The sequence below is a fragment of the Crinia signifera genome, chromosome 12 (assembly GCF_055691185.1).
Source record: "Crinia signifera chromosome 12, ASM5569118v1, whole genome shotgun sequence".
Taxonomy (NCBI): domain Eukaryota; kingdom Metazoa; phylum Chordata; class Amphibia; order Anura; family Myobatrachidae; genus Crinia; species Crinia signifera.
In genome coordinates, this window is record NC_139228.1 from 8,040,477 (window position 1) to 8,266,735 (window position 226,259).

Sequence of the window (226,259 nt, forward strand, 5' to 3'; positions counted from 1 at the left end):
TGTGCACCGGGACCCCCCTCCCTGCCTGAACCCTTACACAGCTGTAAGGGCTCCGGTTCCTCCTCCCTGCACTCAGAAGTGGTGCAGGCAGGAGGAAATCACTGATCCGGGCAGCACAGCAGGAGGCTGCCTGGACATGTGAGGGGGGTGCGGCGCAGATTGGCGGGGGGCGCACGGGGTGGCGGGGGACGCGAAGGGAAGCCCATAGGCTTCCATGTGGTTACGCCAAATAGGAACTGGCGTAACCCCCCCGCAGCGAAGCCCCAGCAATGGGGCTTTGCTGCATATGAAAATGCGGTAAAAACCCCAAAACCAGGGTTTTTACGGCATTTTTAGCTTGCTGAATCTCGCCCCAGGAGAGACAGAATGCTCTGTTTCTGGACTTTCCTCTTAATTAATGACCGCCATCAGGATGTTTTAAACAGGTTAATGGACAAGAAAGGTGATTCACCACAGGTGATGGTAATCGTAAATTAAGAGGAAAGCCCAGAAACAGAGCAATGTGTCCCTCCTGGAGAGGGTCATGTTGGGAGGCATGTGACCGGAAGAGGCAGAGGATGACACCAATGAAGAGGTGACAGGGGTGGTAGTGGGTGACGTAGCGAAAGATGGGGAGAGGCAGTGTGGGACGTAGCGGAGGATGGGGAGAGGCAGTGTGGGACGTAGCGGAGGATGGGGAGAGGCAGTGGGTGATGTAGCGGAGGATGGGGAGAGGCAGTGGGTGAAGTAGAGGAGGATGGGGAGAGGCGGTGGGTGATGTAGCGAAGGATGGGGAGAGGCGGTGGGTGACGTAGCGGAGGATGGGGGAGGCAGTGGGTGACGTAGCGGAGGATGGGGGGAGGCAGTGGGTGACGTAGTAGAGGATGGGGAGAGGCAGTGGGTGACATAGCAGAGGATGGGGAGAGGCAGTGTGGGACGTAGCGGAGGATGGGGAGAGGCAGTGTGGGACGTAGCGTAGGATGGGGAGAGGCAGTGGGTGACATAGCGGAGGATGGGGAGAGGCAGTGGGTGAAGTAGAGGAGGATGGGGAGCGGTGGTGGGTGATGTAGCGAAGGATGGGGAGAGGCGGTGGGTGACGTAGCGGAGGATGGGGGAGGCAGTGGGTGACGTAGCGGAGGATGGGGGGAGGCAGTGGGTGACGTAGCAGAGGATGGGGAGAGGCAGTGGGTGACGTAGCGGCGGATGTGGAGAGGCAGTGGGTGACCGGAAGAGGCAGAGGATGACACCAAGGAAGAGGTGACATGGGTGGTAGTGGGTGACGTAGTGGAGGATGGGGAGAGGCAGTGTGGGACATAGCAGAGGATGGGGAGAGGCAGTGGGTGACGTAGCAGAGGATGGGGAGAGGCAGTGGGTGACGTAGCGGAGGATGGGGAGAGGCAGTGGGTGGTGTAGAGGAGGATGGGGAGAGGCAGTGGGTGACGTAGAGGAGGATGGGGAGAGGCAGTGGGTGATGTAGCGGAGGATGCGGAGAGGCAGTTGGTGACGTAGCGGAGGATGGGGAGAGGCAGTGGGTGACGTAGAGGAGGATGGGGAGAGGCAGTGGGTGACGTAGCGGAAGATGGGGAGAGGCAGTGGGTGATGTAGCGGAGGATGGGGAGAGGCAATGGGTGACATAGAGGAGGATGGGGAGAGGCAGTGGGTGACATAGAGGAGGATGGGGAGAGGCAGTGGGTGACATAGAGGAGGATGGGGAGAGGCAGTGGGTGACATAGAGGATGGGGAGAGGCAGTGGGTGACGTAGAGGAGGATGGGGAGAGGCAGTGGGTGACGTAGAGGAGGATGGGGAGAGACAGTGGGTGACGTAGAGGAGGATGGGGAGAGGCAGTGGGTGACGTAGAGGAGGATGGGAGAGGCAGTGGGTGACGTAGAAGAGGATGGGGAGAGGCAGTGGGTGATGTAGAGGAGGATGGGGAGAGGCAGTGGGTGATGTAGAGGAGGATGGGGAGAGGCAGTGGGTGATGTAGAGGAGGATGGGGAGAGGCAGTGGGTGACATAGAGGAGGATGGGGAGAGGCAGTGGGTGGCAGGATGAGGCAATGGGTGACGGGAAGAGAAAGAGATGGTGATGGGGAGATAGTGACGCATGTGAGAGGCAGTGGGTGAAGGGGAGAGATATGGGAGACAGAGAGGCAGTGGGTGACATACAGTCCCATTCTCCATCAGCAGTAGGACCCTTCACTGCTGATGCGCCACTATGCAGGAGGGTAGCAGGGGGCAGGACATACCTCCCAACACCACGCAGTGGTGCCCATGTGCAGGGCGGTGAAACATAGCCCTGACATCTGGGTGTAATATCCCAGGGATTGTGCCAAGTGGGTAGGAGCTCTGCTTAGAAAATGTAGACTAGCAATGTATTTTGTTTGTGTCATTATTTAAGCTCCATGGACGTAGTATGTCTGCCTCCTTCCTTCCTTCCTTTCTCTCTCCTCTTGTTCACAGTTCCGTGTGCTTGCTGGCAGTGTTCCGCCTATAAAATTCAAGTTAGTAATGTAATAGTTAAAGAGGGGAGGTGCTAAGTTATATGACACACGCGTCACTTGTCAGCAGCAGCACAGAGGCCACGCCCGGTGTTATACCAGCTGTGTGCTGTCTGCAGCCATTTCCTGGCCTCGGCTCGGATGCATCCAGCAATAAGGGTTTAATAGTTTATGAAGTAGTGCTGCTGCTATAGCCGAATACAAGGAAAAATTTAATAAATCTTGCTGATTAAAATGCCCGGTGTATACATCCTTATGTGGCTCATTGTCTTTTGTTTCTCCTGCTGTGGAACTACAAGTGCCAATATACCTTTTGCGTCCTGTCAGTAATTTGTGAGTGTGTCATCTGACTATTGCTGGACTAAAGCTGTGTACACACGGGGGCGATAGGGGCTGAAATCGCTGGAAATATGGTCGCTGGCGACCATATTGCCAGTGATTGGGAGTGTGCCCCGGCGATAAATCGCCAGGTGCGCGCTCCCGTTTTCAGCCCCATTCTAACCGATGGTCGCAGGAGCTTGCTCCTGCGACCAGCTAATTACCTCTGCGGCTCCCCCGGCAGAGGTTCCTTTTCATCAGCGACCATCTCTGGTCGCTGATGAAAAGGAGACACTGAGCAATATATCCCCCCCCCCCCGTGTGTACAGGGCTTTTTTCTCATGGTCATAACATCAGTAGTTTCCGCAAATGAGTTGGGACACAGGTGCTGGGAACAACACCACTTTCAGAGGTATAAAACCATGATGTAGCAGAACAGCAGGGCCCTCCTTCCTATGGGCCTGAGTCCTGATGCTGCGTCGGCCCGGGAATGTTTGCACTACACACAAGTTCTGTGTTGGTATCCGGGCATCAGTATACTGGACACTTCCCCCTGGCAGACACTGTAATTGCAGCTACTGTAAGTTATTAGTTTCACATTCCCTCCCGTATCATCACTTTGACCACCTCAGACCGTTCCATTGTCACAGGATGCCACTAAATGTTCTAGATGGTCTTGTCTGTAGTGCAGGGGAAGTGGCAGGTTCAGTTCCACAGTCAGACCTACAGTAAGAACGTCTCAGCATGTACACAGCATAACATGGAGAGTCTCCTCATCTGTGGCCTGGTTCTTTATCTTCAGAACGGTGAGTAACGCCATGCACCTCTGTACTCGTACATCTGGGCATTCTATATGTATCCCGATAGCAGGGCCAGTGTAAGGCTACTCAGCATCCTAGGCAAAACTTCAACCTACTGCGCCCCCCCTCCCCCTGTGGCCACTAATAACCTCGTTCTAACCCTAGTTTAAGGCATACTTGCCAAACATTCTGGAATGGCAGGGAGTCTCCCAAAAAACAGGTGGTCGTCCCAGCCCCTCGGGAAGGTGGGCAAGTCCCCTGCTTTCCTTGGAGACCTTCCTTTGCCACCCACAACCGAGTACAAGGAGGAGGGGGCAGCAAAGTTGGGAAGTATGCCCCAAGGGAAAGTATAAAGGTGAGGTCTGAGAATATTCACCTGCCCTCCCGGAATGGCTGTGAGGCTTCCGAAAATTGGGTCCCCCTCCTGGAAAGGTGGGCAATTCTCCCGCATTTCCCTTCAGCCCCCTTCCCTGCTGTACCAAACAATGGGGGAATTTGCAGGTCTGCAGATTAGGGGCAGGGTGAAAATGACGCAAATCGAGGCATTTTCCAGCATTTTAGCCCCTCCCCCAATCCGAGTTTGACTGCCAAAGGGGCGGGGCTTGGTGAAATCATCCTCGTCCCGCCCCCCTGACAGGCACAATCTGGTCTCCTCCCGGAGAGGAGAATAGAAAAGTAGGTAAGTATGTCTTAGAAGTTCCACAGCAGCCACCTGCATTATGTACAACAGGGATCCTCATAGACAGCCTTGATTTTTTGATAAGCAGACTCGATTGGTGCCCCCCAGATCCCGGCGCCCTAGGCACTTTTTTCCGGCGATTCCGGCAGTGCTGCTGCCTTCATCATGGGACTCCGGAGGGGTAAGTATTGAAAATGGGTGCAGTGTGGGTCCCCTGGGACTCGGGCTCGTGTGCACCCCGAACATTGCACGCATTATAATTTCTCCACTATGCATGAGATATTTCTATGGTTATATATGGGGCCGCATGAGATATGCCTATGGTTATATATGGGGCCGCATGAGATATTTCTATGGTTATATATGGGGCCGCATGAGATATTTCTATGGTTATATATGGGACCGCATGAGATATTTCTATGGTTATATATGGGGCCGCATGAGATATGTCTATGGTTATATATGGGGCCGCATGAGATATATCTATGGTTATATATGGGGCCGCATGAGATATATCTATGGTTATATATGGGACCGCATGAGATATTTCTATGGTTATATATGGGGCAGCATGAGATATATCTATGGTTATATATGGGGCCGCATGAGATATTTTAAGGAGCACCTGGGGCCTAATTCAGAGCTGTATGCATTCTGCACGCAATGGCGATGTTCACATAGCTGAGCATCTATTCCAGCTGCGTGGTGGCGAATAAGGACGCGGCAATTGGCAAATCGCGTCTGACACCTTGTACATTTGCCCACATGGAAGGGGAGGAGTTTGTAGCAGCATTTGCATAAATTCACAGACGGGTAACCGCCAATAGACGCTACTGCCGGCACTTCTGCGTAGGGATGGCCATCGTTGCCTTTGCCATCTATGGTTGCCATCGATGGCAAAAGTGCAACTGGCCATTGATAGTGTATAACTAATCAATGGATGACCATCGATGTTTTTGTATATCGATGGTCATCCATTTTCTGTGATGGAGTGGCCTATGGGCCAATCAAAATGCGGGGGCGGGGCTTCATGGGTGTCGGGGGCGGAGCTATGCTCCGTGTCCCGGCAATTTAGGGAAAAAGCAAAAATGAAACTATTCGTTTAGGCTTTACATCGATGGTGGTAATCCATCTGGTTCTCCCCCATCGGTGGCAAAACTATTTGACATCGACCATAAACCATCGATGATTTCTAATCATCGATGGTCGATGGCCATCCCTACTTCTGCGTGTGACTCAGAATCAGGCCCTTCTTGTAAGCATTTCCTACTCTTCTTTGCCTGCTAAGTACATGTTGCATATATAACACATCAATTAGCTTCATGCAGGTTATTCGCTTACAGTAAAGGTGGCCATACACACACACAGATTTATCTTCAGATCTGTCTGGTTGGAACAAAAACCTGGTTATGGATGAGAGCAAATGACAGTTGACCATTTGCTTGGAAATGCTGGAAAACTGACAAACTGTCACTCATCCATAACCATGTTTTTGTTCCAACCAGCCAGATCTGAAGATAAATCTTTCTACTGTATGGGCACCTTAAGCTGGTTGTCCGATACCAACTGTCATCTATCTGGTTCTGATCCTGCGACAGGTGTGTCCGGTGCATCCTGTGGAGAGAGCAGAGACGTATCCGGCACAGAGGGAGGAGATGTGACGCTACCTGTGGGTCAGACTGGGATCAGAGACGTCTCCTGGGTGACTGATATGAGACATTTAGCTACGACAAAGCCGGGTGATTATATTGTGGTTCGGCAGAAACTGTATAAAGGACGACTGAGCGTCACATCCGATGGATCCCTAATTATAACCAATCTGTCCAGAGAAGACCAGGGGAACTATAGAGCTAATATCTGGAGACAGCCATCAGGACAATGCACACAGATATATAATCTCACAGTACATGGTAAGTCATTGTCACTCACCGATCTCTGTGCTCTGGTTATGTAATATATATTTAATTGTCATAGTACCACATACACTAAACGGATGTTAAAAAACAAACAAAACAGGAACCGCAAAACAGAAAAACAACCTGTGAAACGAAGCGGACCGTATTATGTGTGTGATGTGTGATGTGCCCCCACATAGATTACGTCTATACCCATAGCCATGCTTTCAGCATTAAGATGGAACTTGGATTTGACTTAATGTAACCTTCAGTCATACAACCACCCCAGTAAACTGATCTTACAGCCTATGCTACAAGTTAGCAGTACAATATCCCATGTGACCAGCGAGCAGTCATGTGACTGTGTATACAAAACAAGTAAAGATCATTTTCAGTAATTTTGTTTTTTATATTCACATCAATACCAAAATACTAATTCAGCTGCTACGCCCCACAAATCAATTCAAGGGGGTTTATTTACTAATCTGGGAGTTCTATTGAAGGTGGGATGTTGTGATGGGTGACCAATTAGATTGTACTTATTATTTATTTAGCACCTTCTTGAAAATAATAGATAGAATCTGATTGGTTGCCTATAGCAACATGCCATCTTCAGTAGAACACATCAGCAGCCTATACACAATGTGGAAGTCTTAAATTGTGGCAGAAGGAAGGACAGGAACAATGGGGAATCAGAGGTCTGACAATACCAGATGCAATCAGCCACAATAAAAATGCAACCGCTGCCACAATAGAATCAGCTCCCCCACCCCCATATGTGCCGAAGGGGTTAATGACTCATAAAAAAGACATGAGTAATAATGTATCCATTGCTAACTTGTACGCTGTTTTTACCCCTATAAGCAAGATACAGATCCAGAAGGGAGATTCCTGACATCAGCCATCCCTTGCGAAGCTAGCAGAAAGGAGAGAGAGGCTGAGACAGCCCAAGCTGCTGCTGCCATTCTGGTCGAGGAGATGGCTGATGCCAGGAACACGATTGGAGACACAGGTAAGTACACACAACACAGCACAGAGATAGTTGCTCCTGGGATGTTGTCCAATGGTGCAGGGGGGATACAGATCCACCCTCTGCACACAGTGGAACCTCCTTGTGGACGGGGAGACGGGGATGAGGTAATGCCTGTAAAGGATAGTGACATGTACAATACATGGACACGATTGGAACGTCATTCAATCATCAAAAATTTCCCTGATCCCAGCAAAGATCTGGCAAAGTGTCAGAAATTTGTAAGGGAGCGAGGAAATTCAGATGAGCCCACCAATAAGGATTGGCGATACATGTTGAGAGCTTGCCTCCCTTCACACATAGATGTCCAGAAGTTCATTCGAGACAGTGGTGTGGAGGGCGATAAGATTTTAACTGAACAGGGCAACCAGGAAAATATACGCCTAATAAATATACAATTGGGTGTATATTTCCCAGCGACAGTTGAAAATACCCTAGGGTTCACCATCACACAGAAAGATGGTGAGTCCACCAGCGGATATTTCAACCGTGCTTTACAGGCGTTGCCAAAACACTCTGGTATCCCCAGCCCCAGGGACAACATACATCTTAAGGGAGGGATTGTCTCTGTGCTGATACAAGGTCTTAGGGAAAATCTGAGAACCAACATAGAACCCAACTGCAGACAAATGTCAATACACACTTTAAAGAAATCTGCTGTTGATCTGGACAAACGATTTAGGACAGAAAGACAAAACCAAACCATATGTTTCAAATGTGGAAACAAAGGACACATAGCCAGACATTGCAGGGTAAGTAACCATAGGAAACATAACACATATGTAAGTAACTGGGAGACACAATGGGAGAAGACAGGTAGGTCTCAACACATAGCCATAGCCCCACCTAGTAGCCAACGCCGCCCTAAGCATGACACATATATGCAAACAGGGAGTAGGACACACATACACCCCACATCCAGGCAACATAAGACAATATCTGAGGGAGGAGCCTCAGATATGGGTAAGTGGAATAGTTTAAATATAAAGTTCTTTTTGTATCAAACCCGTTAACAACATTCCCTCCTGGTTTAGGTTGTGCCAAGCAATTAGTAGCAGCAATTGGGGTAACAGGAAAAATACAGCATTACCCACTGACGAAACCAGCAGATGTTACAAGCGGGCCTCGGCATACCAAACACTCTTTTCTGTTGGCTGCAGCGGCCCCGACTAACCTCCTGGGTAGAGATTTACTATGTAAAATGGGATGTGTCATCTATTGCACCCCTGATGGGGTATTTCTGGACACTCCTAGAAATCTTACACAAGAAGTGCAAGATATGCTGGACAGTCCTCAGAGGCTAATGTTGTATTCCACTGTTATAGAGTCAAATCCATCTAAGGTAGCTAAAAACTATAGCACAAATACCGAGTTCCCTTTGAACTAAAGATGGGAAGGACACAGGATCAATGGCAACCATAGCTTCAATAGAAACCCCGTTAAAAACAGAAAGTATAGCGCCCCAAAGTACAGCTTCACCATTCGAAATCTGAGGTTGAGCTGGAAAAATACCCCTAGACACAGCCCATAGTCACAACCACACTGGGAAACAGAAAGAAAGGGAGGGCTTACAAATCAGAACAGGAGTTGAAAAGGGTAAGAACCAAATAGTTGAGAGCCAATTCCCCCATAGTGCTAAATCCTGGTGTCATCAAAATAAAAGAAAAATTTTCGGTTGAAAATAAATGTACACATTACTGTCATTAATATTTTCTACCCTTTTTGAGTTTTTCTCTCTCTTTTTCCAATTTTTTTTTTCTCCTTTCCCTACTTTTCTGTTCCAGAAACCTCAGAAAGCCACCAAGCCCCTCCCCCGGGTCTTGCAAGATCGCACACTGTCCTTACGGCCCACAAATGGGTAAATACCAATACAATGGGTTAATGATCTATTGTTATGTCCTTTCCTCATCCACAGCACCAGCAGTTGGCGATAGACAACTTCTGGTGTATCCTCCTGAGGCAGGACATAATGTATCTCAGGACGGATTGCGGTTGCGCCTGAACAAGGGGGGGAGGGGGAGGGAAATCTGGGACACATTAGTAACCATAAACCCACAAATCATAGAAAAATAGTTCGAAAGATCTGTCGCACTCCCAGCAGAGAAAATACCCATTGTGAATATGCGATACCCCATAAAGCGAGTAGTCACAATATATTTTTCAGTAAATCTTGAACAAAGTCCCAGTAACTTTAAGCATTGCTCCTAATGTTACCCAGGGCAACCACAGCCACCATCTTGTGAAAAGCAGTCCAAGTAATGCACAAAGCATTCCCCTTCTACAAAGAATGAAAAGGGTTGTAAAACGCATTTACATATAAATAGGTACAATCGCAAAACCCATGTCTTCACAGACAAATGTGGATAGTAAAGAAGAAGAAACAGGCCTGATTACAGCCTTTTTCCATGGGTAAAACTGACACAAGGGACCATGTGATTTAGAATATTAGACCTGCTGAGGGGGCGACAGATATAGTGACGTAAGAAATTTAGCGATGCCAGCCTGACCAATGTCGTACTGCAGTGTACAATTAAACCCTATTACTTAAGCACTTCATACTTGTCTACACAGTGTAGTTGCCATAGCACTACTGGTATACAAAACTGAGAATGTGGTGTTGGGGTGTGTTTTAACTGTTTATGCTCCTCATATAGTCTGGACACTCCTAAAATTCTGCCTAAACATGTGAAAAATATTCATCAGCCAAGTTCACTAAATGGGAACTTGCATTGATGTTACCAGTAAAATGGGTAATATTGTAAACCCAGCAACACTCTTACCAGGTGTGCCCGCCAAGGCACAAAGGGTGGATTGGTGCTGAGGTTGCTGGAATGGTGGAATTTAGTGGGAGCCGAGACGAATATGACTGCATGACATGTTCGAATCAGACCTTTTGCAGCATGCCCCCAAAGGGTGGTAACAACCCATTGGAAGAGGTAATTCATTTTTTTTCTCTCCCTCGTTCTTTCCACAACACCGAGAGGGAAAAATTGTACACTGGCTATACCGTAATAGATGGAAAAGGCATAGTAGAGGCTGAACCCATTGGACGTCTCACTCAGCAACAGCAGTCTCATTAGTAGTACTGCGAGCTGAGAGAGAAAAACAGCAAATATTCATGCCGACTCCAAGTATGTTTGTTGGGGTAATACAGAAGATCTTAGGCCCTATGGCGCCTCAGATGTTTTGTTTCAGTAGCTGGCACTCCAGTGGCGCAAGCGTTGTAAGTTTAAAAGATTTCTGACAGTCACACAGCTGCCGGACAGAGTGGCTGTTATCAAGTGTAAAGCCCACATCTTCGATGAGGATTCAGTGTCACTTGATAATGAACATGCTGGCAAGGCAGCTGGGTGAGCCATGCGCTCTGCGGATAATGTTTGTGTTCCCCCTGTAAATGTCAGTATATTCACATAGAAATACAAGATTTGTGTCCCCTGCAGGAGAAGCAGTCTGGAAGCCGAAGGGATGTGGACAGGAATAGAAAGATGGACAAGGAAAACCAGTGACTCTGAGAACATGCCAAACTGTCAGGACAGAGATAGCCCATGGCCTGACTTGTCTTGACAGGGAAGGTATGTGGAAAAATTAGTCCAAAATTACTAGTGTGCCCACAGACAGGTAAGACGACAGGATCATGCCTTACTTGTCTGGGGGAAAGAAACTGCAACGGCTGTTCCCACAGAGCCATCTCCACATCCCTCCTCCAGCAGGATCCTCTGCAGGTAATACAAAATTGGCTTTGTACAGTCCACTCTAGAAGCATTTAAGTTTTTTTTTTTTTTTTAATATATATATATATATATATGTTGACGTTTGTGTGTATAGATATGGCAGCCCAGAAGCACCCTTGAGTATGCAAATATATATATGAAAGGTTTAAGTCATGTGTGAACCTTCAGGGACTGATGGTACACCCCATAATCTCTTTTTGTAGTAGTAGAATCACTCTCAGAACTCCACCTCATTTGTCCCCATCGAAACATTGCTTGGCGGGCAGCCACAGGTTATGGTAATCCCACAAGGAGATCCTAGACCACAAATGCAAGTGATGTATCCACACCTGGAAAACTGCAGCAAAAGGACTTTGTTGACACCTGTTGTGAACTGTCATAACCATGAACCAGGAGATGTTGTTGTTTCCCCTGCTTTGCCATATACAGGTTGCTTGATAGACCTTTGGAAAGAACCACCCCAAATCTTGTTGACCAGCACTACCTCAATAACAAAGTCGCAGAGAGAGAGATTCGGGTACGTTCGTCCTACTGCCAAAGGAACAGAAAGCCAGAAGGTCCTGACACTCGAGGGCGAAAGAAAGAAATCGCTAAGAGGCACCATTTCGGGAGGACTGGAGAGCAGCTAAGGTCAAGCAACCTGTACAAGCTACAAAAGGGACTGTGACACACCCCACTGGTAACAGGTTGGAAGGATCACTAACAAAAATCTTTTCCTTTCTCAGTTTTCTCTATTGTTGTGGGTCCTATTCTTGTCTCCCCCCCACTATCCGTTCTTATCTTCAAAATCAAGGATACCGCCGCCGCACTGCTGCCAGGCATTGGACGGACGATACAGAGTTCTGAGAGTGAGTTACCCGTCCCAGTTTAGGTCAAGGTAGAATCTATAAACTTGACACATTACCCAGGACCGGATGTTTGATAGTGATAATACCATCATACTTAAAAGCATACCAAAAAGAGAAACAACAAAGAGTTCAAGGGTCTGTTGTCACAAACAATACCTACCAAAGGATGCCATATCTGAAAAACGTGTATATGTCGTAACCTCCCTTGTTTTTATTTTTATCCCAAAATTGTACATTATCCTTCGTGACCCTGAGTAGATTGTTCGATAAATGCGGCCCATCGTTTATCCGTGATCCTGGATCGGCCAAGAGCAGATGGTTTACTCCCCTTATATGTTTATTTCATGGATCCCAATTTCTTTGTTAGGATTATGAATTTCTGTATTGTCGTGTAAAATGTTTTGTATTGTAACAGTTTTATATTTACTGTTAAAGGGTGGACTGTGGAAGTCTAGTTGCACACACGCCATTTTAGGATAGTATGGCCGCCATTTTGGTTCGCAGAGTTGCGCAAATAAAGTTTCCATAACCGAGTATGTGTGACAAAGTGGACCAGAAGAATAGCCATACTATCACACATAAATTCATAATAACACACACTAAATGAAATATAGTTAAAGGTTTAGAACGCCACACATAGCTTAGTTAGCCCTGCACACATCTGTCTGTATCATGTTTAGTATCGTTCCGTTCCGTTCATTGTGCGAAGTATTCCGGTCATTGCGAATATTTCGCATTATACACGGCTCGATAGTTATGGACATAATCCATATTCCAGGGACAGTTTCTGTTGAAAGAATGTAACAAAGGAATCTAGATGAAACCAGTTCTTATCACTGCTGACGCCGAAACCACCAAACAAAGGACTCTTAAAGTTCACTCCCCTGGACCTAGCCAAACCAGGTGTATCATCTTACCCCCCAATCACAGCTGACCTGACATACGACCTCTGACCAATGAGAACGGCCTTTGACCTCCCCTTTCTGACCCTATAAGATAGGCGACCCAGAGCAGCCAAAGTCTCTTCGGCACATCTACCTTTCCCTGACTGTCTACCGGACTATAGTTCAGCCCTGAACGATAGTGAGCTCTGACCGGACTGCGCTTCGCATATTTGATGAGACGGGTAACGGTTGCATTCACGGTATTTATTCTTATTGTATTGTTGGCTGGTTGTGTCTTGTATCTGTATTCTTTCCCCTTAGCAGAGCCTGTTTAGTATTCATTGTTAGCATATTGTATCACTTGTTAAACCTGTATTTTCTATTCCTGTAACCCCCCTTTTGTCCATTAGGGACTTAAATACAACCTTTTTATGGAGTTCTTATCTCCTTACTTCTATACTGTGGTTTATGTCTGTTATTCGCATTTAGCGATAAAGGTATATTACGGACACTGTCTATAAAGGTATATTCGCAGATTAGAGACAAATTACTGCGAAGGAATCTCTTATTAAGGTATTGGTTCTTGGTGTACAATATACAATCAAAGGTAAGCTACGCTGCGCTACGTTTTGTTCGCATGTAGTTAGGTATAAAGGGTACGCAGGTTGCGGACTTATTACGTAACCTGCGCTTTTCACTTATTGTCTCTCTGGTCATATTTAATCGCCATTAACAATAACAACAGGGAACACTGACTGCTCGAGCAGATCTATGGTTATGTAGACTGGCCGCGGCAATAGCTCTGTAGGCGCCATGTTCCCCTGCGTACATGATCGCAGACCTCCTACAAACGGCCACTTCCTGTCAATCACTCTGCAAAGAACTCACACTTCGCACGTGTGCAGTGAAATCACAGCGCAGTCTTAGCTGCGATAACATGGGCCTAGCACAGAACTCAGGGCCCTTTGTGTGTAATGCATGTGGCATATGAGTCTTTAAAAAATTTCCATACATGCGCAAACAATTACTGAGCTGCATCAGCATTGTGCCCAGATTCCATGGGACTCAGAATCAGGCCTGCAGTCTGTTGTCCGTGTCCGCCAACATTCTTACATTACTGTAGGTATTGCTGTATAATATAATTGTATAATATAGATATTGTATAATATAAATCTGTGTAATTGTAGATGGGCAGCTCAGGAACACCTCCACTGTACACAAAAAGACCAGCAGTAACCATGACTACAGTGCCACGTTCTCAGGTGAGGAATCCACGACTGGTATATTACGCGGTTATCACCTCTGCTGGGTTATAATCAAACATCTTTTCATGGCGTTATATAAATATTGATGTGCTCCTGGTCCCCTGTCTGCACACCACCCCCTGCCTGCATACCACCCCCTGCCTGCATACCACCCCCTGCCTGCACATCACCCCCTGCCTGCATACCACCCCCTGCCTGCATACCACCCCTGCATACCACCCCCTGCCTGCATACCACCCCCTGCCTGCATACCACCCCCTGCCTGCATACCACCCCCTGCCTGCACACCACCCCCTGCCTGCATACCACCCCCTGCCTGCATACCACCCCTGCATACCACCCCCTGCCTGCATACCACCCCCTGCCTGCATACCACCCCCTGCCTGCATAGCATACCACCCCCTGCCTGCATACCACCCCCTGCCTGCATACCACCCCCTGCCTGCACACCACCCCCTGCCTGCACACCACCCCCTGCCTGCACACCTCCCACAGCCTAACATACAGACAGACCATGATTTGATCACTTATACAGTGCTGTTTCCTCTTACAGAAATGGCTGTAACCCTAATGGCGGCAGTGGTCTCTGTCGCTGGGCTGCTGCTAGTTTTCATATTTGTCCTGTTGCTCAAGTACCGTAAAAAGTCATCTCCGCCACCTGTCACCTCTCCCTCACAGGATGTCCCCACAGCAGGTAAGTAGCCATTTCCTGTCCTATCTGTACGCTTGTCGCATCCAGTCTGGAGTAGCGGGACGGTTGCTCTGTGTCTTTCAGCTGCATCTAGAGGCCCATACACACTGGGCGACTGAGCTGAAAGTCGCTCAAAACAGCAGGGTTGAGCGGCTTTCAGCTCAAAGACGCCCAGTGTGTATGGCCCGGTAATGAGCGGTGAGTGCTGCTGCGTGCTCCCGCAACATCGCAGGGAAAGCCATATATCTGCTGGTAATACAAGCAGATGAGTGGCTTTCAGGACGGCTTTGCATAGCGCTCCGCTGTGCAATGCCACCCCCCCCCCCTCTCCGTCGGCGCCAGGCTGGGGGAAAGCCGCTCAGTGTGTATGCACTGAGTGGCTTTCCCCGCAGCGATGACAGCGGTCATCACTGTCCATACACACTGGGCATAATCGCCTTCTGCCACAACTGTGCTTACACAGCACATGCCGGACCAACTAAAGGCAGCCTGAGCGGACTGTGCACTGCCTGTAACAGCTGGTCTCTCTCAGATCTCCTGCACAGCCTCCTCCAGCAGCATCCCAGCTCACACACACAGCCGTTGGGATGACTCAGTGGGGACCATTTATCATTCGCCCCATCACTGCGGCTAAATGCCCGAAAGTTTTGCCGCAAATAGTAAGTATCACCCGAATGTATGTAGGAGGGACCTCAGCAGAAATCTCTGGTCCCTGCTGCGATCTCTCCTGCACTGCCGCTGGCCGCATCCCCCATAGAAATATGACAGGCAGGAGCTGATTGGTGGTTTATCACTCTCCATTTTATCACTTTTCAAGCTTAGTACATCTCGCCCTCAACATACCCTCCAACATGACCCATTCCATTAGGTACAAAATGCTCTGTTCCTGGACTTCCCTGCCCGTGGCAGTTACAGAGGTGGGACTGCACCACTGTCCAATATTCAAAAAGGGGAGCCACACCTACTGCCACCCCAAACATCACTGTCCTGGACTCACTGGCAGTTGATGTGACCCCCCCTCTTTAAATTTTGGACTGTGCTGGAGTCCCACCTCTGTAATTGCCACTGGCAGGAACAGAGCATTTTGTCACTTAAGATAGAACGGACCCTGCATTTATTTAGGATTTTTAGTTTTTGTACAGAAGCGACATTCCGTTACAAATATATATATATAATCTGATGACGGGATGTACTCGCTTACGTGGAGATATATGTATAATCTGATGACGGGATGTACTCTCTTACATAGAGATATATAGATATATGTATGGTCTGATGACGGGATGTACTCTCTTACATAGAGATATAGGTATGATCTGATGACAGGATGTACTCTCTTACATAGAGATATAGGTATGATCTGATGACGGGATGTACTCTGTTACATAGAGATATAGGTATGATCTGATGACGGGATGTACTCTCTTACATAGAGCTATATGTATGGTCTGATGACGGGATGTACTCTCTTACATAGAGATATAGGTATGATCTGATGACAGGATGTACTCTCTTACATAGAGATATAGGTATGATCTGATGCCAGGATGTACTCTGTTACATAGAGATATATGTATGATCTGATGACGGGATGTACTCTGTTACATAGAGCTATATGTATGATCTGATGACGGGATGTACTCTGTTACATAGAGATATAGGTATGATCTGATGACAGGATGTACTCTCTTACATAGAGATATAGGTATGATCTGATGACGGGATGTACTCTGTTACATAGAGATATAGGTATGATCTGATGACGGGATGTACTCTCTTACATAGAGCTATATGTATGGTCTGATGACGGGATGTACTCTGTTACATAGAGATATAGGTATGATCTGATGACGGGATGTACTCTCTTACATAGAGATATAGGTATGATCTGATGACAGGATGTACTCTCTTACACAGAGATATATGTATGATCTGATGACGGGATGTACTCTCTTACACAGAGATATAGGTATGATCTGATGACAGGATGTACTCTCTTACACAGAGATATATGTATGATCTGATGACAGGATGTCCTCTCTTACACAGAGATATAGGTATGATCTGATGACAGGATGTACTCTCTTACACAGAGATATAGGTATGATCTGATGACGTAATGTACTCTCTTACATAGAGATATAGGTATGATCTGATGACGGAATGTACTCTCTTACGTGGAGATATAGGTATGATCTGATGACGGGATGTACTCTGTTACATAGAGATATATGTATGATCTGATGACGGGATGTACTCTCTTACATAGAGGTATATGTATGATCTGATGATGGGATGTACTCTGTTACATAGAGATATAGGTATGATCTGATGATAGGATCTCTTACATAGAGATATATGTATGATCTGATGACAGGATGTACTCTCTTACATAGAGATATATGTATGATCTGATGACGGGATGTACTCTGTAACATGGAGATATAGGTATGATCTGATGACGGGATGTACTCTGTTACATAGAGATATAGGTATGATCTGATGACGGGATGTACTCTCTTACATAGAGCTATATGTATGGTCTGATGACGGGATGTACTCTGTTACATAGAGATATAGGTATGATCTGATGACAGGATGTACTCTCTTACAGAGATATATGTATGTATGATCTGATGACGGAATGTACTCTCTTACACAGAGATATAGGTATGATCTGATGAAAGGATGTACTCTCTTACACAGAGATATATGTATGATCTGATGACAGGATGTCCTCTCTTACACAGAGATATAGGTATGATCTGATGACAGGATGTACTCTCTTACACAGAGATATAGGTATGATCTGATGACGTAATGTACTCTCTTACATAGAGATATAGGTATGATCTGATGACGGGATGTACTCTCTTACGTGGAGATATAGGTATGATCTGATGACGGGATGTACTCTCTTACACAGAGATATATGTATGATCTGATGACGGGATGTACTCTGTTACATAGAGATATATGTATGATCTGATGACGGGATGTACTCTCTTACACAGAGATATATGTATGATCTGATGATGGGATGTACTCTGTTACATAGAGATATTTGTATGATCTGGTGACGGGATGTACTCTCTTACATAGAGGTATATGTATGATCTGATGACGGGATGTACTCTGTTACATAGAGGTATATGTATGATCTGATGACGGGATGTACTCTCTTACATAGAGATATATGTATGATCTGATGACGGGATGTACTCTCTTACATAGAGATATAGGTATGATCTGATGACGGGATGTACTCTCTTACATAGAGATATAGGTATGATCTGATGACGGGATGTACTCTCTTACACAGAGATATATGTATGATCTGATGACGGGATGTACTCCCTTACACAGAGATATATGTATGGTCTGATGACGGGATGTACTCTCTTACATAGAGCTATATGTATGGTCTGATGACGGGATGTACTCTCTTACATAGAGATATAGGTATGATCTGATGACGGGATGTACTCTCTTACATAGAGATATAGGTATGATCTGATGACGGGATGTACTCTCTTACATAGAGATATATGTATGGTCTGATGACGGGATGTACTCTGTTACACAGAGATATATGTATGGTCTGATGACGGGATGTACTCTCTTACATAGAGATATAGGTATGATCTGATGACGGGATGTACTCTCTTACATAGAGATATATGTATGATCTGATGACGGGATGTACTCTCTTACATAGAGCTATATGTATGATCTGATGACGGGATGTACTCTCTTACATAGAGATATAGGTATGATCTGATGACGGGATGTACTCTCTTACATAGAGATATATGTATGATCTGATGACGGGATGTACTCTGTTACACAGAGATATATGTATGGTCTGATGACGGGATGTACTCTCTTACATAGAGCTATATGTATGGTCTGATGACGGGATGTACTCTCTTACATAGAGATATAGGTATGATCTGATGATAGGATGTACTCTATTACATAGAGATATATGTATGATCTGATGACGGGATGTACTCTCTTACATAGAGATATATGTATGATCTGATGACGGGATGTACTCTGTTACATAGAGATATATGTATGATCTGATGACCGGATGTACTCTGTTACATAGAGGTATATGTATGATCTGATGACGGGATGTACTCTGTTACATAGAGGTATAGGTATGATCTGATGACGGGATGTACTCTGTTACATAGAGATATATGTATGGTCTGATGACGGGATGTACTCTCTTACACAGAGATATATGTATGATCTGATGACGGGATGTACTCTCTTACACAGAGATATATGTATGATCTGATGACGGGATGTACTCTGTTACATAGAGATATATGTATGATCTGATGACGGGATGTCCTCTGTTACATAGAGATATATGTATGATCTGATGACGGGATGTACTCTGTTACACAGAGATATATGTATGATCTGATGACGGGATGTACTCTGTTACACAGAGATATATGTATGATCTGATGACGGGATGTACTCTGTTACACAGAGATATATGTATGATCTGATGACGGGATGTACTCTGTTACATAGAGGTATATGTATGATCTGATGACGGGATGTACTCTGTTACATAGAGGTATATGTATGATCTGATGACGGGATGTACTCTCTTACATAGAGCTATATGTATGGTCTGATGACGGGATGTACTCTCTTACATAGAGATATAGGTATGATCTGATGACAGGATGTACTCTCTTACATAGAGATATAGGTATGATCTGATGCCAGGATGTACTCTGTTACATAGAGATATATGTATGATCTGATGACGGGATGTACTCTGTTACATAGAGGTATATGTATGATCTGATGACGGGATGTACTCTGTTACATAGAGATATAGGTATGATCTGATGATAGGATCTCTTACATAGAGATATACAGTAGGTATGATCTGACATGATACTCTGTCCTCTCTTATTCCAGCGGATAGCAGGGGAGAGGCGATGTGGAAGGACAATGTGATGTATTCAGATATCAGACAGAAAGGTCAGTCCTGGCCCCACAATATCTGATGGCTCCCTGGCTCTCGTAGTATAAGATATGAATTGATGCTCTACATATAATAAATATGATATTGTATTAGCACATACACTATGGTCCTCATTCTGGTTGGCTTGCGTTAGTTTGCTGCTTTGCGAGCATTGTAACGCCGGGTGTGCGAATGCCCACATGCCGCTACACGCTGAATATCCCCGCAGCGCTGCGAACGCTGAATATCCCCGCAGCGCTGCGAATGCTGAATATCCCCCCAGGGCTGCGAATGGATGTAGGCTTGCTGGCCATCAAATGATTTCTGTAGTGCTCAGAGAAGAGTGCGCACAGCTGAATTCCGATGACATCAGCCACCCGCCCCGGAAGGCAGGTGGCTGCCCCTGTTCGCAAGGGGACGCCCAACAGTTTCCTGGGTGCACCAGTGTTTTCATGGGTACGCCCAGTAAATGCCTCGGAGACTATGCAAGTCTACAAAGGCACCTGCATTGATGCCCTGCACATGCGCATTAGCGGTTATCGGCATGGGCAGAGCTTCAGCAGGGAACTCCCCGTGCAAACTAACTTTTTCAGTTTCTCGATCAGCAGCCGTGCAGTAGGCTGGGGTCTAACGTACAGAAGACGATATGGATGCAGCGCACTATGAAGGGAAGAAACAGTTCACAGATAAAGTACTTAGGACATAATTCAGCATAGATGGCTTATCTGTTGCTGTTGCAGGCGTAGATAGCTACCCGTCAGACAGAAAGAGAAACACCCCCCTCACCATGTGAATTTACTAATGAATTGCGAATGGATCGGTAAACGCCTTCCACTCACAGATCCGTATGCAATTCCCAGAACATCGAAGCGCCTGTGCAAATCTGAGACTTCCACTAATCTGCGACTGAGACGCCATAGACCCTCCCCATAAACACCTGGTCACACCCAGAAAACGCCAGATTTCTGCGCAGAAAGGCTTCCTGTCTTTAGAATTGTGACTACCTCAATCAGACTGAGACTACATGGTGATGAGAAATGTTGGCACTCTTTGTGGCTGCACATACGCAGTTGTTCGATAAAGCGATAAAAATGTGAAATTGCTGTTTCGCGATCCATACTGAGTTAGGCCTATGCACACTAGCTAAATGATCCCAGGACATGTGGATGTGTTGCTGAAATTGCCGCCTACTCAGAGACGGCAACCTTCATAAGCGGATGGGTGTGGAATGCTGCCCTGACAGTCAGGAATCCAACGGTCAGTGTACCGACATCGGAATCCTTACCGCATACTCCAACAGGGAGGTGAGCGCAATGAACCCACAGGTTATATTCCCCCTCAATGGGGGTTGTGGGGAGACTAGCCCCTGACAGTTGGGATCCTTACCTTAAACAGTCGGGATTATGATATTGATGTAGTGGCCGTCAGAATCCCGACTGTCCTTAGGTCATCCAGCCCCATTTAAAGATAACATCCAAACTGATCAAGCTGCAGGTGGACGGTAAATCATGTTGGCTTTGGCATGAGATGACAAGACAGTATGCCATATACTTATACCAGCGAGCAGATCAGATTGTCAGCTTTCCGGTGCTTGAATAATTCTGCACAAGGGGCTGCACAGAGTTTGTGTTCTACAAAATAACTTTATTATATTACAATTGAATAAGCAAACACAGACCAAAGCCGCCCAGACGCGGACCTGCCGGCACACCGGGCCACCAGCGGCTCCATCACCCCAGCTCGCCCACCCACCTGGCTACACCACACATCTGTAAGTAAATATGTGGGGCGGCCGAGGCATATTTTTAATAGTAGGGAAGCCAATTCCAGGATCCCGGGATTGGGCATTTTTCAATCCCGAACTCCGGGATTGAAAAAATGCCCCGGGATTGGCTTCCCTAGAAGTGATAGACAACGATGGATGTAGGATGGGGAGACTAGAGGAATATGGGTGTAGGAGGGGGAGACTAGAGGACTATGGGGAGGAAACCCTGCCAATAGCTAAATACCAAAAAGGCGTGCTGGGTGCAGTAATAAAAAGGATAGATCAGTAGTGGTGCCGGGTCCATGATCTGTTAGGGCCCTTCCTTCTCCTCACTCGTCCTGTCAGTGAAAGACAGACAGCAACAGCATTTCCCTCCTCCTCACTCTATTCACTCCCTCATGTACAGTAAGTGAAGACACTGCACGCAATCTACAGCGCCTCCCCCACTCCCAACTGTCCTGCTCCCCCCACCCCCCCCCCCACCCCCCTTCTCAACTGCCCTCCTCCCCTCTCATCTCCTCCCTCCTCCTTCGCTCGTAGCAGAAGCCCAGCAGGCATTTCTATGCTCTGCTGAGCATGGTGCACAGCGCCTAGGCAGCCATCAGCGGCGCCACTGGTCATTGCAGCAGCCAGGTAGGTAACAGTATGAGCAAGAACAGCACAGATTATAGCAGAGACAGTACAGTTATCACATGGTAGACACGGGGGTTACATAAGGCACAGTCTTCCTAGGCAGCCATTTGCGGCGCCATCTTCCTGTAGGGAAGGCCAGCGTGGGGTGGAGAGTCAATGATGCCAGCGGGGTGCCGCTTTGAGACCCGCTGGTGGTGGTTGTGGGGGGTGAGGTGATCCTACCGGCCCCTGGGTCGTGCCGGTGTGATGCAGGTCCTGCCAGGATCCACAGGCTGTTCCACCTCTGCTGCCACATTGCCTCCAGGACAGGCAATGACATCCCCGGGATCCCCAGGCAGAGCCGCTGCCCCCATCCCATTAGCGCTGCCACCGGGACATTCAGTGTGACCCACAGATGCGCCATCACTTTCGGGCCAGGCTGGACTCCATGGCCGCCGGGACTTCCTCTCACTGCTGCCGTCTCTCTGGCCGCTGCTACTCCACCGCTGCTGGGCGCAAGGCACACTCTCCGTGCTGCCAGCGGGACCTCCAGGCTGACCCGCAGCAGCCCATTCCTGCATGTGGGGGTAAAGGGGATGCTTTTATCCACAGTCCACTTGTTGTTGTTTTTTTCCCGGGTGCTCACCCCATAGGTGAGCACCCGGGCAAGTACAAGCCGGTGCCCCTGTCAGCTAAGTAGTGGCGGGTTCCACAAACCTATAAATAGCACCTGGGATGAATTCCATGTGGCATAATAGGAATTTTACATCATTCCGTGAGGCATAATGTAACTATCATTCCATGTGGCATAGTGTCAATTTTGCATCATTTTCGTGTGGCATAATATGAATTTTGCCTCATTCCATGCAGTGTAATGTGAATTTTTTCATCATTCCGTGCGGTATAATGTGAATTTTTTTCCTTATTCTGTATAAAAGTTCAAAGGTTTAGTTCAAAGATGGCGCTGATACTACACCAGTGCAGCCCACCTCACACACAAGACCTTCACCACAGGCCTAAAATCAATTGGGTTACATTACAAAGGGATTTGTGTATATGGGCGCTTAGGTGATACAAATGAATAGAGATAAAATACATACAAATTAATGTAGAATCCGCCTGTTTGATTCAGGGTCTAATTTAAAGACCTTTCACCTGATGAGACAAAAACCAGAACAAAAACCTAGTGCAATTCTGTTGGGCAAATATAACAATTTATTCGTCTCACAGGACACTTACAAACAAACATATATAAAAGGCATGTAACCACCGACTGTGGTAGTAAAATCCTTCAATACCGAGGTGTTACCATCCGCAACAGGTCCCAGGTTGGAATTAGGGATAGTGAGGGAGAGGGTGCCGGCTCCACTTTCCTCCACAGATGCTGTGCTTTGGGTTTTTTCCTCAGTACAAGGCTCCAATGTCACCAGCTGGATGGTAACACCTCGGTATTCCTTGTGGTATTTTGTCATTTCGTGTAGCATAGTGTGAATTTTGCATCATTCCAATGTGCAAAATACCCAAAGGGGAATGTGAAGGCTGCGCTGATTAATGAAAAATATACAATATCCAATACACCATGGAGGGGAGCACATGTGTAGCAAAAGGATGGAGACTGTTTCAAAAAAGTTTATCAAATACAATTTATTTTACATAAAAAATATATAATGAATAAAATACTTGTTAATTAAGGTGGCCACCTATAAGATCAGATATATATATATATATATATATATATATATATTTATATATTATTAGCACATAATATACTGCTAATTAACATGTACACATTTTTAAGAACAAATAACAGAAATAACTCTGAATTCACGGGTCGTATATAGCTTTAAATTTGGGTATATAAACTGCAGACTTGCATATATGATATGGACAGTTTGCTGCTTTAGATAATTAAGATGTTGCCGGGCCACAATAAACAGTTTGTTTGTGCAATGACAGTTGTAACTTTATAATAAAGTCTTTTAGACAATAAGGGGGGTACTGAATGTCAGGGGAACGGCTGTCGAGCAAGCTCGACAGCCGTGCCCCTACCCCGTTCTCGTTTTTCTCGCCTGGAGCTCGGCAGTCGGGATTCAATGTCCCGGCCGCCGAGCGGCGAGAAGGGGGCGTGGCCACGAGTTGAGGACGGAAATAGACAAGCTCCGGCCGGGTGCTCGCCTATTTCCGGCTTTTCTTGGCAGAACGAGCCCGACAGGTTGTGATGTCGGGCTCGTTCTGCGCAAAACCCCTGTTCAATGCTGTCCAGGAAGACAGCATTGAATAGGGCCCCGCAGCCATCTCCACCGTCGGGAGATGGCTGCAGGAGCACGCCTAACATTGAATACCCCCCTAAGTATGTCAGATCACGGTATGCACATACATCACCTGTGCTGCCGTGCGGTGGAGTCCTGTGCAATGTGTAAATGTGGAGTGTCCCGCCTGGAGGAGACTGATGGTGGAGCCTCGATGTTGTTGCCGGTATGCATGTCTCTCACTCACGCTGCCGGTGATGCTGGGTCCTGTAAACCGGTACCGTATCTCTCACCCACAGGTGCTTGTACCTGCTCCTGTTGCCGTTCTCCACAAGTCACAATGGGCGGTGGATTGGGGGCTGGCAGATGGAATAATTCGCACAAGGTGATGAAGGCAGATGTGGCAGTCGGCAGCTGGTATCCAATATTTTCCTGGCATGCAAGTGGTAAGCTGGTTGGCTGGGTAGCTGGTACCCCCTAACGCGTTTCGCCCTCCAAAAAGACTTTTTCAAAGAATAATTTTCATTTGAGCTCAATGCTTTTTTATACCACGCTTAGATTGATTCCATTGTTTCAGAGTAAAAATACACAGGTGTGTCTTGCAGGAGCCTTGAGCGTGTCAGATCATCTTAATTATCTCAGGTGTGAGTCTGCTTTTAACCTCTTATTTGCAAAAAGGCTGCTGCTTTATTTAGCTCATACCATACATAATTCTATTTCTAAATATGAAAGCATATATACACATCAAATCAAGAGAATATATATATATCAGTATACTAAAAAATTCTAAATATGTAGAAATACATAACACATACATATATAAAATACAAAAAACACACATTCTTGGAAACAGTCTCCACTCGGATTCAAACTCTAATGGTGTGTACACACGGTCAGATGTGCCTTAAGATGCGATCCCCGATACGATCAGATCGGATCGCAAGGCACATCCGATTTGCATACAAGTCTGACTATATAGTGCAGATCTGCACTATATATTCAAGGCAGACAAGACTTTCTGCCTTGCGATACGTGAACGCGCATCGGAATCGGATCGGGATCGCAAGGGATAAACCCTTGCGATCTGCATCCGATTCCGATCCGATGTTGACTATATCGTCAACATCGGAAGGCAAAAAGTACCGTGTGTACACACTATTAGATATCATCTACAAGTCCGTGTCACTACCTATTGAGCTATCTGGGTTCATATGTTCTATTCTATTTTTACTTTTACTTATACACAGGATCCCTGATTCAATAAATATATCTCACATCCAACATCCATTAATTATATCAACTATTAGGTTGGACATGTATATGAGAAAATATATATATATAAAAATAAATGGTCAGTACTGTACACATATAAAATGAAACTTCATACTGTAGTTATTTATTAATGGTTTTTTATACCTATATATTTGTGATATTCTAGATACGCATATTTTATATATAAAGCTTTATACTATCCCAGATGGTTATAATCAATCTTTTATATTTCTTGTTATTATTGTTTATCCTTTGCATTTTAATTTTTATTTCTATTATTCAACACTCCTCATTGTCATATTATTTCATCTACATATACACATATCAATCACTTAAATACTTCTGGCTCCCTGGTGCGCTGCTCAGCCTGCACAAGTCCAAACTGTCTCATCTCACAGTGCCAGTCTGCGAGTTTTGAGACGCTGGATATGGGAGTCACAGTGCTCCCCCTGTTACAGACTGGGCACGCGCATCATGGAGACTATACAACCAGAACCCTCTATATACATATGTAGATCAATAAATCTTTTTCTCACAAAGGAGGATTAAGGGACCAAAAAGAAAAGAAAGCATGGGAGGGAGGGCGGGACGATAGACTAACAGGACGTGCTATAATTCTACATATGCTATCGATCAAAACGGCCTCTATAAGGACATTATATAAATGATTCTAAATCTATATTTGCATTAAGCCCTAGGGGTGTTAGGGTTTGCAATTGGAATATCCAATAGGTCTCTTTTGCGGCCAGTTCTTTGAATCTATCCCCACCTCTGGCTGTCTTCTTTACATGTGCATGTAACTCTCCCCGAGCAACAAGCAACAAACTTTCCATGGGCAATGAGCATGTAACTTCTCCTGGTCAACGAGAATGCATATCCCCCTATCTAACGTGAAAATAATACCCCTGGGCAACGAGCATGTTATGTCTCCTGGACAATGAGCAAGTTACTACCTCCCCTCCCCCCCCCATGGCAAGGAGCATGAAAACTCTGGCAAGGAGCATGACACCCCTGGCATCAATCAAGAAACCCCTGGCATCAATCAGGGAAAACCCTGGCGGCAATAAGCATGTAACTCATGGCAGCGAGCATGTAGGTAACATGTAGCAGCTATGTTTCATAATATGTAAAGGGTATTACGGTTTGTGGTATAATATGTAATAGGCATTATGGTGTATTATATAATTTAATAATTTTTATTGTTTTTTGCAAATTAAACATATAACACATAAACCCCCAAAGACATACAGAATGTAGTAGGCAAAGCCGGCCTGCGGCAAGATGCTGGCATATTGGTACGACAGAATGCACAGAGAAAATATTGACAATATGAATTGCAACATAGATATAAGGATAGTAGCATTTCTGGCCTACATATATATGATACCCCAAGTGCCCGCAGGCGCCACACGAGCACATGGAAATATACACGTCAACATAAATATCAGGAATAGCTAAAAAGAGTCCTGTCTCAACCGGCTGCCGTCAAATCTACTAGGAGAAAAAAAATAAAATAAACAAGTATACCCAAAAGGACCAAATCAACCCCCCAATAACCCCCCACCCTGTATGTCCCGCCCCCATCCTGGGAATACCTGGAGCCCTAAACCTAATTTACCCTTTCTAAAACCCACTAAACTACATTTCTAACTACAAGAACTCCTTCCCCCCTCCCTCCCTCCCCCCCTCCCCAAGAAATGTGAACCTATCAGGGTATTAAACAACGGAGATATACTGAGGGCTATAAACTTGCGACCCTAAATAAATTGAAGTAAATATCTATTGGCAGACAGCAAGAGAAAAAAAAAAAATGTTACATATATATATAGGAAGCATCAGGAGATATCACAAAATTATAGTGTGGCACATGGTATACACTATATCAGTCTGGGCAACACTCGAAGCCAGGATCTTTACATCAGCAGGTGTGAATGTAGGATAAGTTCCATAATAGGAGTGCGAGCAAGTCCAGACCGATGGCAAGAACATTACAGAAGAACGATACAGTCCTGGGTGGGCAACAACACATATAGAACAATAAAGCAGAGTGTTATGTTTAATTCTGATTATTGAAGCAGGGTCTTGCTGATATTTAACACAGGTGACAAGAGAAGTGAAGGCCCTGCAGCTTGCAGTGACACATCACGTAGATAGCGAATTCCATCCAGCTTGCAACATTACAATAAAAGCCGCTGGCATCTCAGCAAAACATGATGAGATGTAAAGCAGGAGACAAGGATATAATAACATTTTGGACAAGCACTATGAAGAGTGAAAGTAGTGAGGCATATGTAAGATGGAATAACAATTTGGTGGAAATACAGTGCTAATCTGGCCATCTCACAGTCTCGTAATATAGCAGGATGGGATTACTGTAGATAAAGTTAGTCCCGCTTAGACAGCTGTGATGGTATCTGGAGCGCTTATGGTACCGTGCATAGGAGACAGCCATAGACTTCAGATTCTTAGCAAGGAGCTGGAGGCAAGTTGTATCTTCGTCGGAGCAAGCAGGGACAACATTCCAATCAGTCACAGGCACGTGTAGGTCAATAGGGAAGTACGAGTCCATTGCAGCAAACATACCCGTATCAGGGTAAAGCGGAGGGCTTGTAGACCCGCATGTCTCCCTCATAGGCAGAGTTTCACATATTCTGTAGTGAAGTAAAGAGGATAGAACCCCCCTCCGATCAGTACACAGGGTTTTATGTTCCAGTATTGTGGCAGAGGAGGCCAGAGGTTCCATGCTTTTAGGGATATCTCCCGTATCGAACACAGCCCGATTCCCAAGGGGTGTCAGGGAGGATGAAACATCTCCTCTCAGATCATCCAGTTGCCGGCATAATCTAGTAGAGGCTGCATTTATCTCTTGCAGGATCTGTTGTAGAAGGGAGTCCATGTTTAATAGGAGCGAGCGGCGACTAGCCGGGAGAGACCGTAAACTATTAGTCTGCGCTCCCAATGCCATGAGATGCTACCATAGTCTTGCTGGTATTAGGATGGGGGCAGGGAGATAGCAGTGAAAGGATAAGGGGTGATAAAAGGGGGGAAGGTAAGAGAGAAGCAGGTAGTAGGCGCCTCCCCATGGGAGTAGACTTATACTTAAGGACAGGACAGGTAGGGGGAGGATCAGAGAGAGCAAGAGGGCACACCGTAAGGATTGTGGAGACTCACCAGCAGCTTTAAAGTTAAAAAGAAGCAATGGACTGTCCTAAGAGATCCAGAGAAGTGCGAGCGAGATTTAAGGGACCGGAGCAGCAGCAGAAGAAAGCAAGGAGGGCTCCAGCAGCAGGAGATCTGAGATCGGCGCCAGGAGGAACGGGCCGGCCGTGAGGAAGAAAGAGGCAGAAGACAGGACTCTAGCAGCGGGCAGCAGCGCCGAAGAGAAGCAGCAGCAGCCGGGACATACACACAGAGTCGGGTTGGAGCATCCCCAGGGCCGCACTCGCAGCCAGAGCGCAGCCCGTCCCCTCCTTACCCGACTCCCAGCAGCAGCGGGCACCAGCAAGAACATCCAGAAAGCACCAGAGGAATGATCCAGAAATATTATAAGTATCTTTATTTATTGGCATTTGTATCCCTTCTTATTCTTTTACTTAATTCCATATTCGGCACCCTGCTACCATCTGATGTCACAAACTCCCAATGTCTCTCTTATGAATTCAATCTTTAATGCAGATAGAATTTTACCACATGTTTTATATTATGCTGGGTAACTTTCCCCTAAGGAATAACAGCACCTAATAGAGTTTCACACCTATTACCTAACAGTACAGTTGGGATTCAGTGCTGAAGTTTTTTCAATGCAGACTTCTAGCAGTTTAAGGCCAAAAAATGAGTACTTGGGGATTTATTATTATACTCGCTGCAGCCTTTAGCAAAACAGCAAAGAATTAGGCCCAATGTTCAGGCAAGTTGCAAAGAATGTCCAAACCCCCCCCCCCCCCCCTAATTAAATTACTGAGGGCTTGTTTACATGGCATAGCATGTAGAGATCATGATAGAGGTATCCTTTCAATACAATCCATTCATCTACTCCTCCCACTAAGCAGAGCATACAATGGAGTCAGCAGGCTGCCTAGCAATGATAAACAAATGTATAATTTGCGCAATAAGACATTAATATGGTTATTATTATTATAGTTTTATTTATAAGGCGCCACAAGTGTTTCGCAGCGCCGTACAAACATGAAATGTATGATTACAGATGAGCGCCGAGTTGTGTCATTTCATATGTACTAGGGGAATGACATAGTTTTCAGAACATAATATAATATTGCTTAAGAGTGTTATTAGGATACGGCAAAGCATATGCTTAGATAGGCAGAATCCAAATATGGGAACGCATTGTTTTGATTTTAATGTTAAAAAATAATGCTGTTTAATGTTAAATATAATGCAAAATAAGGCAGGAAAATTAATTATGCAGTGCAATTTTCAGCGTGCAAGGCATCATAGGGGTATAATAGACAGTATTATAAATATGTTGCTGAATGGGGGAATGATATATGGTAGCAGGTTAGATTAAGCTGCAGTCAGTAATCTAATATGGTGTCACATACAAATGAGTAAGTTCATTGTTACGTGCATGTATGTACAATAATAATAATAGTACAGGATATCAATAAGTGAATTCATTACATTTGTGCATGATAAGCATTTTACTTCATATTAGACTGTTATATCTTTGGCAGATCCAAACTTACTGTTGCTTCCTGAAAAGCGCTGGGTTAATCTGCTGCTTTATAAAAAATCCTTTGCTGTTAGAATTCTGTTAAGTCAATTCATGCAATTGTATAAGAAGTAATGTATATAATTAGGGCACAGGGGTGGAACCATAGTTCTCACAGCAACTAAGTTTGTAAGTTAATTTTTTTTTTTTTTTTTAGTTTTTTGTTTAAAGGGGTACATGCTTGGCCTTAGCAGGGAAGACCTATGCGCAGTGCACCTGCCAGCAATGTGGTGGCTACATCTTATAACCTTTATGCTAATACAAGGGATAACAGCCCCTTCTTTTGAAGCTTAGTACAAGTTCTCTTTCACGGTCATTTAGAACAAAGGTAATGCACTATTTACTGAACAAGCTTAGTCCAACAATGTCCAATGCCAACGGGGCTTAATGGGACATTTCAAATTTCCATAGGGGTAGCTATTCAGTCACTTGTATACGGATAGAGGCAAGGTCTGAAATGTAAAAAGGAGAATGCAGGGAAGGTGGCATTATAGGATTATTGCTCAGGTTTGGGAGACTGCATGGTGCAACGTATTTACACACAGTACAAACTAACATGTTTTATGTCACCTCGCAGTGCAACACTTCCTCTTCCACCTGCAGATGCCTAAGGATCGGAGGGGGCGGGCAGGCTGATGACCTGGACGGACGCTGATGGTTCTTGTGGTTTTGGGGTACCTCGAGGGAGAATGGGGCGCATCGCAGTGGCCGCAGAGCTGGGACGAAGCAGGACTGACCAGGAACATGCTGCTGCTAGAGCTGTTCCCGATCTTAGTAGCGGTGGAGTTGTGGGGTAACAGGTTAGCCAACAAGGAAATAACCTTCTGGTATGACAGCCTGGGGGTGGTCCAGGCGGTCTATAAGCAAAGTGCCTCCTCCCCACCAGCGATCAATCTGATCAGGCATTTGGTATTGGTTTGCCTGCGGCACTACATTAACTTTTGCGCCAAGCACATCCCAGGGGTAGATAACATAACTGATGCCCTCTCAAGGGGAAAATGGGAAGCCTTTAGGGAGGCAGCACCGCAAACACAGCTGCAAAGGTTAACCTGTCCTTCTAATTTATGCAAGGTTGTCAATATGGCGTGAACAAGCTGGTGAAAGACTCATTAGTGCCTGCGGCAGGGAGAAGCTACAGCTCATGGCAGCAGCAAAGGGCGTAGCAAAGATGTCTTTAAAGCAGCGATGCTCAGGGAGGCATTCGCAACACCCTTCAGGAACAGGGGTCTCCAGCGGTCTGTTTTCTTTGCAGGAGGAAAATGAGGACTCCCGGAACGGGGTCCAAGGGTGAGATACGGTGGGGAAGCATTTCAGTTCAGGAGCAGAGAAGAGCGTGCAGATGGTTACATATAGGTTCTAGATTAATAGGGCGAGGGAAGGTCACGGTGAGGTGGCGGGCTATGGTTCTAGGAACCTAGCGTTGGCGGAAGTACTGCGGGCCAGCCAAAGTTTGGCGCCAGGAAACGGAGGCACCCCAGAAGAGGGGGTGCAAGATCCAAGGCCTGGCGTCGGAGGGGGCAATTGGGGACCCCGGGCGGTTACATGTTTCAGGTGCGAGAAGGGGTCCCCACCCCCGGGCGGCTTGATTCAGTTACGTTGGAGGGCTGGTGGACCGCAGTGCTATCTTTGCCACCTAAGAGAGTAGGATTATATTGGTAATCTGATTAATAAATGTGACCTTTAATTCGCCATAAATAAATGACTCAGTTTGGTTATTCCAGGTGAAGGGGAAAGGGGAGGGGGAGGGGGCGCTTTATAGGTGGGGGTGCTTGGTCTGTTTAAGGTTAAAGGAATGGCGGGAGCATCAGACGCTCAGAGGTTTAATAGGAGCGAGCGGCGACTAGCCGGGAGAGACCGTAAACTATTAGTCTGCGCTCCCAATGCCATGAGATGCTACCATTGTCTTGCTGGTATTAGGATGGGGGCAGGGAGATAGCAGTGAAAGGATAAGGGGTGATAAAAGGGGGGAAGGTAAGAGAGAAGCAGGTAGTAGGCGCCTCCCCATGGGAGTAGACTTATACTTAAGGACAGGACAGGTAGGGGGAGGATCAGAGAGAGCAAGAGGGCACACCGTAAGGATTGTCCCACCCACCCACCCTTGGACGAAGAAGGAGCAACATCCAAACAGCATCTAGGTTACAGCAGAGATTGTCTTAACAGAGGCGGAAATACTGCGGTCCAGCCAAAGTTTGGTGCCAAGAAACGGAGGCACCCCAGAAGAGGGGGTGCAAGATCCAAGGCCTGGCGTCAAAGTGGGGGTTGCAATTGGGGGACTCCGGGCGGTTCTAGTTACAGGAGAGATTGTCTTAACAGAGGCGGAAGTACTGCGGGCCAGCCAAAGTTTGGCGCCAGGAAACGGAGGCACCCCAGAAGAGGGGGTGCAAGATCCAAGGCCTGGCGTCGGAGGGGGCAATTGGGGACCCCGGGCGGTTACATGTTTCAGGTGCGAGAAGGGGTCCCCACCCCCGGGCGGCTTGATTCAGTTACGTTGGAGGGCTGGTGGACCGCAGTGCTATCTTTGCCACCTAAGAGAGTAGGATTATATTGGTAATCTGATTAATAAATGTGACCTTTAATTCGCCATAAATAAATGACTCAGTTTGGTTATTCCAGGTGAAGGGGAAAGGGGAGGGGGAGGGGGCGCTTTATAGGTGGGGGTGCTTGGTCTGTTTAAGGTTAAAGGAATGGCGGGAGCATCAGACGCTCAGAGGTTTAACAAGGCTGGTACTTGTTTAGGATGCGTCACAGGAGACAGAAGTAGATAGGAGTTGATAGTATAGTCACTGGAAGCTAAGCTGTGTTTGAGGAGCCGCAACCAGGTTTGTGCAGAGCAAAGATGGCGTCAGCGCGCCAAGCAGGTTGTCGCCGTCACCACTCACGCCAACATGAATCCTTTTAGTATAATATAAGTGCTGCAGGGCAATGGAGGAATGTGAGGTCACTCCCGCAGTATTTGGCAGTGGCAGACTCCGTGCCAAACTACACACAGCCCCTCCGCCCAACGGCTACACGAGCCAGGCAAGATGGCGCCGGTTCTCTCCGTGCGGATCGCGGCAGCAGGTCACCTCGGAAACCGCTAGCCGCTTATCCCGCCAAGCTTCTCCGGAGAGGGCACCAGCCCCAGCCCCCCAGTCCGCTTCACCCCCGGGAGTAGGGCGTCGTATTGTGCAGGATATTTGGCCGCGAGTGACGGAGCAGCAGCAGGCCGTAGCAAATGGAGGCACCGGAGCAGTGGGTGTGTATTATATAATAAATAATAGACACTACGGTGTGTGTTGTATCAGATGGAATAGGCAGTTCAGTATCGCAAGTAGAAATAGACTGCGCAGCACAATTTATTTCTACTACTGTATATCGCAGGAGAGCTATGCTGCACAGCATGACCGTCGCTCCACCCCCCCACCCCTTCCACGACAGCTGATGCTTTAGCACATACATGCCTACCCTCCAGCATTTAGCGGGAGGCTCCCGCTATTTGCATTACCCTCCCGCTGCCCCGCAAACATACCGGCACCTCCCGGTTTTTGGGTCTCTCAATAAAATCCGGACTGCGCATGTGCGCATCCGGAAACGTAGGGGGCGGGGCTTGTGCGGCAACATCACTGCCGGCCACTGCGGGGATATGGGTGGCCGAGCTGCTGCTGCAAGGAAGTCGGGAGGAGCACTGCAGGAGTGTCAGCATAAGCAGCAGCCAGGGCTTCCGGAGTTGGCTCCGCCCACCACACTCCGTGCCAGCCTCAGCCCTACTCATGGTTGCTCTGCCTGCTTCTCCTGTCACCGGCTGGCGGCTGCCCAATGCTTCCCCCTCACCACACTGCCTGCTCCCACACAGGGTCCCTGCACTCCCCTACAAGGATCAACACAGCTAGGTGAGTGCTGTGTGTACTGGGGAGTGTGGGCTGAAATATATATGGGAGAGAAACTGTGTGCACTGTGTGTGTGTGTGTGTGTGGGGGGGGGGTTTATAATGTAATATAGGGGAGGCTGTTTATAATGTATTATGGGGTGAATGTATATAATGTACTATAGTATCAGGGAGTTGTATATAATGTCATATGGGGGAGTAACTGCAATGTGTGTGTGGGGGGCTGTGTATAATGTAATATGGCTGTGTGTAATATGGGGGGTGGTGTATAATGTAATATGGGGGCTGTACATAATGTAATATGGGGGGTGGTGTATAATGTAATATGGGGGGTGGTGTATAATGTAATATGGGGGACTGTGTATAGTGTAATATGGGGGGCTGTGTATAATGTAATATGGGGGGTGGTGTATAATGTAATATGGGGGCTGTGTATAATGTAATATGGGGGGTGGTGTATAATGTAATATGGGGGCTGTGTATAATGTAATATGGGGGGTGGTGTATAATGTAATATGGGGGACTGTGTATAGTGTAATATGGGGGCTGTGTATAATGTAATATGGGGGGCTGTGTATAATGTAATATGGGGGGTGGTGTATAATGTAATATGGGGGACTGTGTATAGTGTAATATAGGGGGTGGTGTATAATGTAATATGGGGGGTGGTGTATAATGTAATATGGGGGCTGTGTATAATGTAATATGGGGGCTGTGTATAATGTAATATGGGGGCTGTGTATAATGTAATATGGGGGGCTGTGTATAATGTAATATGGGGGCTGTGTATAGTGTAATATGGGGGGCTGTGTATAATGTAATATGGGGGGCTGTGTATAGTGTAATATGGGGGGTGGTGTATAATGTAATATGGGGGACTGTGTATAGTGTAATATGGGGGGTGGTGTATAATGTAATATGGGGGGTGGTGTATAATGTAATATGGGGGCTGTGTATAATGTAATATGGGGGCTGTGTATAGTGTAATATGGGGGGCTGTGTATAATGTAATATGGGGGCTGTGTATAGTGTAATATGGTGGGCTGTGTATAATGTAATATGGGGGGCTGTGTATAGTGTAATATGGGGGGTGGTGTATAATGTAATATGGGGGACTGTGTATAGTGTAATATGGGGGGTGGTGTATAATGTAATATGGGGGGTGGTGTATAATGTAATATGGGGGCTGTGTATAATGTAATATGGGGGCTGTGTATAGTGTAATATGGGGGGCTGTGTATAATGTAATATGGGGGCTGTGTATAGTGTAATATGGTGGGCTGTGTATAATGTAATATGGGGGGCTGTGTATAGTGTAATATGGGGGGTGGTGTATAATGTAATATGGGGGACTGTGTATAGTGTAATATGGGGGGTGGTGTATAATGTAATATGGGGGGTGGTGTATAATGTAATATGGGGGCTGTGTATAATGTAATATGGGGGCTGTGTATAGTGTAATATGGGGGGCTGTGTATAATGTAATATGGGGGCTGTGTATAGTGTAATATGGTGGGCTGTGTATAATGTAATATGGGGGGCTGTGTATAGTGTAATATGGGGGGTGGTGTATAATGTAATATGGGGGACTGTGTATAGTGTAATATGGGGGGTGGTGTATAATGTAATATGGGGGGTGGTGTATAATGTAATATGGGGGCTGTGTATAATGTAATATGTCTCTGTGTGTAATATGGGGTGGCAGTTTATAATGCACTTTGGGCCTGATTCAGGTCCAGTATCACTCTCGCCGAGGTGTTCACACTCTCAGGGGAGGGAAGGGGGCGGGCAGGGGGCTGGAACAGAGGAACGCCCAGTGTTTTATGCAAGCTATGTATGGATGCAGTACAATACTTACACTATTTTTTTCTTTTTGCTGCTTTTAGTACTATAGCATACCTCCGAACTGTCCTGATTATAGAGGCCATGCCCACATGACCTGTAGCTCCGCTCTTTCCCGTGGGGGGGGGGGGGGTTGGGGGGGGGGCTGCGCCGGGAAAGTTGGGAGGTATGCTATAAGAATCTCCCTGAAACTGTTTTCCAAAAGTAGGCAAGTATGCTTTAGCATGGTCTGTGAACTATGTCTCTAGGTATAGTGATGTAGGAATCCCGCCTACTGTTAAGCTGGCTCTGCCAATTTTTGATTTCGTGCCACCATGAGGCCGCTTCCAGAAATTTTCCTGGGCCACTTTTAGTCCCCAATCCGCCCCTGGTCATGGACCAAAATTCTAAAGAAGAGATTCCCATCACTGTGGTAAGTCTTATCCTATAAGAGATGGGAAAAAATATATAAAAATATGATATAAGTACAGAATATAATATAATAACAGTTACCAGAGCATTAGTGCACACAGCGAATGTTCTTGTAGACAGGTAGAAGTAATACAGAGGAACTGCAGCTTATTTAGCAACATTATATTTTAAATGTAAGGTACTTGTGTATTATCACGGCGCCCAGATTTCCTACGTACGGCACCGTAGGGAAATCGCATCGCATCGCATGGGCCATGCGATGCGATTTTTTTATTTTTTCATTTATTCACTGCTAATGCCCCCAGGCCATCTGATTCCATAGCATCGCATGGTTCCATACCATGCCAGACAATTGTATGCCATGCAATTAGGTTTGAATGACCCCCCCACTATCTACGCCACCCTGAAGTGTGGCGAGCGGCGGCGGAACGCGTCCGCCTGACCTTTTCATTCCGCCACGATCCACGTTGGCGTGGAGTTGATTTTATATAGTGTGTTGAGCGCAGCGAGCCACCGAGCCCGCAGCGTGGCGAGCGCACGTGGAATACATGCTTCGGGCTCGGTGGCTCGCTGCGCTCGCCACACTAGATAAAATCAACTCCACGCCGACGTGGATCGTGGCGGAATGAAAAGCTCAGGCGGACGCGTTCTGCCACGCTTCGGCGTGGATAGTGGGGGGGTCATTCAAACCTAATAGCATGTGACCATTTAAAAGATAGGATGCGATAAAAAAATCACATCCTATCTTTTTCATGTATTCACTGACTTTGGCCATTATAAAGATAGGATGCGATAAAAAATCATTAATGGCGCCGTGATAATACACAAGTACCAAATGTAATGCCATTTAATAAGCTGCAAAGGGTATTCAACATGTGGCCCTCCAAGTGCTGTGGAACTACACATCCCAGCATGCCCTGTCACATGTTTGCTATTAGGGAATGCTATAGCAGATCATGCTGAGATGGTTATTACTCCAGCAGCTGGAGGCAGAGCCGTAACTAGGTGCCATGTTCTGGATTGAGGACTGGCACCCCCTCTCCCCCCACCAACAGTGACAGTGCAAACTGAAGGGGCGTGCCCAAAAAGAGTATGTGGTCCTGTAGGAAAGGGGTCTGGTCACACAATAGTAACCCCCAATTCAAATTACTCTGCACAGTGGTACACCCTTTATGCACAGCACACCACGCAGTACTACACCCCCTACAGCATGCCACTCAGAAGTACACCCCTTACCTATGGCATGCCACAGAGCAGTACACCCCTTACACATAGCACACCACACAGTAGAACATCCCTTATGCATGGCAGGCAGTAGTACTCCCCTCGCACATGGTGCACCATGCAGCAGTACACCCCTTACACATAGCACACCACACAGTAGAACATCCCTTATGCATGGCATGCAGTAGTACTCCCCTTGCGCATGGTGCACCATGCAGCAGTACACCCCTTACGCACAGAGCACCACACAGTAGAACACCACTTACACATGGCGCACCACACTGCAGTACACCAATAAGGCACTGTGTGCCATGCAGCACTACATCCCTAACCCACAGCATGCTGTGCAGCAGTACACCCTTTATGCACAGAACACCACACAGCAGTATACCCCTTAGGGGGATGCGGTCATTTGGTCTACAGCATGGTGGTCGACAGTCATTAGGTCAACACCATTAGGCCGACATGGGAAAAGGTCGACATGGTTCTAGGTCAAAAGGTCATTAGTTACACAGGTCATAAGTTCGACAGTGTCTAGGTCGACAGTCAAAAGGTTGACATGGGTTTTTCCACTGTTTTTTGAGCCGACATGTGCCGACAGGCGGTATTTCATGCCCTACCATCCACTAGGGCGTGGTGGGAGAATAAAATAGTGTGGCGAGCGCAGCGAGGCACCGTGCCTGACGCATGGCGAGCCCAGCAAGCGATGCGAGGGGATGCGGTGCATTTGAAACTGTGTCCATGTCAACTCTGTTGACATTCAGGTAACAGTGAAAAACCCCACGTCGACCTTTTGACTGTCGACATAGACATTGTCGAACTAATGACCTGTCGAACTAACGACCTGTCGAACTATCGACCTAGAACCATGTCGACCTAAGGACTGTAGACCAAATGATCCCAAATCCCCTTAGGCACAGTGCACCACGTGGCAATACAGTCCTTACTCACAGCATGACACGCAGCAGTAGACCCCTTACACACAGCAAGCCATGATTCAGGTTCACTTGCAATGCACATTTGGTTTGCTAATGGACAAAACCATATGCACTGCAGGTGGGGCAGATGTGACATGTGCAGAGAGAATTAGATTTGGGTGAGTTATTTTGTTTCTGTGCAGGGTAAATATTGACTGCTTTATTCTTACACTGCAATATAGATATCATTTTGAAGAACAAACCGCACCCAAATGTAACTCTCTCTGAACATGTTACATCTGCCCCACCTGCCGTGCACATGGGGGGGGGGGGGTGATTCAGTTTGGTTTGCAAAAGCAAACTCCTTTTTATGGACAAAACCATGTGCACTGCAGGTGGGGCAGATGTAACAGAGAATGACATTTGGGTGTTTTATTGTTTCTGTGCAGGGTAAATACTGGTTGCTTTATTCTTATACTGCAATTTAGATTTCAGTTTGAACACACCCCACCCAAATCTAACTCTCTCTGCACCTGTTCCATCTGCCCCCCTGCAGTGCACTTTTTTTTTTTTTTACATTAAAGAAGGAGTTTGCTTTGCAAACCAAACTGAATCACCCCCATGGTTTTGTCTATTAGCAAACAAAATGTGCTTTGCGAGTGAACCTGAATAAGGCCCCATTTTTCTATGCAAGGGGAGCAAATACATGTATTTTGTTTCTGTGCAGGGTAAAAACTAGCTGCTTTTGAATGTAGCCCACACGTTAGACAGCTTTATATATTTTTACTGCAATTTAGATTTCAGTTTGGACGCACCCCACCCAAATCTAACTCACTCTGCACATGTTACATCTACTGGTGTACTATATATAAAACATTAATGAGAAACTTGACAGGACCTCTACATCAATTCATTGCTATTAATTGGAGTCTTTCATATTAATATAAGAGATTAATAAGATTGGTTCACACACACACACACACACACACACACACAAATTAAGTAGGAACGGAACGAGCCTCGCAGTAAGACACCTGTAGACATTTCATTGAGTTTGATTTATGAGTTGGATAATGTAGATGTGCTATTATTTAATCAGTATTATTACCAGGTACTTTTATAGTGCAGCAAATTTCGTTGTGCTTTAAAATTGGAAACAACAATGATGAAACAAACGGAGTAGTGCCATCAACTCCCTACTAGTTAACTCTCCAATAGGCCGATATAACAGTTTGATCTTGAATGATATGATAATGCTCTATAACCTTCTAGATTATGATGTGATAATGATATACGGTTAAGATTGACTATTATAAATTATGGTATGATTAGTTAAAAGCCTGTTAAAATGGCGGCTTAGTCCCTGTCTGCTCCTACTTACAATCTCTGTCTTCACAGCTCCCTCTCTCCATATGCAGCAAGTTTGAAACAGATCATTTTGCTTTCAGTTTCTGTTAAGGAGTAATTTGGTCCATCAAGTGGCCTCTAGTGGTCACTGGTGGTACTTCACCTCAGAGTTGAGTATATAGGGCCGCATTTATCAAACAATATTTGCGGCTAAATCCACGAAAACTCCCATTTCCGGGGATTAACCACAAATATTAAGTATCCCCCTAATGTACCAAATTGGTATCTCCGAGCCCTGCTGCGATCCCCCCCCTGCAGCGCCGCCGGCCGCCTCCCCCATAGGTTTTTATGGAAAATGCGAAGCTGCCCGATGTATCAACATTGGGCAGCCCAGCATCACACCCCGGGGCTATCGCCATACTGAGATGGTGGTAGCCCACTGTAGCCTATGGGCTATGGATCACACTGCTTCCAGGCCATGTATTGTCAAGAACTATTATTGTATTTTATTTAGTGCCAGACATAGTAAAACACAAAAACAAATAACTTTGTTTCTGGGACAAAGCATGTTGCTAAGCAAGAGTGCAAATATATTATATTGTTTCCGTGTAGGATAAATACTGGCTGCTTTTGCATGAAGCGCACAAATGTTATACAGCTTTATTTTTACACTGCAATTTAGATTTCAGTTGGAAGCCCCCCCAAAATTGAAACTCTCTTCACATGTTACATCTCCCCCCTGCAGTCCAGCATGGTTTTGCCCATTTGTGCGATTTGTTTCTTTGTGAAGAAAGCTGAATCATGCCTTGATCGTAACATGAATCTAAATATATATCTATGTTTAGTTGGGTACTTATGTAGTATCTGGGCTGCCGATTTTTTGATTGTATGCCTTAAGTTAAGGCATACAATCAGATGCGATATCGCATCGCATCGCATACGATGCGATGCGATGCGATGACCCGATTTTTCCATAGGATTCAATGTTAAAATGGACTGAGTCCATTTTAACATGGAATTCAATGGGAAAAAGGGGTCCTTTTCATACCCCTACTATCCAAGTGGGCATGGAGTTGGATATAAACCTGTGGCGAGCGTAGCGAGCCACCGAGCCCGAAGCGTGGCGAGCGAAGCGAGCCCCGCGAGGGGACGGTATTCTGTGTCCCCTCGCGGGGCTCGCTACGCTCGCCACGCTTCGGGCTCGGTGGCTCGCTACGCTCGCCACAGGTTTATATCCAACTCCATGCCCACTTGGATAGTAGGGGTATGAAAAGGACCCCTTTTTCCCATTGAATTCCATGTTAAAATGGACTCAGTCCATTTTAACATTGAATCCTATGGAAAAATCGGGTCATCGCATCGCATCGCATCGCATCGCATGCGATTTGGTCGGGTGCGATGCGATGCGATGGACCCGATTTCAAAATCGGCAGCCCAGTTACTACATAAGTACCTTTAGTTGTTATTATCTAATAGGTCATAAATGGCTATTTGTCAAAGTCCGTATCATGACGATACTGAATCGGGAAGCGATGCTTGGACACCAGTGGTGCCGGCAATTGCCATTATGATGGTGGACAAAGTGGACCTATGTATGTAAGTATGTACAATATATATATCCCCTAATTAGGAAAGGTAAAATAAATATTACAGACCTGCATTCCACTTCTTCTCAGAGTCCGCTGAACAGATTATGTCGGGGTTTTCATCTTCTTTGCCTTTTTTCTAGAACAGGGCAGATTACTAATGATATTAGCTTCAAGCATTTATATAAAGATTACCATATGTTGGTATTAAAGTTAACAATATATTATCTATAATCCACAGACCTCACACCTGTGACTACTCTCTGCTTCCACTATTTGTGTTGGGTGTTACCTAGTAGACCTACAAGAGAACCGGTTATTGCATATGGTGCGATTTCCAAATTACAGGCAAGTAGTTTTCATTGGATACAACGCTGCCTCACAGCATTGGCACCGCTAGTACGGGATCCGGGTGATGATTCTACAATGTATTGGTCGGCATGGCAGGGGGTCAACACGTGAAAAGGTCGACATCAGGTATTTCTCAGTCTAATTTTTGGGGTGACTTTCATGCATAACCATTCATGTGGACTGCGAATGGCCCGAAGCAAGGTGAGCGTATTGAGCTAGGGTACGTGCTAATACATTATGGGTCACAAGCTCAGGTGTCGATATGGATGGTAAAGCAGGGAAAAAACTGAAAAACTCATGTTGACCTTTTTCATGTGCATGTCGACCTGGTGCTAATGTTGACACTGTCTATCCTATGTTCTACTCCCAAGGTAACATTTGTGTGCAAGGTCAAGGACTGTGAAGTACATCGGTGCCGGATGACCTCCCAACAGTCAGAATTCCGACAGTCAGTATACCGACATCGGAATCCCGACTGTTAGAAGCGCGACAGTTGGAATCACAACTGACAGGGGCTATTCTCCCTCGTCCAAGACCCCCATAGAGGGAGAATAGAATAGGTGGCGGGGCGAGTACAGTGACCCCGCAAGGTGCTTCTTTGCGCTCACCCCGCTGTCAGAGTATCGGCAGTCGGGATTCAAACGTCGCTCTAATGACAGTTGGAATCCCAATAGTCAGACCCCAATTCCACACCCCCAGTACATTTCCTAAATGCGGTCTGGCTTCTATACAGTTACTAACATACATTGAGCGGTATGCATTAGGCACGAACCTCGCCGTCCTCTGACAGCCAGGATTCCCTCGGAACGATGAATAGGGTGAGTGGCTGGCACGGGGGTTAAAAGGCGAGGGTGGCTTGTTTTCGCCCATCCTCACCAGTTAAACCTCCCTTGCCAGCTGCATTGAATACTTTTAGCTCGTGCTCACAATCACCTGCACAGATAAAAATTTGGAAAAAACCCCAAAGAAAAAAACAAGATCAAATAATACTTACATACATATTGTGGAGGCGACATTTGAAGAACCGCACTAATCCTGTCACTGTCGCTATCAATACTGACACGGTCACTACCAATACTGACACGGTCACAACAGGAACGAACCAGCCTTCATGACCACCTGAGATAAGTATATGCACATACATGAAATAAGAGGAGTGGTACAATTATAGAGGAATCGGTACTTATGTAGTATCTGGGCTGCCGATTTCTAAATCGGGTCGGATCGGGAGATCGCATCGCATCGCATGCGACCATGCGATTCGATGCGATGCGATGCGATGCGATGACCCGATTTTTCCATAGGAATCAATGTTAAAATGGACTGAGTCCATTTTAACATGGAATTCAATGGGAAAAATGGGTCCTTTTCATACCCCTACTATCCAAGTGGGCATGGAGTTGGATATAAACCTGTGGCGAGCGTAGCGAGCCACCGAGCCCGAAGCGTGGCGAGCGAAGCGAGCCCCGCGAGGGGACGAATACCGTCCCCTCGCGGGGCTCGCTTCGCTCGCCACGCTTCGGGCTCGGTGGCTCGCTACGCTCGCCACAGGTTTATATCCAACTCCATGCCCACTTGGATAGTAGGGGTATGAAAAGGACCCATTTTTCCATAGGAATCATTTTAACATTGATTCCTATGGAAAAATCGGGTCATCGCATCCGATATCGGATGCGATATCGGATGCGATGCGATGCGATATCGCATCGCATCGCATCTGATTGTATGCCTTAACTTAAGGCATACAATCAAAAAATCGGCAGCCCAGATACTACATAAGTACCGAGGAATCTCTGCACGGTGATGAGAACCAGATTATCAACCACTCCGCTCCAACGGTCATATAACTGAGTTGTAGCAAACAGCAGAGAATCCTTCCAAACATTATTACATCACAAATGCACAGCTTATTATGAAATATTCCCGTATCAGAATAGTGAGGCATTATCTGCCAGTCAGGTCCATATCTATGGTGGTGGGGAGGGTGGCACGGCACCCAGGGCAGCAGTGCTAGGGGCACTGTTGGCGACAGCAAAAAGGGGCCTAGATGCGTACCAGCGATACTGGCAGATGAGATGGATAAATATGGCAGCAGCAGGGGGGATAGGCTGCTATTACAGCTTGCGGGCATGGTGCTTAGTACTGTAGGAGATGCTGGGAGTTGTAGTCCAGCTCTGTGATTTGCACACTGTAAAAAAAAAGCTTCTCTGTGTGACATTCCCAGGCCACCAAGCCTAAGAGGACCTGTCCTAGGAATGAGGCTGGGAGCAATGGCAGGTGAGGAGGAGCCCGGGACACAGAGGCTGAGAGGGCCCGTCCTAGGAAGGAGGCTAGGAGCAATGGCAGGTGAGAAGGAGCCCGGGACACAGAGGCTGAGAGGGCCTGTTCTAGGAATGAGGCTGGGAGCAATGGCAGGTGAGGAGGAGCCCGGGACACAGAGGCTGAGAGGGCCTGTCCTAGGAAGGAGGCTGGGAGCAATGACAGGTGAGGAGGAGCCGGGGACATGGAGGCTGAGACGGCTTGTCCTAGGAAGGAGGCTGAGAGCAATGACAGGTGAGGAGGAGCTGGGACACTGAGGCTGAGAGGGCCCATCCTAGGAAGCAGGCTGGGAGCAATGACAGTTGAGAAGGAGCCCGTTGGGTGAGAGGGCATCTTCTCCAAATTCTGTGGGTTATTCTGGTTCACCCGCAAAGGCAAATTCAGTCTCAGATGGACAAAACCATATTCGGAGAAGATCCGGCTTTGCGTTTGCTTTACACTCAGACCATAGTGTTTGAACGTGTGAGTTTCTCAATTAATTTATTTTAACTTAATGAACTGGAATTTTAGTTACTTTGTCTTAAAATCTTTCTAAATGTATATATATATATATATATATATATATATATATATATATATATGTGAAAAGAAAAAGGAGCACACAATAGAGCCACAAGTTTAAGATTTTACTGAAAAAATCTGTATAAATGCTCATACAACACAGTATAAATAGCCAGCATGAGAAGCATAATCACCGACAATTAAATGCACGCTGTAGGCACGGGATCTGGGGACTCCAGGTATTCCGTCCAAGATGTATAGCGGCAATGGCGTTCTCTGAATGAAGAGATGCGTGTGGCACGGGATCTGGAGATTCCAGCAACTTCCGACCAGAATGAAAACGGTGACAGCGTACACGACACACCAAGCTGAAGGCACGGGACCTGGGGACTCCAGTCTCTCCGACCAAGATGGATCAGCGACGGCGGCGGCAGCGTTTTCAGCACGGCAGCGACGGACAGGTAAAAATCAGCACAGGAGCTCTGATACGTCAGGAGGGGCGTGTCCTCCTGACGTATCAGAGCTCCTGTGCTGATTTTTACCTGTCCGTCGCTGCCGTGCTGAAAACGCTGCCGCCGCCATCGCTGATCCATCTTGGTCGGAGAGACTGGAGTCCCCAGGTCCCGTGCCTTCAGCTTGGTGTGTCGTGTACGCTGTCACCGTTTTCATTCTGGTCGGAAGTTGCTGGAATCTCCAGATCCCGTGCCACACGCATCTCTTCATTCAGAGAACGCCATTGCCGCTATACATCTTGGACGGAATACCTGGAGTCCCCAGATCCCGTGCCTACAGCGTGCATTTAATTGTCGGTGATTATGCTTCTCATGCTGGCTATTTATACTGTGTTGTATGAGCATTTATACAGATTTTTTCAGTAAAATCTTAAACTTGTGGCTCTATTGTGCGCTCCTTCTTTTTCTTTTCACATTCCCACTGTTTCTGAGACCTGACTAGCCCCATTTGAAGTGAGCTGCACTACGCTATTAATGGTCGGACAGACTTTCAGCTGATTATTATTTCAGTGTGATTTTGCGCAGATTCTGCATTTCTTATATATATACACTGATAGAAGTACGGAATGTTTCCCACCTACAGAACATCTCCCCAGTATTACCTGTCTTGCAGGATTCCTTCAGGATACAGTGGCTGCAGTCTGCATTGGGTGTAACACAGGTGCAGGTCTCTGGGTTATACAGATCACTTATAGTAGAAGTGCTGCTCACGCTGCAGGTGAGAGTCAAATCTGCTCCATCTGTTCTACAGGTCACACTGCAGGGATCCAGAGCGGAGGCTTCACTGGGAAGCGCATAATTATCTGTTCTCTTAGCTGCACAGAAAAACATAAAATAAAGATAGTGTGAACTCATCATGTATTAGTCCTATATTCCTTAGTGTTGCGCTGGAACGCTCTGCAGTCTCACCCACTGGGCCTCATTCAGAGTTAGGCAGAAACACAACTGGCTCCATCTTGTGGTGCACAAGCAAAACCTTCCACACAGACTGGGAGGGGGGAGTACAATACCGGGCACACAGACGAGGAGGAGGAGCACAATACCGGGCACACAGACGAGGAGGAGGAGCACAATACCGGGCACACAGACGAGGAGGAGGAGCACAATACCGGGCACACAGACGAGGAGGAGGAGCACAATACTGGGCACACAGACGAGGAGGAGGAGCACAATACTGGGCACACAGAAGAGGAGGAGGAGCACAATACCGGGCACACAGACGAGGAGGAGGAGCACAATACTGGGCACACAGACGAGGAGCATAATACTGGGCACACAGACAAGGAGGGCCGAGCACAATACCGGGCACACAGACGAGGAGGAGCACAATACTGGGCACACAGAAGAGGAGCACAATACCGGGCACACAGACGAGGAGGAGGAGCACAATACTGGGCACACAGAAGAGGAGCACAATACCGGGCACACAGACGAGGAGGAGGAGCACAATACGGGGCACACAGACGAGGAGGAGGAGCACAATACCGGGCACACAGACGAGGAGGAGGAGCACAATACCGGGCACACAGACGAGGAGGAGGAGCACAATACCGGGCACACAGACGAGGAGGAGGAGCACAATACGGGGCACACAGACGAGGAGGAGGAGCACAATACCGGGCACACAGACGAGGAGGAGGAGCACAATACCGGGCACACAGACGAGGAGGAGGAGCACAATACCGGGCACACAGACGAGGAGGAGGAGCACAATACCGGGCACACAGACGAGGAGGAGGAGCACAATACTGGGCACACAGAAGAGGAGCATAATACCGGGCACACAGACGAGGAGGAGGAGCACAATACCGGGCACACAGACGAGGAGGAGGAGCACAATACTGGGCACACAGACGAGGAGCATAATACTGGGCACACAGACAAGGAGGGCCGAGCACAATACCGGGCACACAGACGAGGAGGAGCACAATACTGGGCACACAGATGAGGAGGAGTACAATACTGGACACACAGACGAGGAGGAGCACAATACTCGGCACACAGACGAAGAGGAGCAGCACAATCCCAGGCACACAGACGAGGAGGAGGAGCACAATACCAGGCACACAGATGAGGATGAGAAGCACAATACAGGGTACACAGACGAGGAGGAGGAGCACAATACTGAGCACACAGACGAGGAGGAGGAGCACAATACCGGGCAAACAGACGAGGAGGGGAGCACAATACCAGGCACACAGTCGAGGTGGAGGAGCACAATACCAGGCACACAGACGAGGAGGTGGTGCACAATACCAGGCACACAGATGAGGAGGAGGAGCACAATGCCAGGCACACAGACGAGGAGGAGGAGCACAATACCAGGCACACAGACGAGGAGGAGGAGCATAATACTTGGCACACAGACGAGGAGGAGGAGCATAATACTTGGCACACAGACGAGGAGGAGGAGCATAATAATACTTGGCACACAGACGAGGAGGAGGAGCATAATAATACTTGGCACACAGAGGAGGAGGAGCACAATACAGGGCACACAGACGAGGAGGAGGAGCACAATACAAAATGCCGGCTTCCTGTCCGTCATATTGTGAGGGGCTTGTGAATAGAGTAATAGCTGATTTCTATCGCTGCTTGGGCCTGTGCAATCAACTTATGATCTGTACACTTGTGCAATCGTTTCATCATTGATAGACTGAATCAGGCCCATAATGCAGTGCGAGTATGACAGCCAGAAGGATTCCGGCTGAAGGTGGAGGTATTTTAAAATGGTGCCAGACGGGGTCCCGTCAGTCATTTACCCTACGTCGGGATCCCGACTGTTAAAACACAGACAGACGGGTTCCAGACAGCCACCAGCTATTCTCCCTTGTGGGGGTCCATCCCCATAGAGGGAGAATAAAATAGGTGGTGAGTGTAGCGAGCCACCGTGCCCGCAGCAAGGCCAGCGCAACAAACCCGCAAGGGGCTTTGTTGTGCTCGCCATGCTGTCTGAGTCCGGCCAGTCGGGATCCCGATATCCGGCTAATGACTGTCGGAACCCTATACCACACCCATTTTAAAAGAGGCAATCACTTACAAGGCATGGTTTTGCCTTATGAATGATTGCCCTTTTAAAAATAACCTGAGTTTGGCCGTCACCCCGCACAGCCACCAGATTCTCATCACAGTACATACATCCCATATGTATGGTGGCCAACATACTAGTCCTTCATATTAGTGTGGGAAGACGTAACTCACCAGAAATGATGACATTGTAATTGTGCTCCTCTGTCTGCTGATTGGATAGGTACACATTGGCTGTGTAGGGTCCTTGGTCCCCTGCTGTTGCATTAGTTATGGTAAGTGACAAGTCGTCAGAACTGTACAGTCTTCCTTCATAACGATCATTTAGAATCTGAACTTTTCCATTTGGCGTTGTTGTAGCAAAGTGATTCCCACCAGCTCTGATCCACATGATGTCCACGATTCCATTTATTCCAACGCTGTTCACACGCAGCATCACATTTCCACCCACTGTAGCATGTACGTCCGTTCTCGCTTCATAGCAGGTCATAGGTAACACATCTATCAATGTTCAATCATTCCATTACTGACATAAAAGTCACAACCTGTACCCCAAGTCTTATATTACATTCAGTGCACCCAGGGCCGACCTGACCTGAGTATGCTGCTGTGTAGTGCACCAGCCAGCAGAGGGCACCAGCCTGCTGGGAACACATGCTGCTCCTTGCTGTCAGCTGCACTCAGCTCGGAGGAGTCGGGACTAAGGATTGACATTGGATACTCAAGAGTAGATTTATTAAGCTCAATGAAGTGATAAAGTGTCTGGTTTTTATCACCGGACAATCAGCTACTAACTGTCATTTTTTTTTAAACCAACCCTGTAACTTCACAGTTAGGAGCTGATTGGCCGGTGATAAAAACCAGACACTATCACTTCACCGAGCTTAATAAATCTGCCCCTCAGAAACCCACCCTGTATGCAGTACTGGCCAGGGTTTTCTTACTACACTATCATGCAAATTACTTATAGTCATTGTGACCAGAGGGGTCCTCATTGCCTGCACCATTAGGGCATTTCCTCCAACAGACTCCACCCGCTGTGCAGTGAGCCACCACCAGGCTCCTGCCATGTGGCACCACATTACTGCTGTGTATGTGTCAACACACCACAGGTACCGGCTGGATCATTGACCAGGCCATAATTGCCGACTTTGGCATACTCCTTTCCGGGAGAAGCCCGGAGAGGAGTGAAAGGGGGCGGGTAGAGGCTTCGTTTTGGGGGCGGGCACAGGTGATGTCATCAAGCCCCGCCCCCATGACGGGCTGAAGCCTCAATTTGCGGGTCCGTGGGTGGGGGGAGGGGCTAAAAATGCAGCGAAATGCCGCGAATTGCGTCATTTAGCTCCGCCCCCTCCCCGCGGACCCGTGAAAGTCATAGTTTTTAGACCGCGGGGAGAGAGGGAGCCGAGGCTGTAGGGAAATGCGGGAGACTTGCCCCCCTTCCCGGCCATTCCGGGAGGGTAGGCAAGTATGGACCAGGCCCAGCACGGTAGCTTACAGAGGGTGCAGCTTGGAGATGCAGTGCTTAAACCAGGACAGGAGGAGAAAAGGACTACTTGTGTCGTATTCCTGTTGGTCGCAAGATGAAGAACACATCGTCCAGAAGGGAAGAGGTTTATTTGCTCAAAAAGTCTTACAAGATATTTAGAGCAGTTTCCACACTTCAATATGTCATAGAAGATGCAAGGGGTCCTTTTATGTAATTCCAACACACAAATCCGCAGGGGGTAGTTCTCTACCCAATCAACTTGGCTTGGGCACATTCATGTTTAACATTGTCCCCTTTGGACTATGGGGTGTGGTCACTCCTCTGGGCCTAAACCCACCTGTAAAGGCCCCCATACACTATGCGATTTTAGGCCGATTCCATGCGATTTCGGCATGTGTTTGACATGTGATCCGATGCGCGGTCCCGTGCGCATTGGACTGGATCAGGAGGTCGGACGTTCAGCAGGTACGATCACGTCCTACCTCCTGCAGTGGGCTGGGGGGGGGGGGGAGGAATGAGTGCCCAGTGGGGGATGCCGGTGACAGTGGGCCGGGCATCAGCATTGTAATAGAAGCAATATAATAGTGGGTTACAGTGGCTATTAGACTGGGCAGTCAGCCACACAGGTACGAGGCTAGCAAGTGACTGCGAGCTCCCTGTCCCATTCACACCCACCAGTGCAGGCAGGGGGTATGGGGCGGCGGCGGATAGACATGCCTATGGGAACGACTAGGGTTTCACATCATTCGTTGGTCGTTATGCAAAACATCCATTCGCAGTCGTGCGGGCAAATTCGCCGTGTGAAGGGGGTGGGCAGCAATGCGAATGGCAGGAGGACTTAAAAACAAATGCAGTGCTGCGAACTTCGCGGCGCTGCGTGTCAACCAGAATAATGACCACTATCTCAGCCTACTTCTTGTGTCTAATTCTGCCCTCTGCAGATGCAAACTGTTAACCCCTGCAGCACCAGTGTCCTCCTGAGTGATTTAGCACTCCAAACTGTTCTGATTTGCGCAGGACTGTCCCACGTTCCACCCGGGCCCGGCAGTGTCCTGCAGTGGAGGAAGGGGGGGCAGTTGGGAGTCGGGGACAGACGTGCCAGGCAGAAAGCCCTGGATTTGCATGCTATAATGTTGGGAGGTATAGACAAGTGTTTCTAGGGGTGTTCATGGGGGATCACTTATACCCCTTTCACATTGCAGCTTTAACACGGTATATTGCCGTTTTAAAACGGGTACAGCTGCAGTGTGAAAGCTCCATTGTCAATTTACCGGTTACAGAATACCGGTATTTTGAAACGTGTTAAAAGCAGGATCCTACACGTTTCTGGGCCGTTTTCCCTGAATAGCTCAGAAACGGTATTTGCTACAAATGATAACCACACAAGGGTGATAGGTTATCTCCCTGCATGATCCCCGCCCACAAGCAGGAAATAAACATTTTAAATGACATTGTATGGCTTTCTATGGGTGAAACGGGTTGAATCTATACTTGCCTACTTTTGAAAACAAGTTTCAGGGAGATTTGAGCTGCTAAAAGAACGCAATGTGTCGCTGAGAGGGTGTGTCATGCTCTGCCCAGAGGGTGTGTCTAACTTCACCTATGGGCGCACCTATGGCCACTATGGGGATTTCCTGCAGTGGCAGAAGAAAACTCTGGAACACTTTGGGCCTGATTCAGTTACGGATGTTGCTTCCTGTAAGACTGCACTAAACATGTGAAAGAAAACTTCTGCCTCTCTTGCTGCCTATACATATATAAGTATGCATTACACACATCTACCCCACAACCCTCCCCTCATATTGCAGTCAGTACACACCACTATATTACATTACACACATTCCCCCATATTACACCCAGTACATACATGCTATTACATTACACCAGGGCTTGGCAAATGTTTAAAAATGTAGGAACCAGGAAGAAAGTTTGGGAACCAAACAAACAAAAAACAGGAACAGTGCGCGCCAAAGGCCCGCACAAAATTACACATGCCACACACCCATTACATATTATACCACTTGCTTGATGCTAGGGGTAACATGCTCTTTGCCAGGGGTTGCATGCTCTTTGCCAGGGGTTGCATGCTATTTGCCAGGGGTAACATGCTCTTTGCCAGGGGTAACATGCTCTTTGCCAGGGGTAACATGCTCTTTGCCATGAGGGATTACCCCTCCTCCTCTTCCCTCTCTCTCCCTCCCACCCTTACAATGCGCGGTAATGACAAAAGCCGAGCAGAGTAGGGGACAATCCACCTGGCTCCGGCTGTATCAGATCAGGTCCGCGGCGTGGCTATTTCAAAACTCAAGGCGGCTATAGAGCCAATTGGAGCTTGTGGTCCGACAGCCAGTCAGGAGCCACCACTGTTGCTCCTGCCTGGCTCCTGAAGCGTGAGCTCTGATTGGTCATACCTCCCAACTGTCCCTCTAAACGCGGGAACGTCCCGATTTTTGGGTACGTTCCCGCGTCCCTCCCGCGGCCGGCAGTGTCCCGCTGCGGGGGGGGGGGCAGTGTCTATTTGCGGCCGAAAATGAGGGCGCGACCTAATTTGCATAAGCCACGCCGTCATTTGCATACGCCACGCCCCCTATTCTTATCTTCACAAAGTTGGGAGGTATGGATTGGTCACAAGCCATCTCCACACTGCGGACTTGATCTGACACAGCCGGAGCCAGGTGGATTGTCCCCCACTCTGCCCAGCGTGATCTGATGCCTGGCAAAACTGGTCACCAGCAGGGTCTGGTCGCCATGGCGACCTGGCCCCAGGGTTTGTCGAGCCCTGCACAGCTCCCCCATACACACACTGCCAGTACACACATAATATTAAATTATACACAGCACCCCATATTACAACCAGTACACACACACACACACACACACACACACACACACTGCTAACACACCCCATTATATAAAATTATACACAGCACCCCATATTACAGCCAGTATACAATACACACACACACACATTACTGCCTCACAGCGCTGAGGTCATGGGTTCTAATCCCACCATGAGTTATATATATATATATATATATATACGGGGTAGTACGGATGGTGTAATGGTTACATTACTGCCTCACAGCACTGAGGTCATGGGTTCTAATCCCACCATGTGTTATATATACGGGGCAGTACGGATGGTGTAATGGTTATATTACTGCCTCACAGTGCTGAGGTCATGGGTTCTATTCCCACCATGTGTTATATATACAGGGCAGTACGGACGGTGTAATGGTTAGCATTACTGCCTCACAGCACTGAGGTCATGGGTTCTATCCCCACCATGCGTTATATATACGGGGCAGTACGGATGGTGTAATGGTTACATTACTGCCTCACAGCGCTGAGGTCATGGGTTCTAATCCCACCATGTGTTATATATACGGGGCAGTACGGATGGTGTAATGGTTATATTACTGCCTCACAGTGCTGAGGTCATGGGTTCTATTCCCACCATGTGTTATACAGGTTGAGTATCCCTTATCCAAAATGCTCGGGACCAGGAGAATTTTGGATAACGGATTATTCCGTATTTCGGAATATTTTAATATTTCAATGATGTATTTTGAAGTATCTTGCATTTATGCTGTATAAACACATAATATACACACAAATATATTTTATTACCACATAAAATACACACAAATATATTTTAATTGTTCAAAAAACAAGGTTTCAAAACGTGAAACAAAATGTGTGTACTATCTCAGCACTGAATTTGAATGCCAAGCAATCATTGTCTTGCACATATATAGTGCCAGATACATATCATGTCCCCAGTGATGCTGTTACAAATGTCCCCAGTGAGTTTTTAGCAAAAAAAAAAAAAAATTTCACTTTCTGGAATGTCCGTATTTCGGAATAATTCGGATAACGGATATTCGGATACGGGATACTCGACCTGTATATACAGGGCAGTACGGACGGTGTAATGGTTAGCATTACTGCCTCACAGCACTGAGGTCATGGGTTCTATCCCCACCATGCGTTATATATACGGGGCAGTACGGATGGTGTAATGGTTACATTACTGCCTCACAGCGCTGAGGTCATGGGTTCTAATCCCACCATGTGTTATATATGGGGCAGTACGGATGGTGTAATGGTTATATTACTGCCTCACAGTGCTGAGGTCATGGGTTCTATTCCCACCATGTGTTATATATACAGGGCAGTACGGATGGTGTAATGGTTAGCATTACTGCCTCACAGCACTGAGGCCATGGGTTCTATCCCCACCATGTGTTATATATACGGGGCAGTACGGATGGTGTAATGGTTACATTACTGCCTCACAGCGCTGAGGTCATGGGTTCTATTCCCACCATGTGTTATATATACGGGGCAGTACGGATGGTGTAATGGCTACATTACTGCCTCACAGCGCTGAGGTCATGGGTTCTAATTCCACCATGTGTTATATATACGGGGCAGTACGGATGGTGTAATGGTTACATTACTGCCTCACAGCGCTGAGGTCATGTGTTCTATTCCCACCATGTGTTATATATGCGGGGCAGTACGGACGGTGTAATGGTTACATTACTGCCTCACAGCGCTGAGGTCATGGGTTCTATCCCCACCATGTGTTATATATACCGGGCAGTACGGACGGTGTAATGGTTATAATACTGCCTCACAGCACCGAGGTCATGGGTTCTATCCCCACCATGTGTTATATATACGGGGCAGTACGGATGGTGTAATGGTTACATTACTGCCTCACAGCACTGAGGCCATGTGTTCTATTCCCACCATGTGTTATATATACCGGGCAGTACGGACGGTGTAATGGTTATAATACTGCCTCACAGCACCGAGGTCATGGGTTCTATCCCCACCATGTGTTATATATACGGGGCAGTACGGATGGTGTAATGGTTAGCATTACTGCCTCACAGCGCTGAGGTCATGGGTTCTATCCCCACCATGTGTTATATATACGGGGCAGTACGGATGGTGTAATGGTTACATTACTGCCTCACAGCGCTGAGGTCATGGGTTCCATTCCCACCATGGCCCTAACCATACCTCCCAACTGTCCCGTTTTTTGGGGACGTTCCCACGTCCCGCTTGTGTGCTATATAAATAACTGGTAATAATATTCTCTGTACAGCACTGCGGAATATGTGTGCGCTATATAAATAACTGGTAATAATAATTTCTGTACAGCGCTGCGGAATATGTGTGCGCTATATAAATAACTGGTAATAATAATCTCTGTACAGCACTGCGGAATATGTGTGCGCTATATAAATAACTGGTAATAATATTCTCTGTACAGCCCTGCGGAATATGTGTGCGCTATATAATACCTGGTAATAATAGTCTCTGTACAGCGCTGCGGAATGTGTGTGCGCTATACAAATAACTGGTAATAATATTCTCTGTACAGCGCTGCGGAATATGTGTGCGCTATATAATACCTGGTAATAATAGTCTCTGTACAGCGCTGTGGAATATGTGTGCGCTATATAATAACTGGTAATAATATTCTCTGTACAGCGCTGCGGAATATGTGTGCGCTATATAATACCTGGTAATAATAGTCTCTGTACAGCGCTGTGGAATATGTGTGCGCTATATAATAACTGGTAATAATATTCTCTGTACAGAGCTGCGTAATATGTGTGCGCTATATAATACCTGGTAATAATATTCTCTGTACAGCGCTGCGGAATATGTGTGCGCTATATAAATAACTGGTAATAATATTCTCTGTACAGCGCTGCGGAATATGTGTGCTATATAAATAACTGGTAATAATAATCTCTGTACAGCGCTGCGGAATATGTGTGCGCTATATAAATAACTGGTAATAATAATTTCTGTACAGCGCTGCGGAATATGTGTGCGCTATATAAATAACTGGTAATAATAATCTCTGTACAGCACTGCGGAATATGTGTGCGCTATATAAATAACTGGTAATAATATTCTCTGTACAGCGCTGCGGAATATGTGTGCGCTATATAATACCTGGTAATAATAGTCTCTGTACAGCGCTGCGGAATATGTGTGCGCTATATAAATAACTGGTAATAATATTCTCTGTACAGCGCTGCGGAATATGTGTGCGCTATATAATACATGGTAATAATAGTCTCTGTACAGCGCTGTGGAATATGTGTGCGCTATATAATAACTGGTAATAATATTCTCTGTACAGAGCTGCGTAATATGTGTGCGCTATATAATACCTGGTAATAATATTCTCTGTACAGCGCTGCGGAATATGTGTGCGCTATATAAATAACTGGTAATAATATTCTCTGTACAGCACTGCGGAATATGTGTGCGCTATATAAATAACTGGTAATAATAATCTCTGTACAGCACTGCGGAATATGTGTGCTATAAATAACTGGTAATAATAATCTCTGTACAGCGCTGTGGAATATGTGTGCGCTATATAAATAACTGGTAATAATAATTTCTGTACAGCGCTGCGGAATATGTGTGCGCTATATAAATAACTGGTAATAATAATCTCTGTACAGCGCTGCGGAATATGTGTGCGCTATATAATAACTGGTAATAATACTCTCTGTACAGCACTGCGGAATATGTGTGCGCTATATAAATAACTGGTAATAATATTCTCTGTACAGCGCTGCAGAATATGTGTGCGCTATATAATACCTGGTAATAATAGTCTCTGTACAGCGCTGCGGAATATGTGTGCGCTATATAAATAACTGGTAATAATATTCTCTGTACAGCGCTGCGGAATATGTGTGCGCTATATAATACCTGGTAATAATAGTCTCTGTACAGCGCTGTGGAATATGTGTGCGCTATATAATAACTGGTAATAATATTCTCTGTACAGAGCTGCGTAATATGTGTGCGCTATATAATACCTGGTAATAATATTCTCTGTACAGCGCTGCGGAATATGTGTGCGCTATATAATATAACTGGTAATAATATTCTCTGTACAGCGCTGCGGAATATGTGTGCGCTATATAATAACTGGTAATAATAGTCTCTGTACAGCGCTGCGGAATATGTGTGCGCTATATAATAACTGGTAATAATAGTCTCTGTACAGCGCTGCGGAATATGTGTGCGCTATATAATAACTGGTAATAATATTCTCTGTACAGCGCTGCGGAATATGTGTGTGCTATATAATAACTGGTGATAATATTCTCTGTACAGCGCTGCGGAATATGTGTGCGCTATATAATAACTGGTAATAATAGTCTCTGTACAGCGCTGTGGAATATGTGTGGGCTATATAATAACTGGTAATAATATTCTCTGTACAGCACTGTGGAATATGTGTGCGCTATATAATAACTGGTAATAATAATCACTGTACAGCGCTGCGGAATATGTGTGCGCTATATAATAACTGGTAATAATAGTCTCTGTACAGCGCTGCGGAATATGTGTGCGCTATATAATAACAGGTAATAATAGTCTCTGTACAGCGCTGCGGAATATGTGTGCGCTATATAATAACTGGCAATATTCTCTGTACAGCGCTGCGGAATATGTGTGCGCTATATAATAACTGGTAATAATATTCTCTGTACAGCGCTGCGGAATATGTGTGCGCTATATAAATAACTGGTAATAAATAAAAAAAAACAAGTGGGTGAAAAGAAAATCATAAAAAATGCTCTTTTACCTTTTTTCCATGTCAACCTTTTGAGTGTTAACAAGTAGTGGTTGACCTTTTGACTCTCAACCTTTTTACTGTTGACATATCAACCCTATCATGGGCCTAAAGGCCCCCATACACTATGAGATTTATCTGACCTGTAAAATTGCATCTGATTTCCCTTGAATTTCCCTGGCAGCTTCCCAGGAGGCCTACATACAATTTGACACTTGACGTGCCATTTTTTACATCAAATTTGTGTCAGATAAATCACATATGATTTGTCACATGTGATTAATCACGTGATTTATCTGACGCAAATTGGATGTGCCATGAGATTCATCTGATGGGGTGGCCCTAGGGAGTGGCCTGAGCAGTGCTATACCTTGCAGGTATTACTGTTCTGAGGAAACGAGAATGGCGGTATATTTATTTGTAGTTCGGGGGGGTGTCGTCACTCGTACAAAAAGAGCATAGAGCAACGTCCTGCACCGTCTGTACGCTGCGTCTTATATGAAACAAAGGTGTGCAACTGAAGACTGCACCTCCAGTATTAGAACAGAACAGACAGCATAACCACTAGCAGCAGTCACTGACACATATACTGTACACTACAATACGTTCTATGGTGATCATTCAGCATCTCAGAAACTATTCACCTTTCCCATAGCCCCGTCCCCTAGTACTAGATAACAGACACCACTGTCTGACACTTCTCACAAGCCAAAGTTTATTTACTTTTACACGAGCAGGGGAAAGGAGGAGGGGGGTCCGGGCTCTGCTCTGCTGCCTGTGGTGTCGTTCATTCATTCAGCAGGGGAGACGGGGGTCTGGGCTCTGCTCTGCTGCCCGTGCTATCATTCGTCCAGCAGCAGGGGAGAGGTCCAGGCTCTAAAGCCCGTGCAGAGTGCAGACAATCAGGAGAGGGGAGGGGCGGCTCGACACCCCGTTCTTATATTCAGCAGCAGGGGAGAGAGTCCGGGCTCTGTCATTCCAGCTTAAAGCAGGGAAGAGTGTGTCACTGCCGCCCTCTGCCCTCTTCCCTCCACTCGCGCCTGCCCCTTCCTGTGACGCCGGCTGCTGCTACTGTCACTGACACTGTTGGAGGATGGCCGCGCACCGAAGGAGGTACCTAGAGTTCTACATATAGATATATCGCATCTGAAACATCGTGTGTGCTAAAAAGCACCCACGATGGCTCAGATTCCGATATATCTTATGTTCTGCAGGTACGACCACCTGATCCAATCTGATGAGCACGGGAACGCGCATCAGATTGGATCAGATGTCACAAACATGCGATTTTGGGCCGATTTCACCCGATTTATCGGCCCAAAGTGCCGAAATCGGGTGAAATCGGCCGAAAATCGCATAATGTATGGGGGCCTTTATTCACCATGTGCACTGTGCAACCTGAGAGAGTTATATTAGGGTAGGGTGTGCTGAAACGGAAATCTAAATTGCAGTGTAAAAATAATGCAGCCAGTATTTACCCTGCACAGAAACAAAATAACTCACCCAAATCTAACTCTGCATCTGCCCCACCTACAGCGCACATGGTTTTGGCCATTTTCCAAACAAATTTGTACTGCGATCAGATCGGAATAAGGCCCTATGTCAGTGGTTCACAAACTGTGTGCCTAGGCACCCTGGGGTGCCTCAGGACACTTACAGGGGCACCTTGGGTTGGTGGACCAAGATCAATTCATATGATTTATGGCCAATATACCAGGCAAAACCAGTGCTTGTGGCTGCCAATCATAATATATGTGGACAAACAGAAGCAAATCCTGTCCCTCACCAGATAACTGTGACATATAAATGCAATGTACTTAATTAAAATAAAAATAATAATCTGAATTTCTCGAATAGAAGCATTTGGCCTAGGGGTGCCTTGAAAACATTTTGATGATCTAGGGTGCCGTGATTCAAAAAAGTTTGGGAACCACTGCCCTATGGTTAGCACAGTACACAATATAACTTTGCACTCACAGCTCTGCAGAATTATCAGCCATTTGTACAGGTTGTTCATGCTTGCACACGGCCTGGAAATCAAACAGAACAGTCATAATGAATAATACAGGCACCAAACCAGTCCGACAACAATTCCATGAACAGTGTCCTATCGCAGGTGCTTTTCACGTTCTCACGCGCCTCGAATTTCAATCGAAGATCTGACGGGCTGCCATGAATGTTTGTCGCAATCCTTAGCTCCTGCTAGGATCACATACGGTACATTGTATGCAATGTATTGTATGTGATCCTTTCCCCTGGGAGCCGCCGGGTGAGTGGGGGTGGATCAGTTGGTCACCAGCAAGTTGTTAGACAGTCATTAGGTCGACATGCAGGAAGGTTGACTTAAGTCTAGGTCGACATATGTTAGGTTGACAGGGTCTTTAGGTCAACAGGGTCATTAGGTCAACATGGGTAAGATCAACAGGGTCATTAGGTCGACTTGGGTAAGGTCGACAGTGAAAAAGTCGACATGTTTTTTTTTTTTTTACCCTTATGTCCTAGTGGATGGGGGCCTTAAAATAAGGGGTCTGTTTCAGAGTTGACCTTTTCCTCCAGTGTCACCAGAGGTTTTCTCCAGACTAAGGGGCCCATTTATCATTTAATATTTGTATAATATATTACTAAGCCTCGCCCCCTTGCGGCAAAATGCTGCAATTCACGGATGTATCAGGAGGTGGCGGTCTAGAATCACATGATTCTATAATGGAATCTTATTAGCTCCACCCCCTCCCCAGTGAGCCAGGTCGTCACATCACCTGTATACACAGCATAATGCACGATACATCCTTACATACAGGGCCGTTTCTAGAGGCGGACAAGCCGTGCAGCAGCCCGGGGTGCCGGGGCACCCGGCTGCTCCCCCCAGCGCCGCCGCCACCTCCCTTCCTACCCCTCTCTCCGTCTGAGGCGCCACAGCTGAGCTGATTCATTTCCCAGGCGAGGGGAGCGCATCGCGCATCTCTTCTTCCCCTCTCTCACTTGGCTGTCAGCTAATCAGAACTCGCGGCCCGGCAGCCAATCAGGAGCTAGCCCGTGAGCTATGAATGGCTGACGGCTCAGGTACACACAGTGAAGGAGAGGCGCACGATGCGCTCCGCTCCCCTCCCCAGGAAAGAAGCAGCAACGAGACCCAGACAGTGAGTTCAGCTTCTTCTGGCACTTTGGGGGCATATGTGGCACTGTGGGGGCATATGTGTATGGCACTGTGGGGGCATATGTGTATGGCACTGTGGGGGCATATGTGTATGGCACTGTGGGAGCATATCTGTGGCACTGTAGGGGCATATGTGAGGCACTGTGGGGGCATATATGTATGGCACTGTGGGGGCATATCTGGCACTGTGGGGGCATATTAGTAAACAGCATCATGTCACGACCGCTGGACACAAGCGGCGCTTACCAGTTCGGGTCCAGTGTCGGGGTCTTAGATCCCTTCATGTTGGTACCGGCTGGAGGAGTCCTGCGGGTGTTTCCCAGCGGCCGTGCCTGTCATCACCTGCCTAGCATTGTGGGTCTCCATTCCCGGGCGCCATGCTGGCTTGGCACTGTGTCTTACAGTGTGCCACCATCTTCCCATGGCCGCCCAATGGCTTTCTCTCTCTCAGTTGTGCTCGTCCAATCAGGGGCTAGCCCGGGGGATTTAATCCTTCACCTGAGAATCAGCAGACGCCAGTGTTTCGCTATCTCTTCCCAGGAGGTTACCTGCGACCTGTGCTTCCCAGTGTGCTGCTGAACCAGCTCCTGCTTCTGAGCTCCCTGCTTCCAAGTCTCCCTGTGAGTACCTGCACCAGTGTCGCCGCATCTGCGTGCTTCCAAGACTGTGCTCAATCTCCCAGTGTGTATCGGCACCAGCATCTCAGCACCGGTGTGCTTCTGAGCTCCCTGCTTCCAAGCCTTCCCTGTGAGTACCTGCACCAGAGTCTCCGCACCTGTGTGCTTCCAAGGCTGTGCTCAATCATCTCCCTGCGAGTACCTGTACCAGAGTCTCCACGCCTGGGTGCTTCCAAGACTGTGCTCTATCCGTCTTCCATTTGAGTACCTGCACCAGAGGCCATTTCCGTGTGTCTCCAGCTCTGCTGATCTCCCAGTGTGTACCTGCACCGGCGCTGCCGCATCCGTGTGTCTCCAGCTCTGCTGCTCCGCTGATCTCCCAGTGTGTACCTGCACCGGCGCTGCCGCATCCGTGAGTATCCAGCTCTGCTGCTCCGCTGATCCTCCCAGTGTGTACCTGCACTGGCGCTGCTGCATCCGTGTGTCTCCAGCTCTGCTGATCTCCCAGTGTGTGCCTGCACCGGCGCTGCCGCATCCGTGAGTCTCCAGCTATATTGTTCCATTGGGTCCCAGTGTATCCTGACACCTGTGCTTCCACCTCCGTGTATCCTCCGAACTGATTGCTCCAGTGATCTCCCCGTGTGTACTCCTGCTCCATGAACTTGTTGCTCCAGTGATCTCCCAGTGTGTACTCCTGTTCCATGAACTTGTTGCTCCAGTGTGTACTTCTGTTCCTTGGACTTATCCCATGCTTCAAGTATTAATACCTGAGACTATTATTCAATAAATGGTATTATTCATCCTAGCCTATGCGTAAGACTTATATTAAGCCTGCTACCTTCCAACCCTCAGTGTGCCCCATAGCTCCTGGTCTGCAAACGGACTCACAAAATCCACGAGTCCTGACACATCAGTTGTGCGGCAGCGGTGCGTGGGGAAGAATGTGTAATAGGCATTACGGTGTGGGGAGTATTGCGTAATTGTCATCAGTGTGGGGTCTAATGGGCATCACGGTGTGCGGCGTGATGTGTAATTGTCATCACAGTATGCGACATAATGTGTAACTGTCATCATGAATAAATAGTGTATAATGATTCAAGTAGGCTGTCATTGTTTGGCCTTAATCTGTGAGGCGTACTAGGTAACTGTCTGGGCCTTTATATTTTTATGTCACTGTGTGGCCTTCAGCCCACCAACTAAAGTGCGGGAGGACAATGACAATACCTGCGGTAACCAATGTCTGGACATGCTGGTTGCAAAGGTGAGATGTAAGGTAATTGTTTTCCTGCTAGACCACGTCCCTTATATTAAGCCACACCTTTTTTTAAATAAACCACACCCCCTATGGGGGGAGGGCGCATTTTTATTTCTTTGCCCTGGGAGCTAAATTGTCTAGAAACGGTCCTGCTTACTTACATATATTGTCCATCGGCTATGCTGCACAGCCGTCATGATATTTCTGTGAACAACGGCGTTCACAGACATATGGAAATGGGTTGGGGGACTTAATTATGTCGAGATCAGACCCCACCTGTGTGCTGACCGATGATGGGTAAAATCGATGGGCTAAAAAAACGCTCAGTGCATAAAGTGTTTTTCACCCTTTAGCAATTTATTTTTATTTTTTTTCCCCGGGGTGGAGGACTTTCCATAGCAGAACGCTATGGAAAGCCCTCCACCCCATTGCTCACCTGCTGGTAATACCAGGAGATAAGCGTCCGGGCCAGCGATGATGTGGGAGTGTGCAGCAGCTCTCATCTCTGCCCTGTACACACTGCGTGGCTCTGAAACTGGAAGCAGCTCAAACAGCAAAACTCAGCTGCTTTCAGTACAAAGTCACCCAGTGTTTCTGGGCCTTATATGTAGGTAAGCCTGGCTGGATATGTGTGTGCTATATAAAAGAAATGGTAATATATAGTCTGGGCTGTTAAACTGCTAAATGTACGGAAACCAGAATTTAAGTCCCACCCATTCCTGGTCTGCCCGGTAGGGAATTTCCCAGCATTGCCAGGGGAAGGTATTTATTAATGCTGCACCCGAGTTAGTACATGTGATATACAACACCTACTGTACTCAGCCTCTATCTGCCTAACAGAGGAAAACAGACAAATTCTCACCCTTAGACAGGAATTGTCAGACTCTTGTTCCTCACTGTAACTGCAGCGTATCATCTATAGTGAAAACAGCAACCGAAAATTACACAACAAGGAAGGAGGGAGGAGAGAGGAGGGAAGGGGAGGAGAAATGTACTACTAAAGATTTTGGGGGTTATTCTGGATGATTCTCAAGGCTGCGAATTTGCAGCTTTGCAAATCCACAAAACCCCTCCGGGAATGAACGTCCACCCTCCCCCTTTCACAGCCCGGGTTCGCCCGCACAGGCTGCGAATGGATGGACTCCAGGGTTGCCGACTCTCCCGGAATTTCCGTGAGACTCCTGGAATCCTGGGACATCTCACGGACTCCCGGAAGAGGGTCCCTTTCTCCCGCAGCTGCTGCTTCGCGTCCCCTATATGTATACTGCGCATGCGCGATGACGCCATTGACACGTCACACGATGAACCTGCTCCATACACATCGCGGCGATAGTACCTGCATCTAGCTAGGAGACCTCCCCGATCTCCGCACAGTACAGTGTGGAAGTGAAGCCGGCCCTAGCAGCAACAGGTGCGGCTTCCACTTCCCTCCTCCAGGCAGTGTACAGCTAGTACACGGAGCACACACAGGGGTTTATTCTAGTTCATTCTTTCTGACAAAATCCTTCTTAAATGGACAAAACCATGTGCACTACAGGGGGGCAGATGTAATATGTGCAGATAGAATTAGATTTGGGTGAGTTATTTTGTTTCTGTGCAGGGAAAATACTGACTGCTTTATTTTACACTGCAATATAGATCTCACTTTGAAGAAAAACCCCACCCAAATCTAATTCTCTCTGCACAAGTTATATCTGCCCCACCTGCAGTGCACATGGTTTTGTCCATCTAAGAAGGATTTTGTCAGAAAGAATGAACTAGAATAACCCCCACGGAGACTGCAGCACTGAGATACTCTAGGCTTCTGTGTGAGTTCCCAGCAGCAGATATCCCCAAAATCACTTAACGTAAACAGTGCCCAAGCAGCAGCACAGTTGCTGCAATAATATCATCCTCTCCCTTATTGAGTCTGAACTCCTCCAGAGAGTTACATGTTTTGAGCTTCATGCAGTGGTCGAAGTGGAAATTTTGAAGTGGGGGTATGGAAATTTTGAAGTGGGGGTATGGAAAAGTAAAGAGTGAATATAGTGCGCGCCTTCGGACACCCCCCTGTCCATCAACGTCCCCTGCCAGACTGCCCCGTTGTACAGGGGTATTACAAAAGCACAATATGCGCTGCTGAGTGATCAGAGAGCATTTTTTTTTTATCTTCAGATTAAAGTGGCGGTATGCCATACCCCCGTATACCGCCCCACTTCGACCACTGGCTTCATGCATATAGGGCACATTCCAAAACCATATAACCCTTTCAGGACTACAGTGCAGGTGATCCACAAATATATTTTCTGATTGGTTGCGGACCATATTAATAGTTTATTGTAAGTCCCTAGGAAGCTTTCCAGGTGCAATTACCATCCTAAAGTGTCGATAAACGCAACATGTTTTACTGATACGGCAGTCCAGTAACTTTATTTTATCACAACAAACTATGGAGATGTTTAACCCAGCTTCAGGAAACGTTTTACGTTAGTTTAAACTGGATCATGTATTTTATGCACTTCTTACAGAATAGACTTTAGGGAGGTTCGTTCAAGCTACTTTTGGAACGTCCTTCCGTTAACTTGTCATAACTTGAGGATAAGGTATTGCCTTCAAACTATCTGCGCTCGCCAACCATATTTGAGGAATGTAATCCTCCCTCTGGCTAATAATGTCTCTATCTCCTCTCAAGTTATCACGCTGCCCTCTTTCCCTTCACTGTCTTTTCGGTGATGTTGCTGTAAAACTATACTGTACCATTGTATAGCACATTAGTTTAGCATTGAGCACTTAAGAGTTAACCTCCTCAGTGGTGAGGGTTACTTAAATAACTGAGCAGTTCCTTTTGTAGTGGTATAGGGGAAGGTAGAGATAGATTTCCCACTACAATCTTGCTGAAATCAGGCGTTAATCAGTCCCTGTAAATATGGCTCTGCCTTTATTTATTCCTATATAATTGCTGAGAGGCAGCAGTTGATATGGGGGGCAATCTCCAAGGCTGGTGTAGTAACTGTTCATGCAACCTATCGTCTCTCCTTCACTAAGGACAGAATGTTGGTGGAGCTGTCCCAAATGTAGTCTTTCTGTGTGACTGCTGCTGCTGGAAGGGGAATGCCTGCCTTCTCCTCAGCGACTCCTTTTTTTTTTTTAAGAGATAGGCTGTAATGTAAGGGGCCGTCCTAAGTGTTGCCACATGCTGAACTAGGTATAGGCCACGGTGACTATTGCGGGGGTAGGACAGTGGGTGTGCTTACTCACACGGAGGCTGGAGCTTCATTCACCGCGCCCCTTCCTTCTTCTGCTCTGCTGCAGGGCCTGGTCAATCACCGCCCCTGTTGCCGCCTCATCGACGCTTCTCAGGATGATGACGCGGCCCGCCTCCTTGTGACGCTGCCGCCCACCTCCGGAACTCGCCGCCGGGATGATCTCTGCCAAACTTTTTCTCTCTCCTCAGCCGTTAACGGCTGTACCCTTTTATAACTTTCCCCTCGCGCTCACCTGTTCTCCCGCTTCTACCACGAGCTCTGCAACTTTATTTAACTGTACATCCATATAAGTGGTTAACCCCTCTGTACGGGGTATTTTACAGGACCCTGCGGTTAGTCTCTCTTTGGGTGGTTTAAACCATTCTTCCCCGGGAGGGGGGTCGCAGTGATATCGATTAAAGAACCACTCTTTGCTTCCTCCTATGGGGGTTTTCTTTTGCCTTCCGTGAAGGCATGAGACATATTGCTTTACACTAAAGTCCATGTTGTCCTCTGTGAGGGATTTCAGTTTGTTTTTTTTCCTATGGAAGACACAATTGCCTTCTGTGAAGGCACTGTGTAATGGGTATGGGTAAAATCCGGAATCGGATAAGACACCGGAATGCCGGACTGGACATCAAACTCTGCATTCCGGAGCATGTAGTATCCGGTCCGGGGGTGTCCTGTCCGGGGGTGCTCCATCTGATGAGGCTGCTCTCGCACCTGTCACCTGGGAGAGGAGAGGGGGGAGAATACAGCCTCACCGCATGGTCCGGGGGTGTAATAAAAACTGGAACGTTCCAGACCACACAGGGAGGCTGTAATCTCCCCTTCCCCATGTCCCTGGTGTGAGCAATCACAGGCATCCCCCCGGACAAGACACCCCCCGCATGGGACACCCCTCGGACCAGACACTATAAGCTCCGGAATGCAGATAAGCTGTCCTGCCATCACTATAGCTCCACTGTGAGATTAACGGGCAGGCACGCTGACTACGAGCGCAGCCTTACCCTGTGACAGTTTATTCAGTTTGCATCAATAGCGGCATTTGGGCTTTTACGGATGACTGTTTTAAAAGCACATGCATAACAGCATCGCATAATTAACAAGCCCAAGAGCTATACAATATTTGCAATAATACTGATCCGTCTGTATACATACTTGCCACCTGACAGGTTATTCAGTTTGCAGAAATAGCGGCATTTAGGCTTTGACGGATGTCTGTTTTAAATGCATATGCATAACAGCATCGCATAATTAACAAACCTTAAAGCTATAAAATATTTGCAATAATACTGAACTGTCTGTATACATAATTGCCATCTGGCATTGTCTTACTGTCAAGACACGGGTTGACACGCTGAGCATTAGCGCTGTTTTACCCGCTGACAGTCTTTGGGTTACTAATCAACATAGAGGCTTATGATAAACGATTGTTGAGATGCTGGAGCATTGCAGCATCATATTATCAAACTAGCCCAATAGTAACTAAATACCTACACCATTGCCTAACTCCCTTTATGTACACACTGTCCCGTCACTGCTTCTGTCCCACTGTGGAATCACAGGCAGGCACGCTGGATGTCAGCGTTGTCTCAGTCGCTGACAGTTTGGTTTACAGAAACTATTTACAATTGAAGCTGTAATTAATGCTTATCTATATATGACATCATAGCAATGTTACATTGCTATTTCAGCCCTGCAGCAATAAAGTATTTGTACTATCAATAAATAATATTACACGCCGTTGTGCTGTTTTATACTGATAGATTGGAATAAAACCTGGTAATTGGAGGCAATTAATAGCCTCTAACCAGATTAAATCAATATCAGCAGAAACCAAGCCCATGTCAACAAGGCATATCTACATCAAAGTGTCTACACATATTGGTAAACAGCACTACAAGCAGAACAATAATATTTTTTGGTTCGCAAATTAGCGGTATTAAAGCCTGGATGAATGACTGCTTGGATGCGATAGCAAAAGCAGCATTATACAATCCAAAAGCCTGAAAGCTATATAATTATTTGCACTCTGACCAAACTGTCTATTAACACACTGACTTGTCACTGCTGTTGTCTTGCTGTGAAACCACAGGCAGGCACACTGAACATCAGCGCTGATTTATTTGCTGATAGCTTGGTTTGCAACAAACTAATGACATTGGAGGCTGTTATGAATATTTGTCTTTCTGTGACATCATAAACAACGTCACATCGGTACTTCAACTCTGCAGTAAATCTGTACCAGCAATAAAGAATTATAAGTATCTACATTACATACTGTTGCGCTACCTTACACTGATAGATTGTAACTAGACCTGATAATTGGAGGTAATCAAAGCCCCTAACCAGATCAGTTCGATATCAGCAGAAATCAATTAAATGTCAGCAAGACATATCAACACTAAAGTGTCTACACACTGATATATCAGCAAACAGGCAGATACACACGCCGTCTTGCTATCTTCACTGTCTTATTGTAAAACAGCTTTGGTTCGCTAATTAGCGGTATTTAGGCTTTGACGAGTGACTGCATTGGATGCAATAGCATAAGCAGTCTTACACAAGCAACAAGCCCGAAAATTATTTACACTATTTACCAAACTGTTTCTGTAGACACACTGTCTTGTCATTACTATTGTCCCGCGGTGAAATCACAGGCAGGCACGCTGAACATCAGCGCTGACTTTCTTGCTGACAGCTTGATTTATGAAAATCAATAATATGTGAGACTGTAAGTAATGTCTATCTATTTGTAGCAGCATAGCAGCACTACAACATTAACAAGGTTTACAGCTACATAGTTTCTTGATTATCACCAAATTATCTATAAGAACACACTGTCTTGCCAATATACGCTAACAGATTAAAATAGAACCAGATCATTGGAGCTAATTAAAGCCCCGTACTGAGTCATCTCAATATTTAGCACAAGACAACGTATCATTGAACAAGTTATATCTACACAAAAGTGTCGACACATTATAATCTGCTATAAGCGTGACTAAAAGACAGGTGTAGATATAGGGAGAAATCTGGTAACACATGTCAAGTATTTGATTCAGTGCTAGGAGTGAAGACAGCTACTAGTGTATACGAGGTTCTTTCCCACACTTTGTAGCAGAGACTGTTTTCAATAGACGCTAACACTGAATCATTATTAAAGAGACTTATTAAAAGCACACAAGCGAGTCCCCACATGTGCTGTTTTTAACACGCACTATCTTGCACTTTGTCTGTCAATTTTTGTGTTTTGGTTTTATATATTTCGCAGTTTTTAAATAAATAAATTAAAGGTTAATTTTTATTGACTCTAATTAATTCTCTCTGGTGCACCACAAACAAGACACACGTTCTCTTTCTCCATATTCTCACCTCCGGAACTCGCCGCCGGGCCGGGATGATCTCTGCCAAACTTTTTCTCTCTCCTCAGCCGTTAACGGCTGTACCCTTTTATAACTTTCCCTCGCGCTCACCTGTTCTCCCGCTTCTACCACGAGCTCTGCAACTTTATTTAACTGTACATCCATATAAGTGGTTAACCCCTCTGTACGGGGTATTTTACAGGACCCTGCGGTTAGTCTCTCTTTGGGTGGTTTAAACCATTCTTCCCCGGGAGGGGGGTCGCAGTGATATCGATTAAAGAACCACTCTTTGCTTCCTCCTATGGGGGTTTTCTTTTGCCTTCCGTGAAGGCATGAGACATATTGCTTTACACTAAAGTCCATGTTGTCCTCTGTGAGGGATTTCAGTTTGTTTTTTTTCCTATGGAAGACACAATTGCCTTCTGTGAAGGCACTGTGTAATGGGTATGGGTAAAATCCGGAATCGGATAAGACACCGGAATGCCGGACTGGACATCAAACTCTGCTTTCCGGAGCATGTAGTATCCGGTCCGGGGGTGTCCTGTCCGGGGGTGCTCCATCTGATGAGGCTGCTCTCGCACCTGTCACCTGGGAGAGGAGAGGGGGGAGAATACAGCCTCACCGCATGGTCCGGGGGTGTAATAAAAACTGGAACGGTCCAGACCACACGGGGAGGCTGTAATCTCCCCTTCCCCATGTCCCTGGTGTGAGCAATCACAGGCATCCCCCCGGACAAGACACCCCCCGCATGGGACACCCCTCGGACCAGACACTATAAGCTCCGGAATGCAGAGTTTGATGTCTGGTCCGGCGTTCCGATGTCTTATCCGGGTCCGGTTTTTACTTAGTCCCCTGTGTAATATATATGCATATCCAAATGTCCACCACATTTTCAATGTTCCCCCCATGGGGTACCATATATTTATGAACAAAAACAGTATCTTATATTAAGAACCTGTAGTATGGCATCATATGCCTGTTAAACCTGCATGGGCATTACACATGCGCTATCTGTCACCCAGTGTACTGTATGCCCTCTCTGTCACCCAGTGTATGCCCTCTCTGTCACCCAGTGTATGCCCTCTCTGTCACCCAGTGTATGCCCTCTCTGTCACCCACTGTATGCCCTCTCTGTCACCCAGTGTATGCCCTCTCTGTCACCCAGTGTATGCCCTCTCTGTCACCCAGTGTATGCCCCTCTGTCCCCCAGTGTATGCCCCTCTGTCCCCCAGTGTATGCCCTCTCTGTCACCCAGTGTATGCCCTCTCTGTCACCCAGTGTATGCCCTCTCTGTCACCCAGTGTATGCCCTCTCTGTCACCCAGTGTATGCCCCTCTGTCCCCCAGTGTATGCCCCTCTGTCCCCCAGTGTATGCCCCTCTGTCCCCCAGTGTATGCCCCCTCTGTCACCCAGTGTATGCCCCCTCTGTCCCCCAGTGTATGCCCTCTCTGTCACCCAGTGTATGCCCTCTCTGTCACCCAGTGTATGCCCTCTGTCACCCAGTGTATGCCCTCTCTGTCACCCAGTGTATGCCCTCTCTGTCACCCAGTGTATGCCCTCTCTGTCACCCAGTGTATGCCCTCTCTGTCACCCAGTGTATGCCCTCTCTGTCACCCAGTGTATGCCCTCTCTGTCACCCAGTGTATGCCCTCTCTGTCACCCAGTGTATGCCCTCTGTCACCCAGTGTATGCCCTCTCTGTCACCCAGTGTATGCCCTCTCTGTCACCCAGTGTATGCCCTCTCTGTCACCCAGTGTATGCCCTCTCTGTCACCCAGTGTATGCCCTCTCTGTCACCCAGTGTATGCCCTCTCTGTCACCCAGTGTATGCCCTCTCTGTCACCCAGTGTATGCCCTCTCTGTCACCCAGTGTATGCCCTCTCTGTTACCCAGTGTATGCCCTCTCTGTCACCCAGTGTATGCCCTCTCTGTCCCCCAGTGTATGCCCTCTCTGTCACCCAGTGTATGCCCCTCTCTGTCACCCAGTGTATGCCCTCTCTGTCACCCAGTGTATGCCCTCTGTCACCCAGTGTATGCCCTCTCTGTCACCCAGTGTATGCCCTCTCTGTCACCCAGTGTATGCCCTCTCTGTCACCCAGTGTATGCCCTCTCTGTCACCCAGTGTATGCCCTCTCTGTCACCCAGTGTATGCCCTCTCTGTCACCCAGTGTATGCCCTCTCTGTCACCCAGTGTATGCCCTCTCTGTCACCCAGTGTATGCCCTCTCTGTCACCCAGTGTATGCCCTCTCTGTCACCCAGTGTATGCCCTCTCTGTCACCCAGTGTATGCCCTCTCTGTCACCCAGTGTATGCCCCCTCTGTCCCCCAGTGTATGCCCTCTCTGTCACCCAGTGTATGCCCTCTCTGTCACCCAGTGTATGCCCTCTCTGTCACCCAGTGTATGCCCTCTCTGTCACCCAGTGTATGCCCTGTCACCCAGTGTATGCCCTCTCTGTCCCCCAGTGTATGCCCTCTCTGTCACCCAGTGTATGCCCTCTCTGTCACCCAGTGTATGCCCTCTCTGTCACCCAGTGTATGCCCTCTCTGTCACCCAGTGTATGCCCTCTCTGTCACCCAGTGTATGCCCTCTCTGTCACCCAGTGTATGCCCTCTCTGTCACCCAGTGTATGCCCTCTCTGTCACCCAGTGTATGCCCTCTCTGTCACCCAGTGTATGCCCTCTCTGTCACCCAGTGTATGCCCTCTCTGTCACCCAGTGTATGCCCTCTCTGTCACCCAGTGTATGCCCTCTCTGTCACCCAGTGTATGCCCCCTCTGTCCCCCAGTGTATGCCCTCTCTGTCACCCAGTGTATGCCCTCTCTGTCACCCAGTGTATGCCCTCTCTGTCACCCAGTGTATGCCCTCTCTGTCACCCAGTGTATGCCCTGTCACCCAGTGTATGCCCTCTCTGTCACCCAGTGTATGCCCCTCTCTGTCACCCAGTGTATGCCCTCTCTGTCCCCCAGTGTATGCCCTCTCTGTCACCCAGTGTATGCCCTCTCTGTCACCCAGTGTATGCCCTCTCTGTCACCCAGTGTATGCCCTCTCTGTCACCCAGTGTATGCCCTCTCTGTCACCCAGTGTATGCCCTCTCTGTCACCCAGTGTATGCCCTCTCTGTCACCCAGTGTATGCCCTCTCTGTCACCCAGTGTATGCCCTCTCTGTCACCCAGTGTATGCCCTCTCTGTCACCCAGTGTATGCCCTCTCTGTCACCCAGTGTATGCCCTCTCTGTCACCCAGTGTATGCCCTCTCTGTCACCCAGTGTATGCCCTCTCTGTTACCCAGTGTATGCCCTCTCTGTCACCCAGTGTATGCCCTCTCTGTCCCCCAGTGTATGCCCTCTCTGTCACCCAGTGTATGCCCCTCTCTGTCACCCAGTGTATGCCCTCTCTGTCACCCAGTGTATGCCCTCTGTCACCCAGTGTATGCCCTCTCTGTCACCCAGTGTATGCCCTCTCTGTCACCCAGTGTATGCCCTCTCTGTCACCCAGTGTATGCCCTCTCTGTCACCCAGTGTATGCCCTCTCTGTCACCCAGTGTATGCCCTCTCTGTCACCCAGTGTATGCCCTCTCTGTCACCCAGTGTATGCCCTCTCTGTCACCCAGTGTATGCCCTCTCTGTCACCCAGTGTATGCCCTCTCTGTCACCCAGTGTATGCCCTCTCTGTCACCCAGTGTATGCCCTCTCTGTCACCCAGTGTATGCCCCCTCTGTCCCCCAGTGTATGCCCTCTCTGTCACCCAGTGTATGCCCTCTCTGTCACCCAGTGTATGCCCTCTCTGTCACCCAGTGTATGCCCTCTCTGTCACCCAGTGTATGCCCTGTCACCCAGTGTATGCCCTCTCTGTCCCCCAGTGTATGCCCTCTCTGTCACCCAGTGTATGCCCTCTCTGTCACCCAGTGTATGCCCTCTCTGTCACCCAGTGTATGCCCTCTCTGTCACCCAGTGTATGCCCTCTCTGTCACCCAGTGTATGCCCTCTCTGTCACCCAGTGTATGCCCTCTCTGTCACCCAGTGTATGCCCTCTCTGTTACCCAGTTTATGCCCTCTCTGTCACCCCTTTTTGGCAGGGGGGAACAAAATGTATAGTTACACCACTGCCTGGTGGCATTTAGTAGAAAAGGGAGCATGTTTTGTCTAGTTTCACTATGACACCTCCATCCGGTCACTGGCTTCTCTTGGTTGTGTTGCAGCAGAGTGTAAGGTGGTGCGATCACACCTAACCCCCCACAGCTGATAATATAACAGGATAAGGGCATTCTGCAGACATCTCATCCTCAGCACGGTATAACATGTATCTCCTCCTGGGTGGCGTCGTGTATCTGTATCTTCAGAACAGTGAGTAACGTCTCTGTGATCTATATGTGCAGTGTTATAGGGGCCCGTTTATCATGTATAGCACTGATAATGCGATCTGGGAGGAATATTACCACCTAGGATCGCATTGTAAAATGCGATCATATCATCTAGATGTATCAAGGGTGCAGGGACAGGAGGTCTGCGCATGTGCGGTTATTTGCTGACTTCTGGCGTCTATTCCCGGAGCCAGGTGGGCTGGGGGCATGCTAGAAGCTTACAGAGCCTCTGGGCCATGCCCCCACAGCCTCAAAATGGGGGCGCGGCCTCACGGGATGAGGCAAGTTATAAACTTTTTGGCAGGCCACGCCCCGTAATTCAGTAATAACCCATATGTCCCTCTTCCCGGTGACTGAAAGTTGGGAGGTATGTAACACAAGGGCGTAACTACCATAGGTGCAAGGGGTGCAACTGCTATGGGGCCCAGAGCTGAAGGGGGCCCATCTTTGCTGTCTAAGTAATATGATTTACATACATTTGTCACAATCAGTTGCTAAATAGGGGGCCCTTACAAACTTTTGCTATGGGGCCTACGGATGTCTAGTTACGCCACTGACCATTGTAACATAATAAGTTTCACCCAAATGTATCTACAGGCGTGCGCAAATTGAGTGTTAGGGGTGCACAGGCACCCCCAAATGCTGTGCCCACCCTTATGAACACCTCCCTGCCACTAGCAATACCAGCAATACCTTTTACCAATGACTTTTTTTATACCTGTATTCCATTAAAAGAAGCGCCCATCAATCAATTGTGTTTTGCATTGTTAATTGTACTAGTCCATTGTTATATAATTATATTGTTCAACCTGCATCATCCATATATGTTTTTGACTTTATTTGCATGTACTGTTACACAGAGTAATAAGGAGATTAAAACTGAAATAGGCCGGAGATTATGGTGTGGCTGAGAGATGTTTTATATCAGGGGTGGCCAAAACGTTGATCGCAATCTACCGGTAGATCACAGAGTTCTCGCCGGTAGATAGCAACCAACTCCTGACTCTGAGGCCTCTCAAACAAGGAGAAGCTAAGCTCTCCCAGTAATGCACTGCAGTGTGCAGCTGACGTAATGACGTCACCCGCGCATCCACACACTGCATGTGAAGAGCCTGCCGGAGCTGCCAGCATCCGCCCCCTGTGACCACCACTCCGGCAACAAGTCCCTATCCGCGGGCGATCTCAGGGGAAATGCACATCCACCCCCGAATGTGGTGGGAAACCCGGCAATTACCACTCCCCTCCTCTAATTACCGGTAACCACCATCGTGTCGCTCCACGGCGTACTGTGCCCTGAGGATCGGTGCTGGTCATGTAGGACCCCGGAGCAGCCCTTCCTCCGCTCTCCCTGCAATGTCTTAGAGTTAGGGAAACTAAAGTTGAAACTACAGACAGGCACAGCGCAGCCACATCCCCGGGAGCAGAACTGAATTGATTTTCCTGAGCAGCAGTAACCCTTTGAGAACCCCTCAGGTGAGAGACCGGAATCTGCTATCTTGGTTGAGCAGACGTCTCAACCAAGACAGCCTGTGGATGCTGCTTTCTTGATGAATTTACCAAGCTCCAGTGTGCCCCAGCTGCCCGCCCAGATTGGGCAGCCAGAATGCCGCAGGACCAAAATTTTACTTATTTTCTGTTCCTCATTATATCTTGTTTGAATATTTAATAATGTCCTTATATAATTACCTGGTAATATGCTTTTATAGCCTGTCTTTTGTAAGTGCCATATTGATTGTTATTTACGCTGCTCAGTTCTACATTTCCGTGTATTTGGCTATAATACCATTTTCTATTATGGGGGAAATGTAATAGGATGAGAGAATCAGAAAGTGAGAGATTTGGTAAGAAGTCTCCAGTTTTTTTTTTTAAAGCGGAAATCATTTACACTGCAAGATCAGACTGGTTTGCCGCTTTAAAAAAATGGGAGATTTCTTACCTGGCTTGCTGCTCACTGTCACCACTCGCCCTGTCAGTATTCAGCTGCCCCCCTCCCCAATACGCCAATTCCCCCTCGCTCCGTTTTTGAGCAAGGGGGAATCGGCGTATGCGGCTGCTACCTGCGGCTAAATACAGCGGGTTTGCTGCATTAGCCGCGGGTCTCGCTGTTTGGGGGAATCCTCGCCGTCCTGTGACAGCGAGGTTTCCCCCGGAACATTGAATAGGGCGAGCGGCCGATGAGGGGGTTAAACAGCGAGGATGACTGGTTTTTTGAGATTCTCGCTGTTTAACCCCCTTCGCCGGCTGCGGCGAGTGGCATTGAATATGGCACATGGTCTCTGTAAATCACCTGGATGGTTATTTTGCTATCATTTTTTTGGTATTGCTTTATTATGTTCTGATGGTGTATTTCATATAATGCCTCTATAAAAAATATTTATTTTGGGGAAAAAGAGTTTGGTGGTGTGAAAAGAAGATGGGCGCATACTTGCCAGCAGGGCTGCCATCAGAAGTTGTGGGCCCGGGACTGACAAAATAGGCAGGGCCCTTCTTCCCTTTCTCCAAAACCTAGCTTGCCTGATGAGACCTCCAATGGCCTCATTATTTAACCTCTACATTGCCTCAAGGAAATGTGAACAAATTATACCTTATACTCCAGTCCTGGGCTGCTTTCTGTCTGGGCCATTCTTCCTATGAGCTTCAGGATATTCCTTGGACCAATTATTGAATCTTCTGTGAACTAACCTCAGCGTCCTTCTTCTCTATTCCTCTATTTCTCTGATACTGAAGCTGGCCACTAGTGCGATTTGGCCACTTTCAGCTGATACTGACGAATCGGGATGAGAAATCCGATGAAAAGTGGCAAATCGTTTTTGTTCTGTCTCCCATTACGATCCAATGCGCTGTCCCATAAGCATCGGAGTTAGAGATCGGAGGTGCTGCGCATAAGATCTGACGGATCGGACAGCCTCCGGCAGCTGTGGATAGGCTCGCATATGATATATCGTATGTGATCCAGCTGCCAGGAAACTTCTGGGCAGTTCAAGAGGGAATCGGCTGCAACTTCTCAGTAATGTATGGGTGCCTTAACCTCAGCTTCAAAGTCCAGTATTTGTATCTGCAACATTACTTAGTCTACCTGCCAGCCCCAAAGACGATTATTTGGACTGATACTTTCTTTTTTTGTCATTGTCCTGTTTTTTCTTCATAAGAAAAAACTTTATTTAACCAACTTGATTTCATCCCAAAATTATTGTGTCTGCAGTGATTTCTGAGTCCATTCACACCCCCAACTCAATATGAGGCATTATTAGGACTGTAAAGGGTTTATGATATTATGTGGCCAGATGACCCTGCTTTACTCTTTCCTATGCAGTAGGATTTACCTCATTTTGCTTTGATGGTATTTAAATCACCTTTACCCTTTTAATTTTTCAAAATAGGTGTGAAAATTGCCAAGCAAACATCTTTATTTATCATAATGACCTGTAATGTCACCATATATAGGAAATAAAATCTTTTATTACACAACATTTTTTATTTGAATTTATATAACAAATGTGAGCGACGCCGGACTTTATAGCCGATATTTTGCGCATCTCACAGAGATGTTGTCACTCAAAAGGTCTTTTAGCTTTATGTAGTTTATTACTCATGGGAAACACATTGTGACAAAAAGTGATATAATTAATGTAATCTTTCTTCTGTTAATTCTTGTGCTTTCATTCAGTATTAGATGTGTCGGGTGCATCCTGTGGAGAGAGCAGAGACGTGTGCGGCACAGAGGGAGGAAATGTGACACTACCTGTGGGTCGGACTGGGATCAGAGACATCACCTGGGTGGCTGGTATGAGTCCTATTGCAAGAACACAGACGGGTGGTCCTGTTGTAGTGCGAAATAATCTCTACATAGGGCGACTGAGCGTCACATCCAATGGATCCCTAATTATAACCAATCTGTCCAGAGAGGACCAGGGGAACTACACAGCTAATATCCAGAGACAGCCATCAGGACAATGCACACAGATATATAATCTCACAGTACATGGTAAGTCATTGTCACTCACCGGTCTATAATGCCGAATGTATCGTTAAGCTGAGAAAAAGCAGTTGCTCCGATCCAATAGTTCCCACCCAGAAGGTAAATGACCATTGCAGAAATGGCTTTTTCACAAAGCGTGATACATTCGCAGAACTATTTGCAAAAACCTGAACATTGAAGAGTACTTCCTATTCTGCCCAGTCAGCAGATGGCCACCCGAAAACCGCCTGACAAAACACCCACAAAATGCCAGGTTTCCATCTCTAAACACTGGCTTTCTATCTGTTACGGACCTACCGGTCCCTTCTCCAGATATGTCATTCTGAGTAGCACCGGCAGTGACTTGGGGGTCCCTCTAGACACACAGGGTCATACATATACGGTCACTGCCACCAGCACAAGCCCAGTTTAAGCTTTCCGCATGCAAGGTACGCTTGTGCGCGCACCTGAACACACAATACAATATATTAAAAAACGTCAGCAAATAGGCGTAAATAACACAGATTTCAGAACTAGAAATTATTTATTTCCAAGAATAGTTCAGAGCTTTAGTTACAAAAATGGTTACAAAGATGGTTAAATATATTTTAAGAATACACACAGAGTAATACAATCTCAGACAAAATAAAAGGAATAAAAGTACAGAAGCCTAACTTACACACAAGTATAGTAGTGTGTTGTGGGGGAATTTCACAGGTAAAGTAGCTTGGTGCATCCCCAGCACTAATAGCTGGTTCCCGCAAGGAAATGAACCCAGGTAGTGTAGTTATACCTGATGGCAGCTCCCCTCATCCCTCCCACCTTCCAGAGTTTTAACCCGCTCAATGCTGAACACTAATGAATTTCCCCTAACTCCCAAGCAATTGATTCTGTACATGAGAGGGGGAGTAGTCCTGAGAAATTCCATTCTCCTTCTAAGTATCTGTAACTAAAGGATTTACTATGTTTACTCAAAAACTCCCCAGGCCTGGTTTATGAAGGAGAGATCTTATCTCATCCTGGGCGAGATGTACCTCGATGTGCCTTGAAAAGTGATCAAATATAGAGTGATAAACCATTAACCAATCAGCTCTTGCCTGTCATTTTTTAAACACAGTCTGTGACATGGCAGTTAGCAGCTGATTGGTTGGTCGTTTATCACTCACATCTGGCGCCCTGGTTCCAGAAAGTTTGTCAAGTATGCGTTAAGGCAGGGGTTCCCAATCTTTTTTTAATCATGGCACCCTAGAGTATAAGAATTTTTTTCGCGGCACCCCTAGGCCAAATTTATTTTAATTAGATTAGATTTATATGCTATTGTTAGGGTCAGTTATGTGGAAAAGGGCAGGAATTGCTTCTGTTTGTACACATTTTATAATTGGCAGCCACCAGCACTGGTTTTGCTTATAAATAATTAACCATTAATAATTTTAGTTGGTCCTGGACCACCAACCCAGGGCACCCCTGCATGTGTCCCGAGGCACCCCAGGGAGCCACGGCGCACAGTTTGGGAACCACTGCCTTAAGGGGTTGGAAAGTGGGTATTGGTGGCAATATGGGGGAGAGTGGGGGTATGTTGAAGTTTTGCCTAGGGTGCTGTGAAGCCTTACACCGGCCCTGTCTGATTCTGATCCATTTACATCTGGGGACTGGTTCTGATCCTGCATTAGGTGTGTCGGGTGCATCCTGCGGAGAGGAGGGAGGACATGTGACGCTGCCTGTGGTTCAAACTGGGATCAGAGATGTCTGCTGGGGGACTGGTAAGAGATTTTTTGCTATGACAAAGCCGGGCTGTGAATTGTCACATCTGATGGATCCATCATTATAATGAATATGTCCAGAGAAGATCAAGGGATCTATACACAAATGATTATAGGTGGAGAGCTATCGGGGCAATGTATAGAAATGTACAATCTCAGAGTATATGGTAAATTATGTTCGGGTGCCGGACGGGATCCCGACAGTCATTTACCCAACGTCGGGATCCCGACTGTTAATACACAGACAGGCGGGTTCCTGACGGCCAGCGGCTATTCTCCCTCGTGGGGGTCCAGCGAGTGCAGCAAGCCCACAAGGGGCTTTGTTGCACTCGCCATGCTGTCTGAGTCCAGCCAGTCGGGATCATGACTGTCGGACCCCTGTACCCCACCCTTTATGTTCTACCAACATAACCCAAATATGTTTCATTTTAGGTGGACAGAATAGTAGCAGCCACAGCCCCAGTTCAAGGTTTAAAGGTGAGGAGAGCATATAATAACCCCTCCCATTTATGCTAATCCCATAGTAATATTACTACAGTGATATTTGCATTAGAGCACATTTGGTTTTGTTAGTGTAACAGGGAATGTGACAGATGTGTGCACTGGTTTGTACTTTGTTTCGTCTTTGCTTCTTGTATTGATTTCCCTTAACATGTATGGCCTAAATTGGGACACATGCGCGGTGGTACTCACACCATACTTCCCAGTATTTCACAGGGTTCAGTGGGGACCCCTGCGAGCCAAAAGGGGGAGTGCCTGTGCAGAAGGGGGTGTGGTCTGTGGGATGCTGCATCCACGGGCCACACCCCTATTTCCCATCACTAGGGAGCTGCTGCGCATAAAAACGCTGGACGTTCCCATGGTCCGGTGCAGTCAACGCCCCTGCCCCCCCTATACGAACGGCCCGGTGAGTGTAAAGCTCATCAAAGCCTTTCGTTGCCAGGGCCTGCACATATGCAAATACGCGCTGGCGCAGACCCCCAAACATCGGAAATGTGGCCGAATTCTAAATCTGACAGCAGCAGTTGGCCCACCCTTAAACCAGGCACATAATCCATTATGGGGGCCTATGTACTAAGTCGTCGACAGAGAGAAAGTAGAGAGAGATAAAGCACTAGCCAATCCACTCTTAGCTGCCATGTTACAGGCATTGTATAAATTTAGGTTGGAATTACCCCTTATAGAGACATGGTTAGAGGAACCTATCACTTATACAGCGCTGTTTCCTCCCACAGAAATGGCTGTAACCATAATGGCGGTGGTGGTCTCTGCCGCTGCGCTGCTGCTGGTTTTCATTGTTGTCCTGTTTAAGTACTATAAAACGTCATCTCCGCCACCTGTCACCTCTCCCTCACAGCATGTCCCCACAGCAGGTAAGTGACGATATCCTGTCCTATCTGTATGACTGTCATCTAGAAACCAGTTTACTCCAATGGTTCCTAACTTCTTTGAATCACGGCCCCTGGAGTATCAGAATTTTTTCATGGCACCGCTAGGTCAAGGTCAAGAGGGTTCTAGGTCGACATGGGTGAAGGTCGACAGGTGTCTAGGTCTACATGGGACAAGGTCATCATGGGTTTAGGTCGACAAATGCATTTGGTTAGGTCGACATGGGTTTTTTCACTGTTTTTTTTTACCCAAATGTCGGCACAGTCGACATGGACACAGTTGAAATTCCACCGCAGCCCCTCGCATCGCTCGTTTCGGTCACGGTGCTTCGCTGCGCTCGGCACACTATTTTATTCTCCCACCATGCCCTAGTGGATGGTACGGCATGAAATACCGCCTGTCGGCACATGTCGGCTCAAAAAACTGTGAAAAAACCCATGTTGACCTAATGCATTTGTCGACCTAAAACCATGTCAACCATGTCCTATGTCGACCTAGAACCCAGTCTACCCAACGGTGTAGATCGAATGACTGTTGACCTAAGTGTGCTCAATAATACGACGGTATCCCCTCTGTATTTGCCTATTAAGGCCCCATACATTTGCCTATTAAGGACCCAATTCTCCTCCGAGCCGCCCGGCAGCTCCCCGGGAGGCTCATATACAATTTTGGACTTGATGTGCCATTTTTTACATGTGATAAATTGCATGCGATTTATCACATGTAAAAAAAAAAAAAAACGGGGAACTGCAGGGCGGTGAGGAGCAGTGGGGGGGCAGGCAGTGGCGGCTCTCAAATGAGTGGCCGGCGGGGGGTGCCGGTGAGGAAGCAGTGCGGCTGCGGCAATAATAAGAACAGTAGTGCAGGCGGCGGTGATCATCAGTGTCCAGCGATGCAGCGGGCAGGCAGCGGCTGTTATTACAACTTTAAAATAATGTGGCAAATTACTCTCCGGCTTTTGATTGGCTGAGATAGAGCACTCGCAGAGAGAGGCTGCTGATTGGCTGAGAGTGCTCTATCTCAGCCAATCATTAGCCGGGCAGTCATTTGACATGTTATTTTAATGTTATAATTGCTGCTGCTGCCCGCCCGCTGCACACAGTGACAGCACGCTGATGATCACCGCCACAGCTGCACTGCTTCCTCACGGGCACCCCCGCTGCACCCCTGTCACTCATTTAAGTCGGACGTGATCATACATGCTGCACGTCTGACCTCCTGATCCGGTTTGATGCGCACGGGACCGCGCATCGGATTGGATCAAATGTCAAACCCATGCGATTTTGGTCTGATTTCACGCGATTTATCGGCCAAAGTGCAAAATCGCGTGGAATTGGTCCAAAATTGCCTTTACAGGGACCATAAATAATTTGACTTGGTCCTGGACTACCAATCCAAGGCACCCCTGCATGTGTCCCCAGACACCCCAGGGTGCACAGTTTGGGAAGCACTTGTTTAGTCTGTTTTTCGAAGGGGTCTGCATATCTGCTCATTCATAATGAGTCACACTCAAGGTCAGCCCCGCCTCTCTAGGGGCAAGTCCCCCGGGCAATGAGGCCCACTCTGCTCTCTACACTGGGGCCATTACTCTGACATTGCTCAGAATGGTCTGCCAAGGGGCCAGGGGGTAAGTCATTGCTGGTCAGGGCAGCAATGGGCCACTCAGTCTTCAGTATATAGTATATATAATGTCCCTTGTACTGTATATAGTATATATAATGTCCCTTGTACTGTATATAGTATATATCATTTCCCTTGTATAGTATATATAATTTGCCTTGTACTGTATATAGTAAATATGGTACTTGTGTAGTATCTGGGCGCCCGATGCGATTGATTGTATGCCTTAACTTAAGGCATACAATCAGATGCAATAGACGCGATTTTCCATAGGATTCAATGTTAAATGGTCCTGTTCATACCCCCACTATCCAAGTGGGCATAGAGTTGATTTTATATAGCGTGGCGAGTGCAGCGAGGGAACGTTGATTACTTAAAATGTATTCCGCATCCGCTCGCCACGCGTCGCCACGCTTGTGGCTCGACGCGTTTTTTTCCTACCCGATCAAAAAATCGGGCGCCCAGATATTATACAAGTACCGTATATATCATTTCCCTTGTACTGTATATAGTATATATCATTTCCCTTGTACTGTATATAGTATATATCATTTCCCTTGTACTGTATATAGTATATATCATTTCCCTTGTACTGTATATAGTATATATCCTTTCCCTTGTACTGTATATAGTATATATCATTTCCCTTGTACTGTATATAGTATATATAATTTCCCTTGTACTGTATATAGTATATATCATTTCCCTTGTACTGTATATAGTATATATCATTTCCCTTGTACTGTATATAGTATATATCCTTTCCCTTGTACTGTATATAGTATATATCATTTCCCTTGTACTGTATATAGTATATATCATTTCCCTTGTACTGTATATAGTATATATCATTTCCCTTGTACTGTATATAGTATATATATTTTCCCTTGTACTGTATATAGTATATATCATTTCCCTTGTACTGTATATAGTATATATCATTTCCCTTGTACTGTATATAGTATATATCCTTTCCCTTGTACTGTATATAGTATATATCATTTCCCTTGTACTGTATATAGTATATATCATTTCCCTTGTACTGTATATAGTATATATCATTTCCCTTGTACTGTATATAGTATATATCATTTCCCTTGTACTGTATATAGTATATATCATTTCCCTTGTACTGTATATAGTATATATCATTTCCCTTGTACTTTATATAGTATATATATTTTCCCTTGTACTGTATATAGTATATATAATTTCCCTTGTACTGTATATAGTATATATCATTTCCCTTGTACTGTATATAGTATATATAATTTCCCTTGTACTGTATATAGTATATATAATGTCCCTTGTACTGTATATAGTATATATAAATGTCCCTTGTACTGTATATAGTATATATAAATGTCCCTTGTACTGTATATAGTATATATTATGTCCCTTGTACTGTATATAGTATATATAATGTCCCTTGTACTGTATATAGTATATATAATTTCCCTTGTACTGTATATAGTATATATATATAATTTCCCTTGTACTGTATATAGTATATATAATTTCCCTTGTACTGTATATAGTATATATAATTTCCCTTGTACTGTATATAGTATATATACTTTCCCTTGTACTGTATATAGTATATATACTTTCCCTTGTACTGTATATAGTATATATACTTTCCCTTGTACTGTATATAGTATATATACTTTCCCTTGTACTGTATATAGTATATATACTTTCCCTTGTACTGTATATAGTATATATATATTTTCCCTTGTACTGTATATAGTATATATATACTTTCCCTTGTACTGTATATAGTATATATATATTTTCCCTTGTACTGTATATAGTATATATCCTTTCCCTTGTACTGTATATAGTATATATCCTTTCCCTTGTACTGTATATAGTATATATATATATATTTTCCCTTGTACTGTATATAGTATATATCCTTTCCCTTGTACTGTATATAGTATATATCCTTTCCCTTGTACTGTATATAGTATATATCCTTTCCATTGTACTGTATATAGTATATATCCTTTCCCTTGTACTGTATATAGTATATATCCTTTCCCTTGTACTGTATATAGTATATATCCTTTCCCTTGTACTGTATATAGTATATATCATTTCCCTTGTACTGTATATAGTATATATCATTTCCCTTGTACTGTATATAGTATATATCATTTCCCTTGTACTGTATATAGTATATATCATTTCCCTTGTACTGTATATAGTATATATCTTTTCCCTTGTACTGTATATATCATTTCCCTTGTACTGTATATATCATTTCCCTTGTACTGTATATATAATTTCCCTTGTACTGTATATAGTATATATCTTTTCCCTTGTACTGTATATAGTATATATATTTTCCCTTGTACTGTATATAGTATATATTTTCCCTTGTACTGTATATAGTATATATATATTTTCCCTTGTACTGTATATAGTATATATATATATTTTCCCTTGTACTGTATATAGTATATATATATTTTCCCTTGTACTGTATATAGTATATATCTTTTCCCTTGTACTGTATATAGTATATATCTTTTCCCTTGTACTGTATATAGTATATATCATTTCCCTTGTACTGTATATAGTATATATCATTTCCCTTGTACTGTATATAGTATATATCATTTCCCTTGTACTGTATATAGTATATATCATTTCCCTTGTACTGTATATAGTATATATCATTTCCCTTGTACTGTATATAGTATATATCATTTCCCTTGTACTGTATATAGTATATATCATTTCCCTTGTACTGTATATAGTATATATATTTTCCCTTGTACTGTATATAGTATATATAATTTCCCTTGTACTGTATATAGTATATATCATTTCCCTTGTACTGTATATATTATATATCATTTCCCTTGTACTGTATATAGTATATATAATGTCCCTTGTACTGTATATAGTATATATAAATGTCCCTTGTACTGTATATAGTATATATAAATGTCCCTTGTACTGTATATAGTATATATTATGTCCCTTGTACTGTATATAGTATATATAATGTCCCTTGTACTGTATATAGTATATATAATTTCCCTTGTACTGTATATAGTATATATAATTTCCCTTGTACTGTATATAGTATATATAATTTCCCTTGTACTGTATATAGTATATATAATTTCCCTTGTACTGTATATAGTATATATACTTTCCCTTGTACTGTATATAGTATATATACTTTCCCTTGTACTGTATATAGTATATATACTTTCCCTTGTACTGTATATAGTATATATATATTTTCCCTTGTACTGTATATAGTATATATATACTTTCCCTTGTACTGTATATAGTATATATATATTTTCCCTTGTACTGTATATAGTATATATCCTTTCCCTTGTACTGTATATAGTATATATCCTTTCCCTTGTACTGTATATAGTATATATATATTTTCCCTTGTACTGTATATAGTATATATCCTTTCCCTTGTACTGTATATAGTATATATCCTTTCCCTTGTACTGTATATAGTATATATCCTTTCCCTTGTACTGTATATAGTATATATCCTTTCCCTTGTACTGTATATAGTATATATCCTTTCCCTTGTACTGTATATAGTATATATCCTTTCCCTTGTACTGTATATAGTATATATCCTTTCCCTTGTACTGTATATAGTATATATCATTTCCCTTGTACTGTATATAGTATATATCATTTCCCTTGTACTGTATATAGTATATATCTTTTCCCTTGTACTGTATATATAATTTCCCTTGTACTGTATATATCATTTCCCTTGTACTGTATATATCATTTCCCTTGTACTGTATATATCATTTCCCTTGTACTGTATATAGTATATATAATTTCCCTTGTACTGTATATAGTATATATCTTTTCCCTTGTACTGTATATAGTATATATATTTTCCCTTGTACTGTATATATTTTCCCTTGTACTGTATATAGTATATATATATTTTCCCTTGTACTGTATATAGTATATATATATTTTCCCTTGTACTGTATATAGTATATATATATTTTCCCTTGTACTGTATATAGTATATATCTTTTCCCTTGTACTGTATATAGTATATATCTTTTCCCTTGTACTGTATATAGTATATATCATTTCCCTTGTACTGTATATAGTATATATCATTTCCCTTGTACTGTATATAGTATATATCATTTCCCTTGTACTGTATATAGTATATATCATTTCCCTTGTACTGTATATAGTATATATCATTTCCCTTGTACTGTATATAGTATGTATCATTTCCCTTGTACTGTATATAGTATGTATCATTTCCCTTGTACTGTATATAGTATGTATCATTTCCCTTGTACTGTATATAGTATATATCATTTCCCTTGTTCTGTATATAGTATGTATCATTTCCCTTGTACTGTATATAGTATGTATCATTTCCCTTGTACTGTATATAGTATGTATCATGTCCCTTGTACTGTATATAGTATGTATCATGTCCCTTGTACTGTATATAGTATGTATATTTTCCCTTGTACTGTATATAGTATGTATATTTTACCTTGTACTGTATATAGTATATATATATTTTCCCTTGTACTGTTTATAGTATATATATATTTTCCCTTGTACTGTATATAGTATATATATATTTTCCCTTGTACTGTATATAGTATATATATATTTTCCCTTGTACTGTATATAGTATATATATATTTTCCCTTGTACTGTATATAGTATATATATATATATATATTTTCCCTTGTACTGTATATAGTATATATATATTTTCCCTTGTACTGTGTATATAGTATATATATATTTTCCCTTGTACTGTATATAGTATATATATATTTTCCCTTGTACTGTATATAGTATATATATATTTTCCCTTGTACTGTATATAGTATATATCATTTCCCTTGTACTGTATATAGTATATATCATTTCCCTTGTACTGTATATAGTATATATCTTTTCCCTTGTACTGTATATAGTATATATCTTTTCCCTTGTACTGTATATAGTATATATCTTTTCCCTTGTACTGTATATAGTATATATCTTTTCCCTTGTACTGTATATAGTATATATCTTTTCCCTTGTACTGTATATAGTATATATCATTTCCCTTGTACTGTATATAGTATATATCATGTCCCTTGTACTGTATATAGTATATATATAATTTTCTCTTGTGTCAGTGGATAGCAGGGAAGAAGCGGTGTGGAAGGACAATGTGGTGTATTCCTACATGGATATCAGACAGAAAGGTCAGTCCTGTTATTTGTGTGTTCTTGTAGCAGCCCTTACTGATTACCCAGGAGAGACCTATCTACAGCACGTGTGTGATACTTGTAGCAGTAGCAGCCCTTACTGACTACCCAGGAGAGACCTATATACAGCACCGTGTGTGATACTTGTAGCAGTAGCAGCCCTCAAGGTGCGTACACACGGGGGGAGATATATTGCTAGCAATATATTGCTTGCAATATATTGCTGAGCAATATATTGCTCAGTGTCTCTTTTTCAACAAGCGACCAGAGATGGTCGCTGTTGAAAACGAACCTCTGCTGGGGGTGCCGCAGAGGTAATTAGCTGGTCGCAGGAGCAAGCTCCTGCGACCAGCGATTACAATGGGGCAGAAAACGGGAGCGCGCACCCGGAGATTTAACGCCGGGGCACACTCCCAATCACTGGCAATATGGTCGCCTGCGACCATATTCCCAGCGATTATAGCACCTATCTCCCCCGTGTGTACACAGCATTACTGACTACCCAGGAGAGACCTATATACAGCACATGTGTGTTACTTGTAGCAGCTCTTACTGATTACCCAGGAGAGACCTATATGCAGCACCGTGTGTGTTACTTGTAGCAGCCCTTACTGATTACCCAGGAGAGACCTATATACAGCACCGTGTGTGTTACTATTAGCATTAGCAGCCCTTACTGACTACCCAGGAGAGACCTATATACAGCACCGTGTGTGATACTTGTAGCAGTAGCAGCCCTTACTGATTACCCCAGAGAGACCTATCTACAGCACGTGTGCTACTTGTAGCAGTAGCAGCCCTTACTGATTACCCAGGAGAGACCTATATACAGCACCATGTGTGATACTTGTAGCAGTAGCAGCCCTTACTGATTACCCAGGAGAGACCTATATACAGCACCGTGTGTGTTACTATTAGCAGTAGCAGCCCTTACTGATTACCCAGGAGAGACCTATATACAGCACAGTGTGTGATACTTGTAGCAGTAGCAGCCCTTACTGATTACCCAGGAGAGACCTATATACAGCACCGTGTGTGATACTTGTAGCAGTAGCAGCCATTACTGATTACCCAGGAGAGACCTATATACAGCACCGTGTGTGTTACTATTAGCAGTAGCAGCCCTTACTGATTACCCAGGAGAGACCTATATACAGCACCGTGTGTGATACTTGTAGCAGTAGCAGCCCTTACTGATTACCCAGGAGAGACCTATATACAGCACCGTGTGTGATACTTGTAGCAGTAGCAGCCCTTACTGATTACCCAGGAGAGACCTGTATACAGCACCGTGTGTGTTACTATTAGCAGTAGCAGCCCTTACTGATTACCCAGGAGAGACCTGTATACAGCACCGTGTGTTTTACTTGTAGCAGTAGCAGCCATTACTGATTACCCAGGAGAGACCTGTATACAGCACCGTGTGTGTTACTTGTAGCAGTAGCAGCCCTTACTGACTACCCAGGAGAGACCTGTATACAGCACCGTGCGTGTTACTTGTAGCAGTAGCAGCCCTTACTGATTACCCAGGAGAGACCTGTATACAGCACCGTGTGTGTTACTTGTAGCAGTAGCAGCCCTTACTGATTACCCAGGAGAGACCTGTATACAGCACCGTGTGTGATACTTGTAGCAGTAGCAGCCCTTACTGATTACCCAGGAGAGACCTATCTACAGCACATGTGTGTTACTTGTAGCAGCCCTTACTGATTACCCAGGAGAGACCTATCTACAGCATGTGTGATACTTGTAGCAGTAGCAGCTCTTACTGATTTCCCAGGAGAGACCTATATACAGCATCGTGTGTGATACTTGTAGCAGCCCTTACTGATTACCCCAGAGAGACCTATCTACAGCACGTGTGCTACTTGTAGCAGTAGCAGCCCTTACTGATTACCCAGGAGAGACCTATATACAGCACCATGTGTGTTACTATTAGCAGTAGCAGCCATTACTGATTACCCAGGAGAGACCTATATACAGCACCGTGTGTGATACTTGTAGCAGTAGCAGCCGTTACTGATTACCCAGGAGAGACCTATATACAGCACCGTGTGTGATACTTGTAGCAGTAGCAGCCCTTACTGATTACCCAGGAGAGACCTGTATACAGCACCGTGTGTGATACTTGTAGCAGTAGCAGCCCTTACTGATTACCCAGGAGAGACCTGTATACAGCACCGTGTGTGATACTTGTAGCAGTAGCAGCCCTTACTGATTACCCAGGAGAGACCTATATACAGCACCGTGCGTGTTACTATTAGCAGTAGCAGCCCTTACTGATTACCCAGGAGAGACCTGTATACAGCACCGTGTGTGATACTTGTAGCAGTAGCAGCCCTTACTGATTACCCAGGAGAGACCTGTATACAGCACCCTGTGTGATACTTGTAGCAGTAGCAGTCCTTACTGATTACCCAGGAGAGACCTATATACAGCACCGTGTGTGTTACTATTAGCAGTAGCAGCCCTTACTGATTACCCAGGAGAGACCTATATACAGCACCGTGTGTGATACTTGTAGCAGTAGCAGCCCTTACTGATTACCCAGGAGAGACCTATATACAGCACCGTGTGTGTTACTATTAGCAGTAGCAGCCCTTACTGATTACCCAGGAGAGACCTATATACAGCACCGTGTGTGATACTTGTAGCAGTAGCAGCCGTTACTGATTACCCAGGAGAGACCTATATACAGCACCATGTGTGTTACTATTAGCAGTAGCAGCCCTTACTGATTACCCAGGAGAGACCTATATACAGCACCGTGTGTGTTACTATTAGCAGTAGCAGCCCTTACTGATTACCCAGGAGAGACCTATATACAGCACCGTGTGTAATACTTGTAGCAGTAGCAGCCGTTACTGATTACCCAGGAGAGACCTATATACAGCACCGTGTGTGATACTTGTAGCAGTAGCAGCCGTTACTGATTACCCAGGAGAGACCTATATACAGCACCGTGTGTGTTACTATTAGCAGTAGCAGCCCTTACTGATTACCCAGGAGAGACCTATATACAGCACCGTGTGTGTTACTTGTAGCAGCTCTTACTGATTACCCAGGAGAGACCTATATACAGCACCGTGTGTGTTACTATTAGCAGTAGCAGCCTTTACTGATTACCCAGGAGAGACCTATATACAGCACCATGTGTGTTACTTGTAGCAGTAGCAGCCGTTACTGATTACCCAGGAGAGACCTATATACAGCACCGTGTGTGTTACTATTAGCAGTAGCAGCCCTTACTGACTACCCAGGAGAGACCTATATACAGCACCGTGTGTGTTACTATTAGCAGTAGCAGCCCTTACTGATTACCCAGGAGAGACCTATATACAGCACCGTGTGTGATACTTGTAGCAGTAGCAGCCCTTACTGATTACCCAGGAGAGACCTATATACAGCACCGTGTGTGTTACTATTAGCAGTAGCAGCCCTTACTGATTACCCAGGAGAGACCTATATACAGCACCGTGTGTGTTACTTGTAGCAGCTCTTACTGATTACCCAGGAGAGACCTATATACAGCACCGTGTGTGTTACTATTAGCAGTAGCAGCCTTTACTGATTACCCAGGAGAGACCTATATACAGCACCGTGTGTGTTACTATTAGCAGTAGCAGCCCTTACTGACTACCCAGGAGAGACCTATATACAGCACCATGTGTGTTACTATTAGCAGTAGCAGCCCTTACTGACTACCCAGGAGAGACCTATATACAGCACCGTGTGTGCAGATCTGCTCTTCTCTGAATAATCTACAGCTTACGGGCGAGATGATACCGCATTGAAGGGTATCGCCACCTTTGGGTGGCGATACCCTATAGAAGCCTATGGGCTTCTTTTCGCCGCCCGCCGACGCAAACCCGCCGCCTCGCCGACCCCCCCCTCTGGCTTACCTTCCTGAAGGGTCCTCCTGGACCCCGGAAGGTAAGCCCTGCCTCCCCCTAGTGAAGCAGCCGGACATCATTCCGGCTGCAGGGGGGAGGAGGAGGCGCCGGGGACAGCATGGCGGCAGGGAGGTGACGGAGACCTCCCCCCACACACCAGTGTACAGGTATCGCGGGGGGCCTCCATCACCGCACCGCTATGCCAGCCGCATATGTTAGTACATATGCGGCGGGGGGCGGCGATGTATTTTAATACATCCCGCCCTACATCATTACAGTAGAATGGAGGTTTGAGCAACAAGTGTCCTGCGCTCCTTTGGTTGCCTTTTAATTATCACTTAAGGCAGGGGTGGCCAAACCTGTCCTCAAGATCTACCAATGGTGCATGTTTTCCAGGCAACCTGTGGATCTATAGTAGGAATGAATGCAGCAGGTTTGAAAATGTGACAGTTAGTAATGACAACAGCTGTGCACCAGCTAGGTAACCTGGAAAACGTGGACCGTTGGTAGATCTCGAGGACCGGTTTGGCCAGCCCTGACTTAAGGTCTCCCTCAGACCTTGAGCATAAGTAGAAGGGTTGGTGTGATAATATTACCAGGCGCCAGAGATAGAGTTAAAAATATATACACATTTATTTTGCAAATAACATGATAAAAAAAAAAAATTCTAAAAGGATGGGATAAGTTCTTACCCCTAAAGGTATTTGGAGCCAGCAAGGGATGGTAAGTGGCAGGGATGCAGTCCGGAAGTGCACCCTGCAGTGGCCCCAAATACCTTAGCACTTGGTAGGTTCACCCAAAAGAAGTCCAATCAGTCACACGCGTTTCGAGCATCAGGTGCTCTTCTTGCCCTGGAAGAAGAGCACCTGATGCTTGAAACGCGTCGGCGGCAGTGACTGATTGGACTTCTTTTGGGTGAACCTACCAAGTGCTAAGGTATTTGGGGCCACTGTAGGTTGTAACTATGTGCAGTCTTGCAGCTACAGTCATTCACACCAGACACCATTATCCCGCAGAACCACAGAGAGAAGTAACTGGGATTATGGGTAGAGATCAGCAAGTATTTTCTGTTTGCCCAACCAGCAGCTTACCGACATGGATACAGGCAGAGATGAAGAGCTAGCAATCTACATATATATAGCCAGCGTATTACATCTCTGGTTGTTGCCCTTAATATATTAAGTACTGTATAAACATGTGCTGGTATATACTGTATGTATCGTCAAGTGATGATTAACAGATTTTTTATTTTTCTGTCTCTTCATCACCTAACCTGGAAGGTTGTGGTTTGGACATTGAGGAGACCATATGAATACAGACGTTTCTGAATGGAAAAGAACAAGTCACAGAGGATGTACACATTATGTAGTGTGAAACAAGTGTGTTAAGGGCTTTCTCTAATTTAAATGCTAAGCATGACAGCACGCTGGAACAGTGGCGTAACTATAAATTTTGCTCCCCCCTGCCAAAAAGTTTGTGGTGCCCCCCACCCCACCCTCCCAGGCTCCTCTCCAGCATGTTTCCCCAGCGTGTGACGTAATGATGTCACACGCATAACAGAGAAGCTGAAGCAGGAGAGAGGAAGAGAGACCAGCAGACACTGCTGCTTCCCTTGGCTCTGATGCATCCCAGGCCGTCCTAGCACGACCATCCGCCCGCCCATCCTGTACACAGTAGCCAATAGCCGGCTCTGTGTACAGTCAGTTGAATCAGTGGAGGGATTTGTTGTCTCTGCCATGGCCGCACCCGCGCTGCGGCTGACTCGCCTCCAGTGCTCAGTCAGTGGACAGCGGCAGGCAGCAGCATGTCAGTGTGTTGAGCGGGTGCCGGCGCCCACATGGCGCTGCTTGCCCCCCCCAAGCGGCTGTCTTACAGTAGTTACGCCTCTGGCTGTATACTGTTCTATATAGTGTTTTATTCCACAGTGTCCTCTGCAGGTATGTTGATGCTGCTTGTTAGTATAGTGCAGGGGTTCTCAAAGTTTTTGAATCACGGCACCCTGAAGCATCAGAAATGTTTTTTTGTGGCACCCTTAGGCTAAAGTTTTCTTATTGAGAAAGTCAGGAAAAAATATTAAGTTAAATAAATTGAGTTTATATTTCATCCTTAGGATCAGTTATGTGTTAATGGACAGAATTTACTTCTGTTTGTCCATAATTTGACTATTATAATGTACCTAAAAAACTTGAACTGGTCCTGCACCACCAAACCAGGGCACCCCTGCAAGTCCCCCAAGGCACCCCAGGGAGCCACGGCACACAGTTTGGGAACCACTGGTATAGTGTATTGTTTAGCACTGTGTCCTCTGCAGGTATGTTGATGCTGCTTGTTAGTACAGTATAGTGTATTGTGTAGCACTGTGTCCTCTGCAGGTATGTTGATGCTGCTTGTTAGTATAGTGTATTTTGTAGCACCGTGTTCTCTGCGCGTATGGGATGCTTGTTAGTGTTTTCGGGAGTGGGTGGGTCAAAGATTTAGGGTAGAAAATCCAGAATTTCTGTTAATTAATCAGAAGTCTGAAATACGTTAACACTAAGGGGAAGATTTATTAATAATTGGTTTTGCCATCTATTGCAATCTGCTGGACATTGCTGTCGGCTTGCTATTATTTACTAAGCATCAGATTTTTTAGTATAAATCCATTTGAATTTGGCTGAAGCGCATTATTTAATTAGGTGCCTGGCCATCTGAACCGCTTTCCCTCCTTCACATCTCACTCTCCTTTCAAAGGTCTGTCAAACCTCCATTTCTCTAGACTCCCCCCCCCCCCCCCACACACACACCCCTTACCTTTAAAACAGGTCATTAACCTGTTCTCATTTTGACAGATTTCAGTTATGTTCCATATGAGATTATCATCATTTTGTTTCTATATTATTTCCTCCTATTATTGTGACTGGAATGTGTGGTTTGGTTTTCCTTAAATACAAACACCCCCAAACTTAGGAGACCCGAAACAAATCCAGTTCAGAATTCCTTTGGGACTCTTGTCAGTTTGGAGCTTGGATATACAGATGGATCCATCTGGGGGAATAAATGCGTGTGAGATTCTAGTGTGCCCCATTCGCAGTCTCACACGCACTCACGTCTCATTCTCGGTGCTCAGAGTGCTGAGGAGGGTTGCTGCGGCGTGCCGGGAGTAAGGATAAGCGGGGATTCATCTATAGAACCGTTTTTGTATTGCAAGTAAACTGTCAAAATTTCATGATTTTACCTGACTTCTTCCACTGTTAAAAGGCAATTATTTAATCCATGTCAATTAAAATCTTAGCATAGTCGACGTTTCGAATCACAAACGACCCTTTGTCAAGACAGCTTATGGTGTCATCACTCCATTTGAGCAGCAGCTAACTGAACAGATCACAGTCACCCTGAAGTACCCATCAACTCCGCCCATAGGGTAGGAATAACTCACTCATAGCCAATCACATAACCTTAATCAATGGGCTGTGGCAGCGGTATCAGGTGTAATCAATTATACTCACCACTTGTATACCTGCACGCTGCCGCAATCACATAGCTGCCAGCGTGCGTTCCACCTAATCAGGAAGCTTTCCTCTTCCGGTATGCGTCTCACTACCGCATCCTCGCTCCGCCGGAAGAGATGCGCTGACCATCTCTACCTATCAGCGGAGCCCACCATGCGTTCCACCTCGTATGTATATACTTCCTGAATCCGCCATTTGCGTTCCACGCAAGATACATTATCTCATTACTATCTCTTATAATTGGAGTTATATTGTGGCTCTATCAGGGTTAGCGGTCACTGTTCAATATGCTGCTGCCCAACAATATATAAAACAATCATTATTTTACAATAAAAATGCCACAATCGATCCGATGGCAAGCACAATCGGTCATCACCATCGGAATCAATGTTGCCACATAAATTCTCTCCAGTGTTTGATATTCCTATCTATTCTTCAAATAATACATAATGCAAACTTAAGCAAGGAAAAAATAAACAAGAACCAGACCAATAGAAAATTTGCAAAATAACAATACCACAAATGCTAGAAAATCATTCGTAGTGTATGGTTACTACTGATAGAGGATGCGGTAGTGAGACGCATACCGGAAGAGGAAAGCTTCCTGATTAGGTGGAACGCACGCTGGCAGCTATGTGATTGCGGCAGCGTGCAGGTATACAAGTGGTGAGTATAATTGATTACACCTGATACCGCTGCCACAGCCCATTGATTAAGGTTATGTGATTGGCCATAAGTGGGATATTCCGACCCTATGAGCAGAGTTGATGGGTACTTCAGGGTGACTGTGATCTGTTCAGTTATACCCCTTTTAGACATACTACCTGGGATTTTGGCCAGGTTTACCTGAGATTTTCAACCCAGGTCACTCCCAGGATTTTAGTAACAGACCCCCTTTCACACTACACCTGAAATCCGGGAAAAACCCGGGTATACCCCTTTCACACATAAGCCAGGCTTTTCAAGCATTTCAGTGTTTCATCATTCAAATGGGACACGCCCTAGCAGCAAAAAAAAGCAACATCACATGTTTAAAACTGAAAAACCCGGGTAAACCCATTCAGACATAAGCCGGGTATTATACCCGGGAGTTAAATACCGGGAAAAACCCTGGTCAATTGCAGGTGCTCAGTATCCGGGAGTGAAATCCCGGGTATACCCTTTCAGACATACACTAGTCCCGGGTTTGGGCCCTTTCATGTGAAAAAACCCGGGATTTTCGCGTATGTCTGAAAGGGGTATAAGCTGCTGCTCAAATGGAGGGATGACACCATAAGCTGTCTTGACAAATGGTCGTTTGTGACTTGAAACGTTGACTATCCTTGATGATTTTAATTGACATGGATTAAAGAATTGCCTTTTAACAGTGGAAGAAGTCTGGTGAGTGCGCTTTGTTGTACCAACAACCGTTTTGTATATATATATATATATATATATATATATATATATATATATATATAATTTATTGGGGGGGGGGGGGGGGTTGTTTAAAAATTTTTGGTATCAACATTAATCTGTTGGAAGTCTATTTGTTCCACAATTTCTGCAGATTCTGTCTATGATGGAAACAAGATGATTAGTAAATCCTGGGTTAATCGCAATTAGTTTACTAGATAGAGCATTCAGCAGAAAGAAGCCGAGAGACAATAAAAACCCAAACCAAGTAAAAGCAGCATTAATAATCAGTGTGCGCCTTTATTGGGTTACAGTTACAATATTTCACAATATTCTTTGGTTTGATTGTACTCGGATGTGTGCAAAAGAGCAAAGATAAGACGCCAAATGAGCTTAAATGTTCATCAAAGGCCAGTGATCAATTGATATAAACTCACATATCGGTACATAGATGGGCGTTACCATCATTATTTGTGGTATTAAAGTACACATGAAGAATTATTTGTAAAAATAACAAATTTTGCAATGCACTGACCAGTCCCAGTTATATTTGTATACTTCTGTATTACCTTACATACATGTTCATTGTAACACTAAAAAATAAAAAGCTAAACAAAAAATGTTAATAACAATCAGTATTATCCTGAATAAATAATGTCAACTTTGTCAATCAGACAATACAAGTGACTAGAAATACAGATTTCTGCATAGTTTTCCTGAAGCTGCGATCTAAACTATCTACCTTGGGCTGGTATGTTACTATCTACATAGGGCTGCTATGCTACTATCTACCTGGGGCTGCTACCTTACTATCTACCTTGGGCCGGTATGTTACTATCTATCTGGGGCTGCTACCTTACTATCTACCTGGGGCCGCTACCTTACTATCTACCTGGGGCCGCTACCTTACTATCTACCTTGGGCCGGTATGTTACTATCTATCTGGGGCTGCTACCTTACTATCTACCTGGGGCTGCTATGTTACTATCTACCTGGGGCCGCTACGTTACTATCTACCTGGGGCCGCTACGTTACTATCTATCTGGGGCCGCTACGTTGCGATCTATCTGGGGCCGCTACGTTACGATCTATCTGGGGCTGCTGTGTTACTATCTATCTGGGGCTGCTGCGTTACTATCTATCTGGGGCTGCTACGTTACTATCTATCTGGGGCCGCTACGTTACGATCTATCTGGGGCCGCTGCGTTACGATCTATCTGGGGCCGCTGCGTTACGATCTATCTGGGGCTGCTATGTTACTATCTATCTGGGGCCGCTGCGTTACTATCTATCTGGGGCCGCTGCGTTACGATCTATCTGGGGCCGCTGCGTTACGATCTATCTGGGGCCGCTGCGTTACTATCTATCTGGGGCCGCTGCGTTACTATCTATCTGGGGCTGCTATGTTACTATCTATCTGGGGCCGCTACGTTACTATCTACCTGGGGCCGCTGCGTTACGATCTATCTGGGGCCGCTGCGTTACGATCTATCTGGGGCTGCTGCGTTACTATCTATCTGGGGCCGCTACGTTACTATCTATCTGGGGCTGCTGTGTTACAATCTATCTGGGGCCGCTGCGTTACGATCTATCTGGGGCCGCTGCGTTACGATCTATCTGGGGCCGCTGCGTTACGATCTATCTGGGGCCGCTGCGTTACGATCTATCTGGGGCCGCTGCGTTACGATCTATCTGGGGCCGCTGCGTTACGATCTATCTGGGGCCGCTGCGTTACGATCTATCTGGGGCCGCTGCGTTACGATCTATCTGGGGCCGCTGCGTTACGATCTATCTGGGGCCGCTGCGTTACGATCTATCTGGGGCCGCTGCGTTACGATCTATCTGGGGCCGCTGCGTTACGATCTATCTGGGGCCGCTGCGTTACTATCTATCTGGGGCCGCTGCGTTACTATCTACCTTGGGCCGGTATGTTACTATCTATCTGGGGCTGCTACCTTACTATCTACCTGGGGCCGCTACCTTACTATCTACCTGGGGCCGCTACCTTACTATCTACCTTGGGCCGGTATGTTACTATCTATCTGGGGCTGCTACCTTACTATCTACCTGGGGCTGCTATGTTACTATCTACCTGGGGCCGCTACGTTACTATCTACCTGGGGCCGCTACGTTACTATCTATCTGGGGCCGCTACGTTGCGATCTATCTGGGGCCGCTACGTTACGATCTATCTGGGGCTGCTGTGTTACTATCTATCTGGGGCTGCTGCGTTACTATCTATCTGGGGCTGCTACGTTACTATCTATCTGGGGCCGCTACGTTACGATCTATCTGGGGCCGCTGCGTTACGATCTATCTGGGGCCGCTGCGTTACGATCTATCTGGGGCTGCTATGTTACTATCTATCTGGGGCCGCTGCGTTACTATCTATCTGGGGCCGCTGCGTTACGATCTATCTGGGGCCGCTGCGTTACGATCTATCTGGGGCCGCTGCGTTACTATCTATCTGGGGCCGCTGCGTTACTATCTATCTGGGGCTGCTATGTTACTATCTATCTGGGGCCGCTACGTTACTATCTACCTGGGGCCGCTGCGTTACGATCTATCTGGGGCCGCTGCGTTACGATCTATCTGGGGCTGCTGCGTTACTATCTATCTGGGGCCGCTACGTTACTATCTATCTGGGGCTGCTGTGTTACGATCTATCTGGGGCCGCTGCGTTACGATCTATCTGGGGCCGCTGCGTTACGATCTATCTGGGGCCGCTGCGTTACGATCTATCTGGGGCCGCTACGTTACGATCTATCTGGGGCCGCTGCGTTACGATCTATCTGGGGCCGCTGCGTTACGATCTATCTGGGGCCGCTGCGTTACGATCTATCTGGGGCCGCTGCGTTACGATCTATCTGGGGCCGCTGCGTTACGATCTATCTGGGGCCGCTGCGTTACGATCTATCTGGGGCCGCTGCGTTACGATCTATCTGGGGCCGCTGCGTTACGATCTATCTGGGGCCGCTGCGTTACGATCTATCTGGGGCCGCTGCGTTACGATCTATCTGGGGCCGCTGCGTTACGATCTATCTGGGGCCGCTGCGTTACTATCTATCTGGGGCCGCTGCGTTACTATCTATCTGGGGCCGCTGCGTTACTATCTATCTGGGGCCGCTACGTTACTATCTACCTGGGGCCGCTGCGTTACGATCTATCTGGGGCCGCTGCGTTACGATCTATCTGGGGCCGCTGCGCTACGATCTACCTGGGGCCGCTACGTTACTATCTACCTGGGGCCGCTGCGTTACGATCTATCTGGGGCCGCTGCGCTACGATCTACCTGGGGCCGCTACGTTACGATCTATCTGGGGCCGCTGCGTTACGATCTATCTGGGGCCGCTGCGTTACGATCTATCTGGGGCTGCTGTGTTACTATCTATCTGGGGCTGCTGTGTTACTATCTATCTGGGGCTGCTCTGTTACTATCTATCTGGGGCTGCTGTGTTACTATCTATCTCTTTGCTCTATTAAATGGGAAATAAAATAACACTAGCTCAGTGTGTGTGCGTCACAGCCACAATAGACTTACCCAGCACGAGATTGAAAACTGAGTGTGCAGTAGGGATGGGTAATCATATGATGTTTCATCGGTAACATCGGATTTATGGTTCCAATGTTCGATGTTTAACCCTGCAATGTTGAGGATCCAATGTTTCATCGACATTGCTAGATTTCTCCCCCGATGTTTTTCTCAATCTTCCAATGTTGTTTTCTTTTGTGTGTCTATGTGTGCTGCTTTCAATGCTTTGCAGCCAGCTTACTCTCTCCTTGATTTATATTCATTAAAAACTTAAGAGACTGATAAAAAAAAAAAACCTTAACATACATGACAGTATCACTGCTGGCTGGGCTTTCATATGTGTGTGTGGCTGTGTGCTGCTGCTGTGGGTGGTAGCTGACAGTGAAAGACAGTCTGGCCAGCCATTCAGCAGCAGCACACAGGACAGCCCCACCCCTGCCTCACTGCAACTGGTGCTGTTAGTGAGTCACTGTTGCTGTCTGCTGTGGTGTTTCTAGCACAGGTCTGGTTTGCAAATCAGTGCTGATATACAGACCACACTGTGCTAGAAGCACTACAGCAGACAGTGACACTCCAGGCAGGGAAGAGGAACTGCATGGGTTTTCAAAGATAGTGGGTGCTAGAATGAACAGTATAATACGATAGTCACTAGTAGTGACATTGTGTTGAACTCCCTTCATATTTATTTATTTATTAATAGTTTCTTATATAGCGCAGCATATTCACTTGCGCTTTACAAAAGGAGACAGTGATACAACAAACTGGGTATTTACAATCAGTCAAAGGTATGAGGGCCCTGCTCGCAAGCTTACAATCTATCAATTGATTTATTATTATGCAGCAATCATATCACAGCACCTTACAAAGGGCCTGATTCAGTTGTGAATGCAGACATTTGCACAGTTTATTTCTTTGAAATGCAATGTCAGTCACACTGCACATGTGCAGTGATTTATTAGTAACAGCGGACACAGATACTGAGTGACAGGTACAGTAGTTTCTATTTGAGGGAGGGGATGGGAGCTGGTTTGTCAAATGCAGATGTGTTTCAAACCTTAATTTGCAGTTGCACTGGCTCCAGCGTCTTTGTTCTGATGGTTATTCTAAGCAACAATGTAGTATGTTCTATGTTGCACTGTGTGTACAGTTTTTTTTGCTATTTTCTATGATCAACATAAGTTATTAGCCTGTTGCTGCAGTTAAAATCTAGGTAAAAATAGCAGATTGTGAGTTGTTGCAATAAAGTTTTGATAGTTAATGCTTCATGTTTTTTTCCTTCTGTAACAAATTTGATTTACCACAAAACATGAATCATATATCCATTGTGTGTGTATAAACTGTAACAAGATAAACTTAATAGAGGGATTATTTATCATTTCAGGAGCTTATTAGTGTATTATATGCTTTGGTAACCAGTTTATTTTAAAAAATATCTAAACATCGGTTAACATCGGTTAACATCGGGTTCACAGTACCAATGTTTAGGTCTAAATGATGTTTTGCAACCAATGTTGAAAAACATCATTTGACCGATGTTTTCTTTCGATGTCCCATCCCTAGTGTGCAGGCCCCTTTACCTGTGGGTGCACTACTCACTACTCTGGCCATTACCTCTTACCGAGGCCCTGAGTGTGCAGGCCCCTTTACCTGTGGGTGCACTACTCACTACTCTGGCCATTTCCTCTTACCGAGGTCCTTCGCATTATAAAACCACAATGTCCTGTGTGTACTGACTGCTCCTCACCTTACTTGAAAAGAGATTCTCCAGATAAGAAACACGTGGAATAAACCAGTTGGCGGACAAAACTTTTTTAGCAACTTTTTTAAACTGTGCCAGACAACTCTAGTTATTTAGACCTATCTCTGCAGACTGATTCAGGTGTGTTAGCAAAGCAAAAAGGAACACAACTGGGCAAAACCATGCTGCACTGCAGGTGGGGCAGATGTAGCATGTGCAGATAGAGTTGTAAAATACATTGTTAAGTGCCAATGCTGAAATAAGTTTAATGAAGCAGGATAAACAGAAGTAACAGCACCCCCTGCAGGCAGGTAGCAGTACTGCTGGGAGACGGTAACACAGGCTGTTATACACATTACTCTGTCCTCTCTGCCATTCTGGTGCTGGAGGGCTTCATGATCTCACTGTATATGTGATGAAGTAACAGACAGCAGGTGATAAAGAAGACACAGGCGGAAAGTGACAGGCATACCACATTCCCAGCATTCCTCTGTCTTTCTTCTGAAACATAAAAAAGTTAAGAAAACTTTTAATATAATTATATGTTTGCAATTGTAGAACATCTATCTTGTTTCCTGTATGCATAGAAAAACATACGTCACATCATTTACCACATTTTTATGCTTTTTACAGAAAATGACATGTACAATGGTCTTTAGTCATACTCTCCAACATGACCCATTCCTGGAGGGACACAATGCTCTGTTCCTGGCCTTCCCTCTTACTGTATGACTGCCCTCACCTGTGCTGCACTAGGTATTGCTGGGACAGGAGTCAGCACAGGTGGCTGCAGCATACCCTCCAACATGACCCATTCCTGGAGGTACACAATGCTCTGTTCCTGGCCTTCCCTCTTACTGTATGACTGCCCTCACCTGTGCTGCACTAAGTATTGCTGGGACAGGAGTCAGCACAGGTGGCTGCAGCATACCCTCCAACATGACCCATTCCATAGGTACACAATGCTCTGCTCCTGGCCTTCCCTCTTACTGTATGACTGCCCTCACCTGTGCTGCACTAAGTATTGCTGGGACAGGAGTCAGCACAGGTGGCTGCAGCATACCCTCCAACATGACCCATTCCTGGAGGGACACAATGCTCTGTTCCTGGCCTTCCCTCTTACTGTATGACTGCCCTCACCTGTGCTGCACTAGGTATTGCTGGGACAGGAGTCAGCACAGGTGGCTGCAGCATACCCTCCAACATGACCCATTCCTGGAGGGACACAATGCTCTGTTCCTGTGCTTCCCCCTTACTGTATGACTGCCCTCACCTGTGCTGCACTAGGTATTGCTGGGACAGGAGTCAGCACAGGTGGCTGCAGCATACCCTCCAACATGATCCATTCCATAGGTACACAATGCTCTGCTCCTGGCCTTCCCTCTTACTGTATGACTGCCCTCACCTGTGCTGCACTAGGTATTGCTGGGACAGAAGTCAGCACAGGTGGCTGCAGCATACACTCCAACATGACCCATTCCTGGAGGGACACAATGCTCTGCTCCTGGCCTTCCCTCTTACTGTATGATTACCATCACCTGTGCTGCACTAGGTATTGCTGGGACAGGAGTCAGCACAGGTGGCTGCAGCATACCCTCCAACATGACCCATTCCTGGAGGGACACAATGCTCTGCTCCTGGCCTTCCCTCTTACTGTATGATTACCATCACCTGTGCTGCACTAGGTATTGCTGGGACAGGAGTCAGCACAGGTGGCTGCAGCATACCCCTCCAACATGAACCATTCCTGGAGGGACACAATGCTCTGTTCCTGGCCTTCCCTCTTACTGTATGATTACTATCACCTGTGTTGAACATGGTAAGTGATAAGAAAGGTGTTTCAACACAGGTGCCAGCAATCATACAGTAACAGGGAAGCCCAGGATCAAAGCATTGTGTCCCTCCAGGAGAGGCTCGTGTTGGAGGGAATGCTGTAACCACCTGGCTGACTCCTGTCCCAGTCATGCCTAGTGTAGCACAGGTGACAGCAATCATACAGTAAGAGGGAAGTCCAGGAATAGAGTAATGTGTCCGTCCTGGAGACTGACATGTTGGAGGGTATGCTGCAGCCCCCTGCGCTGACACCTGTCTCAGCCATTCCTAGTGCAGCACAGGTGATGGCAATCATACAGTAATAGGGAAGTCCAGGAATAGAGCAACATGTCCCTCCTGGAGAGGGTCATGTTGGAGTGTATGCTGCAGTCACCTGGCTGACTCCTGTCCCCACCATACCTAGTGCAGCACAGGTGATGGTAATCATACAGTAAGAGGGAAGTCCAGGAGCAGGTCACATTTGGTAAAATAGTGGTTTTTCTTGCTATCACGTTCTCTGGAGGTGTGACATAACCTACATTAACATGACATGATTGCTTATTGAAGAGCAATATTGTGGCCGTTGTTCTACAATATCACGTCACCATGGTGCCACCTCTGGCTGTACATTTCTGTGGGGGCCCAGTGACGCGTTTCATTATAAATCATTATATGAAGCCTCCAGACCACTTGGAAAGTGTCCGGCATCCGGGAAGTGGCTCCATCTCCCAAGAGTTCAGCAGAACCATCTGAAATTGGGGAGTCTCCCGGGCATTGTGGGTAAGCAGGCAAGTATGACTATTGTCACCTGGGCACCATTTACAACTGGTAAGCCATTGATTAATACACCTGTGTTTCTGCATAGAGTAAGGAAAAGTATACTGTTGGGAACACAAATCGTATGGGAACAAGTGATAGTCAGCCAGTTGCTCCTAAAAGCTGGAAAACAGATAGAAATGACTGTTTGGATCATTTGTGTGAATGACCACTCTCCGGTTTCCAGTGTTTGGGGGCAAATGGTCGATCGTCCAACATGTTACATTACTAATGTTCTGTAACGGATTATTTCCTTATACACACCAGCTCCGAATCCAGTGGGTTCCTGTCTCATGGAAGGCGGTGGGCTGGACCTTCTTGTGGATTCTACAGATAGGATACATATATATTTATTTTAGAGAAATTGAATTTGTAGTAATATATTATATGATATGATGTGGCGCAGTTCATGTTATCGTGCCAACCACACCGCCCGCTTCACTTGGTAAGTGAGAGGAAGTGGCCAGTGGGGCACAGGGGCTGGCGGCAGCACACAGATCTCATCATGTGATCACTTGGTCGACCGTCTCTAGGGTCAACACCTCAAAAAGGTCAACATGGTCCAAAAATGATCGACACAAGCAAAAGTTTCACACAGAAAAGTATGTGGGAAAATGTCGACATGGATGTCAATGTTGACATAGTCGTGTATTAGTGTACCGCGTCCACCCACATGGCTCGCTGCACCCGGCACATTCTATGCCTACTAAAATGGGAAAGTGAGAACCAGACGACCACGTCAACCTTTTTCCATGTCAACCTTTTAAACATGGTGATCTAATGCATGTCGACGTTTTTCATGTGTGGGCCTTCTACCTATAGCTGTCGACCTATTGACTGCTGAAATAATGACCGCATACTTACAGTATGTGACTTGTGGATTGATAGATCTACAGGGTGAAATGTAATACGATGAGAGTTTCAGGAAGTGAGAGATTTGGTGAGAAATCTCCAGTTTTTTTTTTAAAGCAGCAATCATTTACAGTACACTGCAACACCAGCATGATTTTGCAGTGTAAATGATTGCCGCTTTAAAGAAATAGATAGATAGATAGATAGATAGACAGTCAGTCACTAGATCGACAGTATAAGGTCAACATGCAGTTAGGTTGACAGGATCAAAAGATCAACATGAAAAAGGTTGACATGAATTTTCAAATTTTTTCCCAGTGTCAAAGTTGACACCTGTTGGAGCATCACCACATTTCTCTGTATTATGCTATATAAAAGATTTGCTCAAGAAATGGATGAACAACTGAATACTTAGGACACAGAGGGCGGGATGTACTAAAGGGAAAATGCAGTAATACAGGGGTTTTACGGCATTTTCCTATGTACCATTACCCGTCCGCCCCGTCTCTGCCGGAGAGGTGGCGATACCCTATAGAAGCCTATGGGCTTCCATCGCTGCCCGCCGTCCGTACGACTCCCCCACCCATCCTCCATCGATCTCCTCCTCCCCCAGCAGGTGTCACAGCTGCAAGGTGACGGCTGCAGGGAGGAGGAGGAGACGCTGGGGACACTGACAGCCGCCAGGATGTGACGAAGACCCCCACACACCACATTACAGGTATCGCGGGGGTCTCCGTCACCGCACCCCGATGCTAGCCGCATATGTTAGTACATATGCGGTAGCATCTGGGCGCCAATGTATATTAATACATCCCGCCCAAAGACCGGTGAGTGACAATGACTTACCATGTACTGTGAGATTATATATCTGTGTGCATTGTCCTGATGGCTGTCTCCGGATATTAGCTGTATAGATCCCTTGGTCCTCTCTGGACAGATTGGTTATAATTAGGGAACCATCGGATGTGACGCTCAGTCGTCCTTTATACAGTTTCTCCCGATGCAGTATACCTTGATCGATAGGCTTACCTGGCTCCGTTATATCAATGTGTCTCATATCAGTCACCCAGGAGACGTCTCTGATCCCAGTCTGACCCACAGGTAGCGTCACATCTCCTCCCTCTATGCCGGATAAGTCTCTGCTCTCTCCGCAGGATGCACCTGACACACCTGAAGGAGAAACTGCATGGATACAATAATAGGAACATTTATACAACTGGTACATAGGTTACTGGGGCCTGATTCAGGCACTGCTGATCATCAAATGACGGTACAGGGTCCCTTGTAAATTAAGTCAGCTGTTCGCAAGGTGATTCACAGTGGGAGGCGTTTGTAAGCAACACAACTGCGTTTTCTGGAAATGTTGCCTAAATAGGCAGACTGGCCCTTGCCCCCCCCCCCCAGTACACAATAATGCCCCTTACATTAAATAGCATACTAATAATCCTTTATTCATATTACACCACAGTAATGCCTCTTATATTACACCACACAGTAGTGCCACTTACATTGCTTTGCATAGCAGTGTCCCTTATTCATATTACACCACAGTAATGCCCCTTATAATACACCACACCTTAGTGCCACTTACATTGCTTTGCATAGTAGTGTCCCTTATTCATATTACACCACACAGTAGTGCCCCTTACATTGCACCGCATAGTAGTGTCCCTTATTCATATTACACCACACAGTAGTGCCCCTTACATTGCCCAGCATAGCAGAGTCCCTCATTCACCTAACAACTGAGGGCGTTCTTATAATGGGTGCAAGATGCATAGCTCCCCTGTCATTTACCATACATGGGTGAGAAGTGGCATCAGCGCACATAACATGAACTGATACCACTTCTCCCCCACAACATCTGCCCCCCTATCTCTTGACCAATGAATGGCACTGCCATGTGTCACACTCCATCAACTCACACCCTGACAACTGCCATCCTGACCAGGGAGTAGATAAAACCCTACATTAGAAATACTTATTACTTTAAGCTCAGGTGGTTGTAGCTTACATCGGTTACCACCCCAGACGTCCCTGGTGACCGGTCTTCCCCAGCACACACACACACAGCGTACAATACAGAGTAATTACTGGTGTATATCACTCACCGTGGTGCAGACAGAGGAGCACTAAGCCATAGAGGAGGGTTCGCATGTCTGTATGTGAGGTGTCCCCACCGCTGTACGACTGTATGTACATGTAACACATTACTAATAGCACAGTGTCTGCATTATACCAGCTTCAGTAGGATGTGGTTCTCTGAGCACTGAGACCACTGGTCAGCACCTACTGTCTTCAGGTGGGTGGGGGATTCTCGCTAAGCTCACATGGTTTCTATTCTTTTGTTTTCCACTCCAGAAGTAGCATCAGAGCATAGAGTATGGCTCATACAACCAACCACAGGCCGGTTGTATGAGCCGCCGACAGGCGGTATTCCGGCGGTCATTAGACCGATGTTGGAATTCCGACTGCCGGGACTCAGACAGGAGGGCGAGCGATACAGAGTTCAATTCTCCCCTATTGGGGGTTGTGATCCTTATAACCAGCCTGGTGTGATGCCATAGATCAGTATATGACACACCTATATTCCAAAATTCAAACAGAAGACCCACACGAACTGGCAGTGAGTGCTGGCAAATTTGCACATCAACTGAGTATCGAATGACTGTGACTGCATCCTGGCCACAACGTGCGAGCACAACACCAAACAGCGACAACAAATCTCAAGGCAGCCGGCATTTGGGGGGGATAATCTGACATTTTCTGGGAGTCTGGTAAAAGGCAGATGTGCCCAGGTGTTTTCATTGAGCTCCGGCCCGGATGAGCCTGTATCTGTCGCAGAGTTGTGTTACGCACACTGGCACAGACTGGGAAATGATTCAATGCTTCAGGAATTGCGTGTGAATTGGCAGCTGGCTGGTGATAAGTGATCCATTCGCAGATTTGTCTGGGGAGGTGATCTCACGGGCAGGCGGTCATCTGCAAATGTGCACAGCAGCAATCACTTCTGAATCAGGCCCAATATTGTATTTTTTTATTATTATTATTGGTTTGTACTAGAATCGGTGGGTCTACCTCAAGATGGTCGACAGTCATTAGGTGGACACCATTGGGTCGACATACTGGAAGGTTGACAGGTGTCTAGGTCGACATGGGTTAGGTCAACAGTCAAAAGGTCGACATGCTGTTTTTCACAGGTTTTTTTTAGCCGACATGTGCCGACAGGCGGTATTTCATGCGCTACCATGCACTTGGGCGTGGTGGGAGAATAAAATAGTGTGCAGAGCGCAGTGAGACACTGTGCCCGAAGCATGGCAAGCTATGCGAGGGGATGCGGTGCACTTAAAACTGTGTGTCGACATTTGGGTAAAAAAAACCATGTCGACCCACCCCATGTCAACCTAACAGTTGTGTTGACCTAGACATCTGTCGACCAAATCCCATGTCGACCTAGTCATATCGAAAGCCACCAAAGTATGTGCAGGATAGCATTACATCGAATCACACACCATTGTAGCCTATTGCATGTGATTGGAACTAGATACAATGTGATCTAGCACACAACGCACCGTGTGTGGGCACCACAAGATGGGAGTTCTAATGGAGATGGGATGTTGTCCATAGCAACCAATCAAATTCTAGAAGGTCCTAAATAAATAAGTAGAATCTGTTGCTATGGACCCACACCCCATCTATAATATAACTCCCATTTACCCCATTCTGCTGAATAGGGCATGGTGGGTGAATGGTTGGCGGGGCATAGTGGGCGTTGAGCAGAAGGGGTATGAGAGAAACTGTACAGACGCACAGCCGACTATAGCCTCCAGTTACTTCCCACTGAGCTCCTACTGTACTACATCATGCACCCCTGTACCCCACAGCATTTCCGTCACACACCTGCCCCCCACACCCCCAGCATCTCTGTCACACACCTGCCCCCCTGTGTCCCACATGCCCCCAGCATCTGTCACACACCTGCCCCCCACATGCCCCAGCATCTCTGTCACACACCTGCCCCCCTGTGCCCCAGCATCTGTCCCCCACATGCCCCCAGCATCTGTTACACACCTGCCCCCCCACATGCCCCCAACATCTGTAACACACCTGCAGCCCACATGCCCCACATACCCCCAGCATCTCCGTCACACACCTGCCCCCCACATGCCCCAGCATCTCTGTCACACCTGCCCCCTGTGTCCCACATGCCCCCCGCATCTGTCACACACCTGCTGCCCTGTGCCTCATATGCCCCCAGCATCTGTCACACACCTGCCCCCCACATGCCCCAGCATCTCTGTCACACACCTGCCCCCCACATGCCCCAGCATCTCTGTCACACACCTGCCCCCCTGTCCCCCACATGCCCCCAGCATCTGTTAAACACCTGTCCCCCACATGCCCCCAGCATCTGTTAAACACCTGTCCCCCACATGCCCCCAGCATCTGTTACACACCTGCCCCCCCACATGCCCCCAGCATCTGTCACGCACCTGCCCCCCACATGCCCCAGCATCTCCGTCACACACCTGCCCCCCACATGCCCCAGCATCTCTGTCACACCTGCCCCCTGTGTCCCACATGCCCCCAGCATCTGTCACACACCTGCCCCCCACATGCCCCCAGCATCTCTGTCACACACCTGCCCCCCACATGCCCCAGCATCTGTCACACACCTGCCCCCCACATGCCCCAGCATCTCTGTCACACACCTGCCCCCCACATGCCCCAGCATCTCTGTCACACCTGCCCCCTTGTGCCCCACATGTCACCAGCATCTCCGTCACACACCTGCTGCCCTATGCCCTACATGCCCCCAACATCCCTGTCACACACCTGCCCCCCTGTGCCCCAGCATCTGTCACACACCTGCCCCCCTGTGCCCCAGCATCTGTCACACACCTGCCCCCCTGTGCCCCACCATCTGTCACACACCTGGCCCCCTGTGCCCCACCATCTGTCACACACCTGCCCCCCTGTGCCCCACCATCTGTCACACACCTGCCCCCCTGTGCCCCACATGCCCCCAGGATCTCTGTCACACACCTGCCCCCCCCCCCCTGTGCCCCACATACCCCCAGGATCTGTCACACACCTGCCCCCCTGTGCCCCACATGCCCCCAGCATCTCCGTCAAACACTTGCTGCCCTGTGCCCCGCATATGCCCCAGCATCTCCGTCAAACACCTGCTGCCCTGTGCCCCACATGCCCCAGCATCTCCATCAGGGCTGGACTGGCCATCTGGCACATGCCAGAAGGGCCGATGGCCTTGTGGGCCGATTTTGTACACACTGAGCGCCGCCAAGCATTGTGACGCAGCAACACCCTTACGGTACCGTGCCTGAGCCGCCATCCTCTCTATCTCTGCTCAGCTGTCCTGCTGATGCTTCCAGTCTGCGCTACACCTGCCTGTCACAGTGTGTATTACAGGCAGCAGCGCCGGGAGCCTTACACTTTCATCCAGAGGTTGGCTGATCTGTCCCTCCCATGCCCGCCCGCACAGGCAGTAGTAACTGCAGCGTCTCCCTGCTGCTTTATGAGTTTCTGTTCCTCCTACTAAGCAAGAAACGCTTCCCCCTGCACTCCGATTACAAGCCCACCCCCTCTACAAGCTGCTGCACTGGGAACCAAGAAAGAGGACAGGCAGATGTCACCCTCTGGCATCCGGTTCTTCTACAGTAAGCTCCAATAGAATCCATTTTCATTGAAAATTCTTTTTCCCTGCTGGAATAAGGTGTCATTCCTGACATAAAAGTTATCCTAAAACAGGATTCATCCCTTACACCTATATTTAAAGGGTTTAGAAAAACTGTCCCCTATGAAGTCATTTGTATAACGAAACGCGTCGGGTATTTGTTTCTTGGAAGATCTGAAATATGAAGCTTGTGTCTGAAAAATAAATTATGTTTTTTAAAATTTTTTAATTTGTTGTGTCTACTATAAATTGTATGTAAAAGGTGGTGGACATCACAGAGCGCACTCTATATATTTTCTCCTACATCTATCTTTCCGTCCTCCTACTAACAGGGAGGAATAATAGAGAGCTGCTACCATTCCTAGCGCAAACAAAAGTCTATCTTATATATATAGGAGTGTAGGTGTGGCACTCGTAGCAACTTCTTCAAATAAGCACGAAAAAGCGCTCTTACCAAGTCACCCTATCGTCCCTTGTTTTTATACGTTACCTAAAATCCACAAGGGGATACTTCCCCCTCCTGTCCACCCCATTGTGTCCGCAAGAGGCTCTCTACTACAGCCTGCAGCCACTTATTTGGACGATCTTTTACAACCTTTAATTAAAGTGCAACAGACCTTTTTGTTGGATACAACCACTTTCCTGCAACAGTTACATGACGATTTTGGCACTATCCCCATTCTATCAGACGAATGCTGCCTAGCAACCATTGATATAGTGAATCTTTATACTATGATTCCTCACTCACTTGGACTGTCAGCTCTTAAAAAATTCTTGTCCAACCAAAGTGCTTTTGACCCAGCGAAAATTGAGTTTTTGGTTGATTTGATGGATTTAATTTTGTATAACAATTTTTTTCTGTTTAATAACACTTTTTATTTACAGACACGTGGCTGTGCTATGGGCACTTCCGTAGCTCCATCTTACGGCAATATCTTTATGTTTTCTGCCGAATATGACATCTTTTTGAGTAACTCATTTTTTTCACAGCATTTTATGATGTTCAAAAGATATATAGACGATTTGTTTGTTATCTGGAAAGGTGAGGGAAAGATCTTAAAGGATTATATTGAAGCGCATAATGTCACCGATAATGCCATTAAGTTCACCTTTGAAATTTCCAAAGATACTGTACATTTCTTAGACACTGAGTTTAAATTCAAATCAGGCATTATTTCTACAAGTGTATACTTAAAAGCGACAGATCGCAATACAATGCTTTCTCCCTCTAGTTTTCATCCACAAAATCTTGTAAATTCATTACCTTACTCACAATTGTTGAGATATTTTCGCATTAATAGCGATCCGGTTTTTTGTGATGTGCAACTCAACACATTAATTGAAAAATTTGTACAGAGGGGCTATAAACGCAATGACCTCATGGTATGTAAAGAGAAGGGCCTATGTGCTGACCGCATCTCTATGCTGCAACCTAAACCTAAAAAGGATTCCCTGACTAAAATGATACCTTGGGTTAATCAATACAATGCAGCTTCAACAGAAACGACAGCCTTGGTTAAATCTAATTGGCCGATCATTAACAGTGACAAATCATTACCTTTGACAGAACATTGAGTCATGCCCTGTTATACCAAAGGCCGTAGCCTCAAAGATCTATTGGTTAAAACCAATAATAATTTCAATACCGATACCACAGCCTACACTTGGCTGGGAGGTATTCGATATGGTTGTTTCAGATGTCCGTGTACCACTTGTCAGTTTATGTTATCAGGTGATTCTTTTAATCATCCACATATGGGCAAAGTATACAAGATTAAACATAATTTTACCTGCAACTCAACTTACGTTGTCTACCAACTTATCTGTCCATGCAGTCTTTCCTATATAGGAAAGACTGAGAGAAAATTTAAAGAAAGAATGACTATGCATCGCAGCACAATCCGTAAAGCTTTGAGTACAGGGAACAGTGAATATCCAGTAGCCCGTCATTTTGTTGAACAGAAACACTCTCTCAGCAGTCTACGGTATCGGATGATAAACTGCATTCCGCCTAACTCGCGTGGTGGTAACTGTGGGGCGCAGCTACTGCGTTGTGAGTCTCGGGTGGATACACCGACTCAACACCATAGCTCCCAGAGGGCTTAATGAACAGATTTCATTCACTGTGTTTAGATCTAGGTGACATTGTACTTCTGTACATGTCTCTTACCTCTAGATTCCTAGTGTCATCAGTTGATGTCGTCTTTAAATTCGTTTGAAAATCGTTGCATTGCTACTATGAACAGGAGATTAATATTTGCTGTTTTATTTCTCATGCTTCTGAGTAATAAGTGTATTGGATTAGGAATGGGATTTATTATGTATATTATGCGTGTACTTGTTATGCTGGGTACACACCAAAACGATTTTGGCACTATCCCATCAATCTGGATCCAATTCAGACTGATTGGATGCAGATTGGATGCAGATTTGGTCAAAATCGTTTGGTTGGATCTGAATTGGATCCGAATCCGATCCTACCTGCTGTAGGTAGGATCTGTAAAAGATCCATTCATCTGAATACAGAGGGGATCGGATCGTATGCAAATCGTATGTAAATCGTACGATCCGATTCGCATACGATTTGCATTCAATCCAAATCGTTTTGGTGTGTACCCAGCATTAGTATGTTGTTAAAGTCCTTTTGCAATTTTTGACACTGTAATTTACGGCATATATCCACAGGTTAAAGTGAAGCTGAGCAACCGATACCTGATATATTTCATTCATAGTGCGGCTGCACATTATTGCTCTATGGCATTCCACTTGTTGATACCATTACCATGGTAACAGGATTTCTTCTGCACGTAACACGCCACCCCACCGTATGACGTGCTACTATCACGGCGGGTGGGCTGAACCTTCACTCACGGCATCTCAGCCTCACTTCCCTGATGTCATGCCACTATAAAGGTATGTGTCTTGTCTTTTATATTTGTAACCTGATGACAATTTTATGAATAGAAATGTTGTTATCTAAAGTTTTTCGTGCTCATTTGAAGAAGTTGCTACGAGTGCCACACCTACGCTCCTATATACACTATTTCCAGTGGAGGCACCGGCTCATCATTATTTATCTCCGGGAGTGCCAAACCTCAGTTGGAACTATATATATATATATATATATATATATAGTCGTCTCTATCTCTCTCCCACCCAGTCGCCCCTGTCGTCTCTATCTCTCTCCCACCCAGCCACCCCTGTCGTCTCTATCTGGCTCCCGTTCCCCTCCAGAATCCTCTTCAAACACCTCACACTTACATACAGGGCCATCTCTAATTCCATTGCTCCATATATCTCTAACCTCATCTCCATTCATACACCCTCCCGCCCTCTACGGTCGGCTGACGACTGTCGTCTCTCCTCCACCCTGATCACTGCTTCCCATGCTAGAGTACAGGACTTTGCCCGTGCTGCACCCCTTCAGTGGAACGCACTCCCTCGCTCCATTAGACTCTCTCCGACCTTGCAAAGCTTCAAACGGCACTGAAAACTCACCTATTCATCAAAGCGTACCCTTCCACTGCATGAACCAGATGGTTCTCCGACCCCTTGCCTGTTTACATCCTGCTATCTAGCCACCACCCACTTGCTTGCACCTTTTGTAATCTGTCTGTCTCCCCTTCCTACTAGATTGTAAGCTCCTCCGAGCAGGGCCCTCTTTCCTCCTGTTGTCAAAGCCCTCTTCTCTTCACATTTCATTCACAGGTCTCCTATGCTCCAACACTCAGTGACCATCTTCGTCTGCATACTCATCTCCATCATTGGCCTCAAGCCTCTAGTTGTATGTTGATTGAGTCCTCACTACTTATATTTAAGCTGTAATGTGTATTGAACTGTGGCGCTCTTTATTTGTACTCTACTTTTGTTATTTATTCAATATTATGCAAAGTTTTGTTCCCTGTATTGTTCCATTGTACGGCGCTGCGAAACACTTGTGGCGCCTTATAAATAAAATTATAATAATAATCTGTCTCTCCCACCCAGCCGCCCCTGTCGTCTCTATCTCTCGCCCACCCAGCCACCCCTGTGGTCTCTTTCTCTCGCCCACCCAGCCACCCCTGTGGTCTCTTTCTCTCGCCCCCACACAGCCACCCCTGTCGTCTCTATCTCTCTCCCACCCAGCCGCCCATTGTCTCTATCTCTCTCCCACCCAGCCGCCCCTGTTATCTCTATCTCTCGCCCACCCAGCTGCCCCTGTCGTCTCTTTCTCTTGCCCACCCTGTCGCCCCTGTCGTCTCTTTCTCTCGCCCACCCAGCCGCCCCTGTCGTCTCTATCTCTCGCCCACAAAGCCGCCCCTGTCGTCTCTATCTCTCTCCCACCCAGCTGCCCCTGTCATCCCTATCTCTCTCCCACCCAGCTTCATTGTCTCTCTCCTCTCCTTCCACTATCCCACTACCCGGCAGCTACCTTTCTCCCACCCAGTGGCAGATGTGGGTCTGTGTCAGCATCCATTTATCTGTGTCAACATCCATATGTCAGCGTCTATGTGTCAGCATCCCTGTGTCTGGTTGTCTGTGTGCCAGCATCCATGTGTCAGGGTCTATCAGTGTATCAGCATCAGTGTGTGTGTGTGTCAACTTCATTGTGCGTCAGAATAAGTGTATCAGCTTTTCAGTCTTGTCTTGTCCTGCCTCCTGCCCCTACTGTACCTCTACCTCCCTCTGAGCTATCTTTGCTGCCTGTGGCTACTGCAACCTGCACTGCAATCTGCAGTGCAGACTCAGTGAGAATTCACGGCACAGACCACATGTGTAATGTGTGTTCCATACTGGTTAATGGGCATCACAGTGTGCGTCACCATGTGTAATGGGCATAACAGTGTGCGTCACCATGTGTAATGGGCATAACAGTGTGCGTCACCATGTGTAATGGGCATAACAGTGTGCATCACCATGTGTAATGGGCATAACAGTGTGAGTCACCATGTGTAATGGGCATAACAGTGTGCGCCACCATGTGTAATGGGCATAACAGTGTGCGCCATCATGTTTAATGGGCATCACAGTGTGCGTCACCATGTGTAATGGGCATAACAGTGTGCGTCACCATGTGTAATGGGCATAACAGTGTGCGTCACCATGTGTAATGGGCATAACAGTGTGCATCACCATGTGTAGTGTGCGCCACCATGTGTAATGGGCATAACAGTGTGCGTCACCATGTGTAATGGGCATCACAGTGTGCGTCACCATGTGTAACGGGCATAACAGTGTGCGTCACCATGTGTAATGGGCATAACGGTGTGCGTCAGCATGTGTAATGGGCATAACTGTGTGCGTCCCCATGTGTAATGGGCATACCGGTGTGCGTCACCATGTGTAACGGGCATAACTGTGTGCGTCACCATGTGTAACGGGCATAATGGTGTGCGTCAGCATGTGTAATGGGCATAACTGTGTGCGTCCCCATGTGTAATGGGCATACCGGTGTGCGTCACCATGTGTAATGGGCATAACAGTGTGCGTCACCATGTGTAACGGGCATAATGGTGTGCGTCAGCATGTGTAATGGGCATAACTGTGTGCGTACCCATGTGTAATGGGCATACCGGTGTGCGTCACCATGTGTAACGGGCATAACTGTGTGCGTCACCATGTGTAACGGGCATAACGGTGTGCGTCAGCATGTGTAATGGGCATACCGGTGTGCGTCACCATCAGGGGCGGATCCAGGATAAAATGACAGGGGGGGCACCATGATAAAAGAGGGTTTAGGTGGGAGAGGGCCAGTTTTAGTGGTGCCAGTGTACATGCTAAGAGAGCGGCAGAGAGAGGGTGGCAATGGGATTAAAAATAGGCCCTGGCATTTAAAGTACGCAGGCCCACCATGGCAACAAAAGTGAAGGATGTAGTTGTGCGCGCGCCGAAGGCGCGCTCTGGAAAAGGGGGTGTGGCCACTCAACAGGGGGCATGTCCTTGAGTGTAGTGTACAACACCATATACAACTTCTACACATTATGCAACAAAATACTAGACCCCATTATACTTGCCCCTTACACATGATGCCAAATGGAATGAGCCAAAATTCACATAATGCCACATGGATTGTGTCAAAATTCACATAATGCCACACGGATTGAGCCAAAATTCACATAATTCCACACGGATTGAGCCAAAATTCACATAATGCCACATGGATTGAGCCAAAATTCACATAATGCCACACGGATTGAGCCAAAATTCACATAATGCCACACGGATTGAGCCAAAATTCACATAATAACACACGGATTGAGCCAAAATTCACATAATAACACACGGATTGAGCCAAAATTCACATAATGCCACATGGATTGAGACAAAATTCACATAATGCCACACGGATTGAGCCAGAATTCACATAATGCCACACAGATTAAGACAAAATTCACAATACGCTTCATAAACAGGGACATTGTCCACCAAAGGCGCGCATTAAACATTTACACCAGGCATGTCCAACGTTGGCCCTCCAGATGTTGTGAAACATCACATCCCAGCATGCTTTGCATTCTCTAATAGCAGAACTGTGGCAAAGCATGCTGGGATGTGTAGTTTCACAACATCTGGAGGGCCAACGTTGGACATGCCTGATTTACACCATAAGGTCTACTGCACGTTAAGTTACACGGCATGATGTCCATTATGTATTATGCCAAACACCATAATGCCTATTAAAAATTATGCTACATACAGTAAGTGCTGCTTATCTACATGCTCATTGCCAAGGGTTCCATGCTCATTGCCAGAGGTTCCATGCTTGTTGCCATGTGGGATTACATGCTCATTGCCAACGGGGAATACATGCTTGTGGTAAATGGGGGACAGCCGCCGCCAGGCAGAAGTGATAGCCACTGACAGTGGCAGAGCCTGGCTGTATTCAGAGCACTGCAGGTCCCAGCTATTTGAAATAATACCCATTTCACACCAGAAAATGCATTCCCAGGGTGGCCCCTTTTACACCAGCCTAGTCCCTGCATTTTCTGGTGTGAGGGGGAGAGAAAACCACCCCCCCCCCCCCTTTAACCAGTTATCTCATTTAACCGGCTATATCTTCGGAACCAACTGACCCATTTACATGACACAAGTATCATATTGAAGAACCTTTGAGTGGGCTTTGAATGATTTTGGTCCAGTGAAACTGGAACGTTTGGTTCTAGAGTAATCTGCCCTCAAAGAACATGAACAGCCATGAAATTACATTTCAAAAAGAAAAAAAAATCGATTTACACGCTATATCTCTGGAACCGATTGACCGATATGGACCATCCTGGTATCATATTGAAGGCCCAGCGATTTGAAATTGAATGACATCAACCACAAGCTCCTGTGATGCCAGGGGAGGAACTCGCAGCCATCGGAACTGAGTGGGGGTCGGAAATGACGGGTCCGATATTATCCTATGGGGAAAAAATGTTACAGCTTTGCCAGGCGATATCTCCGGTTCCCGGGGGGCTAGAGACACAGGGCTGGGCTCGTTGGAAAGCTCTGGTCCTCATCTACAAATTGAATGACAGGGGGGGCACGTGCCCGGGTGCCCCCCCCCCTGAATCCGCCACTGGTCACCATGTGTAATGGGCATAACAGTGTGCGTCACCATGTGTAATGGGCATAACGGTGTGCATCAGCATGTGTAATGGGCATACCGGTGTGTGTCACCATGTGTAATGGGCATAACGGTGTGTTCCACAATGTGTAATACTTCCATTTTTGTGATGTCACGCCTCCTTTCCATGAGACCCCGCCCCTTTTCCGCTACGTGCAAGGGTCCCGCCTGCTGCAGGTGAGCCTATGTGCTCAAAATGCCATGGCCTATTTCTGGTCCCAGTCCAGCCCTGATCTCCATAATAGTATTATCCTCCAACATCTGAAAGTTAGAAACCGGTACACATTTGGAAAGGGGGCGTGGCCAATGGCAAAGAGGGTGTTGCAACAAGTAAAGGGATCGTGTCCACACCCCCTTTCCGAATATGTACAGGAGGCCAGGCCAGGGCACAGTACATTTTACAGTATATAGAAACATCCAGCGCTGGCCCTAACTGGGTACATTAATAGCTATACCCGAAAGAGCAGCGCACTAGAGCCGGCGCAGACCAGCACCACCAACTCAGGTCACACAGTCACGCTGAGCGCTCCCCTCTTCTCCCGCGGTAATGATGCCACAGATGCGTCAAGAATATAGACTATGCTCCACCAGCGTCTCTCAGACCGGGGCCGCTGGTCACATGATGACATGCCGTGCTACAATGCACCCTGGGACCCGCTACAATGCACCCCGGGGATCGGGTGCAGAAGGGCTAGAATAGGCAGAATACCTTCTTCTTTCAAGCCGCGCAGGTTCCCTTCACCTGTCAAGGAGCAAGGGAGGGAGGAGCCGCCCAATCCCTTCAAAAAACGGTACAATCGGTAGGGTACACTTTGATTTAGCCGGTACAGACCATTTAAAAACGGGGTACTTGTTTCCTATCTGGGCGCCCACGATCATAATCGCGATCATCGGGGGTAAAAATCGCGGTCATCGCGGTAATCGCGGGTAAATTGGGATGGCCGCGATTTCCCCATAGGGAACAATGTTAAAAATCCTGATTGACCGCGATTTTACTGTTAAATGCCTCAATGGACCCGATTTGGGGCCAAATAGGCCAAATTAACCCTTAAATGTCCCCCCCAATTTTTGACGCCACCCCACGATCGACGCCAACCCGAAGCGTGGCGAGCGCAGTGAGCCCGCGAGGGGCGGCGGTACGCGTCCTCCGACCGTTTCATGCCCTACTATCCACTAGGGCGTGGTGTGAGAATATAATAGTGTGGCGAGCGCAGCGAGCCACCGAGCCCGAAGCGTGGCGAGCGCAGCGAGCCCCGCGAGGGGACGCGGATAACTGTGAAGGTATCCGCGTCCCCTCGCCACGCTTCGGGCTCGGTGGCTCGCTGCGCTCGCCACACTATTATATTCTCACACCACGCCCTAGTGGATAGTAGGGCATGAAAAGGTCGGAGGACGCGTACCGCCGCCCCTCGCGGGCTCGCTGCGCTCGCCACGCTTCGGGTTGGCGTCGATCGTGGGGTGGCGTCAAAAATTGGGGGGGACATTTAAGGGTTAATTGGGGCTATTTGGGCTCTGTGGCCCATTTAACATTGATTCCTATGGGCAAATCGGGTCCATTGAGGCATTTAACAGTAAAATCGTGGCCATCGGGCCTTTTAACATTGATTCCTATGGGAAATCGGGAGCATCGCGTCGCGGGCATCGCGGGTACATTTATGGCCGGCCGCGACGCGACCGACACGATTTCCATGTTTAACATGGGTTTCAATGGGAAATCGCGGGCATTGCGTCGGTCGCGTCGCGGCCAGACATAAATGTACCCGCGATGCCCGCGACGGGCGCCCAGATAGGAAACAAGTACCAATTACGGTACTGTACCGGCTAAATCGGTACAGTTGGAGGGCACACCTGCCCCCTGTGCCCCACATGCCCCAGCTTCTCCGTCACACACCTGCTGCCCTGTTCCTCACGTGTGCGTGTGTGTGTGTGTGACGTGTGTGTGTCGCCACACGGACTGAAAAGAGAGTGAGCTGCAAATAGCAGCGAACGAAGATAAAAACTTAGCCTGTGTCCCACAAAATAGAGACATAGGTGCTGCAGGGGGGGAAGGGGCCAGATTAGGGCAGAAAGGAGATAGGGAAAAGACAATGGAATAGGCAGCCCACCCCCCAGGGCATAAGCCATACTTAAGGAGGGGGAGGACAGGGGTCAGCACACTCAGTCATCTCAGCAAGAAAGCCTCCAGCCACCGCTAGATGGCAGCAGCATTGCTATTGGCGCGATGTATGAATACTAGGAAGTCAGTCACTGCTGTCACGCAGAAAAGTCGGACTAGGTAGGTGGAGCTGCCGCTGTCGATGGGGGGAGACAGGTACAGCGCCGCCATCAGCGAGGATCGGGACAGTCAGTGCGGGTGTGTATCCTCCCATCAGTCGCCAGCAGCGCGGTGTCTGGTCCGGGGGAGCAGGGTCCGGGACGGTGACGGTGTCCACACCCTGGGATATCCCCCGTCGGTCATGTGCTGGACGACATGGCAGCTCTACCTGACCCCCTCCTCCCACCATGTCAGTGCTGCGCCCCCTCCATGTCAGTGCTGCGTGACCCCCACCTCCATGTCAGTGCTGCGCCCCCTCTCCCCCCCCCTCCATGTCAGTGCTGCCCCCCCTCCATGTCAGTGCTGCCCCCCCTCCATGTCAGTGCTGCCCCCCCTCCATGTCAGTGCTGCGCCCCTCCCCCCCTCCATGTCAGTGCTGCGCCCCCCCCCTCCATGTCAGTGCTGCGCCCCCCCCCTCCATGTCAGTGCTGCCCCCCCTCCATGTCAGTGCTGCGCCCCTCCCCCCCCTCCATGTCAGTGCTGCGCCCCCCCCTCCATGTCAGTGCTGCGCCCCTCCCCCCCTTCCATGTCAGTGCTGCGCCCCCCTCCTCCATGTCAGTGCTGCCCCCCCTCCATGTCAGTGCTGCGCCCCTCCCCCCCTCCATGTCAGTGCTGCGCCCCCCCCTCCATGTCAGTGCTGCGCCCCTCCCCCCCTTCATGTCAGTGCTGCGTGACCCCCCCTCCATGTCAGTGCTGCGCCCCCCCATGTCAGTGCTGCTCAACCCCCTTCCCCCTCCATGTTAGTGCTGCGCCCCCCCCTCCATGTCAGTGCTGCGCCCCCTTCATGTCAGTGCTGTGTGACCCCCCTCCATGTCAGTGCTGCGCCCCCCCCATGTCAGTGCTGCTCAACCCCCTTCCCCCTCCATGTCATTGCTGCCCCCCCTCCATGTCAGTGCTGCCCCCCCTCCATGTCAGTGCTGCGCCCCTCCCCCCCTCCATGTCAGTGCTGCGCCCCCTTCATGTCAGTGCTGCGTGACCCCCCCCTCCATGTCAGTGCTGCCCCCCCCCCCCATGTCAGTGCTGCGCACCCCCCCCCCGTCCATGTCAGTGCTGCAGCCCCATTCCCCCCATGGCCCGGCCGCCATGCCTCCGTAGTACCTGTGCTCTAAGGTGCCCTTGGCCTGTAATAGCTGGCTCTGATTGGTAGTCACACGTCACCTGGTATAAGGTCTTTGGGTTGACAGCATGACCTGCTTTGAGTTGTCCACTAAAGGTCGACATGCATGAAGTATGACAGTCAAAAAGTTGACATGGGGTTTTTCACCTTTCTTTTTTGCGCTGTCAGGTGCTATTCCATGCACTCCATCAACTAGGGAGGGAGAATATAAATAGTGTAGCGGGGGGAGTAGTGCTACAGTGGCAGCTGTGTGCAGAGAGGGGGGGGGGCAGCAAGGGGGAATCTTGCTCCCGTAACATTCAGAGCGGAGGAGGGCGGCAGCAGGAGCCCAAGCAGTGGCGTAACTATAGCACCGCAGCCCCCGCCACCGTGCGGGGGGGGGGGGCGCTGTGCATATGGGGGTGCCGGGGGCTGCGGTGCTATAGTTACACCTCCCCCCCCAATCCCCTGCAGGCTTACCTATTTCGCTGGTCCCGGCGGCTCCGTTCTTCTGCTGAGGACCACCACAAAATGGCCGCCCCCATATAGCAGACAGTTCTCTGAAACTGTCTGCTTATGGGGGTGGCCATTTTGTGGTGGTCCTCAGCAGAAAAACGGAGCCGCCGGGACCAGCGCGAAAGGTAAGGCTGCGGGGGGTTTGAACGGGCGGCGGGGGGGGAGGGGCGCCCAAAACGTAGCTACGCCGCTGAGCCCAAGCATCTGTCTCCTGCTATGCCTCTCCATCCCCTGGCTCACACAAGGGGCCACTGGGGGCCCCTTGTGGGGGCAGGCAGGGAGACATACACTCAATGGGGGCAGAGTGGGGGACATAGTGAATGGAGACAATGTGGGGGACATAATGTAAATGGCAGTCATACAGTGAAGGAGCAGCAGATTAGGGGACATACAGTGAAGGAGGGACAGGCTTGGGGACATACAGGGAATGGAGGCAGTGATGGACATTCGGATGGGCAGAGTGGGGGACATGCAGTGAATGGGGGCAGATTGGGGGACATACAGTGAAGGAGGGGCAGGCTTGGGGACATAAAGTGAATGGAGGCAGTGATGGATATTTGGAAATAGGGGGCAGGCTGGGGGGCATACATAGAAGGGGGGGGGGCAGGCTGGGGAATATACAGTGAAGGGGCAGGCTGGGGGACATAGAGTGAATGGGAGCAGAGTGGGGGACCATTCTGATGTGATTATGGTTCATAGAATGTCAGGCTGAATGGTCGGCCCCAACACATTTTCACCTCACCGAATCTGGCCCTCATCGCAAAAAGTTTGCCCTGCCCTATGCCCTGGAGGGTCTCACCCTCCCCCCACCCCTTGATGGAGGCATTTACAACCCACCCACACACACTGAGGCATCCTCTCTCCCCTACTCCCCATGGGACCTCCCCCCTCCACACTGAGGTATCCTTCCCCTCCCCATACCTGGGCAGTGCAGGGAAGGGATCGCGCTGGTGACCCCCTGCCCGCCATTGCGATCCCTTCCTGCGGCGTAAGTGAGATCAGTGGCGGGGTCCCTGCGGCGGATGAGAAGTAGTAGATCCCATCTGCCGCAGGGACTCCGCCGCTGATCTCACATACGTTGCAGGGACCCGCTGCCCAGGTTGGGGGGGTTGCAGGCTCTGTGCAGGCTCTGATTTACTCTGATTTCAAAGCAGGATCTTATTGGCTATCCCAAATCACATGACAGTTGTTGACAGTTGATAGCCATAAAGATCCTGCTTTGAAATCGGAGTATATCAGAGCCTGCACATCTCTAGTTTTGGAAATGCCTCCATCAGGGGGTGGGGTTTGGAAATGCCTCCATCAGGGGGTGGGGTTTGGAAATGCCTCCATCAGGGGCAGGAGGAGGGGACCCAACCTCGGTGCATATCTAATGACCGCAGTGCATATTTATTGAGAGGGTCTCCACCTGCTCATTAAATATTCACTGCACTGGGTCCTGCTCATTAGATGCACAGAGCGGGACCACTATTGGCTGGGTCCTAAATACCATTTCAGACTGCAAAAAAATGGGTCTGAAACGGGTAGGACCCTGCTTTTTTACAGTAAAATCACTGTGGACCTTTCAGACCGAACATATTACCGTTTAAATCAGGGCTGGGCAATTGCGGCCCTCCAGATGTTGAACTACACATCCCAGGATGCTTTGCATTAGTTTTGCTATGTGGCCATGCTGAAACTGATGCAAGGCATGCTGGGATGTGTAGTTCATCAACATCTGGAGGGCCGCAATTGCCCAGCCCTGGTTTAAAGGTAAAAAAACGGCAAAATACCATGTGCGGTCTTAAAGTGGCATAAACTGCTTCCTTTATCTATTATTATTTTCCTTATTTCTGCATCCTCTGTTTTCTCGGGACCTATTTGTTTATTTCTATGTTTCCACTTGTTTCATGTTATCCCCTTGTACTATTTCTAGTTCTCACATAGGCCTCTAATAGATCTTGGAGCTCGATGTAGTTGGTACTAGTTCAATTGTGACATATTCTGCTGAAAGCCGGGTGACACTTCCTCCTATACCGCTTGTCCACTGACCTAAAAATGCCAGGGTTATTGTACATGAACGTGCACCGACCTGGGATTTTTGTCAGTGGAAATGGTGACGAGGTAAGAATCCCGGGACTAGTCCTTTTTATATTCATTATAGTTTACGCTTTTCTTCTTGCACACTTGCTTGAACCCATTGTGTATTTTATAGCACTTCTCATCCTACAATAAACTGACATAATCGTAAAGCCATTTACATGTGGGTCTAGTGAGGGATTATTTGCCTTCAGGTTGGTGTGTGTGTCCCTGAATGTAATTTGTGTGTTCTTTTTCAGTCCGCTGATTGAATCCTTTGGGAGACTGAGTCCTTGAAAGACCATGAACAAACCTTCCATCTGGGTCATCTTTATTCTTTGTTTTCATAGCGGTGAGTTAATTAATGCAGATCAAACATCACTGTTGTGTGACATTATGTGGGTGGCAGTGCTGTGGTACTCATCTGGTTGTATGTCAAGCGATGGTGTACACACGGCTCCACCCGATACCGATTTTGTGCTAGATGCGTTTCGTACTAGATCCCATCGCATCTATGGGGTGATTCACACTGATTCGGAAGGGGCTGAATTTGACCTAGTTCCGATTATGGGGGGTCTGTGCATAGGTGTATGTACAGACCCCCTGTGCAAAAGCCTTTGGCGAGTATCAAACTAGCCGAGGCGTTCGCACGGGTAGGGGAGGGAGGGCGGGGGGCGGCTAGAGAGGAACTCCCAGCATGTTATGGGTGTCACCATGAAACATCCGGGCATTCCCCTGGGAACGCAGGCGGGACTTTTCTCCGAAGGGGAGAGAAATCCTTCGATGGTCGGCATCCATTGAACTATTTCTCTCCCCTTGCAATGTGTGTGTGTGTGTTCGTGTACATCCCCTTGCATGTTACAGAGGGGGAGGGTGGCGGCGGCGTTAAGCTGCTCGCTAAGCAGCAAACAGTCCTGAATCACCCCCCCTAGTGCAATATGCTACAACAGCATGCAATTTGAACTATGGGGGTTATTCTGGTTGATTCGCAAGGCTACAAATTCGCAGCATTGCAAATCCCCCAAACCCCACCCTGCAAATGTCCGGCAGCGCGGGTTCGCCCGCACAGGCTGTGAATGGATGTTTAACATAAACATCCATTCGTACGCCGCGGGTAACCTCCCACATCTGGTCGCCGACCATAGAAAGTTGTGGAAAGTACACACATATGTGTACGCTGGGACGGATATGGGCGGGTAGCTGACATCCGGTGAAGTCAGCTGGCAGCCCCCCCGCAGCCGCGTCACCACCTCATTACCATGAAACGCTGGCCGTTCCCATATAGTAATGGGGCTGCCGGGCGCTCTCCGCCACCCGCTCGCCTTGTACGGTGTGTGTACCCAGCGAGCAGAATGTTCGCAGTGGGTGCACGCACCCTTTGCCTGCATGCGCAGAAATGCAGCATAGGACCGAATGAATAAGAATAACCCCTTAGATGTGTTCATATAAAAAGTACTGCACACACACCTTATTTGGCTTGTGATATGAACTGGGTGTGATCCTGACAGTCATTAGCCCGACATCGGGATCCCGACTGGCCGGACCCAGACAGCATGGTGAGCGCAACTAAGCCCCTTGTGGGCACACTGCGCTTGCCACGCTGCGGGGACGGTGGCTCACTACACTCGCCACCTATTCTCCCTCTATGGGGGTCGTGGACCCCCACGAGGGAAAAGAGTGGGTGGCCGTCGGGAACCCTGCTGTCGGTGTTCTAACAGTCGGGATCCTGACGTCGGGCCCCCGTCCGGCACCCATATGAACTACTAGATTGTAAGCTCCTCCGAGCAGGACCCTCTTCCCTCCTGTTGTCAAAGCCCTCTTCTCTTCACATGTCACTCACAGCTCTCCTATACTCCAACACTCAGTGACCATCTGCATACTCATCTCCATCATTGGCCTCAAGCCTCTAGTTGTACGTTGATCAAGTCCTCGCTACTTATATCTAAGCTGTAATGTGTATTGATCTGTGGCGCTCTTTACCTGTACTCTATTTTTGTTATTTATTCAATGTAATGCCAAGTTTTGTCTCCCTGTATTGTTCCTTTGTGGCATACGGTCGTATTTTCGACAGTCATTAGGTCGACACCGTTGGGTCAACAGGTGGGAAGGTTGACTGGGTTATAGGTCGACCGGTTATAGGTTGACATGAGTTTATGTCGACATATGCGTTAGGTCGACATGGGTTTTTTCACTGTGTTTTGAGCCGACATGTGCCGCCAGGCGGTATTTCATGCCGTACCATCCACTAGGGCGTGGCGGGAGAATAAAATAGTGTGCCGAGCGCGACACATAGCGAGCGATGCGAGGGGCTGCGGTTGACTTCCAACTGTGTCGACATTCGGGTAAAAAAAACAGTGAAAAAAACCCATGTCGACCTAACACATATGTTGACCTAAACCCATGTCGTCCTAGAATCCTGTCGACCTTGACCCACGTCGACCTAGAACCCTGTCGACCTTCCACCCTGTCGACCTAACGGTGTTGACCTAACTATGGGTGATAAAATGATCCACACCCTCCTTTGTATGGCGCTGCGAAACACTTGTGGCGCCCTATAAATAAAATGATAACTATGCAGCAAAAGAAACACCGTGCGATTTTAAACTACAAGTGATGTGATTTGAATTAAAGAGTTAAAAACTCATCCAAGAATCGCACTGTGTGTGGGCACCTTGACTTTGCTGTAGTATTACACCCATTCTGGGATAGAAGCAGGGCCGTTTCCAGAGGCGGACAAGCCATGCAGCAACCCGGGGCGCCGCACGGCTTGTCCGCCTCTGTTTGACAGCCGGGGCGCCCTGCAGCTCCCCCAGCGCCGCGGCTGCCGCAGCCTCCTCCCCGGCGTCCACACACAACAAGCAGAGGGAGGGGAGGGGAACGCATCGCGCGTCTCTCCTTCCCCCTCGCTCAGTGTGTCACTGGGCTGTCAGCCTATCAGAGCTCGCGGGCTGGCAGCCGATAAGGAGCCAGCCCGCGGGGTATGAATGGCTGATGGGCGACGGCTCAGGACAGACAGGTACACACTACATAGTTAAGGGGAAGGATAGAAGCGCGATGTCCTCCCCTCCCCAAGGAAGCAGCAGCAGAGGCAAAGGCAATGGCACAGGGGGAGACACAGACACAGTGAGTTTGGCACTTTGGGGGCATAGATCTATGGCACTGTGGGGGCATATTTGGCACTGTGGGGGCATACATCTGTGGCACTGTGGGGGCATATATCTGTGGCACTGTGGGGGCATATATCTGTGGCACTGTGGGGGCATATGTTTTGCACTATGGGGGGCATAAGTGTGGCACTGTGGGGGCATATGTGGCACTGTGGGGGCATATGTGGCACTGTGGGGGCATATGTGTGGCACTGTGGGCAATTCTCGCAGTACCATGTTATGTATTTGGTTGGGGGGGGGGGGCATTTTTTTTCCTTCGCCCTGGGAGCTAAATTGTCTAGAAACGGCCCTGGATAGAAGCCACAAGCTCTGTCCTTGGGAGAGGGAAAGTGCAGTATTGCACAGAAGGCAGCTGAGGCTCTCCATTACTACTGTTGGTTGAGTGCATTTTGTGGTTGTCGTTGATCACTATCTTCTGGATGGTTCCACACTATTGAAGATGCTAAACAGTGTCAACTAGGTGGCATCTCGCTCACAAGCCTTCAAGTGCTTCATGGACCCAAAAATATATTAAATTGACTTGAATAAAGAAAGGGGTAAAATGATACCACAGCAGTGGTGATGTGATGGATGGAAGTGCTCTGTGCAGATGGGCCTTACAGACCTGGCATTCCCACAATGGGCAAAATGTAACGGCATCCGAGTTCCGCAGCCGTGCGAGACAGAAGAGGGCAGGCTGTGCCAGCGGGGCGCATATTAATATTGGACAGGGTGCGGCTCTCTGCTGCAGTATGTATGTACTTTGTAATGACTTGTGTCCCTTTCCAGGTATGGCATTGGATTCATCCTCTGAACACTACATATCTGTATCTGCCACAGAGGGAGAGAATGTGACCCTGTCTGTGCTAGACGGAGGAAGTACCACAGAGGGAGAGAATGTGACCCTGTCTGTGCTAGACGGAGGATGTAAAGGGTTTCGTGAAATCATGTGGATCAGAGACGATGAGAATGTCTTTGCTATAACGAAACCAGATGGGAAAGTAGAGATTCGGGAGGATTCTTATAAAGGCCGACTGTACGGTTCTAATGATGGCTCTCTAACCATAACTAATGTTACAGCAGAGGACCAGCGAGTCTACAAAGCGACTAGATCTCTATGTGACGAACAATATAGTAGTGATGCCATGAAATATAATGTCAGCGTTTCAGGTGAGTCATTACTACCTATAATCTGTTTCCATGAAACATTTTAGCCACAAACCCCATAAAACCTCCTATAATGTACATTACATGACTGTTTTATCATGTACGCATTAATGATCAGATGAAGTAACTTGGACACCGTAGAATTTCTGATGGAAGAACGATGCTCCTCTTGTAAGACTCCTGCATTACACTATAGTAGGTTATACAGAAAGGTCTTTTGTCATAGTAAGTACAGGTGTCCGCACTAGAAGCTTTGTGCGCCGTTTTGTACTCCCAACGCCTCCCGACTTCAATTGAAGCCACAATGGAAAGACTAAGAGCGGCTGTAATGTTCCACCAGTTATACGCTGTATATATTATTTACAGTCTGCCATACACTAACTATACCTGATGTGTCCAGGTCAGTGGAGGATGATCTGCCAGACACTGACCAGGATAGGGGGAGGTACTGCAGGGATTATTATTGGTGTAGTTCTGTTCCCCCTTTGTATTATTACCCATACGCACTGCTGCCCTCTGACAGACCTGTGTAAGTATTCAGTTACTGTTAGCAGATTCCACACGGTCTTACTGGTCTGGCAGGTATATGGATAGGCCACATTTCGTAGCTCCAGTCTCTGACCAGGAACAATGTACAGACGGAGCCGGGCTCTTCTTTGCAGGGGATGGTGATGGCGACGCCATCCACCACCCACCATCTGTATTTGCGAAAGGGGATGCGCGCGAATGAGATGGGCGCGCGTCCCCTTCCGACGGCTTGTCGCGGTCACCCGGGGTCTCCACCTCCTCCCCGGACCCCGACCCCCCCCCCCCCCAACCCTGTCCGTCTCCCTGAAGCAGAGACAGACAGGGTCCCGGCACACGGAAACTGAGACGCACGAACGGTCACCTGCCGCTGTGTGCTCCCTTCTGCTTGTTGCACCATGGGAACGGTCACCTGCCAGAGTACAGTGATGTCACCTGCCGCTGTATTCTCCCTTCTGCTTGTTGCACCATGGGAACGGTCACCTGCCAGAGTACAGTGATGTCACCTGCCTCTGTATGCTCCCTTCTGCTTGTTGTACCCTGGGAACGGTCACCTGCCAGAGTACAGTGATGTCACCTGCCGCTGTATTCTCCCTTCTGCTTGTTGCACCATGGGAACGGTCACCTGCCAGAGTACAGTGATGTCACCTGCCTCTGTATGCTCCCTTCTGCTTGTTGTACCCTGGGAACGGTCACCTGCTCAGAGTACAGTGATGTCACCTGCCTCTGTATGCTCCCTTCTGCTTGTTGCACCATGGGAACGGTCACCTGCCGCTGTATGCTCCCTTCTGCTTGTTGTACCCTGGGAACGGTCACCTGCCGCTGTATGCTCCCTTCTGCTTGTTGCACCATGGGAACGGTCACCTGCTCAGAGTACAGTGATGTCACCTGCCTCTGTATGCTCCCTTCTGCTTGTTGCACCATGGGAACGGTCACCTGCTCAGAGTACAGTGATGTCACCTGCCTCTGTATGCTCCCTTCTGCTTGTTGCACCATGGGAATGGTCACCTGCCGCTGTATGCTCCCTTCTGCTTGATACACGGTGGGAACGGTCACCTGCCGCTGTATGCTCCCTTCTGCTTGTTGCACCATGGGAACGGTCACCTGCCGCTGTATGCTCCCTTCTGCTTGATACACGGTGGGAACGGTCACCTGCTGCTGTATGCTCCCTTCTGCTTGATACACTCTGGGAAGAGCAGTGGTGGGCACAGATAAGACTTGATTTACTATAGCAGCCAATCAAATTCTGTCTATCTATTGCATACTAGTAAATGAAAGACACTGGTTGCTATGGGCAACATCACTTTGGGATTCCTAGGTAATCTGAGCAGCTACTCGGCAAACTGTTTGAACTATTATTAATGTTTGGTATAACTTTTTCCAATGCAGCCGTGGTACCTGATATAACCCGTGAAGCCTCCACTCTGGATCCCTGCAATGTGACCTGCAGAATAAAAGGAGCACATGTGACTCTCACCTGCGGAGTTAATAGCACTTCTATACGTGAGCTGTATAACCCAGAGACCTGCAGTGTTACACCCAATGCAGACTGCAGCCACTGTATCCCGGGGAGATCCAGCAAGACAGGTAATAATGAGATGTGTGTCAGGGTCCAGTGTCACTAATGCCCCATACACATGGTTTCATTTGGTCTATTTTTCTATTTGATTTTGGTTATATAAACAAAATAGAATAGAAATTGAACGATTTTCAGCCGCATTCAAGGCTGAATTGATCTCGAAATCCTGCGGCATCGAAATTGAATAGAAAATTAGACTGTGCGGGCAAGACTCTATAATACAGATCTGTACCATATACTGTAGTCCACATCAAATGCTTTTCACTTGCCGATTTCAATCCCAATTGAACCAGGATGGAATCGCAAGCAAAATTGCACAGTGTGACCACCCCTTTAGCCACACCAGTGGCGTAGCTACTATGTGGCAGACCCCGCGGCGGCTTGGAGGAGCAGCGCCACTGTCAGGCACCACTGACTCCAATTGATGTGCGGCTCTGCACTCCTTGCTCCCTGCTGCCTAGGCTGACAGCCGCGGCCACCTGGGCAGTATAGCAGAAGAGGACCGACGGCGCAGCTGTCCAATAGCATTTGAAAAAGCAGCCTGCAGCTCAGTCACTGGGTGAGCGTGCAGGCTGCTTTGAAGAAGGAGGCGCGGTGGGGGCAGGGTGCTAGCTGCCCCCCCCCAGGCCAGTGCAATGTAACTGTTTGGGGCCGCGCTGTGCTTACACATACCTGTGAAGTATTGCAGCATGTGCTCCTCTGACAGCCGCTTAGGGATGGAGCAGTCGGGTCAGAGTCACAGCGCACTTGCAGCCAAGAGACTCCAAGAGCCTACACAGCAGTTTTGGCCAACCAGCCCTTTTCCTGGGACCAGCCACCAATGAGCTTAGAACCCATGCAGGCTGGCCCCTCCCCTCTTGTGTCACTCACAACCTCCTCCCGGGAAGCTTTGAACCTGCTGCTCCCTCCCTTCTCCACCCATTACAGGAGCTGCTGGGCTGGCCTGGGTGAGTGCTTTGGGGATATCCCATAATGGTTATGTTATAAACATGGGTACTTGTTTCCTAGCACGGCGCCCGTGCTTTTGATTATGTCAATCGCAAGCGCAAAAATCGCGTCCATCGCATGCCAACCAAATCGCATGCAATGCGATCAACGTGATTTTTACATTGAAATCAATGTAAATTGGTTCCTGAGAAGAACCAATGTCACATTGATTTCAATGTAAAGACCACCCAAACACCATTTTGTAATAACCCCCCCCCCCATGTTTAAAATGGTCCCCCATTATTAACGCCACCCCACTATTGACGCAAACCTGAAGCATGGCGAGCGCAGCGGTACCGGTACGCGTCCTCCGACCTTTCCATACCCCCACTATCCACGTCGGCGTGGAGTTGATTTTATAAAGTGTGGCGAGTTCAGCGAGCCACCGAGCCCGAAGCGTGGCAAGCGGACGCGCATAACTTCACAGGTATACGCCTCCCCTCGCTGCGCTCGCCACGCTTTAGAAAATCAATTCCATGCCGACGTGGATAGTGGGGGTATGAAAAGGTCGGAGGACGCGTACCGCTGCGCTCGCCACGCTTCGGGTTGGCGTCAATAGTGGGGTGGCGTTAACAATGGGTCTTGGGGAGATGTTCAGTTGAAATGCTCTGCGCCAATTTATACCCCTTTTAGATTGTTATGGTGGGATCTTGATTCCGGCACTTCTACATTAAACTCTGGTCGCCCTCTGTATAATTGCTGAGATGGACGACCCGATTTGTAAACTTTGATGCTTTCACCCTGGGTCGACATGTCGGCAACCGGGCAATTACCCGGGTCCGAGGCGTGATGTGAAAGCGGTATTAAGTACATTATAATTCTGTGTTCAATAGAATCTGGTTGTAATGGTCCTGTGTAGATTCCCTGTAACCTGAGTGGAGATTCCGTCTATCTATTGAGTTCCGTTAATAAATGCGTATTTTCTATTTCAGATGGTCACACAGTCTGGATCATTGTTGGGGTGTACCTTGTGTTGGCAATATGTATTGTGCTGTGCTGCCACTGTGAGAAGGTATGTATTTAGTCCCTGTCCTGTTAGTATTTTTCTCCTCATATCAGTGTTGGTGCTTTTTATCCCTGTATGAGGTAAGAGAATATACAAGTGATGGATAGTTTATGATAACTGTATAAACATTGGACCACATTTAGGAAATCTACTCCTTTAATTATACACAGGTAAAGCTACACTTCCCCTAATCCAGGTGATTGGCGGAGGCTGTGTACTTGTATAGAAAGTCTGACATGGGATTGCTGCATACTGAGAGCTGGAGTGTATTTTAAGCTCCTTGTAGAGCATGTTATGTATCCACGGAGCACAGCAGAATCCGCTTTATTGGCCATGTATACTAGGTGCTGGATTTGGATTGCTGTGCAGCAGCCGTCTAGGTAACAGTTCCACACTGACAGTACAGATGTACAGAACACATACAGGTATAGGCTAGATGCACCCTAGGGATTATAGACACAGGGAACACATACCCGCTAAGCAGCACAGCACCTAGGCAGCCATCAGCGCTGCCACTGGTCACCGCTGCAGCCAGGCAGGCAACAGTTAAGCAGAGACAGTACAGATATAGGTATCTATGCAGTGTTTAAGACAGGGGAGACACAGGGGTACATATGGCTGAGTGGCGCAGTTCCTAGGCATGGGGGAAATTTTTGGAAAAAATTCCCAAAGAACGATACTGCGCTAGTTGTTTGAGCAGCCCTGTAGTAATGGGTAGTTACTGCGGAGGTATTTGCTGTAAGGCAAGAAATTACTGGGCGCTTGAAGGGAGGGGGTAAGTAAAGGAGTTAATGGACTGAGAATTGAGGGAATAAAGTTTAAGAATAGAAGATTGAATAGTAAGAAAAAATAAATAATAAAAATAAATAAATAAAAAATTGAATAAATAAAAAACACAATAAAAATAAATAACATAAGATTGTGCGCTTATGTTTACACTCTTTTGAGTGGTTATTTTGTAGGAGGCAGCAGTCCAGTGTATGTAGCTAACTGTGCTAGTCTAGCCCTGGCATCTAACCTGGTAACAGGGGAAGGCAGCGGCGTATCGCCGGTCTGTGTCTTCCGTGGGCGGCTTCCGGTGACGTCACTTTCGTACGGGACTTGCAGCGTGTAGCTGGGGGTGAGCAGTGAGGCACCCATTGATAGCTGTCATGCTCCTCTTCCAAACCAACGCGTTTCACATACAACAGGATGCTTTTTCAAGGATGGTCTGGTTAAAAACAATTTTTTTATTTATAGAGACTTTATTGATAAAAACGGAAGTTGTCACTGACAGGTGACTTCCATTATGGCGGCATCCTCATGGTTTGGATTATCCATTGGAAATGGGGTATTTTTGTTATTCCCATTTAATAAATAAATAAACAGATAAAAATAAAAAATGAAGATAAGATATAAGAATAAGATTTGAAAAGTATTAGAAGGCAGAGTTTATTTGCTCAGAGTGGCAAGGGATTGCTGAAGAAGATGGATGGGAAATGGGGAAGGGAAGCTGAGTGTTTTTTATTTTTTATTTTATCTTCATGGGAATACAAAACGTTAAACCACATTGGAGAGGAGAAGACCTAGTCACATCCTTAAAAAAATCAGAAACAAAATGGATGTTCCTGTTGGACACCCTAGAGCCAAAAGGACTCAATATAGACATTGAACTAAAAGTCTTCCTGTAAAATAAAAAATAAAAAACTCAGCCGCCCTTCCCCATTTCCCATCCATCTTCTTCAGCAATCCCTTGCCACTCTGAGCAAATAAACTCTGCCTTCTAATACTTTTCAAATCTTATACTTATATCTTATCTTCATTTTTTATTTTTATCTGTTTATTTTTTATTTTTATTATTTTTTAGTTTTATTTTTATTTATATATTTTTTCTTTAGTTATTTTTATTATTATTTATTACTTTTTATCTTTATTTTTATTTTTATGCGCAAAAATGGGAATAACAAAAATACCCCATTTCCAATGGATTATCCAAACCATGAGGGTGCCGCCATAACAGAAGTCACCTGTCAGTGACAACTTCCGTTTTTATCAATAAAGTCTCTATAAATAAAAAAATCGTTTTTAACCAGACCATCCTTGAAAAAGCATCCTGTTGGATGTGAAACGCGTTGGTTGGAAGAGGAGCAGAACAGCTATCAAGGGGTGCCTCACTGCTCACCCCCAGCTACACGCCTCAAGTCCCGTACGAAAGTCACGTCACCGGAAGCCGCCGCACACGGAAGACACAGACCGGCGATACGCCGCTGCCTTCCCCTGTTACCAGGTTAGATGCCAGGGCTAGACTAGCACAGTCATGCTGCTTTCAGACCGCATAACTGGCTTTGACCCTGTATTTGAAAACGTTTCCAAAACGGGTCTGCCAGATAAAACCCCTTTCACACCGCAGCTCTTAAACGGTATATTACCGTTTAAGTGCCGATTTTTTGACACTGGCAGACCCGTTTTTGGAAACTTTCCAAATACAGGGTCAAAGCCAGTGCAGCCTTCAGCCCCCCGCGCCGACACTCCCCGCGCGCGTGCCGACGACCCCCCGCGCGCCGACGACCCCCCGCGCGCCGACGACCCCCCGCGCGCCGACGACCCCCCGCGCGCCGACGACCCCCCGAGCGCCGACGACCCCGCGCGCGTGCCGACGACCCCCCCGCGCGCGTGCCGACGACCCCCCCGTCGACCTACCCCCCCCGCTCGTCGACCTACCCCCCCCGCTCGTCGACCTACCCCCCCGCTCGTCGACCTACCCCCGTTGTGGATCCCGGTACTGCAGTTCTGTATTGTCGGAAGCACTTATGAAAAAAAGTGTCTTTCAGAAAATGGCTGCCCCATAGGAAAACCTGTTTAAAAAAACTGTCTTTCGTATGGGGCAGCCATTTTCCAAAAGTCACTTTTCTTATAAGAAAAGTGACTTTTGGAAAATGGCTGCCCCCATACGAAAGACAGTTTTTTTAAACAGGTTTTCCTATGGGGCAGCCATTTTCTGAAAGACACTTTTTTTTCCATAAGTGCTTCCGACCATACAGAACTGCAGTGCCGGGATCCACAACAGAGGTACCGGCTGCACGGGGGTAGGTCGACACGGGGGGGGGGGGGTGTCGACACGCGCGGGGGGGGGGGGCGGGGCGGCTCCAGTGCTGTGAATATTTAATGAGCACTCATTAAATATTCACTGTGCTGAATTTAGGACCCAGCTCATTGGCTGGGTCCTAAATACCGTTTCAGAACCCAATTTTGAGCCTAAAATACCGGTTCTGAAACGGGTAGGACCCTGCATTTTAACCGGTTAGAAAAAACGGTATTTTCTAACCGGTTAAGTGGTCCTGCACCTTTCAGACCGCACAGATTACCGTTTTAAAACGGTAAAAAAACGGCAATATACCGTTTACAAAGTGCGGTCTGAAAGGGGCATTAGCTACATACACTGGACTGCTGCCTCCTACAAAATAACCACTCAAAAGAGTGTAACTATAAGCGCACAATCTTAGGTTATTTATTTTTATTTTTATTGTGTTTTATTTTTTATTTTTATTTATTAAATTTTTTTTTTTCTTACTATTCAATCTTCTATTCTTAAACTTTATTCCCTCAATTCTCAGTCCATTAACTCCTTTACTTACCCTCTCCCCTCCCCCTCCCTTCAAGCGCCCAGTAATTTCTTGCCTTACAGCAAATACCTCCGCAGTTCCTAGGCAGCCATTAGCGGCACCATCTTGATCATGCTGCTCAGCCCACGGGCAGCAGTAGGAGGGCTCAACAGCCCATCTCCACTACAGTCCTCTACAGGATGGATCCTAAGGCTATAGGGGGAAGGGGTGGGGGGAAGGGGATGGTCAGTGTGTCATGGCCCTGGCTGGGGGGAGAGGGGGAAGGATAGTCAGTCAGTGAGACCGCAGGAGTTTGGGCCATTACTGGGCTGAGGACCACCGTCTCTACACTCGATGCAGGAGCTATTCCTCCTCCTCCTCCTCTAGGGCCTCCTCCATTGTACCCGGAGCGAGTGGGGGGGGGGGGGGCTGGCGGGCTCCCTTGGATCTCGGCCGGGGGCTTCTTCTGATGCAACAAACAGGGCTACAAGTTACAAGCTGATTGGCTGGGTTTTTGTAATGTTTTATTCAGGTTCAACACAATAACAAAAGCATCTGTCAAGCAATATACAAATGGATGTTGATGAAGTTGGCAATATAAAGAACATTGGTGTTACTGTACATATAAATCGCAGTGCATATTGGATAAGAAGTCAATGACTTTACCCCCCACAGTACATGGTGATGGCTAACAAGCCTGCAATAAATGAGGCCTTATGGTTATACCTCGGCTGCTCATGGTTTACAAGAACTTACAAGCGAAACCAAGAGCACAAAAGTCCCCAGTGTTCCCACCAACCATGGCTGGCCTTCCAGACTGACAGGTAGCCACTGGAACTGGCTTATCTGCTTTATATATGGTTTGGTCCTACACTTCTAAGAATCCACTGGACTCCACAGTTGGGGTCTGTACGACCAGTCCGTCAAAGCCAGTGGCATATCCAAGCAATAGGCAGCTGTCTCCACAGTAATTACTGTAAATCTGTCATTTATATATGTTTTATTGGGAGAGTATTGTGCTCATATGTAAGTGTTGTCTTGTTAAAGTTGTGGGGCGCTTATATTAAACTGTATTGTCTGCTGCGTTGTACTAGTGCCAGCGTACAAACCCCATGTTAACCTGTGAGATACCTAATGTCTCTTTGTTCTATAGTTTACACCATTCCAGTTTACAAGAGAGACCAACTACAAGAAAGAGCAACTACACCAGCTGGAATCAGATTGGCCGGTGACAGAGGATACAAGATTGCAAACATTTATGGAAAATGAACATGAACTGCAGAGAATTTGCTAACGCAAATGGTAGCTATGCAGGATGAGATCAGTCGCAAAAACTGTGATTTCCACGGTCCACTGTGCGCAACATCCATATTTGTAAACGCCAACTTTGGCACATCATCACCGTTGTACACCTAATTTGGTCCCAAAACCAGGTATGCACAGCCTTCTGGGCCTACATCCCTTTTTACGCAGCAAGGCAAATTTCCGACCGATTTTGGTGCTGCGCCTCCGTCTGCGCATCAGACCAATCTCTCTCTCTCTCCCCCCTTTTGCTCAGTATTTGGAGATTCATTAGCCAGCACTTCTCCCGAAGAATCTCCTCCAAGCTATTTTATGAAAAACTATTTTGCGTTTTGCACTGTAATGCAGCAGCACTTTATGTATAACAGGGGTCATCAGGCACCAGTTCCTAGAGACCTGGTATAAGGACATATTGACAAACACTGGGCTACAATTTGTTTATACACCACGTGTGTTTACACCAAATGTCTAAATCAGGTGACCAGCCTGGTTCTTCATCATTGGCACTCCGTCTGTTACAGGACTACACTTCCCAGGGTGCCTTGCCACATTTCAGATACATTTCAGATATTTTGCCATGCTAAAACAGTGGCAGAACATGCTGGGAAGTGTAGTTACATACCAGCTTCAGGGCTAAGATCATACACCATACATCGTGGCCTTAGCAAAAACTCGTTTTTTGCAATGCACTAACGCAACACTTCTTTGTTATGACTAATGTGTCCGTTATTCTGTAAAAAGTTTTGTAATGTATTAATGGCCCCCCTAAGTGTGAGGATTTCCTACACAATAGACATGATTATGGTTCACTCACAAAGCAAAGTCTCTCTCTAATGGACAAAACCATGTGCACTGCAGGTGGGGCGGATGTAACATGTGCAGAGAGAATTAGATTTGGGTGAGTTATCTTGTTTCTGTGCAGGGTAAATACTGACTGCTTTATTTTTGCACTGCAATATAGATCTCACTTTGAAGTAAAACCCCACCCAAATCTAATTCTCTCTGCACAAGTTACATCTGCCCCACCTGCAGTGCACATGGTTTTGTCTATCTAAGAAGTATTTTGTCAGAAAGAATGAACTAGAATAACCCCCAATGTGTTTTTGACTTAAGACAAAGATTTTAAGAAGTTTTATTACTTGAACAAAACTTTTTTTTATATTCTTTGAATAAAAAGGAAAACTGCTGTTATTTTTATTGATCGATTTGTAAGCTGGAGAGCAAGGCCCTCATACCTTCGACTGTCTGTAAATTATTTTATATCACTGTATCCTATTTGTAAACTGCAACAGAATTTGCTGCGCTATATAAGAAACTGTGAATAAATAATATTTGTATATGGTATTATTGTACTCCTATCATGGAATGTGAACCGTCCCTTTATGATGACACTGCCTTAAAAACTGGAAACACAATCTCATGTCTGATAGGGCATGTATGTATGTATGTATGTATGTATGTATGTATGTATGTGTGCAGTTTCTTTCAGTAGATCCTATCAAAGATCCAAGGACAGGTACTTGCAAAAGAACAAGAGAGAAACGCACCAATGAGCCAGATATAAACAACACTTTTACTTAAAACAATGCTCACATACATGGGGGTTTAGGATAAAATGCTTGCCAGCCACATCAAACAATGATCACTGCATGAGATGAACCACAGGTGTATCAAGGGAAGACCCCGCTCAGCCGCCGACAAGAAGTACCACAAACTCGGTGCTCTCATAGAATACAGCCGGACATGCACGATCACCGGTGGAAGGAAGATGTCACTGCGTCGGACCAAGTTAACCATGCCCCGCTTTAGACTAGGCACTAGGCAGCTTTAGACATCTGCCAGCCACTGGAGGGCGCCCCTTCAGCCCAACATGCCACACACCCCTGGTACTAGTCCGAAGACCTCTGTGGTGAGTGTTACCCGGGGACCCCTTAGAGGGCAAGATGGTGGTGACAGTGGTGTCCCTGCACAGACTGGATGCTACTGTGCGGCTGTGTCAATGCCCCTGTAACGAACCGGTAAAAGATGGCACCTGAGTCTTGATCTGGGGACGGCAACAGCTTCTGCGGTCTTCACAGCCCTTTTGGTTGAGGAGATCCTATGGCAGGAGATGAAACACCCCGGGAGAGGCCCACAAAAGAGTAGCACAGTCTAGCAGCGATAAAGATTTATGGACCGGTCGCTGCAATGCATATACACACACGTGCAAATATCGCGAAAGATTCAATGTATAAACAATCGCTTTAAAACATTTAATTAATCAGTGACCACTTCAGTATGTATCAATTGCTAAACTGCAGCGGTAATAGCAGACCATACCAACAGACATCGAAGAGAGGACGGTGGCAAATATAACAACATCATAATAAGAAAGAGAAAAGACATTTGAAAAGAGGAAAGATATTACGTCACAAAGACACTGTACCAGTATATATAAATGACAGTCACTTGGAATGCCCGCCAGATGGCGCTAGTCTCTGCCTTAAGCAAAAGTTACTGACTCAGAAACGGTCCTGCAAAGGAAGATCCTCACAAGTAAAGAATTAGGCCCTAGCTTAATGTGCACACTACTCCGGGGTCCACAGGGAAAACTAATAATAAACGGTTCTCACAACGGAGGGACAGGCAAATTCCCTTTGCGGGTATCCCCGTTATAAACGCACCACAGGCTGTAGAATTATCCTCTAGATCAAAGGCTTTTGCAGGGGAAGCCTCAGAGAGGGGTTCTCCTCTTGCTTCCAGGATTGGAAGTGTCCCAGAGCCTCAGATGTGCTTGGGGTGAAGGTGGCTGAAGGCCTCAGGGCCACAGAAGGGACAGGGGGTAGGCAGTGCCCCAGTAGCTGGGGTTCTCACGGACAGTTTCTATGAGGGCTGCAGGGGTGCGGCGCAACTAGGGCACAAACGGTGTCCCGGTAGCTGGGGGTACCTTAAGGCAGTCCGGACTGGGGCATCAGGGGTGCAGACAGGATGATATTGGATGCCTGTATAAGCTGCCGCTGCCAGCTCCTGCCGGTCCCAACTCTGGCTGGCTCCCTCTGTGGCGGCTGCAGACTACTTCCTTGGCGTGGGGGTGACCCGGGTCCTCCAGTCTTCTTACTGCTGGGCTCCGGTGCTTTACGCCTTCCTTGGGCTGCGCCGCGTCTCTCACTTCTCCCGGCCGGCCTCCCGCTGTCAATCACCGCCGGAGACACTTCAGGAACTGGGCCGGGTGATGCGCGGTCTGCAGTCTTCTCCCGGCGCCTGCTGTGCACTGCGCTGCCATCTGGTCAGGTACTTCTCTCCTCAGCAGCATGCTGGTGTCCACACCTCCCACTTCCTGTCACGCTGCTCACTCGTCCCACACTCTCCTCTCCTGCTAGTGACCTCTGACTAGAGATGGGTCGTTAGCGAACGAAGCGAATCTTTTGACCGGATCCAATGAAAGAACGAGTGAGCCGCCGATCCCAAAAAGGTGATCCGTTGTTCTTTTACTTTCAGTTTCGTTTTTAATTACAATGCACTTTCCTGATCTCAGCACTGCCACCTGTGGCAGCTGAGATGTACTGACTCTGGAGACTGAGTCCAATGCTGCTACTGCAAGTAAAAGAAAGAATAAGAATAATAAGGCTGCTGCTGCTAGGGATGGCCATCGGAGCAGACGCCATCGATGGCGATTCTGCACCCAGCCATTGATCAGTGTTTTACTCGGTTATGTATGTTCTTATTTGTTCAGCTCAATGTTTGTTTGTTTTTTGGGACCAGGATCCCTCCTGCAAAGCCCAGATGAGTGCTGCTGGGTCCTAATGCTGACAGGACTGTTTAACCCCTCACAGCCCTGGTAAAATTGAAGGGGTCTTTTAGGCAGCTGTGACTGCCATGAGGGGCATAAGAGCCTAAACCAGGGGGTCACCACTGCAGTGGGGTGCCACACTGCCACTGGGCCACCAGGGCATGTCACACCATAAAACTGCTGCTACAGCAAACATTGCCAGTATAAATATTAGTAATAGCTCCAGTGCCATTTCAACGGGTGCGGCTTGCGCAGAGCAGGACCAGAGCACTGCGGGTGCATTTTCCCTGTTTCCTGCTTTTCCCTGCATGCTGTAATCGCTATTACTTTGCACAAGGCACTCCTCAGCGGTGTGGTAGATGGAGGGAACCCTTAGCAGCATTGACAGCAAGTCAAAAGCGCAAAGTAATGCTCCTTGAGTGTTTTAGCTCTGTGTGTTTGTGTGTGTGTGTGTGTGTGTGTGTGTGTGTGTGTGTGTGTGTGTATGTATGTATATATATATATATATATATATATATATATATATGAAATGTAATAGGACTGTCCCCTAGGGGTCAGAACTCGGGGGCGCCGAGTCACAAGTGAGCTTAGCCTGCGGCTGTTCGGTGACCGGGGTAGTTAGTCCCTTGAAAAAATGGAGAGAATGCAAAAAAGTTGAACAGCGCAATAGTTTTGAGAATTGATATGACAATTTATTTAATAACAATACGTATATAAAAAATAATAAAGGTACAATGATAAAAACTATGGTTGTAAAATAACAATAGATGGTTGGCGGGTATAAAATAAGGGGGTCCCCCTGCAAATGGAATGGAGCTGGAGAGTCCGTTCCTATATTTCCCTTGGATTAAGTTGATGAAAACATATATAGTTACCACCCTTGATGGGTATGGAATGTCCTCGTCCGAGTGTCCACTTATCGGCCCAGGTTGGCACAAATTACCGATGGTGGGATGTTGGAAATATGCTCGGATGCTCCAAGGATAGATATTAATAGGTATATTACCAAATGCTGGTCCTTTTAATGGAGACGCGAGGAAACAATGTCCTTTGGTGGTATTTGTAAATCCAGGGAATGGTTCGGGCTGCAATCCAGGATGGTGAGGGTAAATGCAGGGGGGGATGGGTTCCCCAGTAGCTCCCTAATGTATGTATGTGTGTGTATATAACTATTAGTGATTCATCGCACCTTAAGGGTGCTCTGCCCCCTTAACCTGTGAGCACTCATAGCGCAGACATGTGGGTGCTGGCAGGGGAGGATGAAGCGGATGAGGAAGAAAGTGGGATTTGTTCTAAGGGCAACGCTCTGTGGCTGTCGTGGAGAGGGGGAGGAGTTTTGTGCAACAGGGGTAGAAAACGCAGGTTCCACGGGCGGTGGCTGTGTTCTAGGAGGGGACCTCCGATGGTACTCTTTACTTAGAACGGCGCCCACGATTTTGATCGTGGGCATCGTTAGTAAAAAATCGTGGCCATCTCGGGCATTGAATGCACTAAAAAATCGGGTGCGATGCGACCGACGCGATGCCCGCGATTTCCCATAGGGAACAATGTTAAATGTCTCAATTGACCCAATTTTCCTGTTCAATGCCTCAATTGACCCGATTTTTCCATAGGAAACAATGTTAAATGGCCCACAGAGGCCAAATAGGCACCCTGAAGTGTGAAATGGCCCCCACAATTGTTAACGCCACCCCACGATCAACGTGAACCCGAAGCGTGGCGAGCGCAGCGGTACGCGTCCTACGACCTTTTCATACCCCCACTATCCACGTCGGCGTGGACTTGAGAATAGAAAGTGTGGCGAGCCACCGAGCCCGAAGCGTGGCGAGGGGACGCGGACAGCTGCGCTCGCCACGCTTCGGGCTCGGTGGCTCGCTGCGCTCGCCACGCTTTCTATTCTCAACTCCACGCCGACGTGGATAGTGGGGGTATGAAAAGGTCGTAGGACGCATACCGCCGCCCCTCGCGGGCTCACTGCGCTCGCCACGCTTCGGGTTGACGTTGATCGTGGGGTGGCGTTAACAATTGTGGGGGCCATTTCACACTTCAGGTTGCCTATTTGGCCTCTGTGGCCCATTTAACATTGTTTCCTATGGAAAAATCGGGTCAATTGAGGCATTGAACAGGAAAATTGGGTCAATTGAGACATTTAACATTGTTCCCTATGGGAAATCGCGGGCATCACGTCGGTCGCATCGCACACGATGGAGAACTAGATGGTTTACCTCCATCGATGGCAGAGGCAAACTGATTGGTGATGGTTTTTTTTTTTTTGGTTTTCAAATTGTGGATTGCAGAAGTGAGGGGGAAGGCTATTGCGGAGGGATGTGACAGTGGCGGGTGAGCACCATAACGCCGACCATAGTCAGGCACTCACCGCGCACACATGTCTGGACCCCACACAAAGTGTTGTTGTCGAGCCGCCGCTGTCTGGGAAGGCCAGTGAGAGGGTGGGTATGTGTGTCAAGCCTTTGGTGTGTGAACGGAAAAAAGGGGGTAAAACTGTCTCTAGGACAGTTATACGGGCGCTACTTAGGGCTCCTTTTTCAAAACGAGCAGCAGCTACAAAAGGGGGTTGTCAGTCCCCTATGTAAACCAATAGCTAGAAAAAAGAAGCTGCGCTTTGAGCAAGGAACATAAATATGTCACACAGCGTGCCGAATTGGTGTTTGAAAAATGGTAATAAATTTAATACACAATAAACAATCTACATACATAAATATGAAAATAAAATATGGACAATATGATGATAAATTGATTAAAAACAATTTCTCATAGCTTGTTAGCTGGGTTAGGCACCCCTAATTGTTTCCTCCCAGTTGGAATCCTGTTCCAGAAGTATGGACTATGTGCACCAAAGTTATTAGGACAGTTTTTTATGTGACCACTCACGATTCCGAGGAAAGTCCTGCGCTGAATTGCAGAAATGAGTAATAACCCTCTGGAGTAATGTCTCTGGCTCTTTGTCCTGTTGATGGGCCAAATGCTGTTGTTGGCAGTGGGTACCAAGATCCTGGTTCAGGATTTAAATTTTGTAATCCACAAGTTGGAGGATGGATATGGAGGGGTGTCCTTGGCTGCCGCGTTTTGCTGGGGTACTCCCAGCTTTTTCAAAGGTTTGAAAAAGCTGGGAGTACCCCAGCGACACGCGTTCCGTGCAAAGGCAAAAGGTGTCTTCAATGCCAACAGAGGCATGTAAGGTAAATTCGAAGAGGCCTCTGGACCGTAGCTCCAGCGCAGCTGCATCAAAGGTTTATATATAAAGGTTTTCACCCACCCCGAGACATCCTTGTGGGGGGAGGTCGGCTGTTGCACTTCAGTCAGATGTGGGATGCCTTGTGCCTAGATTCCTGGTTCAGGATTCTTATTTCGCAAGGCTACAGACTGGAGTTCGACAGACCGCCTCTCCAGAGATATTTCCGGTCATATCTTCTGGCAGCTGTGAAGGACCAGGTGATCCTTCAACAGGCAATTCAAAGACTGGTCCAATCCCTGGTAATTGTACCCGTCCCAGTACAGGAAAGAGGTCTGGGGCATTACTCTAACCTGTTTGTGGTACCGGTACGGCTGACCCTGAATTTGAAGTCCTTGAACCCCTACCTGAGGGCGTTCAAATTCAGGGCGGAGTCATTACAAGCGGTTATCACAAGTTTGGAGGAAAGAGAGTTCCTTGCTTCCCTGGACGTGAAGGATGCCTACATTCACAGTCCGGTTTGGCCCCCACACCAAGCATACCTAAGGTTTGCCCTAAGGGACGGTCGTTTTCAGTTCCAGGCCTTGCCCTTCGGACTGTCTACAGTTCTGCGCATTTTCACAAAGGTAAAGGCGGAAATTATGTTTCGACTCAGGACACAAGGGATAAACCTCATCCCACACCTGGACGACCTACTAATAAAAACTTGGTCGGAGGAAAGATTGATAAACACAATTAATCTTACCAGGCAAGTGCTATCAGACTGCAGCTTGATTTTAAATCTACCAAAGTCCTCATTGGTTCCAAGTCAGTGTCTTCAGTTCCTGGGGATGATTCTAGACATGGTAGAACAGAAGGTGTTCCTCCCGGGGGACAAACTGGCAGCACTTCAACAGCTGATAGCGGAAGTACTTGCTCTGCACCAAATATCAGTCCATCTGTGCATCAGGTTACTGGGATGTTTCGTTCCAGAATTTTCCAATTTAATGTGCTGAATGGTCCGGCTCTCACCTCCACATGTACAGGAGGGTACGTCTGTTGTCTCAAGCCAAGCTGTCTCTTCAGTGGTGGCTTCAGTCTCCCAACCTGTTGGTGGGCCGGAGTTTCAGGATTTCAGGACTGGACCCTCCTCACGACGGACGCCATTTTACTGGGTTGGGGAGCAGGGACACAAGGGGTACACTTCCAGGGCAAGTGGTCCCTCTGGGAATCCAAATTTACACTAAACCATTTGGAATTGAGAGCTGTGTACTATGCTCTTCTGCAAGCTTATTCTCTTCTAAAGGGCCAAGCGATACAGGTCCAGTCGGACAAGGCAACAACTGTTGCCTATATCAACAGACCGGGAGGAACAAAGAGCAAAGCATGCATGAGATAAGTAACCAAAATACTTTCGTGGGCGGAACATCATGCGAGGGTGATCTCGGCCATTTTTATCCCCGAAGTGGACAACTGGGAAGCGGACTTCCTTAGTCGACATGAACACCAGCCCAGAGAATATGGCTCGAATCCCGAAGTGTTTGCTCACATTGCAGTTCTGTGGGGAACTCAACAGACTCAACAAGAAGGTCGACCGATATTATTCAAGGACCAGGGATCCTCAGGCAGTGTACCTCTTAAAGGTCTTAAAGAAAATTCAAAGTCAAAGAGTAGAGATGATTCTGGTGGTACCAGACAGGCCTCAAAAGGCATGGTATGCAGATCTTCAACCCATGATAGTCAAAGATCCTTAGCGTCTACCTCTCAGAAAATACATACTCTTGCAAGGCCCATTAGTCTACCAGGACTTAAGGTGGCTTTGTTTAACGGCCTGGAGGTTGAGCCGCAGAATTTAGCCCAAAAAGGTCTACATGCCTCAGTAATCCATACCATGATCCAGAATTTTAAACGGGTCTACTTCCTGCAGTTTCTTCAGGCAAGTTTGGAATTGGGTAAGTAAACAAGACATTTTTCCTCCAGCTCACTGAGTAGTATTAGTAACCAATCTTGAACACTACATGATAATAGAATTCAGAGATATTGGTTCCATATACCTGCGCAGGTGTATGAAATGCCCCCAAGCCACGTCAAGGCTTCTCTGTATATTGGGGGTCCCTAGCGCTATATCTAGGTGCAGGGTGCGGCACCCCAAAAACCATCATAAGCTAGGAAGCCCAGTGCGGCATGCCAGTGAGATACTATAGCATTAATAATTAGTGATAGGAAGCCAAAGCTATATATAGAGAGAGAGAGAAAATTTAAAATGGAATGCAATTAAAATAAGAGAGAGATAGTGTTAGTGAGGGAAAAGTGTTAATAGAATGTAAGGGCATGCTGCACTAAAGCCACCCAGCCCAACCAGTCCAGGGGCACCGCACCCCACACCACCGTTACCCTAAATTGGGTCTACGATTAACCAACAAGGAGCCACATGATAATGGCTCCTTACTTGATATATCCAAACTAAGAGCTACCTACCTTGGAGCAACCCCAGACTACTCCATGTGGCATATCAGGACCCACATCTCCTCCTAATATGGTCTCCCTTCTGCCGCTAACAACATACATACAGATAGTGGTAGATGCTCAATTAGTGCAGTAATATTACTCAGTTGCATGAGGGAGAGGTTAATATTGAGTAAGTAAACAAGACATTCCCCCCCCCCCCCCCCAGCTCACTGAATAGTATTAGTAACCAATCTTGAACACTACAAGATAATAGAATTCAGAGATATTGGTTACATATAAGTTTGGAATTGGACCTATGTCTGGGATCCTTTTAAAGGTTGAGAGTTTGGCCCTGTCCATATTCTTCCAAAAGAAGTTGGCAGTTTTGCCTGAAGTCCAGACATTTCTCCAAGGGGTTCTGCATATTCAACACCCCTCCCCCCCCCCCCCCCCTCCTTTGTGCCGCCTATGGCACACTGGGAATTGGACATGGTATTGATGTTTCTACAGTCATCCTGGTTTGAGCCCCTGGAAACAACTGAGGTGAAGTACCTCACGTGGAATACTGTGGTACTATTGGCTCTGGCTTCGGCTAGAAGGGTGTCCGAATTGGTAGCATTGTCGTGCAAGAGCCTGTATTTTGTTTTTCACAAAGATGCGGTTGAGCTTAGAACATGTCAGCATTTCCTGCTGAAGGTGGTTTCGGCATTTCATATGAACCAACCCATTGCAGTTCCTTCTAGTACTGCTCATCCTGGGATTCCTGAATCCTTGGATGTTGTTCGAACTCTTTAAGGCATATGCTGGAGTTTTTCTGCATCTGAACTGTTTAGTTATGTTGTTACCTGTTACCAATGTTTTGACAAAGATTTATCTTAAGATTTAAATTTTTTTTTTTTTAATTTTTTTTTTAATCCATTTGGTGACATGCTGGGAAATTTTTCAGGCTACACTGCATGCCACTGACATGTAGGTGTGAGCCGTCGTTGTTCCCCCACACCCACAATGAGAACACGCTGCGCCCCCACCCCCCCGGGTCGAGATTGCCTGGAAGCTCGAACACCCAGACACTTGAGCGCCTGAATATGCCTAAGCACCCCAACCAATACCTTAGTACTCGAGCTTGCCTGAACGCAATCAAATACCTGAGCTCCCAAACATCCAAGCGCACCCAAACTCACCCGAGTGCGGTCAAACGAGTCCAAGCTCCCAAATACCCAAATGCGCCTAAGTGTCTGAACTCTACAGAGCCTGCGAATGCTCCCAAACCCCCAAGTGTGTAAATGGGCCGAACACTCTAATACATGAGCACCTGAATCCCTGAGCACCAAAGCACGTGACCGTGCCCAAATATCTAAGCATCCGAATGCGCCAGACTCTCCCGAACACCCAAACGACAGATCTTTAGCTACAACTTCTGATTTTCCATGCGGCAGGAAAGATCAAAGATCTGCCGGAGTGAGCATTGGATCCTGGTAAAAATCCTGATAAAAATTGGCTGATGGGTCTAAAAATCACTGTAGTTTTATTTTACTCTTTTTACTGCTCATGTAAATATTTAATTGGTTCTTTTGCTATGGGTGACTCCTCTGCTGATCCGTTCCTCCACTCCTTTCACTGCTTGAAACATCATCAACCCTTTAGTCTGGAGAACTGCCAAATTTTTTTATCTAGAACTGTGCACCCACCTGGTGGCTTCCTTCCCCTGAAGACAGTAGGCGCTGACCAGTGGTCTCAGTGCTCAGAAAATGAGACATGTAGGAGGAAATGAGACCAGCACCACATCCTTCTGTAGCTGGTATACTGCAGTCACTGTGCTATTAGTAATATGTAATGTGCAGTCATACAGCGGTGGGGACACCTCACACACCGACATGGGAACTCTCCTCTATGGCTTAGTGCTCCTCTGTCTGCACCACGGTGAGTGATATACACCTGTAATTACTCTGTACTGTGCGCTGTGTGTGTGTACTGGGGAAGACCGGTTACCAGGGATGTCTGGGGTGGTTATAGATATGTAACATTATCCCCTTATTATGATGGGAGATGTTTTAGAAAACCATGACACCAGCTATCACAGATGTTCTGTATGTGGAAATACATATTTTTGCTGTATATACTACAAGGACAAGTGATTGGACACTGACAGCCAATAGATCAATGTGCGGTTACTGAAGTCGGTACTTTGTAGGTCCACCACATGCAGTGATTACTGCAGTCACCCTTCTTGGCAAACTGTCCACAAGTTCCTGGTCATCAGCAGGCCGTACGTTCTTCCATTCCACCATGAGTACTGTGACCATCAGTGACATTGAAGAAGGTTAAGTTGGCCTAGAATGCACCTGAAGCTCCAATTTGTTCCAGAGGTTCTCAGTGGGGTTAAGGTGTGGACTCTGAGCTGGCCAGCTCAGTTTGGGTTACTGAATGTCCTTCATGCCAGTCCATCCTCACCTTGGAGACATGGCAAGTGGCATTAGCGTCATGATTAAAAACATTTTGTCTTTTCCATAGAGCTGTACTATGCGGGTAGCACAGAGCTATGGTGAACATCTCTATGATCCTCAGACTTACTGTAACCATGCATTACACCTAGTGGACCCAGGCCAAACCAGATGACACAGCCCCACCGCATAATGCCAATACGCCAGCATCTCCTTGCCTTACTGTAGGTACCGTACACTTTGGCATCAGATTTTTTTCTGCCAATCACCAAACACATCAATGTGATCTGTTGCTCCCTTAAATTTCCCCAAAATGTAATTGTTCCCATTACCCAGTTTTTTCCCTCTATTCTGGACAGCAATCTTCTTTGTGATGAGAGGTTTATGAGCAGCTGGTCGCCCATGGTATACAAGTGCACGGGCCTCTTAACCAATTGTTCTTTCTGATACGGACACATTAGGGGCCATCTGGAATTTGTGGTCTATTTGCGGTGACCCCTGTTCTTTTTCCGCTCCCCGGTCAGCACTCTCTGGGCCCTGGATTGCAGTTTGGGGGGTCTTTCAGGGTGAGGTGCATTCCTGCAATTACTTTTTGCACGCGTTAATGACAAGACCGTGAATCACATTCGCAGTGATCCCATTTTTATCCGCCAAGCCATTTCATTAGCAAATGATCTAATCGGTGCCCCGACCCGTATTATACCATCACGAACCCTTGCCTGCTGCAGGAGAAGACCATTTTGCTTGCATGGGCGTGTCCAATCACTTTTATCTACAAAGTGTACACATTTTCTTTTCTAAGAAAAGAACTGAATCAGCCATTAAATTGCCATCTGTCACCCCAGAATTCCTCATTCCACAATGTCCTAAGTGTGGAAGGTGCCTCAGGTCAATAACACCTATCAGCCCGGCAGCCTATGGAGGTGTGAGCAGAACCAGACAGGGCCGTCTTTTCGTATGGGCTTAATGGGCACTTGCCCAGGGGCCCCAGGTGTATAAGGGCTTTATTCTGATAGCTGAGGATCCCCTTTTTTCCAGGGATACCAGAATTTTGAAAATCAGCCCTGGGGAAATGGAGATATCCAACTTCAAAGCAGCAGTCCACATCCGACCTGTTAATTGCAATTTCCAGTCATATTTCTCAGGTTCTCTCTGACTTAGAGTTTTTTCTGAGAGTATGGGCCTTATTCTAGTTGACTCTTTGTTACAAAATCCTTCTTAGATGGACAAGCCTCACCAACACTATTGGCCTGCGGAGCCAAACTTCTAAACTTTTTCCAGTCGAAACGCGAAAGGGCATCGGCAATATCATTATGTATTCCTGGCACATGCCTAGCCCGCAATGTAATATTATGAATCAGGCACATCATGTCAATTTGGCATAGAACCCTGAGGACCGGAAGTGATGTAGACTTCATGCGATTCAATGCAAAAACTACCCCCAAGTTATCGCACCAAAATACCACTTCTCTGTCCTTTTAATTCTTCTGACCAAAGTTTTAAAGATACTAAGATTGTGAATACTTCCAATAATAGCATATTTTTCACCAACCCAGCGTTTACCCACTTATTTGACGTTCTGCACACCATCTACCCGCAAAATAAGCACCAAAACCTGATGCTCATGCTGCATCTGTAAATAGTTGCAGAACGGTATTGGAAACTGGTTTTGCATGCCAAATTCTAACCCCGTTAAATTGCTGCAAGAATCTGTCCCAAACTGTGAGATCCATTTTAATCTCTAGACAATCTGAAAAAATGACGAGGCCTCTTAATTCCCACCGTTGCCCTCTGTAACTTCCTACAAAAATTCAACCCATGGGAATGACTGCAGGAAAAATTAAACAGGCCCAACAGAGATTGAGCCTTTAAGAGTTAGTTTTCCTGCCGCTAAAGTGAAGAGTATCTCGTCGTGAACTCGCAACACCTTATTGTCAGGCAACCTACAGATTCCTTCATTGGTGTCAATTTGAATTCCCAAGTAAGACAAGGATACCGTGGGACCTTCGGTTTTATCCTTGGCAATAGGAACTCCGAAACTTTCCAGCAGCGATATTGACTTAGTCAAAAATCACTGACAACTAACCCCGTCCGAAGTGCATATTAACAAAAAATCATCCAGGTAGTGAGCCACTCCGGATTCAGCCATAAATTCCTGAAGACACCAATGAAGGAAACTACTGAACCACTCAAAATATGCGCAAGATATAAAGCAGCCCATAGGCAGGCATTTGTCTACATAATACAACATCCAACTTGCACAGCAAGTCCATATGATGTAACTATTTCCAGTGCAGAGTCAAATGACATGTAAACCACCCTGCACAATTCATCTGCAATCGCATCGTTAACAGATGGTGTCTGTTGTGGACAAAAAAGATGCTGAATGAGCCAGTATTTTCCCGGCGCCTTCTTAGGAACCACCCCTATCGGTGAAATCACCAGATCAGTAATAGGAGGCTCCAAGTAGGGACCGGCCATCCTACCATAACCTCAGGGAATTCTAACGCTGAACGTAAATTCCTAACAACCCCTTTATGAATCTGACCGGAGATGGGCAAATTAAACCCAGTGGTGAAACCCATTTTGAGGACCTCGGCATCTTCCATACATGGATAACTATCTAACTACGGGAGAAGTGCCTCGATCCTCACGGGAGTGACAGCCCAATCCCTCAACGGCCATCGCTGGTCCGCGACTTTGCCAATTCTGAGTAGTGGATGTGGCTGCCGCAGGTGGGGGCCTGGGGCAGTCTTTAATCGCATCTTTTACCACTACACATAAGGCAAAGATGTCTGAAGCGACACCGGTAACCCAAGACGCATTGGCCATTATTAAATGCAAAACACTTACCCTGATTCTGCCTGGAGGTACCAAAACGAGAACCTTGCCCTCTAGCATTACCGAACCTGGATGCATTTTTTAAATTCATCCAATCCGAGGAAGGCCCAGCATGTTGAGTGACCTCGACAAATAGTTCAACTTCTTTTTTGCCGAAGTCACAAATCTCACGACCATGCTGCTTCCTGCGAAATTCCTCGTCGTAATGCCGCCAGGCAAAACCTTTGTACTTTGCAAAAATGTCATGAACCAGAAATTGATATCTCACCAAATTCATATGCTCAAATGGCCTAGTTTCTAAGTATGTTGCTGCAAATATCAACCAGCACCTGGTCCAATTGCTATATGAGCGACAATAATCCTCTTGCGTAAGGCCCTTTTTTCTAGCTGCTGCTAAAGCCCTTTTGTCATTCCCTGTAAGTGCAAATATATTCACATACAGTATCTGCCTTTACGTATCCTGTCCTTTACCCTGGGTCGTAGACCACGCCTCACTGCCGTATTTGAGCAGAGAAGCGAGTCTGAACCCTCGGACAGCAGCGACTGATCCGATTCATAAGAATATCTCCGCCTCCTCCTATGCTTCTTAGGCTTACGTACGCCCCCATCGGATGTGGAAACATCCTCTTAGGAAGTTGAACCAAAAGAAGAATCAGTCCCCTCTCGCCTATGTCTCCTGCGGCGCTTCTTGCGTGTATCCCTACTACTACTATCCTTTGAAGCGCAAGAGGAGGTGCCGCTACTGGAAACTGATTTGTTTGTGAGTGATGCAGCGGCTGACCACTCCAGGTCAGACGAAGACTCACCGGATTGACAAGCGTCTGATCTGTGCTCAGTCCTGGTAGTTGTTGTCTGCAGTGTGGTAGAGACATCTCGACGACGGACATCACCTGCTCCGCGACCGGGTGGAGCGGTGGACCCCGCTCTGCTGCCACGGCTGTCTCTGGGATTCGCTCTTTCCATATTGCTTGATACGGAGCCTGCAGTGGATACAGAATCAACAACGTCTCGAGACAAGCTATGAACCCTATCTGGGGCCCTACTGGCCCTCCCAGTGCTGGAGCCGGCTACCAAATTGGCTAGCACAGGCGTAAGAGCCTGTGAAATATCACCAGCTAAATCTGAAAAACTGTCACCCCTATCTACCTGCTGCCTCCCTGACGAAGTAGTGAGCAAAGGCACCACCGTCTGAAAAATAGCGGTGCAGATGGAAGACATAGTGGAAGTGTCCAAATTAAACCTACTCGTCTGCCCGGCTCCTCCCCTCACAGCGTCCGCATAACTGATGCCTTGTCTAATGCTACTGATAGCCCCCCCCAGTAGGAACAAGAGATGAACTAATTTCATCCCCTGCGCCTGTCACTCTGTCAGCATGACGGCGGGCACGCCATCTAGCCCCAGCATTATTATGCCCAGAGGCTCCGGATGCCACTGTACTCTCTGGAGCACTGTCTATACGCTCTACACTACCTTGGTGACTGCACCAGACTTTGGCCGGATCATCTGCCTCCGTGTCTGATGCAGAGCCCTCCATTGGCAGGGAGCAAAGTATTTGATTCTCAAAAAGGCGCGCATGCGCCGCCACCCGGGAGCTGCTCCTGGAAACCAGAGCTCTCCCTCTGCATGACCCCCTGTTTGAAGTGCCCGGACTGGGCTCCATCACCGGAGCATTAGCTGATGTCCGGGCACCCCTTGCAGAAGGGGCACGCCGTGGTGCTGTGCGCCTTGCCAGGGGCAACAGCTGCAGTCACAAATTCCCTAACAATCGCCCGTCCCCTGCCTACCACAGCGCAAGGATGACGCAATGGCGACGGGGACGGCAGTCGCGGCATGCCGCAAGTCGGTGGTCTAGGGTGCCCTCAGCTCGCCCCAGCCCCCCAGGCCTGGAAGGCTCACGATAATGGGCTGGGACCACTGCTGCGCACTTAGGCCTTGCTGACATAATGCAAAGAAAAAAGGGGGATAGAAGTTCGGAAGGAGAAAATAAGAGAAGGAATAAGAATATGAGAAAAAGTGGTAGAAACAGTAGAGGATGAAAGGAAAGAATAACTGACCAGGCTGATGTCTGGTACCTTCCAACGGTCTGACTGGAAAGACACAGAAACTTCTGGAAACTATAACTAAGAACAACACCAGAGCTCCTCCCTATTCCTTATGACCAATGACAACACCGGGCACTTTGCATAGACCTTCTTCTTCAAGAAAGGCCAACCCTCAACATCCCAGCCTGTACAGTGATGTAAATAAGTGTGTAAGCCCGGCCGGTAAGTTTATGCTGTTTAGGCCTATTTATGCCCTCCACAGTCTTTACTTTATGATAATGTAAGAACTCCCCAAATTGTGTCATGTTGGCACCTATGTTGTATCTATACTGTGTAGTCTGTACTCTGCCATCCTCCCTCGTTTCAATAAGTTACTGGTTTACTCCAGTCCATAAATTTAAAGGCAGAGTTACTGACCGCTTGAAAAATGTTAAACACATTTAATTGAATGTGATAAATCCATTGATTTGTATCAGGAGTGTCAGGTGCATCCTGCGGAGAGAGCAGAGACGTGTCCGGCATAGAGGGCGGAGATGTGACACTACCTGTGGGTAGAGAGGTGACACTACATGTGGATCAGACTGGGATCAGAGACATCATCTGGGTGACTGATATGAGTCCTATTGCTAGAACACAACCCGGTGGTCCTGTTGTAGTACGAAATATATTCTACAGAGGGCGACTGAGCGTCACATCCGATGGATCATTAATTATAACCAATCTGTCCAGAGAGGATCAGGGGATCTATACAGCTAATATCCTGAGACGGACATCAGGACAATGCACACAGATATATAATCTCACGGTACATGGTAAGTTACTATCATTTGCTAAACTATTTGCTATTCGTGTACAATCATGGGACACGGTCGCTGACCTGGTTTGTCCTGTTCCAGTGTTCCCCAATTCCCCCAGCCAGCCATGATGCATACTGCGATGCTGATGAGGTCGCCACAGTCACTATTGCACCTTCCAATTAGTGGGGGGTTGGGGGAGGGGGGGGGGGGCGAGTAGGACTAGGCTTTGGGTGGGGTTAGACTGCATGAAGGGAGGGTTAGGCAGGAAGAAGGGGGGACTAGGGTTAGACTTGGGGGGAATAAGCGTTAGGCTGCGGGGGAAAGAGGGAGAGGCATGCACTTGTCAGGATTAGTCTCATGGAGGTGCCGGCCTTGTGACCAGCGGCATGTACCATCTATGGCATAAGGCTCAGGATCAGTGCTATAGGCCTCGTCCTACTGTAATTCTGTGCATGACTAGGGCCCAGTGCACTCTGGGTAGGCAGAGTAATGTACCCTAATGCTCAGCCATTTAACACCTGGCTAAGTCATTGTTCAAGAATAATGTATTCCCTCCAATGTGGGCGGTAGGATATGGGGTGATACAACGTGTAGACCAGTGGTTCTCAATCTTTTTTAAATCACGGCACCCTAGAGTATCAAAATTTTTTAACGGCCCCCCTAGGCCAAAACATTTTTTATTAGATTAGGATTATATGTGATTTCTAGGGTCAGTTATGTGGTAAAGGACAGGATTTGCTTCTGATTGTACACATTTTATGATTGGCAGCCACCCGAACCGGTTTTGGCCATAAATAAATAATTTTAATTGATCCTGGACCAGCAACCCAGGGCACCCCTAAAAGTATCCCGAGGCACCCTAGGGAGCCACGGCACATAGTTTGGGAACCACTGGTGTAGACTATAATTATTGGAGGTGGCTACAGCTCAACAAGGCTAAAGAACAAGTGTGGAAATACTGGGTCATAGCAAAGATAATATAAGCAACCGTTTCCTTGTACAGTAACTAGACCGCCTGCTTCTGAGAACCTTGGTGTCTGTACCAGCGCACACTGAGCTAGAGTCAGATAAGGCTCAGCACCCGATTCTGAGGGACCGGGACGAGAAATCGGGTGAAAAGTCGACAAACCGAACGTGTTTGACATCCGATCCTATGTGCGGTCCCCTGTGCTTTGGGGTCGGAGGTCTGACGTGCTGCACGAAGAATCTGTCTGATCGGACAGCCTTCGGCAGCAGTGAATGGGCATCACATGCGATATCACATGCAAAAGTACCGCATGTATTATATCATGGGAAATCTCATGTGACTTCTCCCTCTAAGAAGTCACATAAATGTATGGGGGCCTCTAGTCTGAGGACCTGTCAGTAAATGTTAGCTAGAATCATCCACCCACCTGATGGCTTCCGTTCCGCTGCAGACCATAGGCGCTGACCAATGATCACGGTACAAAAGGGGACAGACAGGAGGAAACTTGTCCAGAACCACATCCTACTGTAGCTGGTATACTGCAGTCACAGTGCTGTTAGTAATGTGCAGTCATACAGCGGTGGGGACACCTCCCACACAGACATGGGAACTCTCCTCTATGGCTTAGTGCTCCTCTGTCTGCACCACGGTGAGTAGGGTGGCCAATCCCGGGATCGGGATCGGCGGGATCCCGGGATTTGGCCCCCAAAACGCCGGGATTTCAATCCCGGGATTGGAGTTTCCAATCCCGGGATTTCTGGATTAGACTGCGCATGCGCGCAGTCTAATGCCGGGCAGCATCTGAGCATCGCTCAGACGCTGCCCAACTTCTCCCGGCAGCACTGTGTGCAGCGTGACCTCTCAGCGTGAGATCAGGGGTCACGCTGCGCAGGCAGAGGACGCGCCCGGCATTGTAATGCCGTGCCGGACAGCGCATCCACCCACCCGCCCAGCCCAAGCACCCACCCAGCCAGCGCGCCCACTCGCCCAGCCCAAGCGCCCACAGCCAGCGCGAAGCCAGCACGCCAGCGGCATGGACGACCCGTCCCCCCTCCCGGCAACCATCAAATATAAGTTTGTGGGGCAGTCTTTTAATTAGGAAAGCCGATCCCGGGAATCCCGGGATTGAGCATTTTTCAATCCCGAATCCCGGGATTGAAAAAATGCCCCGGGATTGGCTTCCCTAACGGTGAGTGATATACACCTGTAATTACTCTGTACTGTGCGCTGTGTCTGTGCTGGGGAACATTGGTCACCAGGGACGTCTGGAGTGGTTATAGATATGTAACATTATCCCCTTATTATGATGGGAGATGTTTAAGAAAACCATGACACCAGTTATCACAGATGTTCTGTATGTGGAAATACATATTGTTGCTGTATATACTACAAGGACAAGTGATTGGGCACTGACCACATCTGACCCATCTGACTTTGTAGGTCCACCACGTGGGGTGATTACTGCAGTCACCCTTCTTGGCCAACTGTCCACAAGTTCCTGGATAACAGCAGGTGGTATGTTCTCCCATTCCCTCTTATGTACATTGACCCTCCATGACATTGAGTAATGCACCTGTAGCTCCAATTAATTCCAGAGTGGTTAAGATCTGGGCTCTGAATTGGCCTTGGTAAGACCATCTGGGTCACCGAATGTTCTGTATACCAGTCCAGCATCACCTTGGAGATATGGCAGCAGTAGTGCACGCAGGGGGGGTTTCTGAGTACCCAGAAACCCCCCCAGTAGTCTAAGGGCCCTAGGCTGAAAGCTGAGGGTCCTCTCTTTCCAAGGGTACAAGAATTTTAAAAATCGGCCCTTGGGAACCAGAGATATCTGACTTCAAAGCAGTGGTCCCCATCCAAGCCTGTTAATTGATCTCCCCAGTTAGATATTTTAGTTTCTGTCTATATTCCAAAATCTGGGACTCTCCCCTTTGATGGACACTAGTAGCTTGTCTCCACTGTTCCCAGAACCAGAGATATCAGCCTTCCAGCAGCTGGTTACTGCTCCAGCTCCACACACCTGGTATGTAGTTTAATATACTCGTTGGCAGATTGCTCTGCCCCCTGAACTCTGATCCCCTAGTCCCCAATACCATTTGGTAGGTGGGATTCTCTAGTTTTTAATTCCATTTAAATCTTAAGGCCCATACACACTTGACGATTTTCAGCTGAAAATCGGTCAAAACAGCCGTTTTGCGCGATTTTCGGCTGAAAATCGCCCAGTGTGTATGCCCCAGAGATTGCCGACTAGCAATGATGCGCGCTCCCGCATCATCGCTAGTTAAGTGGTTCATCTGCTGGTTTTACCAGCAGATGTGGCGATGATGGATGGTTTTTCATCCTTCATCGCCATGTGTGTACGCCGGCTGGGCTGAAAGATTAACCACTTTCAGCCCGGTGGACCGCCCCGCTGCCCCCCGCCGCCCCGCCCCTCGCCTGTCATAATACTCACCCTGCAGGATTGGTCCGCGCTGCCCCGCTCAGTCTGCGGCCTTCGTTTAGGGTCCCTTAAGGTCCAGGTGTCCGCCTTGTCGGTTTTCTTTCATAGGCGATTAGCCTTGATGCCGGAAATACAAACATTCTTGAATGGGGTTCTAAGGCTGCAGCCTCCGGTAAGACCTCCGGAAGAACCTTGGGATCTTCCTTTGGTGCTGGACTATCTCAAGTCGGAGGTGTTTGAGCCTTTAGAATCTATTGATTTACGTTTACTTACCTGGAAGACGGTGATCTTACTGGCTTTGGCATCGGCTAGACGAGTGTCTGACCTCAGTGCTCTCTCATGTCGTTCTCCGTATTTGGTGTTCCACTCAGATAGGGCGGAACTCCGGACTAGATTGGATTACTTGCCAAAGGTGGTGACGGCTTATCATCTTAATCAGCCAATCGTGGTTCCGGCCTTGACAGGAGAGTTCGCTTCACTGGATGTGGTCAGAACTTTGCGGGTTTATGTGGACAGAACCAAGGATCTCAGGAAGTCGGATTCTCTGTTTGTCCTATACTGTTCCGCAAAACGTGGTTGGCCGGCTACCAAGCAAACTTTGGCCAGGTGGATTTGTCTAACCATTAAACAAGCTTATGTTCAGGCCTCCCGGCCTCCGCCTACTAGAGTTTCGGCTCATTCCACCCGTTCGGTGGGACCTTCTTGGGCGGCGGCCAGGGGGGTGTCTCTTTCTCAGGTATGTAGGGCAGCCACTTGGTCTGGGCCCAATACCTTTATTAAGTTTTATAGGTTTGACACCTTCGCGGCATCCTCTACTAGGTTTGGCCGCGCGGTGCTTCAGGATGCCCAGCGCCTTCCCGCCCGTGGGGATGGCTTTGGGACGTCCCCAGCGTAGTACTTCAGTGTCCCCAGAGGATGAAGGAGAAAATAGGAATTTGGTACTCACCGATAATTCCCTTTCTCCGAATCCGAAGGGGACACTGAGCGCCCTCCCGGCACTGGTCTTCTGGTAAGGGAGGGGTTTTTACAGGTCGCATGTGGCCAGGTTGTGTTGCATGCGATGGTCTGTATGTAAGTTCTTTTGACTTATTTTTGTTTCGGTGTCTTGTTTTCATTCTCTCTCTCTCTGTCAGAGGTTTCCTGGTCTCTTTTCTCCTCTCGGGCACAGTAACTAAGACTGGAGTCTGAGGGGGGGATAGAGGGGGAGGAGCCACACCACACTTCAAGTTCTTAAAGTGCCAACTCCTCCATAACACCACACTATCCCCAGCGTAGTACTTCAGTGTCCCCTTCGGATTCGGAGAAAGGGAATTATCGGTGAGTACCAAATTCCTATTTTTTCTAGCTGCTGCTAAAGCCCTTTTGTCATTCCCTGTAAGTGCAAATATATTCACATACAGTATCTGCCTTTACGTATCCTGTCCTTTACCCTGGGTCGTAGACCACGCCTCACTGCCGTATTTGAGCAGAGAAGCGAGTCTGAACCCTCGGACAGCAGCGACTGATCCGATTCATAAGAATATCTCCGCCTCCTCCTATGCTTCTTAGGCTTACGAACGCCCCCATCGGATGTGGAAACATCCTCTTAGGAAGTTGAACCAAAAGAAGAATCAGTCCCCTCTCGCCTATGTCTCCTGCGGCGCTTCTTGCGTGTATCCCTACTACTACTATCCTTTGAAGCGCAAGAGGAGGTGCCGCTACTGGAAACTGATTTGTTTGTGAGTGATGCAGCGGCTGACCACTCCAGGTCAGACGAAGACTCACCGGATTGACAAGCGTCTGATCTGTGCTCAGTCCTGGTAGTTGTTGTCTGCAGTGTGGTAGAGACATCTCGACGACGGACATCACCTGCTCCGCGACCGGGTGGAGCGGTGGACCCCGCTCTGCTGCCACGGCTGTCTCTGGGATTCGCTCTTTCCATATTGCTTGATACGGAGCCTGCAGTGGATACAGAATCAACAACGTCTCGAGACAAGCTATGAACCCTATCTGGGGCCCTACTGGCCCTCCCAGTGCTGGAGCCGGCTACCAAATTGGCTAGCACAGGCGTAAGAGCCTGTGAAATATCACCAGCTAAATCTGAAAAACTGTCACCCCTATCTACCTGCTGCCTCCCTGACGAAGTAGTGAGCAAAGGCACCACCGTCTGAAAAATAGCGGTGCAGATGGAAGACATAGTGGAAGTGTCCAAATTAAACCTACTCGTCTGCCCGGCTCCTCCCCTCACAGCGTCCGCATAACTGATGCCTTGTCTAATGCTACTGATAGCCCCCCCCAGTAGGAACAAGAGATGAACTAATTTCATCCCCTGCGCCTGTCACTCTGTCAGCATGACGGCGGGCACGCCATCTAGCCCCAGCATTATTATGCCCAGAAGCTCCGGGTGCCACTGTACTCTCTGGAGCACTGTCTATACGCTCTACACTACCTTGGTGACTGCACCAGACTTTGGCCGGATCATCTGCCTCCGTGTCTGATGCAGAGCCCTCCATTGGCAGGGAGCAAAGTATTTGATTCTCAAAAAGGCGCGCATGCGCCGCCACCCGGGAGCTGCTCCTGGAAACCAGAGCTCTCCCTCTGCATGACCCCCTGTTTGAAGTGCCCGGACTGGGCTCCATCACCGGAGCATTAGCTGATGTCCGGGCACCCCTTGCAGAAGGGGCACGCCGTGGTGCTGTGCGCCTTGCCAGGGGCAACAGCTGCAGTCACAAATTCCCTAACAATCGCCCGTCCCCTGCCTACCACAGCGCAAGGATGACGCAATGGCGACGGGGACGGCAGTCGCGGCATGCCGCAAGTCGGTGGTCTAGGGTGCCCTCAGCTCGCCCCAGCCCCCCAGGCCTGGAAGGCTCACGATAATGGGCTGGGACCACTGCTGCGCACTTAGGCCTTGCTGACATAATGCAAAGAAAAAAGGGGGATAGAAGTTCGGAAGGAGAAAATAAGAGAAGGAATAAGAATATGAGAAAAAGTGGTAGAAACAGTAGAGGATGAAAGGAAAGAATAACTGACCAGGCTGATGTCTGGTACCTTCCAACGGTCTGACTGGAAAGACACAGAAACTTCTGGAAACTATAACTAAGAACAACACCAGAGCTCCTCCCTATTCCTTATGACCAATGACAACACCGGGCACTTTGCATAGACCTTCTTCTTCAAGAAAGGCCAACCCTCAACATCCCAGCCTGTACAGTGATGTAAATAAGTGTGTAAGCCCGGCCGGTAAGTTTATGCTGTTTAGGCCTATTTATGCCCTCCACAGTCTTTACTTTATGATAATGTAAGAACTCCCCAAATTGTGTCATGTTGGCACCTATGTTGTATCTATACTGTGTAGTCTGTACTCTGCCATCCTCCCTCGTTTCAATAAGTTACTGGTTTACTCCAGTCCATAAATTTAAAGGCAGAGTTACTGACCGCTTGAAAAATGTTAAACACATTTAATTGAATGTGATAAATCCATTGATTTGTATCAGGAGTGTCAGGTGCATCCTGCGGAGAGAGCAGAGACGTTTCCGGCATAGAGGGAGGACATGTGACGCTACCTGTGGGTGCAGATGTGACGCTACCTGTGGGTGCAGATGTGACGCTACCTGTGGGTCAGACTGGGATCAGAGACATCATCTGGGTGACTGATATGAGTCCTATTGCTAGAACACAACCCGGTGGTCCTGTTGTAGTACGAAATATATTCTACAGAGGGCGACTGAGCGTCACATCCGATGGATCATTAATTATAACCAATCTGTCCAGAGAGGATCAGGGGATCTATACAGCTAATATCCTGAGACGGACATCAGGACAATGCACACAGAGATATAATGTCACAGTACATGGTAAGTTACTATCATTTGCTAAACTATTTGCTATTCGTGTACAATCATGGGACACGGTCGCTGACCTGGTTTGTCCTGTTCCTGTGTTCCCCAATTCCCCCAGCCAGCCATGATGCATACTGCGATGCTGATGAGGTCACCACAGTCACTATTGCACCTTCCAATTAGCGCGGGGGGGGGGGGGGGGGTGGAGTAGGACTAGGCTTTGGGTGGGGTTAGACTGCATGAAGGGAGGGTTAGGCAGGAAGAAGGGGGGACTAGGGTTAGACTTGGGGGGAATAAGAGTTAAGCTGCGGGGGAAAGAGGGAGAGTCATTGTCAGGATTAGTCTCATGGAGGTGCTGGCCTTGTGACCAGCGGCATACCAATTCCTGTTGGCTGGGAATACGCATGTACAGTACCATCTATGGCATAAGGCTCAGGATCAGTGCTATAGGCCTCGTCCTACTGTAATTCTGTGTATGACTAGGGCCCAGTGCACTCTGGGTAGGCAGAGTAATGTACCCTAATGCTCAGCCATTTTACACCTGGCTAAGTCATTGTTCAAGAATAATGTATTCCCTCCAATGTGGGCGGAAGGATATGGGGTGATACAACGTGTAGACTATAATTATTGGAGGTGGCTACAGCTCAACAAGGCTAAAGAACAAGTGTGGAAATACTGGGTCATAGCAAAGATAATATAAGCAACCATTTCCTTGTAGACCGCCTGCTTCTGAGAACCTTGGTGTCTGTACAAGCGCACACTGAGCTAGAGTCAGATGAGGCTCAGCACCCGATTCTGAGGGATCGGGCCTAGAAATCGGGTGAAAAGTCGACAAATCGAAAGTGTTTGACATTCGATCCTATGTGCGGTCTCCTGTGCTTTGGGATCAGAGGTCTGACGTGCTGCACGAAGAATCTGTCTGATCGGACAGCCTTTGGCAGCAGTGAATGGGCATCACATGCGATATCACATGCAAAAGTACCGCATGTATTATATCATGGGAAATCTTATGCGACTTCTTCCTCTAAGAAGTCACATAAATGCATGGGGGCCTCTAGTCTGAGGACCTGTCAGTAAATGTTAGCTAGAATCATCAACCCACCTGATGGCTTCCGTTCCGCTGCAGACCGTAGGCGCTGACCAATGATCACGGTACAAAAGGGGACAGACAGGAGGAAACTTGTCCAGAACCACATCCTACTGTAGCTGGTATACTGCAGTCACTGTGCTGTTAGTAATGTGCAGTCATACAGCGGTGGGGACACCTCACACACAGACATGGGAACTCTCCTCTATTCCTTAGTGCTCCTCTGTCTGCACCACGGTGAGTAGGGTGGCCAATCCCGGGATCGGGATCGGCGGGATCCCGGGATTTGGCCCCCAAAACGCCGGGATTTCAATCCCGGGATTGGAGTTTCCAATCCCGGGATTTCTGGATTAGACTGCGCATGCGCGCAGTCTAATGCCGGGCAGCATCTGAGCATCGCTCAGACGCTGCCCGACTTCTCCCGGCAGCACTGTGTGCAGCGTGACCTCTCAGCGTGAGATCAGGGGTCACGCTGCGCAGGCAGAGGACGCGCCCGGCATTGTAATGCCGTGCCGGACAGCGCGCCCACCCACCCGCCCAGCCCAAGCACCCACCCAGCCAGCGCGCCCAGTCGCCCAGCCCAAGCGCCCACAGCCAGCGCGAAGCCAGCACGCCAGCGGCATGGACGACCCGTCCCCCCTCCCGGCAACCATCAAATATAAGTTTGTGGGGCAGTCTTTTAATTAGGAAAGCCAATCCCGGGATCCCGGGAATCCCGGGATTGAGCATTTTTCAATCCCGAATCCCGGGATTGAAAAAATGCCCCGGGATTGGCTTCCCTAACGGTGAGTGATATACACCTGTAATTACTCTGTACTGTGCGCTGTGTCTGTGCTGGGGAACATCGGTCACCAGGGACGTCTGGGGTGGTTATAGATATCTAACATTATCTTCTTATTATGATGGGAGATGTTTAAGAAAACCATGACACCAGTTATCACAGATGTTCTGTATGTGGAAATACATATTGTTGCTGTATATACTACAAGGACAAGTGATTGGGCACTGACCACATCTGACCCATCTGACTTTGTACTGTAGGTCCACCACGTGGGGTGATTACTGCAGTCACCCTTCTTGGCCAACTGTCCACAAGTTCCTGGATAACAGCAGGTGGTATGTTCTCCCATTCCCTCTTATGTACATTGACCCTCCATGACATTGAGTAATGCACCTGTAGCTCCAATTAATTCCAGAGGTTCTCAGTGTGGTTAAGATCTGGGCTCTGAATTGGCCTTGGTAAGACCATCTGGGTCACCGAATGTTCTGTATACCAGTCCAGCATCACCTTGGAGATATGGCAGCAGTAGCGCACGCAGGGGGGGTTTCTGAGTACCCAGAAACCCCCCAGGAGTCTAAAGGCCCTAGGCTGAAAGCTGAGGGTCCTCTCTTTCCAAGGGTACAAGAATTTTAAAAATCGGCCCTTGGGAACCAGAGATATCTGACTTCAAAGCAGTGGTCCCCATCCAAGCCTGTTAATTGCTCTTCCTAGTTAGATATTTCAGTTTCTGTCTATATTCCAAAATCTGGGACTCTCCCCTTTGATGGACACTAGAAGCTTGTCTCCACTGTTCCCAGAACCAGAGATATCAGCCTTCCAGCAGCTGGTTACTGCTCCAGCTCCACATACATGGTATGTAGTATTATATACTCATGGGCAGATTGCTCTGCCTCCTGAACTCTGATCCCCTAGTCCCCAATACCATTTGGTAGGTGGGATTCTCTAGTTTTTAATTCCATTTAAATCTAAGAAATCTATTTCCGGGAACTGGAGATATCTGCAGTCAAGCAAGCTGTCCTCCCACCAGAAAATTATGAATAATAAGCCCACTCCACTATACCCCCCTCCTCTGTGTATTAAACATCCTCTACCACCCTGAAAGTTATGTATCAAGGCCCCTTCATTCAGCCCAATGCCCCCTTCTCCCACCCCATCTCCCACCATCTGTGCAGTAAAGGGGTAATAAGTGGAAATTACTGATCCAGGCCCTACATGCAGAACGGTTGATATAATACCCCCTACCAGCCGTGGGGCATCAAAGTTTCCCCCACCCCTACCGCTGGAGGATCGTTAGGGGCCCCAATACATTGCTATGCCCAGGGGTCTACACTGCTGTTGACGCCCCTGTATGTATGTATGTATGTATATATATATATATGTATGTATGTGTATATATAATATATATGTATGTGTGTGTGTGTGTGTGTGTGTGTGTGTGTGTATGTATATATATATATATATATATATATATATTATTATTATTTATATACATTTGGTCTATCTATAATACTTTAACTGACCCGGCATATACTGGGTCACCTAAGTGTCCATCTCCAGGCTTTGCTCCGCCCCTCTGGAAACCCCCTTCTGAAAATCCTGCGTTTGCCCCTGGGCAGGTGGCATTGTCATCCTGATAAAAATATTTGTAATTTACGTAGGACTGTCGCAATGTAGGGAGCAGACAGTTATCGGGAACATCTCCATATGTTATACATTACAGCTAGTGGACTCGTGCCAAGCCCACTGAATCAGCCCCACAGCGTAACGCCACCACCTCCGTACTGTATGTACTGTACACTCACCCATTGTTCCACTGACCAGTGTTGCCCTCTTTATGCCATCATAAGTCCCGGGCGGCATCCTTCTTTGTGATCAGACGTTTATGAGCAGCTGCTCCCCCATAGAAACCAGGTGCATGGGCCTCCCTACCAAGTGCATGGGCCTCCCTACCAAGTGCATGGGCCTCCCTACCAAGTGCATGGGCCTCCCTACCAAGTGCATGGGCCTCCCTACCAAGTGTTCTTGTCAATACCAAGGAACTTTTTACATTTGATTGAATTTGTGATTAATCCATTGATATTTCTGCGACAGGTGTGTCGGGTGCATCCTGCGGAGAGAGCAGAGATGTATCCGGCATAGAGGGAGGAGATGTGACGCTACCTGTGGGTCAGACTGGGATCAGAAACATCATCTGGGTGACTGATATGAAACATTTTGCTACGACAAAGCCGGGTGATTATCTTGTGGTTCGGGAGAAACTATATAAAGGACGACTGAGCGTCACATCCGATGGATCCCTAATTATAACCAATCTGTCCAGAGAGGACCAGGGGAACTACACAGCTAATATCTGGAGACAGCCATCAGGACACTGCACACAGATATATAATCTCACAGTACAGGGTAAGTTATTGTCATTTACTTACAACCCTAGAACACCGTCTTTGATGCGGTTTGTCCCGTCCCAGTGTTCCCCAATTCCCCGGCCAGCCATGATGAATATTGTGATGCTGACGAGGTTTCCCATCACTGTCGGAGACACATCCTATATAAGGAGCTTGGGAACATACAGGCCGATGCAGAGCTGTTTGTTTGGGTCTGAATTCACTCCCTTCGCCCATGTCTGGGGTCTGCGCATGCACAAACCCCGGGACTGAGCGGCTACAGCCAGTGTCACAGTCGCCGGGCCGTTTGCTCGAGGAGGAGAGGGAAGTGGGCGGCAGCAGGGGAACGTCCAGTGTTTTATGGGCGTTCCCCTGCACATGTAGGCGTGGCTCTGCCTGTTGGGGGCGGGCAGATGACATCACATGACATCAGTGGCCACCCAGAATTCATTGGGAAGCGTCCATCAGAAAAGTAAGTACAGGCTGACTTTCCATTAGATCAACCATCGAATGATTTCTTCTCTGTGCGAGGGGATACGTAAGCGTACACATCCGCTCGTAGCGTGGGGATTGGGGCAGCGGGATGGGCGTGTGATTGGTGGGGCGGGGTTCACCTGCTCGCTGTGCAGCTGCCTAATGGTAGAGTGGCCATGCTCTGATCACGGATCTACTTATATCAGGTGCCCCATGTACATCCCTATACCGGTACATCGCTGCTGCGTACACTATAACACCTCCGTCCACATCTGAATTATTCCCTCTGTGTCATCATCGTCATGTGGACATATAGGGGGTTATTCTGGTTCACTCCTTCTGGTAAATTCCTTCTCAATTGGACAAAACCATGTGCACTGCAGGTGGGGTAAATCACTGGCATAACAAGTCCCGCAGCCCCCGCGGTGGCGGGGAGGCGCTAGGCAGGTGTGGGCGCCTGGGGGGTCTGCGGGACTATAGTTACCGCCTGGTCCCGGCTTCCAACTCCTGCCCTCCCCCTCCTTACCCCATTGCCGCCGGCGCCGCTGCCTCTAACCCGACACGCAGATCTGTGTCGGGTGACGGGCGGTCCCCGGCTCCGGCTGCAGTGCTAATATAATAAGAGACACTCGGAAAATGGCTGCCCCCATAATGCTGTATGGGGGCAGCCATTTTCCGAGTGTCTGTTATTATATTAGCACTGCAGCCGGAGCCGGGGACCGCCCGTCACCCGACACAGATCTGCGTGTCAGGTTAGAGGCAGAAGCGCCGGCGGCATTGGGGACGGGTAAGGAGGGGGTTAATATTTCAGGGGGGGCGCCCGAAATGTCCGGTGGGGGGGGGGGGGCGCAAAAAAAGTAGTTACGCCTCTGGGGCAGATGTTACTTGTGCAGATAGAGTTAGATTTGGGTGGGGTTTTTCTTCAAAGTGAGATCTATATTGCAGTGTAAAAATAATGCAGCCAGTATTTACCCTGCACAGAAACAAAATAACTCGCCCAAATCTAACTCTCTCTGCACAAGTTACATCTGCCCCCCTGCAGTGCACATGGTTTTGTCCATTTAAGAAGGAATTTGCCAGAAAGAGTGAACCAGAATAACCCCCATAATTTACTCTATGCTGTTATCATATAATCCATCAGACATGTGGCAATCATTTCCTAATATGTACATTTCCCTATGCAATAATCAAACTCTAATTATCTACTTTATTCTTCTGTTCTAGGCAAGCCTTCAGCCATACAGTGCGATATCAGGGACCATGATCAGAAGCGATGTGGTGATGAGAAGCGATGTGGTGATCAGAAGCGATGTGAAGACCATGTAGGTGAGGACTTCTTCCTGCCCACTGATACATTGGAAGAAGTGCAAGTCATTTACATGAGGCAATTTTCCTGCCTATAATTGTAGTGTGGTGGAGCAGCACATTGTCGGTGGCCCTACAGACAGGGGCATAGGCCCGACTGAGTTCAGCTGCCCTGTCCGCAGCTATTAGGTTTCCCACCGGTCCAGCAGCCAATCAGAAGCAGCATTGAACACTGCTGGCCCGCAGACGCCTATTGGCTAGCAGTCCAGCGGGAGACTTAATTGAAAATAGCAGCTGACAGGGCAGCTTAGCCGAGCAGAGCAGGGAGCGGGCGTGGGGTGCGGGCTGCAGTCCCCCTTGGCAACAAGCTTTTTAGCCCCCCTTGGCAACGAGCTTTTTAGTCCCCCTTGGCAACAAGCTATTTCAGTCCCCCTTGGCAACAAGATATTTCAGTCCCCCTTGGCAATGAGCAAGTTCAGTCCCCCTTGGCATTGAGCATGAAGCCCCTGGCATCGAGCATGAAGTTCCTAGCAATGAGCATGTAGGGAAGTGGCACGGTACTTGTGTTGTTTCACGGCGGTAGCCTAAGGTACGTGGGCATTACTGTGTGTTATATAGTATGTAATGGGCATTACGGTGTGTTATATAGTATGTAATGGGCATTACGGTGTTATATAGTATGTAATGGGCATTACGGTGTGTTATATAGTATGTAATGGGCATTACGGTGTGTTATATAGTATGTCATGGGCATTGCAGAGTGTTATATAGTATGTCATGGGCATTGCGGAGTGTTATATAGTATGTCACGGGCATTACGGTGTGTTATATAGTATGTAATGAGCATTACGGTGTGTTATATAGTATGTAATGGGCATTACGGTGTGTTATATAGTATGTAATGGGCATTACGGTGTGTTATATAGTATGTAATGGGCATTACGGTGTGTTATATAGTATGTAATGGGCATTATGGGGTGTGTTATATAGTATGTAATGGGCATTACGGTGGGTTATATAGTATGTAATGGGCATTACGGTGTGTTATATAGTATGTAATGGGCATTACGGTGTGTTATATAGTATGTAATGGGCATTATGGGGTGTGTTATATAGCATGTAATGGGCATTACAGTGTTATATAGTATGTAATGGGCATTGCGGAGTGTTATATAGTATGTAATGGGCATTACGGTGTGTTATATAGTATGTAATGGGCATTACGGTGTGTTATATAGTATGTGATGGGCATTACGGTGTGTTATATAGTATGTGATGGGCATTACGGTGTGTTATATAGTATGTAATGGGTATTACGGTTTGTTGTATAGTATGTAATGGGCATTACGGTGTGTTATATAGTATGTAATGGGCATTACAGTGTGTTATATAGTATGTAATGGGCATTGCAGTGTGTTATATAGTATGTAATGGGCATTACGGTTTGTTATATAGTATGTAATGGGCATTACGGTGTGTTTTATAGTATGTAATGGGCATTGCGGTGTGTTATATAGTATGTAATGGGCATTACAGTGTTATATAGTATGTAATGGGCATTGCGGAGTGTTATATAGTATGTAATGGGCATTACGGTGTGTTATATAGTATGTAATGGGCATTACGGTGTGTTATATAGTATGTAATGGGCATTACGGTGTGTTATATAGTATGTAATGGGCATCATGTGTGGCTTTATGTGTAATGGGTATTACAAAGTTGGCTAAAATATGCTACGCCCCCTTTTCACCACGCAAGAGCCCCACCGCCTACTGCAAATCAGGGGGGGTCACGAAACATGCCCTTACCCCGGGCACCGTGGCACCTAGCTACACCACTGGCTACGGATACACGCAATTGCTACAGATAATATAAACCGTTGCATTGTCACCCATGTGTATAGAATGAATTTAATCCTTAAATGAGTATAAACGAAGGGATTCAACAACGATCGCTAAGCAGCGGTCTATCGCTGACAACCGTGACCGGCCTATCGCTGCCTGCACAAACACCTGCTCCCCCGCCGCCAAATCCCATCGGTAACATGCGAAGGGCTGTACATGAACCCACCCCCTCACATGCGGCACAAGGGGAGAGAAGTCCTGTGATGGCCGCCGACCATGGAATGATCCCTCTCCCCTTCAGTAATAAGTCAGAACGGACTTTTATTTCCTTCGGTGTCGACATAAAACGCATAGCAGCAAATACACTTTCTTGTATCATTTGTCTTGCTATGTTTTTAAAATGACAGAAGCTGGTTGCTATGGGAAACATCTCCGGCTTTGATACATCTTGTATAAATATATATCATACGAATAGCGTTTTTCTAAGTTTAATATTTGTCATAATTGATTCCAGGACAGAACCAGAAGAGAGATTACAGAAGAATGAATATTATACGTCTGACGCTCTCTGCTGGCGTGTTCTGTCTCACATGCTGCGTGTTCCTTCACCATATGATCTGTGTAAGGATAACACGCCTGGGTGATGGCGGCTGAAGACTCCAGGGAGCTGACTCGGGTGGTATATGTACAGCGGTATGGATCCCCCCAATGTCTGTCCTTAATGTGATCTGTCTGACAGCGCAGCTACAGATCAGTACTGTTATTCGCTCATCGTACAAAGCTTCAACGTTGCTGGTGCAGCGATTGATATTGCAGGAAAAAGATGCTCGGCGCAGCTCAATCGCACGGTCCCTGGCACAGCTGAAAAAGGGACGCGATTTAAGCCACATTGCATGAGGACACGTCTGTGTACTGGAACCTGCCCCTAGAGGGCGCTGTTTTATGCGTTTACTTTGCTGTATTAAACTCACTGCTTGTTTTACAGCAGGATTTGGCTTTTAATAAAATGTATTCCCCCATTTATGTATATCTGTATATATATATATATTGTGCTTCACTGTACATATGACTGTAAATAACAGTAATAACATTACAAACCATAAAACATACCTCCCAACTTCCAGAGACCGGCAGGAGGAACATATGCCCCCAAAATTAGGGGCTGTGGCCTGCTGTAAAGGGGACCCGTTTTGACACTGTGGGGGCATGGGCCATGCCCCCAGCCACTCTGGCTGTGGGAATAGATGTTGTGGCCTCTCCCAGCACGCATCCCTGTTGTTGTCGTCCCCCCCCTCCCCCCCCCCCCCCCCCCCCCCCCCCCCCGGAGCCACAGGTGCTGAGCCAAATACCAGAACCCTCTTGGATACAGGACTCATCACAGTCTGTACAGAGTTTAGTTCAAGTGTCATCCTCTCTTCAGACTGCGTTATCTGGACCTGCGTCTTGCAGACCAGTGTGGCGTGAGGTGCTGCTTCCTCTCCTACGGGCCACTACCTTGGAGGATTCCTCAGACCGGGAGCCAGACACAGACATCCCAGTTGAAGAGGAGTCCATGGCTAATGAGGATCACATGTCTCAGGCCAGAGTGGATTCTTTTATTAAGACAATCAGGCTCTCTTTAAACATAAAGGTGCCAGACACACAGCCTTCGTCGGAGGCCCCAGTCTTTAAGCGCAAAAAGAAGGATCCAGCTGTTTTCCCCAAGTCTTCCCAGCTTGATGAGTTATTTCAGGAAGCATGGAAACACCCTAATAAGAGATTCTTGCCTTCAAAATGCATTCCCACTTTTTATCCTCTGGCTGTGGATCATAATAAAATGGGAAGAACCTCCTCAGGTAGATGCCCACGTGACTAGATTAGTCAAGGCTACGGCACTACCAATACTGGATGTTACATCACTGAAAGAGCCAGTAGATAAAACAAATAGACCAAGTTTTATAATCCATTTACACTAACACAGGAGAAGCCATCCGCGCACCATATGCAGCAACCTGGAACACGATGGCTATCTGTCATTGGGCCGACGCTTTATCAGAAGTTCTACAGTCCGGTATGTGCAGAGGGGAATTATTGCCCTTTGTGGACAATATAAGAGAGGCAAGTACTTACCTTAACAAAGGAGTGCTAGATGCAGGTATCTTCGTGGCAAGGCGAGCCCTGTGGTTGAGAACCTGGAAGGTAGATAATAACTCCAAAAAAGCCTGGGAGGCCCAACCTTTTTCTGTATGTGTCTTATTCGGCCCAGAATTGGACAAAATTGTTGCTTTAATAGCAGCCTCAAAGTCAGCTTGTCTTCCTACAGGTGGATCAAAGCCCAAACAACAGGCTTTTCGATTTTTTCGTCCCTCAAACAAAGCAAGAACTCCAGCTCCATCGAAATCTTAGCATTCCTTTCCAAAATCTCAAAAGTCCAAGCCCAGACAGAACTGGGCCGGGCATCACAAAACTCCTAAGCAGGCAGATAAGCCTGCAGCCTGACACCAGGCTGCAAATTCCGGAGGTCTGGTGGGTAAGAGGCTAACTTCTTCAGTTCTCAGATGTTTTGCAAAACTCCACGTCAGATGTAATATCATTCGGTTACTCCCTCACTTTTTTGGCCCAGGCCTCCAAAACAGTTCTTCACAACATGCCTCCCAGCAGACCTTCTCAAGGCTGCAGCGCTCGAGACAACCGTCTCGACATTATTGGGAACTTGAGTGATAGTTCCTGTTCTGGCAACTCAGAAAGGAACAGGTTTCTATTTAAATCTCTTTTTGGTGAACAAACTGGAAGGATCATTCAGTGCAATACTGAACCTAAAGAGGTTAAATCTATTCCTCTGAGTGCCAAAGTTCAGGATGGAATCCTTGAGTTCAATTTTACAGGCACTGGAACCGGGAGATCTGATGGCGTCAGTGAATATCCAGGACACCAATATCCACATTAACATAAGGGCAGAACATAAACGGTTCCTTCGGTTCTCGGTCCAAGAACGTCATTTTCAATTTCAAGCCCTTCCCTTTGGCCTCTCAACAGCCCCTCGTGTATTCACAAAAATCATGGCAGTAATGGTGGCTCAACTGCATCTTCAAGGAGTCTGAATCCTTTCTTGGAAAAAGTGGTATACTCGAGATGGGGTACTCAGAGTAGGAACAGGCGCCCTGTGGGGTGTGGTGCCAAGCTGCTCCTGCGTGAGGGGTGTCAACCCTCTACAATGGGGATGAAGGAAGGAAAAGAGAGGTGGAGCGCTGGAAACGGATCAATTAGATATTACAAAATTGATTTATTAAGAACGAGTTTAAAATTAATTGTGTTAATTGAGGCAGCACTTGCTACTTTTAACCTGGACTCTGAAGGACCTCTGTTAATTGCTGCTATATACTCCTTGCCCTCCCCTGGAACCCCCCCTCATTGCCTCCAACTCCGGATTGCCTCCCCCCTTGTTTGGGACTTCCATCTTCAACCACTGTGGACATCAAGTTCCGCATACATCGCGAGGACGTTTCCTACATTTAGGAATCAGATCATCCTCCAGTGTGAGCCAACCCACTGTGGATTACAAATGTCGCAACATAGTGAGGACCCCATATCAATTTGGGAACCAGATCATCCTCCAGCATCATTCTTTGCAATCCAGGACGGCATTTTGTTTTCATCATTCTCACAGGGCACATATCCATTGGATCAAGGAGTCCCTCATCCCTTTGGGACATTAACAGCAGCATCACAGAGACATAAGTATAACCCTTCTTTGTCCTAGAACTTTTTATACATACATATATATTGTCATTGATGTCTTTTTATTATTTACAATTAATTTTATACTCTTTCTTAATAAATAAATTTTGTAATATCTAATTGATCCGTTTCCAGCGCTCCACCTCTCTTTTCCTTCCTGAATCCTTTCTTATCTCAATGATCTTCTTCTAGCTCAATCGAAGTAGAAGCTCCAATCCCATGTACAGCTGACGACCAATATTCTCCAGTCTCACAACTGGATAATGAATTGGAAAAAATCCAGCATACATCCAGCGACCTCCATGGTACACCTAAGTCTGATAGACACAATGGGGGTTATTCTAGTCCATTCTTTCTGACAAAATCCTTCTTAGATGGACAAAACCATGTGCACTGCGGGTGGGGCAGATGTAACTTGTGCAGAGAGAATTAGATTTGGGTGGGGTTTTTCTTCAAAGTGAGATCTATATTGAAGTCTAAAATCATGCAGTCAGTATTTTCCCTGCACAGAAACAAAATAACTCACCCAAATCTAATTCTCTCTGCACATGTTACATCTGCCCCCCTGCAGTGCACATGGTTTTGTCCATCTAAGAAGGATTTTGTCAGAATGAACTAGAATAAACCCCAATGTCACAAAGGGTTTACCTCCACAGAACAAAATAGTGGAGATACAAACCCAAATTTGGTATTTCATGGCTCAACGCAGAGTGTCAATACATTACTGCATGAAGGTGCTAGGAAAGTAGGTATTGAGTTTTCCAATGGGGAATTCGGTCAATTCCACTCTCGTCCACGTCAATTGGCATAACTGAGTCGTTGGGATCACTTACACCTACATCTCAAGACTCAGTTCCTCATTCTGTCAAGGGAGGTTCAAATCTCACTCCAATGGTGGCTACGCCCGACCAATCTCAGCAAGGGCCAGTGTCATTGGGCCTTATTCTAGTTCACTCTTTCTGACAAAATCCTTCTTAGATGGACAAAACCATCCTTCTTAGATGGACAAATCTAATTCTCTCTGCATCTGCCCTTTGCAGTGCACATGGTTTTGTCCATCTACGAAGGATTTTGTCAGAAAGAGTGAACTAGAATAAGGCCCTTTGTCACAATGGACACCAGTCTACATGGCTGGGGGGCCATAGTGGAAGATTGCTCCTTCCAAGTGGTCATGTCAGGAAGCTAGCCTTCCAATAAATATATTGGAACCTGCGGGCCATTTATCAGACGCTTTGTCATTCCGGGACACAGCTCCACAGCAAAGCTGTTTGAATTCAGTCAGACAACGCAATGACAGTAGCGTATGTCTCTCATCAAGGGGGAACTCGCAGCCATGCGGCAATGTGAGAGGTAACCTCAATTCTAAAATGGGCAGAAAAACACCTGCTAACCCTATCAGCGGTGTTACATTGGGAGGCAGACTTCCTAAGTTGTCAAACAGTTCACTCAGGGGAATGGTCTCTCCACCATGAGGTATTCTCCTCTCTGATAGAATGCTGGGGTTGCCCGCAAGTGGACCTAATGGCCTCCAGACACAACAAGAAGCTACCTCTGTATGGGTCCAGAATGAGAGATCCTCAGGCCTGCTTAGTGGATGCCCTGGTGGCTCATTGGTCATTTCAAAAAGTCTACGCCTTTCTGCCGGCACCACCACTTCTTCCACATCTCCTCCCATGCCTCAAGAGGGAACGTGTGGTCATGATTCTAGTTGCCCCCAACTGGCCATGATGGTCATGGTACCCGGACCTTCTGTAAATGTCTCAAGCTCCTCCATTTCCTCTGCCCTTCTGTCCGGACCTGCTATCTCAGGGCCCTTGCCGCCACCCAGACCTAACCAGGTTAGCTTTGAAGGGATGGCTATTGAGCGGTCAGTCGTAAGGAAGAGAGGATTCTCACAGTCTGTGATTGAGACACTACTGGCAGCCAGGAAGCCAACCTCAGAAAGAGTATCATCATATTTGGCAAAAATATTACCTTTGGTGTGAACCTAAGAGGATTACTCCTAGGGTACACAAGTTATCTAGAGTCCTAGTCTTTTTGCAATCTGGTTTAGACCTAAGCCTTTCAGTTCTATTCCAAGGAGAGATTGCTAGTTCTTATATTAATACCTTTTTACAAGGTGTACTACACCTGCAACCTCCAATCAGACAACCTGCAAATCCTTAGGACCTCTTCTTAGTTCTACGTTGTCTAACCAGGTCTCCGTTTGAGCCTCTGGAGTCGTTTCACTCTCTTGGCTTACATTAAAGATGATACTTCTGCTAGCAGTTCTTTCATGAGGATAGAGCAGTGCTAAGCACCAGACTTGACTATCTCCCCATGGTGGTCTCCAGGTTCCACATTAACCAGGAGATTGTGGTTCCGGTTTATTCTTCTTCAAACTCTTCTTCTGCAGAGGAAGATAAATTATTAGATGTGGTTAGGGCATTACGTATTCAGAACTGAGATTATTAGGAATTCTGATTCCTTATTTGTATCAGGAAACTTGGTTGGCCAGCTTCTAAGCGGATCCTGGCCCATTGGTTAAGATCCGTTATATGCCAGGCATACCTGTTGGTGGGGAAGCCAGTCCCTCAATCAGTGCGGGGACATTCCACAAGGTCTGTAGGGACATCTTGGGCCATGCGGGCAGGTGTCTTGGTGGAGAGCATTTGCAGAGCAGCTACATGGTCGTCTGCTCACATATTTATCAAATTCTATTGTTTTGACACTTTTGCTTCAGCAGAGGCGGCTTTGGCAGAGGTGTCCTAGGTGCAGCTCGGGAGCGTTCCCACCCATAAGGGACAGCTTTAGGACATCCCACTATCCCAACATCCACCAATGGCCGTGAGAAAAAAGTGGATTTTTGGTTCTTACCTGTAAAATCCTTTTTTTGTAGGCCAAGGTGGTTGCTGGGCGCCCGCCCATGTGCTCCAGCTTAGCAGTTATATTAGTTAAGGGTTCACAGTTGTTATATAGTTGTTACACTGTTTGAAATATTGGTTCTGGTGTGTGGTTCTCCCACCTATCCCTATTCCTCAGCTTGTTAAGTTAAAAACTGGTCTCTGAGGACAGGAAGGGGTATTGGGGGGTGAAGATATGGGTTGCACTGTCCTAAAGAAATTTAATCTCCTTGGTGCCTGGTCCTCCAGCCCGGAATACCCACTATTCCAGCATCCACCTTGGCCTACCAAAAAAGGATTTTACAGGTAAGAACCAAAAATCCACTTTTTATGTTCCTATGATAAAAAGTTAATTGTATGTTGACAAGAACAGAAATCCTGGAGAGAACCTGCCCTGCCAGGTGATATGAAAATATAATGTTGTCTATATAATGACGATACCACATATATATATAGGTGCCTAAGGTTACGCAATTATAGATGGTTTGCAGCAAACAGTACTTGGAATATAGTGTTAATGCTGTTTAATGGCATCTTAAAATAATGATTCTGTATTTACCAAGATCTATCATCATACATAACATTGTGCACAGTTTATGTAATATAACAAATATGAGACCAAGGACCCCATCACAGACCTTTCCATAAAACCAATATTGGCACAGGCTAATACACTGACTAGAAGCTTTTACCATGTCACCTACAATCCCTCCTGTCTCTGATGAAGCCCTCTGGTGAAACGCGTAGGTAGCAAGAAGCTACAGCCTCCATTGAAAGGAAAACTCTTACAGTAATGAATTTCCTTCAGTGCGACATGATCCTGTGCGAAAATATAATTTAATCAGTGTATAATAAAATGCCAGTCCAGAAATCCCTAGGACACCACCATCGTGAGAGGAGGAAAACTGGAGGCAAAGGGATGCGGTTCTCATAGCGGCTGAAAGATGGAACCACCATAAGCTTACCGGCACACCAATTGGGCGAGACTCGTACAGACAAGACTATAAAAGTGCTGGTGGCAAAGAAAGCTATTACAGCACTGAGTATATCCGTATAGGTAATGTCACTGGATGTGCTGAGGGTCACTGCATTCAGTCTGAGAACTGAGCCAAAGGGGGAACTGAAGGAGCCATGGTCATTTACCACCATTAATTGACACTCCCACACAGACACACCCACACAGACACACCCACACAGACACACCCACACAGACACTCCCACACAGACACACACACGCTCTATTCAATTAACCCTGAAAGCCAGCATTTATTGAGGAAAATTAAAATAGTGAAAAACTGCATTTTTTCACAATTTTTCTGATAAGACAACCCACCCACCCCCAACATACACACAGTTCAATTAACCCCCATAGTTTTGCCCCTGAACATTTCTCTGGGCTAACTGAATCCTCCAATGTGTCTACACAGACAATTAGGACTGTTTTTTTTTTACAACAAACTGTTCATTTTATGAATATAACTGATGTGTTATTTTAAATACACCTTCATTATCCAGTACATGCTTTTTTTTTTTTTTCAATTTGTGTTTATTGAATTCAATACATTTGTGCATACATGGTTCGCATCATAATTACAATGTGACAGAATAGGTGATGTCATTGCCATTTTTTCACAATGGTATACAGGTTTGTGAGTGGTGACTAGGAGAGGGAGAAGAGATAAGCATAAAAGAGCAATAAGAGACATATAGGCAAGGGGAGTACATTTAAAGACATATAAGATTAGTAGTCAGTATTTCCCGTGGGTATGTGTGATTATTGTATCTGGAAATAATCACGGTATCTCTAAAACGGTGCGGAACCATTTGCGAGAGTTTCCATATTGTACCAAGTTGTCAACATTGTAACTTTGCGGATGTTTTCTTTGGTAGAAGACGGTAATGTTAGCACATATGGGAGCCATATAGAGAAGAACTTAGCTGATCGCGATTCCGCATCTAGTGAGCACTCTATCCAGTCCATTTGGAATAAGAACAATAGTCGGGGCAACATTAGGGAGATAGATATATTTTCTTTTTGTATCCATTGGGATAGTATTGTTTTTTTTGCAACAGCTGCTATACGGGCTAGCAGTGATTTTGTACCCTTAGACATAGGTGGAGTCTGGGGTTCTATGGAGTTCCAAAAAGCCCATGCCATCGTTTTTGTAAAGGGTATGTTGAGATTGGTATTGATATAGTCCTGGACTTTTTCCCAGAATGATTGTACCACTGAGCAGGACCATAGGCAATGGGTGATGTCTGCGTCTGGGTTCCCGCATTTAAAGCAAAGAGAGTTATCTGAAGCCCCTGTGAGGAGCCTAAGTCGGGGAGTGTAGTAAGCCCTATGTAGTATCTTTAGATTCATTTCTGCATATGAGGCTGAAACCAGCTGTTTATTAAGCATATTGGTCCATTGAATAATTTTTTGGGGGGTCACATCTGGGAAAGAACTCTTCCATTTTGTTAGACCTGCCTCACATTTAGTGTAGTCTATCTCACGTCTAACATAAGAGTATATTAAAGATGTCGAGTAGGATGAGTTAGGGCGTTGTCGTGTTATGTTGTCTAGGGGAAACTTTGTGTTGCTGGGTTTTAGTCGGGTTAATATGTTGGTGACAAAGCTTCTCATCTGAAAGTAGGCAAACAATGGGAAGTTTATAGTCGGGTATTTGTCTTTTAATTGAGATAATGTTAGTACGACCGTGCAATCCTCATTCAGGAATTGAAATATGGATCTAAGACCCCGGAGATGCCAACTGTGAATAGCCTCATCTGCCCTGCCCTCTTGGAAAGCTGGGTTTTCTATTAAAGGTTGAAACAGTGAGTTATCTGGAGTAAGGCCAAAACGTCTCCTTATTTGGGTCCATGCTTTGTAAGGTGCCCATAGTAGTGGGTTAGGGCGTATTTCTCGCAGTATGGAGACATTTGGGAAATGTAACATCCCTAATAGGTCATGCTGAGGCAGTAAGGCCTGTTCTAGTGTTTTGTTAGTGAAGTTTTCTCCATGTCCTATCCAGTCAAGGGCGTATCTGTAGTTTGCTGCTAAGGAGTAATCCTCAGGGCAGGGGAGATTAACTCCACCAAGTGAGGGTGGTTGTTTCAATTTAAATAATGCTATACGGGGGCGTTTATTTGCCCATATAAACTTATTGAGGGCTTTATTTATCGTGTGGATGTCCTTTTTTAACAACAAAAATGGCAGCATCTGTATTGAATATAGTAGGCGAGGGAAGGCAACCATCTTATATAGATGGCATCTGCCTAGAAAGGATATCGGGAGGTGTTGCCACTTTGAGAAATCTTCTAGCATCTGAGCGATATGGTGAGAGAAATTTAAGGAGTACCATTTGGATATATCGGGCGAGATACGTATACCTAGATATTTTATGTATTCGTTTGCCCACTTGAATGGGAACGTGTCGTCCCAACCAGTCCTCGCTTCCCCACCCAGTGCTAACGCTTCTGTTTTGTCGAAATTGATTAAGAATCCTGATATTAGGTTAAAGTTCTTTAGTATGGTCAACAATGAAGGAAACGCTGCTACCGGGTCACTAAAGTATAGTAAGAGGTCGTCCGCAAATGCGGAGACTTTTATGTCATGAGAGCCCACTCTGATTCCCTGCCATGATGTTTCATGAATAAATGTACGGATTAAGGGGTCAAGGGCCAGATTAAAGAGTAAAGGGGATAGGGGGCATCCCTGGCGTGTTCCTCTATGTAGTTTGAAGGTTTTGGTGTTTAACCCATTAATTGTTAAAAAAGCCTGAGGGTTAGCATATATAGTGTTAAAAATTGAGATGAATTTTGTGCCAAATTGCTGGGTTTGAAGGACTCGTAATATATGGGTCCATGACACGCGGTCAAACGCCTTATCGGCGTCACAGCTGACTATGAGGGTTTTGAGGCCTTCTGTTTGCTTGGAGCTGTATAGTGCTGCTAATAGGGTGCGAATGTTGTGTACCGAGGTCCTGTTCCTAACAAACCCATTTTGAGCAGGATGAAGGATACGTTGCAGAATGGGCTGGAGTCTGGAGGCTAAAAGTTTTGTAAACAATTTTAGATCCTGGTTTAGTAGGGAAATTGGTCTATAGGATTGTACACGTTTAGGGTCCTTTCCGGGTTTCGGGAAAATGACTATCCTGGCCTCATCAAAGCCTGTGGGGGCTGGGTTCCCTTGGAGTAAGGAGTTGAAAAGGGTCAGCAGATGAGGGGTTAGTTGAGGGGCTAGCATACGATAATACTCCGTCCCAAATCCATCAGGACCCGGCGATTTGCCCTTGTTCAGTGATTTAATCAGGGAGAGTAGTTCTTGCTCATTGACTGGTTCAACTAGTGATTCCCTTTCCCCCTCTGTTAGTGTGGGTAGGTTGGCTGTTTCTAGAAATCGTTGGCCTTCCAAAGGATGGTCCATAGGTGCCTCATATAAAGTTTGATAATACTTTAAAAATTCTTCTGAGATAGTTTGTGTGTCGGTAGCATTTGTTGCGTTGTCAGTATATAGCTGAGTAACATGGGAGGGAGCGGAGTAGGATCTAATCAGATTTGCCAGTAGTCTGCCAGATTTGTTGCTATATCTAAAAAATTTATTCCTTTGTATATCATATGAGAATTTGGCTCTCTCTGTGTATAGTAGATCGTACTGGTGTTTAGCTGCGAGATAGGCCTGTCTATTTTCAGGTGAATTTTGTGAAAGAAGCGTGTTGTATGAGGTGGTTAAGTGGTGGCTTAGGTCTTTCAGTTGCGCGTTTAAAGACTTACGTTTCCTGGATACATATTCCATGATTTGGCCGCGTATTACCGGTTTTGAGGTTAACCAAAACAGGTTAATGTCGTTGACGTGTTCATTATTATCGTTCATGAAATTACGGAACGATTGTTCTAAGTGTAGTCGGAAATCCGAGGAGTTTTCCAGATAAGCTGGGAATCTCCAATTATATGATTTTGATATGGGGGTGTTTAATTTTATAGTAAACCAAACTGGGGCGTGATCTGATAGTTGTATAGGTTCTATCTGGGTTTTCTCTACACGTTGCATGAGCGTGTCAGTGATCAGCCAGAAATCTAGTCTGGATGAAGAGTGATGGGGGTGGGAGTAGAAAGTGTATTCACGGGCATCGGGGTGTTGGCATCTCCAGGGGTCAGATAGTTTCAGTGAGTCTGTTAAAAGGGATAATGATGACGGGGTAGGCAGTCCTTGGTTAGTGGCAGTTGTTTCTCTATCTAATCCTATCAGTTGGACACAGTTGAAGTCTCCCCCCAATATAATTTCTCCCTCTGCCCAGTCTTGAAGTTTGGTGTAAACGTCCGAGAAGAAGGGTGCATTAGGGCCGTTGGGAGCATAAATATTGGCTATAGTGTAAGAGATGTCTTGTATGGTCAATTTTGTAAATAGGTATCTACCCTCAGAGTCTTCCAAATTATCTATTATGTTGTAGGAAAGAGATTTGCTAAAGATGGTCAAGACTCCCTTTTGTTTAGTTGTACTAGATGCTGTTCTATATTCTCCTATCCATGAATCTCTCAGTACATTAGGGTCAGAAGCCCTCCAGTGTGTCTCCTGTAGTAGTACAATGTCTGGTTTCAGTCTCTTGAGGTGGGTCAGGATTTTTTTTCTTTTGATTGGGGTGTTTAGTCCCTCTACATTCCAAGTCACTAGTTTAAATGCTGTTTGTACATGTGTGGGGGGAGTCGGTGTCGTAGACATTTAACCTATGCCCACCCTAGGCCAGTATAAAGAGACGTGGACAGAAAATATTTTTCCTCTGCCCGTCCCAGCGAGCGGGCAGTTAGGAAGCACGTACCCATCTAGTAAACAAGAATAGCAATGAGCAACATTTGGTAATGGTAAACCACATATGCAACTATAACCTAAGCACATAGTAGCATTCCAAAAACTTTTTAACATTATATGAACCCAGTAGGATCTCCCCCCGAGGAGCACCCCAGCAGGGCCAGCCAGAACAGAAGTATTCCAGCATACCAAGCGGAGGTGCGGGGTAGGGGGAGGTTCAACATGAAAACGTTGTATAAATTGGTGAGATGAAGGGGGAAGAGGGGGGAGGTAGAGGGAGAGGGGAAACAAGGCGTTTAGAGTGAAAAGGGTAATACATGTATTGGAACATAGATACATTTGGTGACCTCTCTTTAAGCGATCCACTGAGCGTAGCCTGTTCAATAGGGGACACCAATAATCAGAGTAAAACATTTCTGTAAATATATAACCAAGGGGGCCAAAAGCTAGCCAGATATTTGTCGGGCTAGATAATAACCATGGCCTGAATGTAACTTGGGTCGAGGACAACTGTACCGGTATGGTCGTGTAGGATCAGTCTGCATCGTCCATTCCGGATGAACATATGGGGGCCAGAGAGTCCACAAAGTTCTTCGCAGCATGTGGAGAGTCAAAGAAATATGATTTTCCTGAATGGGAGACCCTCAGCTTTGCCGGGTAGAGTAGTGCAAACCGAACCTCCATGTCAAATAGACGTTTGCAGATTGGCGAAAATTCTCTTCTTTTCGTTGCAACCATATAAGAAAAGTCCTGGAAGAGCAAGATCTTGGTTTCCTGGTATTTGAGTACGGTTCGCTTTCTGTATGCCTCTAGTAGTCGTACCTTGTCGGCATAGTTCAGGAACTTCATGATGACCGGTCTGGGTCTGTCGGTGGAGGTTTGTCTATCTGGGCCAATGCGATGAACACGTTCAATCACAAAGGAGCCAGAGTCAGAGACACATCCCAATTCCCTCGGGAGCCATTGGGATACAAGATTCATGAGCTCATGGGGTTTCACCGATTCCGGTAGTCCTATAAGGCGGACATTACTTCTTCTATTCCTGTTTTCCAGGTCCTCCAGTTTGTCCTGTATGGACGTCATCAGCTTCTCTTGGTCGGAGATTGTAGTTTTGGCCGCTGTTAGATCGTCCTCCAGGTCTGAGATCCTTTGTTCCGCTTCAGATAGGCGTTGGGCGTGTTGATTTAGTTGAGTGAGGGCTGAGTCCAGCGAATCCTTCAACGGAGCCAATTTTTGGTCTAATAGGGAGGCTAGTATGTCAGTGATCTCTTGTGGTGTGAGGGATTTGGCTGACTCCATTGCTGTCGTAGGTGAGGGATGGTTGGGTGATCTGGTGTTAGGCTCACTGCCCGGTGACTGAGGGTTATCAGTAGCTGTATTGTCCCGGCCGCGGCCCTTGCTTGCTTGTGAACCGCGGGGGTTCCGTGGCGGTTTAGCTACATATTTATCCATCATTTAGGATAGTATACAGAGGTTGGTGACAGAAGTAGATGATTTAAAGTGTTGTAATATATATTTTATCCTGTAGGGGGAGCTCCAGCACCAGGAGTTCTAATCAAGTGATAGAGTTTAGGTCGTATATGTGGGATGTTATGGGCTGAGAATGCACTCAATGTAAGACAGTTCTGTGCTTACCACCTCCAGGGTCTCAGGGGTTGCCTTTTGCAGTGAGTTTCTTCTGGGTGCTGGATTAGGGGCATGCAGCCACGGACCAGCCAGTGGCAGAATCCCCCAAGGCTTTTCCCCAACCAAGATGGCCGCCGGAGGGAGAGAGGGCTCCAAGCTTCACCCCAGCCGGATGGTTTCAGGTACAGGGGTTGTCTGTAAGGGGTGTCCTGTGTCCCTGGTGCTCTGCGCCGGGTGTGAGCAGGGTCAGCGCTGGTGCTGCGGGTGCGAACGGAGCAGGGGCTCCGCTCCGCCTCTTCAAAGGGCCGCCGCGGGTACTCGATGTACTTGAGTCCCCGGCTTCAGGGAGAGGTATAGGCCACAACCTGCGGGGACGCACGGAGCGTCCCCCGGCTCCGTGGACTTCTACCTCTGGGTTCCCGCTGTCAGCGGTAGTAGGGGAGAGGGTGTAGGGCGTGCAGGCAAGCGCTGGATGTTGATGGGGACAGTTTTTAGAGGACGCCGTGCAGGAGCTACACTGAAGCGCGTCCCCAGTACATGCTTTTAATATTAATGTACAATAATAACCAGTGTTTATGAATAATTTTTTTAAATTTCCCTACTTGGTGTGATGACCACATTACAGCACCAGGAGGCGCCATTCTATTGGTTTGCTTTTTTAGATACTTCCTGCTTGAGGTCATTTCAATCTGGGGCTGTCAATCATATCTATACTGCTGTATAAAATATTTCTTCTCTATGACGGACAATATGTAAAGCAGAAGAGGCGATCTGATCGGGTTATGGTGCTTCCTGTCCTGCTGCTTCCTGTCAGAGGTGTCTCCGCAGCGTTACTGGGAGCAGTACAGTATGAAGAAGAACGGGAGGAACATGCTGCAGCTTCCCATATTGGTCTTAGTGATACTGATACGGACATGTGAGTTTATTTTTATTTTCTCATCTATTATTAATGCTTATTAGAGATATACTATATGTGTTATGATCTCCGTCCATTATGAAATGTATATACTGATGTCATCATCTATAATGACTTCTCTTATAGAACCAAATAAAATTGCTGCTGTTTCCAGGGATGGCTGTATGCCCCATTACAATTCCTGGGGGTAAATCCATTTTTGTTTATTTCATAATACTCCCATATTTCACAATAATGCGCGTACCGTGAATTCCCATTCACGGTACTTGCGGCAAAGTTGCCCAACTTGTCTAAAAAAACATTGACCAGGGTGACTTGCATGAAAATCAGGGGAACCGCCCTGGAACCTGCAATAGTGCCCTAGATTATTGTGTGCCCCATAGTAGTGCCCTAGTTCATGTTATGCCCATAGCAGTGCCCGGTCGCCCTACCCTGTGATAGTGACCAGTACTATTCCCCCGCTGTGTAACCTTATATAGACTTAGGGGAGCGTTGGAACATTGTATTCAGGGAAGATCTAGTAACACACACACGTATTGTGCCTGATGTATAGCAACAGCCAATAGCTGAGGTTTATACACCGTCATCTGCAGCTAGGATTGGCCAATGACGGAATGATTTCTCTCCCCTTTGGCCGCATGTGAGGGGGTGTGTTCACATACATCTCCCCACATGGTACCGAGGGGATTTGACAGTGGGGGGGTGGGGACTTTTGGCCAGGCAGCATTTCAGGACTCGCTAAGCAGCTTGCTGAATCAGGCCTAGGGCGAGATGGTCCGACGTCCCTGTGTATAATTGTCATTCTGCACCATCCTTCTCTACACTGGGCAGTAATGTTATATGTGCTGTCAGTGATGCTATGGAAGGCGATATCCTCATCTTCCATCCTCAGTCCCCATCTCAAACCGCATGCCCTGGTTGTATGGACAATACCAATGGGTTTTCATGATGCAAAACTGTATTCCCTCCACCACTATGCGCCAGCCGCCATGACACCTGCGCCTCTGGTCTGAATGACGACCGCCTAGATAATATACACAGATCACACTAAACTCTGGGAACCCTCTCACTTTCTCAAACCAAATAATAACTTGATAACATCCTACATAATAAAGGCTTACGCTGCGTTATGTATGGTCATTTATATAGAAAACACATTGCTGCTGTTCTGTGGTCATTAATCCATGTTCTCGTCCTATACCAGGTGTGTTATGTGCCCAGCAATGTGCAGAGACACGCGTGTCCGGTATACAGGGAGGAGACGTCACCCTGCAGCTGGGTCACACCGGTACCGGGATCAGATTTGTTACATGGATTTATGTTCCTGATGGTGGTTTTGTCGCTCTAACAAAACCTGGGAATGTTATTGATCTGATCAACAGGCCCTATCATGGGAGAGTGATCAGCACCGCGGATGGGTCCCTGCACATCACTGACCTGACAGCTGCTGATCAGAGAACCTATAGGGCATTTATAGAAGGAACCGGAGAAGAGTCATGCTTATACTTTCATCTCTCAGTATACAGTAAGTTATCAGTCACGTCTCTATACAGAGTATACTGTATATAGCAGTAGGAGTGATGCACAGGGATCTATTTATCAAGGAGAGCTTTGTCTCACCACTTATCAGGACAAGTTATTCCTGGAATGTATCAGAATACGTCTCTGGAGCAGCAATGTGTAATCTCTCTCCTCCTATAGTGCATCTGGCATCAGTCACTCAGCAGCATCTGCACTGCGCATACCTCCCAACATGCCCCTCTCCAGGAGGACACCATGCTCTGCGCCTGGACCTCCCTGGTAATGTATGATTACCATCACCTGTAGTGACACCTTTCTTATCAGTTACCTAGCTTCCCACAGGTGCTGACAATCATACATTATCCATACCTCCCAGCATGCCCCTCTCCAGGAGGACACAATGCTCTGTTCCTGGGCTGGTAATGTATGATTGCCAGCACCTGTGGTGACACCTTTCTTATCAGTTACCTAGCTCCCCACAGGTGCTGACAATCATACATTATCCATACCTCCCAGCATGCCCCTCTCCAGGAGGACACAATGCTCTGTTCCTGGACTTCCCTGGTAATGTAGGATTACCATCACCTGTAGTGACACCTTTCTTATCAGTTACCTAGCTCCCCACAGGTGCTGACAATCATACATTATCCATACCTCCCAGCATGCCCCTCTCCAGGAGGACACAATGCTCTGTTCCTGGACTTCCCTGGTAATGTAGGATTGCCAGCACCTGTGGTAACACCTTTCTTATCAGTTATCTAGCTCCTCACAGGTGCTGGCAATCATACATTACCCATACCTCCCAGCATGCCCCTCTCCAGGAGGGACACAATGCTCTGCTCCTGGACCTCCCTGGTAATGTATGATTACCATCACCTGTAGTGACACCTTTCTTATTAAATAATCTGTTAAACATTGGTGAGGGCAACCATAAGGGATGTCCAGGAGCAGAGCACTGTGTCCCTCCCGGAATGGGTCATGTTGGGAAATTGTGACAGGTGCCCCTGGAACTATTGGATATCAGCGTACCTGGATCCGACGACGGCTATACACTTGGGAGTCTTCACGGCCCTTTCCGCTGATGAAGACGCACCTGTGGCAGGGGATGGAACACCCACCAAGAAGCACAAAATAACCACAGCTAGCAGCAACTGATATTTATTAAATGGAAAAATACTGCACGGTTGCTGCGACTTTCTCAATGAAATATAATAACATCACACTTACAGTACAGACTACACAAATGAATGAATAAATATCCCTGCAAAACACTCTAGGAACTAATGACCACCTCAGTCCGTATCAAAGGTCAGACTGCTTTGGTCATGAGCAATTCTAGCTACGGTACCGTAAGCCTAAGGGATGACACATAAAATCACAACAATGATAATGACAGTTAGAATAATGCGACACATAAACTAGCAATAAAAGAACTGTAATAAAGATAGATATTACAAAAGGATGCTAAACTGTTTCAATAAAGAACGTCCACCAGAGGGCACCATATACCTTACATATACATTCACATTACAGTCTCGGGTGTAAGTCAGTGTCCCTGAATCCAAATAAAGGTCCCACGCTGATAGATCCTCAGGGGTAAAAGGGTAGGCCTATTTTAGTGTGCACACTATCAAAGAGGGTTCGGAACAGGTTAACAATCCCTTAACAGGGTACAGGCAAGTTCCCGTTAATTAGGGCAACTCCCTGCTATCACTGGGACAACCGGGATGTATGGGGAGTCCTTGGGCCCCAAAATCCAATATGTGGCCCTCACTGTGGGGGAACAGGCGCTGGGGCAGTCCCGGGAGGCGGGGTACCAGTGACAAGGGTGAGTGGCAGAGTAAGGGTTACACCAGGGAGGGGATCAGATACCTGCAGTACTGCTGCTGCTGCCAGCTCCTGCCGGTCCCGAACTGCTGGGCTCTTGGCAGACTCTCCCTTGCTTAGCTGCTGCTGGCCGGAGACTGTAGCTGTCAATCACCGCCGGGTAGTACTATGAGGCGTGCCGGGACGCCGGGCGAGAGATGCGTCTCTCCACTCCCGGCTGCCGGCTGTCAGTCACTGTTCTGGCCTCCGGGTGCGCAGTCGGCGGCTCCCTGATATCGCTCTCCTTTCGCCGCTGTCAGCCGCCGCTGCAGGACAGGTCTCCGTGCAGGCGGGCGGTTCCTTTGATCTCCGCTGCTCAGCCGCCTCACTTCAGCCCGATGGTCTCCTCTGCTGGCACCCGCTGCGCACCGCTCTGCAGACCGCCGGTCACACTTCAGCTGTCGCTGCTTCACTCTGCTCTCCCGATCAGTCACCCACCTCTTCTCCTCGCCCACGCCGGTTTTATTCTCTTCCACCCCGGGGCTCACCTCTGACCTCTCTTTTGGCGCCCCTGGGCCCTCCAATCAGGTGCGTGACAGGCTCCACGCACGTGCCAAGGAGCTGGGGAGCCGGCTGGGAACTCTGTTAACCCCTTCCGTCCCAGCCAATGGACAGAAGGAGTATATTAGTAACTCTGGGGTTGTTAAAAAGGGAAAAACACCACTGCAGTGGGCTGCCACACATCCCCCTGCTAGAACAATGCGTGTCCGCACGCAACAGGACATGAACGTTGAGTCCTAAACAAAGTCCATTGTAAATAATTAACGGTAAAGAAGAGGACATATAAAGGAGATACATACATTCAATGAACAGAGTCAAATTATTATCGGTAGCGTGAGGGCAGAACGCCTCGGGTGCTGCGCTCTGACCTCCTGACACCGATTACATCGGGTGCAATTTCTGCGTGAGCAACCATTTCAACATTTGGCACAGGATTTGGTTCCGCAACAATAGGTTCGTCAGCTGACAACTCTGGAGTGACGCTCCTGACCCTGAGGTTGGGAACAACGTTTCCCAAGAACATCAACAGATTGAATGGGTCGCTATGTGGTATACCACCCCAGGGATCCCACTCCCCCGCCACAGGGCTCCCCGTCTCCTGCTGGGTGGATTCTTCTTCCGCGGAGGTACAAGGTTTCAGCTGGTCGCGAGGTACGGTGATGATTCGGCCGTCTTTCGCTTGAATTTGATAGGTATAGGACTCGCCGGATGGAACTGTCATGAGAGTGTATGGCGTATCTTCCCACATCGCATCCAGCTTGCTGGTCCGACGACTTTTCTTCTTCCAAACCTTGTCACCCACTTGTAATGGTACGGGCCGGGCATCTGCATTGTAATTCCGTTCTTGACGAGCATGAACTACTTCCAGGCGTTTTTCAACAACTTGCCGAGCCATCTCGATGCGGTGCCGATGTTCTTGCACCCATTCGACGGACGGGGTGCTGGGCCCGTCAAGTTCAGTGCCCAGTTCTAGATCTTTTGGTAACTTGCCTTGCCGACCGAACATCAGAAAGAAGGGTGTGAACCCAGTCGAACAGTGCTCGGTGTTGTTGTACAAATAGGCCAGGTCTGGAAGAAGACGGGGCCACTGGGCCCGATTCTCGGCAGAGAGGCTTCGTAGCATTCCAATCACGGTCTGGTTGGCCCTCTCACAGAGGCCGTTCCCCTGGGGATGGTAGGCCGTAGTCCTCAGCTTCCGACATCCATACAGGTGGCACAATTCATGGAAAAGCTGGGATTCGAATGCCGGACCCTGATCTGTCAGGATCCGGTCAGGATATCCATACTGATGGGCAAAGTGCTTCATAAACAGGTCGGCTGTGGTCTTAGCAGTCAGGTCACGGGCTGGGACCACCACGAGGAAACGGCTGTAGTGGTCCATAATGGTGAGGGCATATTGGAACCCACTGGGACTGGGCTCTAACTTGACATGGTCCAGTACCACGAGTTCACAGGGCCGGCTGCTGAGGATCGGATGTAACGGGTCCCTCTGAGAAGATTCGGCAGGACGCTTCAGGCTGCAACTCGGACAGCCCCGACACCATTTCTCAATATCCGTGCGCATCCCAATCCAGAAGTACCGCTTCCGCAAGGTGGCTTCCGTCTTCTGGGTGCCAAAGTGGCCAGACTGGTTATGATAGGCGGTGAGTAGAAAGGTGGCTCGCTCTCTTGGCACCACAATTTGGTGGATAGGCTGGTGGGTCCCAGGATCCAAGCTGGTGCGCACAACAAGTCCCTGTTGGAGATTCAGGCGGTCACGATGTCGCAGAAGTTTGACCAGTTCGGGGTCAGCCATGGCCCTCTGTGTTTTGGTAAGCTGCTTCTGCTGGCGTAGGAGGTCTCTCAGGTCTTTGAGCACCAAGCTTTCTTCTTGTATCCGCTTCCAATCAAATCCCAACTGATCATCTGGACGCGGCTTGGGGGAAGCATCCCCAGTGACCACTACGGGTTCGGAGGTGACCACAACTCTGTCCCCTTTTCGTGTTCTGAACACCGGGGTCTCGATGTCTTCAGACCGATCGTACCCCTCTTCTTCAAGGTCTTCGGTGGGCAGGCGGGACAGGGCATCTGCGTTGCCATTGGATTTTCCGCTTCGGTACACCACAGTGTAACGGAAGTTGGCTAGCCGGGCCATCCATCGCTGCTCCAGTGCTCCCAGGCGAGCTGTCGACAGGTGGGCCAGGGGGTTATTGTCGGTGACTATCTCGAAGGGGGTGGCGACCAGATAGTTTTTGAACTTCTCTGTCACTGCCCAGATCAGGGCGAGTAGCTCGAGCTTGAAGGTGGAGTAGTTCTCGCTGTTCCGCTCCGTCTTCCTGAGGCCCCTGCTGGCGTAGGCAATCACCCTCTCCCTACCGTCCTGGACTTGCGAGAGCACAGCTCCCAGGCCTCGGTGGCTGGCATCAGTGTAGACCCGGAAGGGCTTCTCGTAGTCAGGATAGGCCAGGAGGGGCGCTTCAAGCAGGGCCTGCTTGAGCTGGGCAAAGGACGCCTGGTGTTCACTTGTCCAGGAGACCACGGACGTGCTCCTTCTCTCTTGACCCGACTTGCCCCGGAGTAGTTCATGGAGGGGCGCGGCCACCTTGGCGAAGTGTTCGATGAAGCGTCTGTAATAGCCAACGAATCCCAAGAAGCTCCGCACGTCCTTGACAGTCCTGGGTGCTGGCCAGTCTTGAACCGCGCAGATCTTCTCGGGATCCGGCTTCACTCCTTCAGCACCGACTATGTGTCCAAGGTACTGCACTTGAGGCTTCAGGAGGTGACACTTGGACGGTTTCAACTTTAGGCCACATCGCGTCAGCTGCACAAAGACTTCTTCAAGATTCTTCAGATGGTCCTCATACGTCTTGGAAAAGATGATGACGTCATCCAGATACAGGAGGACCATCTCAAAATTCCTGTGGCCCAAACAGTGCTCCATGACCCTTTGAAATGTAGCAGGGGCGTTGCAAAGCCCAAAGGGCATCCGGTCAAATTCAAAGAGGCCCATGGGGGTGGTGAATGCTGTCTTTTCCCGGTCTTCGGGGGCCATCGGGATTTGCCAGTACCCGCTGGTCAGATCCAAGGTGGAGAAGTAGACGGCGGTCTTCAGGGCCGTCAGCGACTCTTCGATCCTGGGCAGAGGGTACGCGTCCTTGTGGGTGACTGCGTTTAGCTTCCTGTAGTCGACACAGAAGCGAAGGCTGCCGTCCTTCTTCTTGACTATGACCAGCGGGGCGGCCCATGGGCTGTGACTCTCCTTGATCACACCGGCCTCCTGCATTTCCCCGAGCATGGTCCTCACTGGCTGGTACATGGCCGGTGGAAGCGGCCGGTGTCTTTCCTTAATGGGTGGGCTGGATCCGGTGGGAATATGATGCTGCACCCCTTCTGCACGTCCGAAGTCGGCCGGGTGTTGGCTGAACGCGCTGGCATTCCGGCAGACAACCTGAAGGACGCCCTCACGCTGTTCTGTTGGGGTATTGGAGTCGCCAACCTGTATCTCCTTCCACCACGCGGTTTCAGTTGTGATCAGGCTCGACTGACCCACCACGGCTTCTGGTTGGGCTTTCGGCAAAGACTCTCCAAGGATATCCTGGAAATCAACCAGGACCACGTTCGCCACTGTGCAGTGTCGGAACAGCCGCACCGGATAGCTGTGCGGGTTCAGCACGCGGACGGGGACTCTCCCACGCTCCACTCTGGCTAACGTCCTGGCCACGGCAAAAGGCTGCTGTCCCTCGAGGTCACATGGTTCAATGACGGCATCATAGTCTCGCCCACCTGGGCCAATCCTGGCCTTGCACCAGATCACGTGTTCGGCATTGGGCCGCAGAAGGATGGGTTGTCGGTCGGTGATCCTCGCCTTGCCCACTTCCCCTTGTGAGTTGGTGAAGCGCTTGTGCCCTTCGATCAGGCGCACTGTCTGCTGCATGGCTCTTCGCTCCTTCGGGGCGGCAGCCCGCATCTCGATCCGGAGAGCTTCCACCAGCTCGTCTGGGCAATTTTTCAGGACGTTCATTCCCAGGATGACCGGGGGTAGATGTTCGTTGCAGGTGGACGTGACCAAGCAGCCCTGACGTTCTAGTCGGGCATCTCCAATGTTGAGATCTGCTTCCCAGTAGCCGCTGAACTCAATTGGCTGTCCGTTACTGGCCAGCAGACTAAGCCACGGGGTCGGGGGTGACACTATCTCTTCCTCTCTCCAATAGCGTTGGAACGCATCCAGTTGTATCGTTGTCACCTGGGACCCGGTGTCCAAGAGAGCTGCCATTTCCACTCCGTTCACCTTGATCTTCAAGTGGGGGCACTTGCCAACGAACTGCGGCCACCACTCTTGGGTTGGCGGACCTACTGGCGAGGTTCCTCCCGAGGGTCGGTCCCTGGCCTCGGGGTTGAGTCGTTTAAAGGCTGTTTGTCACACTCTCGTTCGACATGCCCGCTGAGTTTACATCGGCGGCAGATGGGCCTTCCTTGGGCATCAAACTGATCTGTGGAGCGCCTGCCCGACCTTCGTGGGATGTCCCACTGTCGCCTGCCTCTTCCGCCTGAGTCACGTTGCCATCCTCCTTGACGGGTTTCATTCTGTTCCTTTCGCATGTCCCGTAGCTCCCTCATCATTTCTGCGACTGCCGTGGTGAGGGTTTCCATTTGATTCGAAGTCGCCTGGGCTTGTTGTGTTACTGTGGGCTTGGTCTTTCTGGGTTCAAATCTTGGGAAGAACTGGGCTTGTTCCACCTCATCATCCTCCATTCCCGCTGACGCAGCTCCACCTTCTTCATCGACATTCTGATTTAACCCCAGGATGGTCAAGGTGGTTTCTTTAAACTCCGGGAAGGTGCAGTCGGGTTTCTGTCGCCTCCACATTCTCAGCTGTGACCTAATTGCCTCTCCTCGGGCTCCTTCAATGAAAATGTCGATCAGCGTCTCATCCACTGGAGTAACGTCTTGTGGGGTTCTCGCTTGAATGGCCCGCATCGCTTCCTGCAGTCCTATGGCGAAGTCCCGCAGGGTCTCTTGAGGCTGCTGTTTCCGAGCATACAGTCGCCGTTTCAATTCTGCAGCGGATTGTGCGTTGAAGATGCCGGCCAGCTTCTTCAGTATGCCGTCAGCTGACTTCCTTTCCTCCGCCGACCATGACCGGACCTCTCGTCGCGCCGCCCCTTTCAGCTGTCCAATTACCATTCCCGCCTTCTGTTCTTCGCTGGGGCTGTACATCAGGAATGTGTTCATTAACCCCTCCTTGAACTCTCTGAAGGAGCTGGTTCCAGGCGTGCGGGAGTCTCCGGAATATGTTGGCATCCACGGTGCCCCAAAGAAGTAGGGCATGGTGATTTGAGCCGCTGGAGCCATCGGTGTATCTGGCAGCCTTCTCCTGCCTTGTACTTGTTCTGCCGGCTGTTGCTGATTAGGTTGTTGCTGGTCGAGCTGTTGTTGGTCGCCCTGCTGTTGGTCGACCTGCTGTTGGTCTCCTGCGTCCGCTGCGTTCTGTGGCTGCAACATCTTCACCGTTCACAGGGGTCTTTGACAATCCTGTTCGTAGACGCCAAGTTGTGACAGGTGCCCCTGGAACTATTGGATATCAGCGTACCTGGATCCGACGACGGCTATACACTTGGGAGTCTTCACGGCCCTTTCCGCTGATGAAGACGCACCTGTGGCAGGGGATGGAACACCCACCAAGAAGCACAAAATAACCACAGCTAGCAGCAACTGATATTTATTAAATGGAAAAATACTGCACGGTTGCTGCGACTTTCTCAATGAAATATAATAACATCACACTTACAGTACAGACTACACAAATGAATGAATAAATATCCCTGCAAAACACTCTAGGAACTAATGACCACCTCAGTCCGTATCAAAGGTCAGACTGCTTTGGTCATGAGCAATTCTAGCTACGGTACCGTAAGCCTAAGGGATGACACATAAAATCACAACAATGATAATGACAGTTAGAATAATGCGACACATAAACTAGCAATAAAAGAACTGTAATAAAGATAGATATTACAAAAGGATGCTAAACTGTTTCAATAAAGAACGTCCACCAGAGGGCACCATATACCTTACATATACATTCACATTACAGTCTCGGGTGTAAGTCAGTGTCCCTGAATCCAAATAAAGGTCCCACGCTGATAGATCCTCAGGGGTAAAAGGGTAGGCCTATTTTAGTGTGCACACTATCAAAGAGGGTTCGGAACAGGTTAACAATCCCTTAACAGGGTACAGGCAAGTTCCCGTTAATTAGGGCAACTCCCTGCTATCACTGGGACAACCGGGATGTATGGGGAGTCCTTGGGCCCCAAAATCCAATATGTGGCCCTCACTGTGGGGGAACAGGCGCTGGGGCAGTCCCGGGAGGCGGGGTACCAGTGACAAGGGTGAGTGGCAGAGTAAGGGTTACACCAGGGAGGGGATCAGATACCTGCAGTACTGCTGCTGCTGCCAGCTCCTGCCGGTCCCGAACTGCTGGGCTCTTGGCAGACTCTCCCTTGCTTAGCTGCTGCTGGCCGGAGACTGTAGCTGTCAATCACCGCCGGGTAGTACTATGAGGCGTGCCGGGACGCCGGGCGAGAGATGCGTCTCTCCACTCCCGGCTGCCGGCTGTCAGTCACTGTTCTGGCCTCCGGGTGCGCAGTCGGCGGCTCCCTGATATCGCTCTCCTTTCGCCGCTGTCAGCCGCCGCTGCAGGACAGGTCTCCGTGCAGGCGGGCGGTTCCTTTGATCTCCGCTGCTCAGCCGCCTCACTTCAGCCCGATGGTCTCCTCTGCTGGCACCCGCTGCGCACCGCTCTGCAGACCGCCGGTCACACTTCAGCTGTCGCTGCTTCACTCTGCTCTCCCGATCAGTCACCCACCTCTTCTCCTCGCCCACGCCGGTTTTATTCTCTTCCACCCCGGGGCTCACCTCTGACCTCTCTTTTGGCGCCCCTGGGCCCTCCAATCAGGTGCGTGACAGGCTCCACGCACGTGCCAAGGAGCTGGGGAGCCGGCTGGGAACTCTGTTAACCCCTTCCGTCCCAGCCAATGGACCGAAGGAGTATATTAGTAACTCTGGGGTTGTTAAAAAGGGAAAAACACCACTGCAGTGGGCTGCCACAAAATCTCATATTGAGACTAACATCCGGTGTTACTGACTCCCATTCCTCCAACCCTACCACACCCCCCACACACACACCCCACCCGGTCCTCCACCACTCTGTCCTTGGAGCAGTTCTGCTGTTTTCCATCGACCAACCCTGCCTGCTCTACCTGACATCTCCCTGCTTCTACCTAGACCAGTTGCCATTGTCTCCTCACCCCTGGCCTCCTTTTCAAGCCCTAACCCTTAACTCCCCCCCCACCCATACAGTCTAACCCTAACCTTCCCCCACCCATACAGCCGTACTTTAACCTCCCCCACCCCTACAGCCTATCCCTAACCTCCCCCAACCCTACAGCCTATGCCTAACCTCCCCCACCCCTACAGCCTATCCCTAACTTCTTGCACCCCTACATCCTAACCCTAACCTTCCCCCACCCCTACATCCTAACTCTAACCTCCGGCACCCCTATAGCCTATCCCTAACCTCCCCCCACCCCTACAGCCTATCCCTAACCTCCCCTCCACCCCTATACCCTAACCCTCCAAGACGTTGTGTCTTTCCCCATTGCCATCTATGGATGAGGTAAGTAGATCAGTTATAAACCACAGTAAGCTGAGATTAAATACTGAATAATAAACTTTAGCCTAACGTGGTTGTTGTTTGGGTATTTTTGCGGTACTCTTTACCTAGAACGGCGCCCGCGATGCTAATCGCGGGTAAAAAATCGCGGGCATCGCGGGTACATAAAAAACGGGTGCGACGCGGACACCTGTGAAGCCCGCGAGGGGACGCGTTTACCTGTGAAGGTATCCGCGGCCCCTCGCGGGGCTCGCTGCGCTCGCCACGCTTCGGGCTCGGTGGCTCGCTGCGCTCGCCACACTATTCTATTCTCAACTCCACGCCGACGTGGATAGTGGGGGTATGAAAAGGTCGGAGGACGCGTACCGCCGCCCCTCGCGGGCTCGCTGCGCTCGCCACGCTTCGGGTTGACGTTGATCGTGGGGTGCCGTTAAAAATTGTGGGGGCCATTTCAGACTTCAGGGGGACTATTAGGGCTCTGTGGCCCATTTAACATTGTTTCCTATGGAAAAATCGCGGGCATTGAGGCATTGAACACTAAAATCGCGTCCAATCTCACTTTTAACATTGGTCCCTATGGGAAATCGCGGGCATCGCATCGCACCCGTTTTTTAGTGCATTCGATGGTTGCGATGGGCGCCGTTCTAGGTAAAGAGTACCATTTTTGCATTGTGCGTTATATTGTGTTTCTTGTGATTATCGTGTGTAGAAGCGTTATACTGAGCATCAGTACAGTGTTCTTACAGCATTCCTTTATTACTATTTATTACACTGTAGGGGAAATCAGCCATTTGTGTGATGGGACAGTCCCGTTAATCTGCCCCTGTACTGCACTGGTGGGGATCATAGATTGGGGCAGGGACTGATAGGAATGGGCAAATATTCTCTGTAAACGCTGCAGAAAATGTATGCTCTATATTTACAAATAACTGTTAAATAATCGGAATGCCATATTGCAATTATAATCACATGATCACAGCAGTACCCTCCCACGGTAAGCAAAGCCGGGCCTAGGCATAGGCAACCTAGGCAAACGCTTTGCCGCATGCATTCTAAGCTAAGCAGGGCAGCCGAGAGGAATGCCGGGCCCTGGTAAAATTTTGGGGGCGTGGCCTAAGTGTGTGTGTTGTGGGAACCTCCCACACTCAGGCCACGCCCCCAAAATGTTTAGAGGAGGGTGAAAGAAAACTCTAAAAACTGTAATCTCAGAAGCAGCACACACCTACAGCATGTGCTGTGCTGACTGCAGGCTCAGCATGACCTCTCAAGCTGTCAATGAGACACTCATGCTGAGCCTGCTGTCAGCACAGCACATGCTGTAGAAGTGTGTGCTACTGTTGCTACCCGGGAGGGATGGAGGGGGAAGGGAGGGGTCAGACCAGGGCCCCGCAGCAAGCGTGGGCCCGGGTAATTAGTACCCGCTCCCCCCCTCTCTCGGCTCCCCTGAAGCTAAGGGCCGGCTCGGCTTGACAGCGGTCTGCTCTGGCTGCCTACCATGATTGGAACTCACAGCCACCAGCAGCGTGAGTGCCAGAGCACAGTGGGGGCAGTAAGAAAAATGTCCTCCAGTCCTGGAGGAGGGCTGCTGTGTATTCCTAGCTAGGTGGGAGCGCCAATGCTCTTGCTTGCACAGAACACCACAATGAGGATTGCTATGGATGGGGGCTGTAGGAGGTTGCTGACTGCTGCTGTGATCTGGACTTAAACGGAGAGGAGAGTTGTCATATGGTGGTGCACCATTTATAATAATAACAAGACATAAAATATACCTTTTAATGTTTATTAGTTTAAAACTCTGCGAGATATGACGAACAACATATAACATAGATACAAGTGGATACAGTGTAGGTTAAAATGGCCTGTGCGGGTTCTACAATCAGTTTGCCTTGATGATCAGTATTTATCTGACACAATTATAATTCCCTCTCTGAGGTTATCTCGTTTTCAGGGGAGGTAAGTGTCTATTGAAGATGAAGGTTGTGGACTGTATATAAGGTCCTGCAGCTCCAAATGTAATTTCTTTTTAACACACCAAACTTTGTGTTTATTACATGAGTACCTACTAGGGTATACGATTATCTCATGGTGTGGATGGAATAAGTATATACACACAATTAGATAATTATCCGCAGGGTAGGTTAGCACCACAGATCGTATGTACCATTCACTCAAGTAGCAATATGGCTATGTGCCTAACTATGCTACCGGTGTACTGTACACAAGTGGGCTGATGATATATACTGTATCAGCACTACAACGGTACCGTCGCTGTCGCTACCCACAGACTCTCCCTATGTGGGACGTGTTCTTGTGGTACCGATCAGCGTGCACCCGTTGATACACTCAGCGCCGCTGGTATAACACACAGCGGTTCGCTCCCAGTGTCGTAAGGCTATCTAATACATTAGAGTCCTGAAAAGGACTAAAAATACAGTCACACAAACAACAAGGCAATACTGTGAGAACGTCCGCACGCTGACCTGGCTGACCTGGCCGTGCGGACGTTCTCACAGTATTGCCTTGTTGTTTGTGTGACTGTATTTTTAGTCCTTTTCAGGACTCTAATGTATTAGATAGCCTTACGACACTGGGAGCGAACCGCTGTGTGTTATACCAGCGGCGCTGAGTGTATCAACGGGTGCACGCTGATCGGTACCACAAGAACACGTCCCACATAGGGAGAGTCTGTGGGTAGCGACAGCGACGGTACCGTTGTAGTGCTGATACAGTATATATCATCAGCCCACTTGTGTACAGTACACCGGTAGCATAGTTAGGCACATAGCCATATTGCTACTTGAGTGAATGGTACATACGATCTGTGGTGCTAACCTACCCTGCGGATAATTATCCAATTGTGTGTATATACTTATTCCATCCACACCATGAGATAATCGTATACCCTAGTAGGTACTCATGTAATAAACACAAAGTTTGGTGTGTTAAAAAGAAATTACATTTGGAGCTGCAGGACCTTATATACAGTCCACAACCTTCATCTTCAATAGACACTTACCTCCCCTGAAAACGAGATAACCTCAGAGAGGGAATTATAATTGTGTCAGATAAATACTGATCATCAAGGCAAACTGATTGTAGAACCCGCACAGGCCATTTTAACCTACACTGTATCCACTTGTATCTATGTTATATGTTGTTCGTCATATCTCGCAGAGTTTTAAACTAATAAACATTAAAAGGTATATTTTATGTCTTGTTATTATTATAAATGGTGCACCACCATATGACAACTCTCCTCTCCGTTTAAGTCTGTATTCCTTTGTCCGTGGTAGCACACCCCTATAAATAATATTCAATGTATTAAATACATCATACTATTGATTAAAGAGGGGGCCCCTTTTTCTCTATGAAGTAATACCAAAACTCCTAGTCTTGTGCAACAGATCACCTTTCTTGACCTACATGCTGCTGTGATCTGTGCTGCTGGGTGATTGGTGCTGTGCTGGGAGATTCTCGCTTAGGGCATCAAATTGGTCAGGACCGGCTCTGAGGGTAAGCCTATGCCACTCAGCCGAGCCTCTCCTAGCTTGTATTAAGATCCTCCCTTTCTTTTGCTGCTCATTCTCAGATGCATAAATGTACATATTTATGAAACTTTATGGTGAGTGTGAGTGGCAGATCTCCCACTAGACACATGACGTGTCACATAACTACTGTGACCACAGAGGCTGAGCGAGAGATTGAAACGGTTGGAGGGGGTAGGGGATTTGGTTAAACCCCTAAATTCCCATCTGGCTAGTGTGCAGATCTGGTCAGTTTGGTTGGGCTCTGAGCCGACAATCCATCACACCACTGCCTCCCTCGGAACACAAGCACCCAAGAGTCTCCCTGAGGGCACAGGGCCAGCTGCAACGTTTGGGCTGTGACTTGGAACTCCTGGTACCACCATACTGTAGCTCTTACTCAGTTCCTCATGTTGTTACGCTCACTGTCCACAAGGGTCATCGGTTTATTTAAGGTTAATTGGAGAATTGGCTTTTTTTTTGGGGGGGGGGGGGGGGTCATTAATGCATGTCATATATATGTAATCTGAATCTGTGCTCTCAATGTGTCTCCTATAGAAAACCTATCAGCCAGTGACATCCAGATCATCCACAATGTCACCAGTAGTGACCCCTGCTCTGTCGCCCTGCTGTGTATGGCAACAGTACAGGATGTGACTATAACCTGGGGAAGAACAGACAGCAGTGATATCTATGTGACAGCAGGTGTCCTATATGTAGCTCCCAGCGATGTGACCTTCTCCTATACCTGCACTGCCAGTAATCCTGTCAGTAACGCCTCCCAGACTGTGGTTCCCCAGCACTACTGCAACACAGGTACTTGTACAATGGACTGTCTGTTCTGGTCAGCTGGCATACCTTCCACCATGGCACAGTGATTGGCTCCAGACCATCAGTTATTTTACATTTGCAAAGAGCTCAAGTAGCTGTGGTTTGGAAACTATTTAACAAAAATCTTGCAATCATGGTAAAATTAGCCAAACAGGCAGAATTGGAAGTAAAGTAAAAAAGGCGACTAACTGATCCCAGGTGTAACACAATGCTGCGTTGCAGGGGGCTACTGTATGTATGTATGTAACGCTGTATAAAAAGCTGTTTCCTTTGTAATAATGTAACTGAAAGACAGCTGTAGTTACCATGGCAACATGTAATCACAGTAAAATGTGTATCTTTCTGCTTTATGTCAGTCTTTTGTGCCCCCTTAGGGCAATTAGAATGTTTGGATTTATAATATTGGCTTGGGAAGACTATTTACCTCTTGTTTACATTTAAAACATCTTGATATTTTGTCTGTCAATATTTTGCAGATCTGTAATACTAAAAGAATAGGGGTGACTCTGGTGCCCATGGCTGTCCCATGTGTCAGCATTTGCGGTTGAAAACATTCTGAACATGTCAATGTGTTGTCTGTTGACATTTTGTACTTGCTCACATCATGGTGTCTAAATAATGAATGTCTACATTGTGACTGTCAACAGACATACTGGACCCCACTAAGGGTGGGTGCCGAACGTGGTCCCGACAGTCGGGATCCCGGCAGTTATTTACCTGACGTCGGGATCCCAAATGTCAAAACGCCGACAGACGGGTTCCCGACGGCCAGCGGCTATTTTCCCTCGTGGGGGTCCACGACCCCCATAGAGGGAGAATAGAATAGGTGGCAAGCATAGTGAGCCACCGTGCCCGCAAGGGGCTTTGTTGCGCTCACCATGCTGTCTGAGTCCAGGTAGTCGGGATCCCGGTGTCGGGCTAATGACTGTCGGGATCCCGACTGTCAGAACCCTATACCACACTCATAAGGGTTAACCAGGGAAAATAGAACAGAATTAAAACAGCTACTGTAGAACATATCTATAGTAGATATGGATAATATCAATCCCGACCATGTTCCATCACAATTATGATGTACAGCTTGTGCCACCATATTTTTTGGGTATAAAAACATTGTTCATTTTTTAAATTACTTTATGTCATGTTAACCTCCTAGTAGGAACAAACCGTTTAGAAAGCAGGCTTATTCTTAACATTTTAGCAACAGATACCTGTAGCTTACATCCCTCCTGAAAAAAAAAGTGACTTCAGACTACACAGCGCCAGAAAAATCTGGCGCTATGCCCTGGACGTTAGAGGAGGAGCGCGTGGACACCCGGCACCTTCATAAATAAGGTATGAGCCGGGCGCCCACATTCAAATAACGCATACACGTTATCCCTCCTGCAGCATACCGCGGCACGCTAATCAGCCGTATCGCAGGTTTGATAGATATGGGGAAGTGCTATCCCCTGCTTTAGCGCAGGCGGATAGCGCGTATACCCCATAGCGCAGTGTGATAAATCTACCCCTCAGTGTTTACGCACAGAGATGAGTTACCAATAAGATGCCTGGAATCGGATATGTGCTGGGCGTTCCCGGGATGTGGCAAAACACACGTATAGAGAATGATGGCCCATCTTGTGCGTGTTGTGCTGGTGTTGCAGCAGTGTTGTTGAAGTGTTTGCGTACCCAGAAAAATCTCAGTGGGAAATTCTGCGGCTACCTTATGGCTGGTGCAAGTGTCCATGGCGCAACCGATGCTGATGTCTGTAGACGAACTAGGAGGTATTACAGCATTTACAAAGGCACAAAGTGGGCATATTGCATTCTATATAAATATTGTATATTCAGACACATGATGGACACCAGATAATTGTACTGAAACTGCCATCTGCTGGCAGCGAGTGAAACTACATCTTATTTCCTTCTTATATTGTATAATGACCAAAGTTCTCTGTACTGCTATTTCAGTTACAGATTCCAGTAGAAAATCTAAGACCTCACCTATTTATTGCAGTAGGCATCTTTATCATTGTCATTATCTTATTTGTGGCTGGGTCCTGGAACAAAGAATAAAATGTCAGTATCGCGGATTTATACACCCCCCCCCCCCCCCCCTCCCTCCCAGCAACTCTGGGATGATTCTGTGAATAATCACGGGGAGTACGGACGGTGTAATGGTTAGCATTACTGCCTCACAGCACTTAGGTCATGGGTTCTATTCCCACCATGTGTTATATATACGGGGCAGTACGGACGGTGTAATGGTTACATTACTGCCTCACAGCGCTGAGGTCATAGGTTCTATCCCCACCATGTGTTATATATACGGGCAGTACGGATGGTGTAATGGTTATATTACTGCCTCACAGCACTGAGGTCATGGGTTCTATCCCCACCATGTGTTATATATACAGGGCAGTACGGATGGTGTAATGGTTACATTACTGCCTCACAGCGCTGAGGTCATGGGTTCTATCCCCACCATGTGTTATATATCTGGGGCAGTACGGATGGTGTAATGGTTACATTACTGCCTCACAGCACTGAGGTCATGGGTTCTATCCCCACCATGTGTTATATATACGGGGCAGTACGGATGGTGTAATGGTTATAGCATTACTGCCTCACAGCACTGAGGCCATGGGTTCCATTCCCACCATGTGTTATATATACGGGGCAGTACGGATGGTGTAATGGTTATATTACTGCCTCACAGCACTGAGGTCATGGGTTCTATCCCCACCATGTGTTATATATACAGGGTAGTACGGATGGTGTAATGGTTAGCATTACTGCCTCACAGCGCTGAGGTCATGGGTTCTATCCCCACCATGTGTTATATATATACGGGGCAGTATGGACGGTGTAATGGTTACATTACTGCCTCACAGCACTGAGGTCATGGGTTCTATCCCCACCATGTGTTATATATACGGGGCAGTACGGACGGTGTAATGGTTAGCATTACTGCCTCACAGCGCTGAGGTCATGGGTTCTATCCCCACCATGTGTTATATATACGGGGCAGCACGGATGGTGTAATGGTTAGCATTACTGCCTCACAGCGCTGAGGCCATGGGTTCTATTCCCACCATGTGTTATATATACGGGGCAGTACGGATGTTGTAATGGTTACATTACTGCCTCACAGCGCTGAGGTCATGGTTTCTATCCCCACCATGTGTTATATATATATATATATATATATATATATATATACGGGGCAGTATGGACGGTGTAATGGTTACATTACTGCCTCACAGCACTGAGGTCATGGGTTCTATCCCCACCATGGGTTATATATACGGGGCAGTACGGACGGTGTAATGGTTAGCCTTACTGCCTCACAGCGCTGAGGCCATGGGTTCTATCCCCACCATGTGTTATATATACGGGGCAGTACGGATGGTGTAATGGTTACATTACTGCCTCACAGCACTGAGGTCATGGGTTCTATCCCCACCATGTGTTATATATACGGGGCAGTACGGATGGTGTAATGGTTAGCATTACTGCCTCACAGCACTGAGGTCATGGGTTCGATTCCCACCATGTGTTATATATACGGGGCAGTATGGATGGTGTAATGGTTAGCATTACTGCCTCACAGCGCTGAGGTCATGGGTTCGATTCCCACCATGGCCCTAATTGTGCGGAGTTTGTATATTCTCTGAGTGCTTGCGTGGGTTTCCTCCGGGTACTCCGGTTTCCTCCCACAATCCAAAAACATACTGGTAGGTTCATTGGCTGCCAACAAACTAACCCTAGAATGTCTGTGTGTGCATGTACATGTGGTAGGGAATATAGATTGTAAGCTCCACTGGGGCAGAGACTGATGTGAATGTTCAACTATACTCAGTACAGCGCTGCAGAATATGTGTGCGCTATATATATATATATTTCACCTTTTTTATCCTGAATACAGTGGAGATGGACAGTAAAGAAGTGCACCGCGATCTCTCGCCATGTTCGCTGCGCTCGCCATACTTCGGGCACGGCGCCTAGCTACGCTCAGCACACTTATTCTCCCACCGTGCCCAAGTGGATGGTAGGTTATGAAATACCGCCTGTCGGTTCAAAAAGAAAACTCATGTTGACATTTTGACTGTCCACCTAGCCAATGTCGACCTAATGCTTGTGTCAACCTAATGACATGTTGACCTAAGCCCATGTCGACCTTCCCATGTGTCCACCTTGGTTCATGTGGACCATAGTGCTGTGACCTAAGGACTGTATAAGAATGAATAAATACGCCTGTTTTTGAAATTGGAGAGCGCTATGGAGTTACCTGGCAAGAGGACCCCCAGCGGCTGCAGTTAATGTGGAGTTCTTCCTTTCAGCTCCTAAGGCTGAGAGATAAAGTCTGTGCTAAGGGCCAGGGCCGGATTAACAATGGGCCTGATGGAGCTACAGCTCCAGGCCCACTCTCCAAATAGGCCCAGTTGTAGCTGAGTGTCAGGGCTTTCCAACAAGTCTGGCCCCGCGTTGCTAGCCCCCCGGGAACCGGAGATACCGCCAGGCAAAGCTGGAACATTTTCCCCATAGGATAACATGGGACCCGCTAATTCCGACCCCCACCTGGTTCCAACAGCAACCATATGGGTTCATTGGTTCCAGAGATATTGCTGGTAAACCGATTTTTTTCGTTTCTGAAATGTCATTTCATGGCTGTTCATGTTGTTTGAGGACAGATTTCTCTGGAACCAAATGGCCCAGTTTCACAGGACCAAAATCATTTGAAAATCTTTCGAAGCCCACATGTAAATGGGTCAGTTGGTTCCGAAGATATAGCTGGTTGTTTAAAGGGGGGGGGGGGGGTAGTTTTCTCTCATCACGCCAGAAAATGCAGGAACTAGCCTGGTGTAATTTCTGGTATGAAATGGGTATTATTTCAAATAGCCGGGACCTGCATTGCTCTGAAAACAGCCGGGCAGCCCCCTGCTCTCTGTCCGGCTGTCAATGGCTGTCATTTCTGCCCGGCGGCGGCTGTCCCCCAGTTACCGCAAGCAATTATTCCCCCTTGGCAATGAGCATGCAATCCCACATGGCAATGAGCATGGAACCCCTGGCAATGAGTAAGCAGCACTTATGTAGCATGATTTTTAATAGGCATTATGGTGTTTGGCTTAAAACGTAATGGACATTATGCTGTGTGGCTTAACATGCAATGGGCATTATGGTGTAAATTTTGAATGTGCGCCTTTGGCGCGCAATGCCCCTGTTTATGAAGCATATTGTGCATTATTGCTCAATCCGTTTGGTATAGTGTATATTTCGGCTCAATCCATGTGGCAAAATGGGAATTTTGCCTTAATCTGTGTGGCATAACGTGAATTTTGACTCAATCCGTGTGCCATAGTGTGAATTTCGGCTCAGTCGGTGTGAATTTTTGCTCATTCCATGTGGCATAATGTGTAAGAGGCAAGTACAGTATAAAGGGGTTACTATTTTGTTGCATGATTTGTATAAGGAGTATATGAGGTCCGGTATGATATGCCGGTGGTCGGAATCCCGGCGGTTGAAATACCGACGCCGGAATCCCGACCACCGCAATGCCGACAAGGGGGGCTGTGTATCGCTCCCCCTTGCAGGCACACTGCGCTGGCTAGGCAGCGAGCCTGGTGCCTCGCTATGCTCGGCACACTATTTTATTCTCCCTCTTTGGGTGTCGTGGACACCCAAAGAGGGACAAAGTGCCGGCATTGCGGCGGTCGGGATTCCGGCATCTGTATTTTGACCGTCGGGATTCAGACCACCGACATATTGACCGCATCCCGGTATATGGTGTGGTAAACTTAGGTGACCACATAAAAGGTGCTGAAATGTTGTCTACCAAGTTTTGGTTTTCAGTATATATTTTTATGACAGGAGTGCCGCCTCACCCCGCAAGTATCTTAGGATCTTAGGACATCAGCATCCTGTGGGTGCACCTTTGGAGGGCACCCGCCAATATATCTCCCTGCATTTTTCCTATGCCATCCCCCTGCCTTTTCCAGGCATATGTAATTAGTTGAAAGTAGTTACACAAATAGAGACACACCCATGAGCAGACCACCCAACCAGAACACTGGCCACGCCCCCTACATTATTAGGTGCTGGCCACAACCCCTATTATTGCGCATAATAGGCCTCTGATAATTTTCAGATCCAGGCCCATATAGACCTTAATCTGGCTCTGCTAATGGCATTCTCTGGGGCTTACAGGGGGTAGCTTGGGGCAGAGCCGCAGCCCAGCAATAAACCCCGCAGATAATTGAATCTGCCCCTAGCTGTCACACAGTCTTATTTTCTGATTAGTATATTTACATGAATATTTCATTTGCTTATTATCATGTTTTTATATCTTTCAGATCCTATCAGAACGAGAGAACAATGGACAGTGACTATAATCCGTTCTGTGCTATCCGGCGCTGTGTTACTCCTCACCTGCTGTGTGCTCATTCACCACATAAAGACGGAAGTGATGACGCCCCCTAGTGCCGGAGACTGACGGCTGTATACCACATGGACTGCAACCGATAAGGGACCAACACATTATTATCCTCTCCTCTAACTCGCAGATTCCTCTCCGCTGTATCGGTTGTGGAAATAGGAATCCAATATAAGCTAAATAACATCCTGTATAAATGTTATTTTTATTTTACTTATTATTAATATAACCCCCTAACAATATGGGGGGAACTCAATTAGCTGCAGTAAAATACAGAAATATACTGAGGATTTTTTTCGGGACCCGCTAAGGTCAAGATCCTGTGGGGGAAATTTACTAAGATGTGACTTGTATTTTACAAGGGATGTTGCTATGGGCAACCAATCAGATACTATCTATTATATTCTAGAAGGTGCTAAAAAAAATGAGAAGTGGTTTCTGATTGGACATCCCATACGAAATACAACTCATATCTTAGTAAATTCCCCCCTGTGTGTTTTCGCTTGGCTTAATTTGATTTGCCCACCCACAAAAAATATTATACAAAAAATCACGGTAAATGCTGTTATTTTTTCTAGGGTGAAATGTTAACGGGCAGAATTGAATCCCCCCTCTACATATAGTTTCAAGACGTGTTATAGGAATGTTGCTTTACATTTAAATGCACAATTTGATACATTTTAATTCATGATTTGCACAAGCAAGAACTGTGGTAATATACTGGTAAAGTTTCCATGCAGTATCAGCACATATAATTGGCCCCATTTAAAGGTGCGCGTTATGTTGGTGCCATACACATGCGGTCGGTATTTTGCATCTGCACATGCATCCAAATTACATTGCACGTGTATCTCGATAGTTGAAAAGCTTATCCATCCTAGTCTGCTTTGAAATCTTTGCCCGGGAGAGACCTTGCTGATGCAGTATAGCTACCTTGTATCTTGTTGCTGTGCTCAGTCTTGACATGGTGTATGGCCTGTGACATTAAGCGTCCCTTCCACAACCTCACCTTTATAGCAGAGTTTAGCTATTCCTCACCCGGTTTTAAGTCTCCTACACAGCTTTTTCTGTTTTAGCTAATGACTGTGTTTCAACCTACATATGAAAATGATGATCCTGTTTTGTGTGATTGGACAAACACCTGACTATGATCCTACAAACACCCTGACTGTGCAAGTTTACCTAAAATAATTGATGCTGTTCTGAAGGCAGAGGGTGGTCATACCAAATATTGCTTGGATTTAGATTTATTTTCTGCTTATTAATGTAGTTTTTTTATTTTATTTATTAAACTATTAACATTCTATTTTTGAAAGCATTCTTACTTTGCCGCATTTTACACACCTGCCTATAACTTTTGCACAGTATTGTGTGTGTGTGTGTTAAAAATAATCATGTTACATTAGGGTATGGCTAGTATAAGTATCATCATAAATAACAATTTGCACAGTTTGTGTAATAGAACAAATATGAGACCAAGTACCCCATCACAGACCTTTCCATAAAACCAATATTGGCACAGGCTGATACACGGACTAGAAGATTTTACCATGTCACCTACAATTGCTCCTGTCTCTGATGAAGCCCTCGGGTGAAACGCGTAAGTCAGAAGAAGCTGCAGCCTCCATTGAAAGGAAAACTCTTACAGTAATGGATTTCCCTCAGCGTGACGTGATCCTGCGTGCAAAAATATAATTTAATCGCTGTATAATAAATCCAGTCCAGAAATCCATGCCAGTCCAGAAATCCCTAGGACACCACAATCGGGAGAGGAGGAAAACTGGAGGCAGTGGATGCGGTTCCTATAGCAGCTAAAAGGTGGAACCACCATAAGATTACCGGCACACTAATTGGGCGACACTCGTACAGACAAAACTAAAAGTGCTGGTGGCAAAGAAAGCTGTTACAGCACTGAGTATATCCGTATAGGAAATATCACTGGATGTGCTGAGGGTCACTGCATTCAGTCTGAGAACTGAGCCAAAGGGGGAACTGAATGAGCCATGGTAATTAACCACACATAACAAACCCACACACACACACATAGACACGCTATTCAATTACAAATTACAGATAGAAGCAGAAATAGAGGGCGAGATTTAGTGGTTTTACCGTTTTTTGAAAAATGCGAATTTTTCTCAAATCGCCCTATATCGCATTTTTTCCAGAAATCGCGTATTTAATAGCTGGCGTAATGCCGCATGAAAAGTGCGGTATACGGCGATATGGTGCAAATTGAGCCGATGTAATACGCCATAAAAGTGCGATTTCCGGGTTAGGTCATGTGCGTATTTGCGGCCAACCGGAATGCGATTTACACGAATACACCTGATCAGCCCATACAACATGCTAACCTATTGGCCCACCTTAGGGCCTTATTCTGGTTGGTGCGGCCGGCCCGTACGCGTACGTTCCGTGGTTTTTAATGATCTGCGCATGTGTACCATCTCCAATGCGCAGGCGCGAACACTCCACAACGCTTACGGACGGGTCTCTCCGTGCGAAAAAACCTGTACGCGAGAGTACGGGCATTGGGGGCGGCATAGGGGCGTGTTGAGGGGAGCGGCCGAAATAATGAGGGAAAATGGGCGTAAATATGGGCGTACACGGGGGTGTTTACTAAAAATGAACGGTGCTACTACCGCTCGATCGGCTAAAGCACCGTTCATTTCGGACACAAAACAGGCGGCCGCCAACCGCCACCTCAGACCACCCCTACAGATACCACATGACAGCGTGCGCCTGGGTTTGCTAATTTACGCTGATTACTACTCAAACACATACACCTGAATGTAATAAGCAATGCTGCAGTCTATTAAGTCCAAACCATTATTTCACTACCTGCAAGCCACACATACAGCACGCAAACACATTGGAAGGTTATCTTTCTATACTTCTCCACATTTAAAGGTTTGTTTAATTTAAGGTAAGAATCTTTGTAAGACCTGCTTATATATGCTAAGGTAGCTATTTGCTAAACAGTTATACACATTCACTACGTGCTTTCATAGACTTTACACAGTAGCACACTCAATCTACACAAGTCGACATGTGTCAACGTGTTCACTCTAATACAAACATAGGTTTTGTATTTATGATACAATAACATAAACCACATCTAACACCTACAAAGGATGTTTCAGCAGTGGCGTAACTACAGCACCGCAGCCCCCGCGGTCGCGGGGAGGCGCTGGGTAAGTGCGGGCGCCGGGGGGCTGCGGTGCTATCGTAATGCCCCATCCCCCGCAGCGTTACCTATATTCGCTGCGGCGGTCCCGGCTCCCCTGGCTTCATTCTGCTATTGCGACGGGCTACCATAAAATGTCCGCCCCCATATAGCAGCCAGTTCTTTGAAACTGTCTGCTGTATGGGGGCGGCCATTTTGTGATGGTCCGTGTTTCATATCAGAATGAAGCCAGGATGGGAGCCGGGACCAGCGCAGCGAATACAGGTAAGTATGCGGGGGATGGGGGGTTGGGGGGGCATCGGCGTCCGGAGTGGTGGTGGTGGGGGGGGGGGCGCGTGTTTTATTATCGGCGGGGGGGCGCCAAAATTATAGTTACGCTGCTGTGTTTCAGCAATGTTTTAAGCCCATGCCCACTATTTTGCACACAATCTTTGTATAGTACCCAAAATACAGAACTGTACCACTATCTGATCTGCTATGAATTTGATTTTACTACACTCTGGATGTAAGATGTAAAATGTGTGTGTTTTGGGGTGAAATAACACATAGTGAAAAGGCATGATTTTTTATTGTTGTTAGATGAAAACATCACACATAACATCAGGGTAGGTATACATGTTAAAAAAATCAGATCAAACTAATTATGGACATAACATTTTGGTTGGTAAGCTGCTCAATCAGAGGTGTGTCATTCAGGTGCCAAAAGTTATGTGCTTCTTATTAACCCTTACTAATTTTCATTTGTGTGCTGCCCTGGAGTACTCAGCCTGTGTCGGCATATTGGGGGCCCACACCCCAGACCCATACCCAGTATTAGGGACCCCCAGTGGCAGAGAGGCCTTGACGCACGGCCTGGGGGCTTAGCCCTATATCTGCAGATATATGCAACCAACATCTCTGCATTATCTGATCAATATGTAGTTATTTTCTCATTCAGTGTGCAATTGGGATACAAAATGTTTTTTTTCCTAGACAGAATTACCCCTCCCTTTTGGCACCTGAATGACACACCTCTGATTGAGCAGCTTACCAACCAAAATGTTGTGCATTTGAGAGGCATAGATGGGTCAGCATTAGGAGGGATTGCTGACACCTGAGTGCCATTGGAGAAGCCAGGGGTATCTCCAGGTAAGCTGGCTCTCAGACGTTATAAGCCATTATCATGTGGCCTTACACTGGGCTATTAAGCCCAGACATATATGTTATTGCTTATGGGATGGGTTTGGGAATGTGGTTCCCCCTGTGTTGGTAGGGCTGGTCTGCTCCAGGTCGGCACACCCTAACACTTTATTAACTCTTATTTTTCCTATCACATTGTATATATTTTGTATTTTAATCCCACCTTCACTTCCCTACATAGCACTTATGTGCTTCTTATTAACCCTTACTAATTTTCATTTGTGTGCTGCCCTGGAGTACTCAGCCTGTGTCGGCATATTGGGGGCCCACACCCCAGACCCATACCCAGTATTAGGGACCCCCAGTGGCAGAGAGGCCTTGACGCACGGCCTGGGGGCTTAGCCCTATATCTGCAGATATATGCAACCAACATCTCTGCATTATCTGATCAATATGTAGTTATTTTCTCATTCAGTGTGCAATTGGGATACAAAATGTTTTTTTTCCTAGACATAATTATGGACATAATTTAGTACATACACACAAACACCAACATAAATTTATTTACAAGTAAAAGCAATGTGGGGACACAAAGATAGTGATTAAAATGCCACATTAGAACATAACAAATATACATGTAATGAGGGTTAAAATGTTGTGTTATTAGGGTCTTTATTAAGGTAGACAATTAAGTTAATAGAAAACAATAATTGAATAACAATTAGAATAATTAATTAATTGTCTGAATTATAGTTGAAAGGCAAGATTTGCAGGTCCATATATGTGAAGGGTATGCCAGCGTGCACGGACGTACGCTCACTCTCACGAGCGGTGACACACGCTGAGTTTTCCATTGAAAACAATAGCGACCCATCCGTGCAAGCTGGCGTACGCTCAGATAGCCGTAAGAAGTCGGTGGGAAGACGGACGAGACGTCCGTAAACGGTGGCATACGCTCTGTTGTACGCCAGTTGTCGGAGTCTAAGGGCTGATCCGTCCGTGTACGTTGGCGTACGCTCAATTGTACGCCACTCCCCTTCGACGTTGTTTCTGGCCGTACGTATGCGGCTGATTTGTGGGTGGACTTAACCTCAACGGCCGCGTACGGAGAGCGTACGTTAATATGGAACGTACGCACGTTTGGCCGCACCGATCAGAATAACCCCCTTAGTCCCTTGCAATACGCATCACACCCCCTATATAAAGGGGCGCAGGCGCCATTTTACCCTTTGAAAGGAGTAAGGCGTTTGAGATGGAGAGGAGAGGAGCAGTCATAAGGTGCAGAGGAGGCAGAGGTACAGCCAGCTTGGGCCCAAATACCCCAACCACTGGGAGAGGTAGGGGAGTGAGAGGCAGCACTGCCAGAGGCAGGACAGGGAGAGCCAGCATGCTCCCAGCAAGAGCTGCGCCAGGGAGAGGCCACATGGTGAAAGCTGAGCAGGTGGCTATGGAGGATGAGGAGGAAGCTATGTGCCAGGCACACAGAGGAGGAGCTGCAGGAGGGTGATTTTTCAGAGGTGGACTGGCCTGTGCAGGAGGCAGATGAAGCTGACTTGGAGGTGCTGGGGGAAGAACCAGGACAGGAGGAGGAGGAGGAGGAAGAGGGTGACCCTGAAAATGTGGAGGAGGAGGATGAAACAGCTCATACAGCTAGTGGGAGGAAAGTCAGGTTCTCATATGAGGAGAATATGGCCCTGGTGCATGCACTCCTGCCCCTGTATGACCGCCTACTTGGTCCTCACCATCATCGCACAAGTGTGGCAAGGAAGAAGGGGATGTGGGACAGTATCACCTCCGCGGTAAATGCAGTTAGCACACACAAGAGGAGTGTGCGCAACGTCAAGAAGCGATACAATGACATCAAGCGCCTCCTCAAAGCCAAGCTTGCCCTGGAGAAGAAAGAGGCCTGTCGCACAGGAGGTGGCCCTAGGCAGGAGGTCCGCTTTAAGGCCTATGAAAGGCTGCTACGCAGAATCATACCACCGGAGGTGCTTCCCGGCATCCACATTGCCGACACAGATATGCCCCCCACTCCACCGCCAACTGGTAAGTGTCCACACATGTCAACTACACATTTTGCTATGTCATGTGCGCATGCTATTATGGTGCTATGCTTTATGTGTCCAATAGATTTATGTGTGTGGAACTACATATCCCAGCAAAAACACATGTTGCTAGGTTACATTGCTAAATAATGGACTGTGCATTTTGCTGGGTTATGTAGTTCCACAGATCCAATTAATGTGTGCTGTCCTTATCACTGTAGGCCTGCAGTGTACTTGATTGTTAATCCACATAAATCCTCTGGGTAGTTGGACAAGCACTTTACAGTCACTTTTACATGTGTAATCTGCTGGTCTTTCCTGTTAGTAGCAAGTGGAGGTCAAATATCGTGCACAGTCATAATAATAAAATAACCACTTCAGTTCAAAGTTATCAAATTCCTTATGTAATCATATCAGAAGAAAAAGGATTTTTTTGTGTAAAGGTTTTATCTGTATTTTTTTAAAGTGCCAGTTAGGTGCAAATGTTCATAATGGGAAATGTCTTCTTTCAAACAGCTCCATCTCTGGAGTCCCAGCCTGCTGTTAATCGACATCAGCCAAATCTGATTGTTCACAATGTCCAGTCTGCAGGTGAGATATCATAGTGTTACACAAACACATTGCACATTTCACACATGGCTGTCCCCACCACAGTAGCCTGTGCCAATGCACAATGCATGAGCAAGACCTCACCATTCCAACTAAGGTAACATGACCCACCATACACCATTCTGCATAGCATACTTACCACTGTTATCTCATTTGTAGGACCTTCACAAGCGATGCCAGAACCCACGGATCCCATGCAAACTATGGACAACATGAGTGAAATCATCTTGGAGCCGGTGCCATCGTTGGAACCTGCACAACATCAATCACACCCAGTCAATGAGGCCCCCTATACCCAGTCATATAGGCAGCAGCCCCCAATCATTGCAGCCACCAACACTCCCACTAGTGCGGAGGAGTTGGCGCAATCCATCCATCTTTTCAAGGGGAAACAAATAGCTTTTATGGAGGTGCAGACCACCCAACTAGAAACAGTTAAGGGGTATGTGCGTAACATAGCTCTGCAAATGAGACGAATTTCCCAAAGTGTGCGGGCTAATGTAGGGACACAAATTCGTCTTGTCTCCACATTAGACACAGGCTTATCAGAAATTGGCCAAGCCATTCAGGGCCAAACTACTAATTTCAGAGCACTAAATGCCAATATGGTTGAACAGACCCAAGCAATTAATAATAATAATAATAATAATTTATTGTCACTTACAACATTAAAAAATGCATAAGTGAAATTCAAAATGAAAAGAGAAGAGAGATAAGGAAAATACTCATCACATCACATACTACAATTCAAACATAAAACAACAGATGGGAAAAAACTATTCCGCAATTGACTCGTATGGCAGCTCAAGCACCTATAACGTTTCCCAGAAGGCAACAAAGAGAATAGCATGGGTGACTAGAGTCTAAGATAATTTTTATAGCCTTCGCTTTCCCTCTCTTTAAAAAGATTTCTACCATCCTAGGTAGGGGTTGGCCAATAACTTTTTCAGCAGCCTTGACAATCCTGTCTAAAGATCTTCGATCAGAGCTCCTGGAATTTCCATACCATACCGCAATGGCATAAGTCAACAGACTTTCAATTACACAGCTGTAGAAATTCATAAGCATGGGCCTAGATAGACCAGCTGCTCGTAATCTTCTCAGAAAAAAAAGGCGTTGCTGAGCCTTCCCAACTGCCACTGCGGTATGTTTGGACCAGGACAGATCTTCCGAAAATGTAATACCCAAAAATTTAGTGTCTGTAACCCTTTCCACCTCCTCACCATTTAAGACCAAAGGACTGGTGATTGAACTTCTGGATCTTCTAAAATCAACAACCACCTCCTTAGTCTTTTTACTATTCAGGAGTAGGTTGTTAGCCTCGCCCCACTCAATCAAATGCTGCACCTCTGACCTATAGCTTTCTTCCTTACCCCCACTAATCAAACCGACCACTGTAGTATCGTCAGCGAATTTAACAATGAGGTTAGACTCTGAGTTTGAAAAACAGTCTGAAGTGTACAAAGAGTACAAAAAGGGACTTAGGACACACCCTTGAGGGACACCTATGTTCAGGACAAGTTCTGACGAGGAAGAAGAACGCACCCTAACTGACTGAGGACGATTCGTCAGAAAGTCCAACAGCCAGTCACAGATGGGAAGACTATAACCTATCTCCCGAAGCTTAGCAATCAGTACCGCAGGCACAACCGTATTAATGGCCAAACAACTGCGTTGATGTCCCTACAAACGCAAATCAGCCTCAGTGCAACTAGTTTGTTAGGTCAGCACCAAACCACATCTACGCAAAGTAGTAGTGTGTCCTCCACACCCATGAGTGGGTCCCCCACTACTCCCCCACGGCGTAGTATCCGTACTAGGGGTGGTGGTGCCACTAGTGTTAAGGATGCTAATACCCGGGCTCAAGGGAGAATGATTAATGTTGTGTGCATTTACATGTATCATGTGCAGTTTTTTTTCCAACACTCATGCAGTGAATGGTAATGTTTAATTTTTCTATGGTATGGGCTATGCCTAAATGTTTCAGCAAGTAAAAATTATTTGCACCCAGCAAACTTGTTGTCATTCTTTACAAATGATTACCCACACTGTACTTTTATGTAGTGTCAAATAGTGACATTTTAGCAGACACAGGACTTTGGGTTGTGTGTGCTTATTTGTTATGAAATTTGGTACTTGTGTAATATCACGGCTCCCATCTCATCCCATCTCATTGCATACCATAAGGCTTAAGATGGTATGCAATGAGATGAGATGTGCTGCGATGGGACCCGATCTTATACAATTTAAAATTGTATACCATTGTATAGGCATACGATGAGATGAGATTTTAAATTGTATAAGCACACTAAACATCCCACCTCATATGTGTACCTTAGCATGTAAAACCTTATACGTTTCTAAATTATCTAAATAACCTGAAATAAAGACTCGGAGGCATAGGTTGGCAGAATTGTTAGCTGATTTTATTTATAGCAACCTTTTAAACTAGATTGATTATTTTGTTTTTGAATTAATCTTAATTAATGGTGGCCAAGAAAGAACGGCTAACTACAAAACTCCACCCCAAAATCTGACGTAATCGTCCTAATCAAAACAAACGGTATCCAACTACACCACCCCATTGACTAACCACCAAGCTAGGTAGGATGCTGTCCCCGACACGGGTGATACAGCGAATGCCTAAGCCAATGAGAGGTGAGAGCACCGCAAAATAGGCCAATAAAAAATGGCAACCTTACACTAATTATGAACTAATTGAATAACTCTGCCGTTCTTTCCCGCCTATCAGCTAACGCGAATAACCCCATACCCCCCACCAAAATTCAAACAAGAAGGGGAGGGAGGGCGGGAAATTCTGCAGGGAGAAGAGGTAGATCCCTCCTCTTCCTGCCCTATTAACATCAGCCCCTTTTGCCCCAGCCTATGCCCCTATTGGTCCCGAGTCACATGCTCCAGTGTGACACACTTATGGGGGATGTTTAATCCACTCCATTTTGACTGCTGGCATTACGTTATTCTAATGGGTGCTTTCAATGTTAATTGGCCCCCCTATAAGATTTTTAATTGTATAAGCACCCTAATGGGTGCTTACAATGTTAAATGCACCCCCACGCCACCCCCACTATCAACGCCAACCAGCGGTACGCGTCCTCCAACCTTTTCATACCCCCACTATCCACGTCGGCGTGGAGTTGATTTTATATAGTGTGGCGAGCGCAGCGAGCCACCGAGCCCGAAGCGTGGCAAGCGCACGCGTAATACATGTAAAGTAAAACGCGGCCCCTCGCGGGGCACGCTGCGCTCGCCACGCTTCGGCCTCACTGCGCTCGCCCCTCACGGCCTCACGTCAAACAGTGGCCCTTCAGCTGTTGTAAACCTACACGTCCCAGCATGCCTTGACATAGTTTTAGCATTCCCTACTTGCAAAACTGTGGCAATGCATGATGGGAGTTGTAGTTTCACTGTTGGAGGGCTATAGTTTAAACATGCCTGCACTATACCAAACAGATTGAGCAATAATGCACAATATGCTTCATAAATAGGGGCATTGCGCGCCAAAGGCGCACATTAAAAATTTACACCATAATGCCCATTACATGTTAAGCCTCACACCATAATCTCCATTACGTATTATGCCAAACACCATAATGCCTATTAAAAATTATGCTACGTAAGTGTTGCATACCTACATGTTCATTGCCAGGGGTTCCATGTTCATTGCCAGGGGTTCCATGCTCATTGCCCGGGGTTCCATGCTTGTTGCCATGTGGGATTACATGCTCATTGTCAAGGGGGAATACATGCTTGCGGTAACTGGGGGACAGTCGCTGCCGGGTAGAAATGACAGCCATTAACAGCCGGGCAGAGAGCAGGGGGCTGCCCGGCTGTATTCAGAGCACTGCATGTCCCGGCTATTTGAAATAATACCCCTTTCATACCAGAAAATGCAGGGAATATGGTCCCAGGATCATGCAGGGACATTCTCGGACTGGCCCCTTTTACACCAGCCTAGTCCCTGCATTTTCTGGTGTGAGGGGGACAGAAAACCACCCCCGCCCCCCTTTAAACAACCAGCTATATCTTCAGAACCAACTGACCCATTTACATGTAGGCTTCGAATGATTTTGGTCCCATGAAACTGGGCCGTTTGGTTCCAGAGAAATCTGTCCTCAAACAACATGAACAGCCATGAAATTACATTTCAGAAATTAAAAAAAAAAATAGTTTTACCTGCAATATATCTAGAACCAATGAACACATATGGACTAGGCTGGTATCAGATTGAAGGCCCAGCGATTTGGGTTCGACTGAGATCAACCTCGAGTTTCTGTGATGCTGGAGGGGGAAATGGCAGCTGTTGGAACCGGATGGAGGTCGGAATTAGCGGGTCCCATGTTATCCTATGGGGAAAACGTTCCAGGTTTGCCTGGCGGTATCTCCGGTTCCCGGGGGGCTAGCGGTGTGGGGCTGGTCTCGTTGGAAAGCCCTGGCCCTCAGCTACAAAATGGGCCTATTTGGAGAGTGGGCCTGGAGCTATAGCTCCATCAGGTTCATTGTTAATCCGGCTCTGCCTGCCCGTTATCGTGTCAGTAATGCCTTCAAGACTGTGGTTCCCCAGCACTGCTGCAATCCAGGTAATTATCCCTCTGTACCTGTACAATGGACTGTCTGTACTGGTCAGCTGACAGATGACACCTTCAACTATGGCACAGTGATTGGCTCCTGTTCACCAGTCATGTTACAATGAGCCTGGCATTCCTTTAGAAGCTCAGAGGGACTGATTCTAATTTGGAAGTAAAAGCAAGTAACTGTTGCACCTGGATAGCACCGTGCTGCACTGCAGGGGGCAGATGTAACATGTGTATCTGGGTAACAACATACTGCACTGCAGGGGGCAGATGTAACATGTGCAAAGAGAGTTAGATTTGGGTGAGGTTTGTTCACACTGAAATAGAAATTGCAGTGTACATATAAAGCTTTGTAACGTGTGTGCTACATGCAAAAGCAGACCGTATTTATACTCGCAGCCTACCAAGCAGGTGTTAAGCAGGCCCCCAGTTTCAACAACTTTTACATTGGCAAATAGAATGGACCAGTAGAGTAGTCCTGATAAATCATGAACTACGACTAGTATATTAATGATTGCAATTTTGATTACAGTTTTTTTTCGCCTGGCACCACTCAAACACAAATCCTCCATCTTTATGAAAACACCTGATGGTATCTGATAAGGCAATTCATGATACATGCGAATTCTTTAGGAGTCACCAGAATGTAAATGGAACATCTGTGACCTACATATAATGTGTGGAACCATCACTTGACCTTCATCCGGAATCTCAACATAGTTATCTCATTACCCCCCCCCCCCCCCCCTCCTCCTCCCCATACCTTCCCTTTGTCTTGTCTAGTTTGTTTTGATTTACTTCTGTTCTTAGAATGTTGTTTAAGGATCGTAAACTATAGTGGTTATTTCTATACCTTAATGTCAAAATGACATCTGATTATGGCCTATAATAGGCCATTGACAGAGTAAAATCTGTATTGATTGAGGTGAGGCCACTACTTGAATGTATCACACAATGTTTAATGTTTTATGTTAATATTTGAAAAATGAAAAACTTGGTCACCCTGCGCGGTGCATTTTGTCAAATTTTGTGATATGAGACCGGAAGAAGTGGGGAATACCCCTCATGAAAATGCCAATCTGGTAATCGCTGGGACAATGCCATCGGGAGAGGAGGGATCGTAGAGGCAAGGATTTCCGGCATGCAGTCTAAGAAATGAGCCAAAGAGGGCAATTGAATTAGCCACAATAGTTTACCACAGATAATTGATATATTTATTTCCCTGCTTGGTGTGATGACATCAATATAGCACCAGGAGGCGCCATTCTCTTTGTTTACGATACATCCTGTTAAAGATCCTGGAGAATGCATTTATTTGCGTTGGAGACTTGCGCTACTGCATAAGCACAACAACACAGTATGTATGTAAGTATGTATAAATGATATGTTAACATGTGGGTGTGGGAAAGCTTATGTGGGTAAAACAAAGTGTAACTTGAAAATTCGTGTTTTAGAACACATACGAAATATAAAAAATGGTGTTCTAAATCATAGTGTCCCACGACATTTCAAACTATTTCATAATAGTGATCCCACTAGTCTCAGGGTTAAAGGTATAGAATTTGTACAACCTAATAGGAGGGGAGGAGACAGGGATCAAGAAGACCTGATTAAAAGGGAGTCTTTTTGGATCCTAACCCTTAATACCCTCACCTCGGAGGGGATGAATGAGGGGTAAGAAATTACACCTTTTTTGAAGTAACATATATACATGTTTTTATTGTATTATATCAGTTTTTTTTTATATATTTTTTTTGTTACATTTTTTTTATTTTGTTATGTGATGAATATAAATCGATTGATATGAATTCCGATAGTATATTATATTGTATTGTAATAATATGTGTTTGTATATGAAGCCGCTGGGAAAGCCCGTATTATATTTACATGGTGACTGTTTATATGTAACCGGTACATGTAACACATTTTAAGACCAAAACCCATCTATTAGAACGAGGTATAATATGATTGGTGTAAAACCTGTTTGTTAAGACAATATATAATATGATTGGTTATATATGATGATATATAGATTGTGGTGGGAGGACTTCTCTTTGATATGCTAGATCATCTGCCTGTCCGTGAATAATGTAAAATTATTGGATGCATATTACGTCTTTAGATTGTCAGCGAGCACCCGTAAGCCACGCCCTCTGACGAAGTGTTCCACGAAACGCGTTGGGGCGTAGCTATGGTGACGCTCGCTGTCTGCTGTCCAGGCCGTCCTCTGGCTGTCTGTTCCTGCAAAGGATCCCGGCACGCTGTCTAACCCCTGGAGGGGAGAGCAGGGTATGCTGTGAGTTCCTGTCGGTGCCCCGGACTAAGGTTGGGCCTGCCTGGCTTGGTAACATATACATGATTAAACCTTGTGGTTTCCAGCCCACACTGATGAAAACCTTGGTACGAGCAACCATTGGCTTGTTATCTCTTTGCTGTGTGCTTTTATGGATTAAAAATAGTTTTTATGCACTATTGAGCGCCTCTCTGTTTATCTATTCTCTACAGATATATATATATATTCTATATAAAGCAGAAGAGGCGATATGATTGGTTTATGTTGCTTCCTGTTTATGTTGCTTCCTGTCAGACGTGTCTGCGCAGCGTTACCGAGAGCAGTACAAGTAAGGATGATGAACTAAATGAACATGCTGCAGCTTCCCATATTGGTCTCTGTGTTACTTCGGATATGTGAGTTTATTTCGTTTCTCATCTATTATTAATACTTATTGGAGATGTAATATATACGTAATGATAATGACCTCTATCCATTAGCTCCTAGTCCAGTTATGAAAGGTATATACTGATTCCATAAGCTGTAATGACTTTTCCTACAAAACCAAATAACATTTCTGCGTTTCCAGTGCCCAATGTTCGCCTCATTAGAGTTCCTAGGGGTTAAATACATTTAGGTGTAAGTTTATATCATGTAACTCCCATATATCACATTAATGCGCAGCCCAGAGAAATGCAAATTCCAATTCCAAATCATGGTCACTTCGGCAAGGCTGCACAATGTTTCTGCACAAGACAACCAGGGAGAAGAACATGAAAATGTGGGGGACTGTCCTGGACCCCATAGCAGTGCCCTAGTTTCTTTTGCACCCCATATTAGTGCTCTAGTTCATTTTGCGCCCCATAGTAGTGCCCTAGTTCATTTTGTGCCCCATAGAAATGTTATCAGATTTATATTGTATGTGGGTTTGTTGTCTCTTTATTTGTTGACTCTCTGGGGTAATTTTACTAATTTACTAATCAATTCTTAACGTGATTAAGCAGAGATTATAAAATGGCAATATTATTCTAAGCGGAAAGCAATGTAAATTAGTTACTAAATGTGCCCCTTATGTGGAATGTGCACTGGTAACCCTGTGAGTACCAAGTGAATTTGTCAAAATTGGTGTGGAAATTGCCAAGCAAACATTTTTATTCATGATAATGTCCTGTAATGTCACCTTATATAGGAAATATAATCTTTTTTTTTTACACAACATTTTTATTTGAATTCATATAACAAATGTGAACGACGCTGGCATTTATAGCCAATATTTTGCACATCTCTTACAAAGACATTGGCACTCAAAGGGTTAAATTAGGTGTGACGGGAGCCCCTCTGATACTGTTCTGCATCCTGCCTTGGTCGTTAGCTGCAAGAGACGGGTCTGTAATGCCAGGCCAGATGTCTGCTTTGGATAACGCTTGAGTCCTGCTCTAGGTTTTCTAATCTCACTTTTGCAGCCGTTTGAATAATCCTGTAAAGCGGACAAACTATATCGGCTCAGCTTAAATCTACTATAATGTTATGTATCTGGGTGACGGTTCTGTATTGCATAGATGCCGATTTATGTTTTTGCTGGTGGGTGCTCAAGCCAAACACCCCTTCCCCATGGCTTCATGGGAAAGGGGTGTGGCCACAAAATAATACCAATTTATATTACGGAGCACAGTTGTCTCCAATATTCAAATTATGGCAACAGAGTTCCACATACATAAATGCCCCCACAGTGCAGGTACATAAATGCCCCCACAGTGCAGGTACATAAATGCCACCACAGTGCAGGTACATAAATGCCCCCACAGTGCAGGTACATAAATGCCCCCACAGTGCAGGTACATAAATGCCCCCACAGTGCAGGTACATAAATGCCCCCACAGTGCAGGTACATAAATGGCCCCACAGTGCAGGTACATAAATGGCCCCACAGTGCAGGTACATAAATGCCCCCACAGTGCAGGTACATAAATGCCCCCACAGTGCAGGTACATAAATGCCCCCACAGTGCAGGTACATAAATGCCCCCACAGTGCAGGTACATAAATGCCCCCACAGTGCAGGTACATAAATGACCCCACAGTGCAGGTACATAAATGGCCCCACAGTGCAGGTACATAAATGGCCCCACAGTGCAGGTACATAAATGCCCCCACAGTGCAGGTACATAAATGCCCCCACAGTGCAGGTACATAAATGCCCCCACAGTGCAGGTACATAAATGGCCCCACAGTGCAGGTACATAAATGGCCCCACAGTGCAGGTACATAAATGCCCCCACAGTGCAGGTACATAAATGCCCCCACAGTGCAGGTACATAAATGACCCCACAGTGCAGGTACATAAATGCCCCCACAGTGCAGGTACATAAATGACCCCACAGTGCAGGTACATAAATGGCCCCACAGTGCAGGTACATAAATGACCCCACAGTGCAGGTACTCTGCGGACAGAGTACCCGGCATACTGTTTCCCAGGTGGCGGCCCAGCAGCGGTACTCGGGCCTGTGGGTGCTCATCAATTTCCAAGGGTGCTCGGGCCCTTGAGCACCCACAGAATCTGCACCTATGCTGTATTGTGTGAGTAATAGGAGCCGGCATCTCAGGCCAAAATCAAGAGGTATTAAAATATTATGTGCTAAATGCTAATACTACCATTGTACCAAGGCTATTTTTTTTTTTATGCAATCAGTTTTTATTGAAGAAGGTCACAATACATCTACAACATGTAACATGTAGTGTACTAATAAAGTCATCTACAATAAAGAAATTACAAGAATGATGTGCAGTTGTCATAACTCAAGTCATGGTTTAAAAATATTATCAGACACTTCATTGACACAATGCGATCAATCTTCATATAGTAAAAAAGAATGATGTATATAATATAAACAAGGTATAATGGTATAATGAAGATATAGAAAGAAAAGTATGAGAAAAAGGAGAAGAACAAAGAAAAAAGAAGGGTAGTGAAATAAGGGAAAAAAGTGGGGGAGGGAAGGGGGGGGGGGTTCCTTTTAGAGCCCACTGAATCTCAAGTCTCTATCCTGGTGTAGTAAATTGGGAATAGTCTGGGGATTCTTTATACTCAAGCCATCCTAACCATGTAGCAGTGAAGATCTGGGGGGGGGGGGGGGGGGGGGGGGATTCTTTCAGAAAGGATGTCAAATCCTCCATAGACATATAAAAGTCTATCCTATGAAACCAATGTGTAATGGGAGGGGCCAAGCTGGATCTCCAATGACAAGGTATGATCGCCCTGGCTGCATTCATTAAGTGTTTAATTAAGGATTTCTTAAACCGGGAAATGGGCATATCCATAAGATTAAGCAACCAGAATTCCGGGTCAAAGGGGAGAGAAGAATTCGTAATTTTCTCTGAGATGTTATGGATCTGGCGCCAGTATATTTGGATAATAGGACAAGACCACCAAATATGTAGGGGAGTACCTGGATGCTGACCACATCTCCAACAAAGATCCGACAGCGCATTATTCATTTTGTGTAATATGGTAGGACATTTATACCATCGAGATAGAATCTTATATTGGGTTTCTAACGTCTGTATAGATGAAGAGGATGCAAAAACATATTTAAATATTTGACTCCATTGGTCTCCCGATAGTTCGCGATCCAGCTCCTCATGCCATGCCTTTGTAAATGAAGGCAATTGCTCTGGGAGGCTGCTCAGACATATTCGATAAAAATTAGAAATCAAATGTTTTGGGGGTTCTCTGGAGAGCATTAGTGCAAGGCTTTTATTTTATACAGGTTGGGTCTCCCTTATCAGTGTGTTCCAAAAACTGAATGTCCACGGCGGCCTCCAGTCTACATCTCGAGCTGCATGCACTGGTTGAATGGACAATACCTTGTTTGGCAATTTATCTATGTACATCTATCTCTTTCATAATCTCTTATATAAAAGTAAAGTGGTTGGATTTGTATGAAGGCAGCCTGAAAAATTAGGACCCTCCACCCCATTGGGAGCCATGTTGGTAATCCTCTTACTTTTTCAAGCCAAATAATAACTTGATAACATCCTATATAATAAATGCTAACGCTGCGTTATGTACGATCATTTATATAGAAAACACATTGCTGCTGTTCTGTGGTCATTAATCCATGTTCTCATCCTATACCAGGTGTGTTACGTGCCGAGCAATGTACAGAGAGACGCGTGTCCGGTATACAGGGAGGAGACGTCACCCTGCAGCTGAGTCACACTGGTACCGGGATCACATTCGTTTCATGGACTCATCTCCCGGGAGGTGGAAATATCGCTACAACAAAACCTGGGAATGTTATTGATCTGATCAGTAGGGACTATCGTGGGAGAGTGCACAGCACCACGGATGTGTCCCTGCACATCACTGACCTGACAGCTGCTGACCAGAGAACCTATAGGGCATCTATAGAAGGAACCAGAGGAGAGTCATGCTTATACTTTCATCTCGCAGTATACAGTAAGTTATGGCTCACGTCTCTATACAGAGTATACAGAATATAGCAGTAGGAGTGATGTACTAGGACCACTTATTATACTAACGCAAGGATGAGTTATACCTGGAATATATCAGAATACATCTCCAGAGACCTCCATCACTCTGACCTCTGAGCTTTCCATCTGCCAACCCTGCATGCTCTCCCCAGTTTTGACAAAATTTGTAGTTACTCCAGTGGCTGCAAGGAAGTAGCGGAACGCATCTGTAATAAAGGTGCAGCGTTGCAAACATAGGCCCTTATTCAACGCAGTGCAAATTTGTTCTCAAAATGGGCAACACCATGCTGCACTGCAGGTGGGGCAGATGTAACATGTGCAGAGAGAGTTAGATTTGGGTGTGGTGTGTTGAAACCATACTTGCCTACTTTCAATTTCACCTCTCCGGGAGAAGCCCGGAGAGGCAACACGTCAGTGGGCAGGAGCAAGGCTGACATCACTTGGCCCAGAGGGGGCGGGGCTTAAATGGCGCGAAATGCAGCAATCGTGTCACTTTAGCCCCACCCCCTCTCTGCGGACCAGCGATTTCCGGTAATTAAACCAGCGGGCATGTGGGGGGCGGGGGCTATTACCAGAATGTGGGAGACTTGCCCACCTTCCCGGGGGGCTGGGAGGCGGACCTGATTTCCAGGAGGCTCCCGGCCATTCCAGGAGTGTAGGCAAGCCTGGTTGAAACTGAAATCTAAATTGCAGTGTAAAAATACTGCAGCCAGTATTTACCCTGCACAGAAACAAAATAACTAACACAAATCTAACTCTACATCTGCCCCACCTGCCGTGCAGCATGGTTTT

At 47.1% G+C, this 226,259-nt stretch overlaps 5 protein-coding genes and 1 long non-coding RNA gene across 16 annotated transcripts; 4 read left to right on the forward strand and 2 right to left on the reverse strand.

Moving 5' to 3' along the window:
- The first annotated feature begins 3,119 nt into the window (after positions 1-3,119).
- LOC146049955 (uncharacterized) lies at positions 3,120-25,789 on the forward strand. Of its 5 annotated transcripts, XM_083166663.1 has the most exons (6): positions 3,120-3,600; positions 5,872-6,183; positions 13,849-13,923; positions 14,480-14,620; positions 19,571-19,633; positions 24,542-25,784. In XM_083166663.1, exons 1-6 carry the CDS (start codon positions 3,465-3,467, stop codon positions 24,721-24,723), a joined length of 909 nt encoding a protein of 302 aa, XP_083022789.1. In that variant the 5' UTR covers positions 3,120-3,464; the 3' UTR covers positions 24,724-25,784. The 5 variants fall into 5 exon arrangements, with proteins under 5 accessions (XP_083022789.1, XP_083022788.1, XP_083022791.1 ...); XM_083166662.1 differs by lacking the exon at positions 3,120-3,600 and having other exon boundaries at positions 3,608-6,183; XM_083166665.1 differs by lacking the exons at positions 3,120-3,600; positions 24,542-25,784 and adding an exon at positions 20,210-20,344 and having other exon boundaries at positions 3,608-6,183.
- Positions 25,790-34,202: 8,413 nt separating this feature from the next.
- LOC146049958 (uncharacterized) lies at positions 34,203-65,627 on the reverse strand. Of its 2 annotated transcripts, XM_083166668.1 has the most exons (8): positions 65,528-65,627; positions 63,153-63,206; positions 59,242-59,294; positions 48,320-48,646; positions 45,721-45,933; positions 42,781-42,905; positions 41,505-41,574; positions 34,203-36,374 (listed from the first exon to the last, which is right to left on the reverse strand). In XM_083166668.1, the coding sequence occupies exons 3-8, from the start codon at positions 59,279-59,281 to the stop codon at positions 36,370-36,372; spliced, it is 780 nt and encodes a 259-aa protein (XP_083022794.1). In that variant the 5' UTR covers positions 59,282-59,294; positions 63,153-63,206; positions 65,528-65,627; the 3' UTR covers positions 34,203-36,369. The 2 variants fall into 2 exon arrangements, with proteins under 2 accessions (XP_083022794.1, XP_083022793.1); XM_083166667.1 differs by lacking the exon at positions 65,528-65,627 and having other exon boundaries at positions 63,153-63,264.
- A 7,457-nt stretch (positions 65,628-73,084) lies between these two features.
- On the forward strand, positions 73,085-138,633 carry LOC146049715 (uncharacterized). 5 transcript variants are annotated; one of them, XM_083166311.1, is made up of 12 exons: positions 73,085-73,223; positions 76,908-77,225; positions 78,869-78,958; positions 79,391-79,435; positions 80,194-80,331; positions 87,139-87,207; positions 113,117-113,344; positions 124,264-124,355; positions 127,939-128,319; positions 130,231-130,428; positions 132,340-132,419; positions 137,148-138,633. In XM_083166311.1, exons 8-12 carry the CDS (start codon positions 124,307-124,309, stop codon positions 137,286-137,288), a joined length of 849 nt encoding a protein of 282 aa, XP_083022437.1. In that variant the 5' UTR covers positions 73,085-73,223; positions 76,908-77,225; positions 78,869-78,958; positions 79,391-79,435; positions 80,194-80,331; positions 87,139-87,207; positions 113,117-113,344; positions 124,264-124,306; the 3' UTR covers positions 137,289-138,633. The 5 variants fall into 5 exon arrangements, with proteins under 5 accessions (XP_083022437.1, XP_083022441.1, XP_083022438.1 ...); XM_083166312.1 differs by lacking the exons at positions 73,085-73,223; positions 76,908-77,225; positions 78,869-78,958; positions 79,391-79,435 and adding an exon at positions 79,790-79,865; XM_083166315.1 differs by lacking the exons at positions 113,117-113,344; positions 124,264-124,355; positions 127,939-128,319; ... (1 more) ...; positions 132,340-132,419; positions 137,148-138,633 and adding an exon at positions 92,384-94,356.
- Positions 101,506-107,050, reverse strand: LOC146049717 (uncharacterized). Its single transcript, XM_083166316.1, has 4 exons — positions 106,848-107,050; positions 105,766-105,918; positions 104,149-104,211; positions 101,506-101,757 (listed from the first exon to the last, which is right to left on the reverse strand). Exons 1-4 carry the CDS (start codon positions 106,945-106,947, stop codon positions 101,612-101,614), a joined length of 462 nt encoding a protein of 153 aa, XP_083022442.1. The 5' UTR covers positions 106,948-107,050; the 3' UTR covers positions 101,506-101,611.
- A 23,092-nt stretch (positions 138,634-161,725) lies between the features above and the next one.
- On the forward strand, positions 161,726-208,454 carry LOC146050295 (uncharacterized). Its single transcript, XM_083167223.1, has 13 exons — positions 161,726-162,049; positions 165,994-166,305; positions 167,985-168,086; positions 170,424-170,560; positions 171,330-171,631; positions 173,819-173,931; positions 183,135-183,306; positions 183,353-183,468; positions 183,972-184,107; positions 184,684-184,841; positions 186,046-186,366; positions 200,463-200,720; positions 207,071-208,454. Exons 1-13 carry the CDS (start codon positions 161,851-161,853, stop codon positions 207,208-207,210), a joined length of 2,466 nt encoding a protein of 821 aa, XP_083023349.1. The 5' UTR covers positions 161,726-161,850; the 3' UTR covers positions 207,211-208,454.
- Positions 208,455-211,833: 3,379 nt separating this feature from the next.
- On the forward strand, positions 211,834-225,622 carry LOC146049471 (uncharacterized). Of its 2 annotated transcripts, XR_014466138.1 has the most exons (4): positions 211,834-214,092; positions 214,270-221,102; positions 221,208-221,390; positions 225,112-225,622. It is a non-coding gene; the product is annotated as an uncharacterized LOC146049471 (long non-coding RNA). The 2 variants fall into 2 exon arrangements; XR_014466137.1 differs by having other exon boundaries at positions 211,834-221,102.
- The last annotated feature ends 637 nt before the right edge of the window (positions 225,623-226,259 follow it).

What these genes read in the sequence shown, in the direction of transcription:
- LOC146049955 (XM_083166662.1), top strand. Translation starts at nt 5,697, where the DNA reads ATGACAGTTGACCATTTGCTTGGAAATGCTGGAAAACTGACAAACTGT. An exon ending in ATATAATCTCACAGTACATG is followed by an intron (nt 6,184 to 13,848) that starts GTAAGTCATTGT and finishes GTGTAATTGTAG; the next exon opens with ATGGGCAGCTCAGGAACACC. An exon ending in ACAGGATGTCCCCACAGCAG is followed by an intron (nt 14,621 to 19,570) that starts GTAAGTAGCCAT and finishes CTCTTATTCCAG; the next exon opens with CGGATAGCAGGGGAGAGGCG.
- LOC146049715 (XM_083166311.1), top strand. Translation starts at nt 124,307, where the DNA reads ATGAACAAACCTTCCATCTGGGTCATCTTTATTCTTTGTTTTCATAGC. An exon ending in TATTCTTTGTTTTCATAGCG is followed by an intron (nt 124,356 to 127,938) that starts GTGAGTTAATTA and finishes GTCCCTTTCCAG; the next exon opens with GTATGGCATTGGATTCATCC. An exon ending in TGTGCTGCCACTGTGAGAAG is followed by an intron (nt 132,420 to 137,147) that starts GTATGTATTTAG and finishes TTTGTTCTATAG; the next exon opens with TTTACACCATTCCAGTTTAC.
- LOC146050295 (XM_083167223.1), top strand. Translation starts at nt 161,851, where the DNA reads ATGAGTCCTATTGCTAGAACACAACCCGGTGGTCCTGTTGTAGTACGA. An exon ending in TACATCCAGCGACCTCCATG is followed by an intron (nt 173,932 to 183,134) that starts GTACACCTAAGT and finishes TTGTCGGCATAG; the next exon opens with TTCAGGAACTTCATGATGAC. An exon ending in AGTGATACTGATACGGACAT is followed by an intron (nt 184,842 to 186,045) that starts GTGAGTTTATTT and finishes GTCCTATACCAG; the next exon opens with GTGTGTTATGTGCCCAGCAA.
- LOC146049958 (XM_083166668.1), bottom strand. Translation starts at nt 59,281, where the DNA reads ATGAACAACCTGTACAAATGGCTGATAATTCTGCAGAGCT. An exon ending in GAAGGAATCCTGCAAGACAG is followed by an intron (nt 42,906 to 45,720) that starts GTAATACTGGGG and finishes TACTTATCTCAG; the next exon opens with GTGGTCATGAAGGCTGGTTC. An exon ending in GTCGCCTCCACAATATGTAT is followed by an intron (nt 41,575 to 42,780) that starts GTAAGTATTATT and finishes GCCCTGTTCTAG; the next exon opens with AAAAAAGGCAAAGAAGATGA.
- LOC146049717 (XM_083166316.1), bottom strand. Translation starts at nt 106,947, where the DNA reads ATGTGTTACATGTACATACAGTCGTACAGCGGTGGGGACACCTCACAT. An exon ending in CATTGATATAACGGAGCCAG is followed by an intron (nt 104,212 to 105,765) that starts GTAAGCCTATCG and finishes TCCTATCTGTAG; the next exon opens with AATCCACAAGAAGGTCCAGC. An exon ending in ACCCACTGGATTCGGAGCTG is followed by an intron (nt 101,758 to 104,148) that starts GTGTGTATAAGG and finishes TTTATGTTTCAG; the next exon opens with AAGAAAGACAGAGGAATGCT.